The 288,358-nt window shown below is 44.7% G+C and overlaps 1 protein-coding gene and 1 pseudogene across 5 annotated transcripts; both read left to right on the forward strand.

The window, feature by feature from the left end:
- Positions 1-4,785: 4,785 nt before the first annotated feature.
- TBC1D1 (TBC1 domain family member 1) lies at positions 4,786-228,229 on the forward strand. 5 transcript variants are annotated; one of them, XM_052641617.1, is made up of 22 exons: positions 4,794-4,976; positions 15,061-15,563; positions 112,818-113,273; positions 115,171-115,260; positions 116,981-117,085; positions 117,596-117,728; positions 122,614-122,705; positions 128,559-128,669; positions 131,053-131,181; positions 132,853-132,939; positions 135,239-135,519; positions 137,456-137,617; positions 138,444-138,563; positions 139,548-139,687; positions 177,451-177,636; positions 184,639-184,800; positions 190,734-190,892; positions 207,617-207,861; positions 208,808-208,967; positions 216,151-216,320; positions 222,943-223,116; positions 226,466-228,229. In XM_052641617.1, the coding sequence occupies exons 2-22, from the start codon at positions 15,147-15,149 to the stop codon at positions 226,664-226,666; spliced, it is 3,780 nt and encodes a 1,259-aa protein (XP_052497577.1). In that variant the 5' UTR covers positions 4,794-4,976; positions 15,061-15,146; the 3' UTR covers positions 226,667-228,229. The 5 variants fall into 5 exon arrangements, with proteins under 5 accessions (XP_052497580.1, XP_052497582.1, XP_052497577.1 ...); XM_052641618.1 differs by having other exon boundaries at positions 135,239-135,480; XM_052641620.1 differs by lacking the exons at positions 222,943-223,116; positions 226,466-228,229 and adding an exon at positions 220,880-221,017 and having other exon boundaries at positions 4,786-4,976.
- LOC128049409 (heterogeneous nuclear ribonucleoprotein A1-like) lies at positions 27,084-28,094 on the forward strand (annotated as a pseudogene).
- Positions 228,230-288,358: the final 60,129 nt, after the last annotated feature.

Consider the following 288,358-nt stretch of genomic DNA (forward strand, 5'->3'; position numbering starts at 1 on the left):
TTGGTTATCTGTTCGTTCATTTACTTTTTTACTCCACTATGTTTTACTCATTCTCATGCCTTTGAGAAAGCAATTTCAAGGCCCTTATAGGCAAGCCAATGTAAGGTACTCTTTGATCTTGACTTCAATCCATTGCTGTGTTTGTGAAGACTGTTTCTTACGGTTAATAAAGATACTTGGGCATGACTTATGTCCTGTTAAGATGCTAACAGTCATGCATCAGGTTGGCAGGATTGGCCAGCATTGGTGCTGTGATGCCACCTCCTCCCAGCTCCAGGCAGATCCTGCTTCACCATGGAGGAGCTGTTCCGGCTGAGCTCAGACTCGCCTCAGAAACCTTCTCCACCAAGGGTTCTGGGGAGCCACCACTGACCAGTGGGAGCAAGCATCCCCAGTGGACCACCTTACTATCCCAGGTCCTGTCCAATATAATCTTAACTTCTTGCCTTTATACCAATTTTGGAAATAGACTCACTACTTAAAAACTCTTACCTTATTATGTATATTTAGAAGTGAGGTGAAAATATATCATAGCAATAATGAGTTTGGATTTCCAACTAATATAAACATTTAAACAAGTAACTAATAGATGTAATAATAAGGAGTATTAAAATTCTCTTTTCTACATTAATCCAAGGCTTTTCATTCTAGATTTATACATGGTTACTTTAACTTTTTTTTTAAATTATTCAAAACATTTTTTTGGCCACACTATATAGCATGTGTGGCTTCCCTGGTAGCTCAGCTGGTAAAGAATCCACCTCCAATGCAGGAGTCCCCGTTTCGATTCCTGGGTTGGGAAGATCCACTGCAGAAGGGAACAGCTACCCACTCAAGTATTCTGGCTTGGAGAATTCATGGACTGTATAGCCCATGGGGTCGCAAAGAGTCGGACACAACTGAGTGACTTTCACATACAGAGTGTGGGATCTTGGTTCCCCAGATCAAGGATCAAATCCATGTTCCCTGCATTGGAAGCATGGAATCTTAACCACTGGACTGTCAGGCAAGTCCCATAGTTCCCTTAACTTCTTAAAAGTAAAGTGGCCTTTGTTTTCTTTTAGCCTCTGGGCCTCTCACTTGATTTAATGGTGCGTGGGTCACAATTTTCTAGAGCTCTGAAGCTATCTTAAAGCTGATATCAATGTTCTGCTCTTTGGCAATGAACAACTAAATACTGTGCAAAGGACTAAATTAGGAAAGAATCTATAGAAGAAGTCCCTCCAAGATGATCCATAGCAGGATTTCAGGTGGAGAATCAGGGGTTTGAAGCAGAGTCCCGACAGTGTTTGGTCCGTTCCCTACTTAGTTTAGTTATTGGTGATGCGAAGAACTACCAACCTGGGCCCCAGAGAGCTCTCTGTTGTCATCACCTAGGCCCCGTGGCCCTGGCCTCTCCCTTGACAGTGTACCAGTCCTGCTGGGAGTCTCATATCTGTGTGACAAGGGGAGAGAGCCGCTTCCCTGCTAGAGTGATGGCATTGGCAGATGAGAACTGAATGGTCCCTCCTACCTTTCTGCTATGCATGTGGATGCACCCTCCCTGTTCAACAGTCTTTATCCTGCCATCCCAAGAACACCGTTAGTCTCAAAGTCCCCTTTTGTATTTCTTCCATAGCTGCTAGAAATGAGTGCCAATGAGATTGATGACAGGCTCTCCTCTACTTTCTGAGATAGTGCTTTATAGCAAGAAAAAATTGAAAATCTTTACCACATATCATAAAAGCAGTTCTGTCTCCAGGAAGCTAAAGATATTATAAAATCTCTCATGATGATCCCCAGGGCAGTAACTGACCCCAGGAACTGGAAAAGTAATACAGAAATCTGCTTCTCACAAGGTTATGATCCTTCCCTAACTCAGGTTATAGGGTCAGGGAAATGGTTATTTGCCACTAAGTTGTTAATCTCTGAGCTACAACTTGCTAAACCTAATTAGCAAGGAGGAAAGGAATAGTATGAGAGACAAGGGGCCTAGGCCTGCCTCTGTCCCCCACCCCTCCCACTTCCTACCTTTGTGGCCTGATTAGCACCCCATCTGGCTGCCTACATGTACTGAAGCTTGGCTGCACTCTGGGACTTCGGATGTGGGTGGAGTGGGGGTAGAGGGAGTTAATGAGGAAAAGCAAAGGGAGGGAAGGGAAGGGCAGGATAGAAGGAGTTCTGGCCAGGATGCTCTGTGTGCACTGTCCAGTCTTGACCTGACCAAGGTAGTTAGGTAATAGTTTCAACCATCAGCTGACTGGTTATGTATGAAAGACAGTTTGGGGATGTCAATGAAATTGGATGAGTGTGCCTGTCTTGACATCTAGCACTCTGGAGGTAAGTGTGCTCAGCAGCCTGCTGCAGAGAGGGAATGAGAACTGTATGAGTAAGTTGGAGACGAAGATGGGAAATAATTATGGTGTGATCCAAGACGTAACAGTATGGTTTAGCTGGTGTGTGTGTGTGTATGTATGCGTGCTCAGTCAAGTCCAACTCTTTGCAACCCCATGGACTGTAGCCCGCCAGACTCCGCTGGTGTATCTGGTCTTATAATCTAATGAAGAACAATTGTCATAACCCAATAAACATTCTAATCATTGTATACATCTGTATATATTCCTTATCTTAAAAAAAAAGATTTGAGGCTAAGTACACAAACAATTTGCATTATAATAAAGAGCGAGCTGAGTGCTATAAGAGAGCTACACAATGGCCAGAGGGAAAGTGTGTTACAAGGGGCTTTAGCGCTAGATCCCAGAACTTACTAGCTCTGCGGCCCCAAGAGGCATTAACCTCTGGATTTAATCATCTCTCCCTGAGGAGTTTTTGCAAGGATTAGAGACAATACATACAAAGTGGCTTCCACAATGCCCCAAATAGACTAGCTCCCTCAATGAATAAGAGTTACCAGTATGATGAGTTTTAAATCAAGCTGTGGATAAAAATTTGTATCTCACCCAAATATAACACCCTTGTATGTGAGCATCCAGAGGAATGGGATCAGGGGCCATAAGGTAGTCCTGATCAAAAAGACTCCTCCAAATGCCTCCTCAGCTCCTAGCAACTCACTGTTCCTGGAGGGAGAAGGAGGCAAGCAGGGAGGGGAGAACCTTGAACCTGTATTTGCATCCTGAGCCAGGGTAACAATAGCTGCTGCCACTACTTGAGGCCCACGTATGTGCCACTGTGCTAAGCACTTTACACACACTTTCCCATTATATCCTCACAGTGCTCTTATAAAGTGTGTATTGGTCCCATTTAACAGGTAAAATGAATGGAGACCAGAGGTCCAGCAGCTTGCCTTAGCCAAACTGAGTGGTGGAGCTGGAATGTGGGTTCACATCCAACCCTGCAGCTCGAATTCAGCTACTTCCCTAAAGTCAGCTTGCAGCTACACTAAGCAAAAAATCCTGAAAGATGTCGCCCCGTTCCGTTGCCGCCCAGCCCCCTCTCATCTACCCCACGACCATCCTTCTCTTCTTCTACCCTACCCTCTCTGCTCAGTTCCCCACTTCCCTCAGATCGCTGGCCCTGCCGTGGGGCGTGAAATTTACTTGGTAAGACAGGGATTTAGGAGGTTTGCCTGTTTGCTGAACCCTGCCATCTCCTAACCCTAGGAGCCTGCTCTCTCAGACCTCTTACATCTCCCTGGTGTCTCTCCTTACACTCTACAAGGCCACTGAAGACTAACTTCCCCAAACCTGACTCGAGGGTGGGCTCACGGAGGGATGCGTGTGTGTGTGTGTGTGTGTGTGAGAGACAGACAGATAAAGGGTATGTGTGAGAGAGGGTAGGCACACGGAGGGGTGTGTGTGTGTTTGTGTGTGTGGAGGGGTGTTTTTGTGTGTGTGTGTGTGTGTGGAGGGGTGTGTGTGTGTGTGAGGGAGAGAGGGAGAGATAAAGGGGGTGTGTGTGAGTGCGCGCGCGCGCTCTGGACCATCAGGGAGGGGAAAAGCGCCCGGCAGTCTAGCCCCTGCGTCATTCCGCCGTTGTTCGGAAATGGGTTTACGGGTGTTTAATAGGAAAAGACACTTCAGCTGTTCCCTGATTCCTTGATTCAGCCCCAGAGGATGCCCGTGCCTCAATGCACTCCCTGACCTGGACGGGAAGAAGGGGTAATGTCGGGAAGAGCCTCCACGAGGCTTGGCCACCTTCCTGTGTTGTGTGCAGTTTTCACCCTGTCCGTTTCGGAGAGAGGAGGCGAGGCTACCGCAGGGCAGTGAAGAGCGGGCTGGCAGTGCCACCTGCTGAGAGCCCCGCAGGCCCGGAGCGCGACTGGCAGTGCCACCTGCTATAAATAGGCTGCTAAGCACAGGGTTGGACCGCACATCCCTCCTCGAGGGCCTTAATAGGCGCGGGGTTCCGCGTCCCCGGAGCCCAGGGTATTCGTCTGGCCAAGACCCTGCTCCGGGGCTGGGTGCGGCGGCGCCCCGACACCCTCTCGGGGCTGAGGCTGGCTGCCCGGGAGCAGGTTGAGGATGGACCGCCCGGGAAGGGAGAGACAGGGAGGGGAGGGAGTCCGCGGTGGACTGCACTGCAGCAGCTGTTGCCCGCGAGTGACTCGCCCGTCTCGGCCATGCCGCTCGAGCAGAGTCACACGGCGCTGTGGGGCGGGAGGGCGCATCGCGTCCCCCTCTTAGGTCCCTGGGGACCGAGTTGGGAGATCCCGGGTTCAGCCCTCCCCTCGCCTCCCCCGCGCTCGCCCTGCCGGGGAGGAGGAAACGCGAGTCGCGCGCAGACACCTCCGCCGCCGCCGCCGCTGCTGCCGCCGGCGTTCCTGCGCCTCGGCGCCTGTTGCTGCCGCCGCCGCCGCGGGACCCGCCGCGTCCTCCGCCGACTGGAGAAGAGGCGGGAGCCTTGCCAGTCCCCGCGGCTGGAAGAGAGCAGCCTGCCAACCACGATGCGCGCCCCGCCTGCCCAGGCCGTCCCCGGGCTACCCCCGAACACCTGCGCGCCCCGGCCGGGTTCCGGGCTCTGAGCGCGCCGCGGCACAGGTAGGCGCTTCCCGGGGCCTCGCCCACGCCACCCCGCCGCCTCCTCCCGGGGCATCCCGGCAGTCCCCTACCCCTTGCAGGCCCCTGCGCTCCGGGCTGGCGGAAAAGCTGGGATCGGGCACTCCAGGGGCGTTCTTGCTGTCCTTGTCGCGCAGAGGGTGTCTCGGGAGAGGAAGTTTATTGCCACCTCGTTGTCCCCGAGTTGGACGAAAGCGAAACCTTCAAGTTCAGAGCGACCCGGGAGCTCCCGCAGGCACCCTCGCTTTGCCCCTCCCTCCCCTCCTGCTCGCTGTCTTCGCATCTCCGTCCTCGCCCCTCCCGCCAAATATCTCTAGGGCTAGTGTGTTTGTAAGTCGACCAAACAGGGGGAGGGCGGTCAGAGTGACCCCAGGCCACCCTTTAAAAGTTCAGGGTACTTCGCAGTAGCAACTTGGCAGCTCCACCAGCGCGCGCAACATTTCTTTCTATGGGCACATCCTGTACCAGTCATTTTGAAACCCTGCTTAATTGTTTCTAGCAGCTTCCTGATCTGTCTGTAATTATGAGACCCCTCTAACTTCGCCACGAGTTGTTGTTGTGGGTGTAAGGTGTGTGTGTGTGTTTAAAAGAGATATCATTTTCTTTGAAGTCCACCTAGAGGCGGCTTTACGTGTGGCTATTTCAGTTAAAATAGATTATTCTCTGGAAATTACTTAAAAAGGAAAAGAAATCGAAAGTGATGATTGTTCCTCCCACCAAACAGTTTGATTCTGAGTGCCCTGCATGAATTAATGGGTATTCATTCACTTCGTATATCGCTCATTCTTCCTTTTAGATAATTGGGTGATTTTACTTACTGATAGTATATAATCAGACTTTGAAAGAGCATTTTTAAATTACCTATTAAAATTTTTTTTTATTGGCGTATAATTGCTTTACAATGTTGTGTTAGTTTCTGCTTTACAGCAAAGTTAATAAAAGTGACCTGGCTTAAAGAGGTCACATCTAGGAAACTTAGCTATCTCTAGAAGTCCAAACGAAACCTTTTGCTCTGTGCTTAAACTGAACTGCAGAGTTCTTGATTAAAAAAAAAAAAAAAATCCCTTCTTTGGGACAACTGCAGTTCCTTCTCCTCCAAAGACTGGGGATGAGATTGGTAGGAGATTGAAGACTGGGGATGAGATTGGTAGGAGATTGAAGACTGGGGATGAGCTTGGTAGGAGTAGAAGCATGGCCACCTCTGGATTTTGTTGTGCTTTGGGAACCTGCTGTGGGTGGGAGGGGTCGGCCTGAGGAGTGAACAGGAGAGTGGTTTTAAGGGGCTGGGAATCCACCTTGCATGACAACTCTTTCTGTTTCTGAACACGTGGTGTTCTATTACCATCTTGGTTAGGGATCCCGGAAGCGGCTGGGTTCCGAACAATTTTGTAGAGCTAAAGTGGCTTCTCTTGCTTGGGGAGGAGGTGTGTCTCCTGTTTAGCTCCAACTTGATGGACATGAGTTTGTGCAAGCTCTGGGAGTTGATGATGGACAGAGAAGCCTGGCATGCTGCAATCCATGGGGTCATAAAGAGCTGGACATGATTGAGCAACTGAACGGAACAGCTCTTTCCTGGGAACCTTGAAGACTGTCTTAAGAAATAAGGACATTGAATGAGAAAGTTTGCATAAAATAGGATTGACTGCTTTTGCAAACAGATACTTTATAATTGTTTCAAGTGGAAAGGTGTGGCAGTCTGGAATCTGCCTGCTTTTTTTTTCATCCTAACAAGGTATAGGGAAAAAAGGCCATAAAAAGTGCTTGCTCTCCAAATTCCTCTATCGTATCCTGTTGATAAAGCCTGAGCTAGTGGATAGTGAGTGCAGCTGTGAATTAAAGGGCACTGTGTGAAATGTTTAGGGGAGATTGTCTGAAGTGAAGACAGTGTAGTATCCTGAGACCACAGTATCAATTGAGTGCAAAGAAATATAAAAGGGACTAAGTGTGGCTCAAAGCAGTGCCGGAAATCATCAAACAATCATTAAAATAAATGCCTTTCTGTGGACTTGTCCAGCCACTGGCAGACCAGTAAAACAGGGGAAAAATTCACTGGTGTAGTTATAAATGATTAGCATATTAGCATCAAAATAAAGTTTTGCAAATGGAACTCTCTGCTTAGTCTGCCTTTATCTTTCCCCCTGAGAGCTCTGGAGATTTCTCCTCTGTCTATGGTCATATTTCTGGTTTGGTGCAGCCATGTCCGGAGAAGGCAATGGCACCCCACTCCAGTACTCTTGCCTGGAAAATCCCATGGATGGAGGAGCCTGGTAGGCTGCAGGCCATGGGGTCGCTAAGAGTCGGGCACGACTGAGAGACTTCACTTTCACTTTTCACTGTCATGCATTAGAGAAGGAAATGGCAACCCATTTCAGTGTTCCTGCCTGGAGAATCCCAGAGATGGGGGAGCCTGGTGGGCTGCCATCTATGGGGTCGCACAGAGTCGGACATGACTGAAGTGACTTAGCTTAGCAAGGCAGCCATGTCAGTGTTGACGTTTTGTCCCATATGACTTTGTCATGGTACCAGATGTTTGAGGAAGAAAGGGGCAACTCTGAAGAAATTATTTGGCTTGCCCCACTTCCCTTATCCAGCCGTTGGCAATCTCTGTATCCTACTTCCCAGGACACAGGAAGTGTCACCTGAAGACACCCTAGAAGGTGACCTTCACCAGAAGGGCCACAGTAGCAACCAGGTGTACCCCTGTGCACAGCCAGGTGCTGGTGGGTGGCTCCTTTCAGTCCCAGATCTTGTGGGAGCTTCTAGGATGTACCACTGGCAGGCAGTGTGCCATGTACCTGTTCCCCAGCATCTTCATTCACGATGGTGCCTAGAGTGGGGATGCTGCTTTCAGATTCCATCTTTGAATATGATTTTAATTTTATCTCACCAAATGGCAACTCTTCAGGCCCTTTTACTGTCCTCACAGCATTTGTGTGAGGGTCCCCAGTCCCCACTCTTCAGATTCTCCAGGTGATCTAGCATGTGTATCAGCCCACTTGGGGGCTTACATAGGTGTGCTCATGGGTGGGTACCCTGGCATAGTTTCCTTTGACCTTTTTCTTGTCTGCTGTGCTGCTCTTCTCAAATTTAATAGCCTCATTCATCCCCACACTTGATTTATCTTCCTTCCAGGCCCTCTTCTTTCCTTGGCCATTAAAACTTGGAGAAGTAAAATCTGCTCATTAAAATGGCTGCAAGTCCACTCAGAAACCAGGGAGTGTTAGGTTTGTATCCCTTTGGTGATGGCAAAGAATTTAGGTTTTTAGCACAGATTATGAACACCTTTGCTGACTTTTATTTTCATTGCTTGCTTTCCACATTTGCATAAAAATATTTTTAAAACAGATTCTTCACAAAATATATGACGTTTTCCATTTTCAGGGTTTTTGACATTTTCAGGCCAAGATTTCTGTTCGATGGATTCTTAGATTTAAGATCAGTGTGTTCCTGTTCAGGTTTCAGATGTTTAGAAAATGATTGGTCATATTGGGGCCATGTGAAATGTTCTTGACACTTAGGTTTCAGTGAAGCTGTGCAGAATGTAGGAAATATGTTTTAGTACCAGCAAAGATGCATTTAATTTTGAGTGTGCCTGTTTCCTTTGAGACAAGAAGCAGCTATTTTTTGTTCTTAAAAAGAAGATGTACCCATTTAACAACACATTGTATATATATATACACACACACACGCACACATAATCTGTGAATCTAAACTTCCAGAGGGGGAACCTTATGGGTTAGTTGTCAAACTGAATGAATCTGTACATGTAAAGTGCTTAGAACAATGCTTGGTAGTAAGCACACAATGTGTATTGCTTATTCTATGATTATATTGGCTTGTTTTACAGTTTGAGCATATCATCTTGACACTAGATTTAGGTTGCAATACATGCATGCGCAGTCATTCAGTCATGTTTGGCTCTTTGCACCCCCATGGACTGTAGCCCTCCAGGTTCCTCTGTCGGTGGGAGTCTCCCGGCACGAATCCTGGGGTGGGTTGCCGTTTCCTTCTCCAGGAGCTCCTCCCAACCCAGAGACTGAACCCGAGCCTCCTGTGGCTCCTGCATTGACAGGCAGACTCTCTACCACTGAGCCACCTGGAAAGTCCTTGGATTTAGGTTACTGATGTAAAATTTAGGTAGAAAAATAACCCTGCTCGTCTACTAGAATGATAGTTTAGTGTTACTTGCATCTGGAGATACTGTCAGATTGCAAAGAACAGAAATGTGGGCACATGGGAGGTCTGGATTCAAATCCTGCCTTCCTTATTTACTAGCTAGAGGGCACATATAAAATGGGGGTGATGAAAAGACTCTTGTGAGAGCTGTAAGAACACAGAAGAGCATATGTGTGATATCCAATACTAGTTAATAGGTAATACTGACTCTGGAGTGGAAAGACCTGGGTCTGAATCCTGCTTCTGCCACTTGCTGCTAGTATGACCTTGGGCAAGTGACCTCACTTCTCTGTGCCAGCAACTTCCTTAACGTCTCTCATCATTAAACTGGAGCCGATAATAATTATTATAGTCCATAGTAGTTCTTATTCAGATATGGTAATAATGGTCTTCATTGGTCAGGGCTATTGTGAGTGCAAAACCTGTTAACAGACTCACAGGTAAGTGTAATTCTGTGTTAACAGTTGACTCTGTTACTTTTAGGAGAATAACTGACAGTAGCCATGCAGGAGGGAAGGTTAGACATAACCCTTAGAGGCCAACTAGGACGATCCCACCCCACCCTTCTATCCTGGGCAATACCCTGGAAGAGAATACAGGAAGTGACAGTGATATTCTAAAGGACTAGGCTTGAATTGGCTCTGATTTATATAGGAAGGAAGTCATTCAAAACAGCATTGTTTTATGTGTCAAGTCAGAGAGTCAAAGCCAGGTGCTGGAGCGTCCACGATGAAGTAAAGGTTAGAACCACTAGCTCCAGGAGCCATTCAGTGAAATAGCCGTGCTGGTGAAATAGCCGTGCTGGTGAAATAGCCAACTGCTTCAAAGACTTTGGGGACCCTCGAGCAGTTCCTGAGTGAGTAACACACTTCTCTGATTGGGTGGGATTCTGTGCAGGAAATGGACAAACAGCCGAGCCAAGCCAGTGATCTCACTGCATGCGATTATAGTATTCAAGTGGCAGAATAATCCTGTTCAGCTGCAAGCTACTCCATCTAGAGTAAAGAACAGAAGGAAAAAAAATGTCATTGATTCTCAAGGGGAAATGAGTGTCCTTGGGGGTTTCCTATCTCTCCGGCAGGTCCCTGACAGCTAATCAGTATTGACTGGTTTCTAACCTGGCCTGGAGCTAGAAGCTTCCAATAGCCCTCCCTTCATCTATCTATCTCACTCTCCTCCCCTCCCACCAGCGTCTGAGAAGGTAGGGGCTGCAGTGGAGGCTGGTTACTGGAAAGTCCCCATCCTACTCCCTGTGGTTTACTGGGAGGGAGGGAGTGGATGGGTGCTGGGAAGGGAGGGGGCTGCCAATGGCAGCCAGCTAACTCCCACCATCCCCTTTCTCGCTTCCTGATCAATAAACCCCAGGCTGTCTTCATGCACTTCTTCCACATTTATATTCCTTTAGGGAAGATCGGAGCAGCTTTCTATCCCCACACAGTCTCGGGGACATTTGGTATTTTACATTATGAAAATGAGATTCACCAGATTTTAGAGACAGAAGAAAACTTGGGGATGGTCTTGTTCCATCCTTTTGTAAGAGTAAACTTGAGATTTGGAAAAGAAATTTGTTTTCTCAGCCTCACACTTGAAAGTGTTTTTGTAAGAAAACAGGTTCTTTGCCATGCTTGGAAGGGAGTCAGGGACTTGTATTGTCCTAATTCTGTCACCAAACTTGGACAAACCATTTAGCTTCTTCAGTTTCCTCATTTCCTGCATGTAAGAAAGAAATTTGAGTGGCTTTAAAAGACCTTTCTAGCTTTAAAATTTTGTGATTTTAGATACATGCTTCCAGGGGTATTTATCATGGCAGGACTCAATAACAAGGTTATTGAAACTATTCTGATCAAAGAATGTCTTTGTGTTTTGGGTCCCACCATGGTTAATGGGTTGTGGTGGGCAGGAGTTGTTGTAAAACACAGAAGATCTCGGGGAGGGGTAGGACTTCTGCACAGATGACTGCTATCGAGAACATGACTAACAGACCAGAGTATCTCTGAGATATGGAGCGCAGGAGACTTCCTGGAATAGATGGTTCTCCCTGGGCCCTCAAGGATGGTCACAGGTTACATGCATATGATGTGGACTGAGATGGCTTAAAAATAATCTGATGGTTTGTTAGGATTGAATGGTTCTTCTGTTTTATGTAACTTTTCATTGAACATTAGTTATTCACCGAATCTAAGTTACCATGAATCTTATGTCAGCAGAATCTGAATTACTTATAAATAATTAGGACTCCGTCTGAAGTAGAACTTATGATTTGATCGTTTATTGACAGTGTTAAGGTGTTAAGGTCCAGTCTGTTTTTTACAGAGAAACTAAGATGTGCCCCACCTGGTTGAAAAGTGAAAATCTGAGGCATCCAGATAGTTTTGACAGTGAAATTGCAGGACCAATTTGATGACTATTTACCAAATGATTGAAACGACTAAATTCTGTCATTTTTTTGCCTTATGCTTGTATTCCCTTAAAAGAAAACTGAAAGCAATTCTGCTACACCGGTCGCCACCATATTAATAACTGCCTCATCTACTCTCATTGATAGATCTTGGGTCTATGCTTTGTAATAATTCTAGTCACTTCTTTAAACATGTCTCGGGATTAGCAGCTGTCAACAGTTAGAACTTGAAGAGATTCAGTTACAGGAGTGGAAGCTGAGCCAGACATTTAATGCCACTTTCACCTGTAGGTGAGAGAAATAAAAAAAGGAGAGACCTTTATTAATGGGGTTATATGAGCTTTTAGTCTGTTTTCATCATCAAGAGAAGCTTTACTTTAAAAGAAAAGAGATAGGGAATACACTATTATGAAATATATTAGCACTCTAAATAAAATATGGGCTTATTTCTAAACTTTGAAACATCTAAAATTTAAAAATTAGCTTTTAACCATGTTCAAATTAATTATAAAAATTCATTCTTTGGATATATGCATATATGTCACAAAGTAAACATAGAGTAAAGAGAACAGACTTCAGTTGTAGTTCAGAAATGGTTTAGAATTTGAATACTGATTTCAGAAACCCCAAACCTTATGAGCTTAAGATGCTTACAGACTTGTTTAGGGACATCTATTCAAACTTTTAAAGTAAATATGATGTTTAGGTACAAAGTGCAGCAGGGCATCGTGATGGCTGCCTTGAATCACCATGGATGAAAGAGGCGACAGTTGCTTGAACTAGGACTTGTCTATGAGTTGGGATTAGGTTAGAGGACAAGAGTGGGGTCATTGGAAGAGTCTCCTTGGGTTGTCAATGATCCTATTTTTTCATTTCATTGAGAGAGTCTCCTTGGGTTGTCCATGATGCTATTTTTTCATTTCATTGAGAGAGTCTCCTTGGGTTGTCCATGATGCTATTTTGTGAGCAGAGGTACCAACTGCTTTGTTCTAGACCACCCTTTCGATTTTTTTCAATAGCAAACAGCCAAAGAAGATAGAAATAGTGTCCCTCTCTGGAAGATACTCTAGAATTTAAGGACAGACATGCTTACTCCTTATTATAAAATATTCAGGCTTCCAAATCTCAGGTGCCTCTCCTGTAACCCACTGTGGATACAGATGTCACCTGGCCTGTGGGAACTGAAGGTCAGGGAACCAGCCACAGTGCTGCCTCTGTGGCTACTGCTATTGCTCTGAGTAATAAATTGTCCTTTGACGTGGGAGTCTCATGTCCTCTATCAGGAGGCTAACTTGTGGCAGGCTGACTTGTAAGTTTGCAAGCAGGGTAAACTCTCAGGCTCTCTACAGTTGGTGACAGGTATTATGTTCCTGACAGAGAGAACAGTATGCACTGTGGCACAGAGGCATGAGAAATCCCATCGCATGTGGGGAACCGTGTCTAGTTACTTATCTTCAGAGCCAAAAGCTGCATGTGCCTATGCGTGCGTGCTCAGTCTCTCAGTTATGTCTGACTCTTTGCAACCCCATGGACTGTAGCCCACCAGGCTCCTCTGTCCATGGAATTTTCCAGGCAAGAATACTGTAACTAGTTGCCAGTTTCTACTCCAGGGGATCTTCCCAGCCCAGGGATTGAACCTGCATCTCTTGCGTCTCTTGCATTGGCAGGTGGATTCTTTACCCCTGCACCACCTGGAAAGCTCCCAAAGCTGCATTTTAGAGGAGTATACGTGGTTAGAGATATGGAAAGGACCAGATTCTGAAGAGATCCTATATGCCTTGTCAAAGAGTAGATTTTATGGGGGCTGTGATTAAGGATTTAGCAGAGGAGTGATAAGATCAATTTTATGTGTTGGCTGAGTTACTCTAAGAAATACATGAAGGCAGTATTGAGTGTGGGGGCACCTTTTCTCCAGTTGAGAAAAAAAGTAAGATTTATTTAGGTGTTGTCAGTTAAGAAGCAGTAATAGAGTAAAGAAGGGATTTGAATGACTGTCTTAGTCATTCAGGCTGCTGTCACCGAATATCACAGACTGGGTAATCTATAAACAATGGAAACTTATTTCTTACAGTTCTGGAGGACGGGAAGCCCAAGATCAAGGTGCTGGCAGATTCAGAATCTGGTGATGGCTGGCTTCCTGGTTCATAGACTGCTCTCTTTTCCCTGTGTCCTCGCATGGTAGAAGTGGAAAGAGAGTTCTCTAGGTCTCTTATAAGGGCACTCAGTTCAGTTCAGTTGCTCAGTCATGTCTGACTCTTTGTGACCCCATGAACCGCAGCACGCCAGGCCTCCCTGTCCATCACCAACTCCCAGAGTTCACTCAAACTCACATCCATTGAGTCGGTGATGCCATCCAGCATCTCATCCTCTGTCGTCCCTCTTCCTCCTGCCCCCAATCCCTCCCAGCATCAGAGTCTTTTCCAATGAGTCAACTCTTCCCATGAGGTGGCCAGAGTACTGGAGTTTCAGCTTTAGCATCATTCCTTCCAAGGAACACCCAGGGCTGATCTCCTTCAGAATGGACTGGTTGGATCTCCTTGCAGTCCAAGGGACTTTCAAGAGTCTTCTCCAATACCACACTTCAAAAGCATCAATTCTTTGGTGCTCAGCTTTCTTCACAGTCCAACTCTTGCATCCATACATGACCACTGGGGAAACCATAGCCTTGACTAGACGGACCTTTGTTGGCAAAGTAATGTCTCTGCTTTTGAATATGCTATCTAGGTTGGTCATAACTTTTCTTCCAAAGGACTAAGCTAGGATATATCAAATGTGGTTGTTGAAAGTCACCCATAGAGAAGGGAAAATTACCTCTTGAGTGAGTTTGAGTCTCATACAAAAAAACACCCTCTATTCATGAGAAGAGACATGGGGTGTGTATAGTACATGAATGAAACAAAATATTTGTGATGGTGTTTAGAATGTAATAGTCACCAAGTATGTGTTAATGGAATTTGAATTCGTGATTTGGAACCTCTGGGCTACATCGGGGAGAGCCTTTAAAAATTAAGGGGTATCATAAGTGATAAGGTCACTTATTGAAAACTGGTCTGGTTCAATAGACTGTTATGATAGACAGCTGACTTTTTTCTTGCAAGATTACTTGGGGGAGCCACCAGTACTGAATTTAGTCATCTTAAAAAAATGTCTTGTAATGTACGTTAAATAATACAGCAGGGTTTAAAGCCGTCCAAGAAGCACTATATTACTTTCTATGGAGCTGGTCTCTGTTGACTCTGAGGCTTGAGTTTAACAGGAGTCTCCCATTGGGAGCTTTGTAACCCGTAGTGAGTGTGACAGTTACAGCATTTTTAGGTTTTATATGTAATACAATTTAAAGAAAGCTCTTTCTAGGCAGAGCAGCTTATTTGAGCTAATATCCATTTCTTTGTCTATTTGGGTTTCAGACTCTCAAGCGCTGAAATAATCTCTTTGAAAGTAGCTATTGCCATGACTTCATTAAATTCTAATGCCTCTGTTTTTCTCCCACAGGATTCAGAAGCATGTGAAATAGATTGCTTGGTCTGAAATAGAAAAACAGTGGCAACGTTTTGCTGAGTTTCCAGACCTTTCCCAACATGGAACCAATAACCTTCACAGCAAGGAAACACCCATTCCCTAACGAGGTCTCGGTGGACTTCGGCCTCCAGCTGGTGGGCTCCTTGCCTGTACATTCTCTGACTACCATGCCCATGCTGCCGTGGGTGGTGGCAGAGGTGCGAAGGCTCAGTGGGCAGTCTTCCAAAAAGGAGCCTGGCACCAAGCCAGTCCGCCTTTGTGTTTCGCCCTCTGGATTGAGATGTGAGCCTGAGCCAGGAAAAAGTCAACAATGGGATCCATTGATCTGTTCCAGCATCTTCGAGTGTAAGCCTCAACGAGTTCACAAACTGATTCACAATAGTCACGACCCAAGTTATTTTGCTTGTCTGATTAAAAATGATGCAGCCAATCAGCAGAGTATCTGCTATGTGTTCAAAGCCGATGATCAAACAAAAGTAAGTGGAGGTGGGGATTTAAAAAATGGGTGTGGCTGGAAGGTCTTTGTTGTATGGGGTTAGAGCATTTACGTGTACTAGAATTAATAAGGAACTAATGCTGCAGTTATACAAGATTATTTCACTGGATTTTGGTTTATGGGGATGGTTTCTTTATAATCTTTAAGATTATTTGATAATAGATATTTTACTAAAATGAGAAGTTTATGAGTTCAAAAATTCACAGAGAAATCTTTCGAAACGTATACAGAAGAGCTGAACTACTAGGATTCAGATCATTTAAGATGTGTGTCCTGAAGCAGTGCTTCTCAAGCGGAAATGTGCCCATGAATGACCGGGGGAATGCAAAATATGATCCAGTAGGTCTGGGATGGACCCTGAGACTGCATTTCTAACAAGTTGCCAGATGATGTGAGCACTGCCCCTTTGCAGATTGCATTTTGAGTAGCAAAGTTCTAGATCAGCGAGTTCTACGTTTTTGATGCTGTTAACAAAAATATATTTATTTGTAAGCTGTCTAAGAGTCTTATTAGTCAGTTTCCCAAAGTATCATGTTCACTTAGGCAGAGACCATTCATAAAAAGTAGTGGCTGTGAATCTAAGTTTTGATACCTTCAGTTGTTTTTTGTTTTGGTTTTTTGGGGAGCCACCTTCAAGTCCATCCTCACTGGCTTGTTGTTGTTATAGCTTATGATATGGCTGAGAAGAATATTATAAAAGAAATGATAAAAATATCACCAGCTCTACTATTCTCTTGTTCATTTGTGCTTGTATTGTTGTTAGCATTTGTCTGCAGTTCTCTGCAGGGCTCCTTTGAAGCCACGTGGCTGTTTTGTGAGAGTTAGTTTAGGTATGGTTGAAAATATAATCCTGACAGCCACTTTCTCAATTGTGCCCATGTAAACTGAGATTTGGTCCAGCTTTGGGAAGCAGACAAGCAGGTGAGGGTGTTAACCCTGCCAGTGAGAAATGCCCACGCTCGTCTTGAGTGCCTTGTGTGCCTGTGTGGCGGGCCTGTGTGGCTGTTTCCACACGCACCGCGGCAGACTCTGAGGATGCTAATGCCAATCCTCGTGGTAAACATAGCATTAACATGCATTCACTACCTTGTATAAAATAGATAGCTAGTGGGAAGCTGCTGTATAGCACCGGGAACTCAGCTTGGTACTCCGTGATGACCTAGAGGGGTGGGATGGGCAGGGTGGGAGGGAGGCTGAGGAGGGAGGTGCTGTATACAGGCTTACGGCTGATTCACGTTGTTGTACAGCGGAAACTAACACAACATTGTAAAGCAATTATCCTCCAATTTAAAAAAAATTGTCAGTAACTATAAAGAGAAATGCTAATGGTTTGTCCCTACACCACACTTTTTTTTTTTTTTTCATAACCTCCAGGGTGCACAAACCTCATTTGAAAATTCAAGGTTTTCGCCAGGCAGTTAAACACAACTCAGTCTGTGGCCAGGACGAGTGTCAGGAACTCAGAGTGGAGTTCAACACACCGGAGTGTAAGGAAGGCTTTTTGAAATAATGGCTCACCTGGAGCTTAAAACCACTATTTTACATACAGAATTGGATATCTTCTTATTAAAAAGCAGTTGATGTTATTGTTCATGAATCTCTGGTGGGACAGAGGCCTGGTTCAGAGGTCAGAGGGACTGACTTCCTAGACTCCAGTCCTGTCAACCATCTATAAAGTCAGTGGCCTTAGGCAACACTGAGTCCGTTTCTTTATCTGTAAGATGTGGTAATCATAGTCACTGTCTCAGAGAGCTGCTGGGAGGACTACATGAACCAGAAAGGGACCTGAAACTAGTAAGCATTTATCCCAATAAAAATTTTCATTAAAGAAAGTTTTATCAGAAGCAGATTTTACGCTAATTCCATTTCAAATCTTAAGCAAAAACAAAAAGACCAAGATGAGCATCTTCAGCTCTCAGGATGCAATCCTGGTCAACCTTGAGCAACGTTTTTATAAGCCGGACATTAAAAACAAAACAAAACTGCTTAAGTGAACTTAATGGTGCTCTTATTTGGGCAAATTCCAGAATGAAAATTAGAGGACTGTACAGCCTGTTCTCCACGCCAGCTCTATATAAGGACTGTTTCCTTGGGGGCAGTCTCCGCATGGAATAGCTGTTCAGTACTTTATACTTCTGACTCTTTCCCAAAATCTTTTATAGCCATCTGAGAACAGGCTTCCAGCCAGTCATTCAGCTACCTGACAGGAAGAAGAGATTTATAACTAAATTCTGGAACTGGGGCTTCGAGTCGTGCTGGAAGTAGGGAATTGACCTCTCTCTACGTTCTAAAAAGCCATGGTAGAAATATGAATCCGTCCTTAAGTTATCTTTGGCTTGCTTACAATTTTTACAAACACAAATTGCCAGTACTCAGAGTAATAAATTGCTGTCATTCCGCTTGTTTCATAAAAGAGTAATTTGTAACATAGGCATCTCAATCAGTGATTCTCTTGTTGAAAACTGAATAGTGAAGCAAACTGGCACTGATTCTAGCTGGCACGATGCTGGGTTCTTGGGTCATCCTGGCACCCTGTCTCACCACAGAGCATTATCTGCTGTGGGAGCAACTTAACCTGTGTCATCGTTTCTGCAGACTATTTGTAATGTTTGCTCAGAGAAATAATGCTATTAGCCCTCTTCTAGATAAGGGAAGATCAGTATCCACCTGTGTTTGCCAGAGGAGACTATATGCATTTACTGCCAGAGTCATAAGCACAAAGCCACCATGAGAGGAAATCTTTGAACAGCATATAGATTAACTTACTGATGAAGGTCTGAGAAGAGACATGATAGGGAATAGTTTTATAAGCTTAGCATGAAATTGTGTGTCCCATTGTATGCTTCATAGAATATACTCAAGATGTTCCACAGAGAAAGGCCTCCATGATCAAAATACATTAGGACAGCATCTCAGACTTTTTGATCTGAAGATGCTTTTCATTCTTAAAAATTATTCAGTATCCCAAAGAGCATTAATGTGTGTTATGTCTATTAATACTTACTATATTAGAAATTAAAACAGAGATAGTACAAAGGTATTAATTGAAAAAGTGATAAGTTCCTTATGTGTTAGCCTGAATAGTTTTTTTTGGTAAAAACAATTGTATTTTCCCCAAAATTTTAGTGATAAAACTGACATCGTTTAATTTTGTTTGCTTGGTTTTTTGGTTTTTTTGGAAATCTCTTTCATGTCTGGATTAGTGGTCAATTATTAATTCGCAGCTACTTCTCCACTCATTCTGTTTGTGATATGTTGTTTTGGTTGAGCATATTAAGAAAATTTGGCTTCGCACAGATATGTACTAGGAAAATGGAGAAATATTCTTGAGCCTTTTTAGAAAATTATGGATATTTTTCTTTAATGCTATACATAAACTAGACAAATGTAGTTTCTTAAAGGTTTGTTGCAGTGTGCAATCCGGAACCGTATCAAAGCACTTTTTGCACTTTCTTATGTTAAAATCCATTAGTCTGTCTTGTGCTTTAATGAATATTTTAAGCACAAATGATTCTGTAACATAATGCAATGATTATTCAGAAAATATTGGTTCGCTGAATTATACAGACCATACTCTAAAAACTGTTGTATTAGGGAAACAATATATTTTCTGTCTCACTCTTTAATTGTACATTTGTCCATTAAGTTTCTAAATTTATTGAACCATGAATTACATTTTTCTCATAACATCCGAGAACATCCCTCCAAACACATGTGGACACAGTAGCATAAGGTTCTGAGTTAAAGTTCAGTTTTAAGTTAGAATCCATGGCAGGAAATTTAAAAAATCCACTCTGGAAGACAGACAGCTACATGGGTGACCCTGAGTAGGTCTTTACCTCATCATATGACAAAGAAATCAAGAGTTCCTCCTGGACTCACCCCTAGGAAAAGTGTAAAGTCTAAGAGAATTATCTCAATATTCTTTCCTTCTTCAGTTCTTCAGCTTTGTCTCTTCTAATAAGAACATCAGCTTGGCCACTCGCTTGAGTGTTACTTCAGGTCACTCAGAAGAGTATTTACACTTTAATCCTTTTTTTTTTTTCCTTAAAAAAAATCTACAAAGTAAAAAGCTCTGCTGCCTTTAAAAGAATTTCCAGCACTGAGTTTCAGGCAGTGGAAGTGTTGGGCTGGGGCTTCTGACTGTGTATGTTGCTGTTTTATGTCAATGAATGGAAAGAATGGATTTTGAATGAGGAATGACAAGGATTATTGAGCTGGTAATAAATGGAAGAGAAGTGTAGGCTGGTGTTAGGTGGGGGAATGGACAGTTCATGGGACCCGGGGTAAGGCAGAAATTGGGGTGTGTGGGAATAGTTTTGCTATAAGGACCCACTCTTCTTCAGCTGACTTATACTTGTAACCTGTCCTGGATTTTCAAACACTGTTTCCCACTTTAGTTAGGGCTGATCTGGGCACAACAGTCTGTCCAGTCTGGGCACAACATGGAGGTTTCGTAACTGTGATGGATGTCATGAATGAGCAGAGCTTCCCCTCCCTCACCCTCCCTAAGAGCATTGTGGATTTGCTAGAATCTTGCTAGCTTCATTTCTCCCTTTTCTAAGGAGGAAATGTTATCTCTTGCTGCAAAATAATGAAGTACTAAAACCTTAGAGACGAGGAGGAAAGAAAAGTATGCCAAAGGAGCATGGGGTAAGGGATAGAGGAACTGGGGTGACTCCATGAAAAGGTCTAGAAAGAAGTCTACTTCTAGAAAGACTTTTCTAAGTGCTGCCGAGGAAGGCATGATTGAGAGAATGTTAGTGTCGTTTGAAAGAATGGGTTTCCTTTTCTATGATTTTTGGCAACAAAACTGCATTTCTTAAAAGTGAGCTATATTTGAGGCTGAACTCTGTGGGCTCCCATACTGCTCGTTTTAAGAGTGCTTAACTATTGATGTATTTAACTTAAGAGCAATAAAGGTTTCCTTTTGAAATTTCCGGTATAGGGCCAATGTAGTCTCACATGAGACACTCTAAGCACACCATCTTTCTCAATAACTGATGGACTACTACCCCACCAAGCCTCTCTGGATTCATTATGTTACATATCAATTGAAAAGGTGGTCGAAAGTTATTTTCCTGTGATTAGCAGGTTTAATACTTAAGTCCACTATATAAGCCCAAGTTGCTTTGGCTGAGTTTTATGATTTAATTAACAATTTTAAAAAATTTGGTTTTGATCATAGCTTTGTTCCGGTTGCACTTTTACCCATCATTCATTTGTCTTAATAATTCCCCATCTGCTTGGAATTTTAAGTTATGACTTAAAATGTGCATCATTTATTTCAGGATTTTCATTAGAGGCTGGCTTCGGTGGCATCTCTTGCTTGGCTGTTATATTTGCTGGCTCATTACTTTCTTTCTTCGCTGGAGTGAAGATCGAAATTATAACACTGAGCTGGAGTGTTTTTGTTCCTGAGGGTGATTATTCTGAAGAGCATAGTATTATTTTGCAGCTCTTCTAATCTAGCGCCTTTTTGCATTGAGTGTTCATAATTTTTAGATATCAGACAAGAGTCTTTCTTTGCTACTCAGGGAATGGTTCTGAGAAGGCTTTGTGGCATATGTTTTGGAGGATTTTTTCATGGATGTTAAAATTGCCACGTGGCATCTTTTATCCCATTCTGGTTGTTATGTAAGGTTTCACCTGGGGGCCCACTTGGTGGCTATGACGCAGGGCATGGGTGCACGGAGCAGTGTGTCTGTGTCCACCCATCAACACTCGACTGTCTGTCACCCTAGACAGAAGCCGGTTGCTTGGTACAGGGATTGGCAGGGACTCTTTTTCATCTATAAAAAGAATGTCCTGGACTGCATGAACTCCAAAGTATTTGTTGGAAGGTTTGGGTCCATGACACAGGATTGATTATGCAATTTATTTTTGGCTTCGAGAGATGAGTCTGAGGGTTTCAGAAGCATCCACCTTGTGATCGGTGTCTAGATAATTTCTTTAGACATCTTTATTTTCAATGCATATCACTTTTTATAGCTTTCCATTTTCCCCTGATTGCTTTGCATTGGTAATTATTTTTAAAAATCTGTTCCTAAGAATAGACTTTACAAGTGTCTTGAACCTAAAGTTGACTTGTGTCTTAGAAGGACTTATTTATAGCCTAGACCTCCAGTGTCCAGGACAGTCACTGGTAGTTGTCTGCGGCTGTTGAGCACTTGGAGTGTGGCAGGTCTGAACTGAAATGTGTTGTAAGTGTCAAAACAGTGGATTTCAAAGACTTGGTTGGAAAAGAGGAATGTAAAATATCTCAATAATTTTCTATTTTGGTTGCATTTTGAAATCACAATATTTTCTATATATTGGGTTAAATCAAATATAATAATAAAATTAATTCCATCTTTTACTGTATCTTTATGAATGTGCCTACAAGAAAATTTTAAATTACATATGTAGCTTTCATCTTCTACTAGTCAGCCTTCGATAAGCTACCTAGAAAAGATTTCTGGAAATAAGTTGAACGTTTAATTCAGCTTTTCTGCTTTCCTTTGCTGCCTTCTATTTGTTAGTGATAGAATTTTGCTCAAAGTTACTCTCAAAAAAAATCACATTAAACACTAGGACCTGTTTTTAATTCTAGGTGCATATGACAGTGGTTAAGAACTCTGTGGGCTGCTAGTTTGGAATATGGTGAAAGAGATAAATCTCTTGTTTCTAATTTTTATCTTTTTGAGTGCTTGTCCCCCTTCTGGATGGTGAAGTGTCCACCCCACTAATTGCAGCCTGTGATCCTGAACCACCAACCAGAACAAGCCAACTGGAGACTAAGCCCAGTTCAGAGAAAGTCTCAGAAGAGGCTGGATTAGGAATAGGGCTTAGGGGAGGACTTCAGTGCAGGATGTACCAGAAAACTACATGTGACTTCAGGGCAGGAAAGGAGCTGCTTTCAATTCCAGCAGAACATCAGAAGTCATCCTTTCCTGTCCTCAAGTGATGTATTTGAAATGTTACAGATTTTACATTAATTCTTTCTTTGAAATGCAACTAATGTACATTTATTTGGCTGGGTGCTAGGGTACAAAGTCAAGTAAGCCATGATTGTCCCCTTAAGAAGTAGCATGATGCTTTATGTGCCAAATATAGATTCTGAAGGCTGCACCGCTGGGAGTTAGCAAACATCTGTAAGTTATAAAAGAGCAAATTTGAGAGACCATGAGGAGGCCTAGTGTACTCATAATAAGTGCCTGAAGTTATGTGAAAAGCTGCTGTATACAAAACGAAGTAGACAATTTCTAAATTGCTCCAGAGGGCAGAACTAGGAACAAGAGAAACTTCTAGAGACTGATTTTTGGCTCCTCCTGACAATGATAGCCATCAAAGAATTAAATGGGTCATATCGAACAATGGACATGGCTGGAGGTTTCACCTGGCAAGTCATCATCTTCCTGTGTCCACATATACTACCTGACAACGTTCTCTTTTGTTTCAGAAAACGGAATTGTTCCTAAATCTCTTACGCTGAATGGAGTTGTTTCCTGAAATGTTTAGTTCTTCGTCATACCTCTGTCTTCTGGAGGGACCTTCCAAATGTAATTTGGAAGACATTTGAGTGGGTTTTAAAGATCCTCTAGGTATTTCCCAGGCTGATGAGTTTGGTGCAGACTGAATGGATGTCCTAAGTGGTGGTGCTAGTGGTAAAGAACTCACCTGCCAATGCAGGGGACATACGAGACACAAGTTCAATCCCTGGATCGGGAAGATCCCCTGGAGGAGGGCATGGCAACCCACTCCAGTATTCTTGCCTGGAGAATCCCATGGACAGAGGAGCCTGGCAGGCTATAATCCATGGGGTCGCAGAGAGTCAGACACAACTGAAGTGACTTAGCACACACTCATGCACAAGTAGGGGATACAGTGCATCAAGCCAAAGTGGGACAAAGGTGTGCAGAGTTGTCCATTGTGGCTAGAGCTGCTGTGATGTGATGTTTTGCAAATTGCATGGTCAGAGATGCGACAGGAAAGAAAGACTGGAGTCAGGTTTTACAGGGCTTGATCTACGTTGTTAAGGATATTGGGTATTTTTCTTAAGAAGGCTGTGCTATGTCAGCCATGAGAGGTATTAGGGAAGTGAAATAATTAGATTTGTTTTCAGATTTTGAAGTAGTGAGATGAGATAGAAGAGGGAGATCAGCTAGGAGGCCATCACAGTAGTCGTGTAAAAAATCAAGCAGTGTCTTGATCCACAAGTATTACACGAAGTGGTTCATTTCTGCTAAATTCATGTTGATGTCTTCTGATCACTTTCCTCTCCAGTACCCAGAAAACTTTTAATAGTCTGTTTATTGGCCTCTAATGGATCACAGTAAACTGTGGAAAATTCTGAAAGAGATGGGCATACCAGACCACCTGACCTGCCTCTTGAGAAACCTATATGCAGGTCAGGAAGCAACAGTTAGAACTGGACATGGAACAACAGACTGGTTCCTAATAGGAAAAGGAGTACATCAAGTCTGTATATTGTCACCCTGCTTATTTAACTTATATGCAGAGTACATTATGAGAAACGCTGGGCTGGAAGAAGCACAAGCTAGAGTCAAGATTGCCGGGAGAAATATCAACAACCTCAGATATGCAGATGACACCACCCTTATGGCAGAAAGTGAAGAGGAACTCAAAAGCCTCTTGATGAAAGTGAAAGAGGAGAGTGAAAAAGTTGGCTTAAAGCTCAACATTCAGAAAACGAAGATCATGACATCTGGTCCCATCACCTCATGGGAAATAGATGGGGAAACAGTGGAAACAGTGTCAGACTTTATTTTTTGGGCTCCCAAATCACTGCAGATGGTGACTGCAGCCATGAAATTAAAAGACGCTTACTCCTTGGAAGGAAAGTTATGACCAACCTAGACATCATATTCAAAAGCAGAGACATTACTTTGCCAACAAAGGTCTGTTTAGTCAAGGCTATGGTTTTTCCAGTAATCATGCTCCCAGCTCTTCATGCGGTTGGTTCTTTAGACTGTTATGAACTCAGTTCAGCCTCATCCTCCAGCCTCCCAGTCAAAAGTACTCCCACACCAATCACTGACACTTCATTAGATTTTAATGTCTTTGTGGTGGTGGTGGTTTAGTCCTAAGTCGTGTCCGACTCTTGCGACCCCATGGCCTGTAGCCCCCAGGCTCCTCTGTCCATGGGGATTCTCCAGGCAAGAATACTGGAATGGGTTGCCATTTCCTTCTTTAGGGGATCTTTCTGACCCAGGGATCAAACCCACATGTCTTACGTCACCTGCATTGGCAGGCAGGTTCTTTACCACTAGCACCACCTGGGAAGCCCTACAAAATGTTCTTGTCATGCTTATCATTATCTGGAACTGTCTTGCTGGTTTGTATGCTTCCTTGCTTACAGTCTCCTGACCTGCCAGAGCAACAAGAGAACAGGGCCCTTGCCTGTCTTGTTCCAGGCTAGACCCCTAGCACCATGCCTGCTACAGGGGGTTGCTTCATGAATGTATGAGTGGATGTTACCTTTTGTATTTGTTCTTGGAGGATGTGGTCCTCCTTTTTTATTTTTAATGTTTGGGCCAAATCTCTTCTGGAACCCTCCTGTGCAGCCATATTATTAATAGTTTATTTCCTTGTTCTTCCTCTTCTTCCTCATCAGTACAGATTTCTCTTGTTCAGCCAGAATTTCAGTCTTAGACACCATCGCTCTCTTCCCATCCCTACTGAGTGTTTTTCCCCTCAGAGTCTTCGTTCATGATAGTAGTCACTGCCTCTCAGTTCTGCTGCACAGTTCTCTGGATTTGATGAACACAAACTTTGGGGGCATTATTGGTGAGAATTGTGGGAAAGATTTCATGAAAGCTGAGTAGTCTTTACTTCTCAGTAACTTTGTGGTATGTAGGTTAAATCCCTTCAGCTGTGATTTGAGCCCATCTTTTTTGGCATCAACGTTTTCCCCCCAAATAAAATGTTTTTCTGATTATAAAGGCATTTATGCTGAATATTTAAAAAAATAGTACAATAGAGTTAAAATTAAAAGTTGTCCCTTAATCCCACTTCCTAGAGAGGAATCAACAGTAACGAACAGATTGGTGTATAGCCTTATAGATTTTATTCTTTTATTATAGAAACAAATGTTTTTATATGTAATCAATTTATATATTCCTTTCTACACTTATTGTTAAAAAAATAATTTTATTTATTTATTTATGGCTGTGCTGGATCTTTGCTGCTCTGCAGACTTTTCTGTAGTTGTGGCGAGTGGGGACTGCGGCCTAGTTGCAGTGCTCAGCTTCTCCTGTGTGGAGCATGGGCTGTAGGGTGTGTGGCCTTAGCAGCTGCAGTTCCTGGGCTCAAGAGCACAGGCTCAGTAGTTGTAGCTAACAGGCTTCGTTGTTCCGTGGCATGTGGGATCTTCCCGGATCAAGGACTGAACCCATGTCTCCTGCCTTGGTAGGCGGATTCTTCACCACTGAGCCTCTGGGGAAGACCCCACATATCTTTTTAAACTCAGTCTCCCTTTTGAGATCTCCCTGTCTATATATGTATATATACGTGTGTGTGTGTGTGCTGTGCTTAGTCCCTCAGTCGTGTCTGATTCTTCACGACCCCATGGACTGTAGCCCATCAGGCTCTTCTGCCATGGGTATTCTCTAGGCAAGAATACTGGAGTGGGTCGCCATGCCCTCCTCCAGGATATACATACATACATACACACACATATATATATATGCTGTGCTGTGCTTAGTCACTCAGTTGTGTCCAACTCTTTGCAATCCCATGGACTGTAGCCCACCAGGCTCCTCTGTCCATGGGGATTTTTCAGGCAAGAATACTGAAGTGGGTTGCCATGCCCTCCTCCAGGGGATCTTCCCAACCCAGGGATCAAACCCAGATCTCCTGCGTTGCAGGTGGATTGTTTACTGTCTGAGCCACCAGGGGAGCCCAAGAATACTAGAGTGGGTGGCCCATCCCTTCTCCAGGGGAACTTTCCTACCCAGGAATCGAACTGGGGTCTCCTGCATTGCAGGCGGATTCTTTGTCAGCTTAGCTACCCAGGAAGCCTATATATATATACACAATTAGCTATAGCTATAGTTATTTTTTAGACATTTTTGATAATGGTAGAGATGTGTCCTTTTGCATGACTACAGTTTCGTGCAGCAGGGAGAAAGGAAAGGCTAGCTTCATGACTGGTAGAAAGTGACAGCATCAGCTTTGTTTAGCTTTGATGAACCATTTTGGTTATGAAAAAAGAGCATGACCAGGATGGGCTGGAAGTGACTCAGAGATGTCTGATCTGTCTATCATTAGAAAGAAACGAGATTTGGAGCGACAAAAGCGAATATAAACAAGTTGGACACATCAAACTAAAAAGCTTCTGCACAGCAAAACAATTAATAAAATGAAAAGATGGCCTATAGAATGGGAGAAATCATTTGCAAAGTATATATCTGATAATGGGCTAATATCTAACGTATACAAAGCACTCATACCTCTCAATAGAAAAAAAATTTGATTAAAAAATGACTAGAGGCTTTCTGCCCACGGACGCCACTGAGAAAGCATTGTTGAAGTCTCCCCTACTTCCAATGCCGTCATGTTTAAGTCAGAGTCTCCCAAAGAGCACAAACAGCTGCAGAAGCTCTTCATTGTAGGATTGAGCTTTCAAACAACCGATGAGAGTCTGAGGAGCCGTTTTGAGCATTGGGGAGTGCTCACAGACTGTGTGGTGATGAGGGATCCAAACACCAAGAGCTCCAGACGCTTCGGATTTGTTGCATACGCCACAGTGGAGGAGGTGGATGCAGCCGTGCCTGCAAGGCCACGCAGGGTGGACAGAAGAGTTGTGGAACCAAAGAGGGCCATCTCAAGAGAAGATTCGCGAAGACCTGGTGCCCACTTAACTGTGAAAAAGATTTTTGTTGGTGGCATCAAAGAAGACACTGAAGAACATCACCTGGGAGATTATTTTCAACAGTATGGGAAAATTGAAGTGATTGAAATCATGGCTGACTGAGGTATTGGCAAAAAGGGAGGCTTTGCTTTTAATGACCATGACTCCATAGACAAGACTGTCATTCAGAAATACCACAACGTGAATGGCCACAGCTGTGATGTGAGAAAAGTCCTGTCTAAGCAAGAGATGGCTAGTGCTTTATCCAGCCAGAGAGGTCAAAGTGGTTCTGGAAACTTTGGTGGTGGTCGTGGAGGTGGTTTTGGTGGGAATGACAACTTTGGTCATGGAGGAAGCTTCAGTGGTCAAGGTGGCTTTGGTGGCAGCCGTGGTGGCGGCGGATATGGTGGCAGTGGGGGTGGTTATGATGGATTTGGTAATGATGAAACCAGTTTTGGAGGTGGCAGAAGCTGCAATAATTTTGGCAATTACAACAATCAGTGTTGAAATTTTGGACCCATGAAAGAAGGAACCTTTGGAGACAGAAGTTCTGGCTCCTGCCGTGGTGGAGGCCAGTACTTTGCCAAACCATGAAGCCAAGGTGGCTATGGTGGTTCCAGCAGCAGCAGTAGCTATGGCAGTGGCAGAAGGTTTTAATTATTGCCAGGAAACAAAGCTTAGCAGGAGAGGAGAGCCAGAGAAAGTGACAGGGAAGCTACAGGTTATAGAAGATTTGTGAACTCAGCCAAGCACAGTGGTGGCAAGAACTGTGCTACAAAGAAGACATGTTTTAGACATACTCATGGGTATGGGCAAAAAACTCTAGGACTGTACTTGTGACTAATTGTATAACATTATTTTAGTTTCTGTTCTCTGAAAAGTATAAAGCATTCCAACAAAGAGTTTTAATGTAGATTTTTTTTTTGCACCCATGCTGTTGATTGCTAAATGTAATAGTCTGATCATGATGCTGAATGAGGTCTTATAAAAAAAACAGAGTAGAGGAACTGAATAGACATTTTTCTAAAGAAGACATACAGATGGTCAGCAGGTACATGAAAAGGTGCTCAGTATCACTAATATCAGGGAAATGCAAAGAAAAACCACAATAAGATATCATCTCACACCTGTTAGAATGGTTGTCATCAAAAAGACAAAAGCTCAGTGTTGGCTTGGAGAGAAGGAAACCCTGTGCACTGTTGGTGGAATGTAAATTGGGTCAGCCACATGGAAAATGGTATGGAGGTTTCTTGGAAAATTAAAAACAGTACTACTGTGTGATCCAGCAATCCCACATCTGGGTATATATACAAAGGAAATGAAAACAAGATCCCAGTGTATCTGCTCCCATGTTCATTGCAGCTGTTATTCACAATAGCTAAGATACGGAAACCACTATGTGTCCATTAGCAGATGAAAGGGTACAGAACACAAGGTACACAGATACAATGGAATATTACTCCGTCATGAGAAAGAAGGAAATTCTGTAATTTGTGACAACATGGATGGATCTTGAGGGCATGGTGCTAAGTGAAATAAGTTAGAGAAAGACAAACACTGTGTGATATCGCTTACATAGGTGATTTTAAAAAAGCCGAAGTCATCGAAACAGAGAGTACAGTGGTGGTTACCAGGAGCTGAGGGTGAGGGAAATGGAGAGATGTCAGTCAATGAGTATAAAGTGAAAGCCGCTCAGTCGTGTCTGAGTCTTCGCCACCTCATGGACTATACAGTCGATGGAATTCTTCAGGCCAGAATACTAGACTGAGTAGCCAGTTCCCTTCTCCAGGGGATCTTCCCAACCCAGGGATCGAACTCAGTTCTCCCACATTGCAGGCAGATTCTTAACCATCTGAACCACCAGGGAAGCCCATCAATGAATATAAACTTCCAGTTAAAAGATGAATCAATTCTGGGGATCTAGTGTACAGCGTGTCATTATAGTTACTAATACTGTATTATATACTTATAAATTACTGAGAGAATAGATCTTAAATGTTCTCACCACAAAAAAAGAAATGGTAATTACATGATGAGATGGAGATTTCAACTAACCTATAGGGTAATATTTTGTAATATATGTGTATCAAATCAGCAGGATGTACACCTTAAACTTCTGCAGCGTTAAATGTCAACTATACCTCAATAAAGCTGTTAAAAAAAAAAAAAGATACAAGAAGAACAAAACTGAGATAAAATCTTCAAATAGGGAATTTCCTCATGGTCCAGTAGTTAGAACTCCATGCTTCCACTGCAGGATGCACAGGTTTAACCCCTGGTCAGGGAACAAAGATCCTGCAAGTTTCAAGGTGCAGCCAAAAAAATAAAATAAAATCCCCCAAATAAAAATGACAACAATAAAAACAAAAAAGGATTTTGGAGAAAGCTAAGCCTCAACAGGATGGGAAGCTGAGGCCAAAATGAAATTCCTGTTTTTGATGGCGAAGTTGGAAGAATGACCAGGGTCTTCTAAGGATAGTAAGCCTTGTTTTAGTTAGCTGCTATGTTGATTATGTTGCAGTAATTTCTCTGTCTGTCTTTCTCCCACCACGGCCTTCCCTTGCTGATATCCCCAAACAGATAGAGTCCACGACACATAAGAGGTGTGAACATTATTTGTGGACATCAACAAAAAAGGACTGTGTGGTTCAGTGAACAGAGAAGGAATGAGTTATGAGTGATAAAAAGAAGGAGAGGAAAGAGAGCCGGTGTTCCCTGGGGGCTGGAATCCAGAGGCAGAGGGAACAGGAGGAGCTGTGGACTCCCAGGAACCCCTGGAGAATTTGGGGTGGATGCCGGGCTTCTCTTTCCTCATGAGAAGAGATTTTGATCTGATTTTTTTAAATCTCCCAAATGGCAGAATGACCCCTGCTGCCATCTGCCCTATATATGGATGTACCGTAATTAGTCAAGCCCCTATTAATGGTCTTCTAGATTTTCCTCATTTTCCTGTCTTTGTTATAGTTTTCTCTATAACCAAAATCTTGCCTAGCTTTGTGTCTGCTTCTAAGCAGTTATAGTTAATTAATATAGATTAATAGAAACAATGCTGCCTCCTCAAAAAATAGACTAAGAATACTTTGAATATGATCCTCATAGCAGCAGGCACGGCTTGGAGCCCGTAGTTGCCCGGTGTTAGTTCCTTGATGTTAAATTTGGAGCCAGATCATATTTTAATTATGATGGCATGCTTTAATGGGATTCACAGCTTAAAAAAAAAACAAACAACTGGAGATAAATTGCACATGCATGTGCATAAATGCCACAGCCATGTGCTTCCCATTCTCAAAGCTTCATTTATAACACTTGGATTTCTGAAATCTGTTTTTGCCTTTCTCCTTCCATTTACACTATATTCTGGGTTTTCTCAGGACTGCTCATAATAAATGAGGTGACTACCACTGACTTTTACAATGCAGAAGGGAAAAAGAAAAATTGTTTTATATTTTTGACTGTATTTGGCATTTGTGTTTTAAGAGGAAAATAAAATTACACTAAATAAGATTTGAGATTTTTCTTTTTGGCTTTTCTGTTTAAGTGAACAGACCAATGCCATTATGGAGCGTTTCTGGCATTTTCTGTGTAAAGCTAGCCTTACCATCTTTGATCAGTATCCAAAACCAGATGTACCAATGAATACTTCATCTATCAACTAACTTTAAATGATGCTATTTTTAAAAATAGATATACAACATATACTATTTTAAATTTCTTATTACATTTCTGACATATTTAATACTTCAAACTGCTAATTAGCATAATTCAACATAATTGTTCAATAACTTTTCCTTTAAAGGCTTTAGATGATATTTTACTTCTTATTGCAAATGTCAGTAACAGGGTGAGAGATGCAAAAGAAAATGAGCCCTACATGGAAGCATGAAGTCTTACCCTCACTTTCTTTTTTTAGACTGAAAATGTGTATCTTGGAAATCAAAGTTTCAAAAGAAACAGTAACCCAAAGAATTTTAAGATTATAGATTTTAATTTGTTCGATGGTTTCTATGTGGTTAACTACTAGAAAAAAAAAACTGCTCCTATTTAAGACTCAAAATGTGATCACTGGTTAAAAAATGCATGTGCGTAGTTCTCAAAATAAATAACCTAGTGTAAATTTAGAATCTGCTGTGTCCTTTCTTTCATAGTTTTGATGTATGAGCCTCCCCTTCTTCGACTTCATCAGTGCTGAGTGCTTGGATTAAAATATCTATACTGACTCTTAAAAAATAGCAAATTCTTTTTTTGTTTGTTTTTTGTCTGCACCCCATGGCTTGCAGGATCTTAGTTCCTTGACCAAGGATTGAACCAGAGCCACGGCAGTGAAAATTCAGAGTCCTAACCACTGGACCACCACAGAATTCCCCAACAAATTCTTCTCATTGCAAGCAGAATGTTCTTATTTGGCTTCACCACAACTAGTGATGCATGCATGCTGCGTCTCTTCTTGAGACCCCACGGGCTGTAGCTTGCCAGGCTCCTCTGTCCATGGGATTTCCCAGGCAAGAATACTGGAGTGGGTTGCCATTTCCTCCTCCAGGGGATCTTCCTGACCCAGGGATCTAACCCGAGAGTCCCTTGTGTCTCAGGCATTGGCATTCAGGTTCTTTACCGCTGGCGCCACCTGGGGTGTGCAATTGGTAAAGATTGGTTTAATTCAGTCAGTGTGAACTGAACACTGTGCCAGGCATAAGAGAAGCAGCCTACGCCTGTGAAGAACCTAGGGGGAACTTAGGTGAGGGTGGACGGGAATTTGGAGGACAGCTCCAGACAGATGCTTCTATATTATCTGGTAAAGAGTCAGGAGGTACAGTTATCCCCAGGGCACTAGATGGACTCTTCTCCTCAATCAGGGGGTTTGGGAAAGTCATCTTGAAGAAGCTGACGTGTGAGCTGAATCTTTAAGGAGGAATGAGAATCAAGTGAAGAGACAAAGCCCAGAGCAAGGAAGAGTGTGAGGTGGGGCGTGGCCAAAAAGACAAGCGAGGAGGGAGGTGGCATCTCACCTTGTGACTGCCTGAGATGGGGAAAGGGTGACTAGGGAGAAGATTTGAGGGAGAGGAAGCTTCCATTTGGGGATATGGGGTATTGGAGTGACTGGAGTGATGTGCGGTGGGCTGAAGGTCAGAGGACGATCCGGGCTAGAGATACGTAGCTGGAACATGGCCATGGAGTCAGGACTATGAGCGTGGTTGACAACATCCAAGGAGAAAGGAGCACCTGCGGATGTGATTGTTTTAGAGGGTGGGTAGGGAAAGGGGAGTCCCAAAAGGAATGTTAAGAGGAGACTCATGTGGTAGTGGTGTCCCCAGAGCCAAGGCATGGGAAGTTTCAAAATGAAGATAAGGACAGCAGTGTCAAGAGCAGTAGTGAAGTAAAGATTGTCGTTGTTTAGTCACTAAGTCATATCCGACTCTGGGCGACCCCATGGACTGCAGCGTGCCGGGCTTCCGTGTCCTTCACTATCTCCCGGAGTTGGCTCAAACTCATGTCCATTGAGTCGATGATGCCAAACGTCTCATCCTCTGTCATCCCCTTCTTCTCCTGCCCTCAATCTTTCCCAGCATCAGAGTCTTTTCCAATGAGTTGGCTTTTCACATAAGGTGGCCAAAGTATTAGAGCTTCTGTTTTAGCATCAGTCCTTTCAATGAATATTCAGGGTTGATTTCCTTTAGGATTGACTGGTTTGATCTCTTTGCAGTCCAAGGGACTCTCAAGAGTCTTCTCTATCACCACAATTTGGAAGCATCGATTCTTCAGTGCTTCTTTATGGTCCAACTCTCACATCCTTACAGCTAGACATAAATTATGAAATTTTCATTCTGCCTGGCCTACTTTTATTCCCTTTTCCAACTTGTCTCCATTCAAGACCATCCCTTTTTTTTTAACCTCACCTGTCTTTTGACCTTAAAAATGATAACCGTAACTAAATGATATGCCTCTTCATAATTTACAAAATGCTTTCACATATATATCACCATATATAATATGCTCACCCACCCTTTGAGTTGGCATTTTAACTGAATTATAGTTGTTTAGGATTGAGGCTCAGACTGAGGTCATAGATGCCTTGAAATTCCTCCTCTCTCTCTCTCTCATTGAGTATTTATTTATTTGGCTGCATCGGGTCTTAGTGGCAGCATGTGGGATCTAGTTCCCTGACCAGGGGTCAAACTCAGGCCCCCTGCATTGGGGTCTTAGTCACTGAATGACCAGCAAAGTCCTCAAAACCTCTTTCTGTATTGAGGAAACTGAGCCTCAGAGAGATGTATGTTAGTATTAATAGTATGTGTGCCAGGTCACTTCAGTCGTGTCTGACTCTTTGCGACCATATGGACAGTAGCCCTCCAGGCTCTTCTGTCCACGGGATTCTCCAGGCAAATACACCAGAGTGGTTTGCCGTGCCCCCCTCCAGAGGATCTTCCCGACCCGGGGATGGAACCCACATTTGCTGTGTGTCCTGCACTGGCAGGCGCGTCCTTTACTACTGGTGCCACGTCGGGAGCTCAGGCAGATGTGTGTCTTATGTCAGTGTCACCGCTATTTGGTGTGTCTCGGCACTAGAAGCCAACCTCCTGATGTTCACTGCACGACTCTAACTGCAGAGTGGGAATGTTGATGAGGTTCAGGCAACCCTATTGAAACTCAGTACAGGAGGAGCTCTGGCCCATAGCTGAGTATGATCCTGTACCTTTAAACCATCCTGACTCATCCACTGCTAATTGCAGGTAAGCAATAAAACTAAACCACGCACCCTCCAGTCTCCTCTGTGATAATTGCCTAAGACTCCCTCACTCTGTTCCCACTCCCGTCTGCTGTTGGTAGGCATTCACTCTTTTTGCCAGAGCAGCATCTCTTCTTCCTTATTCTGTCAGCAGCCCCTCCATAGGGCGCACTCAGGAGACTCATGGCTGATTATTCTCTTACCTTGGCCTCAGTGGTTGGTTCAGGGGTGGGTTTGTGATCCAAGCAAGCCATGAAAACCAGAGTCAATCCTGGCAAAACAATCTCTCAGCTGCAGCTGCCAGGGACCATGTGGTCGCTGCCTGGGAAGGGCCTGGGAGAAGGAAGACAGCATGGAAGCAGCCCAGTGACGGATGGGTTGCTGGGTCCTGATGGTGTCATTTGCTCACGGGATCCAGCTTGCCTGGAGCTGGAGCTCTCCCTGCACTTGGGGTGCACAAACCAATAAAGTCCCCAGCTACGTTCAATCCTCTCGAGCGGCAGTTGCAACCGCAAGGGCCTTATTTAATATTTTCCTTTCTGCAGCTCCGTTTCTCCCCTGTGTCTTGATCTGACTCACCAACTTTGACCCTCAAATTTTCTAGGATTTGCTTTAGACCAGTCTTACTCTGGGCCTCTTCAAGTTTGCCATATCTTGGTGGTTCCTTCCTTCCCTGTTGTCCCTCACCAAACCCTCTCATGGGATATTTTCTCATCACTCTTTTTCTAATATATTCTTTCTATTATTTTTTGGCCACATTTCGAGGTATTCCTTATCTTTGTTCCTCAACCAGGGATCAAAATCACGCCCCTTGCAGTGGAAGCCCAGAGTCTTGGTCGCTGGACCACCAGGGAAGTCTGTCATTACTCTCCTAGGAGTCAGGACTTATAAGTTATGAGCTGCCTGCACTTTGAATGAACTATTACTATTATTAATAATGACAGAATAAATTTTTTGCCATTAACCCAGCACTTTTTAAATTGTGATAAAATATACATAAGATTCACTATTTTAACCATTATTAGATGTACAACCCAGTGGCAATAAGTACATTTACTATGTTGAGCACCTATCACCTCTATTCATTTCCAAGATGTTTTCATCATCCCAAACAGAAACTCTGTAGCCATTAAAAATAACTCCCAACTTCTCCCTTCCCCTGGCAGCCTCCATTCTGCTTGTTCTTCATGAATTTGCCTAGTCTGTGCATCTCCTATAAGTGGGATCATATAATTTTTTTCTTTTATAACTAACTTATTTCACTTAGCATATTATTTTCAAGGTTTATCTATGTTGTAGCATGTATCAGAATTTCGTTCCTCCTTAAGGCTGGAAGGCTGCAGTCCATGGGGTTGCTGAGGGTCGGGCACGACTGAGCGACTTCACTTTCACTTTAAGGCTGAATAGTATTCCACTGTATGTACATCGCATGTTTTGTGTGCTGTTGATACATACTATTTCCATTTCTGCCTTCTGACTATTGTGAGCCATGCTGCTATGAACATTGATACACAAGTATCCCTTTGAATGAAGCCCTAATTCCAGTTCTTTCAGGTGTATACCCAGAAGTAGAACCATTGGGTCGACCCAGCACTTTGTATGTGCCAGGCACTGTGCTATGTGTATTTTATGTTCATTATTTTATTCAGTATTCACAACTTTGTGAGGTAGTATTATTATTCCTACCTTAAAGTTAAGGAAACTGAGGCTCAGAGAATTTACCATGACCAAGGGCTTATCCTTTTCCATAAACAACCATACCTGTTGGACTCCAGAGGCTGTAGTCTTAGTCAGAATGCTGAGGCTTCTGTAAAATCATCCCCAGTTTCTTCAAAAAGCACATATAGAGCAGGTACTGTGTGTTAGGCATTGGATAATCGTGTGTTCATCACGCCTAGGGTGCTTGTTAGTGAATTGAGAGGAGGTACAGTCACCCTGTTCTATGAAGCCTGGCCTGGGAGGTGCCTGGCCCTTCTTTCATGCACTGAGTGTTATCTTCTCCATTTATATCACTGGACTTTATTCTTGCCCAGACGGTGACCAGTCCTGCCAGGCTTTTTCAGAGCTGCTTTCCTGGATGAATCCAGTCCTGTCTGGAGGTAGAGGGAACAAGAAAACAAGAAAAAAAAAAAATATATATATATATACATATATATATATTCTGATTATGAAAATGACACATAATCATTACAGACAACTTGTGAAAATGATGGAAACCTAGAGCAAAGAAAACAGAAATCACCCTATAATCAAGCTATTCAGAGGTAATTTTTTAATGAAAGTCTAAGCTAATAAAATGCTTTGTTGTCCTCCATCAGGGGGCTTCCTTGCTGGCTCAGTCAGTAAAGACTCCACCTGCAATGCAGGAGACCTGGGTTCAATCCCTGGGTCAGGAAGATCTCCCTGGAGAAGGGAATGACAACCCACTCCAGTATTCTTGCCTGGGAAATCCCATGGACAGAGGTGCCTGACGGGCTGTAGTGCATGGGGTGGAAAACAAGCCTGACGCGACTTAGTGGCTGGACCACTACCAATCAAAGCAGTTTGTTTTACTCTGTAAAACAAAGGGGAGAAACCAGTCCCTGAAGAGCCCCTATCCCTCAGCTACCCCTACTGTGTTTAAATTACTCAGTTCTCTGGCTGCAGATTTATGTCTTCCTATGAAAGGCATTCATCCTGCAGAATTTGCCAGATGGTGCCCTGTAATGGCTCTTTGATTATCCATCATCATTAGACGGAAATGCTCCCTATTCTGTCAGCATGAACTTTAACTATGTGGAAGGAATGTGTGCGCTTTTGAAGAAAGGTTCTGTGTGAGGAAAACGGAGAGAGGGAGGCCTCCCAAGAAGATGGCGGATCCTGGCAGCAAGCATCAGGACGCAGATTCCTTCCCTTGGTGCCTCCGTGGCGTCCCACGGCCTCCCATACCTGTCGGTCAGGTTGTGGTGGCTCCTTCTTATTTCACTGCTCTCCGGAGCTGCTAAAGTCATATGTCACCTTGTCCAAATTAGAAAAAGGCACCCCTTCCTTCCTGTGGCAGGAGGTGGCTGTGCTCCACGTGTGGACAGAAACCGGTACTGAGTGCACTCCGCTTTCTTCCGGGCCAACTTCCTTGTTCAGTGAACACACAAAGCTCTGTGTAGTGCTCCTGGTTTTGCCCTTCTGAGGCTCATCCCTCTCCAGGGATGCAGAGGCTATAGATGCTCTAGATCTAGGTGTTGCAGCCCCCACTCTAGGTGAGCCCTGGGTGTGTGGTCCTCAACTTGACACGTATTTATTGAGCTCTTACTATGCAAGCCTGGCCCCCATGGAAAGCTACCTGCTTCTCACCTTCTCTTTGGCCACTGCCTCCATCAACTCTGTCTTTTAGAGACTAGAACTCTCAGAAGTCTCAGCTGTATTTATTGGAAGTTGTTTTGTCTATAGGTGCTTGAAATATCACTGTGTAATTACTGAATTTGCAGCTATTCTAATAAACAGACTCCTCACGTAGTTGCAGACACATCAACTGGAGCCTCCAAAACCACCTAAAACTCCCCTCATTTCTAATTTTATTTTTTTCATTTGAATCTGCTAAAACAAATTCTATTTCTTCTTTGGATTTTGGTTCTTAGACTTGGTCTCAAGACTTTCCTTCTCTTCAGCTACTCCTGAAGAGTCTCTCTCTTATAGCTATTGCTGTGTAACTGATATTTTCTTTGGTCTGGGGCATGCTGACCTATGGCTTCATTATACTAAGCACTCCTAATTTTTGCTTTACCACAGTGATGTTTGCATAAAAGCAAAACCAACAGTTACATTGTTGGTGGATGAATTTTTCATGTTAGAAACAATCTTTGTGCTGTTACGCAAATGCAATATAATTTTGCGGAAAAGTGGGATACAGCATCAACTGAGCTTGTTGTTGTTTAGTCACTAAGTCGTGTCCAACTCTTTTGCAACCCCATAGACTGTAACCCTCCAGGCTCCTCTGTGCGTGGGATTCCCAGGCAAAGATACTAAAATGGGTTGCCATTTCCTTCTCCAGGGGACCTTCCTGACCCAGGGATTGAACTCATGTCTCCTGCATTGCAGGCGGATTTTTTTACGGCTGAGCCACCAGGGAAGTCCATGTCAACTGAAGTACTTACGTAAACATACAAATCGTTACATTTTTATCTGGTAACTCACCTTCAAAAATATGGGTAAGATGGGAGTCCCCTCGGGGCCTAGTAGTTGGGATTCTGGGCTTTCATTGCCATGGCCCTGGTTCAATCCCTTATCAGGGAACTGAGATCCTGCAAGCCATGTGGTGCAGCAAATATATGTATATATGACTTATAATAATTATTAAAATTAATTATATGTTAGTATATATATAGTTAGGATGAAATTCAGATCATTATAACCCCCAAAATGGTAATGACTGCTGTATATATGGCGAGTGTGATTAAAAAACTGCACTCTAGAGCTGAAAAAATAGTGAGAAACTGTGCCTCAGTTTCCTCATTTGTAAAATGGCAGTAATAATAATACCACTATTCTGCATTGTTCTAATGATGAAATGAGTTAATATATGTGAAGTGCTTAGCACAGGGCCTGACACACAGTAAGAGCTACGAGCATATAAGCATTAACTACTACATGAAAGATACTGTATGATTACCTTTGGGAAGCCAGACAAAATTTAGGTAGGCATTTTTATAATGTAGTATTAATTTTTTAATGCTTTACCCAAGCAAATTGTGATAAAATCCAACAATGACAAATACCGAATGTTTAAATGTTTTAAAACAGAGTGGTGGTCTGTTTTGCACACTTTTGATCATTGACTTACCCTAGAAGTTTTCTTTTTTAGATGGCATGTATTTGTCAGAATTAAAGTAAGCATAGTAAGTGCTGTGCCATGCTAAGCCGCTTTAGTCATGTCCGACTCTTTGTGATCCCAAGGACTATAGCCCCCCAGGCTCCTCTGTCTATGGGATTCTCCAGGCAAGAATACTGGTGTGGGTTGCCATGCCCTCCTCCAGGGGATTTTCCCAACCCAGGGATCGAACCCACGTTTCCTTTGGTTCCCGCATTGTAGGTGGATTCTTTACCACTGAGGCACCAGGGAAGCCCTAATAAATAGTAGAACCCACATATTTCTTCCTTTTACATCTGATATTTCAGTTTGTTTCTGCCACTCTTCCTCAGTCCCTGTGGCAAGATTCTCGGCTCTGTTTTGCTTCTTGCACGGTTTGTTTGGACTCTGCCTGCTCTCTTCCTCTGTGCATAAAGCAGCCAGCCCTTGCAGTGGGTAAACTTCAGAAAATTTAGATCTTGTTTTTGCAGCTTGTCTGTGCACAATAAACAGACGACCTATGCCAGTTTTCTCCCAGGCTCTTTTTGGCACAGGATTGAAAACTGGCCGCTCTGGTCAGGAATCCTGCATGTTCTTCTGTGGGTGGCCGGAATCTGAGCTGAAATAGAAGAAACTCAATTTTCTGCTATTCCAGTCCCTTCTACTGAAGAAAAGAGTATCATCATAACTTTGAGAAGTTGATGATGGCCAGTTAGTTTCCTTTTTTACACCACAGTAGTTATTTTTAACGAGTAACTTTTTGAAATTCAAGGTCATGCAAACCCCAGGTAAGATTTCCTGAAGTGCTGTGAGCTTTCTGAACAGTCTTTAGGCTTGGTTTGGGAACTGTGAGCAGGAAGCAAAGAATTTATTTCTGGAGTGCTAGTCAAAACCCATCTATTGGTCCTTTAAATTTGTCACCATGAAACTATAAGATGGCTTAATATAAAATGTAAAACTGTATCCAGTAGTTTGTATCTTTCTAATCTCTTTTTGATCATTTCATAAGTGACTAGTGGTATCTGTAGTTACGGAACAACAGAGAAACTTTATCTTTCTGTATATCTAGTTAAGCATTTATCAGTTTATCAGCCAGTCCACCTCCTGAACCAGAAATGATCATGGGTGATTGATATGTGCACATAAAATACAACAATATTCCATGGATTAAACATTGGGTGACAGTGGTTTCCCTGGTGGTCCAGTGGTTGAGAGTCCACCTTGTAATTCAGGGGACACTGGTTTGACCCCTGGTCTGGGAGGATCCCACATGTCATGGGGTGGCTGAGCCCATGCGCCACAACTACTGAGCCCATGCATTCTAGCACCTGTGCTCCACAACAAGAAAGACCACCGCAGTGAGAAGCCTCCACATGCGACTGGAGAGTGGCTCCCGCTAGCCACAACTAGAGAAAGCTCACATGCAGAAGCAGACACCCAACACAGCGAAAAATAAATACATATTCTTTAAAAACAAAAGGAAAAAAATGGGTATCAGAGGGAAGAACACAATGGTAAGGGTGTTGAGTCAGACATGAAAGCTAAAATGCAGTATCATCTATTGATAGCATTACACCAGAGGTTTCAGAATTTAGTGTGCATTGGTCTCTTGGTGGGAATATTTGTTTAAAATGCAGTTCCTTGGCCTCCCCAAAGGAATTCTGACACCCACGTTGCTAACACGTGTCCCCAGGGAATCCTACTGCATGGTGTAGACATACTCAAGGAGCACTGAACTATTTACGTACTGCCAATGGGTAAATTTGGCTCCTGACTTTCTGACAGTCAACAGGAAAAGGGAAAACTGTTTTTTCATAATGTGCAGAAGATATCATCATTGGCATAAGGTATAAATGAAGGCTTAACTAGGCTTGCTGCTAAGTCGCTTCAGTCATGTCCGACTCTGTGTGACCCCATAGACGGCAGCCCACCAGGCTCCCCCGTCCCTGGGATTCTCCAAGCAAGAACACTGGAGTGGGTTGCCATTTCCTTCTCCAATGCATGAAAGTGAAAAGTGAAAGTGAAGTTGCTTAGTCGTGTCCAACTCTTAGCGATCCCATGGACTGTAGCCTATCAGGGTTCTCCGTCCATGGGATTTTCCAGGCAGGAGTACTGGAGTGGGATGCCATTGCCTTCTCCGTAACTAAGCTTAGATCAACTTTAATACCTGGGGAATTCCTTAGCGGTCCAGTGGTTAGGACTCTGCTTTCATTGCCTTGGCCCCAGGGCTCAATCCCTGGATCCCGCAAATTGTGTTTATGTGGCAAAAAAAAAAAAAAACAACCTTTAGTGTCTGAGAAGGACCTGGACTTGCATAGGAATTCAGGAAGAAAATGTCTTTTCTAATCCTCCCTAATGTGAAATGTCAATGAGTCTATTGTATTCAATTAAGAGATATTAACTGACCTTCTGGGGAAGTGTACCAAAGCGTCTTAGAGAGAAGAGAATAGAAGAGGGAAAAAAGCTGGATGGGGTGGTGCTGGGAAAATAGTTTGATATTATGTACAAAAAAGTGAATGCAGGGAATTCCCTGGCAGTCCAGTGGTCAGCAGTCCAGCCAAGGGTGCAGCTTCAGCCCCTGGTTGGGGAGCTAAGATCTCATATGTCGCAGGGTGTGACCAGAAATATTAAGGAATATACATTTTTTAGACATACTGCTGTTGCACACTTAATAGTATTGATATGATATACTTATATACCTTTTTTCCCCATATACCTTTATATGCACTGGGAAGTCGAAAAAATCATGTGACCTGCCTTGTTGTGCTGTTTGTTTTTTGTGGTGGTATCTAATTGAATCTGCAGTATCCCTGAGGTTTGCCTGTATAAGTGATGAAAAGATAAGAAATCAGGCACATTCTCGCAAAATAAAACTTCCTCCAACAAAGGGAGAGAAAATCACACTGACTTATACTCTGAGTGCTCTTCCTTTCATATGGAGAAAGATTGCGTTTGGAGACTTTGTGGTAGTGGCCTGTATAAGAATAACGATGACCACTACCATTTCTTCCATGCCTACTTTAGGCCATTCTCCACCACAGGCAGGGCCTCCTAGGTGACTCAGTGGTAAAGAATCCACCTGCAGTGCAGGAGATGCAGGAGGCGCAGGTTTGATTCCTGGGTCAGAAAAATCCCCTGGAGAAGGAATTGAGAACCCACTCCAACGTCCTGGCCTGGACAATTCCATGGACAGAGGCTTCTGGTGAGCTACAGTCCATGAGGTTGCCAAGAGTCAGACACAACTGAGCGAATGGGCAGGCACAGGATGAACCACTGTAAGTACACAGGTATTTTGTTTTCAGTTGTCACACAGATTCCAGAGAATGAAGTCCTGTTGTCCTCAATACCCCCAACCTTTCTCTTCTCCACTCATTATTTTCTGTTCTAACTCATTCACACCCAGTGTTTTTGAGACTTACCCTTTAATGTAAAATACTGTTACTCTGTCCTGTGCCTTGAATCTAATTCACTTTGCCCTGATGATAGGAACTGCCCGGGATAGAGAAATCAATTTTGAAATAATAAATTAGATCTAAAAGTTCCCTAACTGTTTTTTTCTGTTTCTCCATTGACTTCAGTTGATAGGATTTTGACTGACAGCTTTGGAATCATCTGAGAAAGTCTTCAGCTCCTCTGTCATTGTTTTCTCCCCAGTGGCAGCTAAAGATTGCAACTGTGGGCTTTTGCCAGAATAAACAGTTAAATCTTCGGTGAGGTCTCTGGAACCTAACTCCCAGGCATTTCCGAAGGATGTGTTGAGACTGGACCTTGGTTTGCCCTTTACAGAAATAGCTTCTTTCGGGTCTCTATAACTGATTCCTTTCATGGTGCATTGTCTAGCCCACTAAACGTAGAGAGAATATGCAGTCTTTTCCATTTCTGAGCTTTTCATTGAGGTGGGACACTAAGGATTACCAGTGATGTTTCGTAATCGTAGTGCTTTAGTGCATTCATTAAATTGGAGGTCATATGAAATCAACTTTTATTGTTCCCATTGATACTTGGGGAAAATAATTTTACAAGGCTTTTAGGATGGAAAAAAGGCGCTAGAACATCAAATCTACTCTAAATATAAAGCTACTCTTTTAAAAGTGATTTAATTTGACATTTTAAGACTTCTGAGCAGGAACAACCCTGATAAGGCATCAAGTCAAACTCCTTCATTTTGTAGATAGGGAACTTTGTCATTTGATTTTGTTTTTAGGTACCTTTAGTACTTTTTTTTGTTTGCCGTGCAGTGTGTAAGATCTTACTACCCTGATCAGGGACTGAACCCGTGCCCGCTGTATTGGGAACACAGAGTCTTAACCACTGGGCTGACAGGGAAGTCTACAGATAGGAAACTTAGACTCAGAGAAGCTATGTGCTGCCAGGCAGCAGCAGAGCCAGGACTGGAACCCAGTCCTCCTGGCTTCCTGCTCTCACAAAGCAATTTCTAAATGACTTTAGTGTAAAATATAATTGGAAAAGAGTTTATTTAAGAAACTCAAAACGTAATAAATTTAAGAGTTTTAAAACTTCTGTTGAAATATTGTATTGTACTGGGTGTTATACCAGGTGGTTAAAACACAATATATTACCTTCCATACTTTCTAACCTGAGCTTGGAAGATTTTTATACCTATAGATATTTATACACACATATATGTACTCATGAACGCACATAAACATATATACACATATAGTTATATATGCACCTACATGTATACATACACATCCTTACACATATTTATCTACACATTTATACTAAACATACACATATATGCCAGTAGACTCACATAGGCATATATGTGTACATATACATACACATTATACATATGCAGGCTTCCTTGGTGCCTTAGTCCGTAAAGAATCAGTCTTCAGTGCGTCAGACCTTGGTTTAGTCCCTGGATTGGGAAGATCCCCTGGAGAAGGAAATAGTGACCCACTTCAGTATTCTTGCCTGGGGAGTGCCTGGGACAGAGGAGCCTGGTGGGCTACAGTCCATGAGGTCGCAAGAGTAGAATAGGACACGACTTAGTGACTAAACCATCACCACCATATGTGTGTGTATATATATATATACACGCACACACACACGTATATACACACACACGCACACACACCAGTATACACACACACACATACATATATATCTCAACACAGAGACGTAGAGCAGAAGAGTCGAAAACAAGGACTCAGGAGTTAGGCAAACTTTCAACCCTACTGCTATTGGCTGTGATTTCTCAGGCAAATATGCGAACTTTTAAAATCTGTTTTACCACTTGTAAAATAGAAAAAATAATACTATTCTTAGACCGACTGTGAGAAACAAAATAAATGGTACCTTAAATATTTGGCATGTTGTCTGCCATCTAATAAGTTGTCACGCGGGATGTTTTCCATGTGGCGCACGGACTCTCGAGTTGTGGCTTGCGGACTCAGTAGTTGTGGTGTGTGGGCTTAGTTACTTTGCAGCCTGTGGGGTCATAGTCCCCTGACCAGGGATCAAACCTGGGTCCCCTGCTTTGCAAGGTGGATTCTTTACCACTGGGCCTCTATGCAGTGCCAGTATTTGTGCGCAGTCATGTCCAACTCTGTGTGACCCTATAGACTGTAGCCTGCCAGGCTCTTCTGTCCATGGGATTTTCCAGGCAAGAGCACTGGGGCCACCAGGGAAGTCTCCTAATAAACTTTCAATAAATGTTAGTAGCTAATGTTGTGAACAAAATGTACAAAACGTTGAACAATGGGTAAACTTAAGAAAAGGTAGATATGTTTCTCTATCTTGACCTAAATGCTGATCATAATTGTCGTGGCAGACTGGTTACCTCTGGTTTGAGGCCTGGACCAAAGCCACCTAAGTGGCATAGTCCTATTCATTTGGAAAGAAGGCTTCTAAATAGATGGTGGCACTCGCAATCCTGATCTATGGTAAAAGGAGCCTAGAAGGTGGGAGAGCAGGGTGGCCCGTGGAAGAGCCTGTCCCAGGTCAAAGAGGAGCAGAAGTCGCCTGTGTTGCATACGTTCAGTGTAAATGAAGACACTTACACATGTCAGTTTGGGTTGGGTGGTGGAGTCGGGGGCCGGAGGGGGCAAGCAGTATGAGTGAGAAGACAAGAAGAATCAGACTGATTGGAACCTGGAAAGGTCAACTGGCAGGACAGCTGTTGGTCTGGAGACACATCCAGGAATCAAGCCCAGAAGCTCAGGATGAGTCAGAAGAGGCATGGACACCACAGTGCAAGGTGTCCCTGGGCCTGTGCCAGGAGCAAATGTACATCAGGCTGCCCAGATGACCCCCAGGCCAAAGACCAAAAACAAGGTAAGCCAGAGGTGAATGCAAGAGTTAATTTGCAGAGGTTTCTGTGAGTCAGAAGCTAGGGCAGGAGTGGGCTTTCTCTGTAGGCTCCACTTTATCGGCTGATAAATGTTGCTTTTCTGCAGGTTTCTGCCATAGACCTGCTTCTAGACCTGCTTCTCTTTCCACCTGTATCAATCAGAGTAGGTTTGGTTTTGCTGCAGTAACAAACAAATCTCGGTGCCTTATAACAACACATTTCTTGTTCTAGCTATGTATTCATTATGAATTGCCTATCACTTGGTTATTCGAAATCTTTATTCTGAGGTCCAGGCTGACCATGCAGCCTCTCTCTGGAATGTTGCTGCTCATCATAGCAGATGGAAAACTCCATAGAAAACTATGGAGAACCCTTCGCTTCAGTCACATCTGACTCTATGTGACACTATGAACTGCAGCCCACAAGGCTTTTCCGTCCATGGTGTTTTCCAGGCAAGGATACTGGAGTGGGTTGCCATGCCATCCTCCAGGGAATGTTCCAGACCCAGAAATAGAACTCAGGTCTCCTCTGTCTCCTGCATTGGCAGGCGGGTTCTTCACCACCAGCGCCACCTGGGAAGCCCCAGGGAGAACGCTGCGCTGACCTTAAAGTTCAGCTTTCTGTACAGAAGGAGGTGATCCATGTCATTTCCACTTGCATATCTTTGGTCAAAACAAGTCATGCGGCAACAGCAAGGTAGCAAAGTTGAATCTTCCCCCCAGGAAGGGGCAATGAATCTTTATAAGAATAACACAGCCCACCTCATGACTATATCAACCACAGGGGCATCTCACTACTCCCAGACCTCAGTCATTGCCCATGTGATCCTAGCTCCCGTCCTCTATCTCATATCTCTGCACAGAAATCTAGGCCCACATCTGTAGCTGCCAATCAGGCAGTTCTCCTTGGTCACTTTAAACTGAACATGAACAAGCAAACTAAAGTCATTTTCCTCTTCAGCATTTTGCTTGGTTTTGGTTGAAGGCCTCCTGTCCACCTGGTTATGCAAATCAGACACCTGGGGGTCATCTGTGACTTCTCTCTCTCCGTGTTCACCTCATACCCACCCACCACTCAGCAAGTCTTTTTGATTGTACCCAATACATGTCCCTTGACTATTGCTGCTGCTTTTCATCTCCCTGCCTCTACTAGTTCTTATATGCATGCTCAGTCACTCAGTCGTGTCTGACTCTTTGAGACCCGGTGGACTGTAGCCCACCAGGATCTCTGTCCATGGAATTTTCCAGGCAATGATACTGGAGTGGGTTGCCATTTCCTTCTCCAGGGGATCTTCCCAGCCCACAGACCGAACTGGCATCTCCTGCATCTCCTTCACTGGCAGGCGGATTCTTTACTGCTGTGCCACCTGGAGTATAGTTTTTCTATTCTGAACTCTTGGTGAGCTCTAAAGTAATCCTGATGTCTCTGTATTTCCCCTCCCCAGTTCATTCCACCTGACATGCGGTGATCTTTCTAATTTGCAGAACCAACAATACACCCTTCTGTTGCCACCTCTGCTTGAGCTCGTCAGCAGATGGCTTCTGATTGTTCTGGGAATTAAGCTATGGAGTGCCAATAAGGCTCTTTATCTGCCTCTCCAGCCTCACCTTAACCACTGTCCCTCCCTCACAAGTGCCTATGTTTCTTGTCCCCACCATACTGAACTCCTTCCATTTTCTCTACATGCTGCGCCCTCTCTTGCTTCTGGTATATTGCATGTGGTGTTCCTTCTTTTTAAGAATTATTAATTTATTTGGCCACATCAGGTCTTACTTGCAGCATGTGGGATCTAGCTCCCTGACCAGGAATTGAACCCTTGCTCCCTGCGTTGGGAGGGTGGGGTCTTAGCCCAGGGAAGTCCCTGTTGTTCCTTCTGACTGTTCTGCTCTCTATCCTCATCAGCTATCTGACTTTAAATCATCCCTCATGTCTCAGCTTAAAACTCACTTCCCCCAGGAAGCCTTCCCTGGCTGCCTCCTAAAGCAGGTAAGGTGTTCCTGTTGTATATTCTGGGGCAGCATGCTTTCTTTTCCCTGGCGCCCATCACCCTTTATAGCTTCCTTAAATGTCTGTTGTCTGTCTTTGCTGCCTCACTGTAATATTTCTGAGGGCAGTGACTGCTTCAACATTGTGACTCAACTCCTAGCAGAGTGTCTCAAATAGTCTAGGTGCTGGCAGATGCTTATGAAATGACCATGAATGACTGTGCGTGGTGTCAAAACCATAGTTCTGGCCTGAACTCAAGAGCAAGGCCAGGAGGACATGAAAATGTCCTTGCTTCTTAATGTCAAGGGAAACTGAGAAAAACCAGCTCAGCTTGGCTTGGCTTAGGGCTAGAAGGGTAGTATCAAATTAAAACAGGCTTCCAGAGAAAGGCAAAGGAAGGTCAGGGCCAGGAAGAAATGAGATCGTCTGGGCTATAACCTCTTCGAGTGAATGGATTTTAATTTTGTTCACAGCAGAATCCCTGTGCCTAGAACAGTATTGGGCACATATGAGGCAGTTAAATACTTTGTTGGGGAACTTCCCTGATGGTCTAATGGTTAGGGCTCCACTCTTCCACTGCAGGGGGCACGGGTTTGGTCCCTGGTCTGGCAACTAAGATCTCACAAGCTGTGTGGCATGACCAAAAAAAAAAAGGAAAAATAAAACACTTTATTGGCTGAATGAATGGACAAATTCTGGGTCACAATTCTTGGCTCCAGGAATCAACCCTGGCTGACATAAGCAGGAAAAGAACTTATTGAAAGGATATAGGTAGTTCTGAGAATCAACATAAAGACCAAGATAATCCAGCCTCACAAATGAGCAGCAACCAAGGGGAGCCAGGCAGGCGGAACCATGGCCGAGGTTGTAGCACAGGAATGCTTGCTAAGGACACCACTCTGACATCCCTGCTACTAGATGCCAGTGTCCTCCACACTCCCACCACTGGTTGTGAGTTGTGGCCCCACTGGACTCCAGTGACACTGCCCTCCTGGTGAGTCCGATCTCACTGACCGTATGACCTGAGTTAACCCCTTCGAAGTTCAGATCCCAGACAGGAATGAACACGTGGTTGTCTGGCAGAGCCAGCGTTGATTGCCATAAAGGGAGAGAGTGTGAATATTTGTCCCCCGTCAGCAGAGGGGGCCATAGTGCCACCTATTTGAGAATTTCTCCCTAAATAAGACAGTCATTTGATGCTAGGCAACCTAACAATGGTTTATGTCCAGTATGGGAGGGCTGGAGAAAAAAATTCAGAACCAAGGAAAGTATTTTTTCATTTAAAACATTTAATTATAATAAATGCTAATTATAAAATTTCAATTAATTCAGATATGGGTGAAGTATAAAGTGTTAAGTCCCTCTACTTCCCAATCCGCACTCTACACCAAGATACAGCCACACTTATCAGTTGGAAATAGGTTCTTCTTCAAGAGACTTCTTGGATCAGAATTGTTTCTTAAACTGTACAGGGTTGGACTTAATCATTATTACTGGTTGCTTAGAATTTACAGCTAAAGCTTATAGTCAGATATTTTTTACTTGGACTCTTAGCCTGGGTCACGTGGCATTGCTGTGAGTTCATATTCCTGGAGATGGGCTACCTGCTTAATGAAGTGTAAGTCATTTGCTTTGCTTGTGCTTAGTTAGTTATTACTGGAAGTATTTCTTGCTTGGGAGGAATCAGAGATGTAATGGTGTGTGTCATTTTGGTGGGTAAGCAAAATTGGGCTTTGTTGGAGAGAAGGTACTCCTGCTTTTGACCAAGTTTTGTTACTCACCAGGGTTCTTGGCCTCCTTAATCAATAGAAATTGATCAGAGGCCAGATAAGAAATTCAGCCAAGGTTTATTGGGGCCCCAGCTTCAGAGGGAAGGAGAAGAAACAAAAGGTTCCCTTGCTTGTTTTCTTACTGTGGGGAGCAAGCTGGTTCCTTATGTGGGCAGAGGGTAGGGTGTGTCCAGGGGCCGGGCTGGAGGACCGCCTTGGGTGTTTTGTCCACCTCTTAGGTGGTGTTATGTGCAGGGGGCATGCAGAGTAAGTACCCTGCTTTGCTCCAAGCTCTTCAGAAGTGGCTGTTGGGCTTTTTGATCTCTTTGTATCTTTTGTCTAGAATTTGCCCTAAAGCCCAGGAGACCCGCAGTTATTTTTAGTTCCATACAGTTTCTTTGTATTTTGTTGCTGGTGGGGAGGTGTGTCAGGAGCAAGCACTGCAGCATTGAAGCATAGGGTCCCAGTCCCAGCCTGTCTCAGTTTGAGGGCCAAAGGAACATCCTCCTGTTCAGGATGTCACTTGTAGAGTGTTCTGTTCTTAAGAAAACAAAAATTTTACTGGTTTTTAACTAAACTTATTGTAGTAATCATGTATCTATCTATATTGAAATCATTTGTATATCTTAAACATACAATGTTATATGTAAGTTATATTCAATATAGTTGGAAAAAAGAAAATGCATAAAAAATTAAATTTTCTCTTAAAAAACCCCAAACCCAAATTATCTGGAATAGTATTTTGCTGATTTTAAAGCAGCAAAGTTCTAGAACCAACCCATTCTTAATTGACCTCTAGGGAAGTTATTCCGGGCATGTAGCTATTAATTTTCCTCGTTGGGTTGGTGGTTGACCGGTCCATAACTCCAGGAAGGGGTTGGCAGGGCAAAACTAAGACTTTATATGTCAGACAGTTATACACAAAGACAGAGAATTGGGGCTCAAATAAGTGATTTGAATTTTAACCAAGTGAGACTGGTTTTTAAAAATCTTGTCAGAATTACATGAAAAAATATGTTAAAATCGTAAATGAAATAAAATACTTAAGTGCATCTTGATAAATATATCTCAGGTTGTTGCATGGCTGACCCAAATTGGTCATCGAGTTTGGTCCCAAAGTAAAGCCTTGGGCTGGTATTCAGTGTGGCCTCTGAAAAGCCCAGGAGCAAAAGCCAGCACCTGGTGCAGCCTGCTTTGTTCTGTGTTGCCATAGGTTTACTGCTACAAAAGATGTTACGTATGTAATTTTTGAACCCTGCCTCGTGTGTCTTTTTGAACCCTGCCTCGTGCGTCTTCCTTACCAAGCACTCCACAGTGTTTCTACACTAAAGGGAACAGATTCCAAAAGACTATAATGTGACATCCAGGATTCCCATACAAAGCCTTTATGTAAGTCTAAACTTAGGTGCTATATTGGTACCTAAACTGGTAGCAGGTCTGTTTCACAGTTGTGAAATGGGATACATTTTCGGTCTTTTGGATAGAATCTAGTGAACAGATATGGGCTGAAATTTTTAAATGTGGATTCAGTGAGACAATTTCATCTTGGAATTACAGCCAAAATAAAAGTCAGCTGTGATTCATTTGGAAACGTGGACATTTTGAGTGTTGACAACAAAGACAGGCCTTCATTAAAATTATAATTTTCCAATGTGTCTACAGGGAAGCTGGAACAAATATGACAGAAAGCCATAATATTTTGTTTATGCCAAGAAACATTGGCTCTCTAAAAGAAGGTGCCAGTTAAAGTGGTAACGTAAAGATAGGTGAAAGCACTATACACTTTGATATCTTACTTTGAATTTACCTGGCGCTTGCTTTGGTGTCTGGACTGTTAGACAATCTGAATAGATTAGAAACGTTGGAAAAGGCCATATATGAATCTGTTAAAACAATCCCTTTGTTTTGTCTGAATAGGAAGGAAACAGGTCTGTCATTTCACCAGGGAGGGGCATTGACCGTGACTAGGGCATTGAAGGGTCAAGGAAAAGAATTAGAGGCATTGGCCACAGAAAGAGGAAGTCGAGTTTCGAGTTTCGAGTTTCTGGTGGCTGAAGTGGGAGCCATGGAGGGAGCAGGCTGCCAGTGCTGTCTGGAGAGGGTGTGTGGAGTGGAAGTTGTGGTGTTGCCAAAACTAGTTGTCTTCTCAGCCCACGAACCACAAGCCAGGTGTGCTACTGGGTTTTTGCAAAATTTCAGTACAGTTATAGGAATCTACATGAAAACAAAAATACATGTCTCCACAAAGCCTTGTGTACCAATGCCCCAGCAGCATTATGTGTGATAGCCAAAAATGGAAAACAGCCTAGAAACTGAAAACAACCCGGATGTCCATCAACAGGTGGGAAGTAAAATGCTACTCACAATAAAAAGGACACACAGAGCAGTGTGGAAAACCTCAAAATCATTTACTGAACAAGACAGGCTCTCCCCTCACTGATAAAAAGAATATATGTCCTGTCATTCCATTTATATAAAACCCCCAAAATGCAAACTAATCTTTAGTGAGGAAAACAAATCTGTGGTTCAGTGGTTGCTTGGGGATAGAGCAGAAGGAGGAATGGGTTGCAAAGGGGCACAAGAATTTAACGAAATTTAACGAAATATTTATGGAAATATTTGGTAAATTGCATTGGTTTCACAGATACGTTCCTATGTCAAAACATATCAAATGATTTGGTCAGCAATTGGGGAAGTGCCTCATGACCCTCAGCTAGAGAAGACAAGATATAATGACACTTAGCAAGAGGGGAAAGTGGACCTTATGGTTATAAATTAACAGACTTCAAAAAGGGTATTTGAAAGGGATGTTCAAAATAAATATTTTAAAGAGCTCAGTGTATCTGCTTAGTAAAGCACTTAGGATCTGTAAAGTGGTTATGGTATTTGCCTAAGAGCAGCAAGTACTGAAGATCTAGAAAGAGGTCACAGTCTTTGCCTGGACAAGCAAGGCCGTAAGTTATGAGTTTTAGCTTTCAGAATATTAACATGAAGTTCAGATTCAGATGATAATAGATATGTACTTTACCATGCCACCCTTCTCTGCCGGGACACAAATCTACGTATTATACCTAAGAGTCCTCAGGCTATGAATAATCCTTTCATTGGATTATAACTGTTCACCATTAATGTAGTGGAATTTGAAGGAGGTGGAGGGTGGGAAAGACTTACCTGGAAAACAACAATGAGCTAGCAGTGTTGGGAAGGCTGAGACTGTCACAGAGCCTGCAGTTACTTGTAGCCTGGTGGCTTCCAGCTCATACCAGGGGCCCTGAGATTATTTATCTATTCATACCAGTATCCTCACACTGTTCTTTGAGACTTTTGTTTCGGTCTGTGCTGAATCAGTTGTGGATGTCATAGGGTAGTTTTATTTATTTATTAATATTTATTTTAAACATTTTATTTGGGGGTTCCAGGTCTTGGTTGTGGCATACGGGATCTTTGATCTTCACTGTGGTATGCAAGATCTTTAGTTGCTGCATTTGAGCTCTTAGCCATGGTATGTGGGATCTAGTGCCCTGACCAGGGATCACATCCAGACCCCCTGCATTAGGAGTGCAGAGTCGTAGCCACTGAACCCCCAGGAAAGTCCCTATAGCATAGTTTTGGATTTTCACTTTTACAGTGTGTGACTTTAAGTTCTGCTGATTTGCTGGGGGAAGTGGGGTATTGAGGGGCAAGGGAAAGGTGATATTCTTGTGCAGAGTCATTGGTAGAATTTGAGTAAAAACCTCCATCTCTGGAGTCCTGCTTTTTCAGTTATCCCTGATGTCCTTGTTTGCCCAGATTTTGTGATGGTGTTGGGTTGATTGGGGCGGCAGATAAATTATGCTCATTTACAGTGGAAATCAAAGCATATCAGCACATCTGATTGATGGTGTGCAGCCGTCATGTGCTGATTGATGCGCCGTCTGTGACAGCTGCGGTACTCATCTCCTTCAGCCTTCTCCCATCCCGACACTCGACATAACTTGCATTCTAATCAAGTCACTGGAGGCCTCTTCTGGCAAGTATGGGCTGAAAGGTATGAATGTTAAATTTCAGAGTAATATTAAAAAAAAAATACATGGTGCTATGAAGAGCATCTTGATAATTAATGAAATAGAATCAGGTAGGAATTTCTTGGAGAGATAAGAGAGAGATGGTGTTGTAATCTGAGAGTGAGCATGAAAAATTCTTATGAGCTCAGTTTCAAGCTGATGCATATTAATATCAGAAGATTAAAAATTTGTTGAAGTGCCGTGTGCAATTAAACGTTAATCAAGGAGAGACATGCATGTCGTTACTGGCAATAGAACACTATTTATGTGGTTTTTAATTTCCACGCTACTGAAATGGAGCACAACCGTAATATAATATATAAAATCTGCTAGGGAATTCAACAGTTTTGCAATTAAATTTCAAGTCTTTCAAAATCATCTTGTCTATTTAACAAGTCCCTGTAATTGTTTAATAATGACTTGAATAAAAGACCCTAGAGAAACATATATGGGAGTAAGTGCAAATAAAATTAATGAGTGAAAAAAGTGACTCAGGCTGATGTGTGGAATAGTGGTAAAATCTACAGAAGCTCCTTCAAGTAAAGGATGAGCATGAGGCAGGCCCAGGAGGCTTTCATATGTGTTGAGAAGTTTAGGTAATTAGTGTAGTTAGCTTGGTATGTGGGGAGGGACAGTAGGCAGTAAGGATAAGTTCAGGTAAAAGTAATTTAGCTGAAATTTAGCATTCATGCCTTTCAACCCATACTTGCCAGCTAAAAGTAATGGAGTGTCCAGTTTGTAGCGGTTTACATCCTCATTTCTCTTAATGTGGTCCTTGGAAAGCAGCATCATCTGGGAGTCTGTTATTAAAGTAGAGTCTCAGGCCCCACCTCAAATCTACTGATTCAGAATTTTCATTTTAATGATATTCCCAAGTGATTCATAGGCATATTAAAGTCCAATTTAGGCAATAAAGATATTTTGATATATCCTTTAATAAGAATTTGGAGGTAAGCAGTTTCAGAGTGGTTGGATCTACCACTCTGGATCATCAATAACACATGCTTTTATCTTAGGATTTGGAGGTAAGCAATTCCAGAGTCACTGGATCTATATCATCAATAACATAAGCTTTCATCTCATTACATTCTGCCAGACTTAGCATGTCGATTTTTTTTTAGCCTTCTTCTCTGTGACTTCATGGTTCCAAGATAGCTGCTGTAGCTCTTTGCACAAGTCAGTTCCAGACAGGGAGGATGGGACATACTTGTAGTATCTCATTGGCCAGAACTGGGTTACATGTTGACTTGTAGACTAATCATTTGGGAAGAGGAATGGTATAAACATGACTTATTTATACCATCCATTCATTTAGTTCAAAAAAAGAAAGTGGATTGCCTGCTATGTGTCAACCCATAGCATATCCCTTGGCGCTAAGCCTGAGATCAAGAGTCTCTGTTCATTAATTGCACAAAATTAGGATTCTGCTAGTAAAGAGGAGTGGAGGAAACCATTATTAGACAGGAATCATTGCCTACTGCTGGTAGGGTAGGCCAGATTTGGAAGAGTGTTGGAAGCCATGCCAAGACTGGACTTGATCCACAATGTGGTCATTGGAGAATCAAGGGAGGGTTGATGTTTTGAGAATCAAATCTAGTCTGTGATGCATGTACTGAGACCAGTAAGGAGATTTATGCAGTTGTTCAAGTGAGAGATGATGACAGCTGACCTAGGACAGCAACAAGCAGATGAAAAGAAGGGATACACTAGGAAGGCCACTCCAAGACAGAAGCCATTACTTAGTGATGCTGTATGTGGATGGTAAAAAAGGGAAGGGCTCGGAGGTGAGTCACTGAGACTTCGGCGGGATAACGAAGCTGTCTAACGTGAGTTGCCATTATAAAAAAACTATGTATTACATACATGTGATCACAAATTACAAAGCTCTGTAACTTCGATTTTCCACTTTATGGATCGCAAACTGATTTTTGTGTTAGTACATAGAGAACTCATTCATCCCTCTTTAACTATTTTTGTATTTCTTTGAAAAATACTGTAAAGCCCAAGGAATTTAAGAATCTTTTGTAACCTGATCAATTTAAGAAATTGTAAAAAGTAAAAAAGAAATTGCCCTCTCCATCTTGCTGCTGGAACATGTGCACCCTTCCCCAATTTTCTCCTTAAGGTAATTCAGAATACCCAGAAGTTCCAATGCACATACGCACTCCTCTCCTTTCTCTCTTTCAGAATGATAAATTCGTATTAGTCTGCAGTGTGTAATTTCCACTGTCACTCTTTTCCACAAAAATCCTTGCCCTTTATTTGTCATGTGTGGCCAGAATTCGAAGAATCCCCAGTGTTAACATAGGAGGATTCTGCCTCAAAGTTTACACCTTCTCTTTTTCTATTCATGTGTGTAGATTAAAAATTTACAGCATGTGCTTCTAGTGAGCTTTTAATCTACTGTGCTTTTATTGTTTTGTTCATTGTCTCTTTCTTCACTAGGATGTAACTTTTGTGAGGGCAGGGATTTGTTTGTTTGTTTGTTTCGTTAATAGATATATCCTCACAGCCTATACAGCATCTTGCCCAAATAGGTGCTCAATAAGTATTTGTAAATGAATGTGTTTCCAGCAGATTATTCTCACTGTGCCTTAACACATTTGAAATCTCCAAATGTTTTTTTTTCCCCTGTACTTCCCTTCTGTGCCTTTCCCCCTTGGCTTTATATGGTGTTCTCAAGGAGGTCAACTAATATTAATATTTATTTAATATTAATTAATTCTAATCTAGAGAAAAGGGAAGTACAGTCATGAATTCCCCCCAGAGAGGTCACTCGATGCCTGCCACAGTGAAGCCAAAGTGATTATTGTCACCTGGTCCTTGGTATTATTGGCATCACTGCTTCTCTCCCTTGTATGCAGGCCCAAGCTGACCGAATAGATGTTTAGACTCCCTTTGGAGGGTGGGAGAACTCAAGCAGCTGTTGCCTTTGTGCGATCCCCATGGCCACAGCCCCATCATACAACAGGCACATCCGTTGCTTTCCAAAGGAGAGAAAGAGGCAAATACATATGATCCATGACACTGGGGGACACTTTTATCCCTCACAACCATTAAAGTAATAAATTATATCACCATTTTAGAAAGGAGGAAATTTATCTCATCTCAAGAAGGTAGTAATAAAAGGAGAAAGTGGAGATTCCAAAAGAGCTTTTCCGACTCTAAACCCTGTTGTGTTTTTACCCGACACCACTTTTTCATAAAAGTTCTGAACAGATTGTTTGATGTTTTTCTTTTTCTTCATCATTACTTTGAAAAGGTCGATTTTGACATTTGATTTACATTTCCTGACAAGCCATGTATCATTTTCCTCCTCTCCTCCCTTCCTCTTATCCTTCCTTTTTCATTCTTTGCATTTATAATGGAACAGATGATAGCTTTTCATGATGTGCTAGTGATGGTATATTTTATGGAAAATGCCAGACAAATAAAATTATAAGTAGTCACTAGTGTAAACCTACGCTGGAAAATATGGTTTCAGCCATAGTTCAGTGTTTTTTAAAAAGCTATTTTTGCTGATCTCTACTAAGAGTCCCAGAAACAGATGGCCATGTTTGCTGGATTTGCTGCTAATTTCTATGTCTCCTTTTCTTCTATACATTTATGGTGACCAGGTTTACTTTGGAGAAGGAAATGGCAACCCACTCCAGTGTTCTTGCCTGGAGAATCCCAGGGACGGCGGAGCCTGGTGGGCTGCTGTCTATGGGGTCGCACAGAGTTGGACATGACTGAAGCGACTTAGCATCAGGTTTACTTTTAAAAACAGGCTGAGAAGAATGACATTTTTTTTTTTTCAGATTGAAGTTGTCTAGGGAAAAAATCATCCTTAAAAAAGGGTCTGTAAAATCAAAGAGGCAGATTTATCTTCTAGAAAACCCATTCTCTGATCAGGCCATTTCGTCTCTGAAGCCTTCTGACCTGTCCACCTCCCACTCCCCAGCCAATAAGTGCCAAACTCCTTAGTTTGGCAGTCAGAGGCCTTGCTCATCTGGTCTCAAATGATTTTTTGGACTTTGCTCTCTAATGCCAAGATTTTGTGTTCTATTCTCCAACAGAATAGGACTGTTTATTTTTCTGAAAGAGCCCAGCTTTCCTCTTTTTGCTCACCTTTGTTCGTTTTACCTGAAGAGATTTTTTTTTTTCTTTTTTCCTTTGCTTGAGAAAAGTATTCCTTCCATCTCTCCTAGCTCAAATACTGCCTCCTCCAGAGAGCTTTCCCGGATTAGATTTGCTTTCACACCACTAGACGCCACCAGTCTGTCCCTTCTTTAGGATGAGTCTGGTAAAAAAATCCCGCCTGCCAGTGCAAGAGACATGGATTCGATCCCTGGATCTGGAAGATCCCCTGGAGAAGAAAATGGCAACCCACACCAGTATTTTTGCCTGGGAAATCCCATGGACCGAGGAGCCTGGCGGGCTACGGTTCATGGGGTCAAAACACCATCAGACACAGCTTAGTGACTAAATGACAGCAACAACAAATTTTTACCCAAATTTAGAGAACTGTTTTAAGGCTATTTATTTTTTAAAAAACTGAATATGTAGGGACTTCCCTGGTGGTGCAGTGGTTAAGATTCTACTCCTAGTGTACGAGGCCTGGGTTCAATCCGTCAGGGAATGAGATCCTGCATGCCCCAACTAAGCACTTCTGTGACAACTAAACATCCCACATACCACAACTGAGACCCAGCACAGCCAAAAAGAAAAAAGAATGGGTAGCTATATTAGCTGTTTGGTCGTAAACTCTATTTGCATGAAGCTGTATTTAGACATAAGAAATTTACATAAAATATCTTAGAAGCAAATCTTGTAAACATGACAAGGAGCTGATACGATAAATCGTAAAAAAGAATGTCAAAACATTTTGAATGAAAGCAATTAGCAAAGGTTCTATTAATGGTACAGTGGTACAAGGTGGCAGATGGGCAGCCTGTAGACTTTAAATTTATCAACCATAGTGTTTGAAGCAAAGCAGTTCCATTTGAATGCATGTACAGACTGGCATGTACACTCTGTTCGCTAGCCTCCCCACTCCCTGTTGCCTTCCACCTGGCGTTTCACATTTATACACACACTGCCTGACCTCTAATGGTACTTGAGTTCACATGCTCCGTGTTGCTGTTGAATCAGTCACTCAGTACACCAGGTCCAGATCATGACTCTGTCACTTACTAGCTAGTTGTCTTGGGTTAGAAGTAAGAGTTCTATTAATATCTTTCAATGCCTTTTACATTTGAAATAGGCCTTATGCAAAGAAACAGGTATATATTTGACTATAGACTCAAATACAGACACACATGCGGTGATGGGTCAAAGATTCCTGGAATGCACTGGAGAACAAGCATGTTTATCACTGAACTAAAAGAACTCCCACCAAAGCTGCCTTCAACTTATCTCTAAGCCTTAGAAACAGAAGTGACCCTTTGCTGCTGTGAATCAAGAGGCTGGACCGGGTTGGAGGAGGGTTGGCAAATGGGTGTGGCCATCACCACACCCCTATATCCTGTGCCCAGACTTTACCACCTATGATGTCACTGCTGAGCCTAGACAAGGCTCTATGACTCTAACACTAAGTGTTAAATTTCTGCTCCCAATAATCAAAGTTGGCACAACAGGGAAGTCAGGGTGAAAATATTTGGCCCTTCGCAGTTAGAAGAACATTGGGGTGTTGCTCTAGCCAAAAATGGAAGACTTGGATTTAGTCAGGTTAGTAAGAAGTGAAACCATGTATGCAAAAGTTCATTATAAATTAGGAAATGCTATAAATGCTGCTGTTTATTGGTTGGTTGCCCTGTACTTTACCTAAGTATTTTTGATCACTTCAAATGCCTGCAGGATGGGTGTTACCTCCATTTTATGATTGGGAAATAGGGCTTGGATGTTAAATAAACTTGCCCGAGTCCCCAGGCTCACAGTAAGCTGTGCTGAGACCTCTTGCAGCTTTGTCTGACCTGGGCCTGCCCACTTTGCATGTGGTCCTGCGGCTCCCAGGTCATGCTCCAGCTACATGAGTTAGTTATTACCACAACAATTTCTGCTTTAATGAACATTCTACGTAAATATAAAGTGGGTCATGTTCCTTCTTATTCTCCTGGAGCTGTCCCCAGGTTCTACCCTGCTTCCAGACCCAGGCTCCTACTTTGGATGATATATGAACAATGTCTGCTCCTGCAGAGAAATCAGGAGACAGGCAACAACAAAGGATAAAGGGGAAATGGTCAGGGTCAGGTCAAGAGCTTCCCACGTCAGCTCTTTCCAGTCTTGCAAGAATCAGATAGAAGCCTTAAGGAGGTCCTAGAAACCAAAGGCGATAATTGAGAGAAGATGGAGAGTGAAGTGGAATGCTGAAAAAAAAAAATAGGAAACACATTTGCAACTTGGACTAACATTGATTATCTTAAATTATCTGTGTGGTTAAATAATATGCGTGAATTCTCATGTTGCTTCTAATGTGTTCAAAGTTAGAGGAGCTTTATAAACAGCCTGGGATTCTATACAAAATTCTGGTATGTGTCTGATGTCAGTCTACATCACTTGAGAAGCCTACAGAGTTACTCCATGGTTGCTGAATTCCAGAATTCAGTGAGCTTTCTAGATCAGAAGTTGGTATTTATTGCGTGTTTTAGTAGTTTTGTTGCTGCTACTGAAAAGCAGGTGGTAGTTATGTCTCTGAATATCTCATTTCACAAACAGCTAACTGGATGTGGTTACTGAAGGACCACTTGAGGCAGCCAGAGGCCAAGGGTCCAGATGCCTTCCCAACCAAAAGATGCACAAAGTTGACCTCCAGAAGAGATACAGGGTCTCAGTCCCAGACTGCCATACTGTTCCCTGTAGAAGAATCACTGTGTTGTGACCTTCTGTCGCCCTCACATTTCTCCTTCGAGGTCCGTGAAGCTAAGAAATTCAAGACAGATCATAAAATATTGAAGAAGTAATCGTAAGCAGTTCCTTATTCACAGTTTTTTTCAGTCTAAAGGTCATCCTTGATTCCTCTCTCTCACTCATACCCTACCGTCCATCCATTTGTAAGCCCTGTTGGTTCTGTTTCCAAAATATGTCTTGAATCCATCTGCTTCTGTCAACATTCACTGACACCATCCTAATCCAAGCTGCCATCATGATGGCCTCCTAACTAGAGAACTGGCCTCTTGTTCCCGTCTCTGACCCCAGTATTCCATTCTCCATTTAATGATCAGAGTGACTGAGGAAAGGATTTAATCATGTAATTCCACTACTTAACCCGCCAATAGTTCCCCATTATATTTAGAGTAAATTCCAGCTCCTTACCATAGCCTTCAGGGCCTTGAGTGATCTGCCCGTTGCTTTTATCTCAAGCGTTTGCTACCTGCCTCTCTCTGTGGTACTCAAAGAGATACTTTTTGCCTTCCTTTCCAGAGCCTTTGCACATGCTTCTCTCCCAACTCGTGCTATGGCTAACTCACATGGGGCTCCGTTTTAGTGTTAATAGAAGCCTGTTGACTACACATTCTAAAATAAGTCCCTTTTCCACAAGCCTTTCTCTCACATTACCTTGTTCCCTTCCTTCATGGCCCTTAACCACACTTTGTAATTATTTATTTCACTGGTTTCCTGATATGCTTATTGCTTGTCTCCTCTACTAGACTGTGAGCCCCTCATGGGGGCTCTTGTCTGATTGGCTCACCAAGAAGACTAAGTACTTATTCTTCTCCCAGAGCTGATTCCACGGTGGGTTCTCCACATTAGTAATCTTTGCCTTGGGTCAATGGCCCACACAAGGATGGGTTTCTATTGAGGGCATAGGCTCCTGCCCATCCCCTATCCATTGCCCTCTTCACCAGAAGATCTGAATTTCATCTGTGAAAGAGAATATGATATTGTGTGAATGCCAGGGCCTTGTTTTCCTGTAGGATACATATCTCTGTGTTTCAAACTCAGAGCAAGCACCATAGTCATATCCTATGACAAGGTTGGAAGCCTTGCTGGTATCAGAATCCCGGGTCTTAATCTTGCCTCCTCCACTGATGGACCACAGACTATGCAAGCTATTTAACTTCCAAAATTTTACCTCTTAAAGTCATCATCAGAGACACTAAATATGTCTAAATTCTGTTTAAATGTTTAATATCTAAATTTAGATGAAATTCTTAGCTTAATACACAGTAAGCACCTAAATGATACGTTAGAGTAGAAGCTTAATAAATATTTATTGAATGAATGAATGAGTAACTTTCTTAGCCTCTCAAACTTCAGTTTCATCACCTGTAAATAAAGAGGTTTAAGAGGATGATAACTTTCCAGTCTTTGGATTTAGTTTTGAGGATGTTAATAGTTGTGATAATTTTTGGTTATGTCATTACTGACTTTTTCAGGATTGTTATGAGATATTATAGAAAGTCAAATTCTAAATTGAAATCAAGAAAACAAATTGAACAAAATTTGAATAAAAATGAAAACGTTTTGAAAATCACCCTAAACCAAATGATAATCTGGTTTTTGATTTAAAGTGTGTCTGTGGTCATCACAGGGCTTGTGGCTTCTCTGAGGGTCTTTAACATTTCCAGGAGAGTAGTTAATCGTTTAATGTAGGTACCTCTTCAGCAATGAACGTGAACTCTTCTTTTTAGACATCTGTTTGCATATGCTGCCCTAGGCCATGAGATATGAAACTGTTAAGAAAATACAAGCCAGGTCCCCTGCTAAAGTTCATAAAAATCATTTGGTTGAAGGTACCCATATTTAAGAGACTACACTTATCTTTTAACTGATTCTCTCAATAGTATTGTTTCTGAGTAATTGTCAAGTCAAACAACAATTGGTAAGAATTAATATCCAGACTATCTAATGGATTTCTACAAACCAGTCTTTTAAAAAAGACAACCCGTAGAAAATGGCCTGACAATGTGAAGAGGCAATCAGCAGAGGAAACCTGAGTAGCCATTTGACATATAAAAAGGTGGACTACTCACTAGTAACTGGGGAAAGGCAGATTAAAGTGGGAAAATAACATATCGCACTCATTAGATTAGCAAAATTTAAGAGCTTGTTAACATCAGGATTGGTAAGGACGTGAGGAAACAGAACATAAGTATGTAGGTGGGAATGTAAATTGGCACAGTGGTTCTGAAACAGAATACGGCTGTGTGCAGTAGCACTGGAGATGAGAATACCCTTAACCCAGCAATGCCATTTCTAGGCATACATCATGGAATGTGCACAAGGAGACAAGTACAAGGGTGTTAAGTGTTATGGCAAGAAAAAAAAAAAAGATGGGAGGTGAGGTAAACTTTAAATGTCCATCAAAAAGGGAAGAGAGAATTGTGTAATAATCATGCAACTTAATACAATTGAATATTATTCAGCAATTAAAATAACACAATGTTGAATATAAACAAGCAATTCCTAAAAGAATGTAAATACTATGATACCATGTAGGAAAAACTTCAAAAATCACAAAATGCTACTTTCTATTGTTTATGGATTGATACCTATGGGGTTAGTAAATGAAAACAGAGGGAAAGTTACACCCAGTGCAGGATGGTAGTTACCTCTGGGGATGGAGGAGAAGAGCTCTATAAGTAACATTTTACTTCTTTTAAAGAATATCTAGTTTTGCTGCTGCTGCTGTTTAGTCATTGTGTCCAACTCTGCGACCCCATGACTATAGTCCACCACGTTCCTCTGTTCATGGGATTCTCCAGGCAAGAATACTGGGATGGATTGTCATTTCCTTCTCCAAGGGAATCTTCCCAACCCAGGGGTCAAACCCAAGTCTGAGGCTTTGCAGGTGGATTCTTTACCACTAAGCCACCTGGGAAGCCCTATACACATACACACACACACACACACACACACACACACGCGCGCACACAATATTTAAAATTGTTAAAACTAGTAGTATCTACCTAAGTATCTGTCATATTAGTCTATTTAATGTTTTGATGCATTTTATAATTTAAAAAAAACACACCCTAGAAAATAAGAATGCTGTATGTAATAAAAAGCCCAGTATCAAGGTCTACTCCTTTGCAGTTTAGCAGTTTAGGGGTCGTCTTCCTCCCTTTTTACCCCCGAGTGGCTAGTTTTCACTTGGCCTTTGGTGTGTGTCCCTAAACCCTTCAGCCTCCCTTGAGGCTGCAGGCTGTCTTAGAGGGTTCCCCCTTCCCCAGGTTGGGTTACAGGCTTCTCTGTATGCTATCTTAGCACCGTCCCTTTTCCTTCTAGCAGCACTTCTCACTTGGTCTTGCCGTGTCCTGTGTGCTGCTTCTGTGAGCCTACTGGACCCTATGACATTCCTCTGGGCACAGGCAGCTTCTTTACTGTGGCATCCCTAGGGACGGTTGTGTGAATGTGCGCCGTAGTATTTATCAAGTGACTGTGTGAATTCATGGATATTTCAGTGGTTTAAGTTCTCTTGCTGTGCACATGGAGGACCATAGTCAGATCCCTGAAATCACTGTTTATTGGACTGAAACTATAAGGCAGAATTTGTTGACTTCGAGGGGTTCTGTGCTGCTTTCTCGGTTTGGCCAGCTGTGGGCTCATGGAGGGGAAGGGCAGGGTGATGTTTATCATGTAAGGAAACCTTTTTCTGGACCCACTGATATACCCAATCCAAGAATCAGGTTCTCATTAAGCTGTGCAGGGGCCACACTGCATCCAGCTGAATTTCCTGGGCACTGGGAGGTGGGGTTCCCCAGCCCATCAGTTAGGCCAGCTTTTCATGGGAAGGACCGGTGCTCCTCCTCCCCCACACGCAGCCACCCAGTCCCCGGGGTTTGCCCTGGGTTCAGATCAGATGGCCTTGTGGGGCAGCCCACTGCAGCCTCTCTTCCTTCTTACTAAACCCTGGCCCCACTGTACCTTTGGAAAGGGCCCTTCTCCCTCAGACTCAAAGAGAACTAGCCTCTTTTCCCTCCCTTCCTCTCTCATTCATTTGTTGATTCATTAAAATTTGCTGCCATTTCAAGGCCACCTCCACCTAGCCTAGCTGGCACTGGCTCAGCCCCTGGCTCCAAAACTTTTGTCCTTGACAGAGCCTGTTGGTGGCTGCAAGCTGGTAACTCTCCCCAGAACCTTTCTTGGCCAGACTAGATCCCTGAAATCTTAGAACACAGAGTCCTGTGTTGATAACACTCAGGGCCATTTGCTTTCTTGACAATGCAAAGAGAGCCTCAGCTCTAACCAAGTAAGACCTTGGGTGAAGGATTGATTTTTACCTTGCTCGACTTCTACTTCCTTGTTTGCAAAACAATAAGTAATAGCCTGCATCAGAGTTTTGAGATAATAATTAGGGTAGTAAAGTGGTTAGGTTGGCATAGTGCTTCAGCCTGTATCCTGGTTCTACCCGTTCAGTTTCCCTTCGGAAGCAGAGTAATCCTGGTCCCAGCCTCGTGCACTGTAGATGCTTAGAACGATGCTTGGTCCTTAATGAACGCACGTCAAAGGTTTGCTGGTGTTAGCAGTGGCTGGTAGACGGTAGGCACTCCATACACATGTTCTATTACTATTGTTAGTCTTAGTCCATTCGAGCTGCTGTAACAAAAACACCACAGACTGAGTTGCTTATGAATAGCAGCAGTTTATTTCTCACAGGTCTAGAGGCCGAGTCATCCTAGCTGAAAATATGGTGTCTTGCAAGAGCCGGCTTCCTGGTTCATAGACGAGCGTCTTTTTGCTGTAACCTCATGAGGTGGAAGGGAAGAAGATCACTTTGGGGTCTCTTTTATAAGGGCATTAATCCCATTCATGAGGGCTTCACCTTCACGACCTAATCACCCCCAGAGACCCTGGGGAGTTTGGTTTTAACATAGCAATCTGGGGAGTATGTAAACATTCATTCCGTAGCATTCTGTCCCTGATCCCCCCAAATTCATGTCTTTTGTAATAAATTCATTTATTACATCCCACTGTCAACTCAGAAGTCCAAAGTGTCATCTGAATATCATCCAGATCAGACATGGATGAGATTCGAGGTATGACTCATCCTGAGACAAATTTCTCTCCAGTCATGAACCTGTGAAATTAAAAAAGTTATGTGTTTTCAAAGAACAGTGGTGGGACAGGCATAGAACACACAACTCTATTCTGAAAGAGAGAAATCAAGAGAGAAGAAAGGGGTTGATAGGGCCCAAGTAAGTCCAAGCTACCAGGCAAACTCCATGGGATCTAAAGCCTTAAGGCTTTAGAATAATCCCCTTTGGCTTGATTCTCTGCCCTCAGTCCCACTGGGACAGAGGTCTCACCTTCTGGACACAGCGGGGCAGAAGTCCTGCCCCTACAGTTCGGCAGGGAGAGGTCTGACCCCCCAGGCTCTGAGAGGTCCAGCCCCCATGGCTTTGGAGTTGTGAGGATTCGTGAGAATATATGAAAACACTTGGCATGTAATAAGGGCTCAGTGGGTGTTGTTCCTTCCTGACCCTTGACCTTGGAGAAGGGTACCTCAGACAGGAAGCAGGTGACCCCTGCCATCGTGCTGTACGCATTCTGTCTTGTCATCTTCTCCCCTGAAGTAAGAAACAAACTGTAGGTTTTGGAAACATTCCAAGTTGGCAATTTCCAATTATGACCTTGAGATTGGGAAGCAGGTATGTTTCAGTTCTACCTTGACCCTGAGCTAAGGCTGCCAGTCACAAACCCACCACGGGCATTTAAATTAGAATATATTCCATTGCATTCCTGAGGGAAGTTTAGAAAGAACCCAACCTCCAAAAATTTACAAGGTGGGGACTTCACGCTCCCAAGGCAAGGGGTGTGGGTTCAGTCCCTGGTCAGGAAATTAGCATCCCACGTGCCAAGTGGCATGAATAAAAGATAAAATAAAATTTAAAATTATATTTAAAAAGTGTTCGCGTTGGCAGCACATATACTAAAATTATATTTTAAAAATTTACAAGGTGCAAACAGGTCCAGAAATGCAATGTGAGCGGCCTAAGATCACACAGCCAGTCGTGAGCAGGTAGAAGCTAGCTGTGCACACCCGGACACCAACGCCCTGTTCCTCCTGTTGGGCTGTCTCCAAAACCACACTGCCTGCACAGAGAGAAAGGCTCCAAGGGCTGCGTGCAATTCAATCTGACCATTTAAGATGAATCCTGACCCTCATCTGAAGGTTGAATCCATCTTCACTTCCCCCAGAGCATAACCTGTACTGTGTTTGAAAAACTCCAGATGAGGAGAGCCATAGTTTAGGCTTCTCCGCTGATAAGCATTTGAGAAACGGAAGGTGATTCCAACACAAATAGAAAAGAGAAGCCACTTCCTTCTTCTTGTATCTTCTCAGCCTTTGCATCTCCTATCAAAGCCAATATAAGTGATGTACCTTCTCCAACTGTGTATAGAGACCAGGATGCAGGTGCTGGTTTATTTTACAACCTATGCATTCTTTTGCTAAGCAGTGAGCCCAGAGAGACCTTTTATCTTTAGAGTTTTTGGAGGGGTGTGGACCTAAGAATGCAGCACGTGGATCTTAGCTTCTGAAAGCATGTTTGTCCTGTGCACCTGAAAACTCTGCTGAGCAGAGCCAGGATTGGCATACATGCTGCTGCTGCTGCTAAGTCGCTTCAGTCGTGTCCGACTCTGTGCGACCCCATAGACGGCAGCCCACCAGGCTCCCCCGTCCCTGGGATTCTCCAGGCAAGAACACTGGAGTGGGTTGCCATTTCCTTCTCCAAATTGGCATACATAGCTTGGTGGAATCTTTGTCAGAATCTCAAGCCCTGGTGAGGAAACAGATATGACTTATTTTTTTTGCATAACTGTGTGGAGGTGCGTGCCTCTGTACCAGGCATAGGAATGTGACACGAAGAGGCATTTTACCTCTTTCAAGGTGTGCAGTTCAGTTCCAAAATATGGAAGCATGCACACAAAACACTGAGAACATTGACAGAAAGTTTCAGTGATGTTTAAAACTTGATTTTTTTCAAAAGTTTTTAAAGAATAGTTGTAGTGGCAAAGTGGCAAAGTGTTAGTCGCCCAGGCATGTCCAACTCTTTGCGACCCTATGGCCTGTAGCCTGCCAGGCTCCTCTGTCCATGGGATTCTCCAGGCAAGAATACTGGTAGCTATTTCCATCTCCAGGGGATCTTTCCAACCCAGGGATTGAACCCGGGTCTCCTGCATTGCCAGTAGATTCTTTCTTGGTTTTAGGTTCACAGCAAAATTGAGCAGGTGGTATTTCTCATATGGCCCCCACACAGTCATGAACCCCACGCCACTGTCAGCATCCCTCACCAGAGTGAAACAGTTATAACAACTGCCAAACCTTCACTGACACACCACTGTGCCCTGACGTCCAGAGTTCACATTAGGATTCACTCTCAGTGTTGTACATTCTATGGGTTTGGTCAAATATATAATGACTTGTACTCATCGTTATGTTGTTGTGTTGTGTTTAGTTGCTAAGTCATGTCTGACTCTTCGACCCCAGGGACTCTAGCCCACCAGGCCCCTCTGTTCATGGGATTTCCCAGGCAAGAATACGGGAGTGGGTTGCCATTTCCTTCTCCAGGAGATCTTCCCAACCCAGAGATTGAACCATTGAAGGTGGATTCTTTATTGCTGAGCCATTCTTTGTTATAGTATCATACAAAGTATTATCACTGCCTAAAAATCATCTGTGCCCTGGTTACTCACCCTTTCTCTCCTATCCTCACGCTCTGGTAACCACTGATCTTTTTACTGCCTCTACAGTTTTGCTTTTCTTAGAGTGTCACATATAGTTGGAATCATACAATATGTAGCCTTTTCAGATTGACTTCTTTCAATTAGTAATGTATATTTAAGGTTCCTCCATGTCTTTTCATGGCTTGATCACTCATTTATTTTTAACACTGAATCATATTCTATTGTCAATATGTTCCACAGTTTATTTATTCGTTCACCTACTAAAGCATGTATTGGTTTATTCCAAGTTTTGGTAATTATGAAATAAAGCTGCTATAAACATTGGTGTGCAGGCTTTTGTGTGAGCATAAGTTTTCAGCTTAGTTGGGCAAATAATAAGGAGTTCGATTGCTTTACTGAAACGTGACACATTTAAATGGATGAAAGTGAATAAACACATCATTTTACAAGTGGGAAGTCACTCTAATCAAGGATAGATTAAACTGCCTTATTGGGAGGAAAAGGAAATTACGATTTAGTATGAGAAAAGGGGGAAAGGAAGTCTGGGTGTGATTTTTATTCACTAATATATTTGACCAGGAAGTAGGAATTGATGGGTTTTAGTCTACTTTTTAAGGAGAAACATAACTTTTAGTGTAGAAAAAGAAGTTATTTTTCAGTGAAATTAGTGCTGTACTAAGTAGTGTTTTTCATGTTCCTATTAGAAATTACAATTAAAATGTCTGAGTTGGAAGCTGAGCATCTATGTTGAGTTGTAACACAGGGTGAGGATATCAAAAATCTTTTGACTCCAGCTTTTCACTGTTTTCTTTTATGAGCTCATTGCCACTGGGTTTTTCCATGAATTTGAAACATGTGTGTGTAATACTTTGGAAAGAAGATTATTTGGTTAAACTTTCTAGACTGAGCTAAAAATAGAAAAACACTGTTTCTATTTTTGGAATACTTTACCAGCCAAAAAGTGAACACAGTTACTGCATGTATTAAGGAAAATATTGAGATGGGAACCGATATTTAAATAGCAATATATATCAATTTAGCTAGTTGTGAAATGTCACAATGACATATTTTTGTTCTTTCTACTGAAGAGAGAACTTTGTGTCAGAAAGTAAGTTTCTGTCTTAATAAGACTGCTGAGTACTGAGAGAAAAAAAGGCATCTTGAGAAAGCTCACTGATGTGAGCTTTGTTCTTGGGGGGATTTGTTACTGTCTGGTTCACCATATAGGTCTAGAGTTACAGGTTCAGGGGCTCCCTTTTCACGCTGCAAGACTTAGAATTTCTAGCTGGGCTTCAGCCAGCTTCTTTTTCTTTTTCTTTTTTGACCTTCTGGCATAGTATGCAGTCCCTGGCCAGGGATCGAACCCAAGCCTCTGGCAGTGAAAGCACAGAATCCTAACCACTGGAAAGAAAAAGAAAGTGTTAGTTGTTCAATTGTGCTCAACTCTTTGTAACCCCATGGACTGTAGCCCACCAGGCTCCTCTGTCCAAGGGATTTCCCAGGCAAGAATACTGGAGTGCGTTGCCAGTTCCCTCTCCAGGGGATCTTCCCAACCCAGGGATCAAACCCTGTTTTCCTGCATTTCAGGCACATTATTTACCGTGTAAGCCACCAGGAAAGCCCTAACCACAGGACCACCAGGGAATTCTCAGCCAGCTTTTAATTTTGCAGTGTAGTGAAGGTGACTGGAGCTTAAGAAATTTTAAAATGTTCTTTTAAATTTGTTTGTTGTTATTCTGGCCAATAAACTACAACTTCATGCACAAAATCAAAACATAACATTGGAGACCTTAAACACTGACACAGCTCTATCGAAGTAGAGTGTTCTTCAGCCTTTCCCCTGAATTTATTGTCTAAATCTAAATGTCTTCACAAGATTTATTCTTCCACTCTGTACTTTCTTTCATTCATTCACCAGTTTATTGAGCATCCTTTGCTCTGAGGCTGATCGTAAGATACTCAGTCTTGCCACCCAAAGACTCTATGTTGAATCATTTAAAATGTGAGTACATGTTTGTGCTTGAGAGAAAGCAAGAGCTGTCAATAGGTAATGACACACAGGATGTTTGGGGAAGAGAAATGCTAGATGAGCTGTGTGAGTGAGCAGAATCCATTTCTTAGGAAGGAGTATCTGAACTTTCTGAACGTTTGATAGGCTAGTAATGCTTGTGCACACCAAGTCTCTGCCCAGAATGACGGGAATTTACCAGCAAAACTTAGACGATTCACGGTATGTCTGATAGAGTGAAAGTAACAAGTGGAGCGCAGTCATACTGCTAGACATAGCAACCCATAAAAAGGGAGAGGAAAATATTGAGATGTGTTGGGGGGCCCACCTGTCCCAGAGTTAGTTTTGGCTAACACACAATCAATCTCTTCTTTACTCTCAACTGTTTCTCTATAAACCCAGCCACGAACTTGAGATCTCCAGCCCATCACTTCTGTTCTATTTCTGTATTTATAGCAGTCACGCTGTATTAGCCTTCTCTGGAGAAACAGAACCAGTAGGATATATTAGAGAGATATAAGGGGAGATTTATTATAGGAACTGGCTCACGTGGTTATGGAGCCTGAGAAGCCCATGATCTGCTGTCTGCAAGCTGGAGAACCAGGAAAACCAGTGGTGTATTTCAGTGCAAGTCTGAAGGCCTGAGAGCTGGGAGGGCTGATGGTGTAAGTGCATCCTGGTCTGAGTTTGAAGGCCTGAGGACCAGAAGCACTGAGGTCTGAGGGCAGGAGGAGATGGAGGTTTCAGCTCAAGCAGAGCAAGAGCGAGAGAGAGAGAGAGAGAGAGAGAGAGAGAGAGAGAGAGAGAGAGAGTGCGGGGGGTTGGGGGGGGGGGAGAGGAAAAGAGAGGGAGAGAGAGCGAGTGCATTCCTCCTTCCTCTACCTTTCTGTTCTATTCAGCACCTCAAAGGAGGGGATAATGTCCACCGAACACTGGTGAGGGTGACCTTCTTTACTCGAATGCCACAGACACACCCAGAAATAAAGTCAGCCAGCTGTCTGGGCAGCTCTTAATGACACATGAAAATTAACCATCACACATACTCATCGTTGGCTTCCTGGTGGCTCAGATGGTAAAGAATCTGCCTGCAATGAAGGTGATCCAGGTTTGATCCCTGGGTTTGGAAGATCCCCTGGAGAAGGGAATGGCAACCCACTCCAGTATTCTTGCCTGTAGAATCCCATGGACAGAGGAGCCTGGCGGGCTACAGTCTATGGGGTTGAAAGGAATCAGATACGGCTGAGAGACTAACACCTACTTATAACCGTCATTAAGCTACAACAGTCATGGCTGCCACTGCCGAAGTTTCTTCTTTCCCCGCTTCGTCTCTCCCTCCTCCTCCACCCCCCAACCCCACAACATCAGCTGACATTTCCTGAGCACCTACTATGTGCAAGGATTCAGGCTGTGTGCTTTATATGCATCTCATTTAATCCTGAAATTAGCCCTTTGAAGTATAGGTTCCATTATTATACAAGCTCAGGAAATTAATTATCTAAACCATTAAACATTATATAAGTCATTAAACCATCATCACATAGAGGGATTTGAAAAATTGAGCTGTAATTCACAGGCCATGGAATTTGGGGCTTTAGTATACTCACAAAGTTGTGTAACCATCTCCACTGTCTAATTTCAAAGTATTTTCATCACCTCAAAAAAAAAAAAATCCATACTCATTAGCAATCACTCCTCATTTTCCCCTCAATCCCTGTAAACCACGAATCCACTTTCTGTCTTTTTGGATTTGTCTGTTTGGATATTTCTTATAAAGGGAACCATACAATATATGTCTCAGCACGGCCGCTCAGTCAGTCAAGAATCCAGCAATGCAGAAGACCTGGGTAGGGAAGATCCCCTGCAGAAAGGAATGGCAATCCACTCCAGTACTCTTGCTTGAGAAAGCCCATGAACAGAGGAGCCTGGCAGGCCCCAGTCCATGGGATTGCAAAGAGCTGGACACTACTGTGCGACTAAACCACCACCACCACCATATACGATATATAGTTCTTTGCGTCTAGTTTCTTTCATGTGGTATAATGTTTTCAAGGTCCATTTATGTTGCAGCATGCATTGGTACTTTATCACTTTTTATGGCCACATAATATTCTGTTGTGTGGGCACACTATCCATTTGTCAGTTGATGGACATTTGGGTTGTTTCGACTTTTTAGCCATTACAGTAATGCTGCTGGGAAACATTCATGTACGAGCTTTTTTTCATGGACGTTTGTTTTCAATTCATATGGAGGCACTTTTTTCATGACATTTCTGGATTTGCTAGTATCCTCTGAAAATATTTTTTCTGGAAACAAACTTCTATGCCAGAGATGCATGACTGCACACCTCCAAACTGCCATTTCCTAAAATGCTCTTTCTGCAGTGTGAGCTTTGACTTCTATCCTATCTGTCCTGGGATGGCTTGATTTCCAGAGATGAACATCAGTCCTTCATGCCAGTGGAAAACCCACTCCTCCATCATCCATAGAAGTCCTGATGTCTTCTATCAGGACGCTGGTTCTTCCTTTGCGGCCAGAAGTTATTTTTCATTCCTTTGAACCTCCATGGAGCTTCACTTGGGCCCTTCCCTTGGCGTTGTTCACTCTCTCCTGCTACTTCCTATGCCTAATTCAGGGCATGCTTCGGGGTTGATTATTTTTGCTATTCCTTGTTAGGACACGTGTTGATTTACTCCATAGGTGCTAATGAATATTCACAAACTGAATAAATTCTTGATTGGTTGCTGTGAAATTGTGATTTATAATAAGCAATTTACTTTTGGTCTTTGTCCACCTTTCCAGACACAGAGCCACTAAAACCCTTGGAATTTCCTGTTTAGAGAGTGATAAAGGTGTCTTTTGTAATGTTAATGAGGTGACTTTTGGAAAGTCCCTAGATCCCCTTGGGATGGAGGCTGGTTGCTAGGGGAACCAACCTTGTGATTAGAAGGTCCCGCCCCCTGAAGTCTATGGAAGAGAGAGGAGGGGGAGAATGATTACAATGGCCAAAAGCCAATGAAGAGGTCAATCATGCCTGTGTATGAAGCCTCCATAAAACCTCAGAAGGATGGGATTTGAAGAACTTCCAAGTTGATTAACAGTTAACAGATTTGACGAGAGTAGTGTGCCTAGAAAGAGCATGGAAGGTTCACCCCATTTCCCCATAACTTGCCCTGTGTTTCTTTCCTTTGGCTGTTCCTGAGTTACATCCTTTTATATAAATTGATGCTCTAGTAAGTCAGATGTTTCCCTGAGTTCTGTGAACCACTCAGCAAATTAATTGAACCCAAGGAGGGGGTTGCGGGAACCTCCAATCTATAACCAGTTGGTCAGAAGCACAGGTGACAACCTGGACTTGCAATTGGTGTCTGAAGTCAGGGTGGGAGTAGATAATGTCAGAACTGATTTGAATTGTAGGACACTCAGCTGGTGTCCCAGAATAGCATGGTGTTATGGGAGAAACAATCAAACCAAACACATTGTAACTGCTGTCAGCATCCTCCTTACCAAGTGCAAAGTGGTTCTCATTCTCTTGAAACCAAGTTGAGTTTTCTCCCGGAGTTGGTATGACAATGACTCAGTTTTTAACCGGGTCTTGTGGTGGGGAGGAACAGGCTGCAGAGTGAGGTCATGCTCCTGCAAGTTTCCGACTTATGTGCCCTCCACGTTTCAGTTGTGGGAGAGGAGATTCCTCTCAGGGAGTTTTGCTGTCCTTGCCCCTTGATCCTTTTCAAAGGAGGAACATGGCAAAAGGGCCGCAGTGTCAGGCTTATTTGGGAAATTATGATCAAATTTAGTCAATGAGCAACCTTCCAGTTTCTGAGTTTTCTCTTTTTAGCCCTCCTTTAATGTCTCAGGAAAACTGAGATGGTGAGACATTCAAGTGAAAGTGATCGTCACTCAGTTGAGTCCGACTCTTTGTGACCCCTTGGACTGTGGCCTGCCAGGCTCCTCTGTCCATGGAATTCTCCAGGCAAGAATCTTGGAATGAATAGCCATTCCCTTTTCCAGGGGATCTTCCCAACCTGGGGATCAAACCCAGGTCTCCCTAATTGCTGGCAGATTCTTTAATGAGCCATCAGGGAAGCCATAAGCTTCCTTCTAAACCTCCCTGGAAATTGGTCCTGGGTTTTCTGTAGATCCTATTTGTTTAGATCTCTTCAGTCTTATTTGGATAGGCTATTGCTCTCTGCAGAGCACAGAACTAATTTTTTTAAGTAAAGGATCCAGGATTGAGAATTATGGAAGTGGTTCTCAATCCTGGCTAATAAACAGAATCACACACACACACACACACACACACACACACACACACACTATTCCTCCAAGTTTTAAGTAAATCCAGAGGTCAACATCAATAACACCTCTCCTGCTGAATTCATTCTGGTTACACGTTTTGCTTGGCTGGGTGGAGAGCTTTAATAATTGAGTACTTGTTCTCCACATTGCCACAGTTCATTTGTTCCTTATTGTCTCACACTTGGCCCTCTTCACACATTAATATGACCTGCCTGCCCCTTAAGGTCTTTGAGAATTCAACCCTGCCACAGACAGCCAAATCATCTGCCCTCATTCCTCACCCAACTGCCTTGGCAGCACAGGTAACTCTAGGGAACCATCAGCATATTTGAGCAATGATTATTCTGTCTCTAAGTGTCTGTAAGTATTCTCAATTCTGGCTGAAAGGGCATCACCAGGGAGCTATTAAAATTATCCATGCCCCCTCTATGTTCAGTCCTTCCCTGGGGGAATATACAATTTCTTAGAGGAGGATACATTTTTCATATGGGAGGAAACGTAATATTTTAAGGAAAATCATTTTGAATGTGAGATCTGTTAGCTTGCCTGATGTTAACAGTTTCCCCTTAATGAACTTCCAGATTATAACAGAGTTTCTGTTGGCAAAGTACATGTTGGCAGGGAATTAAGAACTTAGCTGCTAAAGAACTCGCCTGCCATGCAGGAGATGCAAGAAATATGGGTTTGATCCCTGGGTTGGGAAGATCCTCTGGAGAAAGAAATGGCAACTCAGTCCAGTATTCTTGCCAGGGAAGTTCCATGGATAGAGGAGCCTGGTGGGCTACAGTCCATGGGGTCACAAACAGTTGGGCACAACTGAGTGTGCATACACACATGTAATATTTAGCCTTACAGCCCCACGTGTTACTATCAAATCATCAGAAAGGTTCTTAGATTCCTCTGAAATGAGTGATTCTGCCCAGTCCTGGATCACGCAGGACCCTGGAGCAGATGGAGACCTCTCTTGAGTCTAAAATCATATAAGGTTTCAGTTCAGTTCATTCGCTCAGTCGTGTCCGGCTCTTTGCGGCCCCATGAATTGCAGCACACCAGGCCTCCCTGTCCATCACCAACTCCCGTTTACCCAAACCCATGTCCATTGAGTCGGTGATGCCATCCAGCCATCTCATCCTCTGTTGTCCCCTTTTCCTCCTGCCCCCAATCCCTCCCAGCATCCGGGTCTTTTCAGATGAGTCAGCTCTTCACATCAGGTGGCCAATGTAAGGTCTGCTGCTGCTGCTGCTAAGTCGCTTCAGTCGTGTCCGACTCTGTGCGACTCCATAGACGGCAGCCCACCAGGCTCCTCTGTCCCTGGGATTCTCCAGGCAAGAACACTGGAGTGGGTTGCCATTTCCTTCTCCAATGCATGAGAGTGAAAAGTGAAAGTGAAGTCGCTCAGTCGTGTCCGTCTTAGCGACCCCATGGACTGCAGCCTACCAGGCTCCTCCATCCATGGGATTTTCCAGGCAAGAGTACTGGAGTGGGGTGCCATAGTGCAAACCAGGAACTGCAGGAGACTTCACCCTGATGTGTGTGTACTTGGATCCAGGTTTAAACAGTGAAGCCTAGGTGTCCCTATTTCACCTTCCCACACTCGTTCCTTTCTATCATATTCAGGATTTAGTCTTCTTTTTTTTTTGGCAAGAATTGCAATTTTCTAAATTTAAGGTTATTTCTCTATTTTTGCCTCCCCGCCTTCTGCCAAAGAAGCAGAAAGTTTATCTCAGTCAGTTGGAGGTAATTCAGGTTTCCGTAGTACATTTTGGGTTCCCCTCTGAGTACACTCAGGGTTCCCCCTGAGTTGTTTCTCAGTCCTCGTCATTTTCATAGAGCTCAGGCTGGGGATTGGAGTGACGATGTAGGGCGACATTTGTCATCCATCCAGCTTGTCCTGCTGGTCCTCAGCTTTTCATCCACTCCCACCAAAATGATGTTGCTTCCCCTTAGCTCACTAGGTTTCTCCCTGCTGAGCTAGTTCATACCATCATATGGATGAGGGACAGTTTTAGCTGGTCTCTCAACTGTTTGTCAGTTACATTATTTTAAGGCCAGTGTGTCTCATATTCTAGTGCGTTTCAAACTTTATGTGTATCCTAGCCTCTTGGAGTCATGGTAAAATGAAGCTTGTGACTCTGTAGGATGGGATTAGGGCAGGGTCCAAGAATCTGCATTTCTAACAAATTGCCAGGTGATGCTGAGGCAGCTGATCCATGGACCACACTTTGAGTAGCAAGGCTGTAGGGACCATAAAGGCTCTTACTTAAATGGAGCTCTCAGGCTCTATCTCTTCTGCTTGCATGGGGGAAGTAATGTGATAACATGGAAAGATTTAGTTAGATGGTTGCAAATGCACTGCCCCTTTCCACCTCTAGGGAACGTTACTGCTGAAATGAATGAAAGAATAGCACTTCCCTAACTCACCCACTCGATGAACATGTTTGAGTAAACTCCAGGAGTTGGTGATGGACAGGGAGGCCTGGCATGCTGCGATTCATGGGGTCGCAAAGAGTTGGACACGACTGAGCAACTAGGCTGAACTAAAGATGTTCCAACAGTGAAGGCAATGGCAACTCACTCCAGTACTCTTGCCTGGAAAATCCCATGGACAGAGGAGCCTGGTGGGCTACAGTCCATGGGGTCGCAAAAGAGTCATACACAACTTAGCGACTAAGCAACAAAGATACTCTGAAGGCTCTTTTCAAGTACCCAGGTAGGCTTTGTTAGAATGATGTCACTCTTGACATTCACCATGACTTTATCATTTATCTTGTTCCCATGCACCCCACCTGGGAGAAGAAAAAAAAGACACTCTTTCCTCTCGTGTGGTCTTCTTGGTATTTATGCCCTCATACCCTTGCCTTGAATGTAGATTAGACTGCTGCAGAAGTTTTGGGATGTCACTTCTGTGGTTTACAAAACTACTGACTTCCTTCTTGGACACCTGCTCTTTCTTGGATCCTGCGGGCACAAGCTGTCATTCTGTGAGCAGTTTTATGGGGAGAACCACATGCTGCAGCAAGAAACTGAGACCCGGAGCCCAAGAGCCTGCAACGAACTGAATCTTGGGAACAACTGTGTGTGAGCTTGTAAGTGGATGCTTCAGTTCCAGCTCAGTCTTGAGATGCCTGCAGACCCAGCTACAGACCTGGAGCCAGAGGTGCCCAGCTGAGATGCTGCTGGACTTTTGACCCACAGAAACTGCTGTTCTCAGTTTCTAAGTTTTGGGGTAATTTGTCATGTAGCGATAGATAATGAATATAACCCATCTAACTCAAGATGACAGGCATTTGGGAAACGCCATAAAAATGTCCCGTGAAGATTGTTGTTTAGTCTCTACTTATATTCAACTCTTTTGCCACCCCAGGGCCTGTAGCCCGCCAGGCTCCTCTGTCCACAGGATTTCCCAGGCAAGAATACTGGAGTGGGTTGCCATTTCTTTCTCCATCTTCCTGACCCGGCGACTGAACCCCAGTCTCCTGCATTGGCAGGCAGATTCTTTACAACTGAGCCACCCGGGGAAGCCCCCCATGAAGACAGGGCACAATTAATATAACAAAAGGAAAGAATGAGAATTCTGGTTCTAGGGTGGCTACTTGGTCTGAGGCATTCAGTGAGTAGCTCCATATGACACATATATTGATATTTACACATTGACTATTCATGTGACCTTTAGCCTTTTTTTTTTTTAACGTGCAATTCTTGGGTGTCTGAGTTTGAAACTCAGCTTAACCTTTGTAGCAATAAAGTGACTACACGGCTTATCATCTTGCCTTGGAGAGAAGAAAACTGGTGAAACCAACAATTCTCACGTTGCTGAAATCTCCAGGCTGGCAGGAACTGAAGGTTCTTTCTCCACCGCCCCTTCTCTAGTCTCAACAGCTGAGTTTTCTGACTACAAGAAAACCACCTTTGATTATATAAAGGTATTAGGAGTTAGGGAAACACTAGGCCTTTTGTTACCAGCAATCTGGAGCGTTTAGGAAGCAAAGCCATGGGGGTGGGGGTAACCCCTGGAAAGTTGGGCGGGTTTTGTGTCGGCTCCGGCTCTGGGGCTTTCATCAAACCTCTGGGAGAGGAATTCCTAGTTTTTTCGAAGTTGGGCCAAACGGACCCCGAAGGCCTAGAAAGCCGCGTCCCTAAGCCCTCAGGGTTTACGACTCGTCCCCCGATACCCGCGCAGCCGGGGGCGTCCCGGAGGAGGGCGACCCCCGCGGGTCCCCACTTCCCGCCGCGAGGCGAGCGTGGGGGTGGGCGGGGTGGGGGCGGGGTCGGCCGCGCTCCCTCCCTCCGCTCCCCTCCCCCGCTCTCCCCACCCACTTCCCTTTCCTCGGCCGGGCAGCCCCGCGGGCGCGACCTCTCCGGGCAGTGACGAGCGGGGAGGAGTCCGCCGCCGCCCCCGCCGCCGCCACCGCGGGGGGAGCCATGCCCCGGCCCCGCCGCGCCTCGAGCCCGCTCCTGGCTGCCCGCCGCCGCTCGGGCCGGCGGAGGGAGTGAGCGGGAGCTGCGGGCGACGAGCCGCCGCCCGGCCCGCGATGTCACCATTGTTCAGCTGGGTGGCCAAGGTAGGCGGCGTCGGGCCGGCGCCCGTTACGGTAGCGGACCGCCCGGGAGCTGGCGTCCCGGCGGGCGTGGCTCGGGGAACCTTGGTAACCGTCGGGCTGCTGGGCGTCCGGGCCGCTGGGGGTCTGCGGCGTGGTGGGGGTGGGATCGGACCGCGGCGAGGGGCGCCCCTTGCACAGGGACCGCGTCCGGAGAGCGGCCAGCGCGGTCCGGGTCGCTCACCGGGTGGTTCTCATTCATTAGACTTTCTTCCCTGTGGGGAGGAAGAGCCAGGGGCCTTACGCCCATTTCACAGGTGGGGAGAGTGAAGCTCAATACCGGGCGGGTGGGCTTCTGCGGCCCCCAGCGCGCCCCGGATTCCCCGCGAGGCGTGTCCAGGCGGCGGGACCTCGCGTGTCAGCCTCCCCGATACAGACAGGTTTGTGCTCGGTTGTCGGGACCGTGCAAGGAGGATGCCCAGAGGCTGAATTCGATGCTCTTAGAGGATGTCTGTCTTTAACTCCCTGTTTTCAAGGGCGGGTTTGCGAGGGGGGGGCGGGGTATGAATTTTACACCTAAGTTCTTTTTATTTTTTTGAAGTTTTATTTTCATAACATTGGCGCCTTCAGAATCACTAAGCGTTACAAGTCCAGGCCAATTCCGCTATTGCAGAAACGAAGGGATTGGAGTGGATTTCTAGAGTTCCCACCAGTTTGAGAAGGCAGGGATAGGATAATATCCTCCCGGAGTACCAGGTGTTTTGTGTTTTGAACGATGCAACTCTTGAAGCCTCTACAGGCCGGCGGGCTAATGGGGCACCTTTCTCGAGTCCAGCGGGCTCCTCTCTCTGCCAGTCCCTTGGCAGGGCTCGCTCTTGGTGTATGGCAGGTTAGTTGAGCAATTACATTAAACTCACTGAGAGAACCCGTTAGCCGTTCTGTGACCCTTTACAAATAATAGGTGGTGGTACGTCTAGTTATGATGCAGTGCTTTTAGAGTGTTAAAGTACATTTTTACAGATACCTTTATATGAGGCTGATAGGCTTTGCCTGTCATTTAAGTGATAATAAAATAGAGATGCAGAAACCAGGTAACACTAGTTATTAGGCATTATATCCTACTGTCTCCTCTTGCCCACCAGAATCTTCAGTTGCTGAAACACAGCTAGTAGTAAAAGTGAAGTGACTTTCAAACGTGTTTTGAGTCGTTGTGAAGTAGTTTTGTACTGAAGACAAGTTAATAATGCCCAGATTTCCTGGCTTGAAGAGATAGCTTGTTGGCTTTTCCAAATAATGCTGAAGTTTAAAAATGTCATATGATTTAAAAAATAATTCAGGGTGTGTTGCCTGAGTATTCTGTTACTCATTCTAGATTGAGGATTTGAATCTGCTTCTATATTGGGTTGGGCAAAAAAGTTAGTTTTTTGGTGACATCGCATGGAAAAACCCGAACAAACTTTTTGGCCAACCCAATATTACTATACTGTTACACGGTAAGGCCAAAAGGAGTAAGAAAAGAAAAAAAAAACGACTTGTTTTATTCCAAAATCAAGAGGTAAATCTAAAAAAAACCTTACTGCTAATACTGTTTTATAGTTTTATGTACTTTCCTAAAACATACAATATAAGATGCTTTACACTATAGGAATGTAGTGAACTTTGGTTTATATTGGCCTACAGAGGTGATGATGAAAACAGCAAACCAAAGCCTTATTAAAAAAAAAAATCAAGGATTTTGTAAGGATTGTCAGCTTCCCACAACTGGCAGTACTTTTGAAAAGTTCATGTAAAAAATGAACAGCATGTGACCAACTTGATCTAAGTTCTGAATCATGTTATTCCAAAATTGTTTAAACTACAGAAACAATAGCAAACAACTATGAAATGTTTTTGGAGCAAAGTTACCTATCAGTTGTCAGCATAATTTTAAGAAATGTTATTCTTTTGTATTTCATTTTTTCTAGGTCTTGTGCTATTGTAAATTGCATCCTATAACTGAATTTTGTAGACTGTGTTAGTCTATGAGCACTTTTAGAATATGAAGTTACTGTTTGAAAGTTCACTTCTTGGGGTTATAAGAATGGCTCTCTATGGAACCTGTTTGGTGTTCAGTTAAGAGACAGGTCATTAACACACTTTGCATTATATACTAGGAAATGTTTTAAAAGTAGAAACGAGGCACAGATACAGTGCAGAATGTGCACACTCCCAAAGTGCATTTATATTAGATTTTAGAATGACCCTTCACGGACACGCAAATGCACACGAGCACACACCTCACACAAACGCTTGCACATCTATTAAAAATTCCTAATTTGACCTTTGTAATTTGCATCCCAACATCTGTTAGCGAAGAAGAAGGGGAATAGATGTCTGTTACTTGATGCAGGTGGTGACCTGAACTTGAATTTGGTTTTCTTTGGTGATGCATTAATAGCCTGTGAATACTGAACATGTAGAGTGAGTCATTTTATCATGTAAGAATAAAGCCAAAATAGGGAAGAATTTTATTTCAAAGAGATTATCTGTTAAAAGAAAAATTAACATACCTTTTTCATATTAGACATGTCCTGGAGCATTAAGGCAGGTCTGCATTATATTGAAAATGGAGCCAGGTTTATGGAGGTGTGATTTCTTTATTTTTTTGAGGTATGATTTCATGATTAGTCTTTCATCAGGGATACTGGAGTTTCTATGTAGATTACACTGTTAACGTGATTTTTATATTAAATCCACAGACATCCCTGGCGGTTCTGAGTAATCTATTAAGTATTTCTATATGTCCACTTCCCTGTTGGTGAAGACTAACAGCAACAGACCTGCTGGATAATTTTCTGAACTTCCTTGGATCTCTACTGCCTATAAAGACGATGGCCAAGATTACTGCTAGTATCTCAAAGTAGTGGATTTAAAATGTACAAGTCAATTTGTCAGATAAAATAGAAAATGGGAGCTAAATATAGCCAAATTTGCTGTGTTTTCAAATCCAAGTCGAGTTTCATGTAGCTCATGCCTTGTATTAAGCTATTCTCCAATGCTTCTGTATATATTCAGCAGATACCTAGTGGGTGCCATCTGTGTACCAGGCACTCACTATTCATGCCCTGGAGGAGTTCGCTCATTTTTCACTAAAAGTTTATCTTTTAAAAAGTGTACACATTGACGCTTTGTAATATTTAAAAATATATTAGGAAAGGAGTCTTTTTGTAAATTCATACTCAATCACTAATATATATTTTATGTAAAACCAGTTTTTCATATTTTGACTTTGCTTAGAACCTGAGTTTATAGCCATTATTCATTCAACAAGTTAACAAATGTATTCAACATGGATCTAGTTATTAAGCACCTACTGTGTGCCAGGTGTTGATTGAGGACCTGAGATTGAGCAGTGAACAGGCACACCAGGCCCCTGTTTTCAAGACTCAAATTCTAGACAGGAGAGACAGCAGTGAAGGAAGCAAATAAATAACTGTAATAATTGCAGCTGGTGGTGAGTGTTAGGAAGGAGAGTTAACAAGGTGGTTTGGTGGGGAGTGCCTGGGGCTGAGGTGGCATTTCACCTGAGTGGTAATAGGTCCCTAAAGAAGTTCCAGGAAGAGGGGCTAGCAGGGAACAAGGCCTGTAGGTGGGCCTGGTAGAGCAGCAGGAGGAAGGCAGGTGATGCATAAGAGAGCTGGGTCCTGAGTCAGAAAGGGCTGATGTGGGCCAGACTGTAGAAGGTTCCAGGGTGCTGTGCAGGGTTTGCTTCTAAGTGCTGTGGGTGTGAAAGCTAGGAGTGATGTCTGCTTTGGGAAGCCAAGAGGACCACTTAGGAGGCTGGTGTGGTTCAGGAGGTGGTAGTGATGCCTTGGATATGTAATTATTCTCTGTCTTCTGGAATGACTGTGACCCAGTGTCTGAGATTGGTGCAAATGACTGAGTAGCAAATTGCTTCTTCTGTATTGAATACAAGCACAATTTGTTCTTTGCACAGCTGCTGCTAACCACAGCTTGCAGGCACAGTTGGGTCCTGGCATTGGGCTTATTTACTTACCTTTGAGGTTTCCTGCAGACTGGATCAGCCCACCTTGGGTGCCTCTGACCAGTTGGACTTGCTCTTCTGCTAACTGGCACACAGCGGCCTTCCTGTAAGGTGTGACTCTGACTATAGCTAGTATATAGGTGGCAGTGTTGCTGTCTTGCTTAAAGTCAGCCTGATGTTGGTTTGTTGCTGAGATTGTGTCCTAGGTTGAGATGGAAAATTTTAAAATATGTATTACCATATTTTTTTGTCTATAGATTTAAATTACTTTTAATTAGTGCATGTTTGAGTTTAATGAAGAGGGAAGAACTTGTCATAGCCAAACCACTCCTTGAATTTGAAAAATTTGCTGCCTCTGCTAAGCAGAACTGGTGTAGCCCCCACCATGCTCTTGTGGGGGTGTTTGAGCAGTAGTGGCTGCAGCCTCTCTCTGTGCTTGGGAAGCTCTGGTTACTGAGAATGACAATAATTTGGGCACAGGTTGATTTTACAAAGAGAGAAGGGAGAAAAGCAGGGATAGAAACCCCATCTAATCCACAACGAAACACTGCCTGGAGCAGATCTCATAATGAGAAAGAAAGTAAATTATAGTTTGTTCTCCTAGATAGACTGCCTAATCCAGTCTTAGCCTTAAATGTGCCTCTGTTCTGTTCTTCCATTTCTGACCATCTGAGTCCTTCTCATGGTCACAGCTTCCCTGAAGCATCTCTGATTACTCATTCATTCATTCATTGGATGAGTGTGCTGAACTGGGTCAAAAATAACTACAGGAGCTCCTCTGGCAGGGGAGGGTAGACATCAGCCAGCTGGGCTATGCCATGGGAGAGCAGGGAGAGGCTCCTGCCCCCTCCCAAAAGTGGCCAAGGGGGAGGTAGCCAGGAAGCTCAGGGGTGCAAAGTGGTTGGGGTAGCATGTTCAGAGGCCTGCAGGCACGTTGGAGGAGCGTCAGTGACAGGCTGTTGGTCAGGCTGGCAAGAAATCTGCTATAGGGAGTAGCGGAGGGTGAGCTGAACAGACGTGCAGGGCCCAGGATGTGCGTGGCATACAGACCCCTGCAGAGGAGTAGGCATTTTACCTGCGATAGTGGGAACCATTGGAGACCAAAACTGATCTGTCCCTAGACTCCTGTAGCTGTGTAGTCTAGTCTCTGTATCTTGCATTGCAGTTATTTAATCTTCTTAGCCTGTACACTCTGTGAAAACAGAGGTGGTATTGTCATGTATACCAGCGTGTACAAATCAGTTGGGCATCTTGTTGAAATGTATTAAATAGTTCTGCTTTAGCAGGTCTGGGATGGAACTCAAGATTCTGTATTTCCAGCAAGCTTCTCACAGGTGATGATGCTGATACTGCCAGTCTGGGAACCACATTTTGAGTAGCAAGGTTCTAAATTTAAACATTTCCTTTTATACCTACTATTAGACATAGGAGTTGCTCGTATTTTTTGAAACAAATGCTGTGACTTCAGAATAGTCACTTGTATATGGGAGGACAATAGTGGAATAGTGTCCTATGAAATAAGACTTAAAAAAACTCAGCACCTTTGAAATTGGGTGTCTGGAGAATAAGAGTGGAAGGAAAAATTTGCATTGCATACTCTTGCACCTTTTAAAAATTTTGAACATTTTACATAGGAACTCTTCAGTTTATTAACTTTTTTCATTTTTGGCCGCACCCCACAACTTGTGGAATCTTAGCTCCCTGACCAGGCATTAAACCCACGCTGTCATCAGTGAGAATGTGGCATCCTAACCTTTGGACCTCTGGAGAAATCCCTGTTCAGTTTATTAAATTAAAAAAATACTTTGATGACCTTTCCTCTTTTTCAGTATATTTAACTTCGCCCCAAATACCATTAGGATAATATAATAAACTAGGTATCAAATTGTTATTGAAAAGTAGATTCAAATCTCCTGCTTTGTGTTTTGGATAGATTTATTTTTTGAGCAATTTTAAGTTCATGGCAATATTGAGCAGAAGATACAGTTCCCACACATGCAGCAGCCTCCCCTGTTATCAGTATCCCTAATCAGTGTGGTACATTTGTCACAGTTGATGAACTTGCATTGATATATCATTATCACCCAAAGTCCATAGTTTACACTGTGGTTCATTATTAGGGTTGTACATTCCATGCGTTTGGGTAAGTGTGTAATTGCGTGTATCTGTAATATCACAATGAATAGTTTCACTGCCCTAAAAATTCTCTATGCAATGCTTTTCATCCCTTCCTCCTTCCAGCCCCTGGCAACTGCCGGTCTTTATGGTTTTGCCTTTTCCAAAAGGTTGTATAATTGGAACCATAAAAGTACGCATTCTTTCCAGATTGGCTCCCTCGCTTAGTAATGTACCTGTACGTTTCCTCAGCATCTTTCATGGCTTGACCATTCATTTCTTAGTACTGAGTTAGATCTCATTGTTTGGCTGTACCAGTTTATTCGTCTACAGAAGGACCTCTCTGTTGCTTCCAAGTTTTGGCAGTTATGAATAAGCTGCTATAAACATCTTTATGTCAGTTTTTGTATGGACATACGCTTTCAGCTTTTTTTGGGTAAACATCAGGGAGAAGGAGTGTGGGATCATATGGTGAGAGTAAGTTTAGTTTCCTAAGAAGCTGCCAAACTGTTTTCCAGAGTGGCCATACCATTTTGCATTCCCGCCAGCAGTGAGTGAGAGTTCCTTTTACTCCACATCCTTGTCAATATTTGGTATTGCCAGTGTTCCAGATTGTGGCCATTTGAATAGATGTGTAATAGTATCTCTTTGTTGCTTTAATTTGCTTTTCCCTATTGATACATGATGTGGAACCCTTCCTTTCTTTTGATAACTTTTAAGGCGTAGAAATAATAGTCTTTTTGAATTTTATTTCATAATATACATTGCTATTCAGGAACATTTATAAAAGTTATAGAAAAAGCAAAAAAATTTATTCGGTTCTATTTGTGTCTCTAGACTTAAGTACCTTTCTGTTATTATTTCTGTTACCTCTGTATTTGCTTTTGAAAGATTGATGAACTAGCAGGTTACACTGCTTTGTTAGATTTATAAGAAAAATATGATGAAAAAAAATTTCCTTCATTATCGTGCACTTTGGTACTTCTGCAGAGTATTTTTTGTCTGTTACATGTTGTGATGGAATTAGACTCACAGGCTTTGTTCATTTTGAGCTGGGCTGAGCCTTTTTCATCTGTAAAATTAATAATGTGTTTTGTATTTATCTGTATTTATCTCTTTTTTATAGGTCCTATTTTAAAGTGGAATGTCAAATTTTGCATAAGAAATTATGAAGACTGTCTGCAAATGTAAACTATTTAAAATGTGGTTGAGTTTGTAGTTTAAGTTCATGGTTTTTGTGAATGCGTGGTGGTAGGTGCCGTGGATCCAGAGGAGGGTAGGACACAGGCTTAGCCTTTGAGCAGCTTGCAGTTTAGCAGGGAGAGGACGCCTGTGAAGATAGTTGAATTTAGTGTGATAATACAGGTACGCACAGGGAGTCAGGTAGACTTTAGAGGAGAGGATATCTGAAGTAAGTCTTTAAAGAAACATGATTGAGTTGTAGGTCATTGATGTAATGGATTATGAAAAAAGTTAGGATATACTCTTGGTAGTTTCCCAGCATATTTTAGCATATTTCAGGGCTGCTCTCTAACTCTGCTTTGCTTTTGAGACCAGTGATTTTTTTTAACCTTAAGGAAGACAGGTCCCATTAAGTAAATTACCCAGATACCAGGAGATTCAGAATTGAGACTGACTCTCTTCTTTCATCCCAGCACACCCTAGCGCATGGACACACCTATTGATAATTGTGGTGTGGTGGTCATTCTGGTTATACTGGAATGGAGTTCCATTTTCTCTTTTCTACGTGAGGAAACTGAGACCCAGGGCTTCATTTGAACAAGGTGACTTTCTTTGAACAAGATCATATGTCTTGTTACGGTAGGACTTAAACTCAAGGTCCCGGATCCCTGGGTTTTTTCACACTTTGTTAATGTCCTGCTGATTTGTTTGTACTTTCTCTCTAAATTATTTTACTAAAATCTAAAGTATCCATGTCTATCAGTAGATTGTCATTGAGCATATTTTAGTTAGCTACCTGAGTGTATGCATGTGCATTTCAGAGTAGATCAAGGGGCCTGCAAGGAAATAGGCAAAGAAAAGAGGCGTAAATTGAGTAGTCTGTTGAGGTGGATGGAGATTCTCTAACACATGAAAGAGTGTCATTGTCATAGATGTTCAAGAGCCTGGGAGGCTTGACCAGTTGTGTGAACTTTGTACAGGAAGAAACCAGGTTCTGATTATTTGAAGAGAGTGGAAGGTGCCAAAGTCCAGTGAGGTGACGTATCTCCCAGTCCTGGGCTCCCATTACCAAGAGGGCGTCCTGGGGTAGACGAGGCAGGTGCGTATGCTATAGCTCTTCTCCTCCAGTAAGAGAGAGGGAGTTTTCTTAGAGAAGCGTCACTTACAGAGTAGATTTATAACATTAATGCAGCCATAGGAAGGAAGAGATGATTACATTTCTGAGCGGTTAATATGTGCTAGCTATTGTGTTGGGAGTAGTCAGCTTCCAGGGAATCCTGGAAGTAGTGATATTATTCCTTCCTCCCTCCTTGTTGGGAAAAGTGTATGAAGAAACTGAATCCAGAGAAGTTAGGCAGCTTGTCATAGCTGTTGAGATAACTGGAAAGTGCTCTTTATGTTAAGAATTATTCCAGAGCTTCCTGCCATAGTGGCATCTCCTCCAGCCAGCGACAGGACACCAGACAGGAAGCTGAAGGTGTGGCTTGGAGGCCCAGGTTTGCTGGTGTTGCTGTTTAGCCTTGGCTCAATGCCATGGGAATGGTAACCTCTGCTCTGCTGCCAGCCGTGCAGTTCTGCTTGGGTGTCACATGAGATGAGGTGAGTGAATATAAACTGTTGAGCACTCTTTGGAGTGGGCTTGTCCAGGCAGTGGGGTGGATGGAGTCATATGTTTCCACTGAATTTGACTCATACATCCAAGTTGTACTTCCCTGGGCCTTGACCTTTGGTCTCATAGGACATCGTGTTGAATGACCTAGATGATTGTTCTCAGTTTGAAATATCTCTTGTAACTGCAAGTCAGGGCGGTCATCTTAGACTGTCTACCTCTGATAAGGAAGAGAGGGCCTCTGGACCCACTGGCCTGGATGGATCTCCTCTCCATCTCTTCCCAGTGGAGGTGCCACCTTGGACACATCAGTTCTCTTAAAGCACGAATGTGTTCATCTTCAAAATGGGGCTAAGAGCCATCTTGCAGGCTGTTGAGGATTTACCCACATAAGATACTTATAACAATGTCTGAATCAGATCAAGCACTTAATGAGTGTGAGCCATCACCATCATCATCTTCATCGCATTTAGAGATGGAGATGACCTTCACAATTGCGTATTAGTTCCGTTCCCTTTTCTGAAAGATGAAAACATTGGGTCCTCCAGAGATGAGGTGGTTTCCCTGAAGTGACAGCTGAGATTAAAGCAAGGTGTCCTGACTCAGACCAGAGCTCTTTGCATCACTGGGTACTCACCTTGGTATCAAGGGTTTTTTTTTTTCTTCTGTTGTTTTATCACATTCTGCATGAATTAAACATAAGTCCTGATTCACTTGTGCAGAACAAGATCATAATGCTTTTTAGGTCACAAGTCATTTAGCTCCAGTAAGGGAATAACAGGGCAGAGAAAATTAGACTGGCCTCTGCCACCAGCCACCTCTGTGACCTGACCCAGGGGGAAAATTGTGCCTTGACTTCCCCCTCCCTAAAATAGAGGTAGGGAGCAGCTGTGCCACCCTTTCTGAAGTCCTTTTCTTGTCTCAAAATACTGTGAAGAATTCCTTCACTGCCAGTGCTGTTTCAAGTTCAGAAAATAGTGTGCCCCTCAAAGATGTCGATTCTCCAATTTTGGAAAAACTTTAAAAATGGGAAGGAAGTTTATTTGTTTAGCAGAGTTCATAATTGTAGGCAGATAAGAATCAGGCAAATGGTATTTTGCGGAAGTTCTTTTCACAGGGTGGACCCAGAGGAAATCAGTCATTAGGTGAAAATAAATCCTAAGATCTTTGAGACAATATTTTCTTAGAGACATTTTACACAGGTCTATTATGATGGTCTCTATTGTGTCAGGTTTTTTGCTTTCTTACACATGTAAGTTTCCAGATTTGAAATATTAGAGCTTTGATTGTATAATGTGACTTCAGAAGCACAAACCAAAAACCTTCTTATGAGTAATGAGTTCGTGACTCTTTGTGTTTTGATTATTACTAAATGAATTGTGTAATGAGCATGAAGTTTGCTAGTGCTTTTGGTATGGTCAGAACCCTCTTAATAGTTCTAAAAATAGCCATAGTACTGTTCCTGCGTTTGAAAAGGAATGAAGGGAGTACATGAGAATGTCAAGTACACTGGAGTCTCAGTGACGGCGTATCACCCGGTTTTAGTGTAACTGAAAGGGCATCGTTCCAGGGTGTGATTTTACCAATTCTATAGTGCTTAGACTACTTGAGATGTAATCTCTGGATTTTTCCCCCAGAGCAAGAGGTCACTGTGCTAGACCACCAAAGCATATGATCCTGTATTAATTATTTTGCAATTACCACACTATTCGGGGAGTCCTGTGGTATTTCCAGACATTCTTGGCCAAGAAATCCAGCTTCTTTTTCAAGTTCAGTGTCAGTTAGCACACACTGATGGTGTGTCTTCTCTGAACCTGGCACTTGGGACACAGATGCCAGGATGAGAAAGATGGAATTCCTGGCTTTCAGAGGGGAGAGTGGGTGGGTGTGTGCAGTGGTCTGTGCACAGAAGTCTCACAGTCAAGTGGGCTGGGGGTGGGGCTCTCAACACATGAGTAGCCTTCTGGTCCACGGAGATCATAATTTTCAAAGTGCAGTAAATCCTACTTGACAATCTCACTGTTGACTTTAATCAGCAGGCATAGTCAGAACCGGTTGTACACATCTTAAATATTGTCCCTCTCAAAAGGAGCCAGAGATGTGGTTTGGATGTAGCTGTTATGAAGCCTGCAGTGTCCTGGAGCACCTCTCTCAGCAGGTTTTCAGGGCTCTGTGGATCTAACAGTTTTTTTGGCTTTAACCTTGATTGAATAAACAGAGGCTGTAGAGTACAACTGGCTCCTCTCTGTAGGAGCAAGGTGAGTCTGGGCAGACTCCAGGCTGGGCACCAGAGCCTTCACATCCACATAGTCTTAGTGGTTAAATTGGAAAGTGCAGCCAGCGGGGCTTGTGAGTCTTTTAAGGGAAATCCCAAGTTACTGGAAATGTGGGCACTGTTCTTTTTTTTTTTCTAATTTGATGGGCTTAGAAGTTTAGTCTAATGAAGACATTTCAAGCCGAGGTATTTATTTCATCTTTTTTTAAAAAGCAAATCATGGAGACCTGGTGTGGTGTAGGGAAAAAGCCCTGAAGGGAGAGGTCAGCTCTGTCTAGCCCAGCCTGTGACCGGATGCCTGTCATTCCAGGCCCCTGGGGCTTGTTTCCTGAGAAAATGAACAGATTGAAATGAGTGGTCTGAGAGTCCCATCCAGGGGTGAGCGGGAGTGCTTGGATGGAAGAAGCAGCTCGAGCGAGCAAAGGCATGGAGGCGGACTTGCGAATGAGCAGAGGCCAGGGACATGTGTGAGTGGAGCTCTGACCCTCCCTGCCCACCGAGCTTGGTCTGTTAGGGCGTTCATGCCCTGGTGTGGAGGCTCTGTGGGTCAGGCTGGGGGGTCAGTGTTATGGTAGACGTTGGAGAGAAGCCCTGGACAGTTGGTTGAGTAAAAGAGGAGGCTGCCCGTGGAGAGTGTGGGAGCGGAGTACTGCTAGGAGCCAGAGGCGGGGCTGGGGGAAGGATGAGGGTCTTGCTGTGGTCTGAGTTAAGTATAGGCCTAGACCAGTGCTTGAGGTTTTTTTAAGCCAAAACTAGGTTTTGGCTTCTAGTGAGAGAGACTGTATCCTGATGGCTTACTGTAAAATGGAGGAGAGAGAAGAGTAGAGGGCACTTTCCAAGTTTTCAAACCAGTTGCCTGGAAAGCAGTTGGGAAACAAGGAAATGAGAGAGACCTGTTTTAGGGCAAAGAGAATGAGCTTGATTTGGATGTTTTAAGGTCAGTGTGCCCAAAGTCTGGGCGATTCTCAGAGAGGTGATTAGAAATTTGAGTCAAACTTGTTTCACAAAAAAAAAAAAAAAGAGTTGAGTCAAGTTTAGGAAAGAGTTCAGGGTTAAGATGTATGCTAAATTATCTTTGTTCACCTTTGGGGAGTGGGTGAGGTTCCTGGAGAGAGAGTAGAGAGAAAAGCAGAACATAATAGTTTTCTCTGAGATGCCTGAAATGGAGGCGTCTTTTACTGTTCTAGTCTCTAGACTGTACTAGTCTAAAGAAGGGGATTACGTCAACAAAATTTCTTCACCTTTTCCCTCCCCGTGGGGCTTGTTTTTCTCCTCTTTGTAAACCAAGATGAAGTCCCACATTTGAAAATGTCTTTTGGATTCAGAGACTGTAGTTCCTGCTTGGTAGGTGAAATGATTGTTCCTTTATCATGGAATCAATCTACGGTAGGTCAGGCTGGGAAGCTTCTTAGCACGTATTAGCTGTCCCCTTGGCACGAGAGAAACAACAAAGCCTTGAACACATTCCCAGCAGCAGCTCTTGGCTGGCACATCTGCTTCTTTATCTCTTGTCAGCCTTGGTTTCAGTGCTGGTTCTCTAGGAATGTTCCTGATTGTAAAATATCTGGGCTCGTGAAGCTGCAGTCAGTAGAGGAGCCTGGTGGGGTGCGGGTGGGGAGGAGGAACTACTCTCTCCAGTTCTAGCCGGGGGAAGTGCTGCTTTGGGGGCGCCTGGAGTACGTGGTCCTGGTGCCTGTCTGTAAGGGGGCCCTAGGCTCTGAACCCTGAAGCCGTGCTCCCATCCCTTCCAGGAGGCTCAGCATCCCAAGATGCCCCTGCCCTTCTACACTTGAGCAGAACTCTCTCTCACTGTGTCTCACCTGGAAGCCCATGTTTTTTCCTTTCGACCTACTTGCTAAGGCAGTGGCATGTATTCTGTTTTTCTGCCTGAGCTGGAAGCTCATGGCTTGGTCCCCCAGGCTCTATTCATGGATTTGCAGGCACCTTGCCATTCTTACTGCCTCTGCTTTTAAGGTCTTCTGAAACTGAAACTTGCTGTGTGGCCTGATGAGCTGGAAGGATGGTGGGGCCATGGCCCCTTTAATGTCAGGATAACATTTCTCCTATTGTTACGAGTTTTTTGTTCTTTTTTCCTTCTTCTGTTATCCAGGCTGTTCTGTTGGCTTATCCTGGGCTTAGAGTCAACTGAAATCTTTTAAATCTTTTTCACATGAACTTTTGGCGTGCTGTATCTACCCCGTGGGTACCTAACCAGTTGAGGGTTCTTTTCAACTTATGTAAATATTTTATACATATCACCACATTCCTGATATTGGGATTTAAAAAAAATTTTTCATTTGATTAGCCAATTTGTTTGTATAGTAGCATTTTGGAACTAGAAGTGATTTAAAGAGAACTGCAGTTTATTCCCTTCAGTGTGACACATGAGTAGCTGGTCTTGAGGAAACTGCCGGTGGAGGGACGGTTGGTTTCTTGGACAAGATCAGATTTTCTTTCTCACAAACCAGAAGGGTCAGTGGGTTAGGAAGGAGGAGAAACGTTAGCTGAGGGCTGGAGCTGGTTAGGAATTGACACTTGAAGAACTTCATTCTACGTGCAGCTTTGCACTGTTCCATTTTTGTCTTGTGTACATGTTTGGGATTGATTTCCTTCATCTCTAAATTGAGGAAGAAAGTATTTGCCACTTAATTCTGCTTAAAAAAATTTTTTTTTTAAATTTGAGTATAGTTGATTTACAATGTTGTGTTAGTTTCAGGTGTCCTACAAAGTGAATCAGTTATGCATATACATATATCCACTCTCGTTTAGATTCTTTCCCCATGCAGGCCATTACAGAGTACTGAGTAGAGTTCCCTGTGCTACCCAGTAGGTCTTTTGTTGTTCTTCAGTTGCTCAATCTTGTCCGACTTGTTGCAATGCCGTGCATGGACTGTAGCACTCCAGGCTCCTCTGTCCTCCAGTATCTCCTGGAGTTTGCTCAGATTCACGTTTATTGAGCCAGTGATGGTATCTAACCATCTCATCCTCTGCCACCTCTTTCTCCTTTTGCATTCAAACTTTCCCAACTTTAGGATATTTTCCAGTGAGTCCGCTCTTTGCATCAGGTGGCCAAAAACTGTTGCTGGAGCTTCATTATCAGTCCTTCCAATGAAATTCAGGGTTGATTTCCTTTAGAATTGACTGGTTTGATCTTCTTGCTGTCCAGGGAACTTTCAAAAGTCTTCTTTAGCGCCACAGTTCCGAAGCGTCAGTTCTTCAGCACTCAGCCTTTTTTATAGTCCAGCTCTCACATTCATGTATCACTACTGGGAAGACCATGCCTTTGACTAACAGTAGGCCCTTATTAGTTAGTTAACCTATTTTATGTATGATAGTGTATGTGCGTCAATTCCAGTGTGTATGTCTTTCAGTGTTATCTCTTTAACTCTACCTTTGAGCTATCCTGTGCTAGGAGACAGTCTGAGTTTTTAAAACATTTACTGAAGTTATTGTTACAGTTGGTAAACATAAAATATGTGTTAGATGGGAAATATACAATAAGGTCGGTTCTAACTAATATCCTTTACTGGCCAAAGTTCTAATGTGCCTGTTGATCAGGGTTAAAGAAAAGGGATGGCCCCTTGGTTAGTATAGTCAATTTCAAGAAAAGAACTGAGATGATATGCGAGAAAAGTCCTATTTCTACCATTCATCTGAATGAAGTTCAAAATTCTTGAGCATACGTGATAGGTTTTGTTTAAGAATGCCGTTAATGCTGTGAGAGCTAATGTGGTACAGAATTTAAGAACTATAAATAATATGACTTATAATTAATATGTATAAGTCACACCAGAAGCCCTTCTGGCAGTTGAGTCTGGCGATCATGCATTAGTAAGTTTAAATTTCTGACATGCTCCTGGAACCATGGATCTCACAGATGCGGGTGACAGGGCTATGATTGGGCCGCCAGGTATGTGTGTTGTCTGCATGTTACATACTGCACAGCGGCATCCAGCCCACAGGGCAAGCAGAGCCTGAGGTCCAGCCCACATCTCTGTGTACCAAAGTCTGCTGTCTGTAGGTTTTTGTCTCCGAGGTAGGGGGTAGACAGGGGTTTTCAGCTTTCAGTAAGTTGAACAAAGGCACTGTGCAGAGGATAGCCCTATGCTATAAATTATTTTGTGTTTAAAGAAATTAATATTGATGTTGTTGAGATGGTTCCATACTATATCCACAAGTGGTATAATTTGAATTACATTGATTTTACTGCAAGTCCTCGGAAGTAGCACAGCTGTCTGGTTAAGAGGGCTAATGGTTTATCTAAATCCAAATTTGAACTGTCAGCGTCATTAAACAGGCCAGTTCTTACTATTATCACAGTTTTTAGCTTAAATAATTGCCTATGCATATAAAAAGGCAGTCTTTTGAATATTGATTGTTTTTAGTTCCTATGGATGTGGAAGTTTAGTTTTTACATTGTATCTCATGACTTAAGTTTTGTTCTGTGGTGAAGCATTTGGGGGCACTTTAGAAATTTATTCCAAAATTGTATATTGAAAATAACTATCATGTATTTAGAATGAAGAGTTTTTTCTCCTCCAAAGATTTTTGTCCCTGGAAGGCTTTATCTAATGAAATTAGACAGTAACTTTTAAACTTTCTTAAAGTTTGAGAAAAATGTACTCTTTTAAAAATTAACCTTTTTTTGAAGTTGCAAAAGCAATGTATGTAAATATAGAACAATAACATGTTGATAAGCAAAAATAACAAACCACCTTATTTCTGCTACCCAGAGATAACCGTGGGCGGTTCTTCCAGATCTTTTTTGGTGATAAACACTTTAAAATTGCATCTCTTTTGCTGAAAATAAGTAGAAGAAATAACAGCTCTTCACATATACATACTTAAAAAATTTTCTGTCAGAATTTCGGCCCAGAATGCCAGAATGGACTGGGTGTGTGAGGAGGCAGCTTGTTCTCTGGCTGCGGCACATGCTACCGGCACAATTTCCACCTTTCCTTCAGAAGTAAAGTCGCTTTGAAAAGAGATGTCGTATGACTGAATAGTGAATTCTAATTTCTTTTCAAATGTCTGGGTTTTTTTTTTTTTTTGGTTTTTGTGGGTGGCAACTCCCACACCCAGTGAGTTACTGATACTCCCCTTTTTACCTTCCCTAGCGTGCTTTATTTTACCTCATTTTTTTCTCTCCATTTGTATTGCCTCCGCCCTAGCTGACGTTTCTTCCTGCTCAGATGCTACATTTTCAATGGACTCATTTACTCAGTCTGATGTGAGGAACAGAGCCAGGCCCTGGGATGACAAGGCCTTCGCCTCCGGGACTGAGCCTCCCCGCAGGGGTGAGGGCAGGTAACGAGGGCATTTCCACTTCAGCATCCTTTTGCACACCATCCTCCTTCTGTTACTTTGTTCATTAAACCCATTCTGTCCAGAGCAGCCTCATGATCTGTTGGAAACTGCTGGCCCAGCCTCACCTGTTCATTCTCCAGGTGTGAGCTGGGTGGGAGAGCTCCCTCCGTGCAGCTCCCCACCAGCCTCGATTCCTTGGCGGCTTCTCTCCTCTGGTCCTCCCCTCCCCTCCCTGGGAGCTGAGGTCAGTGCAACTCCCGTGGCCTCCAGCTCCTGGTTTCCTAAAAAGTACTGCATTTCTGGCCCCACTTAGGACGGTCACATTCATTGACAGCCCCAGTGCCCAGCGCTTACCCAGAAGAGTCTGTGCTTCTGTAAAATGGAAATAGTGGGGTTTTCCTCAGAGGGTTGGTGTGAAGATTCCATAAGTATGATATTAAACTACTCGATCCAGCGAAGGTCTCAGAAGTTCAGCTTTTCCCTCGATAGTGTTTGTGTGATTATATAAAATGTTGTTGTCACACTTTCTCTACCAGATATTGGGTAAGATTTGAAAACAGTCATTTTGTTGTTTTTTTCTTTCATTTTAACCTGTACAGTTTTCTTGCCTGACTTCGGTGTATTTTCAAGTAAATATTTTTAAATTGGGGAATCCCAGGGGACTCAGTGGTAAAGAACTTGCCTGCCAGTACAGGAGATGCAACACACATGGGTTCAATCTCTGGGTTGGGAAGACCCCCTGGAGGAGGTAACGGCAGCTCACTCCAGTATTCCTGCCTGGAGAATCCCGTGGATGGAGGAGCATGGTGGACTACAGTCCTTAGGGTCACAAATAGTTAGACATGACTGAGTGACTGAATATGCACATACTTAAATTGAGGTTTATTAGGTTACATTATATACTTTATACTTTAAGGCGGAGAAACAGAAAAAAGCTGTTCATTTGCCTCTTACTTTAAAGTCTGTGTGTTTAGTAAACACTGATACGGGCCTGCAGGGCCCACAGAAATGAACCAAACAGCACCCTGTTCCCAGCCCAGTGTTAGGGCTGTGACCTGTATACCAGGGGGCCAGGCCTGTGGGAGTGGAGGTGACTGAACTGGGCCTGGAAGAATCAGCAGATGCTAGTAGAGAGTTGATGGAAGAACATTCTAGAGTAAAGCCTCCCCTGCTTGCTTGCAGTGTCAAATGTGAGCTGCATTCTAAATGACAGTTTCTTGAAATAAGGATTTAAAGGTATTTGTCATATTTTTCTGCCCTCCCATTGGCAGGGATAACTTGAAGCTGACGTAAAAAATGATTTTCATCTGTTTGTATGCTGCTAAATCACTTCAGTTGTGCCCAACTCTGTGCGACCCCATAGACGACGGCAGCCCACCAGTCTCCCCCGTCCTTGGGATTCTCCAGGCAAGAATACTGGAGTGGGTTGCCATTTCCTTCTCCAATGCGTGAAAGTGAAAAGTGAAAGTGAAGTCACTCGGTCGTGTCTGACTCTTTGTGACCCCCATGGACTGTAGCCCACCAGGGTCCTCCGTCCATGGGGTTTTCCAGGCAAGAGTATTGGAGTGGGTTGCCATTGCCTTCTCCACATCTGTTTGTATATTAGACTAAATTGTCATAATCAAGGACTAGCTAGGCAGTATATCACATCAAACTAAAATTGACTGTTTATAACATTTGAAAAGAGTTTTAATGTTTTTATATTGATGAAGCATTTGCATTATGTAGAAATTAATTCCTTAACTCTATCTAATGGACACTTGAGTTCTAACCCATTTGGATTTTGCTTCCCTCCTTGACTGCATTGTAACATTGTAATTTCCCTTTGTAGACTTGGATGGTTATGGCTTCTGGTGTAGCTTTCCCATTTACAGCTACACTTACATTTGCACTGGAATGGTGCAGTGGCTTTGTTTTATTATTCATATATATATGATATATTCACAACATGGTCCCAAGAGAGATGGCTGGTGGTGATCTTATGTTTAACTGTAGCTGATCCTATCCCCCACCCCACCTGCTTTGTTTAGTCCATGGATCCTTATCCTGAGGAGGATCCTTCGATCGGAGGATGGAAGTTGGGGCTGGGGGGAAGTTCATGAGCTTGGACAGAAGAAAAATTCACCTTTGTTTCCACTAATCTCTAACTGCAGTTTAACATCTTCAGTTATGAGTTCTCACCCTCCCGCCTCCCATTAGCACTGGCAACTCCTGTGACAGTAATACCAATAAAATCAGTTATTTTCATATTGTATTATAGTTGTTATACATTTTTCAAAAATACTGAATATGCTCATCATTACTTTGAATTACAGTAGTTATACAATTTGCCACTGGACCTAGTTAAGTATGGTGAGAAGCACATAATGCTATATCATAATTATTTGGATAATTCCCTTTTGGTGTAATTCTTTTGTATTGTCTTGTGTTCTGTTTTATGACATTTAAAAATCTTACTCTGAGAAGGGTCTGTAGATTTTGTCAGAGGGAGTCTGTGGCACAGTGAGTTTAGGAGCTTCTGCTTCGGTTCCTGGGGTGCATTTCAGAGCATGCCAGCATCTGTTTTGGGAAGACTGGTGGGAAGGTGGGGTATGTAATTAAAAGCTGAGATACCGTCTCTCATTCCCACAGCCTTGTGTGTTGCCCTAAGCCATTCTAGCACGGAGCTTTTCACAGCCTCAGTAGCTCTTGTGGTCGTTGTAATGTATGCTCACCACAAAAAAGAAAGTGTTAAAGTACATTCTCTGTCGCCTTTGAAAAATACAGTAAATGATTCCTATCCAAAAATGGTTAAAATAAAAATAGCATAGGTACTTAAAGGGCCAGCCCTCAGCTGTCTAGAAAAGTCTTTTGATCCAAAAGGATTTAGTCTCTGTTTCTGGTTTGCTATTTTTACAGCATTCATTCCTTCTGCAAATACTTGTTGCTTGCATGCATGCTATGCACAGGCATTGTGTTGGAGATCCTACAGATTTATCATGGTTGCTCTTCTAAGGTCTACTTGAGATATTTCTTATCACTTAAAAACCTTGAAATCACTAAATTTTCATTTTCAGTTGCACTCACTCATACATTGAGCAAACTTACTGAATACTCGCTCTGTGCCACGCACTGTCCTGGACACTTCAGGCTATAACAGTGAGCAAAATAGACAATAATTCCGCTCTCTTAGAGGTGTCATTCAAGTGAATCGGTGTTTTATGCTCTGAAGTTTATAGGGCTGTCCTGAATGTGCTACGGAACTGCCTGCCACTCTCAGACATGTATAGTTTTGTAAGGTAGTGGTTTTCACAGTTCCCGTGGGCCTTGTGACACCTCAGTGCTGGCAGAAGGAAGGAGAAGGGGATGTCCTTCCCCAGCTCCATTTGAATCAGAGCTTTGCTATTCTTAGGTATTTGGGATTGCTGGCAAGTTGGGAGTGGGGTGTGATGGGGGAGAGTTCTCTTGCCTATGGGATGTTTGGAAATTCGGTCACATTTCCAAAAAATGTGATTGGCATTATCTGTGGCTAGCTGATACACAATAAATTTTTGTCATTTATTACCAGTTCTGTACTGAAAGGCAGTTGGAATAATAGCAGGCTCATTGCCTGCGGTTGCTGTTACTTTAATTGAGAGTTGACCTTTTCATTACTTGGCAGATGTGAAGGTCACAGATGGCATTTGTTGGAAGCTAACGTGTGGTAGGTGCTACACTAACAACTTTCACATTGTTTAATTTTCTCCTCAAAACCGCCTGCAAGGTAGGATGCTGAGTTCTAAGAAGTTGGATGCCTTGCTCACGCTGGCAAGAGTTTGGAGCTTACTTTGGCATTCCCATTCAGGAGTTGCCTGCAGGATCTGTCCCTGAAGTGGATTCATGGTTTCAACTGGGGCAGGCCTTAGGGCTGACCTTGTCTACCTTTTTGGAGGTTATTCTGTTTCCGTTTTGCTCCCAGATATGCTATCTCCTCTTTCTTCCTCTGAATGGAATGTTTATCTCTGACTTAAAACGCAATACTGGGTTCATTCTCATCTCTCCTGATTACCTTCCCGCCTCTCTCCATATATACACAAACACTTCATGCTCTTGACACAACTAGGGGGTCTCGGCAGTGGATGCAAAGTTTGGGATGCTCATCGCATGTTTGCCAGAATAGCTTCTGATGGGGCAGAGTTCATGACAGCTAGTGTGAGATTAATTGAAATTGGATCCTGAAGAGATTATTATTATTTTTTGTTGTTGTTATTTCCATTGTGTAGTGTTTGCAGTGAATGAAATTGATGCTGTGATGGGGAGGGAGATGGTTCTAGAATGGGTTGACCATGTGCCCATGATGATAAATGCAGAACACTGTGATCCACACCCCTCCTTTTTTTTTTTTTTTTTTTTAATTTAAGTAAAGGAAATGACTATTTAGTGTATGCAAGAAACCACAGCTAAGAAAAAAATGTTGACTGTGACATTTCTGAGCTTGGGATTATAGGCAATTTTAACTTTTTCTATATTTTTCTTTTATGTGGATATTTATTAAGCTTGTTATTGGGAATGAAAGATGACTGAAGAATACATTCTGCTGCTGTGTTTTAGAAAGAGGCTGAATTATTGAAAAGTGGGAAGACAGTACTTGCTGCTTCTTGGTTCTGGAGGTTGGCCCTTTCCTATTGAGGCAAGCTGCTGCAGGCCAGCTTGCTCCTGGCTCAGACCCAGGAGGAAGGCCCTGACCTTGGCCCTGGAAGGTAGTCAGAGGCAGGGGATAGGTGTCCCTCTTTTCTGTCCCTTCTGCCCAGCAGCTGTCAGCCTGCAGTGTCTTAGTCATAGTGGCACTTGGGCTGGTGCTGCCTGGAGTGGAGGCCCCAGGGACTCCAAGAACAGAGGGTACATATGAAGGATACATCCCAGAGGGAAAAACACATGTTTATCTTCCTCTTAGAGTAGGGGGGATGGAGAGGGAGGGGAAGAATTAGAGAGAAAAGCCTGCATTTTCCTTTAGCTGCCTTGATCCTGATAAACTGCCTCTATTCAGTTTGTCTTAAGCACAAAGAATGAGACTGTAAGACAGTCTCCAGGGCTGGTTCTACACAGCCTGGGCTGTCACCCATCACACGGAAGTACAGCCCTGATTTGATTAACAGGTGAGACCGTGCGCTCAGGTGGGGAGCCGCCCCGCCCTGGCCTTTGTGTGGCGTGCGTGATGCTGTTCTTAGGCTCACCCTGGGTTGCCCATGTTCTGAGACACAAACACAGCCTCTGTGGGAACAGCTGCTGCTTGTTGCTGTGGTTCAGAGCCCTGTACTGGGCACAGGGCGTCCTCCTTTACTCATTCTTTTCCTTTGGGGGAGGGAACCAATCTTTTGCCTGAGAAATTAAGTCCTGCCCTTAGAGATCTTGCTGAAGCCCAGGCGATTCCTTTGCTCTGTTTTTCATTGAGGTGGTTATGCTTACTGGCCAGTGAAGGAGGCTGTGTATTCTGGAGAGAGGGCAGGCCGTGTGATGCTCCAGTGCCCCAGTCACCCAGGGTGGGCAGCAGTCCCACTCCCAGCCTGGTGCAAGGGGGAGATGACCTTTCGAGAGAAGCAGAGTAATCTTTGAGTGAAGCATTGAGACCTGTGTATGAGGCACTGTGTAGCTGCTTTGCAGATAACCCATGTGTTGTGGTCCGGGTTCTTTGTTCTTTTGCATTACTTGTGAATCCTTTCTCATCTTTCATAGCAGGGAGATAAGTGGGTAGAGCAATAATGTGTAAACAAGTCATTCAGATATGAGTTTTACTTTGGCTCTTTCTCAACAGTTTTTGATGTGATCTAAAATTTTATATATTCACTTTTTTTATAGGGAAAAAAATTGAGCCAGTTTGGACTCCCTGAGGGTCTTTGGTAACTGGTTTCATTCTAAGAAGGGTAGAGTTTGGTGAATGTATAGATCATCCTGTTTGCTCTTAATAATTTATTTGAAATATACTCCATACTGAGTTTGTATTTCCCTATCTTCGTAACCTCCGTAGCACTACTGCTCCTGTAGTGATTGGTGTTCCATGCTGTTTAGTTATTTTCATACTTGTTTATTTTCTTGGTTTAGATTGTAGGTTCCCTGAAGGAGATTTATGTGTTCCTATCTTTGTATTCCCCATAGAATTTGGCATAAGGTTAGGGCTTCCCTGGTGGCTCAGAAGGTAGAGAATCTGCCTGCAATGTGGGAAGCCCAGGTTTGATCCCTGGGTTGGGAAGATCCCCTGGAAAAGGAAACGGCAGCCCACTCCAGTATTGCCTGAAGAATTCCATGGCAGTCCATGGGGTCATAAAGAGTCAAAAGATGATTGAGAGACTGGAACTTTATACATACTGGGAGTGTGAGCAGGACTGTCTGTTGCAAGTGACAGACAGTATAAAATGGGATCATCAAAAAATTTATTGATATAAGAATGAGATTGATAGGACTTCAGGGGTAGCTGGATCCAGGCCCTCAGCCATCACTTTCACCCTCTTGCTTCTGTTCTCTCCCTTCCTGTCTTTGTTCCACCTCCTGTGGAACTCTCTGGCATGCATTTATGTGTGATGGCACCTGCAGTTCCAGGCTTACACCCACGGAACTAAGTCCACAAGCAAGATTTCTCAGTCTTGGCGCTGCTGACATTTGGGGCCAGAAAATTCTCTGCGGGGGAGCCTGCTCTGTGCATTGTAGGATGTGCAGCAGCATCCCTGGCCTCGACCATCCAGTGTCAGTAGTATTGCTCACCCTCTATTTATAACAGCCAGAAATGTCCCCACGCATTGCCACATAGCCCCTGGGTGAGGAGCAGTGGAGCAGAATTGCCCCTGTTTGAGAATCACTGTCTAAAGCAATAGCATGTCCCCCCCACCGCCCCAGTCAATTCCAAAAACCACCTAAGTCTAGCAGTCATTAGGCTGGAATGGAGTTACGTACCCAACCCTGAACTAATTACAGGGCCGGTGGGGGTGGGGTGGGGCTTGTGGAGTCATTAATAGTGTGCTGGTCAGCTTGGTCTGGGGTTGCCAGTCCACTCATGAACTGTGGTTTAGGTGGGCGTGTGTGTCCTGCCAAACTACTGGAACACAAGTGGGATGAGGTACTGATTATTATTAGAAACAAGGGGGATGGATTCCATGTAAGACCAAAACAAAGCCTAAAACTCCCAAACCAAAGCAAAGAACTTGTGAACCCCACCCCCCCCACTCCCCACCCCCCAGGGACTAGGGTGTCTGTGTGACTTGAGAGGGAAGCTTGGTGTGGTAGAAAGAGGATGTGTCTAGCATCAGGTTGATTCCGTCTGGCTCCTCTCCTTACTAGCTGGGTAACATTGGGCTAGTTGTTGAAAGTGTTAGTCGCTCAGTCATATCTGGCTCTGCCACCCCGTGGACCGTAGCTCTACAGGCTCTTCTGTCCATGGAATTCTCCAGGCAGGAATACTGATTGGGTTGCCATTTCCTTCTACAGGGGATCTTCCTGACCCAGGGATTGAACCTGGGTCTTCTGCATTGCAGTCAGATTCTTTACCATCTGAGCCACTGTCCCCTTCTCAATTGTATTGAATCATGCCTGCAAAAATACTTCTTTTTGGCATTTTCATTGAAGTGTACCAAATAAAATTATATATAAATCAAATACTCAGTGATTTTATAGTTTGAATAATCTTATATGGCTGGCAAACAGATCAATAAACAATAGCCCAGAAGGCCCCGTCACAGCCCCCTCAAAGTTCTCCCTCTTCCAGAGATAATCCCTGTCCTGCTTCCTATTTGTCATAGTTTAGTTTTTCCTGTTTTTGAAATTTGGCAAAAATGGAATTGTACCATGTGATTCTTTTATGCCTGTTGCTTTCACTCAGTGTGGTGTTTGTATTTACCCCTGTTATTGCATAGACAACAGCTTGTTTATTTTCATACTGCAGGCCACTAGCGTTTTAACTGCTCTGAGATTTTCAAGGACTTTTGAGAAATAAAGGAGAACAGTGAAAAGCCCTCATGTGTTTGTCACTTGATAGAAGGTCCATAGTCTCCTTGCCTCTAAGATTATTGATTTGGACGTGAAAAGATAACACATGGGCACTCATTAGCTTGAAAATCAATTTTAATGAGTTTAATGTTTGGTCCTGAATGATTTTAGGTGGAAACAAAGTAGTATTGGTGCCCAGTGCTCTAGCTGGTTTCATTGTTTTGTTTATAAATGCATTCTATGTGACCAAATAGTCCTTTATTGAAGACCTCTTCTCAGTGACAATTTCAAGAGGACATATTTTTTCCTGTTAAAGTAGAGTTGATTTACATGCCGTGCCAATCTCTGTTGTATAGCAAAATGACTCAGTTAGATACATATATACATTGCTTTTTCATGTTCTTTTCCATCATGATTTATCACAGGATATTGAATATAGTTCCTTGTGTTACACGTTAGGATTTTAGTTGTTTATCCATTCTAAATGTAACAGTTCACATCTACCAGCTCCAAACTCCCAGTCCCTCTCTCTCCCTCCCCGCTCAGCAGCCGCCAAGTCTGTTCCTTGCGTCTGAGTCTGTTTCTGTTTTACGGATAGGTTCGTTTGTGCCATGTTTTAAATTCCGCATGTAAGGGGTATCATACGGTATTTGTCTTTGCCTTTCTGACTGACGTCACTTAGTGTGGTAGTTTCTGGTTATATCCTTGTTTCTGCAGATGGCGTTATCTCGTTCGTTATTTTGTATGTGTGTACCGCATCTGCTGTGTCCATTCATCTGTTGATGGACATTTAGCTTGTTCCCATGTTTTGGCTATTGTGGAGAGTGCTGCTATGAACATAGGGGCACATGTATCTTTTTGAGTTAGAGTCTTGTCCAGGTATATTCCCAGGAGTGGGATTGCTGGATCGTATGGTAGCTCTATGTTTAGTTTTTTGAGGAACCTCCATACTGTTCTCCATAGTGACTACACCAATTTACATTCCCACCAGCAGTGTAGGAGGGTTCCCTTTTCTCCACACCCTCTCCAGCATTTGTTATTTGTAGACTTTTTAATGATAGTCATTCTGACTGGTGTGAGGTGGTACCTCATTGTAGTTCTGATTTGCATTTCTCTAATAATTAGTGATGTTGAGCATCTTTTCTCCTGGCCATCTGTATGCCTTCTCTGGAGCAATGTCTGTTAAGGTCTTCTGCCCATTCTCTGAGTGAGTTGTTTTTTTATTGCTGAGTTGTTATGAGCTGTTTGTGTATTTTGGAGATTAAGCCTTTGTCTGTTGCATCATTTGTAAGTATTTTCTCCCATTCCATTGGTTGTGTTTTCTTTTTAAATGGTTTCCTTTGCTGTAAACCTCAGTGGCTCAGAGGTTAAAGCGTCTGCCCGCAATGCGGGAGACCTGGGTTCAACACCTGGGTCGGGAAGAGCCCCTGGAGAAGGAAATGGCAACCCACTCCAGAAGCCTGGTGGGTTACAGTCCATGCGGTTGCAAAGAGTCAGACATGACTGAGCGACTTAACTTTAACTTGCTGTACAAAAGCTTGTAAGTTTGATTAGGTCCCATTTGTTTGTTTTTATTCCTGTTGCCTTGGGAGACTGACCTAATTAATAAAAACATTGATACGATTTATGTCAGAAAATGTTTTGCCTATGCTGTCTTCTAGGAGTTTTATGGTATGTTTTATGTTTAAATCTTTAAGCCATTTTGAGTTTATTTTTTGTGCATGGTGTTAGCGTGTTGTTCTAACTCCATTTATTTACATGCAGGGCATCATTTATTGAAACTGATTATGGCGTGTGTCCTGGAGAAGGAAACAGCACTTTTTTTTTTAATAGTTACTTGTATCATATTTACGGGAGAAGGCAATGGGACCCCACTCCAGTATTCTTGCCTAGAAAATCCCATGGACGGAGGAGCCTGGTAGGCTGCAATCCATGGCGTCGCGAAGAGTCAGACATGACTGAGCGACTTCACTTTCACTTTTCACTTTCATGCATTGGAGAAGGCAATGGCAACCCACTCCCGTCTTCTTGCCTGGAGAATCCCAGGGATGGGGGAGCCTGGTGGGCTGCTGTCTCGGGTCGCACAGAGTCGGACACGACTGAAGCGACTTAGCAGCAGCAGCAGCAGCAGCATATTTACATGTTTCAGTTCCCCTGTTTTGTAGAAAGAGGACCCTAGAGTCCTTTTTCAAAGATCATGTAACATGCAGAACTAATACGGGATGATTGCTATGATAAACTGCTGGTTCGTTATATTTGTGAATGTTTCTTAATCTTGGAGACATTATTTTGATGTCTCTAAGATTTGGTAAAAAATATAGTGTTTCTTACAAGGCACTTGCTCTCCTGTGTTTAATATTTTGGGACTTCTGAAATACAGTGAATTTATTTGCAAGTCAAATTTGCCCTTAAATGGTATACATAGCTTGCCAGATATCTGTGGGGTGAGTTTTGTGTTTCTGACTTCACTAGTTTGTCCATCTCTGCTGTAAGCAGGGTCTGGATCTGTGAGTTCGGCTGCTTCACTGCTGTTCACAGTTTGCCTAGGTTCTTAAGAATCCCATGGATTTTGGGTGTGATGATGTAGTGGGCAGGGTGAGGAGCGTCTTCCTTACCTCCGGGATAACAGAGGACAGGTGGTAAATCTGGAATTCTGCCCCTGAGAGCTCTTAGATGTTTCTGAAAACCGCAGGTGCCAGGGCCCCACCTCCACAGACTGCTGCATCTAGACTGATGAAAAGTAGATAAAAGTCACTCGTTTCAGAAGTTTATCTGCCTCTCTAGTGTGCATTTGAGTTACAAATCAGTGCGTTAAATGAAAAGGTTTAGAGTTTGAAGACTTATGTTCCCAGGTGATCTTTTAGTGACTTCTGTCAGTGTTTATGCTGACCATTCAAAATGTCTTAGCTTTAAAAAACTGTTTTAGAAAACTTACAGGGCAATTTCATACTCTTACAGTGTTATCTTTTCCCACCTTCTTGTGTTAGCTCCTGCAGCTATTAAATCACTTCTTAAGTTGGATTTTATTCTCATTGTTTTAAGTGTTTGTAGGAAAGTGCTGGTTTAGCCAGAAGGATGTAGGGAACCTTTCAAACTAACTATTTCATAGTATGATGCTGGGTTTTGTGTTTTCACTGATCATTGCATGAAGTTTAAAAGCTACGAAGAAGAGAGTTTATCCAATTTGTCATATTAGAACCAGGGCGGCTGAATGCTACTACTTCTGTTTTAACCGGAGACTAGACAGATGAGGCAGTCCTGACCCCGGGTGTGAGGGCTGCGTTAGGGGCCAGTGGTCATCAGCGTTTTTGAGATGCCAGGTGCTTCCCCAGCCAGATCCCAGCACATCTGATCTCTCTGTCAGGAAGATGTAGCGCATTCATCTGACCTTTGGCTAACTGGGAGCTCCCAGCAGGAGCAGGGGCATCGGCTCCCTGGGAGGACCCATGCCAGACCTCTCCTGGGGACCAGGCTTCTGCAGGGCACATTGGAAGCTACATTCCGACAAGTCTCTCCCTCCCTGCACTTAACCCTCTGCTCAGGTCAGGAGCAGGCTCGTCCTCTTCACTGTATGCGGTGTATTCACATCTTTATTTCGAATCCAGTCTCGATAGGCCAAACTGTTGAATGATACGAATGCTCACGTGTCATGTTGAGAATATCAGACAGCAGTCTTATTCTCTTTAAATAATCGAAGTATCGAGCATTAGTAAGATGTTTTCTTAAGTGTTTTGTATGAAATTCAAGGCAGATAAGACAGAGTACATGGAGACATAGTTTAATTTCATTTTCTTTCCCTATTTACTTGTTTATGACCAACAAATACAAATGACCACTTATTACCAACAAAAAACAAGTCTGTTTCTTCTGGGAAATAATTATCTGAAATGATTGTTTTCTATTCAAAGTGCTCATTTTAACTCCTTGTAGTGAGGGAACATTTCATCCAATGGGCAAAACACGATTTTTAATATTTTATTTATTACTAGTTGGCATAAAATCACAAGTGTAAATGTTAAAAATGGCTTTTCATCCTGAATAATGTTTCAAGGGTTCTTTCCTAAGTTCTTGTGAATAAAATTACACTTGCAGTGTGTTTATAATCCTTTAAAATCCTCAAATCTTTAAAAAGAAATTTGACCCAAAGGTTTAAATAAGGATTTTATTTGCAGAAATGAATATTTTAATTCTCTTAGGTTATAATTTTCTGACTAGTTATAAAACAATATTCACAAGCCTGCTACAGAAACTTCATATTGTACTGCGCATTTATTAGTATGTGAATTCAAAAGAAACTTATTTTGGCTGTGAAAGAAGTGCAGACGTAAAAATGACCTTTAGCATAAACTCAAATAGGTTGACAGAAGAGTAGTTCAATAAATTTTTTATATGTTTAAAACAGAATTTGTTTCTTCATTATTGGCAATTCATTTCAGTTAACATTTTTATTGCGATGCCCATTGTTAAAAGAAAGAAAACCAAATCTGAAATCCTTATGAATTTATCTCAGCAAAATGCTTTTCAGATTCTTGTTTTTGCTGCCATTAGTTTTGATTTACTTTATCTGCAGTCAGAAATGACGTAGATATTATTGCTGTGACTAAAAAAAGATTTTTATTAAAAGTACCCAGATCATATCAGTGGGAATAAACATTACTGACCTCAGCGTATTTGCCCTTAAAGTGTCTGTGTATTTGCAGTAAATATTGTAACTTGAAGCATACGTTCTCATAGACTAAAGGTTTCACCGTGAGACATTTTTCCGTTGCTCGCTTGTTTTGGAGGGTCATTGTGGGCATCCCTGCTTTATGTTTTACACAAGCTGGCAACTCCAGCAGACTGTTTATTCTCACTCAGCGCCCCCGCCCCACACCCCAAGAAGGAGTGCTTGTTTCCCTCGCCACCTCTGGCATTTTCCTGCTTTCCTGCCCTCCTGCTTCTCTGCTGTGATCCCTCAGCTCCTTTATACCTGAAATGTTGGTGTATCCTAACATCCCATCTTGGCTCACTTCCTTTACTTTCCCTTTTCCTGTTGCCAGGGCATCAGCCACCTCCCGTCTGTATACGTGGGCTGTTGATGTCCAGTTGAGATCTCCTGTCTTGGACTGCAGGCTGGCTTGTCCAGCTGCCCACCACATGTCTTTACTTTCAAGTCCTTCTGGTCGTACTCATCATGGACAGGAGGGGAGCTCACTGTAATCTCTCCCCAGACCTGCTGCTTCTGAATTCCTGAACGAAGAAGCCTAAGCCAGATCATCTGTGAGTCCCGTGCATTCTCCCATGCCCCCAACTCCCCCATCCAGGTAGTCACCAGGTCTTGTGAGTCTGTCTTCCAGAATCTTTCCTGCAGCCTTTTTTTCTCTTGCGGTGCTTGCTGCTTAGTTCAGGTTCCCAGCAGACCCCATCTCAGTTACTGTAAAGATTCTAACCAGACCTTCCTCCAGGCCCCACTCCCTTCTCAGGCAGGGCTATCTTGTGTTCATCTCACACTTCTGAATCCCTGCCTCTTGGCATCCAGCTAAACCTAGGATGACATTTGGAAATAAAATGAAATAAATGACCCACTTCCCTTATGTTACAAGTAATAGTGTAGGTGAGTCCAGGACAGAGTTATAAAGAATAGAGAATTCAGGATTTCATCATAAGTGGGACATGACGCCTTCATTTTTAAAAAAAAATTATGCAATTTTAAAAGACTACTTTCCATTTACAGTTATTACAAAATGTAGGCTATATTCCCTGTGTTGCACAGTACATTTTTGAGTCCATCTTACGCCCATTCTCTCCTACCTTTACTACTCCTTTCCCCACTCCTCACTGGTAACTGCTAGCTTGTTCTCTATATCTGTGGATCTGCCTGGTTTTTGGTTTTTTTAATATTTACTAGTGTGTTGTATTTTGTGTGTGTGTGCTCAGTCGTGTCTGACTCTTGCGACCCCGTGGACACAGCCTGCCAGACTCCTCTGTCTGTGGGATTCTCCAGGCAAGAACACTGGAGTGGGTTGCCATTCCCTCCTCCAGGGGATCTTCCCCACCCAGGGATTGAACCGGGTCTCCTGCATTGCAGGATTCTTTACCAACTGAGTCACCAGGAAATCCCCATTTTATTAAACTTCACATAAAATTGATGTCACACACATATAAGTGATTTCTCTGTTTTCTTTCACTTAGCATAATGCCCTCCAAGTCCATCCATGTTACTGCAGATAGTAAACTTTCATTCTTTTTTATGGCTGAGTGGTATTCCATTATATATATATATACATATATATATATGTATTTGTATTAATGTGATTATATATATAATTATTCTACTCTGTGAAAATGTCATTAGTAGTTTGATAGGGATTGAATTGCATCTGTAGATTGCCTTGGGTCATATAATCATTTTAACTATATTGATTCTTCCCGTCCAGTAACAGTATATCTTTCCACCTGTCTGCGTTGTCTTCAGTTTCTTTCATCAGTGTCTTAAAGTTTATGGAGTACAGGTTTTTGCCACCGTAGGTACGTTTATTTCTCAGTATTTTTTTTTTTTTTTTGATTCAATGGTAAATGGAATTGTTTCTTTAATTTCTTTTTCTGGTATTTTGTTGTTAGTGTATAGAGATGCAACAGATTTCTGTGTATTAACTTTGTAACCTGAAACTTTATGGATTTCTACTAGAGCATTAATGAGCTCTAGTAGTTTTCCAGTACCATCTTTAGGATTTTCTATGTATGGTATTATGTCATCTGCAAACAGTGACAGTGTTCTTCTTTTCTGGTTTGGATTCCTTTTTATTTTCTTTTTCTTTGCTTGCTTTGGCTAGGCCTTCTAAAACTATGTTGAATGAAAGTGGTGAGAGTGGGTATCCTTATCTTGTTCCTGATCTTAGAGTTAATACTTTCAGCTTTTCACTGTTGCGTATGACGTTAGCTGTTGGTTTGTCTTAGGCCTTCATTTTTCAAAAAGCAGTATCCAGGTCTGTTCTGGTAAAGAGAACTAAACTATCAAAGTTTTGCAAAATTAGACATAAATGGGGGCTTCCCTTGTGGCTCAGCTGGTAAAGAATCTGCCTGCAATGCAGGACACCTGGGTTTGATCCCTGGTTTGGGACAATCCCCTGGAGAAGGGAAAGGCTGCCCACTCCAGTATTCTGGCCTAGAGAATTCCAAGGACTATATAGTCCATGGGGTCACAAAGAATCGGAGACTGACTTTCACTTCACTTTACTTCAGACATAAGTGGAGCCCATTTTTTATTTAGTCTCTTAGTATACCTGAATGACTTACAGAAATGTTTTTAAAATGTTGGATTTTAAACTGTTTACACTTTATTGTTGAAAGTGTGTTTGGTAATATGCCTTCAAATATTTTGAAATTGTTATATTCTTGTCAGGATTCCTGAGATTTTTCTAAGCCCTATTATCTCCTTTACACCCATATTCACACAGCTTACCAGCTCAGGGGGAGGGAGGCACTGGTTTTTGACTAAAGCATTATCTTTTGAAGATTCTGATTAAAGGATAGGAAAAAGATTGGTGGCTGGGAAAAGGACCACAGCACAACTCTGTCTGCCTAGGACCCATATACTCTTTAGCCTCTTCTGACCTTGTGAAGAGACAGAAAAAGCAAGTTCTCTAATTCGTGTCTTACTTGTGTTTGTACTTTATTACCGAGTCACCATAAATTCATATGACTTCACACATTTTCTCTCCCCTTTGATATGTAATGAAAGACACCATTACTCACTTCAGATGCAGTGGGAAGACCCAGCATATAGAAATGTCGGGTATTGTAAGAAGCCTCAAAAGACTGAGTAAGCTTTGAATTTCCTGTTCAGAGAGTGGGGTTAGTAATTAGGAAGATTCAAATGACTCCTGATAAAATAATTTTACCCATTTGCTTAGAAAAGCATTTCTTATTTGCATGAACTGTTTTGCTTTTTTGAAAGAGTCATTATTCTTTATGCTCACAGAAACAACTTTTACCTGTTAAAATCTTTTAAGAATTTTTTTCCCCCCAAGAGAGAAAAACTGAGGCTGTTTTTGCCAAGGTCCTGTAGTGACTGTTTGGCAAATGTGTGAATGAAATCTAGACTTTCTACTTCTTTCTTCTTTCTGTCCTGTCTTTTATATTTATGAATAACTTTTAGGCCTTTGCAAGATTATTTGTATAATTATTATTTGTATTTGTGTAATTATTTGTATGTAGAGGAATGAGCCACAGCCCAAGCTCTGCAATACTCAGTGCATGTCGATGCTTGACGTTGAAATTCTGGCTTCCTCAGTGTCATTTAGGCCTTTGCTCCAGGAATTAATTTTTTTAAATATAAAATATGTCTAAAGATGTTTTGACTTTTTGTATGATAAAGTACCTTGAAAGGATATATCTTAATCTTTTCAGTAGAGATTGTCTTTAAGGTGTGCATGATATGAAATCACAGAGAAAAGTCTTTTGAGTTGGGTCTTTGGGGATTATGTTATGAACACAGAAAATAAGTTTTTTCAGATCTACTGTAACCACCTCCCTTTACTGTGTACATTGATCTTTGACCTAAATTGAAAAGGGTTTGGTTTTCTTCTCCTTCTGTAATGTTGTTAAAAAGACAGTGGGCCTATGGGTATTGGGTGTTCTTTTGGATTTTCTTAGAAAGAGAAAAGGAAAAAATGGCTTTGGGTGTTATTTAATAGGTCATGTCAAAAGCTAGGCTTTCCTTATGAAAATGCATTCACGCCTGCCTTGTGTTAGTGCTGTGGCCATATGTCTTCCAGATGATTGGACACATGCTTATTCATTCTGTGGAGGACTCGTCTCTTTCTGTGGCTTCTTTGAAGGATCTCGTCAGAAGCTAATGATGAGAGGGTATAGCAGTTGGCCTGACAATAGTACATGAGACTCTTTTGTTCATTCTCTTGATCATGACTACATTAGGAACCAAAGGCTTTAGAAGTTCAGTGGAAAGAAGCCACAGTGTGTTGCCTTGATAATGATACTGTCATGGGTTGCTTATTCCTTGATTAAAACCACCTAGCTGTGTAGTCAATACTGTTCAACTCTTAGGGAATATAAAACTGAGGAATAAATTGTCAGTTGTCACTAGAGAAAATAATGATGTTATGATTAGAAGAAAGGTTGTGTAAGGTAATTTCGGTCTTGTTATCCTCATCCTGTCTTTTATTTTAGAAGACTTGATGCACTGCCACGATGTACTGCCATGAAATCTAGAATAACTGCATACTGTTTTGGTGACAGACCTTTTGAAGGGATAGTGACAGCTTCTCAGAGAAGACCTTTGGCTCTGGAGTGGGGGGACCGGCCTGGATTTAACTTGCTGTGTCTGTGGACTTACCACTTAAGCTTGCAGGCACATGAATCCCCTAGTATATCCCCAGCATGTAATGGATGCTTAATAAATACTGCTCTCCTTTTCCTCTCTGTGAAAGTTGTGCCTTTCCCTCTCCTGGTCCGGAACTCTGTGGGCTTTTCCTTTGGCCCCATGTGATGAAATACGCAGTGTATGGATGTGGGCAGCATGACGTGGCTCCTGTGGACGCGGGCCCTGTGCGTCCCAACCACTGTGCTGGGCTGGGCTTAGTCACTCAATCCTGTCCGACTCTTTGCTACCCCACGTATGTGTGCAGCCTGCCAGGCTCTTCTGTCCATGGGATTCTCCAGGCAAGAATACTGGAGTGGGTAGCCATTTCCTTCTCCCGGGTATTTGCCCAACCCAGGGATCGAACCGGGTCTCCTGCATTACAGGCGGATTCTTTTCCAGCTGAGCTACCAGGGAAGCCCAACCACAGCAGGTTCCAAATGACATTCCTTCCTTTCCCCGCAGGTGCCTGAGATCATCAGTTCCATCCGGCAGGCTGGGAAGATCGCCCGCCAGGAGGAGCTCCGCTGCCCTTCGGAGTTCGATGACACATTCGCCAAGAAGTTCGAGGTGCTGTTCTGCGGCCGCGTGGCCGTGGCGCACAGGAAGGCTCCACCCGCCCTGATCGATGAGTGCATCGAAGGCTTCAGTCACGTGAGCGGCGGCTTCTCCTCGGATCAGTTCCGGTCTGCACCGCAGCCACCGGGGGATGGGGAGCGGGGCCCGCGGCCGATGCGCAAGTCCTTCTCGCAGCCCGGGCTGCGCTCCTTGGCCTTCCGAAAGGAGTTTCAGGATGCAGGCCTGCGGAGTAGTAGTTTCTTCAGCTCCTTTGAGGAGAGCGACATCGAGAACCACCTGATTAGTGGACACAATATTGTGCAGCCGACAGATATTGAGGAAAATCGAACTATGCTCTTCACGGTAAAATATTATCAAGCCACCTGCACATCCCCAGTCTGGTCTGTGTGTTCAAAAGAAAATCTGCTTAGTCGAACGAAGATTATCTGTGAATTGCTTTTGGATTTATGTGTGAATCCATATATTTTTATTCTGAATAATTCTTTTGTCAGGATAGAATCCTTGTTTAGTCCCCATTACCCCCATTAGGGGGTAACAAACAGAATCTATCTTACATCCTGTATGATTTTTATCTGCCTCCCACATGATGGTGAAGACATCTTTTCAATGTGGAACAATCAATTAATGTGTGTAAAAGAGGCTCCAAAAGGGTTTTTTTTTTTTTTTTAAACATATTTCAAGTAATATATTTCAGCAAAAATTTTTTGGAAAATACCCCTTTACTGTTTTTATAAATTTGTTAAGCTACTTACACTTTGTCACCTGGGTAATTGGGGGTAATTTGAAATTGATACCCAAGCTACAGTATCAGTTTAGCCAGCTGCTTACTTTTTTCTAGAAATGGTTTGATAAACTGACAGTGAGCCAAATGCCAGAAAAGGCATGGGCAGAAGGCTGTCCCTGGCAGTTGAGGCTCCTTGGTCTGGGCTGATCCCAGCTGTTCTGGAAAGGTTGCTGTCCTAGGAGTTCTCTGGGTCTGAACTGATAAGACTCAGCTGGCTTCCTAGTGAGTTGGCCTCTACAGTATGGGAAAGAGATTGTTCTTAGTCGCCTCTGTCTCTTCTTTGGCCTAAGGCTGACTGAGAGTCTAGGGAGAGAGGAAGGTGTGCTTAAATATAACGTTTACATGCCTAACTCCGGGCCAAGTGATGAGGAAGCTGGCTGTGGAGATATACAGGGTCGAAATCGAGATGGAGTGTCAGAGGGCCTATTTCTTCCTCTTTTCATGGTTGACCTAATATACTGAAAAGAGTGCTACGTTGGCAGTCAGACTGGTGGTGTAATGTGTGGTCTGTATTAAAAAAAAAAACCACCAAAACCTCTTGGTATCATTGGGAAAGCTGCTTAGTACGTTTATTTTCAAGTATTTATTGCGTAAATGCTATCTACAGGGTCCCTTGCAGCATGCTAGAAATATAGCAATGAACAGGACAGGCATGATCTCTGCCCACGTGAAATTTAAATTCCAGGGAGAGGCTGACAACTGATTGTATGAGTAATTGTCTCACTAAAATTGTGATAAATGCTGCAAAGGAGGCTGTGAGGGCTTCTGGGGAATCAGGGCTTTCTGAAGGCAGTGATTTTCACTGAGCAGAAGTGTCACTGTGGCCAGCTAGAGGAGCATCCTGGGTTCAGGGAACAGCAGGGGAAGGAGGGAAGCTGCACAGTTAACTATGTGGTTATTGCGACAGTCCTCTGTCCTAACGGAGATCGGTTAGGCTGACCCTCGTCTGTAAGACAGTGTTAGTTTGTGCTCTCACTGTTAACTTTTTTAGGAAGTCAGATAAGCAAGAGTGAGTACCTAACACAGTATGTACTCAACAAATGGTAGATTTTTAACAATAATTTAAGATTTTTCTGATCATTAGAAAGTGTCCTGGAAATTTTAAAAGAGAAGCTCCTGTATCCTTGGAGAGTTGCTTATGTAGAAAACCTCTCTTTCTTACAAAGGGGAGCTGTGGGAACCTGAGGCTTTGTGACTGACTTTGAGGTATTTGGTCCTTTCATCTCAAGACAGCTGCCTGACGAAGGTGAACACCTTGACGGGTGTCTCCTACCCAAAGCCTGTAGAGTAGAGTGTGCCCTGGAAGTGGTCTTCTACATGATATGGTCACTGTTAAACAGGAGCTTGAGCCATTGATTCTTTATTTTCCTAGGTCATGAAATGAGAAAGTTTGTATAATAAATCTGAATTCAGTGTTCATGCAAAGCTAGTTTCTTTCTTTCTTTGTCTTTTAAGATTGGTCAATCTGAAGTTTACCTCATCAGTCCTGACACCAAAAAAATAGCGTTGCAGAAAAATTTTAAGGAGATATCCTTTTGCTCTCAGGTAAATGGACATGGGTTATCAGCTCAACTGCAGTTGAATTTTTTAATGAATTATTTTACTGTTTGTCATTCAACCGAAGTGGCTAAGGTCACAAGATGTATGCTTTCTAAGTGCTGGGTTTGTGATCTTGCATTTCCTTTTGTATATTAAGGCAAAATATAACTTGGACGTTAAAAATTTTGCTTTTAGCAACCATAACTTACTGGAGAAAGTACGTTTCCTTTTCTTTTTTTTCTCAGTCATTGGCAGTCCTGATTTTCAGGTGTATGTGCATGTGTGTGTATCTATATGCATATTTATATATATACTCATACACACTAATATATTTTTTAAAGTACTTATTTTTACTTTCTAAAAATTCATGACTTTTGGGATACCAAGATCATTATTTCTCTTCCTTAAAATATAATAAATAATGAGTACCTTTGAGGATGTTTTCCTTAGAGTACAGTGTCTACTTGAATTCTTTCCTGAAAATCTCCTGGGTGTGTTTCATAGAGAGATTTGGAGAATCTGTCAGTTATAATGAGCTATGACAACTTTACTCAGAATCTTCCTAGCAAAAATGGGTTACTGTTTGGGTAGTTTTAAAAAGTCTGAAATCATTTTCTCATTTTCATTTTCTCAAAATTAATGATATAATGAAACTCTCATTGTTGATTTATAATGTGATCTATGTAATGATTCAATAGGGAATTTTTTCCCCCAAAGGTGAAAACGACGTTCATGCTTAAGATCGACTAGAGAACCGTTTACAAAGAAAATGCTTTTTCCAAATCATATTCTCCTTTGGAGTAACCTCTTGCATATGCTTAACTTGCCGTTGGAGAACATTGATGGCAATGCCAGGATGTGTCAGTGATTGCTCGTTTATTGGGAAATATTTGACCTGAAAGTGAGATTCTCCGTAGACATTTTATCTTGATTTGCTTGTATTTCTGTTGAAATGGTAATACTAAATATTTGCTTTTTCATATGGTAGTTTTATTATTTCCTTAAGGATGTTTACAAATTTACATGATCACCTGCCCTTCAAGCTGTCGACACTTTGCATGCTGGTGCTTTTAGGAGATGCTGTAGGTTAATATTTATGGATGATGTCTTATCTGTATTAAGGTGGTTCTTAGCTGATACTTTCAAAACAAGTATACATATTAATATTTATTAAAAAGAGCTCTTAGGAAACTGTGGTACAGCTTTGGCCTTAATGTCTTATGCTTGAAAGTATCTCTGTTCTTTGTGTGTATAACTTTTGACTCATTCTTTCTACCAGTTTACTTCAGGATTTACTTGTTTGTTATTTTAGGAGTACAAAAATTTTAAAACCTTTCCTTTAATGTTTGTGTCTACGTGTGTTTGCTTGTGTGTGTGTACAGTTGTGTTTCTTTGTTACTCTCTCATCTACTTATTCCTTAATACTTAAGAAAAGTTCTCATTTTTATGTGTCAGCTTTTCTCCACTTCGTCTCACTATGAAAATGAGGATGAAAGCTCTGGTTTTCAGATCCTGCTTCTCTTATTGTGGGGATAGTCAGAGGAGTAACATTTTAGTAGAACTTCATATTTGAGAGATGTTTTTAGATATTTAAAACATCTTTGAAAACAGTAATTTCACAGTGTCCTTTAAAACCGTGCCGTGTGAGTCTTCAGCCGCGCGTGTGACAGTGGTGCCTCCTCTGGGTATAGCTTACCATTCTTGATCTTGTCCCTGCCTTCCACAGGGTATTAGACATGTGGACCACTTTGGGTTCATCTGCCGTGAGTCTTCCGGAGGTGGAGGCTTTCATTTCGTCTGTTACGTGTTTCAGTGCACAAATGAAGCTCTGGTAAGTGAGAAGAGGCTCTTCTTAACCTTGAAATCTCATCTACACGGGATGTCAGCCTCGCTGATTTCTTTATAGCAAAACTATATGGCTTCACTGACAAATTATTTGGTTTTAATTATACTTTTATGACTAATAACCAGCTAATATACACTTGAGACTGGCTTGGGTGCACATTTTCAATGTTCATCATGCTTAAAGGCCTGCTCACTTTCACCCTCTGCTTTAGCATCTTTCAAAAGTCATTTTGGACTTTTGATCAGAAGAGTTGGTTTTCTTTCAGTATTTAATTTGCATCTAGTTTTTACCTTATCTCCTTGAAAAACTTTGAGCATTTGTAGTGTTTCTAGACTATGTATAAGCCTAGTGGTTCTTAATGATTATTATCCATTAACCTGTGACTAACAGTCCAGAAGAATCTTAAGTACTGGGTCTTTCCACAGAGTCCTGAAATCTCTGCCAGATCATTTTAAATGGCCTTTCTGCTCTCTGTGGTCTCTCCTCTTTGATCAGGTGGATGAGATCATGATGACCTTGAAGCAGGCCTTCACGGTGGCTGCTGTGCAGCAGACAGCGAAGGCGCCAGCCCAGCTGTGTGAGGGCTGCCCCCTGCAGAGCCTGCACAAGCTCTGTGAGCGGATCGAGGGTGAGCCTGGTTGGGGTGGGGTGGGCAGGAGTTCAGGGGCCTGGGCAAATTCGTTGGAAGGTTCTGTCCCACGGAGGCTGATGTTAGTTACAGAGGTCGTAGATGGATGTCTTCTGTATATCAGGTGCTACCATCTCCCCTCGAGGGGCCCTGAAGACAGTGGAGGAGTTAGGGGAACAGAGGGCACAAGACCAGTTGCGCTGTTAATCATGGTGGGGTGAGTGTTCAGTTGGCTGCCACGGAGAGGTCTAGTAAGATGAGAGGTAAGAACTAACCACTGAGTGAGCCGATTACATGGCTTCCCTGGTGGCTCACTGCAGCTCTCCTGCAGTGCAGGAAACCCAGGTTTGATCCCTGGGTAGGAAAGATCCCCTGGAGAAGGAAATGGGAACCTGCTCTAGTATTCTTGCCTGGGAAATCCCATGGACAGAGGAGCCTGGTGGGCTGCATTCTGTGGGGTCGCAGAGTTGGACACGTAAAGAGTCCATTACAAGGTCAATGATAGCTTCTTCCAGAGCAGTTTTAATGGTGAGGAATGGCCAGAGGGCAGGTTCCAGTTGAGGAGCCAGTGAGAAAGAGCACAGGAAGTGTTGCTCCAAGTTTTTCTAGGAATTTGGTTTGGGGAGAAACTGCAATAAATGTTACGATTTCCATGCTTAAGATATGCCTGGCACTGTACTGTTTTCTTTAACATGTATTATCATCCATTTAATCCTCACCACTTTGTGGAAGGAAAAGGGATTACTGCACATTTGAGGGATAAGCAAGCCTACTTTCTGGGGCTTGGGGAATGATAACCATCCTGATGGATGTGAAGTGGTATCTGATTTCCCTTTTTAAAGACAAATTGACATCATCTTAAGGTCTTCAAAGGTTCATTTGCTGGCATTCCAGTGCTGTTTAAAATGGATCAAAATGATTAACATTTTCAACCATGTTTTCCTAGTTGTTCCTTTTTGCTGACATGATACAAAATATATCTGGGAACAAGAAAAGTTGTGCTTTAACAAGAGATCCCATCTGAGCATCACTAGTTCTTTCCTTAGTGGTTGTCAAGATAAGGTAAACGATGACGGCAGTGTCCCCTATGAGCTTGTTAAGAAGCCTGCAGTGACTTCGGCCTTGAAGATAAGGCAGATTCTGACCTGCAGGAGCTGGAAGGGTTCCAGAGTTCCACTTGACAAATCTTTCTTTGGTCTGACTTAACTTTCAGAGAGCTATACCTGAAAAGTTTAATTATGGTAGGGATTTTGCTGCTGTAGTTTCGGAGTTATCATTTAATTCATCCTTTTACTGGATAAGATCCAAGCAAAGCAGAAAGCTATGCTAATGTAAAAACATCCATTAACTAGCACAATTAGAAGACTGGCGAGGGTACATTTTGCCTACATGATGGGAAGCATTTCTAAAGCATCAATGGCACATTATTAGAGCCGTCCTTAGTAAGGGAGATACTGATTATTTTATGGACAGTTAGTTTCAGGTTCTTACATTTTGCTAGGTTGCATCCCTACCCAGGGATCCAACCTGGTTCTCCTGCATTGCAGGCAGATTCTTTACCATCTGAGCTACCAGGGAATCCCCAAGTAGAATGAAATCGTTTATTAAAGCTCATTTTATGTACCCATAACAGTGGCTCTAATAGGAAGTTATGATCTGGCCAAGAACATCATAAACAGTGGAGAGGAACAATGAATGACATGGCCACAAAAAGACTTAAAGACTGTTTTCTTAATCAACTGATGTAGTTAATATGCTCTGGAATCCATAAAGTAGAATAAATAGACTGTGCTTGTGGGTGCCATTGAGAGGGGCAGCTGTACAGATTCTGTGTTTGGACTCTCTACAACTGCTAGTATTTATATAGCATTTTGCTTATTTTAAAGTTTAGAGAAGCATTTTGGGAATTCTTGGCATAAATTACACTCTCACTAAAAAGAAAAAGTTGAACTGAGGTTTCCTTTTGCTCTCCAAGTAAATTTGCCTTCGGCAAAGCAAAACTGTTCATCCGTGCTCCCTTTAATAAGAGCCTTTTCTGGTGGCCAGCATGAAGGCAGACTGACTTGCTGCCCTTCTTGCCTGTAAAACCTTTGGCATCACATGGGGAATGCTGCCTTCTTGCTGCAGAAACCCCCAGGAGCGGCTGAAAGTGTTGAGAACCCCACAGAGGGTGCACAGTGGAGAGCAGGCATGGGGCCTGGAGGACCAGCTTTGATTTGAGATGGGGCAGAAAGGACTTAACGAATTGAGAGCTCCTGAAGACAAGGATAGAACTGTCTAGGGATCTCTGCATACCTGCTGAATATGAAGAGTAGACTGTATTGTATGATTTCACCTGAGATTGTTAGAAGTATGTATAATGAGTCTAACTCTTCTTGAGGTTTTTCTCCATGTGTGAATGTTTCATCAAACAGTACAAGTGTGTCCACGAGAGGATGCTTGGACGGTATCATTGACATCCAGATGCAGGGAGGATTTTTATTTAATGACTTCTGAGTGCTAATTTTGCTCGTAAATGTAAACACTGTTTTGATTCAGCCTGTAAGTAGTTAGTGCAGTGAAGGCATCGCTGTTTCCCTGGCTGGTGTGACCTGACAGCTTGCCAGAGGAATAGCTGAATGAACTGTGCTCTGACAAATTGAGCTGTCCTTTCTGCACCTTTAATCACTTCTCTCTTTTAAATTGAAGAATAGTTGGCTTCCAGTATTATTAGTGTCTGTGTACAACATGGTGATTCAGTATTTTTATATCTTCTATACCATACAGTGTCATCATAACATTACTGACTGCATTCCCTTTGCCATACATCACATCCCTGTGACTTATTTATTTTATAACTGGTAGTTTAATCCGCTGATACACCTTAGTCCCCTTCACTTATTTTGCCCTTCCCCTCTTCCCCTCTGCCCTACGGCCACTAGCTGGTTCTTTGTAAGTCTATTTGTGTTTTAGATTGCACATATAAGTGAAAATCTGCCGTACTTGTCTTTTTCTGCTTGACTTATTTCACTGAGCAGTTCACTTTGGTATTGAAGTCACCGGGGTCAGGTGACTTGACTGTGTGTGGGTAAAGGGAGGCAGTGGAGTGTTCTGAAGCGGTCTCTGGAGGCAGATCAACGTGGGTCAGATTCTCACTCTGTCCCTTACGTAGCTCATGACACTGGACAAAATATTTGAGTTGATTGTGCCTCAGTTTCTTTACCTATGGACCTTGGGATTACTGTATATAGTGCCTACTTCCAGGATTATGTTGAGGGTTAGATGAGATTATGCAGTGTTCTGTAAAGTGGCACAGCAGTCATTAAAAAAAATACTGGCTTTTATTTTTATGGTGGCCGTTTAGGGTTTTCTTGGCCAAAAAAAAGGTGGTGGGGGAGTACCTCTGGAAGGACTTCTAGAAGCTGCAGTGGTTTGAGCTGGGGCAGTGGCCTTGCCACAGCTTGCTGAAAGGGGTGGGGCCCCTGCCTTCTGTGGCAGGGAGAGCAGGGAGTGTTGGCTCTGGGACAGGCTTGGCTGCTAATTGGCCTCCTGACCTGTCAGTTGCCTGGCTTCTCTGGACCTCAGCAAACTCATCTGTACAACAGAAGCCTGATTCCCAAGTCCCTGTTCTTCATTTTGGAGATGCCCCGTCTGGCCATCCTCATTATGTAGATAAATCTGGCATAGATCCTGGCGCAGTGGCTCACCCTCAGGAGGAAATGGGGTGGCGAGTGGATAGGGACAGTGAAGTGAAAGTGAAGTCGCTCAGTCATGTCCAACTCTTTGCAAGCCCATCAGGCTCCTCCGTCCATGGGATAATCCAGGCAAGAATACTGGAGTGGGTTGCCATTTCCTTCTCCTGGGAATCTTCCCGATCGAGGGATTGAACCTAGGTCTCCCGCACTGCAGGCAGACGCTTTAACCTCTGAGCCACCAGGGCAGCCCTAAGAGTCATTGCAGTTTTTTTCCATGATAGGTTGGCAAATCCTTTCATCCAAATCTCACATGAGTGTTTATCTTTGGCCCCCAGGGAAAGGCAGAGCAGGGTCTGAGCCATATATGTGTGGAGAAGGAACTTTCTGAATTACCAGATTCTGATGGGCACTAAAATGGTAGCTTTATTTTAATGACTTTCCCTCAGAACCCTCTGTAATGTTAGTTATGTGGTCATAAGACTGTTAATAAGCATGTGGTGGTAAAAGGAACGCTGTTGCCACACGAATCACTGTTATGTGAAAGAACCTAACCTGCAGGAGGATGTTGGTCAGTTTTCAGAGGGGGCAGTAGTGGTTTTCCCTTAAGGGAGATTGTCTACTTTACATATAAACACTCATGAGGTTTTATCATTTTCTGTGGACAGTGTTCCTGTTGTGTGCGATGTTTTAACAACCCTGGAGAAGGAAACGGCAAACCCACTCCAGTATTCTTGCCTGGAGAATCCCGTGGACGGAGGAGCCTGGAGGGCTGCAGTCCATGGGGTCGCAAAGAGTCGGACACGACTGAGCGACTTCACTTTCAAGTGGTAGGAAAAAAAATGATTTGGAACCACACAAGGCTGAGGTAGAGTCCAGTGTGTTGGACTTCGGGAGTCTTGTGAGCTCTCTGGGTCTCAGTTTTCTTAACTGTAAAATGGTCCTCTTCATCAGGTGGTTCTAGTATAAAATGAAATGATACAAACCTGACATTTAAGTTGGCTCTAGCACATGAGGGCTCAATCAAAAACTGTTACTTGTTGCCAGTGTCCTCATCACTGACATTGTTATTGATTAGAATTTCCATAAAACCTCCGATGCCTAAAGAGGGTGGGAAAGCACGTAAGAGAGGGAGTGAGAATGGAAGGTGTTAACTCCACCTCCTAACTGTTACGTCGTGTGTGTGTTCTCAGGTCTCTTTTTTTTCTTAATAGGAATGAATTCTTCCAAAACCAAACTAGAGCTCCAGAAGCACCTGACAACATTAACTAATCAGGAGCAAGCAACTGTTTTTGAGGAGGTTCAGGTACGGTACTGGTTTTTAATTTCCAGAAAGGGGTGGGGAGAGGAAAGGCAGCTTCTCTGTGGAATGTTATCATAAAAAATATCGAAGCAGACCAGCCAGAGCCCTGAGGGAGTGGACCTGAGTTCCTCTTGGTTTGAGCTTTAACAGCCTCGGGACAAGGGCAAGGTCAGTATTGCAGACTCCTATCAGAACTCAGCGTGCTGTGATTCATGGGGTCGCAAAGAGTCGGACACGACTGAGCGACTGAACTGAACTGATCAGAACTTGGCTTTCATGTGAAAACTGCTAAACCCAGGGGAGCGCTCTCTCAAGGAATGAGAGGAAGGAAATTATAAAGTAGAAAGAGCCTCAGCCTGGGAGACAAAGGACCCTGGACTTTGGTCCCTGAGCACTACTCTCCCCAGAGACTTCTGTCAGCTCCGTTCCACTCGGGATTTCAGACCTCAGTGTGGGAGTCTTAAGGATATAACATTTTGTATATGAAGTTGAACATAAGTTTCCCTCCTCGCTCTTTTTTTTTTTTTCAGTTTTGAAAATACATTTAAATGTTGCCTACACTATATAGTATATCAAATCTAAACATAAAATATAGGACAAAACCCAAACTCATTGGGTTCCTGCTTTAACCCTGGAAACTCACTCTCATCCTTGCATTTAGATGCACGTATCTCGGGGAGACCACGTTCTATGTGCTGGCATGCCTATAGTCCGTTCATTATGAATCTTTGATGAGCTCATCAAAAATGTCACGTCTGCTTTTGCAAAAGGACGTTTTTTGTGGTTTCCTGGCACTTTTTCTCGGGAGGCGATCACAGCAGAACAAAGCATAAGTCTCTTGTGATGAGAGAGGCAGGGGCTTTGCACATAGAGGGGTCTTCAAACAAAGCAGGAAGGCCATTGAGTCTGGGTTGTCAGTGTTCTCTTCCTCCTCACTGGGGAAAGGCTAGAGACAGGACCCGTGATCTGTTTTCTGTTAAGAGTGAGAAATTGAAGAATTGTCTTTCTCTTTTTAATCACATGTTCTCAGTTCTCCTTTCCTTGGTCTTCTGCAGTAGAATTAGAAAGAGTTTGAATTTTATAAATAGCTTAGAATGTTATTTTCACAATTATTCAGTTCAGTTCAGTCACTCAGTCGTGTCCGATTCTTTGCAACCCCACGAATCGCAGCACGCCAGGCCTCCCTGTCCATCACCAACTCCTGGAGTTCACTCAGACTCAGTTGTTTCACAATTATTAGTTGCTTTTAAATTTTCTTGTGTTCTTCTGAATCGAGACACTGCTTAATTTTCTTAAAGGATCTTTAGAGTGCTAAGTACATAGTACTCTCAGACAGAGTTAATATGATTGGTACTTAGAATTCTTAAATGGATGGACAATTTGCTTCTGATTGTTAATGCGTTTGTGATGGGAGCTGGGGCCTTTTTCATCGGATGCTGGCTTACTTTGTTGTAGTGCCATCAAGTCTCTTTAGCAAGCAATAGAAGATTCCTTCCTTCCCTACTGTGCCTTTGGTTTCTTTTTCATTTAGACAGCACTGTGTAACTTTCCCCTAAGCAGTGTGGTGAATCAGGGAAGGTAACACCCCAGCTATTCTTCTGCAGCAGTGATAAGTTCTGATGGATGTGATTCTGAGGTTCTCTTTGATCCATGTGAGACACTCCAATATATTACAACAAAGAGACTTTAGAGAACATCAGTGACAGAAATTTGCTTCAGAAAATTCATTCCGTTAATATACTAGGATCCCTATGTGTTGTTGTAGCAGGCTTTGTAATTTTTGTTTAGTTTAAAGACCAAAAAGAAGTCATATTGTTCATTGGCTTTGCATAACCAGCTTGTACTTTGTCCTTAACCCTTGTAGGTGTAGCTCTTCTTTGAATAACACACACTTAACATGGATCTCATCTTCTGATGGCTTATTGATAGTCTTATTTCCTCAATGACTGTTCTTGTTTTTTATAAAATATTATATAAACCAGGTCACTAGTTTCTTTTTAGGTAGTAGTGCCTGCTAATGCATTTGAAAATCATGCATTTTGAATGGATCATAAGGAAAAAGTGGCTTTGCAGTGTCATGAGGCCTCTTATAAATAGAATGGTTAATATTTTTCCTTTCAGTCTTTCCTGGAGAGAAGTTGTTTCTGAGGAATTCTCCAAGGGCAAGTTTTTATAAAACAAATGTAATTACTATTGAAATAATTGTACTTAGAGCATACACTGGGCTTCCCTGGTGGCTCAGATGATTAAGAATCTGCCTGCAGTGTGGGAGACCTGGATTCAGTCCCTGGGTTGAGAAGATCCCGTGGAGGAAGGCATGGCAACCCACTCGAGTATTCTTGCTTGGAGAATCTCTATGGGCGGGGAGGAGTCTGGTGGGCTATAGTCCACAGGGTCACAAAGAGCTGGACACTACTGAGCAACTAAGCACAAAACTTGCATATTCATTGTTTTTGTAAATAAATGTTTCATGGGGAAAAAAAAGTGCAACCCAAGTGGAGCCATAAAGGAAAATAAATTAATTACTGTGTAAATGATGCTGAGGTTTATCACTGCTGCTGCCAACAAGCTGGCCTTGACTCTGAGCTCTGAGAGGAGGCTTTGGTGCCATATGGGCATGTGGATATGCTAACCCTTCTCTAGGAGAACTCATGACACTGCGAAGCCACTTTTTAAAATTTATGACCTTTTTGAAATTTATAGTTTCCAAACACGTCTAAGTGGACATGTGAGAAGCCTCCCTGCTGGCGGGATCTGGCTCTGTCCTTGTGCTGGCCCCTGCTGGCCGGCTGTGCTGAGTCCTCGTCGGTTGTCCTGGGGAGAAGTTGCTTCCAAGCTGAGTAGGGCTACTAAAGAAAATGTCTCAGAAGTCAAATTCTCTTCATCTGTTTGAGTGTATTTCGAGGAATGACTTAATACTCAACTGAGTAGGTAAACCAAGTAGATGTATACTCAATAAATGTTGATAATGAATTAAATAACATGACATGATTTTACAAGTTAAAGATTAATAGCTAGAGGAGCTTTTTCTCCCCTCTTGAACAGAATATATAGGGGCTTAGTTGGATTTTTCCACGGTTTTAAAATGCTTTGTACAAGATTTCATTATAATTTTTTAAAAAGATGTCATTGTCCAACTAAGCATTTTAAGTAGACTCCTCAGAAGACCATAGACCTTCTCAGCATGCTGGTATTCGTAGACAGTGTTGGAAACTGACTCTCATAATGCTTTTATAACCGGTTTATAGCCCCACGCCTCATAGAAAGAAGGTTAAGAAACATAACGAAACTGGCTTTGTTACTTTTAACAGGCAATTGTTTTGTATTGTTCTTTCTTAAAAAATTAACTAATGATAGAAAAGCATACAAATCAGTGTTGTGTAGGTCAATGAAATAAACTTTCTTTGAGGTATAGTTGATGTATAATAGTACGTAAGTTTCAGGCATACGATGTAGTGATTAACAATTTTTAAAGGTTTATAGATATTACATACATAATGCCTATATATAAGTAATATATAATATATAATTATGTTATATATAATTATACCTCAGTTTTTAAAGGTTTATAGTTATTAAATAAAATATATAATTATATATGCTATATAATTATATATTATACATAATATATAATATCAGTTTTAAAGGTTTACAGTTATTATATATAATAAATATATTTAACAACTTTATTATAACATTTTGACTGTATTTCAGTGAATTTTTATAAGATGAATATACTTTGCAGCAACACACAGGTTAGGAAATATAGCATTTCTAGCCTCAGAACCCCACCTTGGTCCTGCCCCAGGTAACCGGCATCCTGATTCTTGACCTGACTCCATAGGTTAACTTTGAATAAACAAGTTAATTTTGATTGCAAAGCAATATTATCCAACTTGATTCCCCATTAGTTTCCTTAGACCTGTCTCTCTGACTCATGAATGTTTATGAGATTAAGTCACCTTCAGGAAATAATGATTTTCCCCTGTGGAGAATGGCGAAGTTCCCTGGGAGGCATTCAGGAGACCTCACTCAATGGAAGGGTAGCCCACAGCCATGTTTCAGTTATTTTAAGGAAGCGCTTATTTCTTGACCTTGTGTGACACCACAGACGTGGTCTTCTCAGCCGTAGTGTCTTTCCCCTGTGATGTTTAACGAGCTCCGTGATGTGGTGTCTGGCCAGCAGCTGTGGGAGTACACTGCTCGATTTAGTCTCATTTTCGTCCATTCCAGTAGTTTCTTTCATGTATATATTGAGGAAACGAGAATGTACTAATAATGCTCCTCTCTTTCTGCTGCATTCTTGGGCTGTTTTGATATTGGAAATAATTGATTATGAAGAATTTCTCCAAAGAAAATACAGATTTTCTTGTGAGAGCGCCCAAAAGTTTCACTGAAGATTAGGAAAAGAAAGAATGGGTCAGCTCTCGGGTACCTGCTCAGAGGCTTCGTAATTCCCGTCTGCTTCTCTTTCTTGCAGTTTTTGTTTTTTTTTTAATAGACTTATTTTTTAGAGTAGTTTTACAGAAAAAGTGGGTGGAAATACAGAGTTCCCATAAAACTTCTCATGCCCTTTCCCCTTCCTCAAGCCAGTTTTTCCTATTAATGTCTTGTCTTAGTGTGGTACCTTTATTACAACTGAGCCAGTATTGACATGGTAACTGAAGTCTGTAGTTTATTTCAGGGTTAATTCTTCTGATCATTTACTACCATTTCCTTAAGTAGCAGGAACAGCTTATTTAAAATGATCTTTGCATTTAAGGGAGGGAATGTTAGAAGGTCTGGGTTAGGTGTTAACCTCTGCTCTCTTTCGAGTCTATGACACAGAGGGTAAACTTGTTCCTTAGTTAGCTGGGCTGCTCCGAACAGCCTTGATTCAGCCTCAGATGCTTGTGTAGTTGATATGTTTATTATACACCCAGACTTGGTTTTAAAGGGCAAGCTAGAGGCTTGGGGTAGGGAGAGAGAAGAAGCAGGGCAGTGGAAAACTGTCATTATATATATATAAAAAGAGTATGTTTCTAAAGTTTATAAACTGCAGGCTTTGTGTATCTCCAGAGTAATTCAGTTTTGTTTGCTTCATATTCAAGGAAAATAATTGAATACAGTAAATTAGATGGTCTTCTAAACATGAACTCTGGTATTTCAAGTCCAAAGAGTCTGGGAGCTGGAGGAGACCTTGGAGTATATTGCGTGCATAATCTTCATTTGAACAGACAGAGAGGCTGAGCTTAAATGAGTTGCCTTTGATCTCTTTTCCAGGCAGCACCTTGAACCTACATGACCTGATTTCTAGTTCAGTGTGCTTTGCCACTACCTTGCCCGAAAAATAAAAGGAGTGCAAAGAATTTTTAAAATACAAGCAAAAAAAAGTTGAGTCTGTGCCATGAAATTTTGTGTGCAAGTGTATGCCTTCTGGGACTCCCAGAAAACGCTTCCTGATGAACATGTTTGATACGTGAAAGGAGCCATGACCCTGGGTCAGTTGCTGTTTTCCTCTCTGCTTCCCTAAGCGTGAGAGTTTATAAATGTGCAGGCATCATGGCCGTTGTCCTTTTCTGCTATTTTCAAGAGTATTTATTAAATATTTTAACTATGCCTATATCTGATGTGAAATGTTTAATTTAGGTATAAGGACATCAGAGGTCAGAAGCCAAATCTGGCCCACTGGCTTCATTGTCCGTTTCTTTTTAAAAATTATCTTCACTTTTAGGATCATTGGTGCCCCCTGGTGAGATGATTGGGTAAAAGCACTAGTCGATGGTGGAAGCTGAGCATTTTCAAATGAATGGTTTAGCAGTCTTGGTGACAATTAAAAATTAATGTAAAATATTCTTTTTTTTTTTTAACCTTAAGAAATTGAGACCAAGAAATGAGCAACGAGAGAATGAATTGATTATTTCTTTCCTGAGATGTTTATATGAAGAGAAGCAAAAAGTTCACATCCATATTGGGGAGATAAAACAGGTATGACATTTTTTCTCTTTGTCTGATTTCACCAGGACACTCTGGAGAACAGAGTCTTGAAAATTTTCTGAAGCTTTGAAACCTCTTTTCCTCTCTGCAATTTATTTTCACTTGTTACATATGTAGGGAAAATTTGGAAATGTTTAGATTGTGCTTGGAGGCAAGTTTCTGTCTGTGTCATTGTGGTGGGGACAGAGTGGTTGCTCTGACAGGGGGCTAGAGTAGGGCGTCGAGTGAATGCTGCTACCTGAATGAGCTCTTTGAACTGCAAGGAGCCAGGCCCTCTCATCTCACCTTTCTCCCTGATAAAATGAGGGTGACGTTGTACAGCTTCTTTCACAATTACGTAAAGTGCCTGGAAATTCTTTGTACTAAAAATGCAGTGTGAATGTAAGATAGCACTACTGATCAATTGCATACAGTATTAGCCTGGTTTATATGCTGCTCAGATACAGAGCTTCTGTTTTACTTAGCATACTGGGAGTGTGGAGTTGGAAAAAAAAATAAGGATATTTTTGATATTCATCCTTGTTGTTGCATAAATCAGTAGTATGTTCCTTTTTATTCCATTGCGTCAGCAGCATGGTTTGTTTCTCCATTCTCCTTTTGATGGACACCAGAGTTAATTTTAGGTGCTGGTTATTGTGAACAAGGCTGCCTGTGGATACTCTGTGACACCCCTGGATGGTGGGTTCTGAGCTGAGAACTTCATCCTAGCTTCAGAATTTAAACCTTGGCTCCAAATGTTCATGCTTAGAGTTCATCCCTCAGTCTTGGCATGGGCAGTATGGGGACTGCAGTACAAGTCACTCTGGAGCCCCAAACAAGAAGCTTATCCAAAAACCAGCATCAGCTTCAAAGGAGAAACTTCTAGATGCTTAGTTTAAAATAAACAAGGACTGTGTTATTTTCTAAATGTGAACTATTTTCTAAAGAGTGTATTTTCAGATTACATTTGAATTATGGTGATAGACATAGAAAAGAACCTTTTTAGACAATAGAGGAGACTAGAAGGAGCATTAAATTAAGTATACAGAGATTCTTATGGCTTGGTTTATAAAAAGAAAACCACAGTGTAGTTTTTCTTCTGTCTCTGAAGGATCTTCTACATGCTACCAATCTTTTAGCCAGTATTTTCTTTATGTATCAAAATTATTCAAAATGCATCTCCTTTGTGAAAACTTTGGTTGAAATCAAGTCTTCAACTTCTGAGGAGTGAACTGGTGTTGAGTCAAATGCAAGCCCCTGTGGGTTCTTTGTGGATAATTCTCTTAGCTCTAGAGACTGACTTGAGCCTGGATAGGCTCGAATTCTTGGTAAATGATTGCGTAGGACCAAACTGCGACTAATAACGCACTCACCCAGGACATGTAATTTTTTGAGTGAATGCCAGAGCCTGTGCCGATTATTGTTCTTCTCAACACCTGCAAAATGTTAACTTAGCTAAAGCTAGGGGTGGTATGAAGGCATTTAAGGTATTAATCTGCACACTCTTCTGTATGCTTGAAATATATAACAACAAAGGATAGCTGGTGTTAGAGTAATGGAGGATGTGGTTGTGTGTTTTTCTAACAAAATCATCATCTAGCAGGAAGCATTCAGGTAAGAATCCATAGAAGAAACAGTTTAATCTAGAGAATTTTATTTATTTATTTTGTTTGTTAAGCATAGCCCTGATAAGTAAGACTAAATTTGATTTTGTGATTGGCAAACTTTTATGTTGTCATTTCATGTTATGGTCAGTTAAGGGAGAGACTGGGTTGCAGAGGACAGTGAATAATGAGATGATGGAAACCACAGGAGAGAGGAAAAAGAACTCTGTGGGAGGGGATGAAGAGATTATTGTAGGCAGGATGGATTCTTCAGTTGATTAGATTTATTGTCTCACCCTCTGAATCACCCCCAAAAGTAAGCTGTTACTTTAATTTGAAAAGCTAATCATAGTCCCCTTTGTACTGGAAGCTGTGCCCATTGTTTTACATGTTTTACTCTTATAACAAAGTCCTATGATTAGATCTTGAGGTTGGTTTCAATTTACAGAAGAGGAAATTGTGGCTCAGAGAAAGTAACTTGCACAAGGCCATAGCTAGTGAGTGACATGTCTCTGATCCATCTGCAGAGCCTGAGCTCTAAACTCCTTGTGAACTGATTGGCTTCTAAGTGCTTTTCCCTGTTTTGTTTGGAGTGGGTAGTGCAGCTCTTTGAGGCAGAGTTATTTCCCAGACTTGCAGTCATGTCACCAAGGAGCAGATGAAGTCGCAGAAAGAATGTGACCTAGGATCAAAAAGATGCATCCTAGAAATTTTTCAGTCCTTTACAAAGGAAGGAGAGAAGGAGGGAAGGAAGACCTAAGTGGCTTAACTTTCGATTGCTTCACTTTTAGACATCACAGATTGCAGCAGAGAATATTGGAAGTGAATTACCATCAAGTGCCACTCGATTTAGGCTAGATATGCTGAAAAACAAAGCGAAGAGGTCTTTAACAGAATCTTTAGAAAGTATTTTGTCTCGGGTAAGTGACATAATTCCTCCTAATTTCAGTTAAATCCCTTTTTGAGAGAGCGTGAAATTCAGTTCTTTGCTTTCATTCCATCAGTGTTCATTAGAGAGTATAGAAGGGTAAAGCCTTGTTCGTGTCTTTTCAGTGTTAGAAAAATGTTATCTACCTTTGAAATTCAGTTTATAATTTAGGGTTAAAAAAATTCTGTACTCTTTTGTATTATGTTCAGTGGAATTTTTGGCTCCCAGAGGAATGTTATTTGTTGGCCAGTCCCTGTAAAGAGCATGGATTACATACACTGAGGTGTGGGTTCTGGTCTCCCTATCATCACTAGGTACAGTTTAAAAATTGCCTTTGTTAGCTGCTGTTGTTATGTGTCTTGAACTGTTTATAGCAGGATCTGCAAACCATGGCCCTTGGGGGTAAAATGCCATTCACCTCTTGGTTGTTTTTCGTGTGTGTTGGGGGGGATCTTAGTTCCCCAACGGAGAAGGCAATGGCACCCCACTTCAGTACTCTTGCCTGGAAAATCCCATGGACAGAGGAGCCTGGTAGGCTACAGTTCATGGGGTTGCGAAGAGTCAGACATGACCAAGCGACTTCACTTTCACTTTTCACTTTCATGCATTGGAGAAGGAAATAGCAACCCACTCCAGTATTCTTGCCTGGAGAATCCCAGGGGCAGGGAAGCCTGGTGGGCTGCCGTCTATGGGGTCGCACAGAGTTGGACACGACTGACGCGACTTAGCAGCAGCAGCAGCAGTTCCTTAAGAACCTGAGCCCCACCACGTTGTAAGTGCAGAATCTTAACCACTGGACCACTAGAAAGTCCCCTACTTCCTGCTTTTGTAAATAAAGTTTTATTGCAACACAGCTACCTATTGTCTCAGGATACTTTTCTGCAGAGTTGAGTCATTGCCATGGATACCACATGGTCCACAAAGCCTAAGAGGTTACTAATCTGGTACTTGACAGAAAAAATCTGTGACTGGGAGCTCTACAGGAAGAACATATATACCAATCTGGGAGTTCTTTAACAAATGACTGACTATTGCCCTTCCCCACACTGCCAGCATGAGTATAAATACCTTGATGGCACTTCTAAGAAATCAAAGTTCTCTTTTCTCTCAAAAGTTTCACACCTTTCTGGAACTTGCAGTATCTTCTTATGGTTCTCTTTTCTTTCACAGACCACTCCAATTGAAATTTATTTTTTGTTAAATTTTATTTTGTGCAAAGATGTTTCTGAGAATTTTACAGCATCCTTACAGATCATTAAAAGCGGTTCATTTACAAAACTGGAGTTGGAGGGGGCCTGCCTTTGAGAGCTCCCAAACGGAGAGGTTGTGGTTTGCGTGTCATAGTCTGGCAGTTCACCATGCTGTGTGACTCAGAGGAGAGTTGTTGAGTGTGCCCACTCAGCGCTTGCTTTTCTTCTAGATGCACTGTCTCCTCTCCTGCCATCATTCCTGTCAAATGACTAATCTTCAGGGTGCTTTGGAATGTTTAGGTTGGTTTAAAAAAAACAAAAAAAGAAATGTTGATTGTCTTAATGCACATATGTGCTCAGCAGCATTTCTCAAATGCACTTTTCCTGCGGTTATTAAATAGACTAGATTGCTTCTAGCAAATGTCTTTGCAAAAGCCTCAGGAGTCATAACTTGATGGCTTTTCTTTCCATAGGGTAATAAAGCCAGAGGCCTCCAGGAACACTCAGCCAGTTTGGATCTGGACAACTCCATGTCTAGCATGTTCAGTAACACCAGCAAAGTAAGCTCGTTTCTTCTTATACGACACCCTGAAGAAACCAACAAATGGGTCTTGCTCATCTCCTGTACACAGGGCCTATCAGAAGGAGCCAAAGAAGCCTCAGAGCTGCCATCATGAAACGTTTGGTTCTTCCAGATTTCATGATGCAGGTGGAGGGCTGGTCGTGCAGGTCTGCTCTGACACACAAATTGTGCTTAGCAAAGCAGAGGCCTCTTCCACAGCAAAGAGCAAAATGCACAATTTCAGGCACTGAGATCTAGTTAATCACAAGGCAATCAGTGGATTTCTTTCTTTAGTAGATTTTCCAATGAAATATATTAAAAATAATTTAAGTTGGGAAAACCTCAAACATGAGTTTGTGAATTCTCTGAGAAGTATGCAGCTTAAATTCTTGTGTCCTTTAGCTGACTCTGTGATTATCATTAAGCATCACGATTTTTATAAATAAGCCTCACCCTTCCATGTCTGCCACCAAGCACAGCTTTGTGGTGATAAGCAAGCCAGCAGTTCTTTTTGGTAACAAACCTGTGTCTATGATGTTATCGTTTTCATTTTTTGCCTTCTAAACACACAAACATTTAAGCCTGGTTAGCTCACCTTTTTAACCACCAGCAAAGTGGATTTCAGGTTTTATGCTGGGGAGGGCAGAGTGCCCTGGAATGGGAAGAGGAGGAGTTGTTGTGGAGGCCAGCCCCTTACCACAGGAATCGAAGCTGCCATGAGTTCCCCTTTAGGCATGTGGCTTTCCAAGTTTTTAGACCATAACAACATTGTGAAATGGTTCACAAACACATGTACATACATGCTCACACATAAAATTTTACAAAACAATATTTACTGTAAACAGTGTATGATACATACTGGTATTTTCTATTGTTTTGAAAAGTTTATGGCAGACCGCTAAATTGATGTCATTATGTTCTTTGAACATCCATTGGCCCTTTGAGGTGTAAGATGAAGCTAAAGGTTAACTCTTTCACGTAACTTGGAGGGATGTTAATGAGAATTGAGATGAATAGGTTTTCACGGTGGATTGTCTTAGACACATTTTTAAACCTTTAAAGAATCTTGGTAACTGTAAAGTCCTAAAGAATGAAAAATTTATGTTACAGTTAGAGTGATTAACATTTCGTAAGGTATTGGGAATTAAGCTTTTTAAATCTAATTTCTGTTACATTAAGTGCTTTTAACCTCTCTCCTTAATAAACATAAATTTAATTTTTTTAAATTAAAATCCTTAATGCCTCTTATTTAAGAGGCCTTCAGTTACAGGTCAGATGAACAGATGGAATTTAGATTCTCCAGTCCACCGTTTGATGCATTCGCTCCTTTCATGTTGGCTTATTCATCCCTTCTGGCAATTTCAGTAGGGACAAACCGGTATACTTATTTCGTACTTCTTGATTTGAGAAAAATATATCCCTCCTTCCCCCCCCACCATTACCCCCTTGGCCACATCCTGGGTATCCAGTGCTAAGTGTAAGTGGTGATAGTTCATTCCTTTGAAAAAGTATTCATCCTGAGAGCCTATGATATTAAAAATAAAATATTGTTGTGAGTCCTAACAAATGTTTGAGGACTCAGGAAATTCATTGAGTGCCTAATAAAATAATAACTTATATTTACATAACATTTTACAGTGGACAAGTACTTTTGGTTGTATTATCTTGCTTAATCCTGAAACCCAGTGAGATAAATTTTCACTGTACCCTTTCACAGATGCGGAAATTGAAGTGCAGGAAGAAGTTAAGTGATTTTCTCTGAATCATATCAATAAGTGCCTAGAGAGATATTTTCCATATCTAAGAATAATGTAGGATGCAATTTTAAACACTCAAGATTACCCAGTTAAATCCAAACATTAGCTCAAATTCAGAGAGCTTTAAAAAGTGGGTATCACGTGTATGAACACCCTTGGCCAAGATAAAGAAGTTGATTTGTTTAAGCAGTGCAGACAGGTTACACAGCACTCACTAGACTTGTTATAGGCAGTAGGGAAGAGGTTTGTTTTCTGCAAAGAGAGCTATTTTGGCTTTGCTTAGGGCAGTTGCTTGCTGTAATTTATGTCCTTCACACTTGAGCTTGGGCAGTTTCCTGTTGGTGCTGCACACTAGCATTTTGTTCCCCCCGAGGAGGAGGCATAATGGGCCTTTATTGCCTTTTTTGGTGGCCTCTGGATGGGATTATGACCAGAGGATGTGCTTGCATATTGAAATGTTTCCCTGCCACTGGAATCAGAGATTTGTAAATGCCGCCAGTGCCCTATGATATGTCTGATCTGCTGTCTGTCTGCTACCAGGAGCCGTCTGGCTGTGAAAAGGAGGCCTTATCCACCTCCGAGAGCTGCTTCAGGCTCCTCGGCTCCTCAGACGACCTGTCCAGTGACTCGGAAAGCCAACCCACAGAAGAGCCAGCCCTGCTCTCACCCAAGCAGGGCTTCCGAAGGCGTGCCAACACCCTGAGTCACGTCCCCGTGGAATGCCAGGAGCCTCCACAGCTGGTGCGAGGGTCTCCAGGGGTCTCGCAAAGGAAACTTGTGAGGTATCACTCAGTGAGCACAGAGACGCCTCGTGAACGAAAGTAAGATTTGTTGAAAATGTAGATTTGTTGTATGAATAGCTGGGGCATATGTTACCGCCAGGTATGTGCATCCCAGGCATGTCTATTGGGCGAAAAAGAAACCTGAGTCCGGTTTCACTCTTGGCTTAAAAAGAGAAAACTCAAATCAGTGACGTGTCCCTCTTGCCTTCCTCCCTTGGGAGAGATGTGGTTGTAAGAGATTCCCGTGACTTGTCCCAAGTGCAGGGACTGTGAGGAAGCAGGTAAGATGAGCAGAAATGGCCCTTGAGATGCATAGTGGTCTGAGGGGCAGCCCTGGCTGGAAACGCTGCCACTGGCCTAGAGGAGAGCAGCGAGCGGGTGGGCAGGGGGGTACTCGTTTGAAGGGGGGGCCTGGGCCACAGTGAAGTGGGGACTCTGTCCCTGCTCTGTCCCTGACTGGCAGAGTTTCTTCACTTCACTGCAGGACACTATTGGAATAGATGGTCTCGAAAATCGCCTCCAGTGTGAGAATTCTGGATTCTTCCAGTAACACTTACTGATTTTAATAATTTGGGCCATAGCGAGCAGTTAATGTCCTGCTTCTAGAGCTGGGTCAGCAGTACAGCAGCAGAAGTTCCACTTCCTTCCGGGGTCCCGTGGCAGCTAATTTGACCTCAAGTGTGGGAGACCATGGATGGACACCGGTGTCTGTAAAAATCGCTTCAAAAATCTGAAGCTTCTCACGTTGTAAATATGAAACAGGCCACACCTGTGTATGGCCACGGCCTCCCTCTGGCCAGTGACAACAGAAACCAGGATGTGTTGTGTCCACACGGGGTGGGGAGGCGCTCTGATATGTTGCTGGTGAAGGACGACATGTGCTAGCAGTCTCAGATGAGGCTGTAGAGTCTTTCAGCTTTGTTTCCAGTTGGCTATTGAAAATAGTTACGTGGTTCTTTGGACTTTGGCTGAATAACTGTGATCCCAAAGCACGACCTGCTTCAGAAGCTAATACTCAATTCTGTGATGTTCTAGAGATGAATGTGCCATGTGATCAGTTGCGTTTAACTCTTTGCAACCCCATAGACTGTAGCCTGCCAGGCTTCTCTGCCCATGGAATTTTCCAGAATACTGGAGTACTGGAGGGGGTTGCCATTTTCTCCTCCAGGGGGTCTTCCCAACCCAGGGATCGAACCTGCATCTCCTCTGTCTCCTGCACCGCAGGCAGATTGTTTACCCATGGAGCCACGACAAGCATAGTTTGAGGGTTTATGGGTTCTCATCATGTTTCTTAAAACCCTGTGCGCACACTTCTTTGTTCTGCCTCTCCACTGCACTCCCCTCCCTCTTTTTCTGGCATTTCAGCGGTGATGGAAACCTTCCTATCTGGAGGTTCCTAGTCCTCTTGCTAAAGCGTGCTGTTTCACAAGCCAGAGGTGGCAGGAAATCAGAATTCCTGACCGTCCATTTCCCTTCTCCCCTAAGAACGCAGCTTCCTGTAGGGTCGTGTTTGGTGTGGATGGTGAGAGGACGCGGGACTGTCCTCCCGGTCTCCCTGCAGCATGTCTCTTCTGCTCTGCGTGACCCCTCGTGACCTCTCTGCTCACTTTTGCACAGGAAATGAGACTTTGACATTCAAGGCAGCTTATTGTTTATTTTGAAGAGAGATGTATTTCTAAAACTCTGGATTTTGTTTTGCTTTCCTTGGCTTTTAATTAAATTTTTTTCCCTGTCAGATCCTAAGAAGGGAGTGGAGGAAATGGATGTCTTGGGGTCATTCCGAGTGTGGGAAGTGATCAGGCAGGACCTTTCATGGCGCCCTCTTGAATGAGCTGCTTTCCCAGTGGGGATGAGGGTGCTGAAGAGGAGAGCACCCGCGGACTGTGACTGTTCCTGTGTCCGCGTGTCCTCTGCTTTTCCGGTGCGGCTCCCTCCCCCTCCCTCTAACTCCCCTGCCTCTCTACTTGCTGTTTAGTGGGAATTGTCCACCTGTTGGCGAGTCTCAAAGTCCTTCAGGTCAGTCTTCAGCTCCTGCTCCTCCACCTCGTCTTAACCCCTCCGCCTCCTCGCCTAATTTTTTTAAGTACCTCAAACATAACCCGAGTGGAGAACAGAGTGGGAATGCCGTGCCAAAGAGGTGAGCCGCCCGCGTGGAGTTCAGTGTCGGTGGTCTTCCCAGGACGGTCACTCAGAGAGGGTGTGCTGCATGTCCACGCAGGACCCCGGGGCCACCGCTTGTGTGTGCGTGCGCTTGTTTGGTTGTGCTTTTCTTATTTTCAGTCTATCATTTGAATCCATTTAATTTTGCCATTGATTAATTCCCTCAAAATTATTATGAAAACAATCTTGAGGGCAAGATGTGATACTTCTTTTCACATTCCCCTGCTCTGGTGTGTGTACACACACACACACACACACACACACACACACACAGGTTTAACAGCAATGTGCTTGATTATATAAGTTGCAATTTGTGCCATTTCAGAAACTTCCTCATTAATTTAGAAAACTCATTTTTCTACTTTGAAAAGAAAGAATCACTTGGGATGATGGACTGAATTTTATTGCTGTGGTTTTGTTTTTATTTGGTCAAAATGCTTAAAATGAGATCTATCCTCTTAACACATTTTTTATGTATTCACATATTACCAACTATATGGGCACTGCTTTGTAAACTGCAGGCACAGTGTTGCACAGCAGATCCTTAGAATTTATTCATCTTGTGTAACTGAATGGACTGATGTTTGTTAATTAGTTCATTGATTCTTTTCATTTAAAATAGTAGAATTTTATTTGACTGAAAATGAAAGTTAAATCTCATTTGTAAACTGGTTTTGACTTCTTACTTGCTTTAATTTTCTTATCACTAGATGTATAAAATGTGTCTTCTGTTTTGAAGGTTTTGTTCTTACAGTTTGTGTGTTTGTGTTTATCCTCAACTCTCTTTTCATCCACACGCTCAGCATCTCCTACCGTAATGCCCTGCGGAAAAAACTTCATTCCTCTTCCTCTGTGCCAAATTTTCTAAAATTTCTGGCTCCTGTAGATGAAAATAACACCTCTGACTTTATGAACACTCAAAGGTAGGGTTCAATTTAGATACATCAAGTCTGGGTGTGTATGTTGCTTGTTAGACACACAGGGATGTTTTAGCTGTTCTTTTGCCATTTCCAAAATCATTTTCACTAGATCTATTTTATCTTCTTTCTTACACTTTTTTCTTACTGAGTGTAATTTAAAAAATATGGAGTCAACTTGTTATCCAGTTTTGACTAGAATTAGTTTATTTATATTTTGTTATTTTCAGAAAATTAGAGAAAGTCTTCACCATTCCTCTAAGTGATAGGAGTATTTCTGGATAAGCATATATGGCTGCCGGTAAATCAGTCAGGATGTTTGATCTGTAAGTTCAGGTGATCCTTCAGTTGTGGGAATATATTCAGGAGCAACCTACAAGGGTTCCCCAGCTTGTCCTATGAATGGGAAAAAACTTAATGATGGTTATTTATGTATATTGAAAAATACACTTTGTTTTGTCGTTTAAAACATACGGGTATTAAAAGTCATCATTAGCAAGTAGCTGCATCATTATTGCCCTTGCAGTTTCTGTGTAATCTATTTATTTATTTATTTTTTGAGGTAATGCTTGGAGACATAGGGCTATGCTAAGGAGATCTCCTCACACACAGACTAGGGGAGGCTGTGACCCTGGTGACGGCGCCCACCCCCCCCCCCCCACCTTTAGGCCATTTTTCCTTTCTAAAGTGGCATCAAGACAGGCCCAGTTGGAAGCTAAGGTCCGTGGAGTGGAGTTTGTAATATTTCTATAATAAAAATAAATTAAGGACATGTAACCATAGTTACCATAAAGAGCACCCTTTCAGAAAGCAGTTCTGCAGGACTGCTGCCCCACCACCAGCTTGATTGACACCTGTGGTTATCTAGTCATATTTGCTTGTACAGAGATAATTTATAATTTAGTTCTTGGTTAAAAAAGACAAAAAGTCAAGCTAAAATACCTGCTTGTATCTCCCCACCAGTCATAAGTCAACTGTCTTTAATTTTAGGGACTTTGAGTCCAAAGCCGACCACATCAGTGATGCCAGCAGGACCCCTGTGAAGACACGGAGACACTCGTGGAGGCAGCAGATCTTCCTTCGGGTGGCCACCCCCCAGAAGGCCTGCGAGTCCCCCAAAAGATACGAAGGTGAGGCCCACCCCCCATGTGAGCCTGGATTCCGGCTTGAGTTTTGTGTTTGGTGAAAGAAGAGGTGAAATGAGATTTCAAGTTAAAGTCATCCCCCGATTTTAAAGTTCCCAGGTTAGGAAGTTCAAATGGCAATGCCTGTCACTGTTTTCAGAGGATCCCACATTCCAGGAAGCCTGTAATAACATTCAGCAGCTTACAACACCTTGTGTTACAAACAGTGCTCCTTCTGAGCCTTTGTGACTACCCCCACCCACCCCCCACCCCGGGGAGTGTTGGGAGCTCAGCTCGATGCCCCCACATCCTTCCTTCCCTTCCCAGTACGTTCCCAGGCTTATCCGTTTTCTCCCTCTGCAATCAAGGTGTCAGTTTACACCCTGCCTTAGCATGGTGGGTTTTTTACGTACCCCCACCCCACTGGTCACACTTGTGCTGCTTTGTGCCTTGTTGATTACTGTGCATCAGTCTGGCGTCACGGAAAGACTCTTTCTCATCCTCTTTTGCCCTCCAAAGAAATGCATGCAGACCTCAGAGATGCAATAAGAAGAAGATCTCAGTAAAGCGAATCACATGAATTTTTTGATTTCTCAGTGCACATAAAGGTTATGTTTACACTGTAGTATAGTGTAGACATTACAGTGCAGTCTTTTAAATGTGCAATAACATTATGTCTAAAAAACACACATACCTTAGCTAAAAACCTTGATTGCTAAAGATGCTAACTATCATCTGATAATTCAAGGTTGCCATAGACATTCAGTTTCTAAAAAAATGCAGTCTCTGTGAAGAACGGTAAAGCTAATAAGCACAGTAAAACAAGAGTAAAGCTAATGAGCACAGTAAAACAAGCTATACCTGTATGCGTGTCCATGGTAAGTCACTTCAGTTGTGTCCGACTCTTTGCAACCCTATGGACCATAGCCTGTCAGGCTCCTCTGTCCATGGGATTTTCCAGGCAAGAATACTGGAGTGGGTTGCCATACACTCCTCCAGGGGATCTTCCTGACCCAGGAATCCAGCCTGCGTCTCTTAATCTCCTGTGTTGGGAGGCGAGTTCTTTTCCACTCGCATTGCGAGTGGTATAGAATGTGCTAAAGTTTATTTTTAGGCTTTTGCATGTTGAGTTATAATGTGAAAGGGGAGTTTAAATGAAGTTCCACTGACTAAAATTAAGATTTTTCTTTGCCCAGTGAGGTCATAAACTTTCAAAATAGATATTTGCTTTACTAAATATTCCTAATCAGAAAGTGTTACAAAAGCACAGGGAAACAGTCACTCTCCAAAGATTACTTGAATTCCTCAGATTGCAAGATTGCCTGTAGTGTAGACTCACGCTTCTTTTTGTCTCTGAGGACACAGCCAAGGCTGATCTGAGGGTTTTCAGACTAGGTTCCATGTAACTGTCTTGGGAGGAGGTGTGACTATTGGAGGAACCCTTGTTCCCTCCCCGCTCATTGTTTCTTCTCTCTTCCTCCCCACCACTCCCCCCAGAGTTCTTAGTGTTAATTTGGATCCTGAATCTTCTGCCAGATTAAACAAGAACCGGGTTTGGGATCAGCTAGCGTTGTGATGTAAAACATGTAACTTCATTTGTACTTAGGTCTTTGATTGTAAAATGGTTACAGTAGTGTTGGCTCTTCCTATCTCATGGAATTACATAAAATTATAAATGTGAAAGTACTTTGAAAGCCTAAAGGCATGTCAAATGTAAAGTGGTAGCATTTTTGTTACCATTATTGAGTTTGGAGCACTGATGTGTTTAGGTTCCTATACCGATGTTTCCTGGCAGGAGCAGTGTAAGGGAACACTGGTTTTATTAATTCAGTGTGATTAAAAATTTTTTTTAGTAAATTGAGTTTATTTCAATCTATCATTTTAGAAAGTTTTAAAGATTTTATTTTCATGTTGTAGATTGCCTGCTAATGTTCAACAGCCAGATTGTGTAACCTAGTTCTCTCTTTTTTAAAAAATTCTTTTGTTAAAATTCTGAGGCAGAGGGGTCTGCTAGGGTAGGTGGCGATAGAAGGGTGGTGGCCATTTCACCAGGCAGATAAAAGGCACAGCTCCTGGTTGGAGCTCTGCCCTCTGAGGAAATATGGTGTCCTCAGGCCCCACCCTGGTGCCACTCTGCTCTGGTGTTGGAAATAACCCGAGTTTCTGGACAGGACGGACACTCCTAACTCCCAGTCGGTGTCTGGGGGGACCTGAGTCAGAAGGTTAGTCAGTGCTGGTGAACACTCTGTCCTCTGGAGAACCCCAAGATAAACTGAGCGAGGAGACTGCACTGTGGGCAGCGTGAGCGCGTGCGATCCTGTGTCACCCCAACACCTAGAAGAGGGATGGGAGGAACACCACTGTCTGTGTCTGAGTTCTCCCTTTGAAAGTGAAGCAGGAAACTATTAAATCAGTTTAGTCTGGGAATATTGTTAGAAATGGATATTTAACTCCATGTTGTATTCTTACGATGGTCTTTGCAGGAGACAGCGTTTTTTGATGACTTTTGGACACTCTGAAACAGCTGGGCAGAAGCATGCAGGTGATGAGATGGGATCTGTGGTTATTGCCCCAGAGGTTATTGCCATACTGATTGAAATAAGGGAGTGTGATGTTTTTACTGACAGTGTGAAAAATGTTCCGAATTCATAATGTTAGAAAAAACCAGTGGTGCAAATGTGTCTGGTATAGTCACCACTCCTGGGTGGAAGTCACTCTGGTGGTCCCACTGGAAGCTGCTCTGGCCTCAGCCCCTCCACCGGGGACCTCCGTGGAGCTGCTCACCCACATCTTCCTGCCGCTGGAGCTCTGGGGGACCTCTGGGCTGAGCAATCAGGGTTTTGATTGTCTGCGATCATGGTGAGCCGGTGGCCAAGCCTTCTGGCCGGGCTGCTGTGAACAGGCCCCATGCTGCAGAGGGCTCTTCCTTTCTTTGGGGGAGTGGAAGGTGGGGGCAGAGGGGAGAGGAAGGGACCAGAGGGAAGGAGACCCAGGAGGGGACCCTGAGTTGTGATTCGTGATCGCAACCACAGAACAGGAATAACACCAGACGTGGAGTTCGCTGTCTGACAACAGGGCCCCCGTGTGGCAGTGGCGGTAGTGTGTGGGGACTGGTGGCGCTCGAAGTGTGTGACGTCTTTAGTGTATTCAGACGTGTAACATGTACCGACAGTGCGTTCAAACATTCAGCGCAGTGGCCAGGAGTGTGTTATGGGCCATGGACAGCTGTGTGGAGCAGCCTGGCCCACTCTGGAGTGGCTCTGATGAGCTTCCTTAGATGGAGCCACATCCTGTCTCCCTGTGGTTTCATCCCTCCTTCCTCCTGGTCTCTGAGCCACACAGAATGCACTTGCTTGCACTTCCTTTCTTCAGATGACAGAGGGTCATGGGGGTGCTGCTTCCTCTGAAACTCTTCTCCAGGCTGACTGCCCTCAATCCTTCGCCCCGGCACAGTGTTACTGCCGAGTCCCCTCTAATCAGAGTCCTGTCCCTGAGCATAGTCGGCCCCTGAGGAACCCAGCACCCAGCTCCGCGTCCCTCCGTCTCCCACCCAGGCAGCGCATTCCTCTCTAGGTAGACGAGGTCACTTTCCTAGCCTCTCTCTGCTTTAGGTGATTAACTCACATTCTTGGCTCTTACCTTATCTTGTCCCCTGGGGCATGAACTGTTATTTCAAAATTGGACCGAGTCCCAGCTGGTCTTGATGGAGAAAGATTTCTAAGGCAGTGTTCATCTAGTTCACACCTGTGAAGTGTCACAGCGTCATCCAGTCCTTTGGGGGTGGTGCTGAAGCTCGTGCTGGTGGCCAGTGCGTTGTGGCAAGCTGTGTAAAGTTAACGAGGCTTGCCCTCGGTGTCTCTCTGTGATGGAACAGTACTACGTGCCGCAGACTCTGCCCTCTGCTCCTTCGCCCCCGTCCTCACTGATCGTCAGGGCCCAGACTATGCAGCTGCTGCTGGCTTTCCCACTGTCTGCTGCAGGAAGGTGTCCCAGGGAACCCGATGCTGCCCTGGGTGACGGGCATGGCACAGTGTCCTGGCCTCTCTGAGAGAGGCTTCTGCTTGGAACCCTCATGCTCGCCATGTGGGCTCCTTCCTGAGGCCTGTGCTTGGGCTGTTCCCTCTGCCTGGACTGCTTCCTCCCCGCCCCACCCCCCCACACCCCCAAATCCCCATGAGTAACCCCCCACCTGCTTCACATTATTGCTGAACATAATCTTTTCACTGAGGCTGCAGCAGCCACTGTGCTTCAAGTTGCACCCCCATCCCTTCAGATATTCCTCGTCTCCTAACTGTGATTTTTTCCATAGCCTTTCTCACTTTGAAACATACTCTGGTTATTTGCTTAAGCATTACCTTTATCATCAGGTTCCTCCAGCCCCCAGGCTCCATGACTTCTAAGGGAAGCAAGTAGCCTGCTCAGATTCTTAGAAACATAATACTTGGTCCTTAGTGATTTCTCAACTCCTTCCTTCTTCCTGCTTATGTCCTTTTTGCTCTTAACAGAATTAAGAAATGCTGTCTTGCCTGGAGAATCCCAGGGACGGGGGAGCCTGGTGGGCTGCCGTCTCTGGGTTCGCACAGAGTTGGACACGACTGAAGCGACTTAGCAGCAGCAGCAGCCTTTTAAATTATATGGTAGGAACTCTTCGTATAAAATAGAGAAGAGAAAATAAAAACACAACTCTTGAGTTGCTGTAATAATTAACACATCACACCCTTATTTTTGGCCAGTGCTTTACATGAGTTGTTTCCTTTAATTCCCAGTCAACCTTATGGAGGTCAGTGTTCTTATTACACCAGTTTCACAGATGAGGGAGCAGAGGCTTGGAGTGGGTGAAGTCACTTACCCAAAGCACAGAACTGGTGGGCAGGACTGGAGCCATGGGCCCGTGCCCCACGGCTCCCATGAAACCACACCCCAGCCGGGAAGTTGGGTGTGGCGCTGTGGGCCTGCTTCTCTCTGCGTGGGGTGTTTGTTTTCAGCCTGCGCCTGTGTCCCGTTGCTGGCCAGGCAGCAACACGTTTCAGAGCATTTTGACATAGAGACTTGCCTTCAGTTAATCATCTTCCTTCCCCACGTGTTAGCCCTGGGACTAGGGTGCGCTGGGAGGGAGGTTGATCTCTTTATATCTGTCTGAATTTTCTTCTGACAGATCAAGCATCTTTATCCTCTGCCATTGTCTGCTTCCCAACCTTAAGGTGCAGAGAGCAGCGTTTCCACTGTGGCCTTGGGACCACTTGGGCTCACATACCTTCTGTGTGTTTACCTCCAGCTATGAGACCTCCAGATCCACAGGCAGTTGAGGGCCCCAGAGATCACTGCATCAACCAGACCATGCCAGGCAGAGTGCGTGCTATCAGGGGTGCCCCTGGGTGTCTGTCTGCTCCACCTTGCGGGGGGCACCCGCGACAGCCCAGGTGTCTGCAGCCCATGGCATGAGAGACACAAAAGTCTGCTTGTAAGGCGCACTTAGCACATGCCTTTTACAATATATTTGGTACTCAGAGCGACTGTGACTTCTTTGCATTTATATTCTGGTACTGCAAACTTCACTTAAACAGGCAAGTTTAACCTTTCTTCAAGGTAAAAAAAAAAAATTGAAACAGGGATATTTGTACTGTCCCATCTATTTTGTCCCACTTGGAAAATACTAATAAAGCAAACTCTTAATTTAAAAACCATGGTATTTGCAGAGCAGTAAGGATAAGTGAAGGATAAATAGAATTTTCTATAATTTGGGGGTTCTGATTTAAAAATTAAAAAAATTTTTTTGGCCACACCCCATGGCAAGTTGGGACAGGTATGGGTTCTGACCAGAGATTGAACCGTCTGCTTTGGAAGCATGGAGTCTCAACCAGTGGACCACCAGGAAAGTCCCCCTGATTTTTATAGATGGGCTAAAACCTGGAGAGAGAGCTGTTGGTGACTAGGGAGTGTGACTCCAACTAAATATATTGTAAAGAGAGAGGAAAGGACAAGGCCAGGCAGTGTGGACAGAGGCGGGTAGATTAGACTGAGCAAATACTGCCTGAGAGTCAGCTTGTTGCATACTCAGGGGTGTGTGACTTTGTGCAAAATCCCTATGAAATAATTAAGTTGCAGGAATCTGAACTTTATGTTTGGAGACCTATCTGAAGTTGGTGGACAGTTATTTTCCATTTGGAAATTTACTTAGAAATATTTAGTAGATCCAGCATGCTGCTGCTGCTGCTGCTGCTACTAAGTCGCTTCAGTCGTGTCCGACTCTGTGCGACCCCATAGACGGCAGCCCACCAGCCTCCCCCGTCCCTGGGATTCTCCAGGCAAGAACACTGGAGTGGGTTGCCATTTCCTTCTCCAGTGCATGAAAGTGAAACGTGAAAGTGAAGTCGCTCAGTCGTGTCCAACTCTTAGCAACCCTATGGACTGCAGCCTACCAGGCTCCTTCATCCATGGGATTTTCCAGGCAAGAGTACTGAAGTGGGGTGCCATTTCCTTCTCCAAGATCCAGCATAAATATTCCTAAATCCCAGGCTGTTTTTTTTTTTTTACTCGACATAGACCAGTTGGTCTCTTGTAGGGATTCCCACTTGAAGTTATTTTAGCAGAGTCCAGCAGGGTGATTTCCATTCTGACCCCCAGAGGCAGTGGAGTGGATGGGGGCTCTCTGCTTTTCAGCTGGTAGGTCATGTCAGCAGCATCACTGCATTGCAGGGAAACTGCAGTAGAAGTAGGACCGTCTCCAGTTTGTGCTTGAAGACTTGGTGAGGCAGACTTTTTTGTGATAAAACAAACATAGGTAGATCATAAAGTGGAATACTAAAAGCTGTGTAGTGTTTCACATTTAAAGCAGAGTCCTCACTGATGCCCTGAATTTATGGCCACTCATGGCTGGTGCCCCAGGACCCCTAGGGAAAAAGCGTTCTCTCTTTGTGTTACCAGTTCTTTGGGTGAAAGGTTTGTGAGAGACTGGGTATGTGGAAGGTCCATACTTGGTAAACTGTAAACTTGATGATTGAGGGTGGTGGTATGGGGTTCAGTGAAATCTGTTACAGGGCAGAGCCCTGAAGGTTGGATGTGTTTAAGGCTGCTTTTAGGGCAGACATGGCAGTTCCGTGTTGCTGATGTCTGTATAATGGCCCTTTGTCACTTCCGAAGCCTTCCCACTATTGGTCCCCACCACAGGCCTGCTCTGAAGGTTCAGGGGGCAGGGATACTGTCGTCCCTCAGGCGGGAGTGAACATGCCTGTGGGTTATGTGGCTGTCTCTGGATCGTGACCTAGAACAGCACTTCACACACTGCCATTGTGCTCAGAGGCCTCTGGTGATCTCAGTAAAGGCTGATTCTGGTGCCTGGATCTGGGTGGGTCCAGAGGGCAGTTTCTGACAGGCTCCCTGGTGATACTGACGATACTGGTCCACTATGAGTGGCAGGCGCTTAGAACAAGCGCCTGTGGTCCATCCAGCCCAGACAGTCTAGCCCTTGGTCAGGACTCCTGTGTGTGTCTGCTCCTGTAGATGGCCCAAGGCGTCACCCACATGTGTCGGACCTCAGATAGATCTAGGTCATAAGTAACCTAGATTTTTTGAGAGGATTTGTGCTGCCTGGAGACGCAAAGAGTTGATCTGGTGGGAAAATGGAGTGATACAAAACATGTGGTAATAGGGATAAAGAAGAATCTGACAGCGTGCCAAGTGAAGCTAAACATACGGCGTCTGCCTCGTCCCTGCTGCTTCACTTGCAGGCGAGCTTTGTCTCCTGGGCGGCAGCCGGGCACAGAGACTGCGCAGGTGTTTGCTTTCTTCTCTGTGGGCTCTAATCATCAGGTCTACAAAAAATGCTGAAAATCAACTTTTGACTAGATGTTCTGTAGTAGAAATACTCCATGGTTTTTCCTCCTAGTGCTTCATACAAAAAAAGCCACAATTCTTTGTTGTTAAGAAATGATTTTTTAGGTAACTCCCAACTATGGAATGGGGGGAAATTCCTTTACTTACCTCTGTGTGCCAAGGAACAATTTTAGTCTTGGTTCAATGCCTTTCATTTAAGCATTTCAGGTTATACTGTGCATTTACCAATTTTGCCAACAATAGAAGCAGTCAAATTTTTACATGTCTTATTTTTAAAAAAAGGAAAAGGAAAACTCATCTAATATAGATCAGACTTATTGATTTGAAACCCGTTGTATAAATAAATAATCCAGTGAAGCTGAAGTTCAAAGGGTTTTTGTGTTGTGAGTATAGCTGTGTCAATATGCCTAATTTATGACACAGTTAAATCAGTTGGATTAGATATTAGGTGTAAACAGTAATGGCAAAACCAAGGAGTATTATCAGAATCTTCATTATGACTATTTTATGTTGTGAAAAATGTAGAAACTGTTGTATTACTATGATTTATTTTATATTGTTCATGGCAAATTTTCAAGAATTTATATGCCACTGGGAAATTTTAACAGATGGTAAATAAGTAGAATGACTGCAAGTAGGACTTAACTGGAACCCGTAAGCGTCAGGGTGACCCTTGTTTTGATCCCCAGTTCTCGGCATTCACTGTGCGTCAGTCACATGGCGAGACTTAGCATGTGGGCCACACCTGCCCCTCTGCACTCCTCATATCAAGGGCTGGCGATGGGCCTTGGGCTTGAATCCTCCTGTCTTTGTAAACCCACCCAAAACATCCTAACTGTGGGGAACCGCTGTTTTAGTTAAATGTAAGAGGATGGCTGCAAGGAGATCCAACCAGTCCATTCTAAAGGAGATCAGCCCTGGGATTTCTTTGGGGGGAATGATGCTAAAGCTGAAACTCCAGTACTTTGGCCACCTCATGTGAAAAGTTGACTCATTGGAAAAGACTCTGATGCTGGGAGAGATTGGGGGCAGGTGGAGAAGGGTACGACAGAGGATGAGATGGCTGGATGGCATCACCGACTCGATGGACGTGAGTCTGAATGAACTCCGGGAGCTGGTGATGGACAGAGAGGCCTGGTGTGCTGCAATCATGGGGTCGCAAAGACGTGACTGAGCGACTGAACTGAACTGAAGAGGACGGCTTGAGACACTGTCACCGCTTGGTGGCAGTGTTACTCCCTGTGTCTTGCTGGCCCTTTCTTTTTCCAATCCCAGGAAAGCGTGCTTTCTTTTTTCCCCGTGATTTTGTTTTTGGTCTTGTTTTTGTTATAGTACGTACCTTCCTCGCTGATTTGCAGCTTATTTGAATGAGGAGAGTACCTTCTGAAATCGAGATGTTTTTCTTTCATTTTCCACAAGGTTTTAGGGAGTGGGCAAAACAAGGAAGAGAAAAACAGTCCCTGATTGCCAGAGACACAAGACTTTCTAAGATTGTTCTTAACCTACTTTCCATATAATTTTGCTTTTCCGTGGTCAATACAGACTAGGTTCAAGATAAAATACTGCACACTGGGAATGGAGTGTTCATGAATTTCAATAGTTTGAAGCTACTAGATTTTTCTCCTTTAACTGTGCTTTTTGGTACATCATTATAGGTGGGGAAGCCGCAGTGAATGGCTAGATTTGACCTCAGTCTGCTGTTTTTGAGGCCTCATATCAGTTGTAAATTAGCCTGATTGAGCCTTTCCTGGTCAACCATTGGCATTTAAAAGTCAGTCCTTACTCTTTATGCAGAGGTTGGCTCTAAGGGTTGATGGAGATGCAGAGACAAAATTTCAGTCTCTGCTGTTGGTAGGAAGGGGACGGAGGGCCAGGGGCTTGGGTACCCAAGGTCCTGGAGTCGGGAGACCAGGGTGTGAATCCTGCTTACAGCACCTTGGAAACTCCTCCTCAGGGCTCATCCAACTCTCAGAGCCTGTTCGCCTTCAGGATTAGAGTCCAGAGTCAAAGATCTTCATTTGTCGTCTTAGAACTTTAATCTGTGGATACTGGGGAGCCACTGACATTTGTAAAACAAGGAAATGGTAGGTAGTATGAAACTGTTCTCAGGGGGATATAATCTGTAGACATACCTGAACTTGAAACAGCCTCAAAATTGGGGCAGGGCTAGGGTGAGGCAGTCAGGTGCTCTGAGTGCGAAATTTAAGGAGGCAGTCGCTTTTAGGGTCCTGCAAGTATGGACCCTGTGCGCACATGACCCTGACAGTGAGTGCTTCCTTTATATTTTGCATCCTAGGGGCCCACCTTCCTCACCCTACTCCTGGTCTTAGGTGGGTGTACACTGCCTCCCTACAGCCAGGACACCGCTGCCTGGGAGGTTTAGATTAGCTTAAAGAGGAGTCCTTGGCAAGAAACTCGTGTTTTGTTGTTGTTGTTTTTTTTAAAGCTTTATTGAGCTAAAATTCATATACAGTTCACCCATTTAAAGTATACAGTATATTTTTCTGTATTTATAGGGTTGTGGAACCACCGCTACAGTCTAATTTTAAAATAGTTTTTGTCCCCCAGACAGAAAGCCATAGCTGTCACTTTCCAAAACCACTCCTCTTTCCCCTAAACCCGAGACAACCCCCCGTCATCTTTCTGTCTCTGTAGATCTGCCTGTTCTGGACATTGTATATAAACAGAATCGTGCAGTATGTGATGTGTCTAGCGGTGTTTTCAGGTGCATCGTGTTATGTGCGTACCATTTAGCGGTGTTTTCAGGTGCATCGTGGTATGTGCATACCATTTAGCGGTGTTTTCAGGGTGCATCGCGTTATGTGCCTACCGGCGCTTCATTCTTCTGTACGGTCAGTTACTACTCCATTGTATAGACGGGCCTCGAATACAGTCACTTACCTTCCGGCTGTAATGCGCCTGTGAACTTTCATGTTGTTAGTGTTGTGCAGTCACGTACTGAGAACGGGTTTTAATGGTGAGTATGGAAGCTCCTTCTCTGGGGGTTTTGAGTTGTCACTCGTAATTCTGGCCTTGGGGATGGTTAGGCCAGTGAGGGTGGGTGAGCCTCCGTACTGCTGGCCTTGTTTGCCTTTCTTCCCCTGCGGACTGAGGGGAGAGTGCAGGGGCGGGGGGACTCTGGTGTTGCCCCCAGAAGCACCTGGGAAGGTGAGGGTGGGGCTGGCCCCGTCGGGGCTCCCGCTCTCCCACTCCAGGTCAGTGACATTGGCCCAGGGCTGCGTTTCTTTCTACCGTCCTAGGACTGTGTGCCCGGGATCCCTTGAAGAAGTTACAGAAACACAGACTGCTCTTCCTCATTCCTGAAGTTTCTTGGTGGAGCCTAAGGTTGTGCAATGCTTACAAGTTCTGGGGATCACACTTTGAGGTCCTCTGGATGTCACAAGCTGCAGCAGCTGATAGGCAGGGGTACATCCTATTCTGATTTAAACTCATGCCAAAATGCCTCGAGTGGTTGTTAGTAAAATAAGTGAATTGAAAATTAGAAATATGTTCTATGGTGGATTATGAAATAGCCAATAAATCCCATCTTGTTTGCAATAAAACTCACCAAACATCAATAGTAGCCATTGCAATTATCCTTATCAGTATTAAGCATTAGCGTTTGCACTTTCAGAGTTAGATGGTAATTCTCACACTGACTCTATGCAGTCAGTACTATGCCCGATATTTTCAAGGAGAGGAGGCTAGCAATATTGAATAACGTGCCCATAGCTCCACACACTTAGTTCTTATAGCTGCGATTCCAATCAAGCTGTGCTGTGCTTAGTTGCTCAGCTGTGTCCGACTCTTTGCGATCCCATGGACTGTAGCCCGCCACACTCCTCTGTCCATGGAGATTTTGTAGGCAAGAATACTGGAGTGGGTTGCCATGCCCTCCTCCAGGGGATCTTCCCAACCCAGGGATCGAACCCAGGTCTCTTGCACTGTAGGCAGATTCTTTACCGTCTGAGCCCCCAGGGAAGCCTAAGAATACTGGAGTGGTAACCTATCCCTTCTCCAGGGGATTTTCCCGACCTCAGAATCAAACCAGGGTCTCCATCACTGCAGGCAGATTCTTTACCAGCTGAGCTACCAGGGAAGCCCCCAATCAGGTTGGCTGTACTCTAAATCCAGTCTCTTAATCACAGTATGGAGCTCTTGACGGTTTTAGGAATAAATTATCAAGAGTTCTGATGGTTTACTCCCTGAAGTTAGTGTCTGTGTAGTAATAAAGTGCCTTTGAGTGAAAGAACAGTTCTTATGTGGAAAGTATTCTAGAATTAAATGTTGTTCAGTTGCTCAGTTGTGTCTGACTTTGCGACTCCATGGACTGCAGTACGCTAGGCTTCCCTGTCCTTCACCATCTCCCGGAGTTTGCTGAAACTCATGTCCCTTGAGTCAGTGATGCCATCCAAGAGTTAAGAATTAAATGTTAACTCTTGTTAATACAGTGCATGTTTGGGGCATTATTTACTGGTAACTCTAATTTGTGAAAAATAGAATTAGAGTCTTCTTAGTTGAATGGTTTCTATTAAATTCATTTATTTAAATGAAAAAATGTCCCTGCTGGAGGGAGTGAGGCAGGGCGGTCCCACCAGATGTGACCAAGCAGCCCCAGCCTTAGAGCTGTAGGCGCACTCAGCACACTCTTGGTTTTGTAAAATTCAGAGAGAAAGCACAGGGATACGTTGAAGTGCTTCCTGAGTGGATTTTTTTCCAAGTGAATTTGTTTTATCACTTTCATGTAAGTGAAAATATTTGCAGAATAAGTACTAACAAGATTTTAAACATCATTCACCAAAGTAGGAACACTGTAATTACGGTCTTATATGATTCTAAAAATAGCTTGGAACCCCAAGTACACATTTTATACTTGGGAGAATCGTGGGTTTCCCACAGAAAGTTGAAGTCTTGTGCTTCACTTCCTGTCCAGGTGTGTTAGCTTAGGAACTTTCGATTAGGGACTCTCTCTGGCAATGAGAGGTTATCGTCTTTCCTCTGTGGTTTGGCTTTTGGAATCCTCTTGCAGTAGCATCTTCCCTGAACAGTTACGGAAGGGACATTTTTCTTTTTCCTCTTGGTGTCCTGTTGCCAAGGCTTGGGTGGGATATACAAACAGTTGGCTGTTTCTGTCCCACAAGGCTTCAGATCATGGGGCTTATTAGATTAGAAGCCAATGGTGAGGATACCTGCATTAGCAAAGGGGTATATCTTCTGTTTCTGTTTGCACAATGGCTGGTGTGGTTTTGGTTCACCATTCTCCCTAAGAGCGATCTCTGCACTGCCTCTTGGGAGTTTTCTCCAGTTGTCCCTAACGCTGCTGTCTCAGTCACACCTGGTGTCTGTCCCAGTGTGTCGCAGGCTGTGCACCGTTAGACCAGATGTTTCAGCAGCACATGGCAAAGTTACCGGGTTTCTATTCATTTGCCCGATTTCCTCTGTACGGCCGTTTCTACCATGTTCAGCCCCTCCCTTCCAGGTACCAGATTTTTGACATCACTTAGAGATTGTGTCTGACTGAATGTACTGGAGATCCTGCCACACTGGTGTAACTGGGGGTTCGGGGAGAGAGGTAGGTTTATTTTTCTCATGTAACAGGAAATCTGGATGATGATCAGGCAAGGTGGTTCCCTGGCTCCGTGATGTTCCCAGGAGGCTGGGGTCCTTTCTACTTTTCTGTTTCACCCTCTTGAGTGCCTCCTGGTCACAGCGTGGCTGCTCCGCCTTGGGCTTCCCCTACAGCTCCGAGCAGAGTGCAGGAGCAAGCGGTGAGGACAGCAGAGTGACCCCTCCCTATCAAGAGAGCAGGCTGTCACAGAGTCCCTGGGAGACTTCAGTGTGCGTCCTGGTCACCGTGACTACATGGCAGCTGGGCGACACTGGTCCTCGGCTGAGCAGGTGGCCACCTTGTGCGATGCGCTCCGCATGAAGGGTACAGTGGACGTGGAGGGAACCTTGCCTGGGGGCCGAGTGTTTCTCGCCCCCTGATGTGCCGTCCTGCTTCATGCAGTGCAGAAGCTCCTCCCCCTGCACCCTGGCACTGACCAGTTCCTCATCCTTTCCGTCCGTCTGCTTCCAGGTCACCAGGACTTCTTTTCTCTCAGGCGTGGTCAGTTTCTGCTTTCCCACTGTTCCTTAAGGTTTGTGTTTGTCCCTGTTAGACTGGTGCTTGCTTTGTCTTGTGGTTCTTTGTCCCAGCCTTCAGATCCGTACTGTCCAGCATGGTAGCCGCTAGCTACGTAGAGCTGTTTAAGCCTGAACGTAGACGTTTAATTCCATACCCTCACCCCATTTCAGGTGCTCAGCAGGCGCGTGCGGCTAGTGGCCATGTGTTGGAGAGCACAGCTCTGCCCTCGTGCACGTTCTCTTGGGCCTTTCGGAGGTCTTCCTTTGCCCTGACTCCTCTTGGAACCGCAGGGACGGTGCTTTACAGGTGGTGCTTGTCCTGTGTGCCCTCTTCACTCAAGGAGTAGACTTCGGGCTGAGGCAGGATATTCTGCAACTCACCTTGCTTCTAAAATGATTGTTACTGGGTATATAGGAGGTGAGTCCACAGCTTCCCAGGAATCTTGAAAGTAAGTCAGAACTTTGAAAGTTGTCTGTTCCACATTCCTTATTTTCCAGATGAAGAAGCAGACTGAGAGAGAGATGGGGACCCACTTAAGGTCAAACAGATGGTCAGTGGTAGAATGAACTAGAATTGTGGTTCTCTTTCCACTAAACAAAACCTAATCGATTAGTATCGCCAGTCTGTTTTCCCTAATTAAGTTCTGCTCTTGCTTTTTCTCTCTAGCTAGTTGAGTGAGCAGCAGCAGCCAGAACTAGCTTCTGGAGAGAAGGTTGTTTCTCACTCTTGGCTGTCCTCAGAGGCCCACTGCACAGATGCAGTGCTCAGAGGATGCTCAGAAAGCAGATGAGTATTAGCCTGTCTTAGTCAACCAATGATCACTTAGTTGCAAGAATTAGAGTGTGACTCAAGCAAGCTTAATCAGAAGGCGGCTCATAAAAATCAGGAAAAGTGCAAGAGCCAGGAACTAGGTCACTGTCAGGAACCCAGGAAGTCTCTCTGACTACCTCTCTTTGGGATCATGTAATTTTTCTCTTTTTCCTGGTCTCCTCTTCATTCTTCATACCAGCCTTCCCAGCTTGTTTGTCACTGTAGTCAGCCAGCCCCCGAGTCCATATGACTTCTTAGCTCCAGAGGCATCCAGTTACTGGCTGCCTATCTGTGTTTTACTCTAGATTTTTCCCGGAGCTGACTGGCCCAACTCATGGTAGCTCATCCAGGAAGGGGTTGGGGGAGCCTGGTACCAGCCCAGCAGTGCGGACCCACCCAAGGTATCACCTGGGCTGTGGGGAGGAGAGGGCACAGCCTCCAGCCACCACAAGTCTGTGTGTTCTTGTTAATTATACTGCTCACCCACCAAAGGCAAAACCAGGACAGTGGGAGTAACAGCGATTCACTAGCTTGTTAACAGTTAATGGTCATCTGAAAGTAGGTGAAATTGTGTGTGGGTAAGTATGTAAATTTCTTACTACCAGAAGTACTGGGATGGAAAGAAACTGAGTAATTTTCTGTGAAAGATTTCTCTGCTGGGGATGTGGCTTGATTGATATATTTACCCAGTAATAAAAATTTGGAATTCTTAAAGCAAATAGTTTTCATGCAACTGAACAACCAAAAGTGGTCAGGGTCCCTGGAGGAGGTAAGGCTGGTGAGCCATGCTGAGCTCCCTGTGGACCTCAGATACACGGTGTGTGTGAGAGCCAGCCTCCGGGCCCTTTTGGTGCTACACCCTTTGGGGGCTTATTTCTGAAACCCAGTTCCAGCTCTGTGAGGCAGGGACACTGTTGTGGCATGGTTCTGCCACCTGGCACAGGGCTTGGTTCATAGCTGGTGCTCAGCTTCTGCTGGGTGCAGGGCTTTACGATTTTGGAATGTTTACCAAATATGGGTATTTTATTGTTAGCTACTCAGACTGTGTAAAAAATAACATATACATGGAAAAAAATACAAAGAAAGCATACTGATACTCTGTATAAGTTTTCAGAAGTTTTAGCTATCAGTGATGTTTTTCCCATTTCTCTTTTTCACTTTTATGATGTAGTGACATTTTGGTGGTAGGCAAAACGTTTTTTTAAGTAGTCAGTATGTATTTAGCCTTATGGAAGTTAAAATGGAAGCACATTGCTATCACAAATCATGATGGTAGTGAGTATTCAGATTTATTGGAAATGGACGCAGTTATAAAATCACTTCTCTTTTGTGGGCTTAAGCTACAGGTCATCATTTGGCAGTTCCCCACCCCCCTTCTTCTGTTGAATTATTAGACTTGGCATGACCAGGAATGTGCATTGAGAAACTGGCAGCCTTACTTTGCAGCAATCAAGCCTAAAGGTTAGAGATTCCCAGTCTTCATTTGAAGACTTCTTGACCTTCCCGCCCCTGCTGTCACCTGTCTCAGACACCTCTGCTCCCAAGGGGCCACTTACACTACTGCTCACCTACCCGAGAAGGAGCTCCCAAAGCACCTTGTTTCCCAATGCTTACTGAAATTTCAGATTTCTCTGGTCCCAGCAGAGATAAGATTTCAGGATATTTATAGTCTCGGAAGAAAAGCTATGACAAACCTAGACAGCATATTAAAAAGCAGAGACATCACTTTGCTGACAAAGGTCTGAATAGTCAAAGCTATGGTTTTTTCCAGTAGTCATGTATGGATGTGAGAGTTGGACGAAAAGGAAGGCTGAGTGCCGAAGAATTGATGCTTTTAAACTGTGGTGCTGGAGAAGACTTTTTAGAGTTTCTTGGACAGGAAGGAGATCAAACCAGTCAATCCTAAAGGCAATCAGTCCTGAATATTCATTGGAAGGACTGATGCTGAAACTCCAATACTTTGGCCACCTGATGGGAAGAGTCAACTCATTGGAAAAACCCCTGTGCTGGGAAGGATTGAAGGCAGGAGGAGAAGAGGGAAACAGAGGATGAGATGGTTAGACGGCATCATTGACTCAAGGGCCTTGAGTTTGAGCAAGCGCCGGGAGATGGTGAAGGACAGGGAAGCCTGGCATGCTGCAGCCCATGGGATCACAGAGTCAGATGTGACTTAATGACAACAACATAGTTTCAGAGCATAGTTTGGAAATTGATTTAAAAAATAAAATTTAAATTAAGAAATACAAAACCCATGAAACCTTTGCTTCTATTTCTGGTAGCTTAAAAGATACTGCATTCTCTCATCTCCAATTGCTCTTTACATACAACTGGAAACTATTTTTCTGAAATTGTAATTGATACATTATTCCAAATCAGTGTGTTCTATTTCTAAAATAGCATAGTTTGTTAAAACTTAAACTCTATGGTTGAAGTCATATTAAGGTTTCTGATAATGTTTTTTTCTTTTTTCCTGAAAAAGTAATGTCAGTGATACAGAAAAGCCAGCATATCATGGTGTCTGTTTGTAGTGGCATAGTGACCCAGGTCATCTCCCTCTAGATGCCTCTCCATGAAGCTTTTGCTTTTGGCTTTTGCCTTCTTATGTACCCACATTAATATCAGCTCTACGTCACTGCCACAGTCCCTGGCTATCCCACCCTTAGCCTCCCCCTTTGGTTGTGATCCATAACTTTCCTACCAGCTGTGGGTCAGGAATTATTTCATTATCATCCTTTTGCTACTTCACTTTTTCTGGATTGGTGTAGTTCTGTCCCCATTTTCTTTGGCACATGTGTCTGCATTGGTTTTCTCCTTAGATTACAGACTGTTGGATGGTGGGTAAAAAGGCTCTTTTATTTTTTGTTTAACTACTTCCTACTCCTGTTAGGATACTGAGTTCTGTGGAGCTCACCAGAGTCTCCTTAATATTGTTGGTAGTTTAGATTATTTGGAGCTTTTCATGTTAGAAGGACTAGGGGTTCTTAATTCAGCACCTCATTTTCCAGATGAGAAGACTGAGGCTCAAAGACCATCATGCTCACAGGAGCCTTCCTGCTCGTTGTGTTTAGGATGGTGTTCAGGGTCAGCACCTTGGTTTTGGCCAGTCCCAGAGCATCCTGGTTGGAGCCCTGGAGCGAATGGGTCTGGTCTGCAAGTGCCCTGTTGCTTCTCCCCTCTAGGACCTCGGGCCTGCTACCACACCTTATTCCTCTGTAAGAGGAGTGAGCTTTAACTTTCCCCCTCTGCGAGAGGCAGTATTGCGTAATGAATGCAGGGCTTACATGAGGCAAACGTGCATGCCCCGGAGAACCCTCACAGGTCTGTGGGGCGGGGACAGGGCCTGGGAATGTTGTGGTTTCATTATTCTGAATTGGAATGACCTTTGGGAGGATATCCTGGAATCTCAGATCTTCATTTTACATCAGCACTCCTTCCATGTACACCCGCCCTTTCTGAGTTGTCAGTTTTAAAAATGGGCCCAGTGGTCCTTTGTTTTCTTGATATGTTGTGAGGCAGAAGCAAGTGAAACTCAGGGCCAGCTGATGACTCCTATTGTAAGGCATCTACCTGCAAATGCCTTCTGGCTGCTTGGGGGAATTCCTGAAGTGAAGTGAAGTCGCTCAGTCGTGTCCGACTCTTCGCCACCCCATGGACTGTAGCCTACCAGGCTTCTCTATCCATGGGATTTTCCAGGCAAGAGTACTGGATTGGGGTGCCATTTCCTTCTCCAGGGGGTCTTCCTGACCCAGGGATCAAACCCAGGTCTCCTGTATTGCAGGCAGACGCTTTACCCTCTGAGCCACCAGGGAAGACCTGGTGGGGGGATTAGGGTTGTGAATAATTTCCGAAGTGATTGATTAGAGAATTGGCTGTAACATCCTGCTTAACAGTGTGGATTTTCAAAAAATGGTTTTAAATTTTGAATTGTGGTTAAAAAAAAAAAAACCACCATGTAACACAAAATATATCATCTTAAGCATTTTTCAGTGTATAGTTGTTAAGTATATTCACATTGTTGTGTCTTGGACCTGTAGGACTTTCTAAACTTGCAAAACTGAAATTCTGTACCCTTGAACAGTAGCCCCCATTCCTCCTCCCCGCCTCCCCTGCCAGCCATCACTCTACTTTCTATGAGTTCAATTACTTCAGTTACCTCATGTCAGTGGGAATCATACAGTATCTGTCCTTCTGGGACTGGCTTCTTTTACTTAGCATAGTGTTCCCAAGGTTCATCCATGTTAAAGCATAAGGTAGGATTTCTTTCCTTTTTAAGGCTGAATACTATTCCATTATATGTATATAGTTTAGTTTAGTTTAGTATCGTTTAACTGTTCATTCGTCAGTGGCTGTTCAGGTTGTTTATATCTCTTGGCTGGTGTGCATTGAACATGGGTATGCGGATATCCTTCCACGATCCTGCTTTCAATTCTTCTGGCTGTGTACCTAGAAAAGGAATTGTGGGCCTCTACGGTAGTTCTGTTTTTAATTTTTTGAGGAACTGCCATGCTGTTTTCCATAGCGGGGGCGCCACTTTACGTTCCCACCAGCAGTGCCCAACAGTTTCAGTTTGTCCACGTCATCACCAACGCTTGTGTTTTCTTTTTTTTTTTGGAGTAGACATCCTGATGGATACGAAGTGATATCTCGTGGTGGTTTTGATTTGCGTTTCTGTAATGATTAGTGATATTGAGCATCTTTTCATATGCTTGTTGGCCATTTGTGTATCATTTGGGAGAAATGTCTATTCAAATCCTTTGTCCATTTCTAAATTGAGTTGTTTGATTTTTTGTTGTTGCTGAGTTGAAAGGAATGAATTTTAAAATCAGTCCGTTCTTGGCTTCAGTCCCGGCCCCTCCATTTGTGAGCTGTTTGACCAAAGGCAGTTGCCACAGAATCCTCAGCGATCTCATGGATATGGTAGTAGTACCCACTTTATAGAGTTAGGGATGTTCAGCAACCTCTGAGGAAGGACCCAAGAAATGGGAGCTAGTGCTCCATGATAGAGTGGTCTATTCCTAAGAGGGTTTTGAAGGAAATGAAAATAGCTAAAAAAAAAAAAAAAAAAGAAAATAGCTGCCTTCTCAGTCCCCTCCACAAATGGCAGGCGCTTTTAATTCCACCCCCACCACCTTCCCTTTGATCATCACTAGACTTCCAGGACCAGCGAAAGGTTGTGCGAGGACAGTCAGAGACTCTGTGTTATACGGAAGACACTCACATTACCAAAAAGAACATCTGGCATCCTGGGCCGTGCACTGGTGGTTTGCACAGTGGCTTCAGCTTTTTGGCAGAATGCTTGTCATCGTCCAAAGTCAGAGCCAGAGGAAACCTGGGTCCTTAGGAACCTGCTCCACCCCAGGTGCCATCTCACGGAGCAGCCCTGTGCTCTCAATTGAGAGATGGTAAAACCATGGGCCAGTAGTGCCGATAGATGCAAGGGACTGGTTTCTTTTCAAACTCTCTTGATGAGAGAGACAGAAGGCTAGGAATCATGAAGAAATTAGTCACAGGTGTCTCACTCTTTAAAATCATCCTGGCAAGAGGTTAGACAGCATGTGGCTTTCAAGATGTCCTGGAAGTTGACAGGTGCAGTGAGCTGTGACCTGGCCGACCATGCCCACGGTTGCCAGGCTTCAGAGGGTCGATTTCCCCCTGGGGCTGACCTTCCTTGGAATTAAACTGAGTGTGCCTTAGCTGGTTTCTCTGTGTTCTGCCAGGATGTTTCAAAAAGTATCTGTCCTCTGGAGTGGCAGGTAGGTAAGTCTTGACCAAATTGCCTTGTTTGTTCAAGCTCAGCAGTCAGTTTCTCCTCTCTCTGTTTTGTCCTATGCGTATGTAACACCTTTCACTTCTTACTCCCCAAAACTCTTCAGTGTGTGGACATTTATCACGTTCAGTGATGGTCAGAGGATTTCAGTTTCCCCTTTAATGAGTTTTTGGGCACAGTAAATCATGGTAATAGTCTTAAAATTTGCTTACTACAACATCAGCTTTCAAAGAACATTTGAACTTGATATGTCCACTTTAAGTTATGTGATTTATACACTGAGGAACTGTTTGAAATCTATTGAAGTTTTGAATGAGTATCAGTGTACTGACTCAAGGGCAGGGAGACATCTCAGTGATCATATAGTTTCCATTTTCTAGTTGAAAACATCAAAGCTCAAACCTTGACTAAAGCCAAAACCCAAGTTTCCCCACTGCCCAAGGGTTGTGGATTCCCAGGAAGAATGCCACCTCCCAGGCTGATTTCTCTCAGGACACAGCCCTTATAAGGAAGGCAGTGAGGCTGGGGCTTTCCAGGTGGACAGGTCACATTTCCACATATAACCCGATGAGCATTGTGTGGGGTCGGGGAAAGGACTGGGCTCACTATTTTAAACTTCTTATTTCATACCATGGACTTCCCCATCCCCTCTCCCCAGAAAGGCACAAAAGTATTTCCTAACTTTTTAAGTCATGAGCTTCCTTTCGTGGATTCCGAACTTAGATCACATCCAGATAAGCGCTGTGTAATGGGATGGGTGGGGGAGATGATTATTTAGTCACAGTTGCAGGAGAGGCAGGAGGGAGGGCTTTAGCAGTCCCTCCCGGTTGCTGACTGAGTCAAGAGTTCACTACAGGGCCTTGTGCAGGCGTTGCTCAGTGAGGCTCCCCCGCCGCCTTCATGGACCACTTGTCCTGCCTCTACCTGTCCTGCCACTGTCTCCCTGATCTTTCCCATTGGTCACACATCCCCTCCACCTCCCATTCTACTCTCCTCTCGCTTCCCAGCAGTTCCCTCCATCTCACCAGCTCCTCTCTGGGGATGACGGGACTGGAATGTGACTCTCATCTTGATTATTTCTAGTTGAGTGATTTCCAGTGCTCCTCTCTGGAGATGAGTGCTGAGTGTGCCTGGCACACCCGTCCCTTTGTACAGGCCTGGGGTCAGGATCCTGCTCCTGAGGGGTGTGCGTCTGGGCTCAGACCCTGTGCTCCATTGTGGTAGCTCCAAAGGGCGATTGTGGTTAGAGGCAGTGACCCGGTGCAGTGCTGACAACAGTCTAGAAGCTGTAGGTGACTCTTTTCCTTTTTTTTTTCATATTTTTAGTGTCTCCAATTTCTCTGCAGTCAGTTAAAGTAGTACCCTTTCTTGTGGGAAAAAAGCCAGTCAGCATTCCTAAAAGTTTTCACCTAAGCCATAAGGGAAAAAAAAAAGGGGCTTCCCTTCTTGTAAATCACCATTTTATCATTTTCCTGGTCCCTCAAGACTGGACACCACTGAGGCAGCTCTGTCTCCTCTCCCCTTTCACGGCTCCTTTTATTGTCCCTGCCTTCCTCCTCCTGCACAGCCCCTCAGGCTCGGATCTCGGGCCTCTGCCCTCTCCTCAAAGGGGCTCTGTATATCAGTCTCTATCATCCCATCTTCAAGGAGCTGATACTGTTTTCAAGTGAAAGTCCAAAATTTACATACAAGATCCACCCGCTGCCAGTGACAGGAGGAGGGAGGTCTATGTAATTAACATACAGAGATTCTGAGTGTGAAGTTGTATGGGGAATGCTGTCCCAGGCATTGAGTTTAATGCTAGATAAAGGAGCGTGAGGTGTAGTCAGGAAGAAAAAAGGATGGAAACTACTGAGTGTGGATATAGCCCAGTTCAGGTTTGAATCGGAAAGCTGTGGCTGCAGAGGGAAAGAGCCTTTTAAATTCCCTGCAGGTTTTTGGTTATCGTCTTGTGTTGATGCAGTGCTGTTTTGTGGCATGAACCTTAATGATTTGGGAGTTATAACTTTATCAGGATAAAATTATCCTCTTCTACTCCAAGCTTTCTAAGTATTATTTAAGTACAACTTAAATAACACTAAATCTGTCCATCTATATTATAAAAGTCTCTGTGACAGAAACTGTCAATTCTTGATTCTTTCACATAACTTTAGTACTTTCTTGCCTTGAATGTGTTTTCTCCAATCTTATATTGAAGACTTGTGTTTATCTCATGTCTTGAGGCTGTGGAGTTGTCCTGTTTTTCTTCATCATCTTATAAGTGTTCAAACGATTTTAACTGAAAGATGGGTTCATCCGCATTCTTGAGGGGACTTAGAAGCACATGTTTGTTGAGTGTGTGCCTGGGTGGTGTCTTGCAGCTTGTTGGGGTGGAAGAAACTTCCAAATCTGCTTCCTGTAGCAGGATAAGATGTAGCCTAGGTGACAGTCCACTTCTAAGTCCAGCTCAGGACCTGGCTTATAACAGACACCATATGACAGCCCAGGATTGTTTCCACGTTCATGGCATAGATGGCAGGTTCAAGTAGATCCCTTATTCTGATCTCTGGATCTTCCCTTCTCCTTACAAATTTGGATTTTGCCAACCCACCAAGACTCAAAATACCTGTCTGTTCCTTGTTATCTGTGCTTTCAGAACTTTTCCTTCCTTCCTCTTTTTTTTTTTTTTTTGCTGCTGACCTCTGTTTTAAGGAAATTTTAAAGAGGCCATATAAAACATTAAGTCAGACCTGCTATGCTGAAATGGAGTGGAGGGGTAATGTAGAACCACATGTCCTCCTGCTGTGGACTGGATGTTTATGTCTCCCCTAAATTCTGTGTTGAAGCCCTAACACCCTGTGTGTTGGTATTTGGAGGTGGGGCCTCCTCAGAGAGGTAACTAGGTTTAGATGAGGTTCTAGATGTTCAGACTGGGCAAGTACAGTGGAAGAAGATGAAATGAGGACTAGAGTTAACAAAGAAATTGCAAGTTATAAATGGCTCATAAATCACTTTGGAAGGGAGAGAAAGTCATCATCAGGGAGTTTGGATTCAAAGGAGCCTGAGCCTGCGTTGCTAGCCAGCTTGAAGACTGGTGAACGTGTCCTGATGAGGAGCCAGATGCAGATCACCTACGGGAAGAACACCATCCCCTGTGACCGCTATATTAAAGAAGTCCCTGGGCACCTTTGACAGCCTGGCATTCATCCCGAAACCCCCAGTGAATTCAGAAGTGTAGTCGATGATATTGGGACCAACAGACCAAAAGCTGGAGGGTGTTTCTGCAGCATAGGATCCCCAGCTGAAGAAGGATGTGGTTTGCAGGAAATGTACGTCTTCGCTGGAGTCTCGTCCTCCACGTCAGTGGTGCTGGCAGTGGCTCTGTCGCTGTGTGGCAAGTCGTCATGTGTAGGGTCTGCCTGTGGTCAGAGCTTTGTGTCTGTTTTCTCTGCACAGGTGTCTAAAGCCTGCTGGGTGGCCTCCAGGAGGGGTTGGAGGGAGGGGTGTGCTTCCTGGGTTGAACTTAACTGTTTGTAGCTAACTGATCTTAGTAAACCTAGAGATACATGGGATTTTGTTTGTTTTTAAGATAAACATTTTGAAAAGCACGAGTAATGTATGTTGAGTGCTAAAGAATCCGCCTGCCAGTGCAGGAGTCTTGGGTTCGATCCCTGGGTCGGGAAGATCCTCTGGAGGAGGAAATGGCAACCCACTCCAGTATTCCTGTCCAAATCCCATGGACAGAGGAAGCTGGCAGACGAGAGTCCATGGGGGTCACAAAAGAGTCAGACAGTCACAGAAGAGTCAGATACAACTTAGACTAAACAAAAGGTAGAACCTCCAAGGTGAGATTAGTGCTTTCCTTTCTTATAAGTGAAAAAGGGAGAGACCAGAGTTCTGTCTCTGTGATGTGAAGGGTACAGCAGGGAGGAGGCAGACCCAGAGGAGGGCATTCCTCAAGCACCTGGCACTCCCAGCCTCCAGAACTGGGAGAAATGAGCATTTGTTGTCTCTGCCACCCGTTGTTGGCATGTTGTTGCAGCACCCTGAGCTAAGACCGCTCTGCTCCCCATGCCTCTCCTGGCACCCCATGTAGACGTTGCACGCGGAGCATCCTAGGGTACAGTTTGGAAACCAGCACTCCATATGCAGCCCCTCTACACTCTCCAGGCCGTGGCCTGATCCCCCTGACACCCTGTGTTGTGCTGAGGGGGGATTTGCGGCGAGGATGCTGGTTTCCTCTCTAGGCTTCTTTTCACCTGCCCAGGAAGACGGACGCGCAGAAAGGCCTCTCGCCCTCAGGTGGGGTGGCTGGGGCTGGCCTGCTGGGAGGAGGCACTGGAAGACACGTGGTAAACAAAAGGAGCTGCTTTTGTGCAGATGATTAAAAAACAGGAGTGGAGAAATCGTAAGCTTATCTGTTGTGTAGTTTTCTCTTTGTGTCAGATGACTCATTGGTCTGTGTTTCTGACTATGTTCGTATCTGGGAGTTTTCTGAAAGAAAATTTATTATCACTGTAATTGTGTGGGTAGTTGATCTGGGTTAGCGGGGAGGGACCACTTTCTAATGCATTTCCTAAGAAATGGTATTAATTATAAACAATTGCCTTTGACAAAGATAAAAACAAGGTTGGTCTTGGTGTTTGCAAAGCAAGCTGTTTTACGTTTAAAATTTTTATTGAATAATCAGGTCATCCGTAATGGATGGAGTCATTGCTGAATTTATTTGAAAAGTACCTCTATTCCCAAGCGTTTTATGAAACCACCAATTAAAGTAAACCTATAACCTAAAGTAGGAGAAGGCAATGGCAACCCACTCCAGTACTGTTGCCTGGAAAATCCCATGGACGGAGGAGCCTGGTAGGCTGCAGTCCATGAGGTCGCTAAGAGTCTGACACGACCGAGCGACTTCACTTTCACATTTCACTTTCATGCATTGGAGAAGGAAATGGCAACCTACTCCAGTGTTCTTGCCTGGAGAATCCCAGGGATGGGGTAGCCTGGTGGGCTGTTGTCTGTGGGGTCACACGGAGTCGGACGCGACTGAAGCAACTTAGCATAGCATAGCATAACCTAAAGTAAGTGTTCCAGTCATCAGAAACCCAGGTTGCTGGGTCCCACCCCCCAGTTTGTGATCCAGTAGGTCTAAAGTGGGACCAAGAATCTGCAGTTCTAACAAGTCAACAGGTGATACTGATGCTGCTGGTCTGCAGACCTCACTGTGAAAACTACTCCTGTGGACTAAACCCATAGCCTGGGTTCTGTTGACGGTGACCCCTCATGCTGGTGTGGGCAGTGGGATCAGGGAGACATCTCCTCCTGGACATCCACAGTGAGGTCCGAGCAGTGTGGGCTTGACCAGCAGCTCTCATCTTGGAGGGTCAACCGTGTGAGTCGTGAATGTTGGGTGGTCCTACCCCTTTTTAAAAATCCATGTGGACAAGCTTTTAAGGGCTCAGGTAGCAGCTGGGGCAAGCCCCATGTGGTAAATGTTCATGGGCTAGTCGTTTTCTCTCCTCTGCTCTGGAGCTTCTGTCAGGATGGCAGTCTTGCTTATTTAGCACAGGAGACCCTTCACTGTTTGACCAGACTCATTTCTTAAAATCTGTATGCCCTCTTTCCAGTCCTCCCACTCACGCTAACTTTCCCAGAGTCACATGGAACTGCTCGAAACTCCCCAGGAATTCATCACGATGTGTCGTTTTAATTTCCTCCCTTTGCAGGGAGTGGCATTCCTGATTACCCTGCAGGACTTAGTGCCTGGCCATCCCTTCCACCCCTGCCCTCGCCCCACCCCAATGGAAGGGGCAGCCTACGGGCACCTCTCCTAGAGGTAGGTCTTCCATCACAGCCCTCTGCGCTTTGGACACCCCTGTGGGCTCTTGTCCTGCCACTTGTCATGCTGACCTGTCATGGTGGCCTCCTCAGCTGTCTCCTTGGGGACAGCAGTTGGTTCATTTCATCGTTGTTCTCAGAATGAACTAAATGCATGATTGGTCCCTGGACGATTAACACTGCAATTTGTAATGTTCATGTTTTATATAAAAAGTCACATCTACATAAATGTCAGATGTCTCCATTTAGATAGCTATATGTAAAGTTTATATAAAGTTTTAAAAATAGTTTTTCTTAAAATTGAGAATAAAACTGCTGAAAAGAGCTGAGCCCCAGTCACTTGGGCCTGGAATTGTGTGCTGCCTGGAGCCCTCGGCGTTACTTCCTCCTCCTGTGCCTCTTTTCCCTTGCCCTCTCCACCTCAACCGTCCTTCCTGACTTCCCTCCCCCCCCCCCGACTTCCCCCCCCCCCGACTTCCCCCCCCCCCCCCCCGACTTCCCTCCCCCCGACTTCCCTCCCCCCTGACTTCCCTCCCCCCCGGCTTCCCTCCCTCCCGACTTCCCTCCCCCCTGACTTCCCTCCCCCCTGACTTCCCTCCCCCCTGACTTCTCTCCCCCCTGACTTCCCTCCCCCCTGACTTCCCTCCCTCCTGACTTCCCTCCCTCCTGCTTCACGTTTCCCAAGATGCTGCAGGCTGCCGTGACCTCCTGCTCCTGTGAGCTGCTCTCACATGACTGTCAGCCCCCGCCCCCACCCAGGCATACCGTTCTCAGAATCTTAGCAGCTCTGCTGAAGTTTGCTGAGGGGGCATAAAGGACCTGGCAGGGTTGGGAGTGACCGGAGGAGTCTTCTCAGAGGGCATGACCTCAGCTGTGCTCTGGAGAAGGAGGAAGGGAGTCAGCCACACAAAGAAAGGCCAGAAGGGCCACGCAGCCATCCTGAGAGTGGCCAGGCCTCTCCAGTGCTTGATCCTCTCATGACCATGGGTTCTGGACACAGCCCTGGAGACCTGGGACCATGCTGTTATTTTCTTCACGGAGCATGTGTCTCTCTTCCCCAGTATCCTTCGGTCAGCCAGTCGTCTTTTCTATCCGCAGCCCGATTGTGGAAAAGTCTAAACAACACAAAGATGTTCCCAGCTTTAGGTTAAGATGATGAACTAATGGTGACAGTGATGTGCAGTTCAGCACATGCCCCTGGCCCAGTACTGCTGCCAGTGCTCTCCAGGGTTTGTCACACATTCCCTGCCCCAGAGCTGTGGGAGGCAGATGCTGCTGTGCGCTGTGGACGAGGAGGTCGAGGCACGGAGCGGTCAAGGGGCTGCTTTCTGGGTCGGTCAGGGGTAGCACACGTGTAATCAGGGCCTTGTCTCCTCTGTTCATTCCTGTCACCCCAAGGCACTGGGATGAGCCAGCCCAGCTCCACCAGCACATCGGCTCTGCGTCTCAGAGCTTTGTCACTGAGGCCTGTCGGGCGGCTGGGAGTGTGAGCTGTATGGGTACTCACGAAGCATGCTGCCTGGCACAGAGTAAGTGCTGGGGTGAATTGTTGGAGCCCCACTTTCCCCATCGGAAAAGGAGGGGACTTGAGCTAAGTCGTCCTCTAGTGTCCCTTTCAGCCCCACATTCCTGTGCTGCTGCAAGTGCTGAGGATTCCCTCAGGCCCGGGCAGGGAAGGCAGGTGAGCAGGAGCATCCCCTGGGGGGCAGGCCTGGTCTGGACGCACCCCCACTTGCAACACACACCCCCAAAAGCCTTTGGTGGTAGTGTGCTTTTCCACCTTACTGTGTCTCATAAAACTGCAGGAACCACAATTTGAAATTCAAGGTTATGTACATGGTAAGAGGAGAGATGAAACTATGACGAAGATGAGCATTTCATATTCCCACTGAGGCTGAGTATTTGTTCCTCTTCATGCTTCCCTGGTGGCTCAGAGGTTAAAGCCTCTGCCTCTAATGCGGGAGGCCTGGGTTCGATCCCTGGGTTGGGAAGATCCCCTGGAGAAGGAAATGGCAACCCACTCCAGTATTCTTGCCTGGAGAATCCCGTGGACAGAGGAGCCTGGTGGGCTATAGTCCACAGGGTTGCAAAGAGTTGGACACGACTGAGCGACTTCACTTTCACTTTCACTTTGACTTTCAGTTTTGTTGGGGCTTCCCTGATAGCTCATTTGGTAAAGAATCCGCCTGCAATGCAGAAGACCCCGGGTTGATTTCTGGGTTGGAAAGATCTGCTGGAGAAGGGATAGGCTACCCACTCCAGTATTCTTGGGCTTCCCTTGTGGCTCAGTTGGTAAAGAATCCTCCTGCAATCCAGGAGACCTGGTTTGATCCCTGGGTTTTGTTGTCTTTAATCAAGAAATGGGAGTCCTGACCTTTGATCCTTCCAAAAAGCATATTATCATCTCCCTTGCAGATGCAAAAACAAATGCCATTCTTTCAAAGGATAATTTATCCAGGGCACTAAATAAAAATTCATGTCTGCAGCATTTCTTGGTTCTTTTCAAGCTTCTGTAGGCCTTGACTTTCCCAGGCACTTCCTCCACCTACGGGGCGGTGCTTCACCCTGAGCTCTCACAGCTCAGCCCCAGAGGGAGGCCCCCCAGGTTCCCCAGGAGTGCCTGTGTGTACCTTTCTTCCCTCAGTCATCTTCTCCTGCCTCTGCCCGGCTCTCCTCCCTGGACTTCCATCACCCTGTGCCTTCTTGCTTCTCCGTGAGCTGTCGTCACAGCCCCTCACCAGACTGAGTCATCTTCACAGACCCTTGGAAATCCAACCCCACATGCCTACTTTGGGAAGTCATAGGGATAGAGATCTGTAGGCCTCTTGCATTTGTTTCCAGTTTCTGCATTTCTTGGCTGCTTAAAAACAATTGTGTGCTTGCCTCCCCATCGCATGCCTCACTCCCACTGCACCCCATCTCAGGCAGAGGTAGGCTCCCTGTTCTGTCTTTAGAGCTTACTCCCTTCCCCGCCCCCAGCACTTCTCCACATTGTTTCATAATAGCCCTTCATTTGTCAGATCTGCTAAGCTCTGCATTCCCTGATGGCTGGGCTATCGTTCCAGGGCTGAAGAATGCGTAAATGAGATAAGTTTTCTTTTAGAAATTGTAGGAGCCCAAATCCTTCCATCATTCCCACTGATTAATGCATAAATAAACCAGTCGGGCTGTCGATAATCTGGGCACAACCATTCTCTTGTTTGTATGTGCACCGCCTGGTCATGAGCAGAATGGCTCAGTGCATAAGGCATTTCTTGTTTGCTGCTCTTATAGGAAGTGGCTCTTATTACTCCCACCCATCTGAATATTACTTGTCCTTAAAGCACAACCACCAGTTCCAGCAACCTGATGTTGGTAAGAGTGACAGCTGATATTTTATCGAACGCTTCCTATGTGCCAGGCTTCCCCGCCCCCACACTGGCATATTGAGGAGGTGTTAGTCTCTGAGTCGTGTCTGACTCTCTGCAACCCCATGGACTATAGCCCGCCAGGCTCCTCTGTCCATGGAATTCTCCAGGCAAGAATACTGGAGTGGGTTGCCCTTTCCTTCTCCAGGGCTTCTTCCCTGACCCAGGGAGCAAACCCAGGTCTCTTGCATTGCAGATTCTTTACCATCTAAGCCACCAGGGAAGCATCTACATTAAATGCTCATGCTAATCCTCTGAGAGGCACTCTGGTGCAAATTTTGCATGTGAGGGTACAAGTGTAAAGTGTTCAGACCACCTGTTTGAGGTTAAGTAGCTAGGTTAGTGGTGGAGTTGGGATTTGACCCCAGACATCTGGCTCCAGGGCCCAAGGCTTTGACTTGATGCACAGGAGAAATTCATTTTCTTTGCTGAACTTCTTCTACACTTTGTATTTCTTACCAGTCGTCTACCAGTCATCCTTGACATTTGAGGGACTGTGTCCTATTCATAGGGCTTCTGGATTTCTAGTAGCAGGTGTCAAAAACTTAAAAATACTGGTTTTTAAACAATGAATGTTTCTTAAAAATTCTTTTTTCTTGTGCTCAAGTTGCTTCAGTCATGTCTGACGCTTCGCAACCCCATGAGGTGAAGCCCACCAAGCTCCTCTGTTGCTGGGATTCTCCAGGCAAGAATACTGGAGTGGGTTGCCATGCCTTCTTCCAGCACACCTACTTTCCAGGATAGGATACTGGAGTGGCTTGCCATGCCTTCCTCCAAGGCATCTTCCCAACTCAGGGATCAAACTGCATCTCCTGCATCGCAGGCATATTCTTTACCACTGAGCCACCTCATATAATGTGACTGTAGAAAAGTAGCAAGTTGTGTTTTTTTAGTCATTTTCCATAAAGCATCCGAAGAAGTCAGGCGAGGGTGCAGAGAGATGAATTCTTTTGTTGGTGATTTTCCTGTGTGTGTCTGCTGTTTGCCCAGGCATGGAATACAGCAGGGACCGCCGATATCTCTGCTCCCCTGGCATCTATGTTCTGTTGTAGGAGAGGTGAGGTTTGCGCTTTGTAAACAGTTTGACAGCATTCATTCAAGGACTGCCTGTTTCTTTCTTAAATCTACGCATTTCTTTTCTTTGTTTTTTTTTTAAGAAATTTTCTTCAGCTGTTGGTACAACAGATGCTGCAGATGTTAATCCCTGTTGTTGTTAACTTTTCTCCAGAGATTAAATGTTCAGTTTTAATTCTTGTTTCCAAGGTCTGTGGGACATAGTTAAAACAGAGGTTTGAGAGTAACTGGAATTTTAAATGTTTTCTTTATCTATTGGTATGGGAAATCAGGATTTTTCAAAAGGGATGGAGATAGTTATGTAATGCTCTATCGTGGGATAAGAAATAAAAGCAGAATATTGGCGAGTACTGTCTCTTAGAAGGTCTGTCTCTTCGTTTTCTTCTGGCGGCTCCTCTTTCTTACGGGGTACTTAACGCATCATTTAATGTCATGTCTCTAAAAGGGAAAACTACAGTTCAAACTTGGAATCAATGTCTTGTGAAAGTGCAAGAAAGGAGCCCTCCTTGTATTCCAGACTTCACAGAGCCGGAGGCTGGACAGGTGTGAGGCCAGGCACACGCGTTCCTTTTCCTCCATAACGTTCTTCCCCACACGTGTGTGTGCAGAGAGGATGTGGCAGCACAGAGTAGCTGAAGAACAGTCTGGCATCAACAGTATTGACACACCGGCATAGATCATGTTTATGACTCTACTGAGAATGTTACACCAGTGATTTAGGTAGAGGCAGCTGTCTCTTAGGGGCCCTGAATTATGGCTGGTTTAACAATTCTTAGAACGCATTGAAGGCTTTTGTTGCTGAGCGTCTACATAATTTTAAGCCCTCACCATACTGTCTTTATAGGAGATGTCAGAATCGTACAAGCCAGTCCCAGACTGACCTGTTCCTGCAGCCCTGTGGCTGTGTGGCTTTGCAGGCTTTAGGAAGACATCTGTCAGTGCCTGTGGTCTCCACAGTCGGGTTGGTCAGAGGTGAATACCATTTCTCACATTTTGCCCTGAGGGGCTGGAACCCAGAAGGTGTGCGTGTTTGCAGAGGTTTATAGAGAGGGACTAACCAAGCTGGCCTGGGGGTGGGGCAGCCAGCTCTGCCTCTCTGCCCTAAGCCGCCCTCTTCAACCTGAGCCTCTGGGTGGCTGCCCCTCGGCAAGAACATAAGTTGAGGACAGAAGTGAGGTCCCCATGTTGTTCTGGAGAATATTAGAAACATCAAAGCCTCCTCAGACCACCAAGCACATCACATCCTGGGTACATATAAAGGACTCAACAAATTCTGGTGTCAACAGCTTAGGAACTATCCAGGCTGACTCGTGCATATGTTTATTATTAGAGCAAGGTCCTAATAATAAAAGCAAGCCAGCAGTTGTCCAACATTTTCATATTGTTATCCTCACCCTGCTGCTCTGGTCAAGCTCCTGCATACATGAGTGTACACCTCACGCAGCTGCACCCCAGACATGCATGCACACACCTGAGTGATCACCAAATATAGCCTTGTCCCAGATCTGGAGCTTTTTCCATTGATGAGATTAGCCAGGTCCCATTTAGAATAAACAAATGTTTAACTATCCTCTTTATGTAAATTACTAGTAGCTAGATTACTGTTAATATGAACAAAAGATAGTATATTTTAAAAAACTGTTAATTAGAGATTAGGACACCAGTAATTGTTATCACATAAAATAAACTTGGTGAAGGGGGTATTTTACCCCTTCCCAGGGTTTAGGAGCGAGTAAGTGACGGGTATTTTATTCTGATTCAGGTTCTCACTGGAGGTGATTTTGTCCTCCCTTGTCCCCAGTGGGCATTTAGTGCTGTCTCGGTGTTTTTGATTGTTAGTGCTGGCATGAGTGGATATTACTATCCTCTAGCAAGTAGTGCCCAGGGATGCTTGTAAACATTCCGCAATGCACAGAACAGTCCTCTGTGACAAAGAGTTAGCCCAAAGTGTCAGTGGTCCTGCCAGTGAGACACCCTGCTGTAAATTGTTAGGTTTATTTGCTGAACTGTATAGCGGATTAGCCTTTATTTAGTTAGTTCACACTAGTGCTAATAATCCATTGTGTTTGCACTGGGCCTTGGTACCCTGACCAGGACTGGGATGAGCTCCAACCACATGTGAAAGCCTGAGTTCAGGCAGCTGATGGCAACACTTGGACTATGTTCTGTGGGCCATAGGACAGCCAAAGAAAAGGAAGAACTGACATGATAATAAGTACCTAGGGTCGTGGGAAGGGGTGATCAGTAAAAATGTGGTGTGGAGCCCAGTTTTCCAAGTGTGTTTTGAGACCACTGGTGGTGGCATCCCCTGGGAGCTTGATGGAAATGCAGACTCTCAGGCTGCCCTCAGACTGACTGAGTCAGAATCTGCATTTCTGCAGGAGACCCATGTGTGTCTGAGTGTTAGGCACTGGATAAGCATTTTCTACTTGGAGGAAAATATATCTCCATTCAAACTGTGGCTCTGACTCTTACCAGAGGTATGACCTTGGCCACGTTATAAAACCTCACTGCACCTTAGTTATTTTGCCTATAGAAAGGGGATACTATCACCTATCTCTTGAAGTGGTTGTGACAATCAAACAGGCTTATCTGTGTCAAGGACTCATCATATGGTAAAAGCTCAATGAACTGAGCTGTGATGAATAAAAAGAAAAAGAAGGCTGAAGTAGAGAACCCTTTTGTTGTTCAGTTGCTCAGTTGTGTCTGACTCTCTGCAACCCTGTGGACTGCAGCACGCCAGGCTTCCCTGTCCTTGACCGTCTCCCAGAGTTTGCTCAAGCTCATGTCCATCGAGTCAGTAATGCCATTCAACCATCTCGTCTTCTGTCATCCCCTTCTCCTCCTGCCTTCAATCTTTCCTAGCATCAGGGTCTTTTCTAGTGAGTTGGCTCTTTGCATCAGGTGGCCAAAGTATCAGAGCTTCAGCATCAGTCCTTCCAATGAATATTCAGGTCTGATTTCCTTTAGGATTGACTGGTTTGATCTCCTTGCTGTCCATGGTACTCTGCAAGAGTTTTCTCCAACACCACAGTTCAAAAGCATCAATTCTTTGGCTCTCAGCTTTCTTTATAGTCCAACTCTCACATCCATAATATGACTACTGGAAAAACCATAGCTTTGACTAAACAGACCTTTGTCAGCAAAGTAATGTCTCTGCTTTTTACAGAGAACCCTAGGGAGGCAATTTATGTCTTAAACCTCACAGTCATCATCACCAGACAGCTCTCGGACTCTGCAAATCTGATTTCTTTGAATAGGAAAATAGCGGGACCTGGAGTGTCATAAGCTTCTGTGGACTGTGGTTCTTGCCAGCAGCCTAGTTGGCAGAGAGTAGGTGGGTCTGGGGACCGAACAGCCAGAATTCCTAGACACGTTCCATCAGCCCAGCTTGAGGCACACTGCCCTGTTCATTCTCCCAGTTTAAAAGTTAACGTCGTAGGAATCTTTAGGACACTGAAGAGGAGAAAGGTTGTGGCAGACAGGAAGGATGCAGTTTGAGGAAGGAGACCATGAGAGTTGAGTCCTCATCTTAACTGGTAGAGTTTAAGGATGGGAAGGAGTCTTCAGATTCAGTCCACTGAATGCTCACGTGACAGGCGGTCCCTGGTTTTTTTCTATATACACGTAAAGCTCTGCTGAAATTCGGCTCTACCCACCGCTCCTGCCGCATCACCCCTGGCAGCTCACAAGAATTACTTTTTGGAAACAAGAATCTTTTATGAGCCAGAGGAAGGGTAAATACTTGCAGTATGAGATAAGGCAGAACTTGAGTCATGACCGCAGGGTCCGGCAGAGTGTCAGCAGCCAAGATGGTAAAAGAAGAAAACAGACTAAAATTCCTTTTGAAAAGGAAATTAATTTAGACTGTATTATGTTCAGTCATGAGTGCCCCTCTAAGCATACAGGTTGTGAGAGGTGAGTTGTCTTCTAAGTCTTTTGCAAGAGAACATTTTTTTCAACCTTTGATTTAAATCAGAACAAGTTTGCAGTATTTTCTTTAATTTTCAATTATAGAAATGTTTATTACTATAAATTTTAGAAAACTTTCAGGAAATACAAATGAATGGCAGTCACACCAAACCCAGAACCTGCCAATCTCTTACTCAACTATTATTTATCAAGCACCTGTTGGTTGCCAGGGACTGCATGGTGCTGGACAGACCCTTATGGACAAGAAGGCAAAGTTGTAACCTTCTCTGAGCTTACAGTTGAGGGACTAAATTTTGATGTGTTTCCTTCTAGTATTTTTTTGTCTGCCCTTAATATGTGGTAGCCAACAATAGGAGTTAGTATTCCCTATATTCCTGTGTGTGGGACCCTGTTTTAGGTGGTTTGTATGTATGTACTAACTCAGTCCCTGTAACACCATTATGAGGGAGGGGCCATTATTCCCACTTGAAAGATTGGGAAATGGAAGCTCAAAGAGGTTAAGAAACTTGCTAAAGATCACAGAATCCACACATGCAGGGTGTTGATTAAAACCATTAAAAGCCAGGCAGCCTGACTCCAGAGCCTGACCTATTAATCACTGAACTGTCTGCCTCTCATAATACTTATAAAATTGAGATCATACAATATAGATAGTTTTGATTCCTGCTTTTAAATTGACCATTATACTGAACATCCTCATAAATGGTCTGTTATTCATAAATTATAAATTATTCATGAATGGTCTATTATTTCTTATCTCCAAAAAAGTACATTTGTTTAATAGGCTCACAATGAAATAAGTGTAAATAAAAATGTGATAAATACTCTTAATGGCTTATTATTTTTTCAATCCAACATTTTTAAGAGGATTTAAGATAGACAACTTACATTAGGAAATTAAGCATTTTGTGGCTTATGCATGATTTCACAGCAGAAAAACAAACCCAGCTTTAGATAGAAGGCAATGGTGATGACCGTTCTATAAATTAGACATAACGTGGAATAGTGTTAGAGCCATTGGATGGAATGTGTTGTCTGGTGGATGGTTGTGAGGCTCAGGTTGCCTGCACAGGCTTTTCATTGCATGTGTTAGGAATGCACTGAGTCAGATGAGGTCCACTTGTAGGGGAACTTAACGCAGCTCTTCATCACTGCTTTCATGGTGAGCCATTGGGATGTTCTCTGTGTGTGTCTATAAGGTATTGGTTACAGTAATACTGCACAAGCAACATCATGTCTGCAGTTGGGAAAGGTACAAATTCTTGAACTATAAAGAGGTTTCAGCTAAGAAATAGAAATTTGAAAATTGATGTCATAAGAGACATTTGAATTGTGAAAGTGGTCATCACTCAGTCATGTCTGACACTTTGCGACCCCATGAACTGTAGCCCTCCAGGCTCCTCTGCCCATAGGATTTTCCAGGCAAGAATACTGGAGTGGGTCGCCATTCCTGTTTCCAGAGGCATCTTCCCGACCCAGGGGTTGAGCCTGGGTCTTCTTCATTGCAGGCAGGTTCTTTGCCAATTGAGCCACCAGGGAAGCCCCTTTTGTAATTGTAGGGGTATCTATAGAAAGCATGAACTTACTGTTCCACCCTGGACAAATTACCCGGCTTCTCTGAGCCGTAGCTTTCTCTTCAGGCTGATACTTGCCTTCTGGAGTTGGCATCAGGATGAAAGAAGTCTGTCCATATGAAACACCTGACATGGTGCCCAGTGCTTGGTAGAGGAACTATTAATGGTCACTGTTACTATTGGCAATTAAAGATTAAAAGTTTTAATCTTCTTTTAAAGCACCTAGCCTTATAATACAGTGGTCAGGAATGTACGTGAAAGCCAGACTGCTTGGGTTCCAACCCTGGCTCTGACTGCTTCCTAGCTGTGTGGCCTTGGGCAAGGCTTGTAACCACCTGTGCTTCCGTTTGTTTCTCTTTAGAACTGAACAGTTACCATACCTGCGTTTTAGGGTGGTTGAGAGGTAAATGAATTATATACATAAAACCTGCAGAACAATTTGGATCAGAGTGAACACTATATAAAAGTTTGCTGTGGTTATCAATCATATAGTCATTAATTCAGAAAAAGATAAAATATTATATCTTACAAAGTAGGTGTCTTTGAAGATTTCCCCAGCTGCTGTGACTTCTTACTATTTAATGTAGTAATATAACTTGTTCTATGTTTGTGGATCAGGTGTAGTTTTTCAATTCATGGTAGAACTTGAATTTTAAATTTAGTAATGTCATTGTTAATACCTGAATGAGCAGAGTTTTCTGATTAGGGACTATGTTTAAATATAATTTTTTATTGAAAAATGGCCATTCTGGCTGTGGTATATGTATACAGTGGAATACTTCTCAGTGATAAACAAGGATGAATTTTTGTCATTTGCTGCATCAAGAGATGGACTTGGAGGGTATTATGCTAAGTGAAATAAATCAGAGAAAGATGCAAACTATGTATAATCCAAAAAATACAATAAAGTGATAAATATAATAAGAAAAGGAGAGTCACAGAGAACAAACTTAGTGGTTCAGGGGGAGGTGGGATGAAGGGGAAGAGGATAAGGGATGTATAAAATAAACTACAAGAATATATTGTATAACACAGGAAATATAGCCAGTACTTTGTATGAACTATAAATGGAGTATAACCTTTAAAAATTGTGAATCACTATATTATACACCTGTGACATATAATGTGTGTGTGCTCAGTTGTGTCCGACTCTGCAGTCCCGTGGACTGTAGCCTGCCAAACTCCTCTGTCCTTGGGATTTCCCAGGCAAGAATACTGGAGTGGGTTGCCATGCCGTGATCCCAGGGGATCTCCTCGATCCAGGGATCGAAGCTGCGTCTCTTGCATTGGCAGGCAGATTCTTCACCACTGTACCACCTGGGAAGCCAACATATAATACTGTATAGCAACTATACTTTACTTAAAAAATAAAATAAATGAAAAGGGAAAAAGAAAACTGACTGTCCTGAAATGTCCTTTTGCCTCCTCAGATTACTCAGAGTTGGGAGACCTTCCCCCACGATCTCCACTAGAACCAGTTTGTGAAGATGGACCCTTTGGCCCTGTCCCAGAGGAAAAGAAAAGGACATCTCGTGAACTTCGAGAGCTGTGGCAAAAGGCCATTCTGCAACAGATACTGCTGCTCAGGATGGAGAAGGAAAATCAAAAGCTGCAAGGTTGGTTTTCTTCTTTTAACGCTAAACTGGCCTGATGGTGGTTTAATTGGTCCTGACTCTAAAGTGAGACACATCAGACAGAGATGTGTTATTAGAAAGAAGCAAGGTACTCCAACATACATAAATACACATATTAAATGCCTTTTTTACTTTTTTAAAGTAAAGTTAATGCCTCTTACTTTCGGGAGATTTAATGATAATTTCACCCATTGTATTAAGTTGAATCTTCTGAGAGGCATCCTTCAAATGTCAGCTTTAATTCTCTGAAAAGTGTCTTTTGTTTTCTTCTCTCTCTTGTCCCTGATTCGTCCTCTGCTGTAGTCTTTGCCTGCGTATTAGGTATGAACAGATCCGACATAAATCATTAAAGTTCATAACCTCACTCTGTACTTTTTTAGTGAGTTGCAGCTAACCTGAAAAGCAGAGAACTAGACTTTGGGTTAGCTGAGTTCTACCTGTATTGATACTCAGGTTTTACATAGACTGACTCGTTTAATCCTGGTGACAACTCCAGAAGTTACTTACTACTATTGCATTTAATAATGTTCTGTACCCCTCATGTCACCCCAAGAAAACCTACTAAGTTACTCCAGAAGGCCAGCTAGTAGTAGCCTGAAGAGAAAACTGAGGCTCAGAGCAGCGCCAGGGTTATGTTAGTGCCAAATTGAGACATGAAGTCTGAAGTTTAAATTTTGTTCATTTCGTAATTCCATTAGTCATTTGAATCAAGTATTATTTTCAGAGTAGCTGAGAAGCTATGTTTTATGCACCTGGTAGTATAACAGAAAGAACATGGGTCTTGGAGTACAGAGAGTTGTCTGAATGTAAAATAGGGAGGATTTTGGTTGAGAAATCTGAACATACTCTTTAAAAGGGAGGCTTGCACATGCTGACCCTGTCCAGAGCAGTTTTGGAATTACTTCCTGTTTCATTGAACTTGCTCCTTGACTGCAGATCTTCATCTTTTATTGTAACGTTTTTATAGAACTCAAAAGTTAAGACAGCAAATCTGATGAATAAGGTTCGTTGTCCAAACGAGTATATCATCTCTGACCAAAGGCAAGGAGTCAAATACAGAGTGATAAGACCTTTCGATAAGAATAGTTGGACAGCTGGAACGGACTGTTCATGATGTCATGGCCTGTCCATACCCAGTACTGAAGCTGAGAAAGACCGCTCGTCCCATGAGGCTACTGTGGAAAGAGAGGCCGTGGTGAGGGGATTTTATAGCAGTGAATGCTAAGTTTTCTCCCAACTCTGGTTTTCTATCATTTTGTTGCCTGTTCTTGAAAGTAATTCTAAAAGCAGATGTCTAAAAGAGATTTGATAGTGATGGCATTGCTGAGTGTTCCATCAACTAAATGACAGCTTTGGAGCAGAGCACTTAGAGTCATTGGATGTTGGTTGGGACTTTTGTTAAAAACCTAAAAGGCAATTACATTCATCATATAGCCCATAAACCTTGATGCTTATCCTATCCAGTCTTCTTGCAGATGGCAGCCGCAGGAACTCAGAACGTAGTTGTAAAACGCAAAGGATACTGGCTGGCTTCTTGGGAATGTTTCTTGGGAATTGTAACTGTACTTGATGATACAGGATCAGATTGCCACAGAGGCAAAGCTTTTGTGAAGCTGTGCAAGTGATGGCCAGGCCAGCTAGAATGGATGAGGAAGGGTTCCCTAAGGTACCTGGAATACCTTGCCGGGTGTTGCATTGAGTTCGGTAGCCCTTGCTAGCATCCTCATTTGCTGCTTCCTTATTTCATCCAGCAGAGTTCTGTCCTGTGTGGTCTCATATTGTTACTGTCTGAGTCTATTTCTTTCCTTAGCTCTATAAAGTCCAACTTAAAAGCATAATAAACTTCCTAAATATCATTTAGGAAGCATTGTGTCAGTGTGTACAGTACCTATATTGCTGAGGAAAATAATCACCAATAAGAGCCTGATCATGAATCATCTAAAAACATTTAATAGGTTTTCTTGGAGTTAAATGAGGGGTACAGAACCTTATTATTAAATGCAAAAGCAAGATTTGACAAAAACCTGCCAGAAGTTCACTAGAGAGAATCATTCTATTCTTTTTTTTTTTTTTTTTTTTGCAGCTGAGAGATACTCTTGCAGTTGATTAAGGGTTCAGGCTGAATTGCATGCTCTTTGGGAAAGAAATTAGAGGAACATATACCCATTCCCATGGTTAAGGCTTTTTCTTGGCTTTGGAATGCATGGATCAAATATTTATTACTATTCTTGGAGCATTACATCCAAGAAAGAATCAAACCCTGTTGTCTGAACCTACTTCACTTACTTGTTGACCATTGGAGGCTGAATTGTGCTTTCCTCCAAGTTAAACAGCTGATTTTCAGTGGTGTTGGGACTGAAATGCAGGGCCTCTCTCATGGGCCCACAGTCCTCTGCAGCACCCTTTGCAAGGCCATTTCCCCCAGTTACGCATGATGGAGCAGCCTGATGCTGGACAGTAGGGCAAGTCACCACAACCGTGGGTTTTGGTCAGCACTGTATTGCTTTTGGAATGAGCCATATACTTAATGTTGCAGATACTTGTTCAGTTGCTAAGTCCTGTCTGACACTTTGTGAGCCCATGAGCTGCAGCACGCCAGGCTTCCCTGTTCTTTACTACCTTTCTATGTTTGCTCAAACTCATGTCCTTTGAGTCGGTGATGCCATCCAACCATCCCATCCTCTGTCATCCCTGTCTCCTCCTGCCCTCAGTCCTTCCCAGCATCAGGGTCTTTTCCAGTGAGTCAGCTCTTCACATCAAGTGGCCAAAGTATTGGAGCTTCAGCTTCAGCGTCAGTCCTTCCAGTGATTATTCAGGGTTGCTTTCCATTAGGATTGACTGACTGGTTTGATCTCCTTGCAGTCCAAGGGACTCTCAAGAGTCTTCTCCAACACCACACTTTGAAAACATCAGTCCTTCAGTGCTCAGACTTCTTTATGGTTCAACTCTTACATCCGTACATGACTGCTGGAAAAACCATAGCTTTGACTATATGGACCTTTGTCAGCAAAGTGATGTCTTTGCTTTTTAATACACTAAGTTTGTTACAGCTATTCCTCCAAGGGGCAAGCGTCTTTTAATTTTGTGGCTGCAGTCACTGTCTGCATTGATGTTGGAGCCCAAGAAAATGAAATCTCATTCCACATTTGCTCCATGTATTTGCCATGAAGTGATAGGACTGGATGCCATGTTCTTAGTTTTTTGAATGTTGAGTTTTAAGCCAACTTTTTCATTCTCCTCTTTCACCTTTATTAAGACATTCTTTGGTTCTTCTCTTTCTGCCATTGAAGTGGTATCATCTGCATATCTGAAGTTACTGATATTTCTCCCTGCAATCTTGATTCCAGCTTGTGCTTCATCCAGCCCAGCATTTCTCATGACGTACTCTGCATGGAAGTTAAATTGGCAGGGTGACAGTATACAGCCTTGATGTACTCCTTTCCCAGTTTGGAGCCAGTCTGTTGTTCCATGTCCAGTGCTAACTGTTGCTTCTTGTTCTGCTTACAGGTTTCTCAGGAGGCAGGTAATGTGGTCTCGTATTCCCATCTCATTAAGAATATTCCACAGTTTGTTCTTTTGTCCTTTCCACTGTGTGATCCACACAGTCAAAGGTTTTAGCATAGTCAGTGAAGCAGAAGTAGATGTTTTTTGGAATTCCCTCGCTTTCTGTATGATCCAGTGTGTGTTGGCAATTTGATCTCTGATTCCTCTTCCTTTTCTAAATCCAGCTTGTGCATCTGGAAGTTTTCACTTCACATACTGTTGAAGCCTAGCATGAAGGATTTTGAACATCCTCTTGCTAGCATGTGAAGTGAGTGCAATTGTACAGTAGTTTGAACATTCTTTGGCATTGCCTTTCTTTGGGATTGGGAAGAAAACTGACCTTTTCCAATCCTGTGGCCACTGCTGAGTTTTCCAAATTTGCTGGCATAATGAGTGCAGCACTTTAACAGCACCATCCTTTAGGATCTGAAGTAACTCAGCTGGAATTCCATCACCTCCACGAGCTTTAGCTTTGTTCATAGTAATGCTTCCTAACACCCAGTTGACTTCACACTCCAGGATGTCTGACTCTGCAAATCATCATGGTTATCTGCATAATGGTAACAGTGAAGTTTGAGTTTTAATTGAATTATAATTAAAGATATTTTTTAAAGTTTTTTTTCCTGGTTAAACAAATACTGCATGTTTATTATAAAAAGTTAGATAGTGTAGTTTTTCTAAAATTTCTACAAGTTTGGGTGTCATTTAAATACCCAGCCTCCCAGCCCCTTAGCCTTCCTTCCCTTCCTAAGCTTTCAAGAGACGGCAGCACTCTGAGCAGCATCTTGTCTGTGAAGTTCCGTTCAGTTCAGTTCAGTTGCTCAGTCATGTCCGACTCTTTGTGACCCCACGGACTGTGGCACGCCAGGCTTCCCTGTCCATCATCAACTCCCTGAGCTTACTCAAACTCATGTCCATTGAGTTGGTGATGCCATCCAACCGTCTCATCCTCTGTCATCCCCTTCTTCTCCCACCTTCAATCTTTCCCAGCATCAGGGTCTTTTCAGATGAGTCAGTTCTTCACATCAGGTGGCCAAAGTACTGGAGTTTCAGCTTCAGCATCAGTCCTTCCAATGAATAGTCAGGACTGATTTCCTTTAGGATGGAGCTGGTTGGATGTCCTTGCTGTCCAAGGGACTCTGAAGAGTCTTCTCCAACACCACAATTCAAAAGCATCAATTCTTGAGCACTCAGCTTTCTCTATAGTCCAACTCTCACATCCATACATGACTACTGGGAAAACTGTAGCTTTGACTAGATGGACCTTTGTTGGCAAAGTAATGTCTCTGCTTTTTAATATGTTCTCTAAAATGGTCATAACTTTTCTTCCAAGAAACAAGTATCTTTTAATTTCATGGCTGCAGTCACCATCTGCATTGATTTTGGAGCCCCCAAAAATAAAGTCTCTCACTGTTTCCATTGTTTCCCCATCTATTTGCCATGAAGTGATGGGACCAGATGCCATGATCTTAGTTTTCTGAATGTTGGTGAAGGCCAGGGAAGCCTGGCATGCTGTAGTCCATAGGGTCAGAAAGAGTCAGACACAACTGAGAGACTGAACAACTAAGTGTATTTCATCTCACTTAATCTTTACAGGAGCGACTCAAGGAAACAGTGGTAATTCCTATTTTAAAAATAATTCAGGGTGCAAAAATCCTGTGCCCAGCACATCCTACTCTGCTGCCCTGGACAAAGTAATGAACCTGCTCAACCTCAGTCTTCTCCAGAATTAAGATTTGGGGCTAGGGAGTGTGTGTTTATGGGGTCAGGGGAGAGCAGACTTATTCGAGGTGCACACTGACTTATCAGTGTCTCTGGGACTAAGAAGAACTCTTTGCCAATAAACTGAACAACCGAGATGAAATGGACAAACTGACTGACAGATGCAATTTATCAAAACTGAAATAAGAAAAAAAAAGTCTGAATGGCCCTATATCTGTTAAAGAGATAAACTTTGTATTAAAAATCTTTCACAGAAAGAAAACTCTAGGTCCAAACAGCTCCACTGGGTTCTATAAAATATTTAAGGCTCCAAATTGATACATCCCTAGAAAACAATGTGTCATTCATCACAGCAAGTTCTGCAGTGTGGTAGAGAACAGTAGAGAAAGGCGGGGGCTTAGGCCCACTATGCCTTCTGCTTGGGCCTTGGGTGTTGAGCCCAGTCTTCTCATTCAAAAAAAACCCTGCCTCAGATTCTTGTTGATGTATGGCAGAAACTAACATAAAATTGTAAAGCAATTATCTGTCAATTAATAAATAAAAATGTTGTTTTAAATATTATTGAAGAAACATAAAAAAAACCCTACCTAGAGTGTTGTTAACATTAAATGTTGCTAAATATAAAGTACTGAGGACATAGAGTGTTCGTTTATTATTGTCATAAGACAAGTTTAGCAGCTCTGCAGAAGCCTATATACTGGCCCCTGCTTAGCTATGTCTCCTACCTGCTTTCCCAATAAACTCCCAGTCCAGATGGGGGATGTGCTGTGGAATGGGTGGGGGACTGACAGCATTGCCCCTGTGATCTGAATAGGAATTAGTGGTTTGGTGGGAGTAAGGCTGTCAGCTTTAGTCCTTCTTAGAGTGCTCAATTACGTTCCTTTTCTTCTGTTGGTCCCCCCACCTCCAGTTTGGTGATTCAGGTAGAATTCTTCCTAATGGACCTGTAAGCTGAAAAGGTAGGAAGTAGTAACTATCTTCTTGTATTTGAGAAGATGCCATGTGAAAAAGGTAGATATTTTCTGTTCAGCCCCAGGCAGCAGAAACATGAGGAAGGGTAGACGTTGTCAGTACTTAAAGATTTGGCTCCAAGTAAGAAGGAACTATCCTCTGAGAGCCTCTCCTGGTTTAGGTGAAAGTGAAGTCGCTCAGTCGTGTCCGACTCTTTGCGACCCCATGGACTGTAGCCTACCACACTCCTCCGTCCATGGGATTTTCGAGGCAAGAATACTGGAGTGGGTTGCCATTTCCTTCTCCAGGGGATCTTCCCAAGCCAGGGATCGAATCCAGGTCTCCTGCATTGTAGGAAGACACTTTACCATCTGAGCCACCACGGAAGTCCAGTTTAGGTAAAGTTTTGTTGACATCTAATCCTGCCAGGCACTAGGAATTCTAACACACAGTTCTTCCCTTTGACATGTTTACAGTTAGTAGAGTAGCTATGGAGATGGATAGGATTGGATAGGTGTAGTATATTTTAGCAGTAGAGCCAACAAAATCCATCGGGGATGAAGGAATAAGAGGGATCAGGGATGCCTCCTGGGTATATAGCTTTTTCTGTGATAAGGAAGCTGGGGTGGGGCGGGAACCGGTCTTCACCTTGGACCTGTTAAGCTGGCTGCAAGCGTCTCAGTGGTGGTGATAAGCAGGCAGCCTTGCTGTGAGACAGGAGACACATAGCTATAACTCACTAATGTGCTCTTAAATTGTCTGTTCTAGCCTCTGAGAATGATTTGCTGAACAAGCGCCTAAAGCTTGATTATGAAGAAATCACTCCTTGTCTTAAAGAAGTGACTACAGTGTGGGAAAAGATCCTTAGCACTCCAGGAAGATCAAAAATTAAGTTTGACATGGAAAAAATGCACTCGGCTGTTGGCCAAGGTAAGCCTAACTGGGAATCAGTCCAGTTGGCCTCACCCCTCGTTGATAACTAGGGAGAAGTATGGAATAAAAAAAAATTTTTTAGGTTCAATTTCAGTGGCCATCTCTCTCCTATTTATCATGTGTTTACCTAATCTGTTTCCAGATGTCTTCATCACAATTTCTCTTAAATTACAATTTCTCTTCATTACGATTTCTCTTAATTAAGGAAACAGGAAGAAGAAAAAGGTACACCTAAGGGCATAGTTGCCTACAAGCTGTATAATGATGTGATGATACACAGAGTTAAATAGTAAACCGACAACAAGTTGTGTCCCTTCTGTCTGGGTGGTCTCAGGTCACAGTGTCCAGCCCAGACTTCAGGCAGGTAGACTCGGGTTGGAATTGCGCTTCTACCACTTACTTTGCAGAGTGATCTTAGGCAAATGGCTTAACCTCTCAGAGCCTCACTTTACACGTGTGTGAGATGTGCGTGACAACAGTGGCTGTAGTGAGGAGCCGCTGCAGGTGTGTGCTCTGCTGAAAGGCTGTGGCGTGTTGGCAGCCTGTGTTTTCAGTGTGATCTGCTGACTGTGTGCTGGTCTGGACAGTTGCTTATCCAAGGTAAGTGTGGAACTTGAGACTCAGCATCTAGAAACTTCCCCCATGATTTGACAGTGATCCTAGTGGAAAAAAGTGGTCTTGTATATTTTGTCAGTCTTCTTTTTTTCTATTGCTAATTCACTGTATTTTATCAACGTATCAGTCTGTAAGGATTGGAACATTTAAAAAGAAAAAACTGGTCCTTCATTGGAACATTTCAAAAGAAAAACTGGAGGTACTTTGACTTCCATTTTAGAGCTTATTGATTCTTCTTCAGTGATTGTTAGTGTTCCAGTAACACAAAACTATTTATTTTAAAATGTGTGTTAATATCTGCTGGCAAGATGGGAAGTTTCCTGAGTCTAACTTAGTTCTAGTGCTCCTGAAGTCTTGGCAGTCTGGGCGTGAATAACCAGGTGGTTAGAACAAAGGTGGTAAATCTCATCTTCTGGCTGCATCAGCAGTTCAGTAAACCAAGTTGCACATGCATTATTTGTCTCTGCGAGTAAATGGGGCAAAGCAGCTTTTCTGCTATGGTCTCTCTATTAGGTATTATCTAACCTTTATCTGAGTTTTGACCGCTTAAGTTTATATATGAGTTACCACTAGTTATAACTTTCCCATTTATATGGTTAAGGAGACTTGGACCTAGAGATGTTGAGTTATGGGCCCAGGACCACAGAGTAGGTTGCATCCCAGGCTGCTAGAGTTCTGTCCACCACTGATGCTGCCCAAGGTTGAACGAGGCCTCGGCCGTGCTGTTGTGGGTGCTGAGGACTCAGGTCTTATATTGGCCACAGTGGCCTGTGGCAGTTGTCCTCATCTTTCTGGCCTCTGGCTTCCAGAATGAGAGGTGTGGACCCCACAGAGGATCTCACAGCTTTCTTCCAGCTCTTATATTCTTTGTGCATTAATGATTGCTGGAGGCTTACCATTGCACCACCTGTCCCCAGATTGCCATTTTGAAAAAAGAAAGAAAAGAATGAGTCCTGTCTTTCCCTTGTCACTGTTGACTAGATGATAGTCTTCAGGTGGCTCTACTTTTGCATAGGTAAATTGCATGGTTCTGTGACAGCAGTCCAAATGTTTGAGCTTCTTAGGAGCCTGGCACCTGGACATATAGTGGTTTTCATCATGCGTTTACAAGAGGAACCAAATAGAGGTACTCTAGGTACTTGGTCAGGAAGAGCCCCTGGAGAAGGGCATGGCAACCCACTCCAGTATTCTTGCCTGGAAAATTCCATGGACAGAGGAACCTGGTGTGCTACAGTCCATGGGGTCGCAAAGAGTCGGACACGACTGAGCTCAGCACAGTGTCTAGAACCTACATGATGAAGCTGACGATAGGGGGTTGGACAGTTTATACTCAGGTGAGCTGCCACATCACTCTCTGTGCCAGGAACTTTGTATCACTAACTGTAAAGGGATTATTACTATTCCTTTTAGTAACTGTACAAGGAAATTGTTGTTTGTCAGTTATTCAGCTGGTTTCAACATATAAGATCTAACACCTCCAAACAGATGACTACAGTCCATCTCCTAACTCAGAGTTATTATAAAAAGAGATCAAATCAGAACTTCACCTTGAATCTCTGAAGAAGAGGCCAAGTCACTTACAAACCCTTGAAATAAAAACATGCCCTGTACGGGTAACAAGGCCTTTCTTCTTGATGATCTAAAGACCCCTAAGTGGCAGAAGTAGAGAGATTTATAAATGTCCCAAGTTAAAGTTGGATCAGGATGGTGGGATTTTAGGGTGTCAACTTGGTACGAGGAAGAAGAATTATAGGGAGTTTTAAATAATTCAAAGTTTACTTTGGCTTTAAATGATTTCTCCAAAGGTGGCAAGGTAGAGTTTTAGAACCTGGACCACACTTTTCTAGGAGTGGCATTGCAGAGAGGCAAAAAGGCTTCCTGAGCAGCTGGCAGTGTGAGATAGGTGCAGTCTCTTCTTACCTTTGCCCCAGCACTGCCACGTGTAGAAACCCATTCTAGAAATTAATCAGTAAAAATATATGGCAGTGGGAAGAGTGTTGACTGTGGTGACATTTAATGACTGAAAAACCCAACCACATGGCCACACCCCGATCATATTCCTTGCAAATAGCACAGTAGATTTGTATTAACTGATGTAGAAGATGTCTGCGGTAAGTTGTTGAGAAAGGAGAGCGGGGCCTCATGTGCCGCTCTGTGTCTCCGTCACTGTGTGTGGCGTGTTTGCAGACGCCTGAGTTGCAGGGAGGATGGCCATATATCCGGGTTGCCCAGCATGCTCTTGCTTTTCCACCTGTCCAAGTACAATAATTGATAGCCTTCCTCCCCTTCACTGTCAAAAGCTTCCTGCTTTGGGTGGTGAATTGTGTGTTACCTCTAGTAAGGGGTGGTTTTTCACTTTCTTCCTTATCTCTCTTTATTTTCAGAAGATTGTCCCCCTCCCCCATATAAATAATGAGCAGTAAAGGCAGTAAAAATTTAAAAGAATTTACATACGGAAGGAGGGTGGCCTCCTGCCTGCAGGCCCTGGTCTGTTGCCAGGGTTCTCTCTGGGGTCAGGAGTAGAGGCAAAACCGAGCATGGGGCAGGGTGTTGAAGATCATTCTTACCAAAAACATTGGCATCAGTTTGCATGACCCTTTGTTTCTAAATCATACAATGTAAGCTTTCCTTTAAACTCCAGAGTATGTGGTACTGTCAGTGACAGCCAATACTTGTTTCCTCCCCCAAATAAAAGTTTGATAAGATAATGGGAATGATTTAGTAATAAGGGGAAATTGGTCCTCTCATAACTTGGGATATTTCCCAGTTTGACAGGATATTTTGTTGAAAGCCCCACTATTAATCATTTAACATGCTGACTATTTTTCAGCCTATGGTCTGAAATACGAGGTTTATACGTGTCTATACACACCTCTCCCCTTGAGAAACATCTGAGCAGGAATAGTAGGGAGAAAAGAAACAGAATAGTATAAAAAGGCAGATAACAGAATACATTAGTTTTCTGTTGCTGCCATAACACATGGTAACAAAATTGGTGGCTAAAACAACAGAAAGTCTTCGCTCAGTGCTGGAAGCCAGATGTCTGAAGTCGGGTGTGGGCAGGCTGCACTCAGCCCCTTCAGGCTCCTGGTGGCCGTCAGCATTGCTTGTTTGTGGCCACAACACTTTGTCTCGGCCTCCATGGACATGGCATCTCCTCCTCTTGTCTTCTAAAGATATTGGATATAGGGACCACCTGGATAATGATCACCCAGGATGATCTTATTTCAGGGTCTTTGCCTAACTTAATTATATCTGCAAAGACCCTTTTCCCGAATAAGGTAACACTCATAGCTTCCGGTGATCAGGGTATGGACATACCTTTTTGGAGGTCACCATTCAACCTACTTCACAGGGTCATCCAGTTCACTCTTGAGATAAACATTCAGAGGGTAGGATGTGGTCACAATAAGTGTGGTCATGTTTTTCTCCCACTGTGTAAAACCAAATCACTGACTGTACTATAAGTATTTCCAGGAGATGGCTGAGCAGCGCTCCCTAGAGTTCCTGTGGGTCTGTTATAAATGAAATTGACTCTCTGGTTCAGATCCACAAATGATGGTTTTATTATTAATTGCCAGGTAGGAACATAAAATAGTCTCCCCATCATCCTTGTGAGTAGCAGCTTGTCCAGCAGAGAGAACTTCAAGAGAAGATGGCGGTCACTGTCCCTGGGCTGCCGCCAACCCACTGGGGCATCTCTGCTCAGCAGGGGGCCTCTGTTTCCTCCTCCTCACCATGTGGAATGTCGCGGGGATGACGTGCCGTGTGTGGACCAGCGACAGCACCTGGGCACCTCCTGGGGAGGGTTAACTGCTGCTCTTTCCTGGAGTAGCACCTGCTCTGAGAGACAGCTGGGTGGACTGGTGAGTAGCCTTCCTGGGTAGGTCCCTGAGGGGCAGGGAAGGCTACACGGTCCTCACATGCTTTTTCTGGATGGAAAAATTAATCCCTGAGTCAAAGGCTCCCTTTCTCTGAAGAGCTCTCCTCTCAGGAATGAGCAGGGTTCGGTGTCTTATCCTGCTGTTTTCTTGGTCTTCGCATTTCCACATCTGGGCCTTGAAACAGCGGAGTCATGAACACAAGAATTTGATTCAGAACAGTCACTTTTTCTGATGAGCCCTCATTGACTTTAAGAGAACTTCTCTTAGACGGCATTTTAGCAGCACTCTGAGTATTCAGCTCAGTCACATCTAAAACATTAGGAAGAGGCTCCCAGGTAATTTTTCTTGCTTTCAGGTCCACACTGAATGCCTACCAGGGCACGTTCATGCCGACTATCCCCTGTCTAGCATCTTACCGCTTCCTCCAGCCCACCTTTGCAGAAGGATGTCCAGTCAGTATTCCAGAATCTCAGCTTTGATTCAGCTACTCCTTCCCCAGCTTCAAAACATTTGGTGACTCCTTTCAGCTGCCACATAAAGTGCAGGTCCCTTGCCCTCAGTTTGACCTCTAGTGAAGCCCTGTCTAGCCTGACTGCCACCTGTCTGCTCCTCCCTCACGGTGTCCTCAGAGGCCCAGGCAAACACTAGCAGTTCCCTTCCTCTGACTTGACTTCTCTCTTCTTTTGCTCTTGAGTCTTGGCACCAGTGAAGGAATCCAGGAAACCTTCATCTCCTTCCAAACTCGCTTGTTTGCTTCTGTCCCTTCTCTGAGATCACATTTTGCAGTGTCGTTTCACATGCTTGTAGCTATTTCCTGAGGACAGTGTTAATTGGTACAGATCAGCCCTGGGATTTCTTTGGAAGGAATGATGCTAAAGCTGAAACTCCAGTACTTTGGCCACCTCATGCAAAGAGTTGACTCATTGGAAAAGACTCTAATGCTGGGAGGGATAGGGGGCAGGAGGAAAAGGGGATGACAGAGGATGAGATGGCTGGATGGCATCACTGACTAGATGGATGTGAGTCTGAGTGAACTCCGGGAGCTGGTGATGGACAGGGAGGCCTGGCGTGCTGTGATTCATGGGGTCACAAAGAGCCGGACACGACTGAGTGACTGAACTGAACTGAAGGATTCTCATGTCTTTCATCAGTTTATTGCAGAGTTTGGCACAGTCCAAACAGAGTCCAAACATAGTACATATATACTTGAAAGGCAGGAGGGTGTCGGGGAGGTAAGGGAAGAATGGCAAGGGGTGTGGAGGAAGGAAGGGACCAAATAGGACGGAATTTTGGTTGCTTTATTTCCATTTCTGTGCCGTTAATTCATAATGGAACAAGAAGCTGAATCAGTAGAATGAGACACAACTCATTTCATCAGTTAGCTGTATTCTGTATATGAAGTCTGTCTTTTTCCCACCCCTCCTCTTGAAGGTGTGCCACGACACCACCGGGGTGAAATCTGGAAATTCTTGGCGGAGCAGTACCACCTGAAGCACCCGTTTCCCTGCAAACAGCAGCCCAAGGACACGCCCTACAAAGAACTCTTAAAGCAGCTCACCTCCCAGCAGCACGCCATTCTCATCGACCTTGGTAAGCCTGCAGTCAACGTGACATGGAGATGGAAGCCGTACTCACTCGGAAAATCTGAAGAGACCATCTGGGTTATTGAGTGGTCTGCCTTTAGGCTTAGCGATCACAATTTACTGCTAAGATTTTCAAATAAAAGAGCCCTGAAGTCATCACAAATGTCTTCTCAGGTATAAAAACCTCCTCCTGTGCCTGGTGGCTTGTTCGCTCTGAGGCAAGGCAGGCAGCCACCGTGCAGGCCCTGGTTTCCCCCAGGGTTCAGTTCAGTGACTTGGAGGTTGATAGGAGGGGTTATCGTCAACCGAACACACAGCCTGGAAACGCAAGTGTCAGAGCCAAGGCTGCGTTTAGTTACAGGAGCTACCCTAGTCTCTGTGGTTTACAAACAGGATTTATTAGAAAAATTTAGAAAAAAAAAAATCTAGAAAGCAATTTGTGAGACCCTCACTTTACAGGGTCATCCAGTCAACTCTGAGATAAACATTCAGAGGGTAGGATGTGGTCACAGTAAGTGTGGTCGTGCATTTACCAAATCACTGACTATACTATAAGTATTTCCAGGAGACGGCTGAGCAGCGCATCCTTCCTGCCTCTGCTCCCCCCTGGGGCCTCCGTCCCCGCAGGCAGCAGGGCTCCTGGGGAACTCCTTGGGCTCCAGGCCCAGCTGCTTCTAGAGCACATGGTCCTGCGTGCTGTTGCCCTGGGGCTCCCCAGGCCGGGTCAGGGCCCCCATCGCGGCCCAACTCACTGAGGTTCCTTAGCACAGTGGCCAGGGGGAGGCAGGACCTTTCCCTCCAGTTGACATGAACTGGGCTGAGCGTACTGAGGCTTCTCTATCCAACCTCACTGCAGTTCATCAGGGTCTGCTTCATAAGTGTTCCCCTTCAGGCCTAAGTCTGAATGTCATCTCCGAGACTCTGTCCCCGAGGTAGCCTCTTCTCCCACCTTCAGGCTGGGTCAGGTGCCTCTGCTAAGCCTTTGTCCTACCCTCTACACTCTGCTCAGCAGACTCATGTAGTATTATTACAGTTACCATTATTATTAAAGTTAATACTTAACTTTCCCTTGGACCGAATGTTGGGGGAAGTTACTTAAACTGCTTCCTTCAGTCCTCACAGTGCAATCAGGGACATGTCCTTCCTCCTGCCCTTGTTTGGAGTTGAGGACGCTGAAATGCGGAGAGGTTAGGTGACCTGCCCCACATAGCAGAGCTGGTGCGCCACTGAGCGCTGGGGCTGCAGGCCTGTGCTCCTAGCCCGCACTGCACTCAGCTAGGTGGCAGTGCCTTTATGGCCTTTCTCCCCAGTGGGCTGCAGGCCTCCCGCTGTGGGCTGGCCTGGGGCCATTGTACGCCAGCTCCTCGGACAGAGCATATCACATAGTAGAGCTCAGTTAAGTCTCTTGATGTTGACTGAGGCGTGGTGCTGGCCTCCCAATCTCCCGTGACCCTCACCACAGCCTTGGGAAATTGTCCCTGAACCCTCTCTAAGAAATGAGGACCATCTCCAAGGCACAGAGAGGTCAAGTGTTGAGCACGGTCACACAGCTTCCTGCCAGGACCTAAACCCGCTCTGGCTCTGGGCTGCAGTGGACCCCTCCATCCCTCAGGCCCTCTGCCCAGGAGTCCCACACGCTCCTAGGAGCCCCACGCTAGCCGGGCGGAGGGTGATGCTGCCAGGCCATGATGGTAACTTGGGGACAGTGAGCATGCAAGGCCTGGGGCAGGAGCCCATTTGGCCCACTGACCCCAAGGAAGCACTTCTGTAAATTGGCAGTAACTGTGTTTGCTAATGTGATGAGTAACAGAAAACATGACATCATATTCCTATCATGTGAAATGAAGAAAAAAATAGATTTGGGGTAGGCGGTTGAAAGGGAGGAGGGAGTACAAACAGCCGTCTCTGTGTCTCCACCCCGCCCCCTCTCCCCCCACCCCTCCACACCACTCTGGAAGGGAGGAGGAGCCGTCCTGATTCTTGGATGTTGTTTTCCCTCAGCTCCTTGGGGTGAATGCCCTTCTCCTTGTTCTGCGGAGGCTGTGCAGTTACTCTTCTGCAGAGGGGGAGAAAAGGCTGAACCAGCATGAGGGCGGGGCTCTTCCCCGGGGAGTGTGTTTGCACAGTCCCCCTTGACACCTCCCTTCCCAGGCCCCAAGTGGCTGCCTTTCCTCCAGTTGGCAGGGGTCGGCACAGGCGAGCCAGAATCTGCGCCTTTTCTCCGGGCAGGGCCAGGCTGCACTCTCACGGTCTCTCTTCTCCCTCCCTGCCCATCTCCCACCCTCACCCTTTGCACCCGAAGACTAGTGGCACCCCGCCCCACTCCCCCTCCTGATGACAGTGTGGCCTCATCTCTCCACCTCACTTCTTTCCCATCACAGCCCCCAGTTTGGATGCCCCTCAGTACCCGCCAAGGCCCCAGAGAAGCTGTTTCCAATAGTGCATTTTCCTGGTAACAGTAACATCTGTGCGTCTCTCCAGGCTTCCTCCAGGGCCAGCCTCCCCTCTTCCCGTATACCCGGAGAAGCAAAGTGTTGGCCCAGACCCAGTGGAAGCCCAGGTGCCCTGCTGCCCGGGCGGCTCTGCTGGGTTCAGGGAGGCCACGCCTAGAGGTTCCTCCAGACTGCCCCTTGCTCCCCCCTCACTTCTCACAATGTGGTATTTGCCAAGTCAGTTGTTTTGTCTGCGCTTCTTATTTTGTCTGCACTGTGGCTCGTTCAAGGCCCAAGAAAGGTGTGTGGAGCAGCAGAGCAAAAACAACTCATGTTTCAGTTTTTCTTTAAAAGTAACATCTATATACTGGCCAAGAGAACAGAATGCTTGTTGGTTGGAAGTATTTTGGGTTTGCAAGGATTTTTGTTTTCTTAGCTTTCTGCTTTATTTTCTGAAATAAGCTGTTAATCAGTCTTTGCAACATTTTTTTTTTCCTCTAAAGAGTGATAATAATAGACTTTGTATTGAATGGTGACAGAAATTGAGATGGATGGGTGGCATCATCAACTCAATGGACTTGAATTTAAGCGAACTCTAGGAGACAGTGAAGGACAGGGAAGCCTGGTATGCTGCAGTCCATGAGGTTGTTATAGAATCCGGAGTTGCGAAACACTCCTCTTGAGGACACTCAGACTAGTGGAGTACAGTTTATTACACCAGTGGGTCCAAGGGGAATCGGTTCCCAACAAGGACCCAGTGATTTCGGAGGACTTGGTTTTATACCCCCTGCTACTTGAAGGCAATGGCACCCCACTCCAGTGTTCTTGCCTGGAGAATCCCAAGGATGGGGGAGCCTGGTGGGCTGCCGTCTATGGGGTCGCACAGAGTCAGACACGACTGAAGTGACTTAGCAGCAGCAGCAGCTACTTGACTGGTTCAGTTCAGTGGCTCAGTCATGCCCGACTCTTTGCAACCCCATGGACTGCAGCGTGCCAGGCTTGCCCGCCCATCACCAACTCCAGGAGCTTGCTCATACTCACATCCATCGAGTTGGTGATGCCATCCACTCATCTCATCCTCTGTTGTCTCCCTCTCCTCCCACTTTCAGTCTTTCCCAGCATCAGGATCTTTTCAAATGAGTCACCTCTTCGCATCAGGTGGCCAGAGTATTGGAGCTTCAGCTTCTGCATCAGGCCTTCCAGTGAATATTCAGGACTGATTTCCTTTAGAATGGACTGGTTGGATCTCCTTGCAGTCCAAGGGACTCTCGAGTCTTCTCCAACACCACAGTTCAAAAGCATCAATTCTTTGGCTCTCAGCCTTCTTTATGGTCCAACTCTCACATCCATACATGACTATGGAAAAAACCATAGCCTTGACTAGACGGACCTTTGTCAGCAAAGTAATATCTCTGCTTTTTAATATGCTATCTAGGTGGGTCATGGCTTTTCTTCCAAGGAGCAAGGGTCTTTTAATTTTATGGCTGCAGTCACCATCCACAGTGATTTTGGAGCCCCCAAAATAAAGTCTGTCAATGTTTCCATTGTTTCCCCATCTATTTGCCATGAAGTGATGGGACTGGATGCCATGATCTTCATTTCTGAACGTTGAGTTTTAAGCCACAGCATGACTGGTTACACGTTAGTAATTAGTTTTACAACATGCAGGTGCAGAAGAATTAACAATTACACCTTGAAGGTGCAGGTGCTGTCATTAATCTGAGACAGCCTGACCTTTACTTCCACTTTCTATTTGCCATCTGTGCTGCTGCTGCTGCTGCTAAGTCGCTTCAGTCGTGTCCAACTCTGTGCGACCCCATCGGCAGCCCACCAGGCTCCCCCATCCCTGGATTCTCCAAGCAAGAACAGAGTGGGTTGCCATTTCCTTCTCCAATGCATGAAAGTGAAAATTGAAAGTGAAGTCGCTCAGTTGTGTCTGACTCTTAGCAACCCCATGGACTGCAGCCTAGCAGGCTCCTCCGTCCCTGGGATTTTCCAGGCAAGAGTACTAGAGTGGGGTGCCGTTGCCTTCTCCGTGCCCTCTGTGAGGAGGGCGTTTAATTCCTCTTGGCCCTCTTCCCAGTGGCCCCAACATTTCCCCCTCTAGATGCTCATCTTATCTTTAAGGATGGGTGAAGGTCATGGGTCATTATTGTTCCAGGGACAATGTAGCTGTAGCAAAGCTGTCAGTCTAGAGGTTACACCCTGAATTATACACTGGAGAATTCAAGGCCTAAAATTAGTGCAGTGATTAACAGAATAATTGCAAAAAGGTTTTTCCACCAATCACCTTTGATCCAAGAAAATACTGATAACCAAAAAGGAAGATTACTATTAGACATAGCTTTTACCTCAGGTGTCACCTCATGGCCTTAATTAATTTGGTTAGAGTCCAGGCTACACCAAGAAAGAATCGACAGGTTGTGAGTTACCAAAGGAAGAAACGTTTCTCGTTGTTGTCTCAAGAACGACCAGAGGTGGCTTAAGTCCCCTCTGTGCAAGGGAGACACCCACCAAGGAAGTCTGTCTATCACCGACAAAGGTGTGGCCCCACAAAGCCAACAGTTAAAAGTATTACAGAAGTTCCCATACGAGTGGGCCCAGGACAGGAACACATTATCCTGAGTTTGTAGTCCTGGTAGGGTTGTCATGCCGAACAGGAGAGCATCTGCTGCTCCCAATCCTTTACCCATACTAAATCTCCTGGCGAGTATGGGTGTACATTAGTGCCAAGAGAAAGTGGAGTTCTCTCCTGAACATAGGGGGTGATGTCATGGATCACCTTCCCTAACTGTTCCAGATGTTGAGACATCTCCATCCTTCCTCTTTGTAATAGATTTCCCTTTCAGTTCAGTTCAGTTCAGTCCAGTCACTCAGTCATGTCCGACTCTTTGTGACCCCATGAATCGCAGCACGCCAGGCCTCCCTGTCCATCACCAACTCCGGGAGTTCACTCAAATTCAACGTCCATAGAGTCGGTGATGCCATCCAGCCATCTCATCCTCTGTTATCCCCTTCTCCTGCCCCCAATCTCTCCCAGCATCAGAGTCTTTTCTAGTGAGTCAACTCTTCGTATGAGGTAGCCAAAGTATTGGAGTTTCAGCTTTAGCATCATTCCTTCCAAAGAACACCCAGGGCTGATCTCCTTTAGAATGGACTGGTTGGATCTCCTTGCAGTCCAAGGGACTCTCAAGAGTCTTCTCCAACACCACACTTCAAAAGCATCAATTCTTTGGGGCTCAGCTTTCTTCACAGTCCAGCTCTCACATCCATACATGACCACTGGAAAAACCATAGCCTTGACTAGATGGACATTTGTTGGCAAAGTAATGTCTCTGCTTTTCAATATACTATCTAGGTTGGTCATAACTTTTCTTCCAAGGAGTAAGCGTCTTTTAATTTCATGGCTGCAGTCACCATCTGCAGTGATTTTGGAGCCCAAAAAAAAAAAAGTCTGACACTGTTTCCACTGTTTCCCCATCTATTTCCCATGAAATGATGGGACCAGATGCCATGATCTTTGTTTTCTGAATGTTGGGCTTTAAGCCAACTTTTTCACTCTCCACTTTCACTTTCAAGAGGCTTTGTAGTTCCTCTTCACTTTCTGCCATAAGGGTGGTATCATCTGCATATCTGAGGATATTGATATTTCTCCTGGCAATCTTGATTCCAGCTTGTGCTTCATCAAGCCCAGCGTTTCTCATGATGTAGTCTGCATAGAAGTTAAATAAGCAGGGTGACAATATACAGCCTTGACGTACTCCTTTTCCTATTAGGAACCAGTCTGTTGTTCCATGTCCAGTTCTAGCTGTTGCTTCCTGACCTGCATATAGGTTTCTCAAGAGACAGGTCAGGTGGTCTGGTATTCCCATCTCTTTCAGAATTTTCCACACTTTATTGTGATCCACACCGTGAAAGGCTTTGGCATAGTCAAGAAAGCAGAAATAGATGTTTTTCTGGAACTCTCTTGCTTTTTTGATGATCCAGCGGATGTTGGCAATTTGATCTCTGGTTCCTCTGCCTTTTCTAAAACCAGCTTGAACATCTGGAAGTTCACGGTTCATGTATTGCTGAAGCCTGGCTTGGAGAAATTTCCCTTTACTTCCCAAATAACTGGGGGAGGCCTCCCGAATATTATCTCATAGAGGGAATACCCATGTGACCGGGGGGTCATCCTGACCCTCATTAACACTGATGGCAGCATGTCCATCCAGGGGGTGCCAGTTTCTTGCATCCATTTTGCCAGAGTCACCTTAATAGTCCAGTTCATTCTCTCAACCATTCCTGAGCTTTGTGACCTCTATGCTGTATATAGTTTCTTTGCAAACCAGTTGGAGTAACTCAGCCACAAATGCTGGTCCATTATCTGATCCTATACTCAGAGGGAACCCAAATCTAGGAATGATGTCTCTCAGCATACATCGGGCCACTTCCTTTGCTTCAGTCTTGGTGGGGTAAGCTTCCACCCATCTCGTAAAAGTACATACCATTACCAGCAAATATTTGTATCCTCGGCATGGCTTTACCTCAGTGAAGTCCACTTCTAGATGTTCAAATGGAGGGGTCCCCTTTAACTGTATCCCGGGAGGCATGGTCTCCTTGGGAGCCGGGTTATTTTTGGCATAGGTTATGCATCGGAGGCTTACATCTGCACACAGGCCTGTTAGAGGTGGTATGACAAAATAGTGGAAATCCGCAACCAATTGAAATGCCAACCGAGAGGGGTCGAAAAGTCTCCCGTCTGAGAGTTTGCACCATCCGTCCTCCCACAGCATTCCTTGCTCAGTTCGTGCGCAGGTGGTTTCTTCCTTGCCATCAGCTGGGGCCGCTTGGGCGGTTAGTAGGCTAGACACCACAGGTGTCGCCGTAAGCTTGGTTGCTGTATTGTCCTGGGTGGCTGCTTGCTTTGCCATTCGATCGGCTAGACAGTTCCCTTTTGCCTGAGGTGTGTCCACCCTTTGGTGGCCCCTACAGGGTATTACTGCCCCTGCAGCGGATTCCCACGCTGCTTCCGACAGAAGCAGAGTTTCCTCCATTTTTCATCTGCTTGCCAGTTGCAGTCAATAGCCCCCTTTCATTATTTATGCCTCCGTGTACACGTAAGGTAGTGAAGGCATACCGTGAGTCAGCATGTATATTTACCTTCTTTCTTTTAGCCAGTTTTAGGGCTCGTGTAAGTGCCCAGGGCTCTGCTCGCTGAGCCGACCAGTGTGTGGGGCGTCATCCTGCCGTGACTGCTGGATCCTTTGTGGTCACCACATCTTCAGTTTCCCCATGTCCCTGTCCCAGGTAGTTGGTCCCATCTGTGTTGTAAGTCTCAGCTGGTTGACTTAAGGGGACATCTCTGAGGTCCGGTCAGCTAGAAAAGACTTCCTCTAGCATCTCCTCACAGTCATTGGGAGGGCCTTGGCTCACCGGCAGATAAGTTGCTGGGTGGTTGCACCTTTATTTGGGGGCTTTCACAATAAAGTTCTTGATTAGCTATTTGTGAAAAGCCAGGTATCCAGATCTGGCAAAACCCTACGGCTCCCAAAATTTCTCTCACTTGCATTTTGGTAGTAGGCTGGCTTGTCTGATTGCTCACCTGTTTTCCTTCTAAGCCCAAGGCACACCTCCTTTGCTTTATAACAAATCCCAGGTGCTTTGCTTCAGTCTGGCAGATCTGGGCCTTTTTCCATGATACTTGATATCCAGCCTGGTCCAGCAGGCCCAAGGGAATCTTACTCCCAGCATTGAGAACGAGTCTCTGCCATCAGGAATAGGTCATCCACAATTGTAGGATCTGACACTTAGTAGCATCCGATGGGAAGGAGAGGAGATGTGTTGCCAGGGTTTCCTCAAATATCGTAGGGGAATTTTAAATCCTTGTGGCAGCTGAGTCCAAGTCGGCTGGGTCTTCTGAAACCTGTCTTGGGGTCTTCCCATTAGAAAGCAAAAATTATTTGGCTAATTGCAGCCACTCTTGTACAAAAGAAAGCACCTTTCAAGTCCAAACAGGTAAAATACTGGGCATTAGGAGGCATTAGGCTTAGCAGAGTATAGGCGTTAGGGACATTTGGGTATAAGGTCACCGTCGCCTCATTTCCTAACCTCAAGTCCTGAACTGGCTGCTAATCTTTTCACCCGTCCATCTTCACTGGGAGGATAGGGGTGTTCGTGGTGATCGATGTTCCACCAGTGTGCCTGCTACCTTCAGCCTATCAGTGAGGAGCCTGATTCCCTCCCTGGCAGCCAGTGGTATAGAATCTTGTTTTTTCCTTACGGGCTGGGCCCTCACCTTTAACTCTTACTACCTGATGGTGGTTTTTCACTAGTCCAGGGTGGGTACCTTCAGCCCATACTTCAGGAAACAGCCTTGTTAGGGGCTCCAGGGCTTCCCCCTGCCGATGGCTGGTGTAGTGTCCCTTCATCTCCCCTTGGTAGCAGCTGGCTGCTTATTGAGATCTGGGCGGCCCAGCACAGCTGCCAGGAGAGCTACCTTTCGACAGGACCTTCTATCCCTCTCCTTTTGTTGTTTCTCAGCCTCTTTGTAGTTTCCTGATCCCGACTGACAAAAACTTAGTCAGCAATTTCTGTCATTTGGATGCTGGTAAGATCCAAGAACCCCTCCATCTTTTGGAGTTCCCTTCTAATACCTGGATACGACTGGGTCACAAGGGTGGCATTTCTTTGGTTTTCAGGGGTCTCTGGGTCAAAGGGGATGTATTGTCAAATGGCTCACACAGTCTCTCATAAAACTCTGTGGGAGTCTCGTCTGCCTTTTGGATCACGACGTTAGTCTTGGCCATGGTAGTAGGCCTGCAAGCCCCCTTCTTGTATAATGGCCTTGTATAATGGCCGTCTTATGCCTTTCCAAGGGTTGCTTACCTTGGTCGGTATTGAAGTCCAGTCTGGTCTTGTGTCAGGAGTGGCTCCTCAGGCCCAACTTTCAGGGTCCATTTGGCCCTCTGGTGTGTTTCTTGGAGTCACTTATGTGCCTGAGGGTCCAGTGTCTCTTTTCCATACTGAAGAGGGTGAGGAGAAGCTGGGCTGTGTCATCCTACACTGGTCCTGAAAATAGTCTCCATTAGATGAATCATACCCTGCGGCTTCTCAACCATACCCTGCAAGAGGGGTGTGCCTTTGCCGGTTCAAGAGACCCGTGGTAGAGAACGGCTGATAGTGAAGAGCAGTGGGGCCAGGATGGGTGTGTCCATCTGGCCCCACCTGCGGTGCCACTTGGACCTCCCTAAGAGGCATTTGCAACACCTCTGTCTCTTAGGGTTCCTTCGTAGACCTCAGCCACCTCCAAACACTTGGCTCTCCCTTTTTCCCTCTTCTAAACTGGGGAGGGGTGGATATAATGTTGGCACAGGAGGAGAGAGAGAAACCTCCTCCACTGGGGGAGGCGGAGGAGGAAAGCCTGCCTCCTCTCTCGTCCCTTCCTCTTGTTCTGGGGGTCCACCTCATGTTCCCCAGTGTGGAGGGGAAGGTGGGAGTTCCTCCTCCTCCGAATCATAATATATTTCCTTTAACTTTTCTTTCTTGGGTTCTGCCTGTGCCAGAAAAATCTTTCTTTCTCCTTTTCCAAGATAACATACCTGGCCCAAGGAGATGGTTTTTGTGCAGTTAGTAGCCATGAGTACAGGAACTGGTCTGGGTGGCTTGGCTATCCGGTTACCACAGAGTACACAGCCTGAACTTTGTCCAATACTAGGGTTCCCTCTGAGAGCCATCTCACCCCAAAGGATGGCCAGTCTGTCTCACAGAAGGTTCCAAGCTTGTCTGAGGTTAACTTTATAACACAGTCTCCTCCAGAGCCCATTTTGAAGGTTTTAATCATGCATTTAGGAACGGTTGGCTTGGATTCTCCACTACCCATCCTACTTTTCACTTTCCTCCTATCACTTACAGCAAGTCCAACTTCTAGTTCATTGCTCCTTTGCCAGGGTCTTGTACCCCAGCCACCATCATGTCTCCACTCAAAGGAGCATGACAACTGCCACTTTACCTCGGCTACGACCGGGGTGAAAAGGGCCTTACCTACCAAGTCTTTCAGTGATATTACCTCTCATGTTTCTCTGTCAGCAGCCAGCGAAATCCAATCAATTAAGGCTTCTACGTACTCCTCCTCGCACAAGTCTGATCCTGGCAAAACCCAGATCTGTCTTACATGGGTTGGTGCAGACAAATGTACACCCAGAGCCCCAATTCCCAGTCTGGTCCTAAACAATGTTCGGGAGGTCCCTGAATCCCTAAGGAGAACAGGAGGGTGTTGCGGCAAAGGGGACAGTCCTTTGGAAACCAGAAAATAAAAATTTGTGTTGACAAACAATCAGCACAGATTCACTTAACAGAGTTTTACTTATTTCAGTAAGTTCCCCACTGAGCCTAGGAGGACACAGCCACCTCAGACTCATCCAGCCCCAAGGTGTTGCTCAGGTCCCTTCCGCTATTACAGAGGGACCTACCTGCATGCTTCCCTTCTGTCGTCTACAGTCTCGTGAAGTCTGCCTAGAAAGACAAGTCACTAAAAGCAAGAGCTGATCCAAGGGAGGAGACACCTTCCCCTTCCCAAGGCTCTCGTCCCAGCGAACCACAGGCGGAGGCTCCATGGGCCTGTCTCTCCAAGGGCTTCCCGGCCAACACACCAGAAATGTTGTAGAATCCAGAGTCGCAAAACTCCCCAGAAGACACTCAGGACAGTGGAGTACAGTTTATTACGCCAGCGGGTCCAAGGGGAATCGGTTCCCAACAAGGACCCATCCGATGATTCCGGAGGACTCAGTTTTATACACCCCTGCTCTGCATGACTGGTTACGTCAGTAATGTTTTACAACATGCAGGCACGGGAGAGTTAACAGTTACAACATGCAGGTTCAGGCGCTATCGTTAAACTAACTGAGACCACCTGACCTTTACTTCCAGTCTTTGTTTGCCGTCTGTGAGGAGAGGGTTTAATCCCTATTGCCCTCCTCCCGGTGGCCCCAACAGGGTCACAAAGAGATGGACGCGACTGAGCAACCGAACAACAATTGAATGGTTGGGCAGTGTTTTGCAGTTTGTGAGCCATATTCACTAGCTTTGTTGAATTTCAGCTTTATACAACCCTGTATGAAGGTGTGCACAATTTCCACTTCGGAGGTGATGTGCTTTGCCCAAGTTACGGCTGCTACTTACTGGCAGAAAGTGCTAAAACCTTGGTCATCTTAGTCTCTGTATCATGTCCCCTCCAGACACCGTATGGCTCCTCTCTGTCTTGGCTCTGCCCGCTGTGGACCAGCACAGCCATCCCCTCCTCTGGTTAGGTGAAGGAACGTCGTTAGAGTTGGCCCCACCCAGCCAGGAGAAAACGGCAGCATGTGACACTGAGCAAGCCACGCTGGGCCTTAGTCCAGGGGCTGCCCCACCTCTAGGCCCAGCTCCAGCTGATGTATTTGTGCTGCCCTTAGGTAATCGCAACCTTCCTCTTCCTTGGCTCTCCATCCTGGATGGACAACCTCTGCTGCCGGCATCCTGCCCTCTGGCTGTGCCTCCCGTCTAGTTGTGGCCACATGTGGCCATGGGGGACACAGAGTAGCAAGACCCCCCCTCAGGCTCCATGTCATCTTCTGCCCCGTCAGCTGCTCCTGTCCCAGGCATGCCGCCGTCAGTGCTTCCCCCGGGAGGCTGTCCAGCCTTCCCCACAGTCGGAGGCTTGGCCAGAGCAACGCTGGACCAGGTCCAGAAATGGAGGGATACCACTGAATCAGAGGGCAGTGCTCCCGATTAGAGCAGTTTCCCGATTAGAAACTGCTCCTGATCACCCCCAACATTGATCACTTGTCGTTTTAATCTCTGTTTTACAGGATGTCAGTAAAGTGGTGGCTTGCTTTACATACCCTGCAGAGGTCTGATGAGTCTTTCCATTACCACAGATAGCATTTTTTGATGGACTTTCAGAGACTGTCTTAACAGTGCTCCCTAAGCAGATTTGGGCAGGTTTGGGCATGTCTGTGCTTCAGTGAGAGGCAAAGCGCGTAATTCCAAGCTTCAGTGAGAGGCAAAGCACATATTCAAAGATCTATTCGAGTCAAGAAGCCAGCATGGCAGCTGTCATTGATTTGTGCTTCCACTTAAAACATATAAGAGATAAAACCTGCCTGGTATCTAGAAGAGGAGCTATAATCCAGGTGTTACATGAGAGAATTTTCTCCTTGTTTTTAGAACCCTTCAAGGTGAGGAGACAAACCTCTGAGATGAAGGATCAGCTGAGAGTATTGAAGATGCCCTACCATAGAAGGACAGGGGAAGGCTTCCCTCCTCCCCTGCCTGGCCTTGCTGCCAGGAGCCGCATGCAGTGTGCTTTGAGGAGTACACAGGGCTGTTCATGACCAGCAGAGGGATGCTGGTGGTGAGCACTACTTTCTGCTTCATCTTTGGGTTTAAGTCCCATGAGAAAAACTAAAAAACATTAATGGCAAAGGACAGGAAAGTACCTAGGATTTGTCCTGCAGCAATCTTTTTACATAACACACCTTCCTGTCCACTTGGGGACTTTGCCTAAGGGAGGTCAGTTGAACGATCACAACTCAAGTCTTAATAAATTCTTGCAACAAGAGCTATACACATACACACAAAGCTACATGTGTTATTCCAAGTGGTCTGCCACAGCCTCTGATAGCCAGAGCATATCATGATTTCATATTTATTTGACTATTCTAAATATCCTGTTTAAGTTCAAAATGATGTAACTAAATGTGGATGGTAAAGGAATAAAATGGGGTGACTTCACTTGCTCTCAGTGGTCTGACATCTCCCTATACCCTTCCAGCCAGTCAGGGGTGTGCTGGCAACAACCAGCTCCCCCAGACCCCTCAAAAGAAGCCCTGATGTCAACATTTATAGATTTCCTTGGTGTAAACATTCACTTTGGCTAATCTGAGCTACCAATTTGCTATCATTGATCATGGAGTTGAGCAGAGACACGCACAGGCCTGTGGGAGCCAGTTCCAGCTCAGTCACTGGACTCAGACAACTGTTTCTAAAAGTAGTCTGCGTACAGGAGAGCTCTGCCTTCTTAATCCCCTGCCCATCGATGCCGTTTGGTGGTGAGCCACAAATGCGTCTCAAGCTTATATGGTGCATCCCCTCACTCTGAGAGCCCTAATGAGTTCTAATGGGGAAGCAGACACTGAACAACTGATGAGTGAGTTTTTTTTTTTTTTTTAATTGTGAGGCATCATTCAAAGGGCATTTTCCCTCCAGTCATAACTCACACACTGTGAGAAGATCTCAGCATCACCGTTCTCAGCCAGGAGGGAGCCTTGGTGCTCACGTGGTTATAAGGTTACTCTTCCTTCTGCACATGAGGAAACCGAGCTCCACAGTAAGATTGCTAGTCTGTCAGTACCCCTCCCTAGAGAGGCAGAAATCTCCAGGCTCTTTGTGAAAAAAAAAGACAAAGGAAAGAAACTTGTCTTGCACCCCAGTGCAGCCTGAGCAGCCTTGTGGGTGTCCTCTGAGTGAGCAAGTGGGATGTGGAGGACTGAACATGTTTTGTGTGCGCACTGCCCAGGACTCGCCTGCTGCAGATCAGCTACACATGGACGGTCTTCAGAAGATGAGTGTTTTTCCTTCCCAGTGTTAGCAGAGGACCTTCTCAATTAGGGCTGAAGGCTGCAGACCTCAGTGCTGGATTACGTAGCTGTGATTATCCACAAACATGTAACCTGGTCCATTTTTCCACCTGTGAGGCCTGCCCCCTCCCTTTGCCTAGAGTGTGGCCAGGAGTGTGTGAGCCATGGTATTTATCTAGAGCAGTTGTTCCCAACCTGTGGATCTCAGGATTCCTTCACTCTTAAACACGACTGAGAAGCCCAAAGGGCCTTTTTGACATGGATCATTTCTATCAATATTTACCGTGTTAGGTAAATACAGGAAGGCATTGTCTTCCCAAATACAGGTTAGTATAAAGCAGGAGCTGCATTCATGTCAGCTGGACAGCCGCTCCTCTCTCAGTCAGAAACTGGAGGCCTGACTCTCCCTGAGCCTGGGAGGGGCTCGGGGCCTGTCTTGCTGTCTCAGGGAATGACACTTGAGAATCCCATGGAACATACAGGAGCCCTGTTCAGGCTGGTGCAGACAGCTTTCCTTCATCAAGAACATCAGGGCCGGTCCCTAAGACTCTGCAACAGGGAAGATTTGGCTGGTTGGGCTAATAACTAAAGATCAGGAGGTGGGGGGGGCCCTTCTCTAATATGAGAAGGTGACTGATGAGCAAAAATGGTAACACTGACAGATCAAATTTAAAAATAATTAAACCTTTCCTGGTGTTCCTCCACATCACACAACTCCTGTGTATTCTGCCACCCTTTCCTGTTGGAGACCCAAAGAGAGCTGGGGATGGGTGCGGGCAGGACAGGGCAGAAATGCACTGTGCTCCCACTCCATGGAACTGGGTGGGAAGAGCTGTTCCCAGGTTAACCCTGCAGCAGAGCGTGAGGCCAGGAGGGTAGGCGAGGATGGGAGCGCGTGGAGCCCCACAGGGGCCCGCTGATGGCTTTCCCGCAGTGGGGTAATGTGTGCAGGGCGTGTTTGGGGAAGGTTTGCTGCGGGGAGAGGTAGAGCAGCAGGAAAGAGATGAACACAGGACAGGAAATCAGAAAAGGCTGTTGCTGTCCTCATAAATCATATTCTTCCCTGGGAAATCCCATGGAGCGTGATGGGCTACAGTCCATGGGGTTGCAGAGTCGGACACAACTGAGCAACTAACACTTTCACTTAAATTAAGTTCAGGTAACCCGATCAGAGTCGGACACGACTGAGCGACTTCTCTTTCACTTTTCACTTTCATGCATTGGAGAAGGAAATGGCAACCCACTCCAGTGTTCTTGCCTGGAGAATCCCAGGGACAGGGGAGCCTGGTAGGCTGCTGTCTGTGGGGTCGCACAAAGTCGAACACGACTGAAGCGACCTAGCAGCAGCAGCAAACCAATCTGGGTTGATGAAATGCTTTCTCACAGGGCTGGGGAAGAACACTGGAATGTATCTTCCTCCCTTTGCGGAGACCGAATAATCAAGGTGCACGTTTTCCTCGTGGCTTTGGTGCACGTCTGCCTTTGATGAGGCCATTAATTCTCACCTGGGTCCATGCGTGGCCTCAACTGAGCATCTCTTTCTTCAGGCCCTTTTCTGCTCCCTGGAAACACACTTCCCCATCAGTCACATTCCAGAATGGGACGGGGAGGTGGGATTTGACAGGCATCAACCTCACAGGCCTCCTGAACAAAAGAAATCTTTCCATTTTGTCTGAGTACCAGCTTTTTTGTGAAAATCAGGATGTTGAGAGCATTTTATTTTAACCTCTTTTTGAGAGGCGACTGTTTTGTATAAAAGAAAATGCCTGCTGCTCCCCAGTGTGTATCAGAGTACTGCCTATGGTTTAAAAGTACAGTAAGTCACCCATATACGAAGCTTCAAGTTATGAACTTTCAAAGATTTAGATGTGGATCTGGTTCAAGTGAGGAACCAGAACCTGAACCATCAGTGTCAGCCGTGAGTGAAACTGCAGCTTGCCCTGCATCTCCTGTTACTGACGGTCCTTTAGCTCTGCCATCTCCCACCTCCTCTCCCTCCTCCAGTCAGTAACTCCTCCTGCCTGTTCACTCAGTGGCAGCCCTTGTATGCCAGCTCTTACACTGTACTTTTCAAGGTACTGCACTGTCAGATTTAAAATGTTTGGCTTTTGTTCATTATTTCTGTGAAAATTTATACACCTATTATAGTACGGCACTGTACAGCCGATAGTGTTAGTTGGGGACCTAGACTAACTTTGTTGGACTTACAAACAAATTGAACTTATGTACGCTGTCTCGAAATGGAACTCATTTGTATGTAGGGGACTTACTGTGTAGAAATGTGTGAGTTGTGTGAAGCACTTGCAGGGAAGCAAGTAATCTGGGGAGAGCGGATTAGGGCGTGGTGGGGCAGGGCGATGGTGCTGGCATGGGGTGCAGTTGAGAACCACAGGTCTCTGGAGAGCAGATGCCTGTTGAGAGGATGCACAGTTTTCTTTCTTTTATAGATTGAAACCCAAATATCTGCAGGCCTGAAGGTGGTTCTCATTTCTTTCACCTGAAAGCATGATTAATTGCTGGTTTTTTAATTGCAAAGAACAAAAAGTTGTTCCAAGCACAACCAGCTGACTTTGTTTACAGAGCTAATATATGACATGATCCCACTTGTAAAGATCTGTTGCTTTAACTTGAAGCACATTGGATTTCTGGTTCCATAGACTTTCCTTTTTAAAAATTACAGCTAACGTGTTTTGTTTTTACAGGGCGAACCTTTCCAACACATCCGTACTACTCTGCTCAGCTAGGAGCAGGGCAGCTGTCACTTTACAACATCCTGAAGGCCTACTCGCTTCTAGACCAAGAAGTGGGCTATTGCCAAGGTCTCAGCTTTGTAGCAGGCATCCTGCTGCTTCATATGGGTGAAGAAGAGGCGTTTAACATGCTCAAGTTTCTGATGTTTGACATGGGACTGCGGAAACAATATCGGCCGGACATGATTATTTTACAGGTAGAAAGCCTTCCTTCTGCCTATGATAAAGTTAAATGCTAAAATAAACATGTTTATGATCCCTTTCCGAGTGTATCTAAGGAAATTTCCCACCATCAGTTACCACTGTAGCGTTTGTCACTGCTGAGAACTTACTCTGTGCTAGCTTTGCACCAGGTGGTTCACGCGCATTCACCTCCTCCACCCTCAGGAAGGCAGCGCTGATCCCATCTTATAGACAGGAAAGCTGAGGCTCAGACAAGTTACATAGTAAATAATCTGAGCCGGTCACACAGTAGCAGGTGGCAGAGCTGGGATGTAAACCCAGGCCTGTCTGACTCCAGGGCCCTTCCTTTTACCTTTTCTCTTTGAATCCACCTTCAGGTAGTCTGATTCCCACCTCCCAGTGTATTTGCTGGTTCCTCTGCCAGGGACCCCCCACCCCCATGCCTGAGCCCCTGCCACCCTGGGTCTAGCCCAGTTGGAAAAGTTATTTTCTCCATCTTGAGGTAAACCCTTGTCATCTTACTGTAACTCGCCTGTGTTATAAATCTGAAGAAGTCACACTTGTCCTGCCTCTTGAGGGGTTGGGGGGGATTCAGCCGGAACTTACTAAGGGAACAGGTTCAGTAGCATCCTGCTACAGAATGCTTCCCTGCCGCTTTACTCTCTGCGAGAGGCTGGCTTCTTATCCCCAACTCCCCTAGCTTTGAGTTTTGCTAATAACGTGTATTTGTAAGAGGACTTACAGATCATTTTCCTGAGACAGATGTGGAACGTCTCTTAGCTGAGGAGCCCTGCCCTGAGTGCCGGCCAGCCCCAGCCTTGTGGCAGCAGCCCTGGTTGGACACGAGAGAACTGAGGCCAGGGTCTAGGGAGCCACGTGCAGCCTCGTGGTCCTTCTCTTTCCCCTCCGAGTGGGGGTGGAGGCTGCTGCCTCCCTGAGACCCTGTGTGTGTTCCTGCAGATCCAGATGTACCAGCTTTCGAGGCTGCTCCACGACTACCACAGGGACCTCTACAACCACCTGGAGGAGCACGAGATCGGCCCCAGCCTCTACGCCGCGCCCTGGTTCCTCACCGTGTTCGCCTCACAGTTCCCCCTGGGCTTCGTCGCCAGAGTCTTTGGTGAGTGTGTGTGAGGCTGCTTGCAGAACCTGGGTTCTCAGGTTCGATGGGAACCGGGTGTGGTTTCTCCATGGTGATGGTTCTTATTTGCAGACCTGTATCTGCAGGAACAGGATGTTGTCATTTTCATTTAGTGAGGAGGTTGAGTTCTCTTGAGTTTCAGGACCTGCTTGATTTCTGATGATCAGGGCCGCCCCTCGATGCCTTCTTGTGGGAGTAAGGTCCGATTTCCTCCTGCCAGACTCTCATTGGAGCAAATGTCCTGAAGGCTAGACCAGGGAGCCGGGCGCATGGTCCAGAGACATTTCTCCTGAATTGTCTTCCTCCACCTCTCTGGCCCAGGGCTTGCTCAGTGACAGCGCCTCAGGACTTCCCAGCCGGGGACTTCTGGGCCACTCTTCTTTCTGGGTTTCCTCTGCATCTCCTCTTCCTCCGCCTCCTCTCTCCTCTTCTGCCCTTGGCTCTACTTGGCTTCCTCTGCTGCCCAGCTCTAGAAAGCTCCTCCGTATCACTGACTCACGGTCTGGTCTCACACGCCCCCACCTCAGCTTCCCATTTGTCTGTCCTTGTGACCATAGGTGGGTCACATTTCAAACCATCTCCCCTTTTCTCAATTTACTTTTCAAGAAGATTGCCTCTGTCAAAGTTAAATAAGTGTTCACATGTAAAGTCTCAAAACTGCCTTGTCAATTATGCTTCAGTTTAAAGAAATTAAAACTTAAAAATGTGAAAGTCTGCCTTGACGTGGCAGGGATAGCAGCTGAGTGAGGCGCTGTGAATAGTCAGCTCCAGTCCAGTGTGCTTCCCTGCTTCAGGATGAAGTGGTGACTCTGACAGTTCTTTTTATTTGTTTATTGTGGAGAAAGTGGTTATTAAAGAACTGATCATCATCACATACCGAGTGGTTTTTAGTACCATTTCTATTGAGTCACTTGACAACTTAAACACCTGTGCTTTTTTTTTTTTTTAACTTTACGTATGTATTTGTTGGTTGTGCTGGGTCTCCGTTGCTGTGCAGGCTTTTCTCTGGTTGGGGTGAGTAGGGTCTACTCTCTAGCTGTGGTACACAGGCTTCTCCTTGTGGTTTTTCTTGTGGAGCACAGGCTCTAGGGTGTGCGGGCTTTAGTAGCTGCAATTCCTGGGCTCTAGAGCATAAGCTCATCCTAATGACTTCCTAAATAAAGCTAAAGCCACAAAAAGCAGGGTCGTCTTCTCCGTACTGTGCAGGCAGAGGTGAGTCTCGGGGTTTCTCATACATTATGCATGATAATGCCAGTGTCTGTGATTCGTGGATCCCGCCAACCCCATGTCCCGCTGGCTAAAGGGCTCAGAGCTCCTGAGATTATAGGCAGGACGTGGGGACTCAGGGCAGCGTTGTCTTGTGATGTCACTATTTCCTCTATTAATACTTAAAAATGAACCATTGTATTAGTAGGTTTCCTAGAAAAGACAGGTTTTTAAAAAACCGTTTCTGTATTTAGCATGGGTGACTTAGCTCCATGATAGTGGATAGCTTCATTTTAAATCCCAAAGCCTACCATTCAAACACAGTAGGCTTTTTTGGTCTGAGGCCCATTTCATTATAGGCATTTAGGCCTGGATAAACCTCAAAACATGTGAACTTTTGTTAACTACTCAGCATTTTATATCGGCGAAGGCAATGGCAGCCCACTCCAGTACTCTTGCCTGGAAAATCCCATGGACGGGGGAGCCTGGTGGGCCGCAGTCCATGGGGTCTCGAAGAGTCAGACATGACTGAGCGACTTCACTTTCACTTTTCACTTTCATGCATTGGAGAAGGAAATGGCAACCCACTCCAGTGTTTTTGCCTGGAGAATCCCAGGGACGGAGAGGAGCCTGGTGGGCTGCCATGTTTGGGGTCGCACAGAGTCAGACATGACTGAAGCGATTTAGCAGCAGCATTTTATATGTAAGTAAAGGAATCTATCTCAGTTTGCAGTCAACATAGCCCATATATAGGTTAATAGTTGTGACTCAGGCTGGTAAAGAATCTGCCTGCAGTGGGGCAATGGGGGAAACCTGGGTTCAGTCCCTCAGTTGGGAAGATCCCCTGGAGAAGGGCATGGCAACCCACTCCAGTATTCTTGCCTGGAGAATCCCATGGACAGAGGAGCCTGGTGGCTACAGTCCATGGGGTTGCAAAGAGTTGAACACGACTGAGTAGCCAGCACTTTCAGTTTACTTTCTATCTCTAATTAAGTATACACTACTTGGAGGGACAGCTGCCAGTGATGCCTGTGCTCGACCTTCACGTCGAGCTGTGATGAGCCTGGGCGTCAGTCCTTCTGTCTGGATGTCACATAATGTGAAATCGCCCCCTCCTGTATTTTTCCTCTTTGGGTGCAGAGGGGCCCTCCTGGGAGAGATGCTTGTTCTTTTCATCTTCTAACATCTACCTTGGGGGAAAAGTCTGAAAAATAGGACCATTCTTGCTCCTGCTGGAGGTGGCAGCTGTGCTATTATTAGGCTCCAGAAGTTTTCTGTAGGGCATTCTGCCAAGTTAGATGAGAGAGGAGGTGGAATATAAAAACTGAAAGTTTGGCAAAAACACAAAAGCCACCTGTAATGTAGGGAAGGATTCTGAGAGGCTTCAGGACTAAAAGAGATTGGAAAACAAGGTTGTTTGGATGGCCTGGAAAAACAGCTCTTCCGGGTAACATGATGCCGTGGTGAAGAAGCGAGTGTTCACAGAATCTGTGCGGTTGTTCTGCAGCCAGGCTGTTGTCCTCGTTCATCTCCCTCCTGCCCGATCCTGGTAGGCTGTGGGGGGTCACCGTGGGAGGACTGCAGCCTCCCAGAGAAAGTGCAGGAGAGGGATTGCCCTAGACTAAGACGAAGGTGGCTGCAAAAGAGATACAGGGCAAGTCCACCTAATTGGCCATGTGCCTGGAGTCAATCATTTCCCCCCACAGGAAAATTGAACTTCTATTTTGTGGGGAGTTTCAAATAGAGTGCCCATACAGGTTAACATGATACAGGGCTGCTGAAGTGTCTTCAAAGCAAAGTAGTTATTTGCAGTGTTCTCAGCAAGCAGTTTGCAACGTGGTGGAGTCAGCTGAATGTTAGGTTCCCTCTCCTGCCAGCTAAACCCCTTTGCCTGTTTTGTTGGTGGCTCAAAAAAGGAGAGTTGGCCATGAGGTGGTGAGCGGGGCGCCTGCCACACTGCTGGAAGCCTTCACAGCTCACTTCCTCATGCAGGGATGTTCAAATGCAGAAAATCAACTCACTTTTCCAAGGAGATTATTGTGTTGTTGTTGTTTTTTAAATTCCAGTCTGTAAGTGTATAAAGGATTGGGAGATGGGCAGAAATGATAATAGCTGGATTGGGGCAGTGGGTATATAGGTAACATTTTCTGTACTATTAATTAAAAGTTCCTTAATTTTTGAACTTTCTGGAGGGAGAATAAGGTACTCCCACCTTACCTGCTCTTCCAGGCTCCTGTGTGCTTTCACCCCTGTCTGCATTTCCACCTGCTTTGCCTTCTGCTGAGCATATTTCTCCCTGATTCCTTATCTGGGGAGTTTCTATGGGTTCTTCAAGGTCTGGGGCACACTCTCTCCCCTGCTTCTGTCCTCCTTCACTTGATGGCATTTATAGCTGCCTTGTCTCTTCCATTCACCTGCAGCTCCCCCCACCTTAAAAAAAGAAAATTTTTTGCCTCTAATTAGATTTATGTCCCTGTCTTTTAAAAGTCTATTTCTTCTTACATTATTATTCCAGTTGTTAGGTCACTTTCCCAAACTTAGTCACCCAACAGTGAATTACTAGTTCTATACTTGAGCCCCAGGGCATTGGAGTCTCTTTTTTGAATGGCTTCACCTCTGGGAAAGGGAGAGGGAGGGTGGGCTAACTGAGGGGCCGCTTGCCTCCCCTCTGTGCATAGTCGATGTGGGAATTGTTAGCATTTGCCAGCCATTCTAAGGGAAAAAATGGCAAGAACTAGAAAATAACTCTGATAAAGTTCTTTGAATTCTTCAGAGTGAAAAAAATTTTTTATTTCATTCAGTTCAGTTCAGTTGCTCTGTTGTGTCTGACTCTTTGCAGCCCCATGGACTGCAGGACGCCAGGCCTCCCTGTCCATCACCAACTCCCGGAGCTTGCTCAGACTCATGTCCATTGCATCGGTGATGCCATCCAACCATCTCATCCTGTGTCGTCCCCTTCTCCTCCCGCCTTCAATCTTTCCTAGCATCAGCGTCTTTTCCAAGGAGTCGGTTCTTCACATCAGGTGGCCAAAGTATTGGAGCTCCAGCTTCAGCATCAGTCCTTCCAATGACTATTCAGGACTGATTTCCTTTAGGATGGACTGGTTGGATCTCCTTGCAGTCAGTCCAAGGGACTCTCAAATGTCTTCTCCAACACCACAGTTCAAAAGCATCAGTTCTTTGGTGCTCAGCTTTCTTTATAGTCCAGCTCTCACATCCATACATGAGTACTGGAAAAACCATAGCTTTGACTAGACGGATCTTTGTTGATAAAGTAATGTCTCTGATTTTTAATATGCTGTCTAGGTTAGTCATAGCTTTTCTTCCAAAGAGCAAGCATCTTTTAATTTTGCAGCTGCAACCACTATCTGCAGTGATTTTCAGTTCAGTTGTGTCCAACTCTTTGCAACCCCATGAACTGCAGCACACCAGGCCTCCCTGTCCATCACCAACTCCTGGAGTCCACCCAAACCCATGTCCATTGAGTCGGTGATGCCATCCAACCATCTCATCCTCTGTTGTCCCCTTTTCCTCCTGCCCTCAATCTTTCCCAGCATCAAGGTCTTTTCAAATGAGTCAGCTCTTCACATCAGGTGGCCAAAGTATTAGAGTTTTAGCTTCAACATCAGTCCTTCCAGTGAACAGCCAGGACTGATCTAATTTAGGATGAACTAGTTGGATCTCCTTGCAGTCCAAGGGACTCTCAAGAGTCTTCTCCAACACCACACTTCAGAAGCATCAATTCTTCAGCACTCAGCTTTCTTTATAGTCCAACTCTCACATCCATACATGACCACTGGAAGAACTATAGCCTTGACTAGATGGACCTTTGTTGGCAAAGTAATGCCTCTGCTTTTTAATATACTATCTAGGTTGGTCATAACTTTCCTTCCCAGGAGTAAGCATCTTTAATTCATGGCTGCAGTCACCATCTGCAGTGATTTTGGAGCCCCCGAAAATAAAGTCAGCCACTGTTTCCACTGTACCCCATCTATTTCCCATGAAGTGATGGGACCAGATGCCATGATCTTCGTTTTCTGAATGTTGAGCTTTAAGCCAGCTCTTTCACTCTCCTCTTTCACTTTCATCAAGAGGCTTTTTAGTTCCTCTTCACTTTCTGCCATAAGGGTGTGTCATCTGCATATCTGAGGTTATTGATATTTCTCCCAGCAATCTTGATTCCAGCTTGTGCTTCCTCCAGCCCAGTGTTTCTCATGATGTACTCTGCATAGAAGTTAAATAAGCAGGGTGACAATATACAGCCTTGACATACTCCTTTTCCTATTTAGAACCAGTCTGTTGTTCTATGTCCAGTTCTGACTGTTGCTTCTTGACCTGCATGCAGGTTTCTCAAGAGGCAGATCAGGTGGTCTGGTATTCCCATCTCTTTCAGAATTTTCCAGTTTATTGTGATCCACACAGTCAAAGGCTTTGGCATAGTCAATAAAGCAGAAATAGATGTTTTTCTGGAACTCTCTTGCTTTTTTTCAATGATCCAGCAGATGTTGGCAATTTGATCTCTGGTTCCTCTGCCTTTTCTAAAACCAGCTTGGAGCTCCCCAAAATAAAAATCTCTTACTCTCTCCATTGTTTCCCCATCTATTTGCCATGAAGTGATGGGACCAGATGCCATGATCTTAGTTTTCTGAATGTTGAGCTTTAAGTCAACTTTTTCACCCTCTTCTTTCACTTTCATCAAGAGGCTCTTTAGTTCTTCACTTTCTGCCATAAGGGTGATGTCATCTGCATATCTGAGGTTATTGATATTTCTCCCAGCAATCTTGATTCCAGCTTGTGCTTCATCTAGCCCGGCATTTCTCATGATGTACTCTGCATATAAATTAAACAAGCAGTATTTCAGTTCAGTTCAGTTCAGTTGCTCAGTCGTGTCTGACTCTTTGCGACCCCATGAATTGCAGCACGCCAGGCCTCCCTATCCATCACCAGCTCCCGGAGTTCACTCAGACTCACGTCCATGAAGTCAGTGATGCCATCCAGCCATCTCATCCTCTGTTGTCCCCTTCTCCTCCTGCCCCCATCTCTCCCAGTATCAGAGTCTTTTCCAATGAGTCAACTCTTCGCATGAGGCGGCCAAAGTACTGGAATTTCAGCTTTAGCATCATTCCTTCCCAAGAACACCCAGGACTGATCTCCTTGCAGTCCAAGGGACTCTCAAGAGTGTTCTCCAACACCATAGTTCAAAAGCATCAATTATTCGGCACTCAGCTTTCTTCACAGTCCAACTCTCACATCCATACATAACTACTGGAAAAACCATAGCCTTGAGTAGACAGACCTTTGTTGGCAAAGTAATGTCTCTGCTTTTGAATATGCTATCTAGGTTGGTCATAACTTTCCTTCCAAGGAGTAAGCGTCTTTCAATTTCATAGCTGCAGTCACTGTCTGCAGTGATTTTGGAGCCCAAAAAAATAAAGTCTGACACTGTTTCCACTTGTTTTTAATAATGTACTTTTGCAATGGTGTAGGCTTTTTAAGTTTTTAAAGATCTTTACATCACTAAACTCCTTATTTCAAAGCAGAGGAAATAGGCATGTTTTTCACTTGCAGCATCAGTAATTAGGGTAGAGTATACAAATCTTTGTTTTACCCATGAAAACATGTGTTTTAGTAATAACTCCTTTGAAATCCAGAGAATTTCTGGAAAAACAGACTAATTAAAAATTTCTTTTTCACAGTTCAACTTTTGAAGCATGTTTGAATTCAGTATATTTTTGGAGTGAAAAAAAGATCTGAATCTGTGACAAAATTTTAGCAGTATGTTTGCATACATTGTTTTCTTAGTATTATCTTGACAACCCTATCTGAAATATCAGGATCTTCTAATTTAGGGTTGTGTTTCCCACTGTCCTGCTTTTCAGTGTGTGAAAGGGGACAGTGTGTCATTTTATCAGCAACTGAGTCCGTATTAACCTCTGGCTTTTCTTTGTTTTCCCAGATATGATCTTTCTTCAGGGATCAGAGGTCATATTTAAAGTGGCTCTAAGTCTGCTGGGAAGCCATAAGCCCTTGATTCTGCAGCATGAAAACCTAGAAACCATAGTTGACTTTATAAAAAGCACACTACCCAACCTGGGCTTGGTGCAGATGGAGAAGACTATCAGTCAGGTATGGTTCAGTCTGGACCCTCCAGAAGCTCCGTAATCCTGGATGTGCAGAAGCTGAATTTCTTCCTTCCTTCCTTTTCTTTCTCTTTCTCTGCCCCCCTCCCTCCCTCTGTTTCCTACCTCTCAGGACCTACCAAGTCCTGAGTAGCTTGTAGGAGGCACAGCTCAAGGCCTTGCTCCATGACTAAGTGTGTGTCTGAGTGTGCATGTGTTATGAGTATGACACCGAGCACAGTTTCTTACAGTTTGTAAGAATTGTAACTGTAATTTCTTACAGTTAAGAGGCTTCGCCCCTCATCGTTTGTTCTTCCAAAATTCATAGCTTTTATTCCTTGTAGGCTTTTGTAAAATGAGTGCTTTGATTTTTGTGCTGAATGGCATTAATTGGAATCTTCTAAAATATCTTGCTATGAAGTTGTGATAAAGAGTGTATATTCTATAAGTTTGTTTCATGGTGTGTGTGTTTGTGAATAGTATTCAGTTCCACATCTGTGGTCCCATACCTCTGGTTTCTGTGTGCAGTAGAATTGCATGTATGCAGGTATCACTCTCTGAAATGTTAAGAGGTTGAGAATGAAGTGACTTGGGAACTGCAGCTTGACCAGTTGTTAAATGGTCTGGGGTAGGAGTGGGAGCAGATTTTGACTCTGTGTCAGGAAGACTCTTCCAGTAATGATTGCTGACCATGCAGGACTGAGCTGCCTTGCAGAAGGTGAGGTCACCCTTGAGAGTGTCCTGAGGCCAGATGGCTGAGTGCTGCGGAAGGGATCTCAGCACTGGGCCGCTGCAGACTCAGCGGCCGGGCCTCTCATAAGCCCAACACTTAGAGCAATTATGTTAAAGCCAATAGTGAAATAAAGATATGTTTTTTAAAAGTGTGAGAATTCCTGCTCATCTGAGAGTGATGGGCTGCACGCACACACGCAGCAGTTTGTGGTTCCATTTGCTGCTCCTCCTTCGGTGCTGAACCCAGAAAAGGAGGCACGTCTGGCCTGAGAGAGAGGGTTTTGCCCCGGTGCTGCTTTGGGTCTCTGCACATTTCATTTACTTATGTAAAGGAGCAGTGCTTTTCAGCTCTGCACTTTCTTTTTTACTTCCCTGGCGCCTTCCTCTCAGTGTGAATTGCTCTGACTTATTGACGCCCTACTTTTTGCCAAGTTCTGAGCAACTGTGCATATGCACACCTGAGCTTATTCAGTCATGACCTCCTGAGAAGACAGCTGGTTTTAACTCATGAGAAACCTAGGGTTCAGAGTGGTTAATTAGCTGGCCCACAGTCACATGGCCAAGAAGTGGAAAGGTGTTGTTTCAGACTGAGGCTCTCTCATGGCAAATGCTTTAGCAACTACTCAGCTCCACCAAGTGCCTCCAGGTATCGTTTAATCAGAGTTTTCCAGTATTGTCCATTAAGACAGAATCCTCCACCCTGTGATACTTTCCTTTCTGGCCTTGCTGGGCATTTACTGTCTTTCAGAGTATTCATTGTACATCCTTCTGTGTTTTGGCTGCTGGGGCGAACGCAAGAGCCTTGGTTCCCTAAACCCAAGTCTGTGCCAGTGACCACCTTGACCTGCTGCCTGGGCTCAAAGGCGGGCAGCCTTGCTGATGTTATTACCTTCTGGATATTGAGCCCCAGGAAAAAAAAAAAAAATCCCGTTTTCCTCCCCTCTTCTCTAAAGGATACTCACTAGGATGTGAGGATGTTCTTTAAATGTTGGAAGAATAGAAATGGTCACAGCGTGGAGAGAGGACAGTTGTGTGTGTGTGTGTACCTGGGTTATTTTAGGTGCATGTTTTGAGCTTGGTAATCTCTTAGTCCATCGGCTCCCTAACAACTCTTGGGCACAGTGTATGGCTTCCTAATCTTCATTTTCATTGCTGGGACACTGGGCACAGAGGGAGTAAATGCCCAGCACCCTGTGTAGGGTGGCAGAACCAAGAGTGTAGTCGACTCTGGGACACCAGGGCCCATCCTGTGCAGAAAAGGAGTGTGTAACACAGTGACTGCAAGTGTGGTGGGAGTTCCAGGAGTGTGTGTGCAAGGGCTGCAGGAGCAGGCTATGCAAGGAGTGAGCAGTGAGCAGGCCTGGCAGGGAGCTGAGGGAATTGGGTTCAGCCAGGCCTTTTCTAGGAGGAGGCAATGGCACTCCACTCTAGTACTCTTGCCTGGAAAGTCGCATGGACAGAGGAGCATGGCAGGCTGCAGTCCATGGGGTCACAAAGCTTTATTGCACAGGGCCAGGGAGAAAGTGTTTCAGGCTTTGTGGGCCATAAGGTCATGTGAGGTAAGCTCAGTCTCTGGAGCCTGAAAGTGGCCAGAGCCAGTGTGCGTGTGGAGTGAAGTGACTGTGCTGCAATAAAGCTTTGTTTGCAGAGCGTGCGGTGGGACAGCCCTGGCGCACGGGCTGCAGTCAACTGTCCCGCAGTTAGAGCACGTGCAAAGCCACAGGGATGAGAGACGTTCTAGGCACGGCTTCAGCTTTCTTGAGGGGAGGTGGGGGATTGGATGTGGCATGTAGGGACACAGCACCTGCTTCTGAGGTCCAGGTTTTCAGCCTGTCACAGGTCTCGCTGGGAAACCAGATTCACGGTACCAGGCAGCTCTCGGCCCTTCTCCCCTCCCACACGGTCCATCTGGAACTTGACCTCTGTGGGCTGTCAAGCTTTGTTTTCTCGCTGCCCCTCCGCTTCCTGCAGAGGGTGCTCTAGTCTCAAGTTCAGCTTAGAGGTACAACTTGGGAGAGCCTGCAGGGTGGAAATGATACTGTGTTCCTTGCACGTGGCTGAGTTAATTGTCCTGTGTGTGAAAGGATGGAGCCAGGTGCACCCCTGAGATAGACAAGCTGCGTTTCACTAAATGCCTTCTCTGTGGAAACCTCAACTTGAGCCTCTGGGACACAGTCTGCATCCAGGGTGGGCAGAGTCACCAAGGACAGGGCCCTGCAGCTCCCGCTCAACACAGACAGGCTCAGAGCCGCCGCCGAGAGGCCGGCCCAGAGCTGACAGGGTCCCAGGCAAGGGGCTCTGGGGCTCTGGGGCAGCTGCTCAGTGTGACTTAAAGTTGTCAGTTGAATGTAAGCCTTAACAACCCTCTCTCAGGAAGGGGGAAGCCCTGGGAATAAACAGAAAGGAAGGGAAGGGACGTCAGGGCTGTCTCATCACAGGGCGTGCCCTGCAGCCTCAGGTCAGTGCAAGGAAGATTGCAGGGGAGCGGGGTTGGGAGGATGGAGCACATAGCCCACATTCAGCATCCTGCAGGCCCTGCCTCACGTGGGCTCCTGGCCAGTACCACTGTCCTACTGCATAGAACTTAACACAGAATCCAGTCCCGCCCCCCAGACCTGCTGAGTCAGAATCTGCCTTTCAGCAAGATCCCCAGGGTAGCCACACACACCTTGGAAAGGCTGCAGTGGGTGACTCCATCGTAAACACGCCAGACAGGTCTCGGTTCTGCTTGAGCTGGTAGGAGAGAAACCGGCATCTTACCAAAGCTCCCTTGTTCAGAAGATGCTCTTCAGAATCACAGTGGTGAGGCTGCCCCTTCTGCCTTGGGAGGAGTCCTCGCAGCTCAGGCAGGTTGTGCCATTGAAAGTTTATCAAAAGGCCAATCGCTGCCATACCAAGAGGGTAGGGATATGGCAGGGAGGCGTCCTTTACCCCTGGCATTGTTGAGAATTGCTTGCATTGTGGTGATAATAAAAAGCAGACCAACTTTCAGTTGGGTTTATTACTATTTTTAAATTCCCCACAGACACTGAACCCCTTTGATACCTGGGCAGATGCTCCACCATTGAGACTTCCCCCCACCCACCCCAGCTGGGGGGCAGGGGGTGGGGAGGGTGGAAAGTATGTGACTAGTTCTGTTCCCGTCAAGGTTGATGGCTTCATTGTAGTGTCCACAGACAGCAGAGAGAAAAAGACACTGAGTCTCCAATAGCAGATGAGCCAAGAATGGAAAGGAATTCACTAAAGGAGACTCATAGAGCAGACTAATAATAGCTGGGGAAGTATGTAGCTTTGTGCATAATTTAAATGTAAATAACGTATAGTTCTTTACCTTCCTAGATTAACAGAATGAAACATTTTAATGCCAGTACCCAATTCCAAGGGTGTACTGTGTCTGGCACATTCTTAGTGTTGCTAGTGGCATTGTATGTTGATTATTCCCATTTGGGAAGCAATTTGGCAGTGTGTATCATGAGCCAGTAAAATATTCCTATCCTTTGATTCAGTAATCCCATTTCTTGGAATGTATGCTTGGGAAATAAGCCAAAATATGGGAAAAGCAGTACATACAAAGATGTTTAGAATTGTCATTTATAACAGAAACTTGCAAGTAACTAGATAGCCAACATTCGATGACTGGATTAACATGATTATTGATGCATCAACTTGATAGAATACCACAAAGCCATTTATAATTACGGTTTTGAAGAATATACAGCAATGTGAAAAAACATCCTTGGAGGACCAGGGCTCTGTCACTGCCAGCTGCATGCTGCCGCAGTCGGGGATACATTTCTGGGCATGACTGCAAGGCTGTGTGTGTTTTGGCACTAGGAGGTGGTGATGCAATTAAGCAGAGATGCCTGTGACCTGGGATGGTTCCTCGGGATTAACGGGGCCCTGCGAGAGCACTCCACCCTGTGCACAGCTGAGAACCCTTGACCTCAGCCCCTCTGCATCAAAGGCCCAAGGTTTCATCCCCAGGTGTTCCAGGTTAGGAGCTCACTTAAAAACCTGGGTGAAAGAAGAGACGTGTGTGTGCGTGTGCCGTTTTTCCCGAACTGTATTTGTGATTGCACATGAGTGTCTTGGTTTGCGTGTGTGCGGCCTTTGTGCTGAGCTGGTCAGAAGCTCCACGGTGCGGCAGCCTGCCATTCGTTGCAGCACAAGCTTGGGTGTGAGGGGTTTCGTGACAAGTGTGGGAAGCGGATCCCTTAGCTCAGCTTGCCAGGTGTGTGTCTCATGATTCCCACAGATGCTGGGAGGTAGGGGTTATCACCCCCGGGGGGTGGGGGGGGGCCCAGGAACTGAGGCCAGGAAAGGTCAAGTAACTTGTTCATGGTCATTCAGGGAGTTGCCAGCCAAGCTCCCATTAGAGGGCTGCCTGAAAGCTCCTGGGTCAGTTTTCTTGACTGTGGAATAGAGATGATAATCCCTGCTGAGCTCAGGGTCACTCTGAGGGACAGGAGAGAATCAGATCAATACAGTCAACTACACATGTGCACACACACATGTCACAAATCAGATGTGTAGCTTTTTTGTCCTGGAGTGACTTTGTGCCTAATTAGTATTAGCCACTGAATTAAATTGAAAGCCAGGAAGCGGAAAAGTTTTTCTCAAGGAAGAGAAAATTTCTGGGAATGGTGAAAAAGTAAACATGGAGTTTTAAAATTGATTTCAGGAAAGATAGGGCTCATTCATGTTTAAATGCTAAGAGGATACCATCAAGGGAAATGAGTTTTTCATTGATTTTAACTGTGTTGGAGTTTCTTTCTTAAGGAAATGCTGTGAAGAGGCAGTTTCTGCTCTTGAAAATACTAATTTCATTCTCTAAACATGTTCTGATCGTGCTGGCTTTTCTTATGTGGTGACTGAATTCTCAGAGGTATGCCAGGGTTTCACGCCTGGGGCAGCAGCAGCCTCTGCCTTCGGATCCCTTCCCTCTTCGGCCCTGCCTCGGTCCAGCTCACTCACCAAGAGAAAGTACAAACATGAACAGCTCACTCACTCGTGCACTTTGGGGTTGTTTTTCACACGAGTGGTTTTTTTCATGACTGTTACTATTATGAGAAGAAAGGCAAGTCAGGCATTGTTTCGTATTCACTCATCTATGTGGGTGACATTTGGGTTTTGGCTCATTTCTTCATCTCTTATGTGCAGAGAAGGGTTTTTCAGTAAACAGTTCCATTACTTAGCTGTTCTTGTAACTCTGAAAACCCAGCTGAACTATAATTAAACTTTGACCTGGTGACTGGGCAAGTAGGGCTGTGATTCTTTTGTTTTATTCTGTCGTTGACCCATAGTTGATGTATCTAATAGAATTTTCAGAGAAAAGAGATCTGAGTACTGAAATAAGAATCAAAAAGAAACTTTAAGCTTTTTAAAAAATAAAGTTTTGGCTTTGAAAAATGGCATCAAAGACCTACACTGACAATTGTTGTTGTTGAGTCACTAAGACATGTCTTACTCTTTGTGGCCCCATGGACTGTAGCCCACCAGGCTCCTCTGTCCATGGGATTTCTCAGGCAATTGAGCTGGGTTGCCATTTCCTTCTCCAGGGCATCTTTCTGACTGAGGGATCAAACCCAAGTCTCCTGCATTGGCCGATGGATTCTTTCACCACTGAGCCACCACGGACACCCTATACTTATTGTTTCTCTCAGTTTATTTCCAAATGCTTCTTAAATTCTCTCTTCCTAAGTAAAATTATTCTCTTCTCCATTTAGAGAGTATTCTGTGTTTATCACTAAATAACATTAGGTGCTCAGTGGATATCCACTGACATGGTCACATGTGTGTGAGAGAGTGTGAGTGTGTGTGTGTGTGTGTGTGTGTGTGTGTGTGTGTGTGTGTGGTTTTTCTCATTTCCAATGCCTGATGACTTTTCTGTGAAGCAGGTGTTTGAGACGGACATCTCGAAACAGTTGCAAGCTTATGAAGTTGAGTACCATGTGCTTCAGGAAGAGCTTATTGATTCTTCTCCTCTCAGTGACAACCAAAGAATGGACAAATTAGAGAAGACCAACAGCAGCTTACGCAAACAGAACCTTGACCTCCTTGAACAGCTGCAGGTAGGGCATATTTGCAAGGCCGCCACCTGAACCTTGAGTGTGTGGTAGTTCATTAACTCACCAGAGGCCCCGCAGGCCGAGTTTCCCACCGCTGTAGGCCCTTTCTGCTCTGTTTGTAGTTGGGATCAAAGGTAGCCCAGGAGAGCTATTCCTGTTTGTTAGGGAGCAGACAGATTATCCTTTGCTAAGGTCAGACTGTCCTGGAACTTTCTGAGAGACTGTTTCTACACTTACCCTTTCAGGAGATGTGCCAAGAGCTGAGCTTGGGTCCACGGTGCTCTGGTGCTATTAACCAAACGCCAGCCATTGTGCTTTGAGTAATGATGGGAGAATCAAAGGCAGGAGCTTCCAGGAGCAAAACCAGCTAGGTCCTCAGAGTGACATCAAGTGAGGAGTAACAGAGTAAACCAGAGCTGTCGATCGTAAATGTGAGTCCTTGGTGCAGATACCAAGGTTAGGTTCACGAAGGGCACAATTCTCCCCTCCGGAACTTTCCATCTTGGCCTGCATGAATGTGGGCGGGGACAGACCCAGATCGCCTGTGCTGGAGGGCAGGAGGGAGTGAGCACGGAGGTGCAGACCAGAGAGCCAGACCTTGCCAGACCCAGTGTCGCCCCACCGTCACCCACCTGCTCTGATTTCCTCATTTGTGTGACAGGACAGAAAATTACCTTACTGCCCCGCACGACCCCTCCACCGAGCAGATGGAGTAAAGTAACTGTGCCATCTGCTTGTTAAGTGACATGAGCTGATCGCTGGTACAGCTATCGTTATGGAAATGTGTGTTTCTGGGGGTGGGGGTGGGGTTTAAAAATTACTTTTGAGCCACTGGTGAGAAAAATTTGTATTATTTTCAAAATATATATTCTGTGGTGTTCTAGGCTGTCCTTAGAATAAGCTTTCCGTCCTGATCTAAGCCTCTTCTTTTTCTGCCTAAAAAGTTACTGCTTTGCAGATGCAAACTTGGCAGTGATGGGAGAGAGGCCAGCATTTGGGAGCTTAATCAGTCAACCTTTGTCTAAAATGTACCCTTCGCAGCAGGGATTTTACGCCAGTGTAACCTAGTAGATAGTTACTGTAGAGAAACAAAGAAAAGGCTTTGCCTACCGAGTCCTGACTCCGGTCACATTCTCAAAGTCGGCTTCGTGTTCCCCTAAGATGGAGATATCCTATCTGTGAAAATGACAGTGTCTGGGTGTGATTTCTCCAGGGGATCTCAGCTGTAACCTGAAGGGGAGGCGCCAGGGGACAAAGAACCTTGTCTTGCATGTAAGGATCTGCAGTGTTGGTGGGAATTTTAAATCCCTCCAGACAAACAGTCAGTCCCTGAAATACAGCAGGATGGAACGCTCAGATCTCCGTTAGAAGCATTTGTCTTGTTAAAATAGCACTCCACTAGAAGGTTGATTTTACTAGGCTGATACCCACGTGGGTTTGTGGTGAAAAGGGGAGGTAATTTGGTGCTGCTTCCGTTAATACTGTACCCCTCTTGTGAGGAGAAGAGTTGTGAAAAGCTGCTCCAACTTCTGTAGCCCTCCAGAAAGGCATCAGGCGGTAACTGGTAACAACAGATGTTCAGAGTTGCACTAGGGATTATGGCAAGTCAGATTGTGGGGGCCTGAGTGTAGCCTTCCCTTTACCCTCTGAATCACATGGAATTACGATCTTTCAGCCAGACCACAGAAGTTCTATGAGACTCTCTTCCCTTTTTTCTTTTTCTTTTTTAAAACAGTTTTCAGAGCCCAGGGATAGGTGTTCAGTGCATTACTTAATTTTCCAACATAAACCTTTGTTTTTTTCCCCAAACTATCAAAATTGACCTCTCTTTTGACTCTGTTCCATTCATATAGTTGGATACCAAAGCCCCGTTTATTTTCTTGTTGAACACTGAAGACTGTCCTCTGGCAGCTGGAGACTAAACCGTCTAACCTCTTTTGTCCAGCAGCGCGCATGAGACAATTGCATAGACACGACTGATACTGCCATATGATAAGGGATGTGCGTTTTTCATAGTAATCACTGAGTCACTGAGTGTCTGTGAGCTGGGTGCCTATGAGAGGTCAGACCCACATGCAGGGTGAGAGAACTTCGGTCTGAGTGAGGAGGAGACCGGACATTCATGCAGACAGTAAACGACTGTGCATACCAGCTCGCTGCTAAGCTGGCAGGTACCCCTGGGAGTGCCATGGCCTCGGAAGGAGTGGTCGCTGGAGGAGATAAGGTGGGACCGGCTGTAGGCCTTGACCGTGGGCAGGAGTATGGGGGTCTGAGAGGGCTGCTTGGACTTACCCCCTGAGTGGGACTACCCCCTGCCTGGTAACTGACCCACTTAGGGTCTCAGGCCTTTTTTCTTTCTGTTTTGAGTGTTCCAGTGTCACAGCCGGAGCTCAATCTTGAGTCATAAATTGTCTGCCTGGCACAGGTGTTACCTTGCTCAAAAAACTGTTTCCCTTGTTTTGAAAATGAGGAAAAAAACACCATTGTGTCTATGGGGACACTTAACAGGGCTGGGCGGATGAGTGAGCCAGAGCAGTGCCTTGCAGACTCTGGGCCTGAATACAGGGGGATGCAGCGGACAGCTGGAGCCAATTCTGTGGTTGCCTGGGAAGCCTGTCCGAGAGGACTCGAAAGAGGAGGAAGGTCCGTTGCTAGAGAGAAGCACCTGGAAGGGCTGCCAGACACTGACTGTTGAGGATACAGACTGGGGGGAGTGGGGACACTCCTGGTGTCTGGTCAGTGAGGCCACACATGTGACCCTCTTAGCAGAGCTCGGCCCCTCAAGCGCTCCACTCGTTCTGAGGGAAATGCCGGTTCTTGGTACTGGAGGGAAAACGAAAGGTTCAGGTTAGAGAGCTGTTCTTGCGTGGGCCTTCACATAGAAACCATTTGGATGGTCTGTCTAAAACCAGTGTGCACCTGTAGCTGCATGTATTTGTCAGAGCAGGCGGACTGTGCTACAGTAACAGCACCCTGGATCCCAGGGCGCAGTACTGGACACCCAGCACCTTGTCTCCACGAAGCGGTCTTGGACCGTTTTGCAGCCGTCTCCAGCAGGCAACTCGGGGACCAGGCTTCCTCCGCACTGGGAAGCCACTGTCTCCATGTGTGGCTTTCAGAGTAGCCACACAGAGGAAAAAGACATTGGAGGTTCTCCAGATGGCCTGGCCCACCCTTGAGGGAGCCTGGAAAATAGAGTCTTTTGTGGCCAGAAGTGATAATAAACGCAGAAAGGTGTGTCTCTGCCAGAATTAGGCTCCGAAATGCCCCCAAGGCTGGACAGCGGAGCACACAGTGGATCTCCCACTGTCTCCCAGGCAGTTACATTCACATGTCTTCTTTTATTCTCCAGGTCGCCAATGGGAGGATCCAGAGCCTGGAAGCCACCGTTGAGAAGCTCCTGACTAGCGAGAGCAAGCTGAAGCAGGCGACCCTGGCCTTGGAGCTGGAGAGGTCAGCCCTGCTGCAGACGGTGGAGCAGCTCCAGAGGCAGATGGCAGAGCTGGGCAGCCGGGAGGCTGACCCCACACTGCCCAAGCCCTCGGGTGACTGATGGCCTGGGGCCCAGCTCCTGCCAGCCCACAGCTCCAGAACAGGTGTGGCCACCGCCCTGACACTGTCCAGGCCTTAACTGAGAGAGATGCAAATGCTGGAGGAGAACGGAGAACGAAGCGTGCTTCTCAGGGAGGAGACTGGCTTGCCAGCACACAGATTCTTCTGAACTGACTCACAGTGCAGGGGACGAACGTCCCAGTGTTTTTGTTGTTGTTTAGGTTTAATTCTTCCCTTTTCCAGTCTTGATTACTGTACTCAGTAGATTAGATGGCATGGACTCGAATAAATGCACCTTTATGTTTCTTTGTTGCTTTCTTTTTCAGCATCCCTGTGTCTGTAAAGGGCATTTGTTAGTTCTCTGGTATTTCAGAGAATGAAGAGGCTGGAGATACGCTTCCTCTGGCAGATGTGTCCATTGTTCTTCCAAGAGGGTTTGCGTGATTTACACCCTCAGCATCGCCGGCGGGGTGCAGTTGGCCCTTGACCATTCTTGTTGTGGAGGCCCCAGGTTACCCCTGGGAAAAATCAAAAGTGATTTATTTAAATTTGGCATCTTAAATTTGGTCACTATGCTTGATATTTAATGAAGTCTGTCTTTGAAGAACAGTTTTCACATGTTTTTGCTTAGCCCTTAAGTATTGATGACATTCACTGTAGATACACGTTTTTACGGGAAGATCACCAGTTTTTAGACTGCGCCCGGGTATGGCTAGCGTGTGGCTGACAGTCGTAGAGTTTGGAGTATTTATAATTTCACTGTGGCGTCTCGTATCCACACTGTAGAGTCTCATATTTATGTTATGGTGTCATGTGACGTGAGCAGCCTTGTGTCCCTTCGAGCCTCCACCCCTTGGGAATCAGATTCCTTGCTTAAGTTGCCCAGCACGTCAGGACTTTCAGGGGCCCCAGACATTCTGGGGTTTTAAAGTCTTCAGACTTTCAGCCTGGAATTACATCAAATGTACGGCAGCTGAGAGCAGTTTTTCGTGGTAGGATGTGCGTGTTGAATGTAACTCACAACCCAGTGACCCACTCCCTTAGGATGAGGAGAACCAGTGCCTTCAGCCGTCAAAAGGCCGCTGCCTGGTGTCATCTGGTCGTCACCTGAGGCCCTCGCTCATGACAGGCTGGAGCGGGCGGTGGATTAGAGAGGGGACGTGTAGGCAAGTTCACTTCTCAACAGCAGAACCATTTCTGGTCTGTATCATCATAACCACTTCTGTTCCACAGGAGTTCTTTGACACCCTCTGTGGTGGGTGTTTCTTTCAAGCCTGAGGTGAAAGGAAGGGTTTTTAATACCTGTAGTCTTTCTAGATCTTTCCAGATATTTCCAAGGGAGGCGCACTTGCCACCCCTGATGCCTACACAGTTGGTTGACACCAGGGACTCTCTACCGTTGCCCGTGTCATAAACCACGATGACAAGCCTATAGCCTTCATTATGAATTGTTCCACCAGCTATAATTTAGCGGAGTTAACATGTGAGGTCTTCTTCCCACATACTTTACTGGTTTGAAAGTTTAATAATGTTGAATTTTGGACATCTTATTACTGTTACTCAAAAACATCAACTCTGCATTAAATAAGATACAAAGCAATAAAACAAATAATTCATACTCATACTTTTGTGCGTTTTTCTTTTTAATGTTGGGTTTTTGCTTTTCAGCAAAAAGCTGAAGGACCACCCCAGGTGGCACCTGTGGTAAAGAATCCGCCTGCCAGTGCAGGAGACGTAAGAGGTGTGGGTTCAGTCCCTGGGTCAGGAAGATCCCCTGGAGGAGGGCGTGGCAACCCGCTCCAGTATTCTTGCTTGGAAAATTCCGTGGACAGAGGAGCATAGCGGGCTATGGTCCACAGGGTTGCAAAGACGTGGACATGAATGAAGTGACTTAGCACACATGTGAACCCCTGTGGGTCAGAGTGTGACTGTTCCCTAACCGGCAGTGAGTTCTCTGAGGGATTGGTGTCTTGTTTTTCAAGTGTTGCTCCCCAAATGTGACACCTCTACTCTATGTGCATAGTAGGGCTGCTCAGACCAGACGCAGCCGTGGTATGTGCCAGTGGGTGCTGTCGTGAGGTGGCGCTGGATGGAGAGGACAGTGGACACGGGCCTGTGTTTACAGGTTGGACCGTCAGCCTGTGTCTTAGCTGGGAACAGATAAAGTCATGGTTCACATTGCCTGAGGATTCACAGAGCCAAGTTTTTAAACTAAGAAAGTTTCCTGTTGTGTTCTTCCCCAACACAACAACTATATGCACACACATGTGTGCACTTGTAGGTTGTCTTGTCTTTTGATAAAATTTATACCCTCTCGGACGGAAGACCTTGAATCCCCAGGAAGCACCCTGTGACGCAGAACACTCAGTTGGGGTCCCTGTGAGGAGTTAAACACGTAGATAGAACAACAGTGTTTATTTGGGGATCTGTGTTTGTTTTGGTTGGTGAATTGGGGGGAAAAGATTGCTCTGAGGGCTGTAGGATGCAGGAGTTGTTACCAGAATAAGAGAAAATACTACTGTGTGAGAAGCTGCAGAGGGGAAGGTGCAGAAGGAGGTGCTCATGGAACTCAGAAGGCCCTTCTGAGAGGCAGAACGCATGGAGGTGCTGACGCAGGCCTGGCCTGAGGCCGAGGGCTCGGGGGCAGCTGTGGCCGCCACGCAGTGACCACCTCTGCATCTACGGCCAGTGTTTGGTAGTGGGAGTAGAGCCAGCCCAGGTAATTGCTCAAGGTCAGAACACGGGAAGAAGAGCTGGAGGCGGAGAACGAGGACAAGGACCCACAGACACCTCATGCCTGTCTGTCACCATACTTGACTGATGCCCTTCAGAGAAAAGTGGCCCTGGCTTCACTTTACCTTCCAAAAACCACGCAAGCATGTCTGAGTCAATTCTAATTTAGAACCGTGAGGCAAGGGGACACGGGAAAGTAGTCCTGGCTTAACCAAACTGATGTAATACAAACCAGGACAATTAATTTTGGAACCTGCCTAACCCGAATGAGAGCATGCACGTGTGAGTCATTCGACGGAGGCCCTCCAGCTAAGTATATATGATTCGTGATCCATAGGGTTAGGATTCAGAGACTGGTTTTGACTTTGTCACTGATGGTACAGCATTGAAGACTTAAAACCGCAGGAACCACAGCTGACATGTCGGGCCACCCCAGCCTTCCATCTCCTTTCCTCTACCATTGTGCCATATGCTCAGTCTTACCTGATTCTTTGCGACCCCATGGACTGTAGCCTATCAGGCTCCTCTGTCCATGGATTCTCCAGGCAAGAATACTGGAGCGGGTTGCCATTTCCTCCTCCAGGGGACCTTTGCCACCCAGGGATCAAATCTTTGTCTCCTGTGTTGGAAGGCAGCTTCTTTACCTGCTGAGCCATAGGGGAAGCCCCTCTATGAAACTTCCCTCTATCAAGTGTGACCAAGCATTCTACAGGTTAAGATCCAGAAACTTGCAATGTAAAAATAATTTACCGGCCACATTGTCTTAAATGGAAACTACTTTAAGGGTTTGGGATAGCTCAAAATATCTCAGGTTGGAAAGAACCTTCTGTTTTATACTGGAAAATTACTTTCTATCTCATTTTACAGAGGGAAAAACTGAGAAGAGAGCTTCAGCTAATGGTTGCTGCAGGGTCAGGGGGATCCTCAGTCTCCCGACCGACTAGTTAATGATCTACATCACCCGGCTTTAATTCCAGTGTGTTCTGCAAATCACTTCTGATGGCATTAAAGTTCAAGGCAAGGAAAGGTCTGCTTCACTTTCCAGAAGGGTGATCTGTATAGTAAGGAGCCCAACTCAGGTTCTCTCCTGAGATGTGGAGTCTCCAGGGGCCTTAATTTGTCCTGAGTTAAAACCAGAGGGGAGGACTTCCCAGTGGGCCAGTGGTTGAGAATCCGTCTGCCAATGCAGGAGACACGCGTTCCATGCCTGGTCCAGAAGGATCCCATGAGCCTCGGAGCAGCTGGGCCCTGTATGCCTCAACTACTGAGCCTGTGTGCCAGTTACTGAAGCCTGCATACCTGGAGCCTGTGACCACAACAAGAGAAGTCATCGCAAAAAGAAGCCCTCAAACCACAACTAGAGAAGCACTGAAGAACCATTGCAGCCAAAATAAATAATTAACCCCAACCCCTCCCAAGAAAAACAGAGGCACTCCCCAGTCTGTCTATGTGTGGCAGAGAAATGCTACTGCAACAGGTTTCAATTAATTGGGTCCAACCTTTGTTCTTGACAGTCATTTCTTTTTTTACTTTAGACTTCTAAAACCCTTGCATTGCCATGTTAAAAAAAAATCATAGAATTGCCTTTGGTTTTTAAGAAGTGAAACTTCCCAGTAGGAAAAGTTTTTTGTTGCCATGTTTAGAAACGATCAGAATGATTAGGAAAATATAAGAGCTGGGGTATGGAGCAACTACAGCAGTTATTAATTAAAATTGATAACAAAAGATGAAAAAGAATGTTCTTAGTACTTAGACTTCATAGATTAACTGCCTTCATATCTCTAAAGTGAATAATCAACTGTTTTGGTTGTAAACCCTTATTAGCAAGTCGTTTGAATTTATGTCATTGTGTGAATATTTATTTTAAAGTGTGACTAAATTATATGAGATAGAAGTTTTAAATGAGGTGAAACAAAATAGTTTAAAAATACTAACGATTAAAAAGTTGATATCCAGTGTCTTTAAGGAGAACAATAAACACTTCATTTTAAATATTGTTTTAAGACTGTGACGCAGTAATTCCAATGTCAGTTTCCAAGGTCAGCCTCGTGTGATGGTTTGAGTGCACTGCCATGGCTGAAGAAAAGATGGCTTCCAACCTCTAAATGGAGAAAGGGCACTGCTGGTCACAGTAAGTCAGGCTGTGCATTAGTTCACATGTACTCACCAATTGTGCAAAGGCTTTTTGTGGATACCTGGCTAGTAAATTTTCATCTTTCTCCAAGGCAGATTAATGTGAACTAATTAAAATGTGTTAGACTTTTATATTTTTAATCAAGGACTAAAAAGCACTCAAACTCCATTTGGAAAGCTTTGAACGGGTTGTAAAAGCATTTCCAAGATTGTTTTGAGTAAACGTGCATGTAGCTTTTGGTTAAGAGATGACCTGAACAATAACACACCAAGCATCCTTTTCGGACAAAGCCCTTTCCATGGCACATTCTCAGCAGCCTTTTTTTGTGCTTTCCCTTTCAGAGCCCAGCGTGCTCAGTAATGGGGCGGGGGTGGAGGCACTGGGGCGGGGATCTTCCTCACCCATGGGGCTGCCTGCCCCCTCCCCGTGCCCCTTTCCTGCTGTCCTGCAGGGGCCTGAGGAGTGCTGGGTTGTGCGGAGCAGAGAGAAGCTTCACGTGTGTGTGGAACCGCGGGCTTAGCCTGGATGCCTGACAGGGCCACGGGGAGACAGGCTCGCAATGTTCTTCGTCCCCGTCAGATTCGCCTGCCTCTCCTCACTCTTCTGGCTACATCTTCCTGCTGTTGTTTTCACCTCATTCGTTATTTGGGTCTGTGTTTTAGGTGTCTTCTTTCTGCTCTTCTTGATAGTGGTTCTTCCTAAACCTCTCATCGTATTCCTCCTTGTTACCAACTGTAGGAAAAGCTGACCCTGTGGCTTTGGTTCTTGGCCCCTGCTGGGTGATTCTGGGGCACCGTCTTAAGGGCATCGGTGCAGATGGTGAAGCCTCACATGAGGGAGGTGGAGGAAGGTGTGCTTGGTGGATGTGGGAGCAGGGCAGGTTGACGTATATGGCAATGTTCTGCCCACCTCAGCTCTTTCTGTACTTTCCACTGAGGATTTCGTGTTCCATTTTCCTTCCTCTGAGGCACGTGGCAGTCATCTTTACTCGTAAATTTCATATGCTCTAATCATCTATTCATGTTGATCATCAGAAATGGTAAGGTAAAATGAGTTTTTCCTTCAGAATCCCTCTCCTTCACCCTTTATGTTTCTGTGATCACTCCTGATATCAGAACGGCCCCACTCTCTTCTCATGATGTAGACTTGGTCCCACGTGCTCCTCAGAGCCTGACTCCGCTCACTGATGTCCACCTGTTTGGCTGTTTTCACTCTTTTCAGTAGGTGGTTACAGTGCCCCTGCTACGAACCAAACCCTGATCTAGGCCCTGAGACCACAAGGGAAGTCCTGCTGCCCTTTTGTGTAGCAGAATAGGGAATGTTTACTGACTGAAATTAGTAAACAAAAATTCGTCACGGGATGAGGACTGCCTATGCAGAGCTGTCAGAGAAGGCTCAGCCGAGGAGCCGGTACGCACGGTGGGATCCAAAGGATAAGGAACCAGCTAAAGAGGAGTTAGGTGGCTTAATGTTGGAAAATGACAGAGTACTTTCCAATCATGCATGATTCTATCCTAACCATCAGTCTCGCATCAACAGAGCTCCTTTCCAAAGCCCCAGCACTCTTAACACTGTGTCTTTTTCAGATGGCAAGAAAACATTGATACCTTTCAAGGTAAAACTCCCATTACTGTATAGTCTCATACAGGTAAGTGACAAATTATGACTCTCATCGCTGGTTTCAGCTGACACAAGGGAATCTGCTGTTCTTGACTCCACATCATCAAGCTGCATGGAGGGATGGGCTGGAGCAATGGCACTGTGATGGGCACCTTGTTATTTCCGTTTATGCTGACCTCGCCTGCAGACTTGACAGCCTGTGTACACAGCCACATCGACTTCATGCAAGGGGAAACCTTGTTCCTTAAAGTCCTAAAAGTGTGAATTTCATGCACGAGAATCCAAAAGGGAATATGAGTCAAGAACTGAAACTCTAAAAGGAAATCCTAACTGCTCCCACTATTATTATTACATTCCGAGTACTGAGAAAATGTGAGCAAAGACTTGCATGGTTGTTATTAATCTTCTTTTGGAGTGAGTGATTAGTGATGGGAAGGGCACAGGAAATGGGAATGAAGAAATTTTTGAAGAAGTGTAAAGCAAGCCAAAATTCTGTTTGTTTTTTTATGAGGGAGGAAGTGGATGGTGTAAATTGTGGTTCACTGAGTCCTGTGACACTCTTGTCTGCATAGATCATGAGGATGTTTTTGCAGACATTCCTTTAATCCTCAGTATCATCTTTAAGAAGCCCCAGGTTTCCCAGGTACTTCTCCTGAGCAATGTTTGTGTTCAGTGTGAACTGAGCAGTTGAACATGTGTTCCTATTTTGATTTTTCAGAACACTCAAAGCCAAACCCTGCAGTGAGCAAACGCACAAACATTTTGTTCTGATCCACAGTTCATTTTGCTTCTCTCTGGTCTGTCTTTATTCCAGTTATTTATTTCATGCTTCCTCATATCTTTAGCATCCTTGTAAAACATCATAAAACATTTGAAGAACAAGATGGTGTCTGGCAATTAAAAATGGAAGCAACAGCTAGTGTTTAAAAGCATGAGCCCTAGAGTCAGCTAAAATTGAAACTTGATTTCACATCTGTAAAATAGAAATAACAATAGCTATTTTGTAGGATTTGATATTTTAAAGAGCTCTAAGCACTGTGGCTGAGACAAAGTCAGCAAGCAATAAATGTTAAATATCATTACCCTGGGAGCTTCCCAGGTGGCGCAGTGGTAAAGAACCTGCCTGCCAATACAGGAGACACAGAGATGGAGGTTCATTCCCTGGGTCTGGAATAGCCCCTGTAGGAGGAAATAACAACCCACCCCAGTACTCTTGCCTGGAAAATCCCATGGGAAGAGGAGCCTGGCTGGCTACAGCCCATGGGGTTGCAAAGAGTCAGACACGACTGAGCAGGATGACACACAGTACACTGGGATTATATAAACTAAATGGATACAATTCTGTGAGCTTGACATCAACCCCAGACAAAAGGCCTCAACAACTATAAACATGTTTAAATTTGATCTTTAAAATTTGTATGATTCCCTAAAACCATATCATGCTAGCCCAATATAATTTTATGGTTTTGAAAGAGCAATGATCCAGCTGTAGAAAAACACACATGATGTCAGCAAAGGTTTTGACATCCCGCACAATAGCTTAAATGAAACTAGGACAGCCCATGTATTGGGTTGATTTAGCAAGTTAAACCTATAAGACCTCTAGATGGCAGTTCTCAGCCCTAGTTGCACATTAGAATCACTTGGAGAGATTAAAAAAAAATTTTTTTATGGTTGTTTTTTAACCTTCCCCTGTGATGTTAAAGTTTAATCAGGATTGAGAACTACCGCTGTAATTATAATGGGTTGAACCTAAAGCAGGGGTTTAATTAACCTGACCTGGATTTTGTCCTTAGCCAGTCCAGTTCACATTTTCATCAGTGACCTGTACAAGGACCTGTAGAAGGGGGCATGTCTCTCACAAGCAAAGGTGCCGCAAAACAAACATGATGAATGACAGGACCTTGATGAATGGTGACAAGCTGGACCCATGACCGGATTTGAGCAAAAGGTTTATTTAAATGCCAGAATCTAAGTTAACATGAAGGGCAGTGGTTCCCAAAGAAGAGAGTCAGCAGCATCTGAAAACTTGTTTCAGATGCAGTTTCTCCGGATCTACCCTAACCTATTAATTCAGAAACTCAGGAAGGTGGAGCCAATGGTTTTTTTAGCAAGCATCTGAGGGATTCCAAAGGATTCTGACCTCTGCCAAAATTAGAGAGCCACTTGCTTGTGGGTGGGGGGAAGTCGCACTGGAGCAGTACAAAATGGGAGACACCTGAGTTAGCAACCGTGGCTGAGAGAATTTCATTATCCACAGCTCTGCGGATCTACAGTTTTTGTTTCTGACTGCATAGTTCGGTATGAGGGATCTTAATTCCTCAAACAGGGTTGGAACCCATGCTTCTGTGGTAGAAGTTGGAGTCTTAACCGCTGGACCTCGAGGGAAGTCCCTATGGTTCTATCCTCATTTTCCTACTGCTGTGGAAATCTTCCTTACTTTGTGGATCAGGTCACATGCTTATCTCTTCTTTCCACATTCATGCTATAATGCTGTTCACTGAACATCTGGATAATTCCAGAGGCTGTTAAATAGTGAGAAATGTTGAATGTAGAGTATGATGATATAATAATGGCTAAACAAAACAAAACCAGCAGTCACCACATGCCAGGCCCTGTTATGAGCCCCTTAGAGGACTATTAACTCATTTAGTGGGGAAAGAAATGATTAGGATTTGATGTGTTTGCAGCCACAGAATGGTCAGCATTATTGGTTGAGTAGCAACAGGTGAAGGGCTGGTTCGGTTACCTTCCAGTGTTTTTGATAGATCACTGTGTGCTTAGTCACTCAGTTGTGTCTGACTCTTTGCGACCTCATGGACTGTAGCCCACCAGGCTCCTCTGTCTATCGGGATTCTCCAGTCAATAATACTGGAGTGGGTTGCCATGCCCTGCTCTAGGGGATCTTCCCAACCCAGGGATTGAACTCCCGCATTTCAGGCAGATTCTCTACTGTCTGAGCCACCAGGGAATCCCTGAGAGATCACTAGGTGTGCTGTATGCCTGGGGACCTTCGGGATAAATAGTAAAATCGTTACCAGAATTTAAAATGTCATCCTCTGTTACCTCCCTCCTCCCCATCCTCTAAAAGGGGCAGGTGAGGAGGTGGAAAAGCATCTGCCTCAACATCTAGAGGGGACAAGAGAAGGCAAAGAAGCCAGGAGAGAGCCTACAAAGCCAACAAAGGGACAAGGAAGGGGAATGGGGTGCAGAGGGCAGTAGCCCTCCAAGTCCCCCGGCCTCCAGCTCCTGGGGAACTTGCAGGTGGTTCATCCCCAAAGTGAGGTGTAACCAGAGAGACCACAACTCCCTGCGGGACTCCTGTCAAGAATGTACTGCCCCGAGGATGATCCAAAGTTGCTGAAAGGAGCATCATACCTCAGAGCACACAGGCTGAGTGGAACGACCAGCCCATGTTTTACCGGTAACTAATTTGCCAGTGTTTGTTTTACTGTATTTTACCGATAAAATGCCCAGCATTGGCCACCTTCAACTCTCTCCTGGATGGTGAGCGTTCAGCAGTGTTGGCCAGGTTGGTGCTTCCTGAAGTGTTCCGAGGCATGCCATTTCCAGGATTCGGCTACCTTTAGGGATTAAAAATGTGTTAGCATGAGTTATGGATGCTGAGAAGCCCTGTAGTCAGTGTGATATGGTGATTTATAATAAGACATATGTGTTTGATCTTCAAGCAATGCTCCTAAAACCCTTGGAATTTCCTGTATTGAAGCTGATAAAGATGTTATTTGTTATTTAATGAGGTGAATTTTGAAACCCACCTGAGGGGGGCTGGTTGCCAGAGGAACCAACCAGGAATTAAAGTTAGAACTTTCAGCTGCAAGCCCCTGATTTTCAGGGAGGGGAGAGGGGATGGAGGTTGAATCAATCACCTATGGGCAATGATTTAATCAGTTACGCCAACATAATGAAGCCTTCACAAAAACCCAAAAGGATGAGATTCTGAGAGCTTCCAGTCGGTGAGAACATGAGAACTGAGGGAAAGCGGGGTGCTCGGCGAGGACTGGGAGCCTCATTCCCTGACTCCCTTTCTCTCTTGCCCTGTGCATCTCTTCCAGCTAATTGTTCCTGAGTCGTATCCTTTAATAAGTTAGTCATCTAGTAATGAAACTGGTTTCCTGAGTGCTGTGAGCCACTCTATTAAATTAACTGAACCCAAGGATGCAGTCATGAGAACCTCCAGTCCAGAGTCAGTCAGAAGTATGGGTGACAACCTGGACTTGCAGCTGGCATCTGAGCCCTTAACCTGTGGGGTTTGGTGCTCTCTCCAGGTGGTGTCAGAAAGGATTTGAACTATAGGACACCCTGCAGGCGTCCAAAAATCACTTGGAAAAACCCCCACACACTGGAGTTGGTGTCAAAACTGTGGTCAAGAAACCTAGTTTCCACTCTTTCACTGTGTAGTCTTTCCAAAACATTTCTTCCCCATTGTTGTAACATCCTATTTAAAAGTGATTAAAGAAAACAATTTAGACGATACAAGCTACATTTTACACTTCACAAAGTGGGTAATCTCAAGAAGCTTTTACAGGATAAAGAATAAACAAGGATGAGACAAATAGAAAATATCTGATTAGCTGAGGCGAAGTTCCCCCCCTTGTTGGGAGTGAGAAGGCCCAGAGTGGGCTTGGCCTTTGGGGACTGGCTGACTGGACACCCTGCATGTCTGGGTCAAGCACAGCATTCTCAGGGACATGAATGTTCTCAAATTTCGGATTGCTAATGGGGCACCCTGGAAAGGAGTGACTCCACCTTGGGCCTAGAGATTTATTTTAGAAGCACATAGGGTAAAGACTCAAGCACACAATAGAAACATACCAAATAAAAGCAAATCCCTCCAAAACTCCCTCAACACAGCCCCCAAAGGCAATCACTTTTATTAGCTTCTTGTCTCTTCTCCCAAGAGCTGATAACACTTTCTACAGGAAATGTGCATGGGAACATTTTGGGTGGTAACCTGAAGGGCGGAGGAAGGGTGTGTGCCCCTGGGTTCTAGTGGGTAGAGGCCGGAGCTGCTGCCGAATGCTCCACAGGGCACAGACAGCCCCCACAACAAAGCGGCTTGTGCCCACAGCTCAGCCTTGCCTGTGATGAGAAAGCCTGCAGTGGTTTGGAGACGTGAGTGTTATCAGAATCCCCTGGTGGGTGTGTTAAAACACAGATTGCTGAGCCCCACCCCCAAAGTTTCTAATTCAGTAGGTCTGGAGTCCCTTTTCCCCTACCATGTGCATTTCTATAAGTTTCCAGGGGATGCTGACGTTGCAGGTCTAGGGACCCCACTTTTCAAACCTCTGCCTAGGCCTTCCCTGATCTGTGTGGACCAAGTGACACCCTCACACCAGGTCTGGGTTCCACCTGTAAGAAAGGATGAGGGGGAGTGAGGAAAACTGCCTGCTCTGTGAGCGCCGAACCGGGACACAGCAGAGCCGGTTTCCAGCTACAGTCCATTGGCAAGAACTTAATGGTGTGGCCACACTCCATTGCACTAGAGGCTAGAAGATGTGGTCACTAGCAGAGGCGTGTGAGCCCTGCCAAGATGGTGGAGGATTTCATGGCTGGAGGAGGCAGAAAGAATGGACGTCGGGATGGCCTGCAGCTCTACTGAGAGGCTCTCCAGCTCTGAGCCCTCCCTGCTCTCTCCCCACTCCTCACCTGCTCCTCCAGACACATTCTCTCTCCGCTCTTTAGGTGGCCAGCACACTCCCTCCTCAGGGCATTTGCACCCCCTACCCCCTCTGCTTTGGAAGCACTGGTTTCTTCTCTCCATCTGAGTTACTCCTCAGAGAGAGCTGCCCTGCCTGACAGGTACCCCCTGCCCCCTCCTCCCTGTACTCCTCTCCCTGTATCCTGCTTCTCTGTCCTTGTTACTCAGTGTTCCCGACAGCAGAAGGCATATTTCTTTCTCTGTTTGCCACAGGAAAGCAAGATTTGTGAGGACAAGGCCTGTCTTCAGATAGATTTGTGCTGAGTCTATAAGTCCATGAGCTTCTGCAGTGCTCATTAATTTGGAATATTTTCTTTGGGCTTCTTGCACCCGGTGTGGTTGGCAATAGGCCCTGTGGCCCTATCTGACATTCACAGTTGACCTTTTACCTTTCTAGGGTGGCCTCCTCTCTCTAGATCCTTGGGTTGCAGCTGGGGTGTGAGCCGGAGGAGACAGAGTGGGCTGGCAGCCGATTTTCCTAAGGAGGCAACACCATTTCTCAAAGGAGCATGTGACAGTCACACCCCTTTAACATAATAGCCCAATCAAGGGAGAGGCCTTGATTCATCTGATTTACCCCCATCAGAAAAGTCGTCTCCTGTCTAAACAATCTTGACTTACAAGATTCTTAATGGCCCAAAAATGCCTTATCAGCTTAAGCCGATCTAAGAAAATAATCTTTTCATAACTGTGATCACACAAGCAGCTCCAGAAACAAAATAGCTCAGCCCTGATGGATAGTTCTCACAAATAAACCAGGCAATCACACACTCCAGAAATAACTAGAATTTCGGTGACTTCATAGGGAGCCAAATGGAAGTGCCCTTGCCAAGTGAATGCTAAAGTCGTCCCATGGTCAAAATGTGGCCGGGGGCTAGACATGAGCCAGAAACATTTTGCTCCAGCTAGAGCCACTTTTCAAGTGGAACCTGGTTAACTTGAGCCCTAACTGAAGTGTTATGCTTAGATATTAGGGAAAGAGGACGTAACTACAGTGAAATGAACTCATCTAAAGAGTCTGGCTAACACCAAACAGAAGCAGAATGACAGCAGCCAGCGGCAGGCCAGGAATCAGGGGTGACTCAGTGTGCCCTACACTGATGGCCCGTGCCGTCTGGAATCATTGTACCGTATAACCTGGCAGGGTCCTATAGGATTAAAATCAGGCCAGGCCTTGGTCCACAGGACAGAGGTTTTCAACATCTGGTTAAACCAGCAGCTGGTTAAAATAAAACCAGTTTCCTGTTATCCATAAAAGGCCAGTTATCAAAAGAAATTATTTTTCTCAGCATTTTAATTTTTATGATTTCGTGGTGATAAGAGAGCTTCCCGGGTGGCGCTAGTGGTAAAGATCCTGCCTGCCAATGCAGGAGACATTAAGAGACCAGGTTTGGAAAGATCCCCTGGAGAAGGGAATGGCAACACACTCTAGTATTCTTGCCTGAGGAATCCCATGGACAGAGGAGCAGCAGGCTATAGTTCATAGGGACACAAAGAGTTGGACATGACCGAAGCAACTTAGCACACACGCACATGCTGATAAGAAGAAAGGACATTATTTTTCAGGAGAGTGTGCTGTAGCGATTTCTCTGGGACAAGGTGTCCATGTGACCTCGTTTAGGATGGACGTGACAGTAGCCCAGACGACATCAGTGGATGCCCAACTTTGCCCACTGGCTCAACTTTGCAGCAAGTGGTGCTTCTGTCAGGGTGGGGCTGCACTCACTCCAGGTTGTCTGGAAGGGGTCATTTTGTTCAGACTGTTCCCATAAATTTGCCTAAAGCATAGGTGGTGATTTTTTTTTTTCTCCTCAGATTCCAAATCCTTTCAGTAACTGGCTTGGCAGTTCGCATTATGGGCAGTCAACAGAGAGGGTGAATGCCTGGGAAAGCTGTGCCAAACCCGGGCTCAGGACGCCTCTCGGGATGTGCCAGAAACCAGCGGCTCCGGCAGGGTGGGGACCTGTGCAAAACCACGGGTCGGCTCCCCGGCTTCAGGACTAGTAGGCACCAGCTGCCAAGTCCCATCTTGGCCTCTCCCAGGGTTTTCCAGAAGGTTCTCAAATTTTCTGCACAAGACAGGCATCATAATCCTGGGGTTTGATGGAGGCAAGTGGGGCTGCCAGCAGCTCCCAGTCAGGGAGTGCCTTCCTTGGTGTTCATGGGTAGGATCAGACCTCAGTGAGCTTAGGTCCTCAACAGAAAATATTTTTCATGTGATGTCTTGGAAACTATTTCTCACAGGCAGAGGCTAGCTGAACCTTCAGAGGCCACAAGCAGACACTCTGGAAACCAAAGAAGCTTTTCTGGGACTGTGTGAAAAGACTGTCAGTGCCCTTGCAGCTTGCGGTCTGAAGGTCTTCGCTTTCACTCTTCTTTCTTCCTGTTTCTTCCCCCATGAGGCCCCTTCCCCAGGAGGCTCCTTTTATTATTCCTCAGGGATAATAGCCTGATCCTGAAGGCGGCCTTCACTCCAGCTGCAAGAGCTTGGAGAGAGGTGGGTGTTTGAAGCTCAGCTATCTGCGCTTTTGAGGGCAATTGGCTTTTTTTTTTTTTGGCCACATCACGTGTCTTTTAGGATCTTAGTTTCCTGACCAGGGATGAAATCCAGGCCCTTGGTAGTGAAAGTGCAGACTCTAACCACTGGACCACCAGAGAATTCCCAGCTTTTTATGTTTTGTTCACAGTGTCCATGACCCATCCCCACCCCAAGACTAATATCCAAACTGTTGGGGGACTGGCTATGAGAAAACAGAGGGCAGTCTCTCTCACCAGACTCCTCACACTGGCCTGCAACAGAACTTGCTTCTCTCTCGACATGCCTACAATTATCAGAGCCTCAGAGCAGCTGGCATCAAAGACTCAAGCTGGAGCCCCCAACACAACTCAACGGTAAGTCAAGCAAACTCTCCAGGATGTGCCATCCAATACAGTCACCACCAGCCACATGTGCAGGCCAAGTACCTGAGATGCAGCTAGAGGGAACTGAGATGTACTATAAGGATAACATACACACCAGACTCTCTAAAACACCCTCTTACAGATTTCATTTTGGGGGGCTCCAAGATCACTGCAGACGGTGACTGCAGCCACAAAAGTAAAAGATGCTTGCTCCTTAGAAGAAAAGCTATGACAAACCTAGACAGCGTATTAAAACCAGAGACATTACTTTGCCAACAAAGGTCCATAGAGTCAAAGGTACAGTTTTTCCAGTAGTCACGTAGAGATGTGAGAGTTGGATCATAAAGAAGGCTGAGCACTGAAGAATGGATCCTTTTGAACTGTGGTGCTGGAGAAGACTCTTGAGAGTCCCTTGGACAGCGAGGAGATCAAACCAGTCAGTCCTAAAGGAAATCAACTCTGAATATTCATTGGAAGGACTGATGCTGAAGCTGAAGCTACAATACTTTGGCCACCTGATGCATGTGAAGAGCTGACTCATTGGAAAAGACTCATGCTGGGAAAGATTTAAGGCAGGAGGAGAACGGGGAGACAGATAATGAGATGGTTGGAAGGCACCACAGACTCAATGGGTATGAGTTTGAGCAAGCTCTGGGAGTTGGTGAAGGACAGGGAAGCCTGGTATGCTGCAGTCCATGGGTTTGCAAAGAGTCAGACATGACTTAGTGACTGAAAAACAACTAATGTTTATATGGATCACATTTTGAAATGATACTATTTTTGATATACTGGGTTAAATAAAACTGACTATTAAAATTAGTGTCATCTGTTTGTTTTTACTTTCTTTCATGAAGTTACTGGAACACTTTAAATGACCTGTGAGGTCCACATCACATTTCCATAGGACAGCACTACCCTAGAAATTCAGAAAGAAATTTCAGTGTGGTCTGAGGGTCAGCGACATGCCTAGAGAAAAGCAGAGTGGAGCTGCACTGAGATGGAGGGGGGATTTATTTCATCAGAGAAGGAGAGAAGGGCTTTTCATTTTGGGAGAAACTACTTTAACTCACTAGCTGACCAGCAGGACCAGGGCGGCAGGAGGAGCCAGACACTAACTGGATTTTACTCACATGCCCGTTTAGCTCGGCAGCTTTCCAGTCTGCATTGGTACACTAGGGGAAGGAATTGGGAGCCTCTGATGCTGCGATTCGTGGGGTCGCAAAGAGTCAGACACGACTGAGCTACTGAACTGAACTGAACTGATGTGATCTGTCCGGAGAAGGCAATGGCACCCCACTCCAGTACTCCTGCCTGGAAAATCCATGGGGTCGCTGAGGGTTGGACACGACTGAGCGATTGGAGAAGGAAATGGCAACCCACTCCAGTGTTCTTGCCTGGAGAATCCCAGGGACGGCGGAGCCTGGTGGGCTGCCATCTATGGGGTCGCACAGAGTCGGACACGACTGAGGTGACTTAGCAGCAGCAGCAGCAGATGTGAGCTGTCTCCTGGCCTGTCAGCCCTCCAGGATCACCTGGCAAGCCCTTGGTCCAGCCAGCAGCCAGCACAGAGGCACTTTTGTATCTGGGCAAAACAGTCTAGTAGGAACAACTGCTGCTTCAGTGGTGTGGATCTATCCTCTAAGGACTTGCTGTCTACCCAGTGTTCTCAAATATCCCATTCAGTTGCCTGTGTTTCACACATAAGGAGGCAAAGTCCCCTGGGGGTTAAAAAAAAGAGGCAGAAAATCACATGGGATAAGAAAGGAAATCAGGGGTTTGCCTCACTCCCCGCTTCAGTTCCCTGAACCACCACGTTCTACCTGGTTCCAGCCTCTGCTTGGACCCAGGGCCCCACCCCCGGTGCCGAGTCTGGCCCCCTCCAGTGCGGGCCACTCCCAGTCAATCAGGTGCAGCCCGAGCCCCTGCCCAGCACCCAACCCGCGCCTCAGGCTGTGGGATGTAGGCGAAGCATCCACCAGCAGGCTCTCTGAAGGTCTCTGCTGGCTGGGGAAGCGGGAGTGTTGGCCAGCCGCCGGCCCGGCGGGGCCTGAGGGCCCTGCCCCTGGGCCAGTCCCCACAAGCTGCCTCTCTCAGGGTTTGCATCTGCTCCAGGGGCCTTTGTTGTCCAGGCCTCTGGTTTCTGTTTCACTCGGCAGGTTCCATCTGGCATTTAGATATTATAAATAGCCGCTGCTAGGGTGTGACTTGGGTGGAAACCTGGAGGCTGTACTCCACCCTGAAGGGGAAAAAAGTCTTATTTAATTCATTTTTGGGCTTGGAGGCTTCTAGCTGTTTAGAATGCCAATTAGGTGGCAGCTGCACAGTTTTTCCTTTCTCTATCCCAAGATGGCCTGTCTGATTTTTCTGGCCCAGTTGACTTAAGCTCTTACAGGAGGATGGGTGGGGTGGGCTTGGCAGGACTCCAGCGTTTCTGAACGCGGGCTGGCTGAGTTTTGCTGACTTTCTGCCTGTGGGTGGGGAGTGGGCAAGTTTCCACAGAGGAGCCAGCCCTTCCCTGTTTCTTCCATGATTTAGGAGCTTGGGAGAAGAGGAGAAAGGTTTCCCTGAGGGTGGGGAGTGCAGCCAGCCAGTGCCTGAGGAAGCCCCCAAACCAGTGCCCTAACCGATGCCCCCGGAAGAGCTCTAGACCTCCTGGTTCCCTCACAACTCGGGTGGGTCTCTGCACCAGGCATCCGGCACTGACCGTGCTGCTGTGTAGGTCACATCCACTCTGAAGTGCCATTTCCTCATTAGTGAAGCGCGGGTTACAGTGCCCACCCAGGATTCTGGGGAGGGTGGTGTGGCCCAACACACAGGCAGCTCTTGGCACAGCGCCTGGCCCACAGTGAGGGCCCACAGATGTCAGCATTCATATTAGACTGAAACATAAAGCCAGATAACATGCAAAGAACAGTTTCTGAAGTGTTCAGTGCAACTTACAGGAAGACCAAAGAGACTGCAAGGCTTCCAATTACCACCTGAATGTTGCTACCTAAAATGATATTTAAAAATGAAAGTACCACATAATAAAATACAAAATATTTACTAATACATAATAGAAAGATCATGACAAGATGAAATGACAGTGAAAAAGCAAAGCAAGTGAGTATGTCAGCAGACAAAAGCAAGAAACATCCAAACACACGTGCTCCAGGAGTCATCACCATTATTAGAAGTCCTTGATGTGGGACCTTTTGGCTCCTTCTCTATGTATGTAATGATTTGCATTTGTGTGTGCGTGTGTGTGTGTGTGCGTGTGTCTGGGTAGGTGGAGACTGAAGCTCTTGGTGAAAAGAGTAAATGAGCAACACTTCTTTGCAGACATGCCTAGGCTCTTAACAATCTCAGCCCTGTCAGCAGTGGTGACGGCGAGGTTTCCTTAAGGGTCCTCTCTGTGGATTTTTCTTGAGAAAAAGCCAACTGACAGCCCTGTGCAGTTCCTTTGGCCAAGACACTCTTACCTCTTTCGGACTGCCGGAGAAGAATGGGAAAATTCTAAAGGAGGGCTCAGGTCCTGCCGTTTGGCAAGAGGAACTTAAAGTCATTAGAATTGGGGCAAAGATGTGAATATGATGTCATTATTGAACAAATACTGAGTCATCTGTTCACTTCACAAGTAGCTTTGGTTGTGTGATTAATTAGGATGAAAATGTATTGTTCATTTTAACTTAAATCTAGAGTTCATTCCAGAACCTATTGAACTGTATAGTAAGAGGGTAAGACGTAAAGCAGTTTCCCCATTGTCTTAAGATTTTATCAGTTGTAAGACACTATAGGTGTTCAAAGATGGCTGGTTGCCTTTCTCCCCTCTGAGCTGCATCCTTCCCTAGCGTAATGGAGGAGGAAAGGAATATGCAGCCACGTAATGTAGCATCTTAGCTGCCCCACTGAGTGAACAATTCAAACCCTATGCATCCCAGGAAAATCTGACTATAGAAACTTTGGGGCTTTCTAGGTAGTAACACTGGATGCCTTCAGTTCAGTACAGTTCAGTTCAGTTCAGTTGCTCAGTCGTGTCCGACTCTTTGCGACCCCATGAATTGCAGCACGCCAGGCCTCCCTGTCCATTACCAACTCCCGGAGTTCACTCAAACTCATGTCCATCGAGTCGGTGATGCCATCCAGCCATCTCATCCTCTGTCATCCCCTTCTCCTCCTGCCCCCAATCCCTCCCAGCATCAGAGTCTTTTCCAATGAGTCAACTCTTCGCATGAGGTGGCCAAAGTACTGGAGTTTCAGCTTTAGCATCATTCCTTCCAAAGAACACCCAGGACAGATCTCCTTAAAAATGGACTGGTTGGATCTCCTTGCAGTCCAAGGGACTCTCAAGAGTCTGCTCCAACACCACAGTTCAAAAGCATCAATTCTTCGGGGCTCAGCTTTCTTCACAGTCCAACTCTCACATCCATACATGACCACTGGAAAAACCATAGCCTTGACTAGACGGCTAGTCTAGTGTGTGTGCGTGTGTCTGGGTAGGTGGAGACTGAAGCTCTTGGTGAAAAGAGTAAATGAGTAACACTTCTTTGCGGACATGCCTAGGGCTCTTAACAATCTCAGCCCTGTCAGCAGTGGTGACGGCGAGGTTTCCTTAAGGGTCCTCTCTGTGGATTTTTCTTGAGAAAAAGCCAACTGACAGCCCTGTGCAGTTCCTTTGGCCAAGACACTCTTACCTCTTTGGGACACATGCCAACGGCTTTGTTGGCAAAGTGATGTCTCTGCTTTTGAATATGCTATATAGGTTGGTCATAACTTTCTTTCCAAGGAGTAGCGTCTTTTAATTTCATGGCTGCAATCACCATCTACAGTGATTTTGGAGCCCCCCAAAATAAAATCTGACACTGTTTCCACTGTTTCCCCATCTATTTCCCATGAAGTGATGGGACCAGATGCCATGATCTTCATTTTCTGCATGTTGAGCTTTAAGCCAACTTTTTCACGCTCCTCTTTCACTTTCATCAAGGGGCTTTTGAGTTCCTCTTCACTTTCTGCCATAAGGGTGGTGTCATCTGCATGTCTGAGGTTATTGATATTTTTCCTGGCAATCTTGATTCCAGCTTGTGCTTCTTCCAGCCCAGTGTTTCTCCACTGGAGAAGGGAATGGCAAATCACTTCAATATTCTTGCCTTGAGAACCCCATGAACAGTATGAAAAGGCAAAATGATAGGATACTGGATGCCTTAGGGGAGCTCAATTGTATGTTATGTTACCTCTAAGCTCGATGCCTGTGAGTCAGGCTTCTTGGAGAATGTTAGATGAGAGAAGCTTACTGGCTGGCAGGTAATGTAGACATCCCTTTCTTCAGATAGGTCCTTGCCTTGGATCCTCCACGGCCTGTCAAAGTGTTCAGGAGTCTAGCCTCTCTTCTCTCTTCTTCCCTTTCCCCAACTGGAGAGAGCCTCACCATCTCCCAGAACACCACTTAAAGTACCCTTCTTCTTATCTGAACCTTCATGATCAGATGTCAAGATGTTTCATATGGAGACATCAATGCTACTTTTCAGAGAAGTAGTGGCTTAGAACCTGAAGATAGAGAAGAATATGAAATAGCTGTAGATAAACACCTTGTTTTCATTCATTCATACATTCATCGTTTGCCTTCCTTCAGTGCCTAAAGAAGCACTTCTTAAACCTACATTCTTCATTGTTACCACCTTGTTTGTTTGTTTGTTTTGTTGTTTTTTGGCTGCACTGGGGTGTGGCGCTTAGTTGACCTGAGGCATGTGGGATCTTAGTTCCCTAAACAGGGATGGAACCTGTATCCCTTGCACTGGAAGGCAATTCTTAACCACTGGACCACCAGGGAAGTCCCACAGCCACCTTTTTCAAGCCATCCACTTGGACAAATGCAAGAGTTTCTTAATATGTTTTTTTGTTTGTTTGTTTGGCTTTCATTCTTGACTTTCTCCCACCATTCTCATTAAGGTGATCTAAACAACAGTAAGTGAAGTGAAGTGAAGTCGCTCAGTCATATCCGACTCTTTGCGACCCCGTGCACTGTAGCCTACCAGGCTCCTCCCTCCATGGGATTCTCCAGGCAAGAGTACTGGAGTGGGTTGCCGTTTCCTTCTCCAGGGGATCTTCCCGACCCAGGGATTGAACCTGGATCTCTGGCATTGCAGGCAGACGCTTTAAACTCTGAGCCACCAGGGAAGCCCCAAACAACAGTAACCCCCCCACAATCTGATCTTGTCTCTTGGCACATCAGCTGAAATTTGCGGACTGCTTTTCCCTTCCATGTGTTACTTGGGCGATGAACACTAAACCCTTCAAGGCCCTTAGAGCTCTGGCTGCTGCCTGTTCCCAGTGTCAACAGTCCCTCCCTTTCTGTCCTGCAGCGACACTGGCTGTCTTTCAGATCCTCAAATCCACAGCCGTCACCCTCCCTCCCTTCTGAGGCTTTGCCTGGGCTGTCTCTTCCCTTCCCTCCTCACCTCAAATTAACTCATTTACTTTGGATTACAGCTCAAACATCACTTCCTCAAAAAGGCTTTCACAGCCTCCAGGCTTGAACAACTTCCTTGCAATATGTTCTCTTAACGCTTGGTAATTGTCTTTCACATCACTTATCCTAGTGATGCTTACATATTTTTCTGAGTAGTTTTTTGTATTCACAAACACTAGTCTGTCTCCCCCTCAGATGACTCATTGCATGAGAATAGGGGCTGTGCCTGCTTTGCTCACCATTCTAGTCTCAGAGCCTAACACAAAGTGCGGGATAAATACCTATCAAATACTTCTATGGATTTGTGGACTGGGGTCCCAGGAGTTTATCATCAGCTAAGAGACAAAAAGATTCTTCAACGCTGTTTTCAAATGTCACCCTCATCTTGAAGTTTCCCTGTCCAATCCTTTTCTCTTCTCCACTCTGGGCAAAATAAATCTCTTCCAATACACGCCCCCATGTGCTCTGTGTCCTTAGTAATCTCTTCTTGGGCTTGGAGACTTCCCTGTAGCTCAAACGGTAAAGGATATGCCTGTGAGGAAGGAGACCAGGGTTCGATCCCTGGGTTGGGAAGTTTCTCTGGAGGAGGGAATGGCAATCCACTCCAGGATTCTTGCCTGGAGAATTCCACAGACAGAGAAACCTGGCAGGCTACAGTCCATGGGGTTGCAAAGAGTCGGACATGACTGAGTGACTAACACATTATGTCTTAAAAAAATAATCAGTTTATTTTATTGAAGTATAATTGACTGACAACGTTGTGTTAGTTTCAGGTGTATCTCCTTGGGCTTTTGGAAGAAGACTGGTCTCACCTCATCCACCCCTTTCAACAGTGCCACCTGGAAGCCTGTATCCATTTCTCAGGGATGCTGTAGCCAAATACCACAAACCAGAAGTCTGAAATCAAGATGTCAGCAGGGCCATGCTCCCTCTGAAACACATGGAGGAAAATCCTTTCTTGCCTCTTCTAGCTAGTGTTTCCTGACTGTCCCCTCCGCTGGCCCCACACCTCTCAGCTGCCTGGGGAAGTCCTGCTGATCCTTCCAGCTCCATGGTGCTCTCTTCTGTGCAGCTGATCTGACCTGTCACCAAAGAGAGTCAGTTCCTCCCTCCTGTGCTCCCACTGCGCCTTGCCTATAATGCCGACATTGTCCTTATCACCTCTTATCACAACGATTTAATATCCACTGAATCACAGAATAGTAGATGGTAGGTACCTTGATGGCAGGGACTGTGTATCATTCAGTTTTTAAGGTCATATCTCTAGCACCCATAGGGTGATTAGTATGAAAAAGGTAGCCAACTCAATAAATGATGAATTAATGAATCAATGAGTAGTGAACTGACTAAGTGGAATCTGTGCTGGTTGTCAGTAGAGGGTGATGGAGGAAGGCCTCAAAGACCATGAAACACTATGTAGTAGGACTCGAGGGTTTGAAGACATTAGGAGTCAGTGATCAGAATTTAAGCTTAAGTGGAGTTCACAGTAATATTGGCCTGTATAATGTACATTATTGGGCTTGAGGGAGTGAAACGATTATAGAAAGTAAAGCAATCATTTGTGCAATCAAGGTGAAGTTTAAAAAGAAGTCTCCAAATTACTTTTAATTCAGTGAATGCACAAGAGAATAAAAGTGGGTCCTCTTAGTGGGAAGTGGTTATCTAGAAAAATAACTTGCACAGCCAGCATGGATATTAAAATCATGTTGTAATAGTCAGTGTTGTAATGGCAACTCTGGAAAAGCATGAAACAGTTTGTGAACAAAATGTAACTCTCCTATCTATCTATTTATCAATTATCTACACACCTAATCTGTCATCTATTTACTCCAGAAGATTAGGAGGGGCAGATCTGAGTTTTGTGGGGTTCCCCATTATCTCTTTAAATTTTATTTGATAGCAACAGAAGCCTTCTACACCCAGTGATGACTAGGACAACTTAAGGAAATTACTGTCGCAGTCAGGTAATTTAAAAAGTCCCTTGAGCTGCAAAAAGTAGGCTCACTACAGATTTTAGCATTCCAAGTCCCAACTCTGCAGCTGAGCCTTTAACCTCCCCTCTTCCCATGACTCCGACCGCCCTGGTCCTGGAAACCTGCCCTGGGAAAGGGGGCATGGTCCTTTTCCTCTCCTCTCCCTTGGCCCACCTCCTCCCCTTGCTAGCTGCTGTTTCCCTGCATGCCTGGAGGGAAGCCCAGAAAGGGGAGAGGTAAGGGAATAAGAGTGTTCTCACGTGGCTGGGTGGCCGAAGCCCTCCGGGCCGGCAGCTGGCCTCCACGGGGTGGCCTGGCAGATGATGAAAGCCGGGCCTGGCACGGGCTCTGCAGAGGCCTCCAGCTGGGCCCCTGTCTCCTGTGGCTCCCTTGATCCAGGCTGAAGTTCTCCAGCCCTCTGGGTGGTCTCACGTGACTCCTGCCCCAGTTCCTGGGCTGCTGGAGGTATAATGGCCAGCCCCTGTCTGCTGGGGTCTCTGTCCGTGCCTTCGGGCCCAAGACCACACCACACTAGCTTTCCCACAGGCCCTCAGCTGGTCTTGGGACACTCCCCTTGCTCTGAGCCAAAGTAGCATCCATTGCTAACATTTAAATATCCCTTCCAATGTCCTTGCACTGAAGTCTTCTGTATTTTATGTTTATTATCTCAATTAATGCTCACAGCCACCAACGAGGTGGGTGGAGCTAGCAGACCCCATCCATGCGTCTTTATCTAAAACTTCTGTCTGAAGTTCTGTTATCGCAAAACATGGCAGGAACATTTAACTTCATGACTGGTTTTGACTTCAGACATAGGAATCGAGAGATTGAGGCTGTATCGTATTAATAGTTTGACCGTGAATGCACCATCAAGCTTTCAGTAAGCTAGGCATAACTCTGGAATGGACTCATGCACACCAGGATTCCCTCTTACACTAAAATTCTGTGACTTAAGACATAATTCTCAAATAAAGAATTACATATACGTGTTTGGGGTGGGTAAGACAGATCTTTACCTAGTAGACGTTATACTAGTATATAGTATCTCTATTTTACAGATGAATAAACCAAAGCACAGAAAGGTTAAGCAACACAGCTAGAAAGTGTGAGAGCTGGCCTTTAGCCCCGTGCTGGCTGGTTCCAAAGCTTAGTTTCCCTCCCCGTCCTTCAGATCCATTCAGCAATTCACTCTTGTGAATAGGCCAATAGCAGTACGGCTTCCCTTGTGGCTCAGATGGTAAGGAATCTCCCTGCAATTCAGGAGACCTATGTTTGATCCCTGGCTTGGGAAGATCCCCTGGAAAAGGGAATAGCTATCCTCTCCAGAATTCTCGCCTGCAGAATTCCATGGACCAAGGATATAGTCCACGGGGCTGCAAAGCATCAGACACAACTGAGTGACTAACACTTTCACTCAAATGGTAGTACCAGATGTCCATAGATTTAAAAAATTCTCCTGCCCCTTCTCCTCTGTCAATCGTTCTACATTTACAACTCTTTGATGTCTTCCCATGATGGTGGGAGCTCTAGCGCCGGGTATTGTCACTGGGTACAAATCAGTCAGCATTCATCAGGCACGCTGGGCACATCAGAGAGAGCCCTGAACTAGAAAGAGGTTTGGTCTCCCAGCCTGCCTCTGCCATGGATTTGCGCATGGTCTTGACCTTGGCCTTCCCCTCTGTAATGTGACAAGGATGGATGGTCTCCAAATTTCCTTATAAGTCTGAAATCTATAATCTGTGGTTCTATCTTTCTTTGGCTCACTATCTGACCTCTGGCACTTCTGGCCTGCCTTTAGCAGGAGGCCAAGAAGGGTCACGTGGAAGGGCATCATGTGGTTTCACTGGATTCAGAGATGCCAAAGGAAAAGGTGAAAACGAGTCAGACGCTGAGGGTCTCCTGTTCGTCCTAGTATTAAAGGCTCAAATGTCAGATGCAAATGAAACACGATTCAAGGGTAAGAGAGGGGATGAAGAAGCTTTCAGATTTGGAGAGTGAACTTGAATCCAACTGACTGATCAGTGAAATGATCCCAGCCTGGAATCCCAGCGGGATGGCCCCCAAGAGCTGAACAGGTGGATTTAGCTCCAGTGCCCATGAACTTCTGCCAGTCATGGGACAACAGGCATCCCCTAAAAGAGAGCGATTGAGCAAGAAGAAGTATTTGAGAACACATGAATGAATAAGTGAGGGATATGGAATAATCCTCCTTGGAACATCTTGAGCATCCTTGGCTCTCTGGAAGGATCTTCATGTCAGTGCTCCATGTTGAACTGGTCATGGCTGCAACAGGCAGGAAGCCTTTGCTTCTGGCTGTCTGCTAAAATCAAACTTTCCCTTCTTCCTGAGTTGACAATGGTTTCCCTTCCAATCATGTGCACATAGTTGATACCAGATCAGTTCTGGGCTAAGAGAATGGCAGCCAGGACACATTTGGTCCTATGATAAGCTGTGACAGAAAACAAAAACAAAAACAGGGCCTTTAAAAGACTTCAAGTTGTAAGCAGGGCAGGCCTTTGCCAAAAGGAGGATGCTCGGTGCTCTACTGCTTCCTCAACAAACTTAGGACTTTGAATGCCTTGACTTGCGTTGCTGAGCAGATGTTCCCTTTGTCGCTGATCTCTCAGCTCCTTGCTTACTCTGTTGAGTGGGTGGCGCAAAAATAGAAGCTGCAAGGGAGGAGCCAGCAGTGGCAGGAAAGGACACGGGGCCTCAGAGATCAGGAGCTGAGGGACAATGACCCAGAGTTCAGGGGAAAGGGGCTTCTGAGCGAGCAGCTTTACGTCGTATTCAGCTCACTTTTCTTCCTAACAAGGGAGAAAATCTGTGCAGCCACAGATCATTTGCATTTCCAAGAGCAAAAGCCACACTGAGTTGAAGATACACTTTGTGCTGGAGAGGCAGGCCCTGTACTCATGCCCCAGATATGTCTGTCCTACCCAAGGGAAGTTGTCTGAAAAGTTCAAGAACTTTTCAACGACATGAGTCCGTTGATGCCAGGACTTCTCTCTCTCTCTCTCCTTCCTATTTCCCCTTCCAGACCAGCTGTGTGTCTGTCACTTCAACTCAGGGCAGCCATCTGGAACCTTCCATACTAGATAATATCTCCACCTCAAATTAAAAGTGGTCCTTTCCTACTTACTCAGAGCCCTGGTTTCAGGATGGCTGAGGAAGATCGTTCATTGGCCGTGTGATGTGAAGATTTCCTGAGGATTTCAATTACCCTGTCCCCTCTACCCTTCATGATAAAGGTTAATCATGGGGGAATGAAAACAACACAGTATCTGATGAGAAATGAGGGATGGGTTTGATGGCACCCACAGAGGCTGGCTGAGATTTCAATTTCTTACTGTAATGAAAACTGCATTTCCATTAACGGCTGCTGTAGAAATTATTTACCGAGAGTCACCTGTGATAGCATCACCCAGCAGATCATGTGGTGAGGACTGGCTCATCTAAGGATGGCTGCAGGAGCCTCTACTCATTATTAAATTCCACACAGTTCCAGGGATGCTGCAAATGAGCAAAGGTGGCACTTTGGTGTGAGTGAAACTGGAGGTCCCAGGACGTAATATCATGGTGATTTAAAAATGTATTCTTCTCCTACCCTTTTCCTGTGACCTTTCCCCATCTGATCTGAATTCATGATTTTATGCATGTGTTCCACAGGACTCAAGATATAGGTCAATATTAATACATAGCAAACAGTGCTAGATTCAAAATACCTACTAGGTATCGTACTAGTGTACCTCATATAGGGTCTGCCTTGTCAAAGCTATGTTTTTTCCAGTGGTCGTGTATGGAAGTGAGAGTCGGACTGTAAAGAAAGCTGAGCACCAAAGAATTGATGCTTTTGAACTGTGGTGTTGGAGAAGCCTCTTGAGAGTCCCTTGGACTGCAAGGAGATCCAAGCAGTCCATCCTAAAGGAAACCAGTCCTGAATATTCATTGGAAGGACTGATGCTGAAGCTGAAGCTCCAATACTTTGGCCACCTGATGTGAAGAACCGACTCCTTGGAAAAGACCCTGATGCTGGGAAAGATCAAAGATGGGAGGAGAAAGGGACAACAGAGGATGAGACGGTTGGATGGCATCACTGACACGATGGACATGAGTTTGAGTAAGCTCCAGGAGTTGTGATGAACAGGGAAGCCTGGTGTGCTGCAGTTCATGGGATCACAAAGAGTCGGACATGACTGAGTGACTGAACTGAACTGATCCCTCATATGTTCAATAACCCTGGAGATTGTCCTCCAGCATCCATTCTTCTCTTCTTCCTAATAATAAAATCTCACTTTTTTTTTTTTTTTTTTTGGTAGCTAGGTATATGACTTCCTTCAGTAAGTACATAGCCCAGTTTTTCTTGTATGTTTTTCTGTGCATGCCCATGTGGTCAATGGGATATAAGCAGAAGTGCTGTGTACAAGTTTCAGGAAGCATCCCTAACAGGGACAAACATGCCTTTTTCTGCCTCTTCCCTTCTATGCTGACTGGAACATGGACATGATTGCTGGATGTGAGCAACCACTTTAGATCAGGAGGTTGACATTGCTGACAATGATAAAGTACCATGAAGAAGCCGCAGTCCCTGAAAACTGTGAGAGAGAATTTTGTGTTTTTTGGTCATCTGCTGCTGAACCTATCCTACCAGAAACACACTGCAAAAAGGTAGGAGAATGAGGTGTTGGAAGGGTTGGGCTTGAGGATCAGAACTCCCTGGTTAAAATCTGGTCTGTTTTACATTTGCCAGCCTTATGACCTTATGCAAGTTACTTCACTGCTCTGTGTCTGAACTTTCATTTGTAAAATCAGTGTAAGTAAAACCTCAGTGGATTCTGGGGAGCAAGTCAAACTATATAATACACTTAAAATTTTTAGCATCACGCCTGGCACAAGATAAGTGCATAAAAAATGGTAGATATAGTTATTCTCATATTACAGATGAGGAAAATCCCATCAGACCTCAGAGAACAAACCTCAGAGAAGTAATTTCCCCAAGACTGTGCAGATAAATAATTTAGAGAATTAGATGCAGAAGCCCCTGGGGCTTGTAATTCTTCCTTGACATTAACCATTGTCGATATCTAGATGAAAAAGAAGGAAAAAGGGAACTCTTCTTGCTTGCTAGTTAGCATATCTACATACAGACATGCACACACATAGCTCAGCTATTTCTCTGAAAAGAGAATTATTATTCTCACAAATGAATCTGCTGAAATGAGAATGTTTATGTTTTTGAACTACCATATGCCAATATCAGAAATTCAGTACAAAATTTCCAGCAGGCTGGGTTGTTGTCTTCTCACCCTGCCAGGTCACCAACTGGCAGTCTGTGACTTTACCACATTTTGCCACTCCTTGTACATGTAGCTCACTTTTAATTTGCAGAATAATTGAACTCCAAGATCTCAGTCCTCAGTGTTCCAAGCCTGTACCAATGGTGTCCTTCTTGCCTTGACTTTCCATGAGACCAGGGCTGAGGTTGGATAGGACTGTTATATAGTAGCTGTGGGCTCATCATGACAAGGATGGGTTCAGTTGTTTGTCAGTCAAGGTGGATGATTTAAGGAGGCTGTGAGCAGCATAAAAGCAGTGGCTGTCTGTTTAGTTCAACAATGTGTCCTCACCCACTTAGGCGCAGTCGTTACGTAGCGAACGATTTTTGAATCTATGGGAGCTCCAGGATCACCACCAACAAACAACCTTGAATGAATCTGTAACCTGGCAGGACCCTAATGGGCCTTCCCGGAACAAACCCCTCCCCCACATCCTCTGCTGTAGCTCCTCTCTGAAGAAGCTAGATAATAGTATTTGATGCGTATTTCCTGCATTGTTTTACAGATGTGAAAATTAACTGCAAGATGAGATGGTGGGATGGCATCACCAACTCAATGGACATGAGTTTAACCAAGCTCTGGGAGTTGGTGATGGACAGGGAAGCCTGGCATGCTGCAGTCCATGGGGCTGCAAACAGTTGGACATGACTGAGTGACTGAACTAAACTGATCTACTTGATAATCGAACGTGAGCACATGGACCCCAAGCCTACAAGTGCCTAAGAAGTGACAACGTTAATCCCTGTGACACTGCTTCATTACCATACCATCAACCAGTCGGAATTGTGCATGAGCTGACTGCATACCCTGGGTCTCTCCTCCCTCAGCTGGCCTTTAAAAAATGCTTGGCTGAAACCCACTGGGGAGTTGGGTGTTTTCAGCACTAGCTGTCCTGAATTCCTTGCTTGGTCTCCTGTAACAAAAGTTGCGCTTTCCTTCACCACAACCTGGTGTCAGTAGACTGGCTTTACGGTGCATAGACAAGTGGATTCCACTTTGGTTTGGTAATAAATTAAGCCACTCAATTGCTATAGGATTCCCCATCGGGGCCTAGGTATGGGGGGCACTTCCCCAGATTGGTGCACCACCCCCCGCCAACCCCTGACACCCAATCCCACCATTTTAAAAATATTTATTTATTTGGCTGCACTGAGTCTCAGTTGCAGTACCTGGAATCTTTGATCTTCATTGTGGCATGTAGGATCAAACTCAGGCCCTCTGCATTGACATCAAGGAGTCTTAGCCATGGGACCACCAGGGAAGTTCCAATCCCACCGTTCCAATAGCACTCCTTCTTCCTTCTAGGGAATCTCCTGCCATGGACTGTTTTTTCAAGTATGTGGTGGTGGAAGATGGTTGGCTGCTTGGAAACTGAGGGGGCCAGATTCTCTGGGAACTTTGAGCAATGGCTGTGAGGTTGGGGGAGCCATCCATCACGGGACCTGGGTGGTATAGGACTACACAGCCCTGCTCTGAGTTTTGCAGGGTCTCTTCTATTTTTCCACCCTGGACTTCTGACCCCCATGTATTCCAATGTGCCATAAAGTCTTTGAGCAATTCCCAGCTCCTTCGTTTCTTAGGATAGTTTGCAAACAAAATTGCAAGAGGGATTTCACTGATAATCTTTGTCTTCACTGATAGGCTTAAGATTATTTGGTAAATTTCCAAATAGCCATTTAGGAGCAGCAGAGAGATGTGGTACAGTCAAGGTCAGTATTTTTCAATTTGAATATGGAGAAGGTGAGAGTGACTGTTTCTGAAATGATGATTAGGGTCAAGTGTTTGGCACTGGAAAAGGTGGAGAGAAGGGAGTTGAAGGTTGGATCCATGGCTAAATATGGTGCCAACATCAAGTTTTACAGTTGCTGATGCATTTTTCTCATCAGCAAAGAATGTACATTGGCAGATTTCTCTCTGGCCCTCGCAACATGGTTATTGCTCTGTGGCTTCTTCAAATGCAGTGATGATTCTGGGTCATTTTCCCAATTTTGAAGTTGTGGATGTGGCCATGGCTGTTTCCAGATGGAAAATAGTGGAACCCTGGACAGAGTTGAAAAGTTATCAGCCATGATTTCTCTGATCCAACTGAATTAAGAAGGCAGGTCCTTGGGGTTTTCCACATTCATGAAAGGAATCAGGCTTTCATTCTACACTATGTATGATCTTCTCCAACAAGAATGCATATTCATTGTTTTCATTACACCAGAAAATATTCCTATTGTGTTTTATGGCTTTTTTTTTAAAAATCTTGGAATCATTTTTGCTGGAGAAGACTCTTGAGAGTCCTTTGGACAGCATGATTGAACCAGCCAATCCTAAAGGAAATCAACCCTGAATATTCATTGGCAGGACTGATGCTGAAGCTCCAAAACTTTGGCCATCTGATGTGAACAGCCGACTCACTGGAAAAGACCCCGATACTGGGAAAGACTGAGGGAAGGAGGAGAAGGAGGTGACAAAGGATGAGATAGTTGGATGGCATCACTGACTTAATGGACATGAGTTTGAGCAAGCTCCAGGAGACAGTGAAGGACAGGGAAGCCTGGCATGCTGCAGTCCATGGGGTTGCAAATAGTGGGACACAACTTAGCAACTAAGCAACAACAATAATACCATGAAAATAATGATTGCTTCATAAGCCGACATTAATAGTATAATTTCTGTTGGAGTCATTAGCCTCCTTCTTCTTCATCTTTTGCTAAACTCACTGAAGAAAAAAAGACAAAGGAGAAAGGCAGATGGAGACCAAACTATCATCTTTCTGACCAATAAAGCTGATATAGGTAGAATAGATCTGTGGGGCCAAATATTGGCAGGACTGCCCATCTGGCCACAGGCAGAGCTGGACCACCGCTGGCTTCCGCATAGGGTAAGGGTGAGTGAAGATTTCCTGTTCTGCTTCCCGTGGGATGGAAAGCCATCCAGAGCATGTCTTTTCTGCTATTTCCTAAAAGGAAGAAGAGTTAGGTAGGGGGCAGGCCCTCAGGCTCAGTTTCTCCCTGCAGGCTCACCAATCAGGGAAGTCACTCCACCTCCTGGGGAGGAGTGAGTGGGGGCTGCAGGAGGGCCATTGTGCTAAGGGGGCACCCACCACAGGGACAGGAGCACCTGTCTCCAACAGTCTTCAATGCTAAAGGCTATTCAGTGGGCATTTTCTACTCATCATCTTCGGTTTCTATTCCTCTCCCCTCTGCACTGCCCCTTGATCACCTTAACTTGAGCAAGAGAGAAACACTCTATCGTAAACAGAGCACTGAACTGGGTGTCAGGCGCCCTGGATCCTGGCTGGGGAGCATGGGTGAGGCACATCGGCTCTCCAGGGCTGGATTTCCTGCAGTCTTTGTTCGTCCGCAGTCTGAGGTGTAGGAGATGTTGCCCTTTGTTAGGCAAGTCCTCTGATCTGGGTCCTATGACTCTCCTGGGAACCTTGCCTCTTCTCCATATTCAACTTCTTTTTTCTCAATTTGGTTCCTTCCGTTGGCTTTTTGACGTAAGGTCTTTCCTGCTTAAACACAGCATCCTCCATTGTCTTACCCTCTTCCAGTTGCTTCCCTATCTCTGTACCTTCTTTGTAGGAGAATGTTTTGTTGTTAGAATATACCACCTCCCCTCATCCACCCTTCAAAGCAGCCTGGCTTTTGACTGTCATAAGTGGCCAGGGATCATCACACAGCTCAACCCAGTGGACACTTCTGTCCTGTTGTATTTGATTTCTCAGCACAAACTGACACTGTTGACCATTGCTGCTTTTCAGAAATCTCATTTCTCTTTGTTTTCCTGACACAATACTTTCTGGGTTATCTGCCTTTGAAGGCTTATTTCCTTCTCATCAGCTGGGTCCTGGATTTCTGCAATCCTTCACTAGTTTTCCCTCTATTCTTTCACTGTGAAAGAATGATTAGGCAATTTATTTATTCATTCAGTTCATTTTTATGAGCAACTATTATGTGGTTAGCACTATCCTAAGTATGGAGAATTCAACAGTGGGAAAACCCCCAATTTCTGCTTGGATGAAGCTTATATCATATTAGACAAGAGAGTCACTAAATAAATAAGTGAATAAATATATATCAACCATTATAAGTCCTATGTAAAAAAAAAAAAACAAATTGGGAAGAGGGAATAAGTGCCTCTGTGTGTGTGTGTATAGAAGAGTCAAGGAGGGTAGACTTTTGAAAGAAATGAGCCAAGAATTTTGGTATAAGAGTAATAAATTTGGTATCTATCTGGCTTCATAGAATCAATGAGCTAGAAAGTGTTTCCTCCTGTTCTATTTTTTGAAAAAATTTGAGAAGGAATAGTGTTCATTTTTATTCTACTGTTTAGTAGAATTCATATATGAATATATCTGGGCCTGGTCTTTTTGTGTTTAGAATTTTTCTGATTACTGATTTAATCTCTTTACTTGTTAGATGTCTGTTGTGGTTTTTAAATTTCTTCTTGAGTCTCTTCAAGCAATTTGTGCATTGTGTTTCTGAGAACCTGCCATTTCATCTAGGTTATCTAACTTGTTGGCATGCAGTTATTCACAGTATTCTAATCTTTTTATGTCTGTAAGGTCAATTGTGGGCTTCCCTGATAGCTTAGCAGTAAAGAACCTGGCTAAGGTTCATTTCTTATGCAGGAAACATAAGAAATGCAGGTTAAGCCCCTGGGTTGGGAAGATCCCCTAGAGGAGGGTATGGCCACTCACTCCAGTAGTCTTGCCCAGAGAATCCCATGGACGGAGGAGCCTGGCAGGCTACAGTCCATAGGGTGGCAAAGTATTGGACATGACTGAAGTGACTTAGCCCACATGCTCACAAGGTTGATTGTAATAGCCTCATTTTCATTTCATTTCATTTTTCCTTTGGCAGGCTAGCTAAAGGTTTGTTAGGTTTTGAAGTGAGGGGCTGAGCCACAGAGTTCTCTAGTGGCAGAATCTTCTAGATAGGATGACAAATAACACCAACTAACACTGAGAGCTTCCCAGGTACCAGGTATTCACTCTGTGTGCTGGCACTTCAGTCCTGTCTTTTTGTGACCCCATGGACTGCGGCCCACCAGGCTCCTCTGTCCACGGGATTCTCCAGGCGAGAATGCTGGAGTGAGTTGCCATTGCCTTCTCTAGGGGATCTTCCCAACCCAGGGGTTGAACTTGCATCTCCTGCGTTGCCTGCATTGGCAGGCAGATTCTTTACTGCTGAGCCACCAGGGAAGACAACATTGATTCTAAGTGCAGCAATTATTGCTATCATCATCATCATTATCACTTTCCAGGTGATATTAGGGCACAGAGAGGTGAATGAACTTGCCCAAGACCCCATGGCTAGTGGGGGCAGAGTCTGACCCCAGGGACCTCTCTTTACCTCTGCATTTTTATCATTCATGGTCTGGGAGTTCAGTGAAAATAATTATTATCATAATGAATATCAAATCAAAGACAACAAAAGCAAATCTCATCTCATAGACCCCAGTATAGCATTTTTCTTTTTTAGAAATATACAAGAAATGTGTCATTTCCAGCTTGGAATAACAAATGATAAAATCATTTCACCACCTAATTTTACTCCCCAGCTGGTTCCAGGATATTTATAACTAGGGTTGGACCATCTCTGGTACATTTAGGTTTTCTGAAAAATCTTTAGCTATGTTTTCCAATACATGTCATTTTATAAAAGGTGTATTTTCCAAGTATTTTTTCCTCCCTAGGGGAACCAAAGCATGTTTTAACAGCACACAATCCAGATGCTTCTGATTTAATTGAACTCAAATCTAAAAAATGTTGCTTTATAAGAGCTGTTTTACTCTTCTTCGACATCTCTTGAAAAAGAATTTCTTAACATTTCCTTCCTCTCGAACACTGTGTGGTATTTTGCTAAGGGAATGACTATCTTGATATCACCATCACTGGACTGGTTCAAAACCAGAAGCCAGAGCTTCTGAAAGGGCCTTGGGAAAACATGAAATGATTCAGAACGTGTAGGCAGCTAATGGCATAAGATAAAGATGCTGATGGCTTGAAAGACATGGAAGTTTTTAACTGGCCATTTCTATATGCTCCCCAGTGGAGCTGTATTTATTCCCTGCATAAGGGGAAAAAAAAAAAGGTGAAGGGGAGAAGAAATTTCTCTTGTCAGCTTGAGCTTGAAAAAAGAAGGAAGTATGGGGTGACTGGATATTTTTAAGCTCAAGCATATGTTAGAGGGGGAGGAAATGAGATTGAGTGAGAAGCAAAGTGCTGACGTTGAGGATCCTCCATGGCCTCCGGATGACCCAGGAATCTCACCAGTTCCTGTAACAAATACCACAAAATACGCTTCATGCCGGAGCAAGTTTTGTCATGGAGGCATCGGCACTGGGTGAAGTCAGCAGATTTAGGAGTGGCGCCAACCAGTGCCCCTCTTAAGCTGAGAACTCAGTTTCCCTTTATTATTCATCCCACCATCCATCCCAGAAATGCTAGGGAACACAGGCAGGAAGGATGGAAGGAAATGGAAATTAAGTTGTATTGGTTACTTCTAGTGCCAATAATGACCAGTAGGCTTAATCTCAGAAGCAATGCTGATTGATTGGTAGTGGCTAGGCCTGGAATGCTATGTTAAGAAGGATTCCGAGGTCCAGTCTGTCTTCCAGAGTAGACAGTGCTGGAATAGGTTCAGAGTGTGCCATGCTCCCAGCCCAGGGCCAGTTAGATGAAGGAGACAAAGGAAGGATTGGCCTGATACCCACCCAAGGTGGACCGGAGTGAGAAGAGCTGGGCCTGGTTAGGAGGGAATGGCAGAACCGTAGGAAAGAGGGCTTGTTCTGGGCAGTACATTTTCTGCCAGGAAAAGCACTGACACCTCTAGCACACAGGAAGCCCCCCCTGCTCTGGGCCTGGCTGCATTTTTCGCAGCATCCTGATCCCTTGGTGGCACTAGTGGTAAAGATCCTGCCTGCCAATGCAGGAGACATAAGAGATGCGGGTTCGATCCCTGGGTCGGGAAGATCCCCTGGAGGAGGGCATGGCAGCCCACTCCACTAATCTTGCCTGGAGAATCCCAGGGAGAGAGGAGCCTGGAGGCCTATAGTCCATAGAGTCGCAAAGAATTGGACACAGCTGAAATGACTTAGCGTACCTGATCCCTTGGGTCCTTTGTGATGGTGAATGAAAACTTCCCTGGGCCATTTGTTGAAACACTGGAAACTCTAGAGTGATGGAAGGCAAAGCTTTGCAGGTCAGTCTTGGAATCTTAATTCCACCCCTGAAAAGCTGTTTGCACCCCCAGAATCCTTCCAAGCCTCCGTTTCTCCCCTGAAAAATGGAATAAAAACACATCTTACAGGATGGCAGGGAGGATTAAATATTAAATAAAGAGCCTGGTTGGTAGCAACACTTCCTAAATGGTTTCTATTTTTATAAAAATGCCCTTGGTTTTACGTTGGCTTTAGGCTTTCTAGGCTACTATCGGTCAATCAATATTTATTACTTACTTAGTAGGTACCAAAGGGAACAGAAAGAGATCTAAGATCTAGGGCAACAGAAAAGACACAGGACAGAGAACCTTGGGGTCAGAACAAGTGGCTGGTTTCTACCCGACTTCAGGAAGAGGTGGGGAGTTTGGAACCGGTGAACATTTGAGGACAAACAGTAACGATTTCCCTTTTCCCAGCTGTAAGTTTGGGACAGCCCTCCCTTTTCCTGTGTGGGCTTTTGTGTTCTTCGGAGAAGGGACCAGTGATTCTGAGAAGTGGACGAGAGAATGTCCAACGGCTGCTTACAAAGTCATGACTCAAGACCCGGAGTGTTTTCTGGATTGTTGTTGTTGCTTAATTGCTCAGTATTGTCTGACTCTTTGTGACCCCATGGACTGTAGGCCACCAGCCTCCTCTGTCCATGGGATTTCCCAGCAAGAATACTGGAGTGGGTTGCTGTTTCCTTCTCCAGAGGATCTTCCCCACCCAGGGATCGAACCCGGGTCTCCTGCATTGGCAGGTGGGTTCTTTACCATCTGAGCCACCAGGGAAACACTTTCTGGATTTACCTGTATTAAAGAATTTTTTGTTTTTTGGTTTCATTGAGGAGAGCTCTTGGGGGAGAATGTGGGGTGGGGTAGGGGGGCTACAGGGGTCTCCTGTGGCTCGCTGAGGAAGGCAGCCTGAGCTGAGGAAGCCCTGTGTGTGGGCGGGGCGATCACCACCAGAAGGAATAAAAACACAAGGAGAAGCCAGCCCCGTTCAGGCCACGGGAAGGTCTGCTCTGTTGTTTGAAGCTTTTTCTCTAGTCTGTGGCAAGCCTGCAGGTTCAGTAACGGCCACAGCTGTGCTTGGGCCCAGGCTTTTCCTGGGAGGCCTGTCCGCCTTCAGAGCAGGAGCAGAAGCAGCTGGTGTGGCCGCCCTCCTCCCAGCTCTCTCTCCAGTTTCTGAGCAGTGTCGGGACCAGCCGCGCTTGGGATGCTCATCCATCCAGAGATGTTATCAGACTTCTGATGAATCTAATTCCGGTGAAAGGAAGCAGAGGAAAACGAGCTGTTTAGGTTCACGGACAGTGTATTTCTGGGCAAGAAATGTGACTCTGTCCCCTTCTGTTGAAGTAAGTTTGGAAGTGTCAAATAGTTTTTTCATTTAGGTCTTCACTATGGGAAGGCAGAGAACCACGGAGAAGATTCGGGTTTTCCAGACCCTGTAAAGGGGACAGCTGGCCACTGCAGGGATCGCTTCCTCATCTCTGAATTCCCCTGGTTAGTTGTCTTCCTACTTCATGCTCTGAACCAGGAGCAGCAAAAGGAAGGAAAAGCAGGGCAAGTGGCTGGCTCTAGAGTGACTGCTAAGGGCTCTGACCTCAGTGCACAGCTGGAGTGTGGGGGTGGGGTGGCCTGCAGCTGGTCTGGGTGGGGCTCCTGGGGGAGCCCCTGCTCGGCTAAGGCCCACTGACCTTCTAGTGTCTATGGGAGTCTCACTTTCCTCATCCAGCACAAGAAGGCTTGGGCGAGGGGATGTGTTGTTCATTCATTCACAGATCTATTTATTTATTCATCCATCTAACTTTTTTTTTTTTTTCTTAACACACTGACTCTGCCAAGAACTGAGGGTATGGAAACAAACAAGACTGGATTCCTGCCCTCTGGGACTCACAACCTTGTGGGCAAGGTAGATCAATATGCAAATCAATCTAGAAAAGTCATCTGCAGGTTAACGGGAATGTGTAAGAGCCTAGCCCTGCCTGAGAATGTGGAGAAAGTTGATCTTGAAGGATGATGGGTTAAGGATGCCAGGAGGGTGGAAGAGTCTGGAGCTTGCCGAAGAGCTTTGCCTGAGAACAATGGCAAGGCTGAGAGGTTTTCAGAGCAGGGAGTGAAAACTAAAGAGGGCAACGTGGACTGTCCAGTTCTCAGCAGGCAGCTGAGATTCCAGTTTCTCGAGAGGGGAATTTTTCCTTTCTCCAAACTCTGAGAACCCTTGAATCTTTGTATCAGGGTCTCCCAACACTGTTTATAGACCACAGATCAGGTGATTGACATTCATTTTACCAGGGCAGATGTGGGAAGACATTTCTTGTTGCTTTTTCCTGCATAGACTCTTTGATGAAGGCTGTTGTGAGTCTTATCCTTTATGGGGTCAAGCCTCCTCGGAGAATGAAGGAGGGTGATAAGCCATCTCCCTGGAAAATGCATAGTTTTCCACAAAATTTCAAGTGTTTTGAGAACCATCCCCCATCCGAAACCCTCCCACACACTACAGATGAAGAACTGCCCACAACCCCACCTGACCTCAGACTGTGGATCTGGGGATTGGAAAAGCCTAGTGAGGACACAGAGCTACATGGGGACTGGCCCTGATGTGGGCGTTCAGCTTAGAGACTCTGAGTGTAGCTCACCTACAGACAGAGCTCGGAAAGGAAACTGAATCCTTTTGCAGAAGGCTTCAGCAGGGCCGATACTAGCATGAGGCAAATGAAACCTTTGCAGTGGGTGTAAATCATAAAGGAGAGGGTGCCAAACAATTCACTAACGAGATATGTAATATTTTAATGCACTTTAAAAAGTCAAAATAGATGCAAAAATCCATGATGAATACAATTTCACAATTTTCCGCAAAGATGGGATGTACTGTGCTTGCATGGCCCTGCCCCTCTTGCCCCACCCTCATCCCAGCCCCTATTTGGAAACAAGAACTGCACAGCCTTAAAGTCCCAAACTTGTATTTGAATAAGACCTTGAGTGTCAGTATCTGGGCTTTCCTGGTAGCTCAGTGGTAAAAAACCTGCCTGCCAACTGCAGGAGACATGGGTTCAGTCCTTGGGTGGGGAAGAACCTCCTGGAGAAGGGAATGGCGACCCACTCCCGTGTTCTTGCCTGAGAAATCCCATGGACAGAGGAGCCTGGCGGGGTCACAAAAGAGTCAGATACCACTGAACAACTAAACACTGAGTGTCAGTAAGTTGGTGCCTGGACGCTGCTGAGGTGTTTCTGTGAACACTGCTTGATTCCTTGGCCAGGCTTAAGCCTCTCCGCCTGCCTGCCCACGTTGGCCCAAGGAACATGTGTTGGCAGTGACTCAGATATTCCAGCAGGTGGCACTCTTGCTCCAACCAGGTCCCCTGGAAAGGGGTGTCTTAGCCAAACTAAAGGGATTCAAGCTAGTTGCTTGCTGCCAGTTGTTTTTTGAAAGGCCAGGAAGAATCCTGAGCAGGTATTGTGGGGGTAAAGGGAGGTGCTCTATAAAGAGGATTGGAGGAAGAATCTGGAGAGCCAGAGCAAGGCAGAGCCTTATAACAGGCTGTGCTTCTCTTTAGCAAGTGAGAAAAATGAGAATTTCAAACCTCTCTCTGTTCTCAGATGCAGTATCGACACACGTGGCACGGGAGAGCCGAACAGGACGAATGGTTTTCTGTGAAGCACAGCCGGGTGGCAAGAGCTCCCTACTTACCTGCAGTGTTGGCTCCACTTGCCAGCTGTGACCTTGGACATGGCAAGCCTGAGATGGTTCATCTTTAAAGGGGGATTACTGCAGCTGCCCTGATGGAGGGTTGTTGGAGGGTTGTTGGAGGATTAAAGAAACTGATGACCATAAGGCTACTAGTACCAAGTACGTGTTCAGTCAACATGAGAGAGCTGCTGCGATGGACTTGTAGGCGAAAGCTAAGCAGCGAGATTTTGTGGCCTTCCTTGGCTGTTACATTAATTTAAAAGATGACCTCAGAGTGACCCAGAGACATAACTTGATAAGGAACCATGGCTTTAGCAGAAGCAGCCAGAAGAATTTCCCACCTGGATCGAGTTTCATAGGTGTGATTTTTGAACCAGGAAATCAAGCTGGGTTCCCTGGCAGTACTGTCTCACCCTCAAGACCTGGGAAACGTCTGACCATCAGGTGACAGGCCCCACTTAAGCTGTGCATTGTTGCAGGAAGTATCCACTTACACATAGGTATATCAGAGCCTTCCCATGAAACCACTGTGTCTCCCTGCAGTTCCGAAATCCTGAACTCTCAAAGATGCCCCCAGATGAACTGTTCTCCACTAAGAATGAAATAAATCAGTGATAGTTCCTTCTTATTGAAGCTTACTTCATGGCAGTTACTTTAATAAGTACTTTACATGCATTCATGCATTTATGCCTGGAAACCAAGCAGAGAGGTAATCAAACCCATTTTACAGACATGTAAATTTAGGTTTGGGGCTTCCCAGGTGACACAGTGGTAAAGAATCCCCCTGCCAATGTAGGAGATGCAAGAGACTCGGGTTTGATCCCTGGGTCAGGAAGATGCCCTGGAATAGGAAATGGCAACCCCCTCCAGTGTTTCTTGCCTGGAAAATTTCATGGATAGAGATCCTGGTGGGCTACAGTCTATGGGGTCGCAAAGAGTTATACATGACTGAACACACACACACACACACAAATTTAGATTTAGGGAAACTCAGTACTCTTGCCTGGAAAATCCTGTGGACGGAGGAGCCTGGTGGGCTGCAGTCAGACATGACTGAGCGACTTCACTTTCACTTTTCACTTTCATGCATTGGAGAAGGAAATGGCAACCCACTCCAGTGTTCTTGCCTGGAGAATCCCAGGGACGGTGGAGCCTGGTGGGCTGCCGTCTATGGGGTCGCACGGAGTCGGACATGACTGAAGTGACTTAGCAGCAGCAGCAGTACTGGGTCAGGCTTCCCTGGTGGCTCAGATGGTGAAGAATCCGCCTGCAATGCGGGAGACCTGGGTTCAATCCCCGGGTTGGGAACATACCTTGGAGGAGGATATGGCAACCCATTCCAGTATTCTTCCCTGGAGAATCCCCGACAGAGGATACTGGCAGGCTGCAGTCCATGGGGTCGCAAAGAGTCAAACACGACTGAGCAACTCAGCACAGCACAATACTGGCTCCTTCAGCCAGGAATTGGTATAAACTTAGGTCTGACTTCCAAATCTATCTATGTATCTGTCAATCTATCCATCAGTGTATCTATGTATCTATCATCCATTTATTTGATACATTAAATACTAACTATTTTGATCTATTAATTAAAGCAAGTTCCTCTGAGGCACTGAGGGCCTAGGGAAACGTTTGTTGGCCTCGATTTGAGGCTTCTTTCTTGAACATATAGAGATAGTCATAGCTGTATCTTTGCAGATACATATATACATAACACATACAGGTGACTTTCTAAGGAGCATGTTCTTACTCAGAGGCCCCATAGCCCAGATGACAGTGCACTCTGGTGTCAGCTACTCTTCAGAGAGTCCCTGGAGAGAGAGTTTTGCGCCATATCCTCTTGTGTGGGAGGACGACCAGACAGAGTCAGTCTCTGCTCCACCCCAAGCTTCCTTCGAAGGCACGGGCAAAGGTCTTTGGACTGAATGGTCTCATTTTTCAAAGGGAAACTGCCGGATAGGAGAGGAAGTGTCAGAACAACAAGATCACTTTGACCTGGAAGAAGGAGCAGGAAAGTGAATGCCGTTTTCCCAGAGGAGAAACATCACCGGCCATCATAAGGGGAACTGGCTTCCCAGTTGCTAATTGGAGAAGACGGCTCCCTGTCAAAGTGGGGGTCTGGGGGATGGGGAGTGCAGAGGTCTCTATAAATACAGCTCTTGGAGTCCGTTTCGGAGCTGGTGTGGATAAGTGAGAATTACCACCTATAGCATGCTTTTTCTCTTCACAAAATGCAGTTTGTTTACTCTATGTTTATATTATAGCTCAATTCAGATTAATTTTCTCTGTTATGGGGGTCCATAGAGAATCTACTTTATTAGATTAAGTGGATTTTAATTAGTCAATTGGAAAACAAGTTCTTCTCTAGGACTTAAAAACTGTTGTCAAACTATCTCAGTGAGAAAGTGGTTGGCTTTATTTAGTCACTTAAAAAGACAGCCACTTCCTGTTTATATTACTGACATTAATTCCATCTTAAACATCGATGAGGTTTAGGAATTAAGAGAGAGGAAAAAAATAGTGTACTTTTCTTTGCCACACATAAATCTTTTTGTTAAAAGTCAAAATAGTATAATCAAATGTGGAATTGTGATGATTTGTTAGGAAATAGATGTATTGAAAGACATCTTGTGTTCTTAAACTGGCGCATGGGGATGTAGAGAGGCCTGGAGGGACCAAGTGTCTCACTTCTTCATCCTCAGGCTTTAGCATAGCATCTACAAGTGGTCCACATTCAACTCATGTATACCCGTTGGAGCTAAAGTCCAGCACATAGAGCTTGATTCTCTCAAATGGGAAAGGGCTAGACTTCTGCCTCTTTCATTCTCTGTCAGCACTTGCTCCCTCCTAGGAAGGCAAGCACAGGAGCCTCTGCTCAGGTCTACCTCCAGAGGAGACAGAGCCCGGGGAACAGACCACTGGGCTCATTCCCTGTCTGTTTTCATATTGACAGGGGAGAAGGACCAGACCCTCAGCTAAGCTGCAGGGCAGACAGCGTGGAGTGGAGGCCCTTTTATTGAGCACCTACCTCAGTGCACCAGGGGTTTTATTTATTATCTCTTAGGAACAGAACGGGCTTCCTCTGTGGCTCAGTGGTAAAGAACCCACCTGCAGTGTGGGAGACATAACAGATGCTGGTTCAATCCCTGGGTTGGGAAGATCCCCTGGAGAAGGGCATGGCAACCCATTCCAGTATTCTTGCCTGGAGAATCCCATGGACAGAGGAGTCTGACGGGCTACAGTCCATAGGATTGCAAAGAGTCGGACACGACTGAGACGACTTAACAAGCAAGCAAGGAGCATAACAGGACCTTGCTTTACTTATCATTCTCCTGACGCAGTATATCCCAAGCTCTGTTTATCAAATTTATTCTTCCTTTGGGTCCTCACAAGGAGACCATGAAGCTGCTATCATCACTCATTTGATCTCTATTCTAAGAAGAAGAAGCCAAGTCTTGCAGAGTCAAGTAACCTGCAGCAGGGAAGGATTCGGACTGGAATCTGAGACGTTATTATGGAAGCTCTTTACACAAGGCCTCTCTCAGCAGCAGAGACCCAGCAGCCAGTGGAGGAGCAGGGCCCAGCCTAGAACGGTACCCGGTGTTTGCGTATCCAAACAGGGGCACATCTAGGGAACTGGAGTGTGATAGTTGATACAGCAAGCAGACTGCCAGAGAGCTAGAAAATGAAACTGACTTGGGATTGGACAATCAATTGCATATTTGAATATTTTTTCCCCTCCACGTCTACCCACCGGAAAGTCCTAGAGTAGGAGGGGACCTGAGAAGAGCTGTCAGGGCGGAAGACGTTCATTTCTTTCATTTGCATTTATTCTAAGAGCCTTATCTAAAGCTCCCTAGATCTGCTCACCTCTTATGTGGGAAGATGAGTCTCAGGCTCTTCAATTAGAAAACCATTTCTGTAGGTCAGAAGAGCCAAAGGACTCCAAAGTTCTTTTCACATCTTCAAAAAGAAAAATTCATTTCTAAGTTCAACACCCATTACCCTTTCACTGACTCTAATTAAATTTCCATTTATCATCTTTTGACCTGGCTTGTGTGACCCTGAAAATAGTCATGAATGCCTTGTTAAGATGTTCATTTCCTGCCTTCTCCCTGATCCTGTAGGCTATGAGCTCTCTGTTTCATCCTTGTCCCATCATATGGGAATCAGGTGAGGAAGAAGAATCTTGGTACTCCAAGAAGGGCTTGAGTAGGAGGATTCAATGGCACCATCATGAAAATAGGACCTGTGGTGAGGTGTAAGGGACGCAGTCCTTTCCCTCAGAGGACTCAGTATCTGGTGGGAGTTGTACAGGTCACCATTACGGGGCATGATCGAGGGCATGCCTCAATCACCTTGACACTGATACTGGGAAAGACTGAAGACAAGACAGGAGGAGAAGGGGGCAACAGAGAATGAGATGGTTTAATGACATCACCGACTCAATGGACATGAATTTGAGCAAAATCCAGGAGATAGTGAAGGACAGGGAAGTCTGGCATGCTGCAGTCCATGGGGCTGAAAAGAGTCAAACACGACTTGGCAACTGAAAAACAATATGATACCTCTTGGGTTCCTCTGCCAGGGCCCACCAGCAGGGTCCACCAGAAGCTTGCATGCAAAAGTTCTCCTATTGAATCCAGCTCTTGGCTGCCCCCTAATTCTAAGGTTTATGCACTTGTCAGGGAGACCTCAGGTTTCTAATTGATTAAAGGGAAAGTCTTCTTTGATGCCAAAAAGGAGAGCATTTAAGTTGCCAGGTGATTTAATGCAATTGTCTTCCCTTGGCCTAACAGGCTAAAATGAACATGGCTGTGAAAGGAGCGTAGGAGCTTTTACACAAAAACAGCCAGTTACTTTCTCACCTGCTATCAGCAGATTGGGACTGTTCATTGAGGAGATTTATGATGCTTCCTGCAGCAGTGTTAAGCGCATTAAAAAAGAAAGAAAGAAAAAGAAAACTAAAACACTGGTCCTCTAAGTTTCTGAATAGTTTCCAAAGATTTCCAAGTCTTTCATTACCAGGAGAGATTCTGCTTTTGATTTTTGTTTTTGCTTTAAATCTACTTTGAACGTTTGTTATTGAACTTCTATTAGGTTTCCTTGAGGACAGTTCCCATCCCTGCATCAATTTGCTGGGGCTGCCATGACAAAGGATCACTGACTGGGTGGTATACACAGCAGACATTTGTTGAGTCACAGTTTCAGAGTTTTGAGTCCAAGATCAAAGTGTCGGCAGGGCTGGTTCCCTCTAGGCAGTGAGGCAGGATCTGTCCCAAGCCTCTCTCCTAGCTTCTGCTGGTTTGCTGGCAGTCTTGGTGTCCTTCTATTTGTTGATGCATCACCGTGATCTCTGCCTTCCTGTTCACAGGGTGTTCAACCTATACGTGTGCCTCTTTCCCTCTGTTTCCGAGGGGACCAGTCATAGTGCATTAGGGGCCCACCCTACTCTAGTCTGACTTTATCTTAATTGTATCTGCAAAGACTGCATATCCAAATAAGGCCACTTTCTGAAGTCCTGGGGGTTAGGACCTCAACAAACAGATTCCGGTGGTAGGGGGATATAATTCAACCTTTGACCTCACCTGGGGCATGTCAGCATTGCTGGCTGGAACTGGAAGTGTGGACATCCACCTGCTTGCCTTTGATACAGAAACACTTGGCTCTTGGTACAAAACTGCAATCAAATGGGAAGCTATTTTATTTAAATAAATAAACTGTATTTATTGTTCAGTCAGTGCATGTGAAGATTCTTTGTAGGGTCCAGACACCCTGTCTTCCTGTCCTTTGTAGTTCAACCTGCTGTTCACAGTTAATTTCATATCTCCCACTATAAGGAAGGAGAAACATTGCTGTTATCATGCAAGCGCTCCTAAGAGCCTGGCTTGTATTGAAACAAAATAGATCTTTTCCCTTCAGTTTTCCTCCAACGCCATTAAGTTAAGGGTTGTTACATGGTACCTGGTGACCTGCCTCATCCTCCTACTCCTGGTGAAGATGGGCTCCCCGTGACCCTCTCCAAGGTTGCCCTGTGCCTCGCCCTTGACACTGAGCATGAAATGCGAGGGCTCCCTATCGAGTAAGAAAGTGTGGATGTTAAATCTGCTGTTTCAGTCTCATGCATTGGAGAAGGAAATGGCAACCCACTCCAGTGTTCTTGCCTGGAGAATCCCAGGGATGGGGGAGCCTGGTGGGCTGCCGTCTATGGGGTTGCATAGAGTCGGACACGACTGAAGTGACTTAGCAGCAGCAGCAGCAGCAGCACAAATTATCTCCCTCTGTGTTCTGAACTCTGCAGGCGATAATCATGGCCTTCCTAGCCTGTGATCTCTTTCCTTGGGTACCACACCCCAGCCACATACCCATAGCCCAAAGGGTGGTGGCCTGGGCAAGGGTGAGAGGAACAACCCCATTCCTGCAAAAACCAAGATGGCCTCATCAGACAACAGGACAAACTTACTTCTCTAAGAGTGTTTGGAAAATGCTGTAACTGTGGTCAAACCCAGCCATCACCTAAATATGAGAGTGAAAAATCACTTGTACAGTCAGAGACAAAGCTCTGGTCTCCAACCCTCTTTTAAAGGCTTTCTAGTTCTCACACTGGTTACAAACTGCCTTTCTCTTTCTCAAGAAATCCATGTGGAGCGTCTCCCTACATGGGGGATCAATTTATTTGACCATCTATGTTTGGAAAATTGAATAATCTTACTAGAAATTGAAAATATTAATGTCAAAACATGAGACTCTTATAAACCATAATGCATAATTTTGCACAGTTAAAAAATTTTTTTTAAAGTCTAAGAAATTTCAGGCTGCTTGAAACTGATATGATACTCTATGTCAATTAATTCTCAATAACAAATCTTTAAAAATCCCTACTTGTACTGGATTCTTCAGACTGACCTATTCACTTTAATGTGACTTATTCTGTATGAGATATTTGTTAGCAAAGTTTGAGACCCATTGAAACTCATGGATTCAACTCATTTCTCCATGATTTAAATGACTTTGAATATGCTTTTCCTCTGCTAGGGGTGTTCTTCCCTCACTTGATGAACTCCTATTTGTATCTCAAAACTCACCTCAAATCTTCCCACCCCCACCCCTGCTCCACACACATTTCTTTGCCTACCAATTACAGGTTATCACCACTTTCTCTGTAGTGTGCATAGTACAAAACTTTACTTTTACATTTATTCCACATTAGTGGAATGTATTTGTTTATGCATCTCTTTCATCTATCAGATTGGACACTCTTTCAGAGCAAAACTTGCTTAAATTTATTCATTCCCCTTCCCAGTGCTTAGCACTGGGCCTGACATATAGCAGATCTCAGCAAGTCTGCTGATTAAAAGCAATGTTTTCTTCACATTTTAAAAAACAACTGAAAAATCTCAGATGCTCCGAGTTGCTGCTACTTGAAATCCAAAAGGAGATTGTTAGTCCTTTTTTTTTCTGAGTCAGCTGTGTGACTCTGTGTCCAGAGAACACAGGAGTTGCCCTGGCAGTGGGCTCAGGGAGGGTGGTCACAAGATCCTGGCCCCTTAGGGGGAGGGAGAGAGGAGGACGTCGAGGGAGGGAGCATCCAGCTGCTGGTCCAGCGGTGGGGCCTGCTGTCTCCCCCTCCTCCGCCCCCTCACAGCCTCTCCCAACAGCTCTGTACTTACAGCCACTCAGACAAGCCCTGGCATTGTTTGCCTCTAGGGTAGGGTCAGAGGCCTTATAGGAATGGCATGATTCTACTTCCTTAAATAGCGACTTGGGAATGAAATGAGTAACCATGTCTTTAATTAGCCATACCCTAGAGGCCCAGAGGGGGCTGGTAAATGGTGGGCTCCCAGCCAAGATCAGCAGTGTGCGGCTGGTTCTCACTCCGTCCAGGGAGATTTACTGGGACGTTTTAGTTGCCTTTCTCCCCCAAGCTGTCCTGTCAGCTCCTGCTCCCTTCTGCCATCATTTCAGCCTCATGGGCTGCTCAAGGTTGACAGAAGCAAAGAAAGGAGGGAAAAAAGCTGAACTTTTCTGCACATCTCTTATGCACCAGGCTCCGTGCCAGACTCTGAGAACAACAAAGTAAAAGACGGGAGAAACCCGAGGATGCAACCCAACGAAAGCAAAACTCCTGTGGTCCAGTCCTGGAGCAGCATCAGAGAGGGCCCCAGCAACCAAAGACACTGCAGAGTGATTCGAGTCCCTTCCTTGTGCTCTTAAACTCAGTAAATAGAGTCTTCGTGGACGTCCAGAGTTACTCTCAATATAACCTCTTCTCTTTTCTATCCGCTTCCTTACGCCCTCAGCCTGCCTTGCTTGGCATTCTTCCTTCAGCTCCCCCCAGAAAGCTGTCCCAGTCTACTCTATTTTTCCTTTCTTTATTTTAGAGAAAATGTCTTTCTAGCCCTAGTCCTTATCTCTCATGTCTTCTAAACACCTCTTTCTTCTCTTAGTTTTCTCTCCCCAACTTTGACTCTATATCACAGCAAAGAAGAATCCTGGAAAGGGAGATTGCCACGCTCAGAACAGAAAGAGAGGTGGAAGCTGAGTGGAAGAAGCTTTGTAGCTGGTAAGGAGAGGACAGCCAAGCTGGGGATACTTAGAGGACAGTAATTCCTCTCCTGTCGCTCAGATTTGTAAACAGCATGGAAGCTTGCAAAGCAGTGCAGCCAAGGCGTGGAGGAGGAAATGGACTCTAGTTGGTGCTGAGGGAGCGCTTTCCCTAGGCAAAAGGCCTGAGATGAGTTTGGAAGGAAGACTGGGAGTTCACCAGGAGGCCAAGGACAAAGGGATTTCTATTCAGAGGAAATGAGGAGAGTGAAGCCCCACTGTGTAAGACAAGAGGAGGTTGAGTCGCTGGGTGGATTGTGTCAGGCTCCTGACCTCCAGGCTTCCCAGTAGGATCAGTGATTGCAGATGAGAGGCAGGATCCCTTCCTTTCAGCGATTTATCCTGAAACCCAGGGTCCAACCAAGACTTCCGGGAAAAGTGCTGATGAGCTGGTAGGCAAGGCAGAGAGATGTCCCTTCTTTTCCAGAGTGTGTGCCTGCCTGCGTGCGTGCTTAGTGGTGTCTGACGCTTTGCCAACCCCTGGACTGTAGCCCACCAGGACTCTGTCCATGGGATTTCTCCAGGCAAGAATACTGGAGTGAGTTGCCATTTCCTATTTCAAGGGATCGTCCCAACCCAGGGATTAAAACCACGTCTCCTTGCATCTCCTGCATTGGCAGGTGGATTTTTTTTTTTTTAATACCACTGAGTTACCTGGGAAGCCCTGCTTTCCCAGGGAAAGGAATGTGAATTCAGCCACTGAGCTGTGGCTGGAAGGTAAGTGGGCTCCCTCCTGAGGAAGGAATGAGTGCCTCAGGCAGGTCTGAGCTGAGCTGGGCCGGCAGGGCTGGCTTTGCCCAGACCAATTCCAGTACCCTTAGCAAGGAGGTGGAAAGCCCTCTCAGCTCCATTCGGTATTCTGCCCTCCAGGCCTTAAGAGATTTATTCTTAAATGGCCATTCAGCCTGGGCTCAGCACCCTCATTTCTGCACTCCCTCTGCCTCTCAGCTCATGCACATATCTGTGCTCCCGAGATTGTAGGAATTGTGTTTGGAGCCAGGATTTACAAGAATGGTGCAGCTGGTGCTAACACAGCACCAAGGATTCTGCAGAAAAATATCAGGAAGCCGTAGGGTCCCCGGATCAGCAGCACCAGCCTCACGTGGGAAATTGTTAGAAATGCAAGTTCTCAGGCCCCATCCCAGACCTAGGGAACTGGTGGGCTGTCTTTCAGGGGTGTCCTGTGTTCCGCGGAACCGGAGAGCTGCTTAAGGTTGTGGTGTTAACCAGTGCTGAGGAGAACTGAGCCCCCAGGTTGGTGAGGGTTCCAAGGCAGAAATGCACTTCTGACCCAAGGGCCTCTTCTCTAATGAATGTAAAAGCACTGCTTGTCCTTTTCCGGGAGCGGGGTCAGCTTGACAAAATGCCAGAAGTGTTGCAACAGATGCAGAATTCTGACTTATCTGCAGAATGAACCTTTTGCTCTCTGAGGGTATAAAGGAGAAGTAACCAGGATGTAACTAGGGCTCCACAGAGGGGCTGGAGGGGCTGTAGTTCCGGGTAGAAGGAATGCATTCTCCCTCCAGTGTGGGGCTGGGACCAACCCCTCCTTCCACTCGCTTCTCAGAAGTTGCCCTGCCTGGTTCTTCTCCAGCTTTGCTTGGAGTTAAGCAGGAGGAAATACACTGTAAGGGAAGTGGGAGACATTCGAGTTTGCTCTAAGGGACTTTCTGATGGTAAAGCCTGAAACAGACTTTTGGGGCAAGTTGCACAATCTTCCTTGTACATCTTTCTAGGGGCCCTGGAGTGTAGCAGGTAAAACTGGAAACTGAAGTAGACTTCCTCTTGGCTTTCCCAGGATTCAGCTCTGTGTTTTTGGGGAAAATGACTTAATCTCTAAGTGCCTTCATTATGTTGATCATAAATTGAGAGTCACAATGGAAGGATGCTTACAGATATTTGGGAAGATTACATTAAATAACATAGCCTACAAAAGCGCTAGCCCAGGATCTGGCCCGGAGAGGTCCATCAGATATCAGCTATTAGCTCTGGTCAGTGCCTAGCATTGGGCAGGCACTCAAGGCATGTTTACTGGACTGATGACCGGACCCACACCCCTTGTTGGAGCAGCCGTAAAGTCACCAGAAATATATTCCACTGCTATTTTAGATCCCCTTACGTTCCGAACAATTCAGTGACCAGGGAGTGGTCTTGCTATCTGAGACTTAATGAAACTCTAAGCAGGCATTTTTCACTGTGGTTTTCTATTTCTGGAATGTCTTCTCTTTTCTGGGCTGTTGTCATCCAGTAGGCTGTTAGTGGGACATCAGAGTGACTTAAATTGCTCCCATCAGAGGACAGAGGGAGGAAACAATTAAAAAGAAATGGGAAATGAGGCTTCTTGGGTAGAATTACAAGGCTTAACACCAGGTTGCGTTTCCTGACAAGACTCGGCTTGGAAATCTCTTAGCACGTAGTCCTCTAAGTCATCTGAAGAGTGATCCCTCCTGTCTGCCTGGCCCCTCCCTCTACACATTCCTAGCAGCAGCCCTGTCAGTCAGTCGTGCTGAGGTGTGGTGAGGGTTTACTTCCTTGGCTGAGCTGCTTAGAGGAAGAGAGACGGGCTTCACAGACAGGCCTCACAAGGCCCTCACAGATGGGCCTTGACAGCATGTCGGATCTGGGACCCTGTGATCACCTGAACACTTGTTTTGTTCACACACCTTTATGCCACACAGTGTAGGTGGCTTCTTCCCACTGTGATCCTGGCGTTTTACAGTGATGCTGTTAAGGAACTCCAAAGCAGGTGCAGGGGGTGGGGAGGTGGGAATGTTCAGAGAGTACTCTGGGAACAGGAGTGGGAGCCCAGTAGCAACAGCAGTTGGCGTGCAAGCTTCTGATTTTGCCCGAGTGGCCTGACATCCGCTCTGTGAATGAATCACCCAGTTCCCACAAAACCCCTCTGTGATCTCCTCTCCCCCTGCAGGGACCAGCAGCTCACCTTGATGGATAGACATTCCTCTCTGATGGGTGCTAGAACTCTTGCTTGTAAGGTTAGCTCTCAAGAAGACACAATATTGAAAAGCAAAGACTCGGGAAAGAGATGAACTGCGGAAGTGGATGATTATTTGTATTGCTATATATAGGAGAGAGTCGGTGTATAACAGGATTATTTTTATAAGCTATTTTTTTTTCCAGAGCTCAGTATAGCCATCCAATCTAACTATGCCTATAAGCATTTATTTTTATAGCATCTGCTTCCTCCTTCTTTTGGGTCAGATGTGAACTTTTCAGACTCTCTCTTCTACTTCTTTTCTGACTTCCCGCAGTGCCTGGCTCTAAGCTGGGTACTCAGAAGGCCCAGTAATGGTTGTACTCAGGCCTGGGATGACAGGAGTTGCACAGTGTCTTGGAGCTATAGCCCACCCTTGTCTTTCCAGAAATGTGCTGCTTGAATACAAAATCCGTATTCCTCTCAGGGTGACTGGGCAATCCAAGAGCCAGGCATGTGTATGTACTCGACCTGGCCTTCTCCTCTCTTGGCTGGGATGCTCTGTGCAAAGTTGGAAGCAGCCTGCATGTGTTCTGTGTGGGTCCGCCTGTGTGAACCCATTCCTCCGTGTCTTGAAGACAAGCAAAGCAGGAAGCATGAAAACCACAAAGGCTGTAAGGCAGAGAGCTCTGGGCATTCCTGCTGTCTCGCTTTCCACCTCTTGGATTAAGTCTGATCTATTTGGCTTTGATGGAATCTTATGTCCGTGTCGAAGGGAATTATTTCGAATTGGAGCTGTATCACTGAGGATTGCGAGGGTTCAGCTGTCAGCATGGATTTCTTTGTCAGGGGTTCTCACTTCCCGACCTTGGAACCTGCTGTGACTTCAGCTTTGTTCCCAGGAAGTCCACATCACACCCTGCTTTCCACCTGCTTGAACACTTCTGCCTTGGGAGCCTTTGCTCACACTGTTTATCTAAACAGGAAGCTCTTGTCCTCTGTCCAGGTTGCCAGGCCCTAATGAGGTTAGAGGATTTCCTTTCTTTACATCTCCAGGGACTAGCATAACGCTGGGCCTAGAGAGATACTCAGTAGATGCTTATTCAGTGAATGGATGGAGGCATGGCTGTCTCTCACACCTGTTCTGCCTGCCTTGCATTGTGTGTGTTTGTGCCCAGCCGTTCAGTCTTGTCTGACTCTGTGGGACCCCATGGACTGTGTAGATCACTAGGCTCCTCTGTCCATGGAATTCTCCGGGTAAGAGTACTGGAGTGAGTTGCCATTCCCTTTTTCAGGGAATCTTTCTGACCCAGGGATCAAACCCAGGTCTCCTGTGCTGCAGGCAGATTGGTTGCTGTCTGAGTCACCAGGGAAGCCTTGCACTGAGGGAAAATCATCTGGTTCCTACTCACCTGCTAGGTTCTATTCTAGGTTCTATACTTGGGCTCCATGAAAAAAGACAACAACTCTGCCTTTATGAAGAGGGATTACATCCTAGTGGTGGTGAAAGATAAAAAACCAATAAATAAATAACTTGTATGATGCACTGCAGGGTGATAAGTGCCCTGGGAAAGCAGGAAGAGTCAGGTTGGAAGGGTGGGGGTTAGGCAGGTTGTGATAGCAAGAAGGGTGGTGAGATCAGGTCTCAGCTGGAGGGAATGGGTTCCTTGTCTGACTCCTGTAACACGATCTAAACATTTCCTCTGAGATTATTGTCTATTCCTTGTACTCATATGTGCATGTTAGTATACATATACATACATACATATTATTGTTCAGTTTTGTCCGACTCTCCGGGACCCCATGGATTGCAGCATGTCAGGTTTCCCTGTCCTTCACTATCTCCCGGAGTTTGCTCAAACTCATGTCCATTAAATCAGTGATGCTATCCAATCATCTCATCCTCTGTCATCTCTGTCTCCTCCTGCTCTCAATCTTTCCCAGCATCAGGGTCTTTTCTAGTGAGTCACCTCTTTGCATCAGGTGGCCAACATAGTGGAGCTTCAGCTTCAACATCGTTCCTTCCAATGAATATTCAGGGTTGATTTTCTTTAGGACTGACTAGTTTGACCTCCTTGCAGTCCAAGGGATTCTCAAGAGTCTTCTCTAGCACCACAGTTAAAAAGCATCATTCTTCGATGCTCAGCCTTCTTTATAGTCCAACTCTCACATCCATACATGACTACTGGAAAAATCATAGCTTTGACTAGATGGACCTTTGTCAGCAAAATGATGTCTCTGCATTTTAATATGTTGCCTAGGTTTGTCATAGCTTTTCTTCCAAGGAGCAAGCATCTTTTTAATTTCAGTCACCATATGCAATGATTTTGGAGCCCAAGAAAAGAACTGTTTCCATTGTCACTGCTTCCATTGTTTCCCACCTATTTGCCATGAAGTGATGGGACCAGATGCGGTGATCTTAGTTTTTTAAAATGTTGAGTTTTAAGCCAGTTTTTTCACTCTCCTCTTTCACCTTCATCAAGAGGCTCTTAAGTTCCTCTTGGTTTTCTGTCATAAGGATGGTATCATCTGCATGTCTGAGGTTATTGATATTTTTCCTGGAAATCTCGATTCCAGCTTGAGCTTCATCTAGCCCAGCATTTTGTATGATGTACTTGGCATGTAAGTTGAATAAGCAGGGTGACAGTATACAACCTTGATGTACTCCTTTCCCAATTTTGAACCAGTCTGTTGATTCATGTCTGGTTCTAACTGTTATTTCTTGACCTGCATACAGTTTCTCAGAAGGCAAGTAAGTTGGTCTGGTATTCTCATCTCTTTAAGAATTTTCCAAAGTATTTTGTGCTCTTGGTTCACGTACTGTTGAAGTATAGCTTGAAGGATTTGGAGCATTACCTTGCTAGTGTGTGAAATGAGTGTAATTGTATGGTAGTTCAATTCCTGGGTTGGGAAGATCTGCTGGAGAAGGGATAGGCTGCCCACTCCGGTATTCTTGAGCTTGTCTTGTGGTTCAGCTGGTAAAGAATCCGCCTGCAATGTGGAAGACCTGGGTTCAATCCCTGGGTTGGGAAGATCCCCTGGAGAAGAGAAAGGCTATGCACTCCAATATTCTGGCCTGGAGAATTCCATGGGCTGTATAGTCCATAGAGTCTCAAAGAGTCAGACACAACTGAGGGACTTTCACTTTCACTTGAACACTCTGGCGTTGCCCTTCTTTGGGATCGGAATGAAAACTGACCTTTTCCAGTGCTGAGGTCACTGCTGAGTTTTCCAAATTTGCGGGCGTATTGAGTGCAGCACTTTCACAGCACTATCTACATGTGCTCTACCCACTTTGGCACTCTTATTAGGCTGTCAGTATCCAGACGTGGTTTCCCTGCCTGATTAGTATTAGTATCCTTCTCAGCATCTAACACACAAAAATTGTTCAATAAAAAGTACTCGAATGAGTGCTTAATAATTGATTTGCAGAAGAGAATTAAACTGACTCACTTTTCCTCTCCCTACAGAAATAATAACTGTCCAATTGGCTATTTTATACACATATACAACCTACTGTCATTACATTAGGTATCAAATACCTCCAGGTACTTTATGAAGAGCAGTCACCCTTCAATTTGGCAAAAGGGTCAACCTGCATCAGTGGCCTGGAGAAAGAGACTATGAAGAGGCAAGAACCCCTGTGGGGGGAGTGCTTCCTGTTTGTAAAGGACCGGCTTTTCTGAGCTAGTTCGGACAGGAAGCTTTGGCAAATGTTTTTGCTTCAGGGAACTGATGAATGATTTGGCATCTTTAGAGCCTTTATATGGCTTTACAAAAGTGGTGATACATGAACCCCAGAGGATTAGGACAGGTAAATCCCTGTTTGGGAGGGAAACCAAGGGTAGGGGGTGGGGGTGGGTCCTGCGATGTGGAGTGAGTGCCTGGGCACTTCTTCAGTCTAATTTGGGAAGGAGACCTCCCCCAAGCCCTTCTGGCTCCTTTTCTCACCCTCTTCCAACAACACAAGAGAAGACTCCGCATGGACATCATCAGATAGTCAATACCAATATCAGTTGATTATATTATTTGCACCCAAAGATGGAGCTCTAGACAGTCAGCAAAAACAAGACTGGGAGCTGACTGTGGCTCAGATCATGAACTCCTTATTGCCAAATTCAGACTAAAATTGAAGAAAGTAGGGAAAACCACTAGATCATTCAGAAAGTGAAAGTGAAGTCTCTCAGTTGTGTCCGACTCTTTGTGACCCCATGGCCTGTAGCCTACCAGGCTCCTCTGTCCATGGGATTTTCCAGGCAATAGTCCTGGAGTGGATTGCCATTCCCTTCTCCAGGGGATCTTCCCAACCCAGGGCTCGAACCCAGGTCTCCCACATTGTAGACAGACGCTTTCCCGTCTGAGCCACCCGGGAAGCCATTAGATCCTTTCTCACCTATTTGTAAGGCCTTGTCAAACAACCATTCTGCCTTTTTGCATTTCTTTTTCTTGGGGATGGTTTTGATCCCTGCCTCCTATACAACGTCATGAACCTCCATCCATAGTTCTTCAGGGACTCTATCAGATCTAGTCCCTTGAATCTATTTGTCACTTCCACTGTATAGTCATAAGGTATTTGATTTACCTTTTTTTGCTTTTTTGATGATCCAGCAGATGTTGGCAATTTGATCTCTGGTTCCTCTGTCTTTTCTAAACCCAGCTTGAACATCTGGAAGTTCACGGTTCATTAACTGTTGAAGCCTGGCTTGGAGAATTTTGCACATTACTTTACTAGTGTGTGAGATGAGTGCAACTGTGCAGTAGTTTGAACATCTACTTTTGCTTTATTGACTATGCCAAAGCCTTTGACTTCATGGATCACCACAAGCTGTATTCTTAAAGAGATGGGAATACCAGACCACCTTACCTGCTCCCTGAGAAATCTGTATGCAGGTCAAGAAGCAACAGTTAGAACCGGACATGGAACAACAGACTGGTTCCAGATAGGGAAAGAAGTACATCAATGCTGTATATTGTCACCCTGCTTATTTAGCTTATATGCAGAGTACATCATGTGAAATGTGGGGCTGGATGAAGCACAAGCTGGAATCAAGATTGCCAGGAGAAATATCAGTAATCTCACATACACAGATGACACCACCTTTATGGCAGAGTGAAGAAAAACTAAAGAGGCTCTTGATGAAAGTGAAGGAGGAGAGTGAAGAAGTTGGCTTAAAATTCAACATTCAGAAAACTAAGATCACAGCATCTGGTCCCATCAGTTCAGTTCAGTTGCTCAGTTGTCTGACTCTTTGCGACCCCATGAATTGCAGCACGCTAGGCCTCCCTGTCCATCACCAACTCCCAGAGTTCACTCAGACTCACATCCATCAAGTCGGTGATGCCATCCAGCCATCTCATCCTCTGTCGTCCCCTTCTCCTCCTGCCCTCAATCCCTCCCAGCATCAGAGTCTTTTCCAATGAGTCAACTCTTCGCATGAGGTGGCCAAAGTATTGGAGTTTCAGCTTCAGCATCATTTCCTCCAAAGAAATCCCAGGGCTGATCTTCTTCAGAATGGATTGGTTGGATCTCCTTGCAGTCCAAGGGACTCTCAAGAGGCTTCTCCAACACCACAGTTCAAAAGCATCAGTTCTTCAGCGCTCAGCTTTCTTCACAGTCCAACTCTCACATCCATACATGACCACTGGAAAAACCATAGCCTTGACTAGACGGACCTTTGTTGGCAAAGTAATGTCTCTACTTTGTAGGGTGCTGGAGATTTCAATTTAAAAAGCAAGAAAAATACCAGAGGTAGGTTTGAAATATAGCTCTGTATAGGAATGGATTTGCCAGTTTTTATTGCAATAATGCTGTGTAACAAACAACCTCAAGCTGTTAATGGCCTTCAATAACAAGTATAAATTATTTGCTATGCATTGTGTCAGTGCTGTGAGTTGCACTGTGGTTTAGGACTGTCCCCATGTGTCTTCTTATTTTGGGACCTGGGCTGAACGAAAAGCTATGATCAGCCTAGACAGCATATTAAAAAGCAGAGACATTACTTTGCCAACAAAGGTCCGTCTAGTCAAGGCAATTGTTTTTCCAGTAGTCATGTATGGATGTGAGAGTTGGACTGTGAAGAAAGCTGAGTGCCAAAGAATTGATGCTTTTGAACTGTGGTGTTGGAGAAGCCTCTTGAGAGTCCCTTGGACTGCAAGGAGATCCAACCAGTCCATCCTAAAAGAAATCAGTGCTGAATATTCATTGGAAAGACTGATGCTGAAGCTGAAACTCTAATACTTAGGCCGTGAAGAACCGATTCATTTGAAAAGACCCTGATGCTGGGAAAGATTGAAGGCGGGAGGAGAAGGGGATGACAGAGGATGAGATGGTTGGATGGCATCACCAACATGATGGACATGAGTTTGAGTGAGCTCCAGGAATTGGTGATGGACAGGGAAGCCTAGCATGCTGCAGTCCATGGGGTTGCAAAGAGTCGGGCATGACTGAGTGACTGAACTGAGCTGACTGAAGCCCTTCTGGCTCTTCTCAAGGAGGCAGACAATGGTGTTGAACATTATTGAGAAACTTAGAAGGGATTTATATTTAGAGATCCTCTGTGTTGTGATATATCCTGTTTGAAGTTTCTAAAGGAGAATGATAAAAAAAAAATAATAATAATGCTAATAGCAAGACAGCTTCCGTTTACTTACTATGATCCCGTCCCCATGTTGAGCTTACACTAAATACCCAGCTTGCACAAATACCCAACCAGCTCTCCCTATCTCTGGGTATGGCCGGTTGATTGTACTACACCGTTTGTTAGAGGGCGCTTGGGCATCCATGGATTTCGGTACCTGAGGGCGTCCTGGAAACAATCCCCTGTGGATGCCAAGGGCTGGCTGTATTCAGTATCCCAATTTAATCCTCGTAGCCACTCTGGGAGGTAAGGGTTCTTGTCTCATGTTTCATGGATGAGGAGACTGACACTTCCAGGGGACTGTTCAGCCAAAGTGGCCCTGATGGTATTTGGCAAAATGAAGGTTTGACTCCAGGCCTATCCGATTTCAAAACATGACCTCATAGTTGCTAAAGGAGAAGAGAACTATATTTTTCTTAACAAATGTGGGAGTAACTTCAAAAGTGGTAATTGCAGAGACGACAGAGACACGTGGGTGTAGGAGGCACTGCATTTGTGTAGAAATGTGCTACAAGGGCAAGCAAGAAGCAACAAAGTGGGACCCAGACGATGGCTGTGAACAGGTCCTAGTCAGGTGTGGCAAAACTGGAAAAGATGGGGTGAGCTTGGTGGGATCATGGAGGGCTTGATTTTTTGAAATTTAAAAAAAATATTTTTGAGAGGTATTTCTAATTAAAAGTTGTCAGAGATGGCAACTAAACTTATTCTGCTGACCATTTTGAAATGTATAGAACTATCAAATCACTATATCAAGTACCAGGAAGTAACATAGTGTTGCAGGTCAATTATACTTCAAAAAAAAACAAATTCATAGAAAAAGAGATCAGATGTGTGGTTACCAGTGTCAGGGGGTAGGGGAAAGAAAAACTGGATGAAAGCAGTCAAAAGGTATAAATTTCTATTTATAGGATAAATCAGTACTACAGATGTGTTGTACAACATGATAAATACAATTAATATGGCTGGATGTTATATATGAAAGCTGTTAAGAGAGTAAATCCTAAGGGTTCTCATCACAAGAAAAGGATTTTTTTCTATTTCTTTTATTTTGTATCTCTACGAGCTGATGGATTTTGCTAAACATATTGTGATCATTTTGTGATGTGGGCATTAGTCACCCAGTCTTGTCTGACTCCTTGTGATCCTGTGGACTGTATCCTGCCAGGATTCTCTGTCCATGGGATTCTCCAGGCAAGAATATTGGAGTGGATAATCATTCCCTTCTCCAAGGGATCTTCCTTACCCAGGGATCAAACCTGGGAGCATTGCAGGCAGTTTCTTTACCATCTGAGCCACCAGGAAAGTCATTTCGTGAAGTATGGAAGTCAAATCATTACGCTTAAACTTGTACAGTGCTGAATGTCAACTGTATCTCAATAAAAACATAGAAGTAAAACTATATTGAAAAACTTGCCAGATACACTGAGACCGCTTCTTAAACGGCACAGAGAATGTCTTATTTTAGCTTAAGGTTTTGTCCAAATTGAGTCAATACATGGTTAGTAAATTTGGTGTGCTCCATGCTGGGGCAGGGGACATTTGTGGATGAATTAAGTGCACATGCCACCAAATCTCCAGCTTTCTTCAGCCTCTTCAATAGTCTCTAAGAAAGGAAAGTCTCCAGCACAGAAAGGACAGAGTTGAGTCCTCTCTTTTCTCTCCTGGAGAAGCTCCAAAAAGAAGGAAACTGGTCCCAGGGCAGGCAGTGCCAGGAGCTGCTTTAGCTGCACCATCTACCCCGGGGAATTCAGAGAGCTCTATACTGACTTCAGGCTTTGAGGAGACTTAAAAAACGTAGAGCCTTGTCCAGGCCACATTGCACTTGATGCCATCGATCTAATAGGTGATTTACCAGCTGCTACGCTTGGTGGGGGAGGTCACAGGCCTGCCTCTTACCCAGCAAGCTACACAGATTTCCCCACACCGTACCTCTGGCCACACCATACCTCCTGTGACACCTTTCTACCCTGTGCCCTCATTTACCTCTACTACCGAGGATCACGTGATTGGTTGAGTGGGTGTGAGAATGTTTTTATTACCCTGTTTCCAGCCCACCTGCTTTTTCTTCGGAGGTTTTGCTTTATTTTGCACTGCCCTTGCTCTCCTCCTTGACCGCGTCATGCACACACACACAGGCAAGTGCAGTATGCTTACACCATTCTTTTTGTTTTAATTGAGGTACAGTTGATTTACAATATTGTGTTAGTTCAGGTATACAGCAAAGTGATTCATTTGTATATATATATTTCAGATTATTTTCTATTATAGGTTATTACATGATATTGAATATAATTTCTTGTGTTGGGCTTCCCTGGTGGCTCAGTGGTAAAGAATCTGTCTACTGATGCAGGAGACATGGGTTCAATCCCTGATCCAGGAAGATCCCACATACAGAGGAATAACTAAGCCGGTGTGCCACAACCATTGAGACTGTTCTCTAGAGCCCAGGAACCACAACTGCTGAGACCCATGTGCCTAGGGTCTGTGCTCTGCAGCAAGAAAGGCACTGCAATGAGAAGCCCAAGCACCACAGCTAGAGAAAGCCCCCACACAGAAAATGTCTGTGTTATACAGTAAATGCTTGTTGCTTCTCTGTTTTACGTGTAGTGGTGTGTGTTTGTTATTCACATACTCTTAAGTTACTAACCCTCTCCCCCTTCGGTAACCATAAGTTTGTTTTCCATGTCAGTGAGTTTGTTTCTGCTTTGTAAATAAATTCATTTGTACCTTTTTTTTTTTTTCCAGATTCCATATATGTGTGATGATATATAATATGTGTCTTTCTCTGTCTGACTTACTTCACTTGGCATATGTTTATCCCCTTCTTGCTTCCAGCCCAGAGGAGGGCTATGTTGATGTCTGCCACTTCCACCCAAACCCTCTTCACCAAGTTCCTTTCTTTATCAGAGCAAATAAGCGGCCATCTGAACCGTGACTGACGGTCTTTCTCATTTCATTCTATCAGACACTTCTATTTAACCTACCGTGGATTTCCATGTGCCAGGCCTGAAACAAGGAGGTATTTTGGAAGTGTCTGTGCCAACAGATTCCACCCCATCAAATCAGATTTACCCTTTTGCAGCAGAATTTCAGGCTTACTTTGTTTAATAGTCGCGGTTAGTCCATTGGTGTACAAAGGTCCAAGACAATGACCTGCCCTCTAACTTCCCCATCTGCCACTTGCCCTGCCTCACTGTGCAAGGCTCCACACAGCAGACTCATTTCAGTTCCTCAAACCCGCTCTCTTTCCCACCTCAGGGCCTTTGTGGATGCAGCTCCTTCTCCCTGAGGTGATCTTTCTTCCCTCTGCCTCCGTTCTGACTCTTTGCAAGTCTTCCCACATTCATCTTTGCATGTTCAGCTTGCACATCGTCTCCTCAAAACACTACGTGATGATATCACCTGTCTGGGGTGAGGCCAAATGCTCGTGTGAGCTGCCCTCTGGCCCACCAAGAAGGCTGAGGTTGATGTGGGCAAAGACCATGAAAGCATCCTCTCATTTAGGTTCTTAACAGCTAGGGAGAGGACTGGAGGGAGAGTCAAATATTGTGGGCTACAAAGAAGCAGTTTCAAAGTGTCCAAAGATGAGATCAGTGTAAGGTTCTTCAAGGGAAAATGGCATGACAAGTTGTGAGCCCTCAAAAATGGAACCTCTACTATGTATGAAATTAAAAATGGAGTCAGGGAGGAAGAAACGGAGGCAGTGTCTAAAAAGGTGGATGTGGCTGCCCAAGGTAGCTCATAGAATCCAGACAGGCACAGAGGGAG

The sequence above is a fragment of the Budorcas taxicolor genome, chromosome 6 (assembly GCF_023091745.1).
Source record: "Budorcas taxicolor isolate Tak-1 chromosome 6, Takin1.1, whole genome shotgun sequence".
Taxonomy (NCBI): domain Eukaryota; kingdom Metazoa; phylum Chordata; class Mammalia; order Artiodactyla; family Bovidae; genus Budorcas; species Budorcas taxicolor.

Bases quoted from the DNA above. Each gene is read 5' to 3' on its own strand.
- TBC1D1 (XM_052641617.1), top strand. From the start codon at position 15,147: ATGGAACCAATAACCTTCACAGCAAGGAAACACCCATTCCCTAACGAG. The intron at 117,729-122,613 runs GTGAGCCTGGTT...TTTTCTTAATAG, and splicing joins GCTCTGTGAGCGGATCGAGG to GAATGAATTCTTCCAAAACC. The intron at 190,893-207,616 runs GTAAGCCTGCAG...TTGTTTTTACAG, and splicing joins CGCCATTCTCATCGACCTTG to GGCGAACCTTTCCAACACAT.